The sequence below is a fragment of the Drosophila mojavensis genome, unplaced genomic scaffold (genome assembly GCF_018153725.1).
Source record: "Drosophila mojavensis isolate 15081-1352.22 unplaced genomic scaffold, ASM1815372v1 contig_36, whole genome shotgun sequence".
Classification (NCBI taxonomy): Eukaryota; Metazoa; Arthropoda; class Insecta; order Diptera; family Drosophilidae; genus Drosophila; species Drosophila mojavensis.
Genome location: NW_025318858.1, coordinates 21,107,963 through 21,370,695, shown reverse-complemented (window position 1 = coordinate 21,370,695; position 262,733 = coordinate 21,107,963). Strand labels below are relative to the sequence as shown.

Genomic DNA, 262,733 nt, shown 5'->3' with positions numbered 1-262,733 from the left:
TCGATTCATTTCCGTTAATATCTAAAGTGCTGGCTTGCTCTTGGGGTCAAAGCAGACAGAGCAAAGGGCATAGCTTATGGGAGTCGAAAGGAGTAAACATTAGTGCAATGAGAAATTAGTGCAGAGCACTTAAAAAGGAGGAGGAGTAGAAGTAGAATAGATCATTTTTATCGTCTATATAAAACATGTAGAAAATATATATATGTATATATTTTTTTTTAGTTTTAGTTTGCATAGATTAAGTGACCTGATCCCTTTATTTAAATAACAAATGGCGACAAACGGCGACGCTTTAACACGTCAAAGAAAAAAGCATTTCATGTGTGTGACTCTTCATAGCATTATTCTCTTACTATTCCAATTCAATTACATGCAACACGCACACTTTACAAGCAAACAGCGACGACCATTTGGCGTGAGTGCAACAGAGCAAGCAATAGTGTCAAGCGCTTCAATGGTATTTGAGCGAAGAAGGCGTAGGCTAAGCAAAATCAAATTGACATCGGTAGGTGGAGCATAACAGCTGAGCTGGACGGGTTTGCTGTAAATTTGCTAAAATTTAAAGACTTTTTTTTTTTTTAATTTTATATTTTGTTTATTTCAAATAGCACATGGATTTTACATAAATTAATTTTGCAGCCATAATTTAACTAAATATTAAATTTACATGTAACGTGTGCGGACAAATGCTGATATGTGGGCAAGTGTTTTAATTACTTAATACATATACATATTGTATGTATGTGTGTGTTTAGATATGTGCATTTTCATTTGCTGTTTTATTAACATTAAATTCAATTTAGTCTAGTAGCTAACTAACTAATTGTTATTACATTGCATTTAAGTAATAAAAGTTAAAAATTGTGTTGTGTTATATATGTACAAGTGTGTGTGTGTATGTTTGTGTGTAATCGAATTGCACCAAAAGAAATATTTATACATTTTTCTTTTGCATTTAACTAAATAATTTGTGTGTGTTGTGTTTTCAAAGCAATTAGACAAGCGGGACGGCTATACAAATTGTAAACTTATATTAATATATATGTATGTATATGTATATGTTTTTTTGTTGTTGTTTGTTAAATTTGTTTTCTGCTTTTGCAACTTAATCACTATTTTGATATATTTGTGTCTCTGTCTTTCTTATAGGCTAAACGTTAACTAAGAACAAAAAAAAAAAAACAAAACATAATACATACAAAAGTTGTTTACAAAATACAAATTACATATACATTTATATATATGATATATAATTAATTGAACATAAGATTTTCTTCAAGTGTTTATTTTTAATTAATATAAATTTCTCTTGCTGCTGCCTGGCTGTGGGCGTGGCCGTTGAAGGCGTGGAGGCGTGCGTTGAACGCTGCGAATATACAATCACAAAAATTAACAACGTGCAATATTCAAAGGCGCCGCCGCCTCCTACTCCACCTCCCACCCCTTCTCCTTCTCTTTATCAAGCTGTAGAAGCAGTCTAACTGCTTGCCACGCCCACTTTTCTATAACTAGAAGCTAAGCCAGCTCACTGGAACACGTTGCATAGCTGGTCTCCAACTGTTGCTGTAGCTGCTGCTCCATTAGATAGCTGCTCCCATTCTGGTAGCCATGCACCTCATCCCCTGCCCCATAATCAGGTCACATTGATAGTGTGCTCACGCCCACGCCCACCGCTGCAGCGGACATCTGGCTGCTGTGCTGCAGCTGATGGGAATGGGCAGCCACCGCCAGCGAATGTGTGTGAGCGGTCAGGTGAGGATGTGAGTGCAAGCGCATTGCGGATATATTCATGGCAGCCATGGGATTCATGCTGTGCAGCGGGTGCTGCAAGTGCAGGCCCGGTTCCAGCTTGGCTTTCGCATCCAGCAGCTGACTGTACTCCGAGTGCTGCATCACACCTGCATCGCTGCCCTTCTTGTTCTGCTTGCGCTCCTTGGCGCGTCGATTCTGGAACCAGATCTTCACCTGACGCTCCGACAGCGACAGCGATTGGGCCAGCTCACTCTTACGGCGTATGGTTATGTAACGCGACGTGCAGTACTCCTTCTCCAGCTCTAGTCGCTGGAAGTCCGTGTAGACCACACGGTATTTGTCCTTAGTACGCGTTTTGCCTACAAGGAAACAGAAAAGGATATATTTTGATTAATTAAATTAAAATTATAAATTACATATAAATTATATTTTATAATTATATATCAAAAGCATTGTAAATATTGCGCAAATATTATAAATGTAAAAATTGTTTTCTAGGAAAAGTCTTTGAATTCCATGCCAAATGAAAGTTGTAAATTTACAAATTGCTTAAAAACTTTATGAGCTAAACTATAATTGAAAGAAATGAAGGAATGGAACTTTGTAATCTAAAAAATTTGTATCTGATCTCAAATAAGCGCTTTCTAATATTTAATATAATGACAATAATTTGAATATTTGAAACAATACGAAAATTCTATATACCTGTTTATCATAACAATAAATTGCATTTATACAATAGCTAAAATGTTGAACTCATATCTCTAGATGCTTTTACTATTATTTTAAGATATCTTGCGTAGGTAACCAAAGATCGTGTTGCCGTCACAACTCAACGCCACGTGCGATGAGTGACTGACTGACGGACTGACTGAGTGGCGTTTCTGTTAGTCAAACAGTTCACTCTCATCATCGTCATCTGACTGAGTTGCAGTTTGCTGACAATATTTGAATTAAGATAGTCCATAAAAAAGGAGAAAGAATGAACCGCCTCGTTTGGCCATGTCACGATCAAAAAAGCTTGTCAGGCCCGCTCGAGCGGTAAACATCAAAATTCGAAAAGAAAATGGAGCAGACACCTCCACGAAGAGATGCCTGAGTTACCTGTCTCATTGAAGGTAACCTTTGCGGGTGTTGCTTAATTGTGGCGCTCGCTGCGCAATTAGTCAATCAAAATTCAAATAAATGACAAACAGCCAAAGACGAGGCATGAAAAAGGCCACGGGATCAAGTCATGAAGTGTATATATGTACATGTATGTGTGTATTATATATGTATATAGTAGTGGTTTCTGCTTACGTGATAAACCCACACACTACACACACACACACACACACACACACACACATAACACACTCAGGGTCCACAACTCGCTCGCTCGCAATGCAAACACATTTTTTTTTTCTCTTTTACTTTTTGGTTGGGATTTTGCTCTAATTTTTTATACTATTTCTATGTGCTGCTTTGTAAGCAACAATTAAAATCGAGCAAACAAGCGAACAAACATAAATATACAAATATTTTCACAGATGATAAGTTCAAGCGACATTAGCTGAGAGATAGGCCAATTGGAGCAACAAAACGCGTAGGTGTTAAAGACCTTAAAAATGCGCTACAATGATATACGATGATACGGAATACATATACATATATGGGTTAGCTCTCTCTCGGTCTCGACCTCCCTGTCTCTGGTAAAAAGGGAAAAGCAGAAAGCTGCTGAAATGATTGAAATTCATGAAAATAAGCAATTGGAAAACTACTTCAACCTTTGTTGAGTAAGAGGAGTTAGATAGCATTACTGACTGCTTAATACTCTATTCAAGGTTTATTTTATTTATTATTTTAGTGTAAGTCTAAGGCCGTCAAATCAAAATATCGACCAACTGTATCGAATTATGACTGTTCTCCAACTCTTAACTCCAAAATTGGTATACCCCAAATATCTAAGATACTTGGGAATTTCCTATAAATGTATTTCTTATTTCTACTTCTCACACGTAGAAAACTAATATACTCTCCTCAATGCGGTCATCTCTAGAGTGTTTTTTAAACAAAACTTACGTAATTACCGTTAAGCTTCTCTTGCTAATCTCTCACACACTTTCGTTTATTTTCTACACTGAAAAATTGGTATCTTAACTACAAGTCTACAAAAAAGATGAAAAAAAAAATAGACTAAAAATAAACAATATGTTTTATCTCAAACCATTAAAGCTAAATCCTTTTCAGTCAGACCACTCACAATCTTATAAAATCCTCGTTTGCTTATCTTTCTTAAGTTTACATTTTGAAATATAGCAAAAAATATAAACAATTTAAATATATATCACTTTTTTTAGAAAACTTTCGAATGAATTCATATTTCCTTTTTCCAAAAATCCATCAATCAGAAAAAGTATGAAAAAGTATGATTTTTAAAATTCAGAAAAGAGACAGTTTAGGACAAACTTTTTGTTTAATTTAAAAAAACAACTTTATATTTCTTTCTTACTTAAAAGAAGCATTTAAACAGCTAGAAGCATTTAAACACAAAAAAAGCAGGTGTACTACAAAACAGTTAAGGCACAGCAGTTAACAGTTAGCAGTTAAGACCCCCTTCTGCTTAGCTTTTATCTGGTCCGACTCGCATTCGTATTTATTCTTTACACTTTTGTTTAGACATGAAAATTTATAACATTCGCCTCATCATCATTAACCACATCATCGTCGCCGTCGTCGTCATCATCGCCTTCTTCTGCTTCTTCTTCATCTTGGGTTTCTATTTGCTTAGACACAAATGTGGCAATCGTCATATAAAAGTTAAAGCTTCATTTCAGGTAAAGTCGACACAATTTTTAATCTATCTACAGTTCTCGTCTTGCTCTCATAATAAATCTCAAATTTTTAGTCTTTGCCATTTTGTTGTTGTTGTTGTTGATGATATTTTTTTATTTTCTTTTATTTTTTTTTTAGTTGCGCGTGTTCTTGGCTAGCTCAACTGATAAAATGGGCGTTCTAGAGTGTGTGCGTAGGCGTGGCTGGCCATCATAAAAATACGACTAATGCTGATAAACCCAAAAGCGTATTTAGACAGACTCAGACGTCGCTGGCTCGCAACGACGAGTCGCTGGATTTGCAAGAAACTGCATAGCAAATATTTGTCATCATTAAATGGCAAAAAAAAAAACACGAATTAAAAAGTATATATACTATATATAAGTAGAATTTGTGTAAACTTAAAAGGTTTATTTATATTCTAAGATTTGTCTAGCTTTATTTCACAACTTGTTTCTGGCAAGGAAGAACAAAAGTTTCAAAATCGGAATCATGATGAAAATGATAATATCTATATCAATCATAGCTTTAACTAACTTATGAATAAACATCCCAACTATCAACAAATTTTCTATAGGTAAGCTGGAGCTATTTCAAGAAAGGGCTTGATCTTGTCAAGAACCTAACTTAAAATTAAATCTTAGTCTAGCTATTATCTCATAAGTCTTTCTATTTCAAGAAAGGGCTTGATCTTGTCAAGAACCTAACTTAAAATTAAATCTTAGTCTAGCTATTATCTCATAAGTCTTTCAGCCGCCTGACCATAAACTCTTTTCAACGTGCTTAAGATCTTTCTCAATTTAAGCTATGCACAAATTTTGTGTTTTTCTTTATCTTTTGGCACTTTCCGTACAAATTTCTCACACCTAAAAGAGACACCAAGTGCAAACAGTAGAAGAACTGGAGCAGAGATTGTTGTTGTTGTTGTTGTTGCTTTAAACGACATTGGTGCTAGATGTGGCTGTATCTGACCTTCACGGCCATAATCCAATAAATTGTGTATACCATATATAAAACTATAAAGCCAACTAAAACCCAACTGAGTGTTTTATTATCTGCACACACAAAACAGAGACAGAGCGAAAGAGAGAGGGAAAGAGAGAGACAGTCCCCATTATAGCTGATGAGGAGCAAGTCTAACGGAAAACGCAGTCTAGGCAAATAGTGCACAGATCTTCAGAATGAATCTGATAAGAATCTGATAAGATCTAAGCCAAAGCTCATAATTCAATAGCAGAAAACAAAAAACAAAAGAGACAAAATGTCATTTTTGCAAATAGAAGAAACAAGATTTTTCGGAGATTGTCTAACAGTAAAAGAAGCAGAGAGATATATATTTAGGGTATTTAAATAGAATGTAGGGTATATATATATTCCTTTAGTTGTGCAAACACAAGTTGGTAGATTTTATTTGTAATTAAATAAAATGCTGGAATGCACAAAAGAAAAAGGTGTGACATTTTTTTATGACTTTGTCACTGGCTTTTAATGCGGCTGGTGGAGGAAGACACGTAATTTAAATATATTTATAGATATAGTAAGCCAAAAAAAAGGCTTTGAACAATTGCTCGCTACATTACATTTCTAATTGAAGAAGTTTGGGTAAAGGTGTGCAATGTTATATAAATATGAATGTGTATATATATTTCGACATACATATATGCGTGTATCTATAGAGTATATCGTTATGTTGCATTACTTGACATTGCCTATCAATTGCACATATATCTATATACATATGTATATATGGGGCGGCATAGATCAAATGCACGCACTTCGTAATCCCCATTGAGGTCTGTATCAACACACAAATGAGGGAACATAAGGCGTTGCAGTTGCAATTGGAGTTAGAGTTGGGAGTCTAAAAGGCTTCGTTGATAAGCCTTAATAGCTATTTGTCGCACAGTGAGTGTTATTACATATGTCTATAGAGTTTTCATTGCACTTTCATTGCGTACACCGTGCAAAAATGTTCCCATGATTATTTCATGCTCAACATAAGATATATGCTTATCTATATATATACATCTCCATATATTTGTCTATATATAAATTAATCTATCTATAGGTCGTAATAAACATATTTATCCCTTCATTTTTAATGATCTATCGTATAATTTGTAATTTATCAAATAATATATCGTTTACATTTATTTTTATTTCTTTCGTTATTTCCTTCTATTTATTTGCCCACCTCTAAAACCTTAATTTATATATCATAAAGTTTAAATTCTTTTAAATTCCTAAATAATCGTCCCATTTGTCAGTGAATCATTTACAAATTATCGAATTCGACTTTGAACCACATTTCTTGACTGTTTGCCCATAAATATGTGTATGTATAAAAAATCGAAGTAAATAGCTAGCACTTGCTCCTGTTTTGTCCCTGACCTTATCAATAATATATCTCAGTGTAGAACTGCACAACTGGCGAACGTTTCTTTTTTACGAGTGCAACCTATGTATTTGTGTTTTCTAACTGTATGTGTAAGCAACTCGCCGACAAAGGGAAATAGTGTAAATAACAACAGCAACAACAACAACAGCAATTGCCAATAGCTAGATAGGTTTTTCAAGATTATATAGCGCAGGAGGATTATATAATTTATATGAAAGAGTATATATCTACTACTATTTAACTAGGGCGCAAAATGGAGCCAGGTTAAATCGTAAATGATTGTCAAGAGACTCAATTGACAATTTGTGCAATAAATTATATTAATATACGAGTAGGTAGCGTTGATTTTTCAAACAGCTGTTGCCAAAACAGCTACACTGTGACAGTTACAGTTAGCCGGACATGCATACAGAAAGATTGCGGCAATTATGTTCACAGTTCCCAGCGGGCCAATCACAACAGCGACCAAGGACATAAGAACATTTACATTACATTTAACCGTTAACTGTTGCGGTTAGTTACGGGCCAGTTGGTGGTTGCTCGCTCGCTCGCTCATTCGCATGCTGCGTGTGTTAATTTGTCACTTGCGGTACATCTTTATCTGTGGGCGAGTGCAGGCGGGGGGTGCGTGTGGGCATTGCCCAAGATGATGACAAAATATGACCGCAAACTAGTTGAAGAGCGCACAGCATGTGAAAACAAATCTATTGGGAGACATTTATTACCTGACAAGTCTACACACTCTCTTCGTCTCTCTCTCTCTCTCTCCTGCGCTCTTTCTCTTTAAATTTCGATATTAAAGCTTTAGTCAAAAGTTTCGGCAAGCATTGTGCGCTCTCTCACTCTCACTCTCACTCTCCACTCCTACTCTACAGCAATTTCAGTTATTGCACTCTAGGGATATGTCACTCGCAACAGCCGCAGCAGCCGCCGCAACTCACTTGACTTTTCGAATACACTCAACAATTTGTTTCTGAGCTCAACTTAAAGTTGAGCAAAAATTTTGCGGAAAGCGTAAGTGTGGGAGGGAGTGAGAGTTTGTCTGTGTGTGAGCATCATAAATGTATTGTGATGGCAGTGGCAAGGCAGAGACAACAACACTAACAGCAACGGCAGTGGCAGCAGCCTGGAGCAGCATCTAAATCTCACCACCCAAGCGACAATATAACAATAACATTTATTTGGCATTTTGCTGCTGTTTTAGATGCTGTTATATCGTAAATATTAGCTCAAATTACATCATAAAATCATTTGATTCGATTTGACGTTTATTTTATTTTTTCGTTCCTTTTTTTTTTTTTTGCCTTTTTTCCTTTTGCATTCTGGGAAATTTACCACCTTTGCGGCTACTGCGGCTGTAGAAATTTAACATGTATAAATCAATGTGAGGTAGATTTAGCTGTAAAGTTGCAATGTCTACAACACAATGATTATTAGATTGAAGAACAGGTATTTAACAAGATATATTGACATCCTTTAACCGATATAATAGTTAGTTTAAAAAATTACCTATATTCTACTTTTGTTCTCTCTAAAATTAACATAAAAATACTGCGCATTTCATTGCTCATCAGGAAAATTAGATCAGCTGTATAATTTCCATCAAGCATAATTAAAGTTCCACTAATGCTTTGCACGCTAGCCATAATAAATAACTCTTTCGTACACACACACGGCCGCGCAAGAGAGAGGGCGAGAAATTCAAAATGGCGTACATCAAAGTCGAAACATGCGACATGCGAGGCAGGCAGCGCGCTTTATGAGTGAGTGCCATGCATATGCAGAAAGTACAACGCCTCCAAAAACAGATACAGACCGCTCCCTCTCTCTGTCTCCTCCCCTTCTCCTCCTCGCCTACTCTCTCTCTTTTTCTTTCTGTTCTCCAAGCCGAAGGCGCGCCCCGGCACGCAGCCGTTATAAATGCCAAAAGGAAATGCAGCGCAAAAAAAAATAAAAAAATAAAGAAAGAAAGGAAAAAGTACATATATTATCAGATCGCGTGCAGCGGCACAAACGAATGCCGCACGTACGTGCCGCAGCCAAATTTGTGGCACGCAAAGGCGGAGCAAGCAGAGGATGTTGGCCATATACACGCATACATACACACATACATATATCAAACGTGGCCAACACGCCATTTTGCCCGCGGACCCCGTTTATGAGTGTGTCGAACATCGTGGAGAGGGAGAGTAGGCTTAGAAAATGACAGCCAATGGCCGCAATTTAAATGCCGCCATTCGAACTCAAGCTCTGATGAAGTTGAATTTCGAACTCTAAGTCGACGTCGAAGCTGCCATTAAAGTCATAAATTTCGAGAAAAAAGTTATTTTCAAATTTACGTTAATTATTTCGAATGCGACTCTGCGCGCGGCATGCAATAAACATTTTACAATCATATGCTATAGACATGCATGCATATAGACATATGCATATACATATATGTATATGAATATTCTGCATACATATGTATGTACATTGATAGTGTTATATGCCATATACAACTTGAGCTTATTTATAGGCGGCGCATGCAAGAGAAAAAAAGATATAAAAAAACAAAACAAAAACAAGATGAAATAGCGACAGCAACAGTACGAAGAAGAATAAGAGCAAGCAGTTATATAAATACATACATATAGAGTGAGAAAGAGTTAGTATTAGAATTTTGGATTCGTACCACCTGCTTCCAGCAATTCGGTAAAGTCTTCTAAATTGGGCGTGCTGCACAGTTCTGTGATTCAGGGCGTTTATTAGAGGAGTAGGAAAGGTAGAAGTAGAAGTAGAAGAGAAGTTATAGTAGTTAGCTTATATTTCTAGTTAAAGACTTATGTATGAACTGATTATTAATTAAAAAAGCATAAAAGACGATGAAATAATTATCGATCAATATTAAAAGGGGCTCGGAGATGATAGAGTTCTCTTGTATTTCAATTACATACTCATATGCTACTTATCAAGTATTAAGAGAAATATAAGACTAAAGATTTTGCCTTTATCTCCATCTAAAGAATTTTATCTGATCTATTTTTATTAAAGCCTACTTTTGTATAACTTGGTAAATTGTGATGTATACCTATATTATAATCGATATAACACTATCTTCTATATATATATAAATAAATGATATATGTATGTATATAATTCTAAACCGAGTCGACATTGAATAGTTTCCCTATTATATTGGCCCAAATATACAGCTTGCTGAACTATACGAGCATTATAAGACACTTTATTGATAATATGCGCTTCATAAAATTATTCAAGAAAACTGAAAATAATATACCATAAATTTTGCGTGTCTGTATGTGTGAGTATGTATTCCTTTACCTTAGCGACGGTGTGAACTATAAATTGTCTGGACTTTTAAAGTCTTATCTGGAAACAAGGTGAAACACTTTGGGTCAACGTGCAACAATATTTGAATAATCTCTGCGTCTGAGCGCACTGGGCAAACAGTGAAGCGTGCCCGAGATGCAGCTGCAAGACCCTAAGCACTAGACTACAAAACTGAGATATGGCGTGGGAAATCAAAACAAATCCAGGCTAATAACAATAACACTAATAATAATCATCATAATTAAAGTGGTATAAAAATCAGAATATTGCTACCATATACAACAATATTCATTGTTATGGTTGGGGGCATATAATTTAGTAGCGATATTTTTAGGGCAATATTCTGTTGACTACAGAAACATTTCATTTAGTTTTTTTTATTTGGCTTTGCTTTTTTATAATTATTGCTACTTTATTGTATTGTTAAGCGATTAACGGGCATTGCGCTCACAATTTATATATATGGAGGCTTCATTGGCCTGCAAATCTTGGCTATAAAAAGAGAAACGTTTCTCATTAAGCTGGACACGTTTCTAAATATTTACGTCAATCAGTGGTATTATGTCTATGGAATATACACAAACAGAACATGTGTGGGACCGTACAACACGCCGTATGCGGTATATTTTGATTGACAATCGGCTTTAAACGTCGCTGACAGAGCTTAACGGGCAAACGCAACAAATTTAGTTGTTTATTGCAAAAGGAAATGTTTAGATTCGTAGGACAGTTTTAAAAATAATTATTGGACATATCTTCTTACACACATTTCAAATATATTTATTAAAAAATGATTCACAGGTAAACAAAAAAATGTGTGTACTGATTGCAATTCCATGAGTTGATAATGAAAGAATTTAATGGATAATATTTCGAGCAGTGTATGAAACATGGCATATGAAATAAATGAGGGACAAAAATTTAATAATATAAAATAGGAATAAATAAAGAATCAATTGGCTTGTTAATTGAGGTTAAATTAAGATGAATGGATGTATAATGAAATTGGAGAGATTCAGGTACGTTGGCAGGGCAAGAATAGTAAATAAATCATCGAAATTATTTGCTATATATTTTATATAGATAACAAATATTTGTTTTATAGACTCCGAAAAAAATCTTTAATTTTGGTTTTCTGACTATGCAAAGATCATTTTCATGGAATCCCTTCAAGTTATAGTTCTTTAATATGGTAGCTATTTATTCTAATTATAATTAATCAAAAGTATCATTATTAAAGAAGTTATTACAAAATGTTCCTTTCTTAAAATTTGATTTCTATGTATTAACAATATAAATTGTAATAGTTCCCCTTTCTTTGTCTTCCATTAGCTTCATAAGACTTTGATTTTCAATAATTCAATCATCAATATTTGAGTCTTTCTTTGTCTAGCTAAAATTTATAAGACCCCCAAATCCAAGGCGCCGCAGCGAACAACAGAAAACACAGTCAACAATCGATATATGTATATATATAGATATACATATATATATATACAGATATACACACCTTTAAATATGTATCGTAACTCAATTTTGAACAACTTATAGAACGCATGTAGTACATGAGTATATTTTGTATGAGCAGGGCTTTCCAGCTACTTAGGAACAACAAAAATTTTTTTAGTTATTACCAATATCAATGCCAATACAAATAATGGTTCACAATATTTAAACAACTAAGTCCAAAGCAAATGGAGCGCTGAGGAGAACTCACAAGAGAATGAAAGAGAGCGAGAAAGGGAGTGTGTGTGTTAGAGAGAGAGAGAGAGAGAGTATATGTGTATGTGAGTGCTAATCCTGGTATGTCAATCATGGCTAGCGTTTGTCAGACGCAATGTCGCTCTGCCTGTACATATATAGTTAGATCATCATTATCATGATGGACTGGGCTAATCAAGCAGCGGACTTCATTTTGACACATGTCCCCGGCCATAGCCACAGCCACAGCTACAGCCACAACCAGGCAACGTTGAAGGCAATGCGCACACAAAACTAAATATTGATAGCACTGATAACGATCGAACATCGACATCGACTTCGAATTCGAGTTGGACAGGCGACAGGCTACACGACAACGAACGCCGACTGCAACCTAAGCTGTAGCCATTTTTAATGGCTTATCTATGCAACCAAATAACGCACGTTTATATATAGTATCTAGCAAACACTTACGCCTCTAAGCGTACACACATACACTTAGCGAAAAACTAAACGTTAAATTGTTGTTAGACTTGAACTAGGTTTTACTAATGGCAAAAATTGCCTAATGCAAAGGAGGGATATGCAATATTGGAATTTTTACCTTACATAAATCTTCAATCTAAATATGAATGAATTATACATTTTTTAGAATTTTTTTATACTAAGGATATACTAAAATTTGTATTTACTTCTTACAAATCCTGTTTTTTGACCGAAATGTCGTTAAACTATTGGAAATTGAATCAATCTAGATTTTCCACAAAAATTAAAAGTTTGTATGAACAAATTTATAAATTTAATTTATTTAATCTTGATCCATTTTTTTCAGTGCTTATTTTCAAAGTTTTTTCGTGCTTTTTTTTTTTTTGGACTGACGACATTGGGGCTATGAAAAATTATGCTATGGCATATATTGTATGTGCCCTATAGATAGCTTTCCCCTCTCTCACTCTCTATCTCTATCTCTCTCTCTCTCTCCCTCTTTCTCCCTTCCCTCCTTTTCCTTTCTCTGCTGGACGTATATAAATTTTGTGCCTATTGACATATTAAATCTCAATGTGTCATGTGGCATTAAGTTTTAGGCCCAGCCCCATCCGCACCTGGTGTAGCCTAAAGACATGTTAAACCCCACTCAGCCCCAGTTTATGGACAACTAGCTTAACCTAGCCAATGCCAGCATATCTTTATGTCAAGCTAAGTTAAGGTTATTTCTTACTGAATGTTATGGACATTTGGCTAATTTTTTTTTTAATAACGATTGCAAAGATTTGGCCATAAATGTCGCTATTTAGTTTTTATTGGAAGTAATACTAATTTTTATTGGTTTATTGGTTATATTGTTTTAATCAATACTCCGCTCTTATCAGTTCCATAACCAGGCTACAGATAAAGCACACGTTTCCATACTCTCATATCAGCCAAAAAAAAATATATATATATAAAATTATTGTTGAAGCAACATAGAAACCCCATCGAACGTACCCATCGGCGACCATTGACAGGCGGCCGTTGATTTCACAAAGGTGTTCCATTCTATAGGAACAAGCCTGCCCTCTCCTACCTGCATACCTGCCCTGTGCTAATCTAATCGAAAACCCCGCCTCAGCTATTAAAACAAAAGTACAACCAACACCAACACCACTAGCAACAACAACAACCGCAATTGCTGAAAAACTTTATTGCCACACCCAATAATCAAGTGTACAAAGTCACGTATACCCTATATGCATACAAATTGACAGGGTATCATTTCGCCCGAATGGCGCTTAGCTGCAACAGTTTTGTGTATTGTTTATTATTTATATGAATAATAAATAAAAATGCATAATCTTAATTTGTCATCTTGACCCGTTAAAGGATTACAAACAACAACGGGCCGCCGGGCACCAATAAACGTTAATTGCATACCAACCGATTTTATGGGCTTAATGGATATCGTCGATATCGAACGTCGTCAACTTTTGAAACGCAGTGGTCATAAATCGTAAGCGCTTGCGCACGTGTTTTGGCATGAGTGTGTTTGCTTGTGGGTCTGTAAAATTGTGTGCGTATATGCGTGAGTGTCTGACTGCGTGTTTGTATGTGTATGCATTGGTATTTACATTTGCATTGCTGTAAATGTTAAATGTCATGTTGGTGGCTGCTGTTATGCAAAACATAAAACAACGAAAATGTGCTCGAAACAAAAGTTTAAGAAGGGCGAAGAACACAAAAGATGATCAGAAGAAGAGGCAGCGGAGGACGGCCAATGCCTTGAGCTTTTCTCACATAATCAAAGTACATTGCACAATGCGAAAGACCAGAGTTGTATTGAAAGCTTTTTTTCAATATCTGCTATGTTAAAAACTTCCATTCTATTTCAAACCCACTTGAAACACTTTTCATGCTGCTAATTGCTGTGAGAGTAGCTTGCCGTCCGGTCTATTTGCATTTTTCATTAGAAACTGGAGAATTGATCGAAACCCATTGAATGTTGTTTCTTTTATAGTTAAATTGATTTACGACACAAAATTAGTCAACAGAGTCGACAAGTTTTCCTCTTTTTCAGGCTGCAGCCGCTGAGCCTGGGGCACATAAATCAAGGCGGTGTGCGCCGTAAAATGAAGACAAACATTTGATTTTTATGAGCTAATGGCCCTTGGAGGCGCACTCAAATGCAAGCAAATTGCTTACGGTTCGTTATAAAATTATGTTTTCTCCTTCCCTCTCTCTCTCTCGCTCGCTCCCTCTCTCTCTTCAATTTAAAAGCGCGAACAGCACGAGCTTTTACCAAAAGCTGCCTGGAAGACAATGAGCGGGAACTGTGTTGGCGATCTGTCGTTGCGGATGTGGGAGAAACCCAGAATCTGATGACTAACTACGAATTCGAATTCGAAACAAGGTAAACTCCTCTGCGAATGTACTCAAAAAGGAGTAAGAATTCGGTAATGATGATCGAACTATGAGAGCGTGCTTTAACTGCCGTTAACTTTACTCTCAACTCTTAAGCACACTACAGACCAAATGTTAGTAATTTGAGCAAATCGGAGAGAAATAACTTAAAATACAAATTTTTAAATAAATCAAAATTACACTGCACACTAAATGTTAGTATACGATTTACAAATATATATGTATATGTATGCTTGTGAGCTTACCAGGCTGGGGCTGCGATGGATATGATGGCTTCTTCATCCATTCGTAATATTGCGTCTTCGGTGGCGATGTGCGATGGTTGTTGTTGGCCGTCACACTGTTGTTGTTGTTGTTATGCGTAGAGGGGCTATTGTTGTTGTTGCTGCTGCTTAAATGATGGGCCAAATGATGCGGGGATGAGGCAGAGGTGGGAGCACCTGGACTCGATATTTCGCTGCCCGAAACGGTGATCGGTGGCGAAGGCAAACCCTCGGCAATATGTTGATGTTGTTGTTGTTGTTGCTGCTGCTGCGATTGTTGCTGCTGCTGCTGCGCATGGACAACCGCATCGTTGGGCTCGTTCAACTGCGTGACGCCAGCAGCTGGAGCAGAGCTGCTGCTGCCCGAGCTGACAGAGCTGCTAGAGCCGCCGCTGGGCAATCCACTGTTAATGTGCGGATGATGCTGTTGCATCAGCGGATGGGCGACATTTTGGGCGAAATTCTCACCCGTCGCTGTCGTTGAATTGGAGGCCGGCGAATGCCATTCGCTCGCCGCAGCCGCCGCCGAGTGAAACATGTGCGGATTGTAGTACATTTGATGAGCGGCATGATGAGCGGCATGCGGCGAATCCACTTCGCCGAGAAACTGATGATTGGGCGGCGTATGATAGTTGGTGGTCCAATTCCAGGGCTGGCCCGCTGCAGCCGCTGTGGCGTAGGCCAGGTTGGCGTTATGCTTTTGCGAATAGGGCAGCGAATTGTAATAGTGCGAAACCATTTTGAGGTTAGAGCGCGTAGGCTGTTTGTTGTTGGCGAATTTAATGTTTGTCTACGAAATATAATTGGTTCTTCGTTAGATTTGCCTGCTATGTCTTCTTAGCACTTTTTATTCTCTATATTTTATAAGCACATTTTGCGATTGTTTGTATAAGATTTGCTTATTAAAAACCCCTTTGCGCTTTCTTTATGTGCGCTTTTTTGCATACACTGGAGCATTCACGTTTTTTTGAGTTTCTTTCTCTGTATGGGTATAGATCCGATCTATCGATTAACTCTTTACTTCGCTTTTTGCTATCTAAATATCGCTTCAAGAGTACGCGTAATTTACTGTTTATACAATTTAAACTACGTTTTATTTATCAACTGCCGTTGCGTTTGGCCGACGATTGTTGCGACGTTAACCGTAGTCGAATACGTACTGAAAGCAACGAACGAGATTACAGATAAAAACAAACCAAGAAACGAAAAGGGAATCGCCGCAGCGCGCAACTTCCATAGTTGAGCTAGTCATCTCGCTCGCACAGCCGTCCGCCGGCTTGAGTGGGCTGTTTTTTAACCCTCATTTCCGTTGCGTGTTTGAAATTCAAGATGGCTTATGTTGCTGCCTTCCAGCTCGCTCTAACCAGCCAGCGAGCAACCCTCTCGCTTGCGCGCGTACGTCATGGCTGGCCGCTTAGGCTCCGCCCACACACTCACACGAACACCTGAACCAGGTAACCAGACGGTGGGCGTATAGACCAAAGAAAAGACCCCTTTTTCCTTTACAACTGCTTCGATTTGTACTATAAACTAATATTGCCGTTGGCTGTGTCCGTAATTAAGTAATTTCATGCGACTGTGTGTGCATTATGCAATTAGTGGCTGTAAAATCCATGTTTTGTAGTGCCATAACTACGGATTTCATTTATTATAGCCAATATATATCAATAGATATATGAATGTATATGTGCATATCATTCATTCAGCCTTTGGTAATTTCTTCCTAGCCTCAATCAACATTTTAATGTTTAGATTTTTTACTTCAGTATTATATAGCTCATTGTGTGTGTGAATGCGTGTTTATGTTTACTGTGCAATTGATACTTTCCTTATAAATATCACGCTAATTGCATCATAAGTGGTATAACACCATCAATATAGTTTAAATTTGAGCTGTAAATTTAAAGTACAAATTGTTTATGATAAACAAAAAACAATTTCAATTATTTTATTTAAGCAGAGTATTATATCGTATTCTTTTAAGGAAATGGAAGACTGAGGACAAGGAAAACATTGTAATAGAAGACACGCAATATACCATTTTTCTGTATTCAATCATATATAAATCTATTTTATATACATTTATTTCTTAAGTTTTCTATTTCATTTTCATAGATCAGTTAATATAGAATAACTAATAATATAACATATCGAAATGGTATACTACAATTCAAATATGGCATCATTATTATACAATATGTTTTAACACGTCTGTAAAACAGAAAATTCTCTTCCGCAAATGAATTTTCGCCCGTGTTTTTCTACATTTGTTTTTCTCTTTATGTAGCGAATCTTACAAGCCAACATTAATAGATAAATAGGTTAAGCTACCTGGAATTATAAATTATTCAAATAACATTCAAGCCCAAGCCCGTCAGAACGTGTCTCGGGGTAAAGACTCTGTCTAAAAGAACTTAAAAGACATTTTTGAAAATAAAATAGTTGATGAATACAATTGATGCCCAATAAAGTACAAAAGTAGTGAACTAATCCTAAGCTATTATTTGGCCTAAACAAGAAAAAAATTGTCAACTCTAACTGTTGCTGGGCAGCCACAACAAAAAGTAACGGAAAATTGTTGTAAGTTGTCAGCCTTTGCCTTTGTCATTTGTTTTGTCCGTCCGATTGAGTAATCCGCCTAAAAGTACCCAGAATTCTCTAGAGGATTAGCGTAAAAAGGCGGAATTCATTGATCGTTTAGGAGACTGTAGAGCTATTGCGAGAGAGAGGCTCGCGCTTGCAGTGAGCGCGAATAATTAGAAATGCATTCAGGTGAGACAATGGAAACCTTTTACACAAACCGACCAGACCGAATTGCTAGAGCAGCAGCATGCAGCAGCCGTTGGTCTCGCTGGCTGGACATATTTAAATGGCCATTGGTGTTGGGCAAACAAAAAACCCCTTAACGACAAACACAAACAAACAAACAATTGAAGTTTTATGAGCCAAACAGGCAAAAACAGGGTTCGAGGACAACAAACAAGGCGTACATGTACTAGCGGGTATCATAAAGTTCGCACTACAATTAGTTTGCCCGCAGCCCACTTTTTTTGGCAGTTCATCTAAAATTCTATAGAAATTCCTTCAGGCCATCTTGCTTTTTACCTTGCCGGCCAAGTCATGTAATATGGGCCGGCAATCATGCGTACCTGGAAGTCATTAGGCGGAGCGCAATCTGTCCATTTTTTTTTTTAAACATATTTTGATACCCCTCTCCTTTCTACCTTGTTTTCTGACCAGCCATTATAGTGAGTCACTTCTGTAGCTCGTAAATTAGAATATGATCATAAACAAGCACAACAAAAAAGACTCAAAAAAACGAACTTTTTAAAATGCAATTATGTTAATAAACCCATAAAGAAAGCGCCATAAAGCAGATCGGGCGAGAATGGATTGATATAGCAAAGTAACAGCAAAAGCAACAGCACTCGATACGCGATATACACATAAAATAATATACATATATGCGAGGGCTGTTAAACAATGTCTTTATTTTTATTTATTTAATTACGCTATATGATAATAAATGAAAATAATTCACTTTAATAAATATCAAAAAGTAATATCTTAATCATGAAATATTTTATTTATTGTTATTATTTTATTTTATTTATTTTTTTTTTTTTGGTTAGAGCCGGTAAAATCTTTAAAAATTAAAAGCAACATTAAACAGTTTTTTATAGCGTTTTTTTTCATTAGCAACATTTTTTCTTTTAAAGAATTCAATAATTTATTTTCAAGGCTTTTTGTTTATTGTTTATTGTTTATGAAAAAAAGAAAAATAAATTTTTTGAATTTAACTTGACCAAAAAAAAAAAAAAAAAAAAAAAAAATATATATATATATATATAAATTAAACAAATTGTTTAATTAACTTATAATGATACATAACAAATAAATAATTTATTATTTGCCAGACTTCAATCAATTTTATCTCATATCAAAAGAAAACAAACGACCCTCGGAGGTATACAGATATATGTATATTTCTCCATATATATGCCTATATAATTTGGATACTCAACATTTTGCCGTCGCTTCGCTTGATTGGATTGTCGTCTGTTTGCCTCTCTTTTTTCTGTCGCCTTTTTATGGCCATGACTCCGCAGCAAATGAGCCGAAAAATCAAGCCCCTTCACCCCTTGCTTTTGTCGACAATACAACGCCCCGCACCGCCACGCCCCGTTCCACCAGGCAAGTGCATTTGACGCCTTTGTGTTTACCGCGATAAAATATCTTTGTTAATCAAACAAATTAAACAACGAAATTTTTTCGTTTTCTGAACAGAAAAACCCCACAAAAAAAGAGTATTAAGTAAAACTTATTTTTTGATTTCAGAATCGTAAACAGCGGAATTTCTCTATAAAACGGTACACTAACATCATATATAACTAATTGTTTTTTAATCTGATTTCCGAAAATTTTTTGATTATGCGATTATTTTTTATGAGCTTGGGCAAGAACTTTCATATAATTTCTCTATGAGCAATTTATTTGACCAAAGCCAATTACTTAGCTTCGATAGTTTTAGAGCAAAGATTAGAAGCTTCTGAAAATTGAGTTCAGTTGAATTTAAAATTATAAGTATAGGAGTTATATATGTATATAAGTATATAAGAAAAAAATTTTTTTTTCATAATCTATCATAATCTGTAAGAATTTATTAACTATTGCTTAACGTCTCGAGAGGCGACGAACAGAAGAAAGGAAATGCAATAGGAGTCAGCGAAGAGACGGAGGAGTCGACGGAAAATGATTGCAGACTCTAGATGAGAGGAAACGATAGGCAATGGAAGTTCGGGATGAGAAAAAAAGGGGAAGAGTAATAGGAGAAGTCCAGTTTAGCATAGAAAGGAAAAGCAATAAAAACGCTCAAGCAGCAGGAGATAATAGGAGACCAGAGAACATTGAAGAGAACAAATTTATATATTCATTAATTAATGATTCATATATTTTATATCAATTAACTAATTTGTGCCCATATTCTCATGACGTGCGCTACAATCTTCGATTCCCTGGCAATACAAAAACGAACCCAATTAATCTCTTCTATCAATAAAAACACATACAATTCAGTTATTTTAGCATTTTGTGGGAATTTAATTCCTAAATTGTAAAAAATTACATAATTACAAGATAAAATTTAGTTTTTCTTCTCTCAAAATTTTAAGGTTATTGCTCTATTGTACTGCTACTTTAGTATTTATTATAAACTATGTCTGAATACATTAATTTTGCCAAAATAATATATTTATATATAAGTTAACAAATTGTTATATGAGGAAAACAATTTAAAAATGCGAGTCCAATTAAAATGCAAATTGAATTCAAATGAAATACAAAAGGAATCAAATATTATATTAAAATAGTTTTTGTTTCTTTTGTTTTTCTGTTTTGTGCATCGAAAACGAAGTGCACAACAATTGACATAGAACAACAATAATATATAGTATATATATAAAGGAATCCAAGAAGCCGTAAGCAAAAGTATTATTTGACTAAATGTGACAAAATGAGAAAGAGTTAGGTAAAAGCGTATCAAAAATATAGATCGGTACACTAAGCCGTTACCATATGTAGTTTCGAATATTTATAGATATGATTGTTAACAATGTCTACAACTTTGCTGATGTTAAATTAGTTCGTCTCTCACTTAGATAAAGCAATATACAGATGCAGATGTAGATCTATAGATACAGAGATACTGGCTAATATCTAAGCCTTGTCTATGTACGAGTCTGCATGCGTGTGGACGATTGATTCTTTCTACTACTTTTAGTTGGTCTTTCAATAGCTTCGCTTAGCTGCAGATACAGATACAGAAGTATAGATACATTCTGGCTAATGTCTAAGCACTTAGTTGTCTATATATCTCTATTTATATATGTACATCCAGTTGGTTAAATCTCAGTTCAAACTACGCCGAGCCCAGAACCTCGTTTAGTATCATCTCTCGCGTCATTAGCTGCCCATTGTTCACCCGTGTCCTCGATCTACTACGACTTAATTGGGCTCTTCTCTCTGCACCTGCGGGCCGTTGGCGACGTGGCTGTCGATTTCGTTGGCCAAAGGCCGAGCCCGTTTGCAGCGCTTCCAGCAAACTATCCATAACGCCCTCCTGCGCCTGTGCAGCATCCATATCCACGACTGCCTTCTTTCGCTGCTGTCGTTCCATTTGCTCTCGTTGAGATTGTTCTCGCGCCTCCTGCATGCGGCGCTTCTTCTCCAGTTCCTCGCGTACGCGCACATTATCGTTGTAGGCCGACTGGAAGGCATCCTTGAACGTCTTAATATCCGCAAAGAACTCCTCCATTGTATACTTGCTCGGATCGAAAGCATAATATTCGCTGAGGTCCTTGAACAGCTTCTCCATTTGCACCTGCATTTTACCTGCGAATGGGAAATTATAGTTATAAATATAATAAAATAAATTGAATTTGAAGACCTCTTTCAGACATTCTGTTCACAGATTTAGAGTTCCCAGCAACAATCCCATTACTTAAGATATCTTCTTATAGCTCACCTAACACATCCACTTGCTGTCGGCACTCGGCTGCGAATTTTCCCATCACCTCGGTGAATTTGTCGTCGTCGCATTGAGGCACTTTATTGTTCTGCAGATCTGTTTCCAGATTCTTAACGGCCGCATTCATTTGTCGCATATTCTTCTGTATGGCATCCATGTTCACACGCGACGCTTTGTTCACATGTGACAGATCGTCATAGAACGTCAGACAATCCGGGAACTTTTTCTCCACTAGCTCGGCTAAGTAGTGCAGTAACGTTTGCTTGTTATCCGTATCCTTGGTGTTCGTTAACTTCGTCAAATAGGATATCTCAAAGCCGAAGGCTGCCTCATTTTTGGAGCCCGAATTCATATAATTGCCGAGCAGTAAAATCAATTCTAATATTTTTGAGAACTTTTTGCTGTTGCGTATCTCCTCACAGGCCGCTGTGCCGGCCACAATATCTGGCTTGATATCCTGCACCAAATCCGCGTAGGTGAGCTTAAAGTTTAGATTGTGAAGGCGTGGCAGCAAGCGCTTGATTTCGCCTGAAAGAAACAGAATTGAAGAGTTTTAATATAGATATATCGTTTATAGAAAGGTTTACTGTACTTTCGCCTATCCCCTTTCACTCACCTATGGTCGCTGCAAACTGCTCGATGGGCGGCAATGGTTCGCCCTTCGCTTTGATCTCCTGCAAACGTTTCAACTGCTCGGGCGGAGGCAAATATTGTATAAGATTCTGCAGGATATTAGAGGACAGGATGTCCGTATCACAGCGCAATAGGCAGAGCTTAATTTGTTCATAGGACAGATGCTTCAAGGAGCCACCAAGTAGGATCGCAAGATTTTGTGCGGATTTCGAGTCGAGCACACGCAAGTCGACATTCTTTTTGGTCAACGTTGTCGGCTTGTCCACAGCATCCTTCTGGTTCTCTTTCTTCACCGGTTTCGAGGAGAATTTAATGGCCAGCTCTTGTAGGAAATCATCGGAGGCTAATTTATCTTCCTGACACTTCACCCAAAATGCATTCTCGGACATCTTGGAAGGCACAATGGGCTTCCAGTTGGCACGTTTCATGGGATTCTTGGCCTCCCATTTCTTCTTCGGTTTCAGCCCATGCGGCAGCACCGGCACCATGGGCATCATCATCATGGGCGGTGGTGGCGGACCACCCGGTCGCATCATGCCAGGCATTGGAGGAGGTGGGGGACCACCCATGCCGGGCATTGGTGGAGGTGGCGGTGCACGTGGACCACCCATGCCTGGCATAGGAGGTGGCGGAGGCGGCCGAGGTCCACCAGCCATGCCGGGCATAGGAGGTGGCGGCGGTGGCATTGCACCACCAGCGCCTGGTGGCGGCGGGGGCATCGGTATATTGACTTTGGGCAATTTGTTAGGTGATGGCGCTGCCACACCATTCGCCTCCATTAGCTTGACCTTCTCCTCGAGATGCGCCGCCTTGGCCTCCGCCTCCTGTTTCGCACTTTCCAGTGCCTCGATCTTCTTCTCATACTCCTCGGATCGCTGCGTCTCCGTGGCTTTGGCCCTCTCCACAATATCGTCCAGCAGCACGGAGGTGTCGATATTAAAATTGCGATTCTCAAAGTTCGGATCGCAATAGCCCTTGTGAAAGACGATCTGTGCTATGCACTCCTCGATCAGCTGATAGTAGGCGGGTCGGAAATAGAAATCATCGCGGATGTACAGCAAATGCTGCAATATAGACAGGAAATACGGCTCTGATGTTGTATCTGTGACCAGATTCTTAAGCACTTCGAAACAGTCGGTGGCATCGTCCATGTTGAAAGTGACGTTATCAAAGCGCTGCACAAACTCCTCGAAATCGTCATCGCGCACATCCTTAAAGATCTTATAATGCTGCTGCAGTGTGTCATTGTTGCTGCCCTCAACAATTTCCTTCAATTCATCCAGCCGATCGTAGAGGCCCATGCGCATGATCTCACAGCGCAAGTGGAGGCGGAAATTCAAATCTGAGGGCGTATTTGTTAGCGTGTTTATAAAGATCAGACTATGTGCGGCTAGCTCTCGCTTGGGATCATGCTTATCGGATGCGAATAGAGCATCCACAATTGGTCTAAATCGCTCGCTGGCTTTGTAGGACGTTGCGGCTATTGTGGTAATGGCTCTCAGTACTTTCTCGTACCCATTCCTTTCGTATACAATGCAAAAGGAGGCCAAGAGCTTCAGGGCTTCGCACATGGTTTGTGGCTTGCGTGGATCCAGTGATTGTGCCAGCAGGAGTACCACGCTATGTTGATCGGGGTTCAGCACCACATTTAAGCCCCACGTATTGTTCATAATCGCTTTTAGACATCTGATAGCCTCAAATTCAATGCGATCATAGGAGCGATCCGTTTTGGCACGCGCTAAAAGTTTCTCGATCTGCCCTATGCCCGCCTCCCCAAACTCTTTGATCCAGGATATCGTATTGCTAGTGAGCGCCACACGCAACGACTCCACGCATTGATAAACCTTATTCTCGCTATGCTCTCCATTCTGCAAATACTCGATATAGTCGATCGGCTTTTCGAAACGGGAATTCGTATTGCGCTCCAGTGAGTTTTTACCTGTTCAATGGATGTGTAAATTAGAAAGGTTTTCATTAAGGATGTGCTTCACTGATGCTAAAGCTAAATTATATAATTTATTATAATGCATAAGGCAGAAAAACAATTATTTCAGAGATCTATATGTATATATAATTAATTTTAAAAGCAATAAATAATTTGGGTCAATAAATAATTAAACTACATTTATGTAACAGGAGATCTTTGGTTATAATTAATATTTGAAAATCAATCGTCAAAATATGTACTGAACAAAAATGATTGTATAACTTAGGGGGCTGTGCTATGGAGAACAGAAAGCAGTATTGAAAAGAAGTCAGAAGTGACTTCACATAGTAATGTAAACGCGATGTTAGGCCATAAACACAACAATGTTATATCGCTGTAATATTACTCTACTGATATCTAACATTTACACCCGACATGCGACATGCTACGGCTTTGGAAGTAACAAGCATACACATATAAGTAATAAATAATAATACACTGTAATATAAGAAAAAAAATAATATAATTTAAAAAAAAAATATATAAATATATGTTATACATTTGTTAACCAATTATACCGCACATAATTTTAGCTGTATTAGTAATTCAAATACAACCTGGCACGTATTGAGCATTATGTAGCATGTGTCACGTAGTGTTTTCAACTAAGCAAACATTACGGCATATGTACATATGTATGTAAATTATAATTCAAGGCAATTTAGTCAGATTCTCAAAAGCACTATTGCAACATGAAACTTGTTTGATGTGCACACACTTAAATATTTTAAAAGAAGCCTTCATATGTACATATATTATCTTACGTGTCAAGTGAATCAAATATTTCTTAAAAGCCATATGTACATATAATTTGCACAGTTTATAGCTTTTATGCATAATGAATATGCAAATACATCTATACAAGTAACTACAAATGTCACACAAATACTAATGCAAATGCTAATTAATACGCGCTTAACATCCTGTTAAGCCACTGTTAAAAATGCATAGGCTTAAACTACTGTTTTAAAGATAACCAGCAGCAGCTTTAACTGCAGTTACTTTAACTGTAAATCAAGCACGCCAAGCAGTCAGTTCGTTTCGCTCCAGTTACTCGCTTTGCTGCTGTTGCTGTTGCTATTGGTGCGCCAAGGCTTCCTTATCTGAAGCTATTCCATGCGTATGCTGTGTGTGCTGTGACTTTATCAGCGAGAGGAAACGGTTCTTAACGATTACTTTACGTGTAACCTTGACACTTTTATTTTTTGTTATATCACAAACCATTAGCTGAATGCGCCAAAAAAAATATATATATATACATATATGTACATAATAAAATGCACCTGCATACTGCGGCCTTTATGTGCATATATTTATAAAGATAATCATTGAAAGAGCATATATACATATATCTAAAATTACGTCAAGTGCTTTAGAAGCAGACGACTGGACGCTGAATTTGTTGATATTTTTTTTTTTTTTTTTTTTTTTATTGCTTGAGAAGGCAACAGTTACTATAAAAATAGCAATAACAATAACAACTAAGCAAGGCTCTCTCACTTTCCCGCTCTCTGTCCAGCCATCGGCATAACAACTAAACAAATAATGCGCTTCTCTCGCAAGCAGCGCGCGAGCGGTTGGGAATCAAAGAGCACTCACAGACAAGTGCGACAAGGCAAACTTCATACTAGATCATCGATGCCAAAAGCTTTCTTTTGTATACTCTTTACACGTAATGCATATCCATACATATATAATGCACACACACACATACACACTTATATGCATGTGTAAATGTGTGTGCGTCTGTACGTGTTTAAATGACAAAATCAACTGAAAATAAATGCTGTGTAAAAGGCGATGATATATCCAAATGATGCTCAATAAACGTGAACGGAGAAGGCGTGAAATACAGCCACAGGTTGGCATATAAAAAATAAACAATAGAGAAAATAAACGAACAACAATAATTGAACCTCAGTGGCTGTTGTTTATCGTTATGGCATCACCGACCTGAGCTAAGAATTGTTTATACAAAAAATATATACATACATATATAGTATAAGTATGTTTATGCTTTATACGCACTGTACATGAAATAGATTCTATGGGCCGAGTGCTTTACTTGCTTAAGGATTTGTAATTTTTGTAGAATGTTTCCAGCTATCAAATGTTTGCATAAATTATGATAAGCTTATCACAGACTAGGGCTATATATCGCTCAGATAACGCTGTGCTTATCAACTTGAAAGAGCTAAATTATCATACATTTTATCTTTGCCATCTATAAAGTCTACTTCTTCAGACTTACGTTCAGACTTACATAAGTACTAGCTAGATATGTAGAGAATTGAAATTATGTTCACGATATGATTTTGTATATGGTTGTGGCTATGGTTATGGACTTTATATATGGTTTAAGGGCTATTATTTTTAGGTCGACAGATGATTAGCTTTCGAAAGTGTGTGTCTAAATATATACATATATGGGTATACAAGCAGTGAGAGCTAAGTTGATACTTGCATTTTTAAAAGACCGGGTCTTTGAAGTCTGTGACAAAAATAATAAACTTTCTATAATCAATAAAGATATCCACCTAAGCAATAATTATATAATGATAACGTTAAATATTCATTGCAAACTTAACAAGCAGTCTACGTTTAAAAAATATCTTCCAAGCCACAGAGACGATGACAATAACTAATCCAAATTTAATATTGTCATATTTAATTAACACAGAAAACAGCTGCATCGGAATAGATGCGGGTAGAAACCAATTCGACTTGAATCAACAGCAACAAAGGCACTATTTTTCGCAAATTGTTGCTAAAAAAAAGTACAAAAATAATACGAATAATACTTAATGGAAAATTTAACATGTACATCAAGAAATTCATGTAACAAACCAAAATATATAAAATATATATGTTAACAATCGATTTACAATGCAATCTGTGTCTAACATGCAATAACGCCTACCCAACACTAGATGGCGCCAAGCTGATAGCGAGCTACAGTTTCATGGTGGTTGCTTTACCTAAATACATAGGTAAATTGAATCCATTTTCATTAAACAACTTTGTGCCAATTAAATAAAATATTTATCTATAGTAAGTGTATTTAATTGTGCGCACAATATCAACTACAGACACAATGAGCAGCTGTTAATTAAAATGCTACAATCGAGTGCCGCTTGAGTTAATTAATGAAACTGTTTCGTTGTTACTGTTGTTGTTGTGCTAGTCTGTAGATAGGCTCTGTTACCTGGCAGGTGTATGCGTAATGTTTGAGCAATTCTAATTTGCATATGCTTTAAGTCAGTTAATTGAAATGAGCAACTGCAACTCTTTAAGGCTCCTCAAAAATCAAAATTTTTATTATAGCAAGCTTTGGCTTTAGAGCTATACAACCATACAATCGTACTGGCCCTTATTGCACTTCAATTTTAGATAACGTAATCCATATCGTAAATAGAATACAGCAATATATGATAACGTTACATTCCAATAAAAATGCGCCGAATGATGAATCATGAGCGAAAATAGCACAGAAGCGCAGTACGAGCGAGGTGAGAATTTAATAGAAATTCTGCCAACTCAGATACAAAACTTGGCAAAAACACATGATGATTGTACAGTAATCATTCGCAAACGAGAACTTGCATCAAATTGGAACAGTTAAAAAATTAATTCAGTGTGCAATTATTTACTTGTTACTTTCAAAATGTTCAATTGCTCAAAGCAATTTAAATGTGCAGCTCAAACATTTCAGGATAAACAGTTAGTCAATCAATCACCTGACAACAGAAAATTATTCAGTTGTAGCTAGTGATGTATCGATCAATTAGCATAGTATTTGTTTATATACTTATTTTAAATGCAATGTGCAATTGCCATTAATATGCTTTCAATGCCTTTCTCATCAAGCAATTGGTTAATCAGTTAATCAGAACATCAATAATTATTGTTTCCCAAACTCTTATCCAAGCTATGTTTTCATCACATAGATTGATACTTTTGATTACTTCATCATATTTTGTTTTTCAATTTATTTGATTCAAGTCTATATTCTATAGCGACCCACTTAGCGAACAACCACTGTGTTTGTCTAGCGTTCAATCTACTTATTGTGTGCAGTTGTCAATCTTATCTGCTTGTCTTTGTTAGCGCTGCGTCCCCTTTCCCCTCCCCCACCTCATTCCATTCAGCTTACCTTTCATGTGCATGAATATCATCTTTTGGCGCTCTTCCATGTTTTTGCTGAGCAGCGGTTCACGCTTGTCCTTGGGTATATTCATATCTTCGATAATCTCCAGAAATCTGGCATTCACCTCCGCCTCGCTTAGGTCTTGAATGTGCCGCTGCAGTTCCTCCACACCAACGAGGCCGCCCTCGTTATCCGTAGACAGGGGTCGACCGCCGGCACCATGGGGCAACGAATTGCTGTTATAGGTGCCGCTACCTTTCGATTTCGATGGTCGTCCGAACCAGCTCTCCAAGAGGCCGCCGCCCACCGATTTCGATTTTTCATGACGCGACATTCTACAAAATTTTTAAAATTAACATTAGTTTGTTGAATGAATTAAAAATCAATTAAAATTAAAATAATTGAAATAAGCGACCGAACCGTAGTTTTTTGAGACGCATTTCGTTGCACGACCGTCAATTTATTTTTATGTGTGTGCTTGTCTATGTTTATTAGTCTTGGACATGCGCAGCTTTTGAATTTTATTTTCTTTTTATTCCATTTTTTTTTTTTTTTTTTTTTTTGCTCAGCTGTTCATTGTTTACAAACGGGAGCAGTAGAATCTCTCTCTGAACTGCACGCCCCGAGCTGCGACGAGGCACTAACGCGCAACGCATCCCCTCCATTAAATCAGCTGGAAATTTAGTCACGATGATGAAGTTGGTGATGATGATAATGATGATGCTGCCGGTACTTTATTTACCGTAATAACAAACCGAGTCGCTGCAGCAGAGCTACAAATGGACTCGAGATGAGCGCTCATATGAACCAAATAAAATTCTAAGAACTAGTTTCCGGCTCCCTGGATTTCAATCAATGTAGGCTGGAAACAATGGCTATATATTCCGTATAGCTCAGGTACTACTCAAGCATATATCAAATTGATAAGTTTAATCGCAAAATTAATAATGAATCATTTATGAAAACAAATGTATTTACAAATACATACGAATATGAACAAAATGAGATTAAATCGATAATAATTGCCGCAATTGTCGCAAATAATTCAGATGATTACCATCATCTCTGGCCGTTAATTAGCATGCAAACAATAATGAAGTTGCGGCACGTGGTGCGTGAAAACTGTCCATTACAAACACAAATATGGGCATTGAAATTAAAAAGCTAAACTAAACAAATTGATAAACACATAAACATTAAGTATTATTGAGCGGACTGGCGACGACAAAAAAAACATGACGCGATAATAACCAAAATAGGAAACAAATAAAAATATGAAGAGAGCTCGTGAGAGATAGAGAGAGGGAGCGTGAGAGAGAGCAAGCAAGCAAACGATAAAAGTTGCGCGGGGTCATCTCTGTATATATATATATATATATATATATATATATATATATATATATGTGTGTGTGTGTGTGTGTGTTTGCGTGAATCACTTGGCGGCATTAGAATGCAACTTTGGCAGTTAATATTTGAATTTGCGCCTATATCGATAAATATTGCTTGTTGGTTAGAAGCTCAAGCTTTATGAATCATTTGAAAGACTGGTTTCTCAGCTGCCTGATGTCATCACTGTCGAACTGTGAATGATCTTAAGCAAATGGGCTCGCCAGCCTGCTGGCACTGTGTCTGTCTGCCTGCTGTATTGCAAAATAGTTTTAACAGCTACTTCGCAGCAGAGGGCAACACAATTTCTTTTCATGTCGAGTAGGAAATGCTTTCAACAAGATTTCTTTAGCTCAAGAATTTACCGCTGCTGTTGTATGCTGTTGTAATCGCATCAGTGCCTGAATAGGCCAATGCAGCAGCAATTATAACAATTGTTCGAGTACGTACATACCCTGTAAAGTGACTTGACCTAACTGTACATTGTGAAATACAGTTAAGGTACATAAGTACACATAAACACTATATATGAATATAAATTTATATAAAAATCATTTTGTATGGAATCTAGTATACTCTTTGATTCATGCTAATTGCAAAGGTCCCAGGGTACAACACCTTTGTTTACATAGAAGCTAATGCACTTCGCTGCTAATGAACATAATGTACGGCAATTGTAAACAATCGTCCGTATTTCGGCGGGCTTTCAAATTTATTAACAACAACTACTACAAATATAACGGCTTTGAAATGCAAGAAACGTGCTCTGGAATGCTGAAATTCCAAGAAGAGGCGATTAACAAACAACAGCAAAAACAACAAGAGGCGCGACTTAAAGCAAGAATTTATAAATGCGCTCACCTTCGCTTCGTTATGCTTGTACGCGTATGTGTTTCTGTGTGTTAGTGTATGTGTCGCTCTGCTCACTTTTGATTTTTCGGTGGTTTACGTCATAAGACTAAAAAATAATGGCTTGGTTGGCAAAGGCGCACCAAAAAAATAATACATACGTACAAACATACCTACACAGACAATCAAAGAGAGCAGTCAGTCAAACACCCCCCGTTACGTTTGTATTGTCAAAGTGCCCGTTGTTGTTGTTAATGCTGGCCGAATTTTTTTGTTTTGTTTGTTTTATATGCCGCGACGCTGGCCCAAACAGAGCTGCGCAGCGTACTTTAAGCAGGCAGCCTTACACATACTCACGCACACTAACATTATATACAAATTTATACGCACACGCACAGCGCCAGCTTACTTTGCTTAGCAATTACAAGGCGAGTTATATATATTTTGTTGAAACAACCACGTAAACTTTTTTTTACCATATAATTAGCTGACAATAATTTCGCTTACTTTTTGATTTTATATTTTGTTTTGTATTTTCTTTTGACTTGGCGTTGATCGCTTGGCTATCTGTGGTGGTACCACTTGTTGCTGTCGGCGCATTAAACGACACATGAAGCGTTGCAAAATTTGAAGCTCGTCTAAGTGCGCACCCTTATCGCAGCTCTTCTGTTCACTAAATTAACACGTAAATAATTTGTTGCACACAAATTCGACAAAAAAATAAAAATAACACTCAAGAGTCGAGCTAAGCGTTCAGTTAAGAATTTCGTTCCGTTCATTTCGTTCAGTTCCAATTCGATTTAAAATTCACTATCGCTTGCGTTGATTTGCTATCGGTATCGATATATATTTTTTAAATTATGTTATGACACTGACCAGAGAACAGTGGTCAGTGGTTATGATCACTACGATATATTGGAATTACATTGTACAATTTGTTATTATATTATGTAAATTGTTCTATAGTTACGTTAGTTTTAATTTTTTCTTAATTAAAGTTAAAATAGGTGTCGCTTAATAAAAATATATTTTTTAATCTGTATTATTTTTATCTTACATGTAAAAAAATGATGTATGGCTAAAACATTTAAGTTTTATAGCTTTACCACTGGTAGTGGCTTTACTAAGGATGGTTGTGAATACCGCCGCTTTAATCGATATCATATCACTAGTATTTTTGTGGCGGTTCAATAAGGGCACTCAGTATAAATCGAAATATGACATGAATAATCGACTATCGAAATCGTGTGAATTACCGCTCAAATTTTTGAAAAAGCTCTTTTCCATTTAAAACTGTTTGCAACTAAATGTAGCTGACATTTCATTCTAGATATAAATACAATTCGCTATATGCATATACTTAAAAGAGCTGCCTTTTTATATTTCGAAAAAATAAAAAAAGACACAGGTGACCACAATGGACCACATTTTCTTTGAGACTATTTCGATTGTTTTTCTTTTCTTTCTTTCATTTGCGTTAACATACTTATTAACATAATTATAGCTAATTATTAGATAATTAATTAATGGCATTTATAATGCTAAAATTAAACTACAAAACAAAACGAAATTAAAAACAAATGTGATAGTACACTTAAAACCGTATGCATTTAACACGAGTATATATAAGATATAGATACATATCTCTAATTCTTAATATACTAAGATATTTACTATTTGCTGCCACTAGCTGCCTTTTTTTCGCTTTAAACATTAAATTCACAGCTTAACCCTAAAATACTATTTACATTTTGTGGCCTGGTCCAGCAGCTTCTTCCACAGATCGAATTGTTCATTCGATTTTATCATATGGACGCTAATTGCATTTCTTATATTGCATGGATTAAACGATATACGACGATTGACAAACTCAGTCACATGTATACGCTCAATGCCCAAACTCTGTGCCACAATTCCTGTAGTGAAGACGTCCTCCAGTTTCAGATAGACGGTCTTCAAAGATCTAACATATAGATCGTGAACTATTGACCCTGTCATTACGTACGCAGGTCCCGTTGTAAACGATGGAAATACAGACGCAGGAAATTGATCAGTCGATACGTAGTACTTTGATTTCTTATTACGTATGGGCTTCCACTTCTTGGCCAAACGGCCGTAGATAGCGCGCTTTTGCTTGTGCTTCTCAAGTTGTGTGAGAAAATTCAGTAGCTTGGGCACATTAATAAACATGTCATCATCTGTTTTCAATATATATTTGGCATTCGAACAATGTTGATCGGTCCATTCCAACGATGAGATTGTCTTTAGCGTTAGATTATTGTACGAATCAATAAAATTTCCACGTATTAGATCCCCATACATATAATTCTCCTGGCTTAAAGCCGCATTCACTGTCTCGTTTGTGCCTCGACCCAAAACAAATGCCAAGCTTATGTCTCTTCTTGTTCCATAATGTCCCCATGTTTGGCGTATGGACATCCGAGCATCTGCATGAGTCTGAGCAGAGGTGATCAGTATAAGTAGACGAGTATTTAATCCATTTGAAGGACATATACGTTCCACATCAATTTCCTCATTTAGATGTCCGCTCTCATAAATTCTCTCTGCTGGAATGCCCTTTGAGGGATCCATGGGACCATTGGATGGTTTGTTGTTGATGGGTTTCGGTTTTGGCTTAACTGTCGGCGCCTTCTTTTTGCTCTCCTCTGCGATCACTTTTACGGGCATTACAGCGTAAGAGCCAACAGGTGCATTGTTATTATCCAGCAAATTTAATTGCACGTCCTCCATCAAACCAGGTTGATTGGTCTTATCTGCAAATAAATGAGGAAAAGTGAGTAATTGCTGGGAAAACCTAATTATATATATATATACAAAAAATATATATATATATTTATATATATTATATAAATTCTATATACTTTATGGAGCATGGGCACGTCATGTGCGCTGTTGTATAATTTGCAAACAAACAAGCCGAACCTTTCTTTGTCTGACCCGCTATTTAGACCCGTTAAGGAAATGCGATACTTCGCACTGTCTGCCAATTAGAATGCAAACAATAGCTAACGTAATGACAGACGTTTCAGCTAATGGGTAGATGTAGTTGTTGCTCAAAGGTGCTTTTGAAGTTATATACGTATATAAGTGCCGTTGCAAATAAGCTTCTGCTAACAGACATTTTGTACTCAAAATAATTATTTTTGTAATTACTTTGCAATCTTTATAGCCTACATTATTTATCTAACTAGATTTAACAATAAGTCTGAGACTTCAAACATAACTAATGGGAGACATTACGGTCTTCACTTTGGACCATAGCTGAGATCTCTCACAAATTTCAATTTTAGCTGCAGGTATCTTAAATAAATACTTTGCAAATTGTTCTTTGTATGAATAGATTGTCATAAATGCTAGACCCAAATATAATCCCTGAGAGATATTTAATTATTATTAAATAGTTTAAACTGACAGGGTATTTAAAGTTCGGCATGACAGAGACATAGATAACTGTTGATATTTTTTGTTCTATGTTGTTTTTAATTTGCACAAAACAAGCCAACATGCCACGCCCAATATTAGTTAACCAACCCGTGCGCTGTTCGCTGGGCGCGGAGGCAACTGCCGATGGAGCTGCTGGTAGTGCTGGAGCTGCAGCCATGTTGATGTTGCTGTTGGGGCTGCTGCTACTATTGGCTGTCATGTTCTTCAAAATCTTATCAGCATTCTCGATGAACTTTTGCAAATTGGATGTGGGTATCATCAGAACCTCAATGTCTGAAGGCGATTGCTGCTGTTGAAGTTGCTGTTGTTGCTGGCCAACAGCAACCGCTGCTGTTTGCTTAGCTTCGCTATTGTTATTGTTGTTGCTGTTAGTGTTGATGTTGCCTGCAATATTGTTTTTAGTTAGCAATGGCCAATGACAATTAGTGCATCTACTCACCTGTAATTGCATCAATATTTTGCACATATTGTGGCTCTTCGAGCAGCTCATCGCCTTGTTCGCTGCCAATTGCCATGGGACTAGCGCCAGCTGCACCTCCATCCAGCAGAGCGTCTTCATCTATGGTGGGCAAACGATGTTGGGGTTTCTTATGCTGTTGTTGTTCCGGTTGCTTTGCTTTGTTATTGTTGTTGTTGTTGTTGATACTGTTGCTGATACTGGATTCCTCTGCGGGCGCTAAACCGAATTCACCTGTATTATTCGGCGCCGCCATCAACGGTTGCTGCTGCTGTTGCTGTTGCTGTTGCGGTTGATGTCCACCTGCTGTCAGCTGTTGCGGCGTCGGCGGCGGCGCTGCTGCATGCATATGCGTCGGCGTCAGCGTCGCAGTCGTTGAGTATGATGCATAGATGAATATTGTGAGTATGACGACAATCAGAACCAGGAGAAAGCGCAAAATGCGCGTATTGTGTATGTTGCCAACAGCAGCCATCTCGAATCTTCTAGTTGTAAAATCTCAAATGTTAAGATGAAGTATTGTTCTTATAGCTATTAGTTTCTAGATTTATTATACGCGCTTTGCTTAGTACGGCCCAACGAACGTGAAGCGACTGCAACGAAAGATAAACAAGAATACTTAGTTCACAAAAGGAAATTGTAAACATACACGCGCGTACATACATATACATACATGTGTATGTGTATACATATGTCGTTTTTAAAAGGCAACTTCATTATTTTGCGTGGCTGTGTGCGTGTGTCAAGTGTTCGACGGAAATAAACAATGAAAGCGCGCCTAAGAATTCAACTTATTGAGTCAAAAACAACGTTTTAATAACATTTTGCATTCTTCTTCTGTTCTTGTAATTATCGAGTTGTGTGATATTTATCTTATCTTTTCTGCTTAGACGAACGAATTTTGTACGAGCATACAATTGACAATTCGATAAGTATTAATAGTGATGAGCTTTTGCTTTATGCATATGTATATCGTTAACTGAGTTACCTCAAGCCTTTGTGAACCGGTTCGGTTGGATTCGGTTCGGTTCAGTCATTTTGTAAAAATTTGAACTTTGACTGCATTGGTTTAGTTCGAACCGATAAATAAGTTAATACAATTGTCGAATTACTTTCAGTAGTGATTTTGCTATTGGTTCGCTAATCTAATCATAATATACCACCTGCTTAAATCGCTATCTTTTATTGCTAAAAATGTGTGCTTAAGCTCCATCAAATATAATTCCATGAATTCAACGATTAAAGTATAAAACGAAATTTTTTTGATTTTGACTGGTAAAGCTTTGTTAAGAACGACTATTTAATATATATATATATTTTTGTTTAGCAATTTCTCCTACTTATAGATTTTGTTTTTGTTAAACTAACAATCTTTTTGGTTGTCAAAGGGAAATGAACATTTGGTTTATCGTCAAGATTTTTTTCTGCTTAAAATGTTAATTGGCCGCAGATTAGGAAAACTAAAAAAATCGCTTTAATTAGTTTACTTATCGAGCACTTACAAAAACTCATTACTTTCAAACATTAACGTTAGAAACTTCCATCAAAATTTTTGCTTTATCTTCTTTTTTTTTTACTGATAGAAATTTTGTTGTTTTTTTTTTTTTTTTTTTTTTAATAAGTATACAAAACACGTTTACTGACGCAGGCAGAGCAAATTATTTTACTTTAACATTAAAATTGCTGAAGATGAAGTTTTTAGCTGCTGCGTTACTGCCCTCATGCTAATGAGGAGGACAAATGTTGCAAATGCGCATAAATAGCAACCGCATCAGTGTTGGAAGTTTAGCTTGATTCCCGACAAATTTGGCTACAGCCTTATTTTCAACGAAGAGTAAGAAACAGTTATTTCCTCACCAACAAATTGAATATTGACTTAATATACTTAAGTGAAACGTACTTAAAAGCCAACTTAACCTAGCCTATACAAACATAAAATTCTGTTCACAAAAAAAAACCTGCTTTTTTCTTGCTATTCAAGAGCTGCCAACACTGGCCAGTCAGCATCCACATTTGTTGCTACGCCGCGCTGTTTTGCATGCGCAGAGAGATAATAAAGTTAACTTTTTCAAAAAAGCTAAACAATTCTTGACCCATTTCGAATTCAGAAGTTGAAGCTGAAGCGATTTCGTCGATTGTTATTGTAGATACACATACACACACAAACACACTTGACTTGCCTTGAACCAGATACTTCAGATTAGAAATCAGGTATCTGAAAGCTGCCGTAATTTAAGCCAAAACATTTTTAATCAGTCTATTGTCAAATGCGAATTTCCTGGCTTATCGCTAGAGATTATAGATTTCAGTTGCGTTTACAAGCTTTTCTGTTAGCTGGAATGTGACTTTATCGCATATATTATATACATATATACTATTTATATTTATAAATATTTATATGCGCCATTAGCAAACTTGTTTAATATAAAGGGCTTTCAAATGTTAATAATAGGTGTGACTTATTTTTAGAATTATTTCCTCCGCTGACCTCCATTAAAATAATAACGAACCTGTTTAACGACACACGTCAAAGCCTAAATGACCGAAAGTTTAGTTTTTTATTTATAACAATCGATACACAATCACACAGTGGATCTTAAGGAAATAGGATATATTTTAGAACGTATTGACATATTTTTTTAAAATTTTAATTAACTTTCCAAATATTTGCAAAGTGTAATCACTCCATTATAAATAAAATATAAAATAGTTCTGTTTAAATACTGATTAATTTTTCTGTTTGTAATGCGTTTTGCTTTCTATTATCTCGAAATTCAATTGGTGTTAATTGCTTGGCCTCTGCCTTAAAAAGTGAAATGCTCTAACTGACTTATCAGTAATATATATAGATATAGATAATTGGTCAGTGTCTGGGCGTCTTTATCTAATCGAATACCAAAGAATAAATAAAGAACTCATTAAAAGCAAGTCAAGCACCTGAACATATCTCTCTGATTCGGTGTTCTTTACCCTCTAATCACAAGCTAACTAGTAGATAATGCAACTGAATTATTATGCAAAATATTCGACTTTTTTAAACATTTCTAATCTAGCTGGGAAATTTTTCTAATTACTGATAATAATTCGATTTTTGTAAATAAATTTTCCATTATGAAATTTGGCAATCAGGCAACCAATCATCAATCACACAACACTTAGGTATTCAGTAACTAATTTAGTAATTTTTGACATTAAATTTTGAAAAGAGAAAACAGGTCTCTCCGTGAAATTTTTCGATACAAACTGATATGCTTTAAAATATGCCAGTGGGCGAACTATATGAGTTATCATCGTCATACTGGCTCAATTTAGCTTATAAAGTGTCTAGAAGCTACCAATAATGACATATCAAATTGTCAAGTGAATTTAGCTCATAGTGTCTAGAAGCTACCAATAATGATATATCAAATTGTCAAACAGACAAATATACCTAATCTACCCACTTTTCACATTGTGAAGATGAGAAAACCCCGTTTTATGATTAGACACAACTTATATAGATGATTCAATATACAGTTGTTATTAGTCTACGTACAAGACAGCTAAGAAAACATATGTATTTCAGTTGTCAGTGCGATATTTTTGTTTCTTTGTTTTAAGATTGTTTATGGTGTTTTCTTTGACGCACTCTCTGCCATTTAGCCGCTTATCAAAGAAGAGCAAATGAAAATCTCAAGACGAGTTCTAAACTGAAACGTAAATCCCTATGCAAACAGTTTCCATGACAAAACTAATAATCAGCATTATATTGGAGACCGCAGAGTGACGCGCACAAATTCTGACATTTAAAAAGCGAAAGTGATGCATACTATATATATAATATATTATATTATACATTATAATTATTAGATTAGACTGCTGATATTTCATCTCGCATGATGAGTCATCTGCGCTGATAAGAGCTTTATTTAGGCACCTGCCTGCCTGCAGGGCACACAGAATGCTAATCAATAGAATACTTCCGGTCTGCCCGACATGCTGTGCCCTAACATAATCAACGGACCATACCAATTAGCTCTCGTCTTATCAGTTGACTACACTCGTAGTACAGAGAACAATGTAGAATGAAATTATATTGTTAAGCTACTACAAATACAGTATACATACATACAAACATATAATTTTGTATATTATTCAGCAGAATTATGTAGTCGAAATTTATATTTAATTCTATTCAAACTAAGCTGATTCGCCTCCAGTAACTTTGGTTGGCAGAGGTCGTGCTTTCGAATTAGTTCGCATGGCAATTACCAACATTTAATGTATAGACTCTAATTAAATTCACTATATAAAGATAGAAAACCTCCAAAACGTGTTTTTTTTTTTTTTCATATACATACATATATATGTATATATAATTAAAAAATGTTTTGAGTGTATAGCTTTTGAAATGAGCTCTGGAACAGTGTCGAATTGCGATAGATATGTTAAAATTTACAATTATTATTTAACGCGCTGATAAGTTATAACAATTGTAAAAATATATTACATCATATGAATATAAATACATACATATACATAAATATTTATATATACATACATATATGTATAAAGATGTAGGTGTAGCTAGCACAGCATTGCTTTTGCTTCTCTTCTTGAAATTGTACAAAAACTATGGACCCTGATAAGTACATTGAACCGCAGATAATCGACGGTTATACTGACAAAACGGGTTTCCTACTAAACTAAGGAAAACTACAAAAAAATAGGAGAAAAAAAATCTTCGGTTGGACCATGTTGCTATCAATCACAGTCGCATCAAAAATGCCAAAAAGAAGGCGTTGACCAGCTTTAGCTGTGGATATTACATATATATTTATAAAAATATATGTATTGTATATAACTGATCAGCTAGCTCTATGCAAAGCATTTCCGTCTAGCTGAATCAAACCTTTGCTCCCAATATTGAATAATTTGGCAATACAAAAAGTGAATAAAATGCGAACAACAAAAAACACTATTACTCAATCTTTCAATAGACAAAACAGAAAGAAAAATACAACATTATGCTTATGTTAATAAATTAAACAATCAACTAAGTGAGAAGTGTTGTAGACAAGGCTGATCGACTAGTAGATACCGTGCAAAACATTAATCTCTATGCTTTTAAACTAAGACTTAGTAGAATAAATTTAAGCTATGTACAAGTTTTAGTTATATATGATTCAAGTCCCTAAATCGTTATTCATCGAAATAATAAACTTACTTCGTTTAAGGTTTTCCCGAAACTTTAACATAGATAGAAACAGCTTAATCAAGTGAGCTTGAAGTATTGATATACACATACATATGTACACCTATCGATATCTTCCTCTCTCAGTCACCGACACACTTACCCAACTTCATTATACCCCCACAAAAATATTTTGCAATAGTTACAGAGTATGAAATGTATAAAAAAAAACCGCGCAGTCACCGCTTGGCCCATTGCATTATCACTGGCCCTCATCCATATACCCACCATCTCCCTTCCCTTTCTTCATCTCCCTCGCTCACTCTTTGTATCTCTCGCACACACTTACTTACCTGCAGCAGCTTAGTCGCTACGCCAACGTCAACGTCAACTTTGGCGAGTAAATTTGTTAATTGAAGCAGCGACTGAGACAGCGCCGTCAGCGTTAACGTCAACGGCAGCGTTAGCCAGAAGACAGCGACAAAGTCGTCGGCGCTGGGTCTGTGGCTATGGCTATTGTTGGACCAGGGTCAAGCATAATTACTAGATGGCCTGTTCTCTTCCTTTTTTTTTATCAGCTATTTTTAGTGTTTGCTCATAATTAATTAACGTTTTCTTGACAATGCACATACATATACATAAAACAAGAATTATGACAATAATTTGTTGCGTTGAATCTCCTTGGCAGCCTCTACCCGAGTATTTGTTTTGACAAAATTTATTGTCAGTTGGCTTTCAAGCTGTTTCATTAGTCATTCAGGCCAGGCACTACAGCAACAACAAAAGCACAGTCTAAGCGTTTATTTCTGTGTATGCAAAGGTTTCGCGAGTTTTTCTGCTGGTTTTTATTTTAGTTACTGCTTCGTTTTTGACTATTTTCTGTTGTTTTTACATGGATTATGACACTTTTGTTGGTTTATGCACTTTATGGCGAGCACGTATACAATCAAATGCCTTTAGAATTTAGGGTTTTAATCTCATTAAAGTGAATCTCAAATACAGTTTTTTTGTTTACTCCGCGACGTCGCCAACGGGTGCTGCGAGTCGGCCGTGCTCGTCCGCTGGTCGTGCTGCTGTGCTTCTTCTTGCCTTTTCTACTAATGATTGTAATCACCCTGTTACGAATAACAGCTTGCATAACAGGAATGTGTTAATCTGTTAAACTGTTGTCAGACTGTTAATAACAGTAACATCTTACTACTAATTTAAATTATTTCTTATATTAAAAAATACCCAGTATTGTTGCAATTAGCTTACCGAACTATTTTATATTATAAAACTTTACTTATTACTGAAGAAAAAATATATTGTATTTTGGCCAAATACTACTTACAACTTAAAATATATATAAATATAAATCCTATTGCAAATAAGACAACAGCTGCTCAACGGTTTACATGTCCGAACACTAGCGCCATTGCACTTATCGATAAACTGTGTACGTCAGCTGCAGCTGTCAGTAACGATTCACAAAAATTTTTCAACACCCGACGTTGTTATTGTGCTCGCTTGCGTACAATTGTTTGGTTCATATATAAGCGTAAAGTGAGATTAGGCGGATGTGTTTTTAGCGTTATTGTTGTAATTAAATGTTGAACACATATAATGCGCTAAGTGTCGCGTTTATACAAAAAGCACACAACAGCAGTTGAAACGGAACAAAAAAAGTCGTGTGTAACTATGTCATTTGTGGGCGGCGGGGTGGTGGGCGGTGGCACCGATGTGCATAAATTTGTTGAGGCCCTACAGGCAGACTTCAAGACGCTCTCACTTGAAACCAAGAAGAAGTACCCGCAAATAAAAGAGGTAAGTGGCTCGGCTTAGCCCAGGGTCAGCTGCTGTTGCCTCCTGCTTAAATCCGCTGACGTGTGCATCATAACGTAAATTTGTCATACGGTGGTTGTTTTGTGGGCTGCAAGGAGTCTTAAAGAGGGAGGGGTTGATGGGTGCGTCTCCTCTCTGCACCTGTGTGTGTACGACGCAATTATGAAATTGCTATCAGGCCAACCGGTCAGCAATAAAAAGAAATTAAATTGATTTTTTTTATGACAATTGCGTTAATTGATTTGTCAATGGTCATTAAGTTACGTTTTTCTTGCAGGCATGCGAGGAGGCAATCTCCAAATTATGCACCGCCGGCAGCAGCCAACAAAATTCTGTTTACTACACCGTCAATCAGATACTCTATCCGCTCGTGCAAGGCTGCGAAACAAAAGACTTGAAAATTATCAAGGTGAGTCATTCATTATCGTTGCATAGTTCCGCCACTGTTACCTGTTTTGTTTGTTTATAGTTCTGCCTGGGCATGATGCAACGTCTGATTACACAGCAGGTAGTCGATCAGAAGGGCGCTTTGTATATCACAAATGCATTGTGGACACTGATGGAGCACAACATAGAGGAAGTGAAGGTGCTGCAAACGGTGACGTTGCTACTGACAACCAATCTGGTGGTACATGGCGACACGCTGGCCAAGGCTCTGGTCTTGTGTTTTCGCTTGCACTATACCAAGAATCCAACGATTGTGAATACGGCAGGTGCAACCATACGGCAGCTAGTCTCATTGGTCTTTGAGCGCGTTTATTTGGAGAAAGATTCAGTGCACAGTCTGCAGCCACAACAGCAACAGCAACCACCGCAGCAATCTGGCTCGAATAGTCCCGACACCGACGCCAATAACAGTACCCAGGATGGGCAAACTTTTGCAATGGATGCATTTCATCTGTTCCAGGATCTGGTGCAGCTGGTCAATGCGGAGCAACCCTTCTGGCTGCTGGGCATGACAGAAATGACGCGAACCTTTGGACTCGAGCTGCTAGAAGCAGTCCTAAGCAACTTTAGCGCTGTATTTCATGAGGTTAGCTGAACTTTAGGATAATTATATATGCACAATATAAATACATCTCTTTTCCTTTGCAGAATCAAGAGTTTCGCTTGCTCTTGAAGGAACGGGTGTGTGCTTTGGTCATTAAACTGTTCTCGCCCAATGTCAAGCATCGCCAATTGCCAGCGCCGAGCAATGGCACAGCGGCTGTGCCCGTGGACAAGCCACTGTTTCCCATAAGCATGCGTTTGCTTCGCTTGGTGGCCATATTGATACAGAAGTATCATACAATATTAGTTACCGAGTGCGAGATCTTTTTGTCGCTGATCATTAAATTCTTGGATCCCGACAAGCCGCATTGGCAGCGTGCATTAGCTCTGGAGGTGATTCACAAGCTGGTAACACGATCCACGTTGATTGCTTTCTTCTGCAAATCGTATGATTTGAAGAATCACGCAACGCATATTGTACACGACATGATTGCCGCTATGGGTAGCTATGTGCGTTACTCACTGATCAATGCATCAGCAGTGCTGAGCAATGGTGGACAACAGGCAATTGGAGCGTCCGGACAGCAGCCAAGTACATTGGCGGCATTGTCTAGTGGAGGGAACAATCAGTGCGGTTTTATGTTCCGCGGCGCCTATCTGCCTTTGGTCGCCAGCTTTGCGCCCGGCTTACCAAAGGCTGTCTAGTAAGCACCAGCAGCAGCAACAGTCTTATCTACTGTATATTAATAATTATGTTATGTTTTAGTTTGGAAATGTTGGACAAACTGGATGCGCCCAACATACCCGATAGCTATGGCATTTCTGTGGCCTATGCCATTCTGTTGGATATAACCCGTTCCATTGGCGGAGTTATTCAGCGCACACCGGAATTGCATCCCACACACAATATGGCCATTATTACTGACGAGGAGTATAAGCCGTTGTGTTTACAATTGATAAATTCCAGCTGGTCTGGACTGCTAAGCGCATTCATTCCGCTGGTGGAAACGTCAATCGATGAGGGCACCACCGAGAATATTTTGAAAGCCATGCAGAACTATGCGGCGCTTTGTGGCATGTTGCAGCAGCTTCAGCCACGCGATGCTTTTATAATGGCCATGTGTCGCGCCTCCTTTCCGCCACACTATGCCGTATCCATATTTGCCAATAGCGCACAGCCAGACGTTGACCTAAGATGTAAGCATTATAAATTTATATTTAGTTATATATTTAATAATATTTTATAATAATATTTTCATTGTAAATTGACAGGCCACACGCGCAGCGGCAGTCAGGATCTGAGCAGTCAATTTATTAACAGCTGCAACGCTGATAGCGGCGACTTTCGACCACAGATTGTGGCAGTTGGCACTCCGTTGCCCAGCGCCTCGTTGCCGCACAGTGTGATGCAGGCTCCAGTAATGTTGACCAACAAGAATCTGCAATGCATGCGAGCGATTCTTTTGCTGGCACACAACAATGGCAGTATTTTGGGCACGTCGTGGCACATTGTGCTGCAGACGCTGCAGCATTTGGTATGGATATTGGGCTTGAAGCCCTCGACGGGCGGCAGCTTGCAGGCAATGCCCAAGCCCGCCGTGGAAGCCAACGTGGGCATACAGACGGCCGTAATGGCTGATTTGCCTGTGCTGTCGCAAATGATTGGGCAACTGTTCGAATCGAGTCAGTGTCTAGATGATGTCGCCCTGCATCATCTAATTGATGCACTGTGCAAACTCTCCCACGAGGCCATGGAGCTGGCCTATGCCAATCGTGAGCCGTCGCTCTTTGCTGTCGCCAAACTGATGGAAACCGGACTGGTAAATATGCCACGCATCGAGGTGCTCTGGCGACCGCTTACCAATCACCTGCTCGAGGTTTGCCAGCATCGGCATATACGCATGCGCGAATGGGGCGTTGAGGCTATAACTTATCTGGTTAAATCAGCGCTGCAATTCAAGCACAAACAGCCTCTCAAAGAGAACTTGGTAGGTGGAATTACTATAGCCCAGATAATTATATATTAAGTTATATTCCTGCACTCATAGGAATTGCAAACCATGTTGCTAAGTCCACTCTCTGAGCTGTCCACTGTTATGCATGCGGATGTACGTCAGCGCCAATTGGATTGTGTGCTCCAGATTCTGAATACAGCTGGAGAGATATTATCGTTTGGCTGGCCTGCTATAATCGAGATAATTGGCGCTGTTAATGATCACCACGGAGAGCCGCTGATACGCACTGCCTTTCAATGCCTGCAGCTGGTCATTACCGACTTTCTTACGGTCATGCCCTGGCGTTGTCTGCCCCTATGCATCAGCACAGCAGCGAAATTTGGTTCCCAGACACAGGAGCTAAATATTTCATTGACAGCCATTGGACTCATGGTAAGGGATTGCGATCCTAGTTACTGGATTAATTATTGATTTGCTGTTGCTTTTGCAGTGGAATATCTCCGACTTTTTCAATCAAAACCAGGATAAACTGATGTCCACACAGCTTGAGGATGTGGCCATACTGCCCGACTTTCCAGGCACTTTGAAAATGCCACAGTTTGACAAACTGTGGATGTGCCTGTACGCCAAGCTGGGCGAGCTGTGCGTGGATTTGCGGCCAGCGGTGCGCAAGTCAGCGGGGCAAACGCTCTTCTCCACAATTGCAGCGCATGGCACTCTGCTTAACCCACCCACCTGGCAGGCTTTGGTGTGGCAAGTGCTCTTCCCATTGCTGGACAACGTGCGTGCACTGAGCAGTTCGGCCAGTAACGAGAAGGTGGATGCCAGTGGCAATATACTGATACACCATTCGCGTAACACGGCCCAAAAGCAGTGGGCCGAAACGCAGGTGTTAACCCTGTCTGGCGTTTGTCGAGTGTTCAACACCAAGCGTGAGCTGCTTCAAGTGCTGGGGGATTTCGAACGTGCTTGGTCGCTTATACTGGAGTTCATTCAAAATGCGGCGTTGAGCAAGAATGGTGAAGTTTCTCTGGCGGCACTCAAGTCGTTGCAGGAGATTATGTACCATAACAGCACGGACCGAGGCCTCAAGGAGGGCCAGTCAGCACAGCAGCAGGATGAAGAGATCTGGAATGTACGTCGGTCTGCAGGATAAAGCTATAACCTACTTATTTATGTATATACTTAACAGATTGCCTGGAACATATGGCTAAGCATTGGCATGGAGAGCACCAAAATGTCAGCGACTTCGAGATATCTGCCCGGCGTGGGTGGCAGCGGCGATAGCCAGGAAGACTTTTACATCCCAAGCCAGGCATTCCTCACGGCTCTTATACAGATCTTTCCCGCTATTTTTCAGCACATTCAAAGCAGGTGAGTTAAATGGATTACGTACTAATTCAAAGACTTACCTCATTTGTTACTAACTTTAGATTCAGCGCATCGGACTTTGACAAGTTCTGTACTGTGCTGACCAATGCTGTCTGCATACCCGTCCAAACGGATGCCGTTCCTTACATCATGTCCACTGTGTCGGATACTTTGCTGACCCCGCTGCATGATGGCATACTGGAGTGCATGGAGCTGATACAAAAGGAGGCCATTAGGCAGGATGTTGAGTCTGACTCGAGCATACGCCAATTGATACCCGCCATCTTTCGTCAGCTGCTGATCTTCAGCAAATTCGCCTGTGCACCGCCCACATTCCAGCAGAATGTGGAGCACAGTAAATATGGCAAATCGGCCAGTCTTTATGCGAATAATGCCTCTGTCGAGGTGGTCAGCATGAATTATATACCGTTTGGCGAAAAATCCATTAGCATTTGTGTGAAGCTATACCAAAGTACGGCCACTGAGGAGTCGGTGGTGCAGGAGCAGATATTGCATGACATTGTCAAGGCGCTGCGCACTCCGCTGGCCATGAAGTACAAGTGTCTTTCCTCGAGTACCTGGAAGCTGGCCATATCCAGCTTGATAAGCGTATTGCACACTGGCTTAAAAGTGGCGCGCGCTAAGCCGCAACATTTTGCCAGCCTGTGGGACGATTTGGCCGATACACTTGACAAATTTCTATTTCCGGTCAGTGTGTGCACCATCGAGGATCGCGGTCTCGAGGAGATCGTGCTCGATGAGACCATAGATTGTCAAGTGATTGAGCTGCTGCGCGATGAGGTGTTGCCCTTTGCACACGAGATGCCGCATCAGTTCATAATGCAAATTGTGGTCTTGTTGAACAAAGGCTCTATTCACTCAGCTTCGGATAGCAATATTTGCTACGAGTCGGACTGGAAGCTGCGCGAAATCTTTGCCAAAACCTGTTTCGAGACGTTGCTGCAATTTTCGCTGCTGGAGGATCAGACTACGGCTACAGCATGCAACAATAATCGTCTGAATGCCAATTTATTGAGCACTGGTGCCCCAGGAACGGTTAATAAGGACTTTGCCGGGCGACTGGCTGTGACGGCGCTGCTTCATCGTTTTCAAGAGGTGCTCAAGCGCTTTAATGACGATGAACGCCAAAGTGGAAAGTGCCCACTGCCCAGGTAAATTTGAGATCAGATAAACTTGTACTCTTGATTGATAATCTTTTCCTTTCTTTTTCTTTTTCTTCAGATTTCGCCTTTCGGAAATTTCCTTTGTGCTAAAAGCTATTGCAACACTTGTCGTATCCATGAAGAAAGCGCCAGCATCCAAAGGTATGTGCCATAAATTACTGTAACTTAAATGTATATAAGCTTCAGCTATCATTACATTCAGTTAATAAGCCCGCCTGGGATTTACTAATCGGCCTGTATCCCTATTTGGTGGACTGCACCACAACCACATCGCCCGAGGTATCCCGTTCCCTGCGAGAGGCTTTGCTGCAATACACGGATCTGCTGCAGGCGCCAAGTTACGTGAAGGACAATGCGAATCAATCGAATGGACAGCCATGAAGCAGAATGAATTGAAGAGAATCGTTTTTAGTTTAGGTCAATGTCCTTTTGAATATATTAATATATTGCATGATTATATTTTACATTATATTATATATATTTATTTTAACTGTGCATAATTTAAAACACAAAAAGATGTTATATTTGGTATATATGCTTATACGACCACTTTCCATACCTAAGTCCTTATAAATTTCTAAAAGTATTGTAGTCGGAATTAAGTATATTATATTATTATATTATCTGCAAACTGTTCGCAGTGAAAAGCTGTCAAGAGCTTAGCAGCTTGATAGCATAAGATGCCCCTAAAAATGGGTTGGCCAACCAATGCAGCAACCTTATCTCGCAGCAAAAAAGCAAATATTTCTTTAGTACCTTGGTAAGACGCTGTTTGATATGATATGATATGATATGACATACATATGACACATATACTTATATTATTTGGTAACTAAACATTGAGCTATGCGAGTAGCGAAATTTTTAAAAGAAAACCTACCAAGAAATACAAATAGACTTGCGTGTTATCTGAATCAAATATTAACACTTAATCAGCAACAACTTTGTAGAGACGTTTTTAAATAAAGCAACAATTATTATTATTATATAATCGTATTTTTCATTATAAATTTCTTTTCACAACACTTCCAGCAACTGTAATATATCAAAACCATGAAACCCACAATAAAATATGGCCCACTGACGACATATGGAAAAAATGTTTACTGAGAAATCTTACGAATTACTTTTTTACTTAAAATTGGAAAAAAAAAACTGTAAAATTACGTCACTTAAAAAAACGAGTTTTAAATTCTACTAACCATTGCTCTACGGCTATAAACGCTCATTCAATTGAGCTCAGATCTATAAAACGTGTCTCTGGTTTCCGTGTTTTTTTTTAACTATGCATATAATTAAATCAACCGAAAAAATTATACAATAAACATTTCGTACTGATTTGTTTGCTCCTATGGCCTTACATTTAATATTCAATCATCCCAGTGTTGAGAAGGTAAAAAAAATTAGATTCGAATTTTAATAACGTATACTGCTTACCTCTTGAGCTGTAAAGTGCTTGGGAAACATTTGTCGAGTGCAAAAGATTTTAATCTAAATAAAATTTTTATTTTTATTTGTTTTGTTTTCATTTTAATCGGTATAATAAGTATAATAACATTTTTGTTGTTCTTGTTTCTTTCTTTTTTTTTTTTCAATTATTATTATTTTATCTGTTAATATTAATTATTTTTTATATAGTTTTTCCATTGTTTTTGTTTTTGTTTTAATATTAGAATTAGGCAATCGAGTTAATACTACCTTCGTTTTAAATATTATGCAACGAATTGGGTTTTTGTTTTTAATTTTTTAATTATGAATTTTTTAAATGTATATTTAATAAACTCATTTCCGTTCTGGCTTGTATTTTATATTTTTAATTTATTTATTTATTTCTTATTTTTCTTTATATTTTGCTGTGCCTTTCAACTCATTTGGTTTTGTTTCTTTTTTTAGTTTCTAATTTTTTTTTTTTTTTTTTTAGATTTAAGTTTTTATGCCGTGGGCGCTAAATGTACAGTTGCCTTGTAAAAATTTACAATTCAAGCGCTTGCTTTTAAAATATTTTGTATTTTATTTATTAGTTAATGTTACAATTACTAATTTAGTTTCTGTTAGCTGAAAGTCGCAATCACCTTAACAAATAGCCGCATATATATATTCTTATATATATATGTATATATATTATTTTTACTTTAATTAACCTTGTTTTCTTATTAATTTAGAGTTATTTTCTGTTTTAATTTTATTTAGTTAATTTATTTATTTATTTATTTTTTTTGTGTTATGGGCAGGTTTACTTAGATATAATACAATTTTTGTTATTATGGGATTGCAATTTGATTACTTAGGTATACATCTTTGCAGATTTTGCTTCTTCTGTTTAAACTTGAATGTGTGTGTGTGTCTGTGTGTATGCGTACAGTTGACAAACATTGGAACAATTTTATGCATACAAAACTTTTTACTGTTTATATACATAAGCGGCATACATTTTTCATGAATTTTGTTTAACAAAATTTTAAGCCTGTTGCTTTGTGTGTATATGTATGTGTAGATATTTATGTATGTATATGTATATTTGTTATATATGTATGTAGATTAGAAAGAGAAGTTTCGTTAGGCGTTTATTTGCTTTTATTTTATTTAGTTTTTTTATGTAGATGAAATCGTAAAACGTTTTTACTTCTTTTATGTTTGTTGGAAAATGTTTTTGATGTAATTTTGTTTGTTTGTTTATTTGTTAGGTTTGTATTAAATTTGGTTTGCAATTTGTTTTAACTCTTTACATTAAATTACTTAGCTAAATAGCCATACAAAATGTCGTGTCGGTTACATATACACTAATATTTTGTATATATATATATATATATATATATTTTTTTTTTTTTTTTTTTTTTTTTTTTAGTTTAATGAACACTTTCTTGGGTTCAATTCAATATTAGTTTAAAAAGTTGTATTTTTTCTTTTTATATTTTTATAGTTTAGAGTTAAAGTTAAATGTTTAAATTTAAGTTTTGCGTTGGTTTTGTTTTGGTTTTTAAAAAGTTGCTCGAAATGAATTTATGTATATATATATATATGTATATATATTTAAGAAGCGCTGTGCCCTGTTGACTTGTGATTTTATATATATATAGAACTATATTGTATTGCTAAAAATCATAGTTCATAGTTCATAGTTGTTGCTGTTGTGATTAGCGTTTAGTTAGTATTTTCTTAGTTGAAGACGCCTGGATTTTCAATATATTTGCTGCCAGCTTAAACCGAACAGCCAAAAATAAATAAATAAAAAAAAACTTTATATATGTATAAACATTTGCCAGATATTCTATAGGCTAGCTATCGTGTGTCTGTATGTGTGTATATATATTTCACTTTTTATGTAGGGGCACTTGATTGAATCAACTCTGCAGCTCTCTCCTTTCATACTTTCTCTCTCGCTCTCTTCGGCTTCCTTTTAAATTGTACAAAAGTTTTTTTCTTTTCTCATTTATTTTTGGCTGACCGTCGGGATTTGATTTGTTTAACAAATAATAATAAATGTCGCTGCTATTATATTTTTGATGTTTTCTTTTTTACCCGTATTTCTAACTGGTTTATAGAGTACTTCATACAAATTGATTATAGACCTATTTATGTTTGTCTGAGAGCAAGCCACACGTTTTTGTTTCGGATTTGCTTCTCTTTCTATATAAATATTTAATTTGTTAATTAACTATTTCTTGGGCATTTAAAGAGTTTTAGGTTCATTGCTGTTCATCTTTGTATTCCTACTGAAACCCTAAGGCATTTTTTGTTTCCTCTAAATTTATATTTTTAATATATATACTAATTTTATGCTACAATTTAAATGAAAAGAGGAAAATGGTATGCAAATCATAATTGATACATACTTGGTTTGTGGAACTCTAACTAGTTCAAAGAATTATTAATTTCATTTTCGGTTTTTCCATTGGAAAAAAGTGTTGCCAATTGGTTATAATAGTGGCACATACAAAACAAGTGCTGCCCATTTCTTTTGGTTGAATCGTGGCTTAGCACAGAATAAATGTTGCCAAATTGTGTGTAGTTTGGTTGTCAGTGTTGGAAAATGTTATCAAAACGTGTGACTTGCCATAGATATTTATCGTGTTTTTTGGAGTCTATAATTGTTGTAACTTATTAAATATTTCATATTTTTAGTATTTTTCATGTATTTTTGTTTGTATTTTGAAACTGAATGAATCGTAGGTGTTGCTTAATTTAAGTAGATTTTCTGCATACTACATCATGAAATATATGTAGTTGTTCCAAATTGTTTTTAACGTGACTTAGAACTAAATTAAAATTATCTTGTTATCATATACATATATACTATATGTATATGTATATACATATATGTTTAGCTTAGCTTAATTTTGGTATATTTTGTATTTATATCTTGTATATGAAGCGCTTAATGCGGGAGCTTTAAAATTGTGTGCCAGTTTTTATAGTTGTTATCGATAACAATCGTAATGTAAATAATCAAAAAAAGAAAGGCATAAAGAAAAATCGTTTTTCAAATATATATTTATATATAGTGAGGATTTATAGGATACACGATTTGTTGTTCGTTTGTTTTTCGTCAGGCTTTGTTCTTTTTCTGTACATAGAAAATTAACATAAATGAAACATACAATACTGTGTATGCACTTTGTTGTATATAAGTGTATATATGTATATATACATATGTATATATGTGTAATTGTTTTTTGTTGTAGTATATATATAGCAATAGTTGACGTTTGTTTCAAAATTGTTGTTCATAGTATGTTCAGTAGTTGTTGTTGTTTAATTTTGTTGTTTGTGGGTTATATTACGTCGGTCATTATAGCAGTAAATAGGTATCGTAGCTGTTCTTCATGTTTTCGTGTCTGTGTATAAAGCAACGTGGGTTCACTTAATCAGTTCAAAAGGTCGTATATGTATGTAGGTCATATACACAATGTATGCAGGTGTATATGGGTGTGTATGTGTGTGTGTATGTATGGGAGGAAATTGTGGTTCAATTAAACTAAAGCAATTTATTTACGATTTTTAATAAACATATTTTGTATACAATATACACTCATATATGTACATATATACTATGTAGATCGGGATTTACATATGTATATATATATACATATATATTTATAAATATAGTCGTTACACAAATAAGCCACAAACTGTACAAAACATCGTACATATGCATATGTACAATAAAAAACTTATAGACAAAGCCCCTACGATTTTTCAAATTTCAATTTTCGATAACAATTGTAATATTATCGATCGATAGAGCATTACGATTACGACGGTTTCAAAGTATGATTTTTATTTATTTTTTGCTAGGCTATTTAATTGTTTCTATATATATTTTTATATTTAATTATTAATGTATATCGATCATTATATTTATCGGTATCCATTTATTTTTAATTTTTTTTGTATATAACAAGAACGATTATTATTTATAAGTTTACTATACAAATGTCTCATGTTGTTTTTTTTATCATTATTTTTGTTATATATATATATATATATATATATATATATATATATACATATGTATATATATAAATATTTAAAGCTTTGATGGCGGCAAAAAATTGAAAACCCAAATAAAAATACATAAATACGTTCAGAAGAAGGAAATTATTATTTTTTTTTAAATATCTCACTTTTAGTTACAGACGAAAATTGAAGACCGCTTTAGTATTTTTAAGTGTTTTTTGTTTTGTTCACTTCGTTTTTGTTTATACACATTCATACATATTTGAAAACAACAAATTATTAATGAATAAAACAAAGAAAGTAAACAACTAACAAAAACCAATAAGTAATTAAGTGTATTTTTTTTTTTTTAGTTTTGTTCACCAAAAATGAGGCAAAATGTATTTTAATATAGTTCATGTAATCCATTGATCATTGATCAGAAATCACCTATCGTCAATCTTTATCATAATACATGATGATGTATAATTCATGCTTGGATTCAACTGACTCATGATTGATGATCATAATTCTTAAATCAATCATCCATCTAAGTTCATAAATCATGTTTATAATGAACTCATAATTAATAATTAATTATAAGCTATTTATGAATCATAAATAATGAATGAATCATCAAACATGAATCATGAATCATCAACCATAATTCATAATTCATAAAATACATAGTATAAGCAATTAGTACTGAACTTTTTAAGTTTTGGCAGTACGCATTTTGTTGTATTAATATTAATTGTAATTGTTTTTGTTTTGGTTTGTAATAGTTTAAAATTATGCAAATATACAATGTAGTTTTGTTTAAGTTCTCTACCGTAAATCGTACAGCATTTTCTTTTTTAATTTACTTTGTTATTAAAATATATTTATAACGCGCTACTTAATTGTTTAAAAAGTTTTTAATTTTGGTTTCATTCATTTCATTTGTTTCTATTATTTTATCTTTAACTAATATTAATAAACAAATTTTCAACATTTCTCGTTCAACAGTTTTTTTTTTATTTTTTTTTTTTTTTTTTTTTTTGTTTTGGTTTTTTCTCTTTATACTGATTGCAGCCAAAAGAACTCAAACTGATGCACCCCAAAAACAATTTTTTAAAGAACCTAAAGGACAGACAATAATCTAGCTACAAATGAATAACCTCAGACATATCCATACATATTAAATAAATACTAAATTTGCGTTTCAATTGTTTTTTTTTTTTTTTTTGTTCACTAAACAATAAACTTTTTTGTAGGTTATGTACAACATTTTCTGGACTTTTGTTTAATATTTTATTTTGTTTTTCCTAATAAAATGGAGGATAGAGTGCTACGTATGTGTGTGTATGTGTGACATCTTTGATAGTAGTAGTATTATTAATAGTACTGCGTTTTCGGTGTTGGTTTCATCTATCTTCGATCTGTCCGCATTATCCATAGATTCCATTAAAGTGGCTAAGTTCCGATTTTTATGTTTTTAGTGTTTATTTAACTGCTATCACTTTCGTTTGTTAATGTTAAGTTCTTGAATTTTTCCTTTTAAATTGTTCATTAATAAATATGTTTATAATAAAATACATTTGGACTAAACAAAATGTTCTTTCATACAATATTTTGTGAAAAGTTAAAGTTTCTGGTGTGGGGGAGAGATTTCTCTTGGATGTATTTAACAGATTTTCATTTAAAGATATATTTTTTTATGATGCTCTCAATTATTCTTCGTTTTGAGTATTTATTTATATTTTGTGTTCTTTAAGCTGTCTTTAGGAATTACTTTTTTATTTTAATCATAATTTCTCCTTTTCTTTTTCCTGCAATATATAGAAAACAAATGGCAAAAAATCGCATATGAGTCAAAGAGATTGGCGCAATGTGACACTAGGACATATTGAAGGTGAAAGTAAACTAAATGGGCAATCAATCAATCAATCAGTCAATCAATACATAACAAGAAAACTAACAAAGAAATACAAAATTTTTATTATAGACCAAAATAAAAAATTACTAAAAATGTATTTTATTTTTAATTTTTTTACTTTTGTTGCTGTTGTTGTTTCTGGTACAAATATTAAGCTACTGGTTGTTGTTGTTGGTTTTTGTTAATAATATTATTGTTGTAGTAGTTGTTGTTGTTGCTGTTTACGGCTGCACGCTGGGATTTGGACTTTTTTTATTTTAGGTGGAATCGAATCGATTTTTTTTTTTTTTTTTTTTGCTTTAGCATTAGCGACAACAATCGATTCAATCATTCAATCAATCAATCAAGCTGCAGGCTGTGGCATTTACCTATTTACTTATGCATTAATTATTTACTTATTGCGAATTTTATCAACTACGGCATACGAAATACAATTTTGTTAGTTTTTAGACGATGTTTTTTTTTATTTTTTTTTTTTCGATTTTTATGGTGGGGGAGGAAAATAAGAAAAGAATGAAATACAATTTGATTAGCTCTTCACATGATTAAGTAACTACACAAATTTCTTTTTGTTTGGCACTACGAATTTCGACGATTAAAGCTCTAAATCAAACTAAAAAAAAATATAAATATTGTAAAAGAAGCCAACAACATAGCGATAATTCCCAACAAGAAAAAAAAATGCAGTTTTGCTGATCTTCAATTAATACTGTTTAGCTATACATATATATATATATATATATATATATATATGTTAGTAGGTTAGGAAGATCTCTATATACATAAGCTATATAGCAGCTACACACACATTTATAGGCAAATCATATACATACAAATATACAAAGTGTGAACATTAAAAATGCATTTTATATTTCAATTGTTTTTTTTTTTTTTAATTTACATTGTTTTTTATTTGTTTGTGTATTTATTCAATCTATTTGAAATCAATCTGAGAAATTAAAAGCGAAAAAATAGCACAAAGTTGTTTTTTTTTATATATATATATAAATGTAATTTAATTATAATAATAATAGACGGCAAAAACAAATCATATAAAAATAATGCTAGACGTAGCGGTAAATATATATATTTATATATATTTATTTATTTAGTATATATATAAAATTATTCACAAACAAGAAAATTTACAAATGAAAATAGAAAACAAACTGAAAAGAATAGAAACAAAGAGTGCACAAAGAGAAAACAAATACTTTTCTGTGTGTGTGTGTGTGAGTGTGGAGTGTGTGTGTGTGGATTGTGTGTGTGTGTGTGTGTGTGTGTGTGTGTGTGTGTGTGTGTGTGGAGTGTGTGTGTGTGTGTGTGGAGTGTGTGTGTGTGTGTGTGTGTGTGTGTGTGTGTACAGACTAATTAGTTATAGATGCTTAACAAATGACAATCAAATAAAATAAAAAGAAATCAATAAAATTGCAATGAAGACTTTTTCGTTTTATGTTAACTAATTGTAGCCGTGTTTGATGTTGTTGTTGTCGTGTTATTGTTTATAAACAAAGAATTTATTGCCAAACATTTCTTTAAGCTTAGATAGTCATTTATAATAAGGCATAATAATAATATACATAAGTAACAATAGATAATATAGAATTGATCAACTTTCTGCATAATTTCACTTTCATTCAAGCCTAATTATTTAAATTAGAATTAAACAATAAGTACTTAAAAGCAAAGTTCATAACATGTTCTTTTCGTTTGTTTTGTTTTTTTCATCGTTTACTTTTACATTCAAAATCTTAAAATGATGCACTCGATATAAACCAAAAAAGAGGAAATTTATAATTTGTATTTATAAGAAGCGAGAAAAGGTAGAAAGCGAAATTTAACAAAAAGCGCAGCAAACAATACAAATTTTATAAGGCATACTTTTGTTTTATACATAATATATATATATATATATATATACATATATATACTTGTACAATTATATATATAGTATTTATATGGCTACTACGCTCAGTGTGTTATGCTCGTGTGTGTATGTGTGTGTGTGTGTGTATTTGTTGTGTTTGTGGGTTTGTCAGCTTTAAAGCACAAATTTTATCTATGTATATTGTTTTTTTTTTTTTTTCGTTTAGCACACAGTTTAAAATTATATTTGTGTTTTGTTTGTTTATTTAATGTTATTAACTAGGCAGCACATAAACAATAAATTTAATTATTGAATTTAAGTTTCGTGTTTTTTTTTTTGGCACGCAAATATCTGAGCTAAAACCATATGCAATATATATATATAAAAAGCAAAATATGCAAAAAAAATTAGTTGTTTTTTATTTTTAATAGTTTTAGCTGCATTTTGCGAGCCAACAAAATATAAATATATTTTTACGTTTATATATTTATAAATATAAATATAAATGTAAATATATATATATTTTTAATATTAATATAATTTTTTTTAAATTTTGTTAACTAAGAAAAATTTTGCTAAATTTCTTGTTGCTGCTGCTGCTGTGTCTGTGTGTAAGTACGTTGCTTATGTCTCTCTCTGTGTGTGTGTGTGTTTGTGTGTGTGTATATGTTGTGTCTGTGATTGTTGTTGTGTATGTTTGTTGCGCATTTGCGTATGCAGCTTCAAACGTCTTTAATTTGCAGTTTATTAACTAAAATGTAAATTTGCTGCTGCATTTCAAATTGTTACAAGATATTTGGTGTTGTTTGTTGTGGACTGCTTGTTGTTGTTGTTTGTTGATTTCATGTTGTTGTTGTTGGGTTTTTTCTTGGTGTTGTTGTTGTTGTTGGCAACTTACTGTTCTTGTGGATCAGTATCACTCTCTTCCAGCTCGCTCTTATTGCGTCTCTTCTCATAGATGAGAATGATCAAACAAAGTATCAAAACCTCAGCACAAATGCCAAGGAAAGGCCACAAGGCAGCAAATTTGCCTGAGAGTGAACGATAAAACGATTAGATAGATATATATCGAGAAGAGTGAATTCAGCATTATAATTTACCCTTAACACGAACGGTTACAACATCGGTGGCAACGGTGCTATTGGCATAATCATTGGCCTCATTGCGTCCATGGCATTTGTAATCGCCTCTATCATCCAATGTCACGTTCTCAATCATTAAAATTGCATTCTCAATTTTATTATCATCCGCTTTCAATATATAACGATCTGTGCTATTTGTGACATTTGTGTAATTGCCTGTGTAAGAAGAAGAAAAGAAATTGAAATTAGTATCTGATTTACTCGGGCTTAAAGAGAAATTCGCAGATCTTTGCTTGTTTAGCAGAATTTTCTATATTTTTAGCTTTCAGTATATTTTAAAATCGATTAATGGTCCATTAAAAATTATTCAACAACTCATATAATATCCTTTTATAGACACAAATTATGTATATATAGGAAAAAAAAAAAACATAATCATTGATCAATACAATCTGTGAATCATAGTAATAAAGTATTTTAGAGTTTTAAAAATCGGTTTAATTTCCATTAAAAACAAAACCATTATACCCTAATTTCCCATTTTCAATGGGTTCAGGGTATAAAAAATTATTTAACAACTTAATAAAGGATGCCGATTATATAATATATCGAAAAAATAATAAAAAATTTGCAAATCAAAGTGATGGAATTTTTTGGAGTTTACAGAAGATATGATTTCCATATTGGCAGAATGATAAGACGATATAAACCTTTTTATATAAACCTCTTTATACTCGCTCTGCACAATGTAAATTTTATAGATTCTTCATGTAAAGTTAAGGCTATTATGCTGTCTGTTTTTTTTTTTTTTTTTCGTTTTAACTCTTTGATTCTCTCATTATTTTAGATCACTCACCAAAGCTCCATGACAATCTAGGATTGCTACCGAGAACTGTGCAGGGGATCATCATTTTCTCACCCTCTACAACACCAGCATTTGAAGGCACTCGTACGACCACGCGAGCTGAACCAAAAAAAAAAGGAATGTGATATTATTGAAATGTTTTCTTTTTTTTCTAAATACCTTTTTTGTTAATTATCTATTTGTTTACTTACCAATCACGTGAATATCTTTGGACACGCCCTTGAACTCACAACTGTAGTCACCATCGTCGTGAGCTTCCGCTCTGTCAATTATGAACTTTCTTTCGGCATGGATAAGTTTAAATCGACCTCTCAGTGAGGGGACATCCGTCACATTGACTCCGCCCTTTTTCCTATTTATACATTAAAAATGGAGAACATAGTAATTAGTTAATTTTAAAAGAAGTATAGAATAACCAAATTTATAAATGGTTACATTACAAATACCGATACTTTTGTATAAAAATAAACTTAGTTATATCTATCTCAAAAGGACTTTACGATATATATGTTATATATATATTTGATATATGTTATCAAATCCATGAATAATTTCTTATATATCTATACAATGTAATTATATCTTCCACATTTATCGAAATTGTTTTCATTTTTTCTTCTAATTTACTGTCTAGTTTTATAAACAACTGACATATTTATAGTATTGGGAGGTCATAGCAAATGAGACCGACAGCCGGAACTATCGATAACTGTAAAACTGTTGATATTTTATTTTTTCTTTTGTTAATAGTGTCAACAACATGTTGAGCTTCCTACTACTCTTGTTGATACTTTATGTTGATTGTCTCTTGATATTGATATTATTTTATATTTTCGGTAGGTTGCGTTATCGCTTGTGGACTATTATTTCAGTTGTGCTCTGATAATTACTTTTTTTTTTTTATTTTGTTACATATTATAAACTTCTGTTTTCTACTCTCATTTCTAACCGATAATTATGTCTTCCATATTTAATCGAAAAACTAAAGTTTTCTGATTCGGTTCTACACCGCTTGTTTTGTTAGCCAAAAATTCCATAGACCTATATTTATATCCAGTTCAAGAACTTTTGGTGCCAATTATTCAGGACTAATTCAAAGTGAGGCACGCAAAGCTAAGTTTTCTGTCCCTGGCAACCGACAAAAAGTGTCTTTACCATTACGAGGCCTCTTTCACACCCACACACAAATAGCACACACACACACACATATATATTTTTTCATGCTCTCACGCATACATATATATAAACTAGAGTCGGATAAGCCCACTCCCTGTAATCGGGCACTTTTTAGCACATACACACACCCCATCTCAACCCCCCACCCTTCCGGCGCCTATGCTATGCTCTCCAGGTTACGTCAGTCAAGTGCTTGGTTAAGGGGGGCAACATAATTAAGCAAAAGTGCTTAGCTGTGCCGTATTAAAATGATTGCTCTTATAACTGCCAACTAGTATGCAGAGCCATAGGCCATAGGCCAGAGCTAGGGGAGATACCAAACTGACGGACTGCCCGCTCGACTGCGTTCTATCTGTCTTTCTATTGGCTAAGCTCGACGAACACTCTCAGCAATTTTGTAACGTGTTTCGATCAACTTATTACAAATTAATTTTTTCTAATTATATTCGTTTTGATTTTAATTTTTTTTTTTTTTTTTGTATATTACATTACATTGAATTTTCTGGAATTATCATAGGTTTATTTTGTTTTTATTTTGTTTAATTTTTACTGAAACTAAACTAAACTATCCATACTAATACATTTTTTACTAAACAATTCAACGCAAAATTCCTTTTGGTGTATATATATATTTCTAACTTACCATATGAGTGGGTCATCGGACTCCACATTTTTCACATTGCAGCTGAGCACAAGCGGCGTTCGAATATCGTAAAATTTGAGTTGACGCTCCACATGGTCATAATTTGGCACCAAGGAATCTGGCCCTGAAGTGAACATGATTATATATCCACACAGAAAGAGAGACAGAGAGAGAGAAAGAGAAAAACATAAAAATTTTGCAAATATTTATTAGATAAAATATATATATACAAATACAAATCGTATATCCCAAAAAAGTAGAGTAGGAAAAAACGTTTACATCAAAAAATGTTTATCTAAATAATTATGCATATACGAAAAAGAAAAAAATATATATATCGATAGATAGATGGTTTCGTTTATGGTAGGTATAAATATATTAACGAGTTTTTGTTTTATTGTAGAGGCGAGAGCTTAATATATGAGGGGTGTTCAAAGGGGGGTTTACGCAGGGTTTTTTTCTATATTTTATTACGATTTTGATTAGGATCTGAGAGCTAAAAATGAGCTGAGATGTTTGTGGTATATAGATATACATATATATTGGTTTGATTGTATTGAAACTCTAACAAGTATTTATTAATATAAAAAATAAATACAAATAAAACAGAAATTGCAACTTAAATCAAAAATACCAATAATAATTTCACACACATACGATATTTGCACTAAATAAAAAATAAAAAAATATACGTATATCTAATATATTTGCAAACACAATTTGAACTAAAATAAATTCAATATTTTTGTAGCTCCCATATGGAAAACCCCCAAGTCAAAGAAAAACAAATCTAAAACTAACTAAAAAATCAAAAATATTTTTATTAATTTTCGAATTTTATTTCACCTAAACATACATATGTAAAGTTAAATATTTATTTAAATGATATATATATATTTATATATATATATAAATATGTATATATATATATTTTTTTTAGTATAGATATTTTTTAACTTGGACTGAAATCAAATAAATTTTATTTGCATGATATATATTTAAATATATATATGTAATATGCAATAATTATATAATTCGTTTAATTCCATAATTTAACTTTTATTTTTAAAAGTAGCTGCAAATGGAGCAATAATCGTTTTGTGATATTTAAATACTAAATGTTATTTATAGTTATCGAGTTATGCGGTAAGCAAAGTCAAGCTAAAACTAAAGCAACATCTAAATTGTCGATAACTGATAATCGATAAACATTAGCCCACATACAGACACGACACAGACACAATACATGTACATGTATATAGCCTTGTCCTTATCGCCATACGAAAAACAAAAGCAAAAGCGAAAGCAAACCAAAAACAAGAAAACAAAGTATACGTAAAAGAAAGAATAATGAAACAAAGGCAATAAACATTAAGCCGCGATTACAAACACAGTCATTGGGGGCAAAGCAACAACGCTTATCAAGCGACTGAGCGCCAATTCTGAATTACACATGGATTTAATATGCGTCAAACAAAATGGCTGCCAATCAATCAAATTGAAGAGCCGGAGATAGAGAGAAAGAGAGGAGAGACCGACTGAGAGTAAGAGAGACAAAGAGGGAGAAAAGGGGTCAGTAAGGCGCTGTGCACCTGCCAGTCGTGTGATTCAAAAGCAAAGGTAAACAACTAAAATAAATCGAGTAAAATATATTAATATGTATATATAAATACAACAACAATGACAACAACAATAGCGACACACACATACAAATCAAAACAAAAAGTTGCAGTAAGAGTAAGAGGAAATATATCAAGCAACAAAAAGGAATAAAAAAAGCTCCACTTAAAGTTTTGCCTGTGTTTTATGTACGTATGTGAGTTTGTTTATGTGTGTGTGAAGGCGAACGAGCTTAAATATCGACGAATAGTCAAAGCCTAAGAGCACTAGCGAACGATTAACGATTAACAACACCAAAAATTGACTAAACGATGAGGGAGTTTGAGCTATGTAGACGTGCGCTGATAACGATTGTAGGAGAGCGGGAGAGCAAGAGAGAGCGTGGAGAGCGTATGGCGAGCGAGAGTACGAGCAATAGAGCGAGGCTTAGACGATAAAAAAAAATTAAGGAATTGGAACTGGACGAAAGTGAGTTTTGACGATGAGCAAGATGAGTGAAATGCAGTTACTGTTGTAGATAGACGCAAATGAGACTGAGTGAAGTTCGTAGTATTTTTGTTTTGTTTGTATATCAGAGTTGTTGCACTTGTGAGTTCAATTCACTTAATGAATACAGGGGTTCTGCTACTACTTCACGATTGCAAAATATTTTGTTGAGCTTCAAATTGATTTTAATTTAAATAATTAAGTGGAGCACTTTGTATTTATACACATAAAAAATTAATTGTTGAGCACTTAAGGTAATCGGTATGAAATTCATTTTGCGCTTGATTAATAAACTAAATAATTTGACACTGCAAATCAAATCAACAATTATATTAACGCTTTGTCACGCAATTATTCTTAAGCGCAATAAAGTGTAATTCAAGTTTCCAGCTTAGGATTGAACTAATTGCGGCACAACTCGAATATGCATGTATGTATGTGTGCATTGACGTGTAATTGACCGAAGCTTATATGTATGGAAATTTTGAGTGAGTTTTACTTTGTATCTATGTATGTATGTGTGAGTTTGAGTCAGATGTCATTTCATGTGGTTTCAATTATGTTTGTATGTGTATTTTTTTCGGTGAGCTGTGGATGTGTGAGTGTGAATGCGTGTGAGTTTATGTGTGTATGTGGCTCACCCTTTTTAATAGGCAAGAACGTCTTTGGCTGCTGCATTAAACCGATGTTGTTGCTGTAGCTGGTTGTTAGCGCTGTCTGCGCTGTGGGCGCTGTTGCAACGGTAACACCAACACCGCCGCCGCCCACTGCAGGCGGCACAAATTGCGGTGAATATGTTTGATATTTCTCATTGTGATGCTGCGTAGGTTGCATTGGCTGCGGCGGCAGCGGCAGTTGAAAATTGTTTAGTTGCTGTTGTTGCTGATGATGCTGCGCTCGATGATGCGCTGTGGCAGTGTCGATAGGCGTTCGATAAATCGGCATCGTTTGATTGTACAGCTGTATGGTGGGTGGTTCGGGTGGCGCCACCGTATGCTCCAGCAGACTCAGGCGGGGTGGTGGAAAATCTGGCGGCGTGGCTGAATAAATGCGATGAATGCCATTAACACCCGCCTGGCCGCCGTCACCTGTTGTTGTGGCATGCCACGTGCTCAATTCGTTGTATCTACGCGTTGTCGCCGGCTGCTGCGGCTCATAGCCATAGCCAAAGCCAAAGCCATGACTTGTGGCATTGCCTTGTTGCTGATTGTGCTGCTTGGCGGAGAATAGGGACGGCGACTCCGAGCCCCGTTGCGGCTGCTGTTGCTCCTGCCACGTGCGCGTAAATATCTCATCGGCCGAGCTAGGCGTCAGCTCATCGATAGTTCGATAACCGCTCTCCGTCGGCGTCTCTGATTGCTGCTGCTTGTTGTGCACGTGCAGCATGTGAAAGCCACTGTCGCGACGATGATTTTTGTTGTTGTTGCACTGATAGCGACCCTCGTGCACCTTCAGGGCGTGCCGCACCTTCAGATGTGCCTCGATCTTGTGCTTCTCGCCTGTAGTTGGTTGATTGATTGTTGCTCGTTCTTCATCAATCGTCAATCGTCAATCATCAATAAATACTTACCTTCGATGGCGCTCTCCGACAGTGTATAGGAGTGCTCGTCGTGGCCGTGCCGCAAATTATGGCGCGTTATCGACTCCCCATTCTTTAGCCAGTGTATCCGCTCAGTTATCGGTATGACGCACGTTATCGAAAACGGCTCACCGATATTGACAATCGCGTCGCCATAGTAGACGATCGGCGTGGTTGCCAATGCAAACTCCGATGATTCATCGCTATCGTTCTCAATGATGCTCGCTGCATTACGATTAATTTAATCCACAAATATGCATATACATATATAATATATATATATACATGTATATAAAGAACACACACAGCAAGATGGTTACAACAAATCGATATATCGATAGCAAAAAGAGCAGGTTGAAGGGGGCAATGGGAAAGGAGAAACATCATTGGAAATCAAGAAAACATTAACAATTAACAACAACATAAAATATAATTTAAACGTTTTTTTTTTATTTAATTAGTCTGTTTACACTCCATAAAATATATGGCTACTATAGCAGATGTGTGTACGATCCGATCCATTTCGAGTCGATCGATTGTCTGTGTATTATTTTATCGGTTAGATTTGTTTGCTTTTTTCGTTTTCTTCTTTTTGTGTTTCCAGTTTTCAGATTATTTGATTTCAGCACCAAGTTGCAAAAATATGTATGTATATATATCAATTTATTTATACTAAATGTGTCGTAAATCTTACTTACATATACACATAAAAGATATATACAAAATAAATGAACAAAAAAACGATTATCGAACTGAATAACCAAAAAGTCAAATTAAAGCTAATTCAAATTATAAATGTGGTGTGTGAGTGCTATAATTAAGACCACAAGGTGTTAATGGTTCTCGTTTCTCTTTTATATATACATATATATAAAAATGTACAGCTTGATATGTAAACAATTTAAAGTTATCGATAAGCATTAAAGCTAATCGATAATGTTTCGGGTAAAACTCTAGAGGTGGGTTTAATTATGAATTGATTTGGGATAGTTAAATAGAATTGCTTAACTTGTATTTTTCTCTATTACAAGTTTTATTTATTATAGTAAATAAAAAGTATAATAAAACACTATTATAGAGAAATTATTATATTATGTGAGAGTTCAGTTATAACATGGATCCATAATTATCGAGGCAATATTGTAACAATATATTCATACTTAGTTATACTCTCATGTGTCTCCGCATAAGACTTTGATTTTGATATTTTAACATTACACAACACTAAACGGAGACAATTAACAAAGCGCCGGTTGCTGACGCAATTCGTTCAGATTTACCATCGTAGAGAGATTGGAAGCAATCTCGACATTTACCCAGGTGCCCATATATGAATGCAGATACATATACTTTTTTAATTGTGTGTGTGTGTGTGTGACATGGGGTGATGGCGTCAACAGTGACGTCAGTAATGTCCAGTTTAAACTGCATATTCTTAAGCCATGGCCATGTCCACGACATACATATATACAGTTGGTCGAATGACCATGTGCCGTTTTATTTTTCGAGAGAATGTTATCTGCGCTTATCAATGGAAGGTAAGTAACAAGTACTTTTGATAACTAGAAATAAGCAAAAGGCTAACATGGCAATAAATATATAGGCTCTTAACAAAGAATGTACAATATATATTTGTTGATTGCTGTTTGCACATAGATAAAGCCGCAATCTTATCAGCTGTTTTAACAAGTCAACGGACATAGTCTTTATTTGTTTCACACAGGGTGATTAGGCACATTCACACACATACAAACACACGTTTATGTACTTAAGTATGCACGCGTAGTATTTGCCTTCCCTTTTCAGCTGCCACTTTTACAGCAAATTAAGCGCAAAAAGATTGCAGACAACGCAATTTCATTTACAAGCAACAAGATGTCGCCCCATCTCTCTTCCACAGCTTGCAAGCATTTTCGTCTGTTGCTGTCACTTTGGACAGCATAAGCACAAAAACACACACACACGCACAAGCATTACATTTACATACAGAGAGCATATTGCAGCATAGGACAGAATGGAAGGCGGTGACCCAGTCGAAAAGCATTATAAATTTATACAACATCAACACACACACATACACACGTGAGTATAACACACCTTAACATTCTTTTACTCTCACCACACACTCTCACGCTCGCGCTCTCTCTTTGTTTCGTTACACACAATGCTTAACCGCTACGGCTGCTGTTGTTGTTGTTGGTGACAAGAAATTTATGGTTTATTGCTTGTTCATGTAGCATAGTTTTTGTCGCATTCCTTGTGCCAAATAGAAGAAAGAGCATGCAAAAGCGAGCGCCAACTAAAACTTTATTTAATCAAATTTATGGTTGCCGGCACACACACAGCCATACTCTCATACTTGCACCCTACATCACCCTCTCGATCCAACATCCAACGCACCATATGAATTCCGCACTAGTGACATATTGTTATTGGTATTCGTTCGCATAGTGTGTGTATGAGTGTATATATAGATGGATGCGTACGTATGTGTGTTGCTAACGCTCATTACATTTTAATTTTTCGCTTAGGTTTTATTATTTTTTAATGATCGCATTAAGCTACAGTGCTACAAATAGTCTCATGTTTTTGTTTCACTAGAAAATGTTATAGCCGAAGGCAATTAAAATATTTACAGAGAGAATTTGCAAAAACTAATATTCTTAAAAATAAAAAAAAATTTAAAACAAAAACGAACACAAAGTGCGCTTATACAGAGAATTTTCTTCAAGCAGAAGATGAAACAAAAAACATACATATAACAAAATTAATTAACACGAAACAAAATTGATTGCGCCTATATTATGTACTTATGCGTGTGTGTGTGCGATTGTCTGTGGGCAACTGTGCGTGTGTGTGTGCAGTTATTTTTGGCAGTCGTCGTGCACGTGAAAGCACACACAGTTTGAGAGTCATGCCGTAAATGACTTTTGAGGACACTAATGAGCGCCATTTTGCGCGGGTTTAAGGTTGGCCAAAATAAAACAAAAATAAATGTGAAATTAAAAAAATTAAAAAATCGGGTATATGCATGTTTATATATAATTGAAATAATTGCTAATTAAATTGCATCACTAAATGGTATGGATGTAAAAACATCAAACTGGTTGTTGAATACCCTGTGCAACAGTCGACAAAACTGCTAATTATACAGCAACAAAACAGACTATGAAAGCGACTTTCACACACAGTACCGCACACACACGCCTAAATACATATGTATATATACATATATATATATTGACCAATCGAACGAGTTGATCGGTCACTGAACGCACAACGTGAAATTCATTAAGTAAATTGCACGAAACATGCCAATTGAATCCAAAAACAATTCGCAACAATTGACAAAGGGGCACAAAATAAAGCAATTCCCATCAAACAACAACAACTGCAATAGTTGCAAAACATATACGAATTATAAAGCAAATGCAAATAAACAGGGAGAGCGAGATAGAAACAGACAGAGAGTGAGGAGTGAACGGGGGTTGCGATTTGCTGTAGTGGTACAAAGAAAGACAACACTCTGTTAATGCACTGTGCACTTGACACGACGCTGTAAATGGCCGCCCGGCAAAAAGGAACATCATAAAATTTTGCTAACTAACCATTATGATAATCATGCTTATCACAAACAGACAGACCGACAGGCGGACAGAGAGATTTATAAATAGGAGGCACATATATAAATATTTAAATACGCAACCGAGTTACTCGCTAAAACAAACAAAATTGTTTGAAAACGGTTTGAGGAATAAAAGCACTGGCATATACGCTGACTGCGACTGCTACTGCGACGGCGACGGCAACGGCAACGGCAACGTCGACAGCTACGTCGAATCATGTGTCTGGGCAGTGAGCGCGCGCGATTATATGTATGCGTTCACATGTATGCGTGTGTTTGTATGACTGTGTGCGACTGGCTGCTGTAAATTGAAATAAAAAATTGTTTGTCTATTTTAAAATTAGCAAAAGCAACCAAAATGAATATGACTATTCGTCTGAGCGTCTGCTCTTCACACACTGCTCCATCTCTCACCTCTCTCGCTCACTAACGGCGGTCTCATGTCCATGTGTGTGAGCACAAAAGTTTTGCAGTTTTTGGCCACAGCAACAACAAATAGTGCTGCCAATTTAGCTAGTTTTCTCTCAAATTTGGCTTGAAAATTAAGTTCTCACAAAGTTTTGAAGAGCAAAAGTTTTTGTTATAAAAATTATTTACTTTTCTAAAGTTAAAATATAAAAATATTTTAAAGGTTGCATTTCGATTATTGTTCCTAATTGAAATATTTGTTAACTTTTCACATGGTTTTTTAAAAATCGTAAACATTTAATGAAGGCTGAATTTAGGTTTTACCCTTAACTATTTTAGCATTGCAAACGCTGACAGCAACTAGAACTGCCTTTTAACTGTAAATGTATTAAAGAAGAAATTGATAAAAATTTAATTGATTAATATTTAGCTGGTTTCTTTTTGTTTTTTGTTAATTTTAGCTCTTTCTGGCAATACACATTAAAGATTTAAGCAAACAAACATTAACAAAACACTTGTTTAACGTTTTCAAGTATGTTGAAAGCAACAGAGAAAAAATACATAGTATAAAATCTTGAATGCTCTTGTTGTTGCCGTGAATTTCTGCGTCAGTGTATGGCGGCTGGTGTGTACATAAATATTCTATTTGCCTTGTAGTTGTCTAATTAAACGAAATAAACATTAGCTAAATTTAATTTCCAGCTCACCAAGCGATTTAACTTGAACCAATTGGATTACCGCACAGCATCACAATGGAGAAGCCATTGGTAAGAAACTGCTGATCGCAGCCGAACAGTTTTTAAACAGTCCAAAAGAAAGGCAAACGTCTTTCTAGATGGGTTTGCGGTCGAGCTGAGATAATGTCTGCCTGGCATATTGCTGATCCAATATATAATGCAGAAAAAACATGTCAGACAGTTCTGAATATTTCATGCGGCCTTCTTTGCCCGTGCCAGGCATTTGTGTCAATTATTATTGGCTCGGTACAATTGAAACCAACGCAAATTGATTCGAAGAAAACTAAATGGACACACAAACACACAGATACATCTACAAATTTATTACACCCTCTCTTAGCTACATGCGCCATTTTTTTTTTCAATCGTGTTTATTGAACAGCTTGTAAACACACACACACATATACATATATATATATAAATCATTTACAGTAAGTTGTGAACTTTGGAGCCAAAGCAATTTCAAATTGTCAAAGTCAGTGAAGCGATAAAGCTTTGAGCGCCGGCCGCTGTTTCCCCTCTCTCTCTATCACACACACTGTCGCCATCATCATGCATGGTGAAAATGAAATTGTAAAACAAAACAAAAGTGTCAGAGACTGCAGAAGAAATAATCAAAAACGATAACAACAAAAGTCAAACACACAGCATTGATCGCACGAGCTGGCAACTCTGTCCACTCGGCAGCCAGCCGCAACGTCACAATGGAAAAATTTTCAGACAACCTTAGCAAAGTGAAAATATTTGAGCATAAATCGGATTTTGAAAAGAAAAAAAAAATTGCAAATCACCCCCCGCACCGAATAACTGATTGATGCGACAATAAGGCGGTGGGAGGTATAGTGAATGGGAGAGGGAGAGCCAGTGACGTTTGTGACGCCTTTTTGATTTGTTTTTGCTGTTCGTACTTGGCCGCAGCGGCAGTGGCTAGAACATGAAAAGAGCAAGAACAAAAAGCGCTGCCAGACAGTCAGACGAACATTTAATACATATTAATACACACATACGGAGAGACGGTCTGAATGCACAGTGGGCCGCACTCAATTGTCTTCAAGTGCAAAGAAAACTTGACATTTTGACAAAAAAAGGAAAAGAAAAGAAAAAAGAATTAATGCATAAATGTTTTCACAGTTCATGTTGTTGACACATACATTCATGTCTATATATGCATATATTATATACATATATACATATATTTACATATGTATATATTAGTGAATAGACACACACGTGTATATATACTTTTATTGTTCTCACGCAAAAATTTATTTATATTTATTTTTAAATATATATATGAAATGTATATTATAGTTGAACAAAAGCAGACAGATGCATATATACACACACATGAGTTCGCGTGTGCGTGCGCGTCTATGTATGTATATTTATCTGGTGTATAAGTGCCTGCTGTCTGCCTCTAAATAGGCGATGTGTGAACTTTTAGCTTTTGTCAGGTGCCTGCTAATGAAAGCGGGGGCGCTAACAGCATGAATGGGCGGGTATAGGTGACGGGACCGAGGAACCGAGGGGCTAGGGCCACCATCATCTACCATAGATAAGAGTGCAAAACAAAAAAAAACTACAAAAACCGTTGCTTCCTCAAGCTCACCTCTTCCGCAACCACCTCACCTTCCTCAACCAGCCCTGGCCGCAACTCTTTTTGCCCATTGGGCTTCACAATTTTTCGTGTTGCAAATTAGCATGAAACGCAGCTATAGAGAGACTTGCGAAAAGGTGCAATTCGCTGATATACCAATACATACATATAGTTACAGTAAATACACACTTGAGTGAGCAATATGTTTTAAAGCCTTTCAAACTGATGTTGGGCTTTAGAAATTGTGTTGTTTTGAATATGAATAGAAGGATAAGTAAGTCTTGGAATTAGAAAAAGACTTGTAATATAATATTACAATAAGAGTAATAATAATAACAGTAATAGTACTTAATCATAATAAAAAACAATAATATTAATACTGGAAAAAATTGTAAATATCAATAAAAATAATGAAATAATCACAATTATATAATATATTATACAAATATGATATAATATAATATAATAATAATAATAATAATAATAATATGAATAAAAATATAATTATTTTATCCTACATTTAGAAATTAATTAATAAAAAGATGTAGATGTAGATGTATGCTATTCATCACTGTAGTTTACGCTGTACTGAAATTGTAAACCGTAACTTCCCATCTGCCTCGCTCTCTCACTCTCGCTATCTTTGAGTGTATGTGTGTGTGGGTGTGTCTGCTTGGTTACATTCGCTCTGTTTAAGCAGTCATTATCTGGCACAAGCGGAAACACAGAGGCAACCTCTATATATCAAAATGTGCTAACTATTCAAGTTTGCAGGCAATGCAAATGCAGCAAAGGCAAATAGAACAATGTTGGCACGCCTACGCACCCCAAGGGGCGGACGCGACTTTTCTTTCACTATGACACAGCAGCAGCAACAACAGCAACAATAACGTCGACGACGACATTGAAAGGGAAATTACATTTCATGTTTATTGTCTTTATAAAAATAATATTTTTGCAGTAGGCGGAGGAGAAATCAGACACAAAAAGAAAATATGAACCAAACACATTTATAGAACCAGATTCAAATCAAGCGTTAACTCATGTAAGTACAAATTTCTAGGAAATTTAAGATAAACGATATCTAAATTAAATTAAATTGAAAATACCTTATATTGCAAAGATTGAGAAGCTTATTATTTGCTTAATCAAAATAAATTGAGTTAAGGAACACGCAGTTTGCTCCACTGTACAAGACTTGGGTGAGCCGGCAAATTTCAATATTTGACATTTATTAATGTAATGAAAATGCCATTAAATAAACAAGGCTAACAAAACAGGTAAGCCCCACTGTACATACAAACAATAATAATGATTGTTGTTGTTCAATGGGGAGTTCAAAAACCTGCGCCGAAAAAAACTCGTCAAATGAAAATGTGGCACAGGACGGGAAATTGTGAAAGAGCTAAAAAAAAAAGTGATATGCAAATATATACCTTCCCATAAGCCAACATAAACACCTGGACAACACGTGGTTTAGCTTTTCATTCTATTTTTTTTTTCGCTCGGACCAAACGAAATTTTCGCTTTGAAGTAATCGGATAGAAAAAACAATGGCAAATAAAAGATTCAGAGAAAAGAGTTGCACGGACATGGATGAAGTGCAAATACTCTAAAGATATTTAGCATTGGTAGGCAAATGTGTTTATATATTGAGATACTTTTATACTATACTGTATAATATAGTCGAATATTCAATTATACCTTACAAGTAAATATAAGCCCCATTACCTTACAGTTCGCTTTTGAAAACTTTGAGGCATTAAAATTGGCTTAAAGCACATAATGCTCTTTTAAGATACTTTCTCGACACACAAAAGTAACATTGCTTTGTCCACAAGATCATTCACTTCACAATGTTTATAAAAATGTATATACTTGTTAGTAGTGTATCAAAGTATTAATGCATAGAAGCAACAACAAATCAGTATGGATAACGAATACTTGATAAATCTCTCTAGGCAGGAGGCCAACAACTCGACTCGAACATACGTGATTCATATAGTGCTTGGTCATACGGGTTTATATATATACATAATATATGCACACATACATACATCTGTATATGTTTGCATATATATATAGACAATATTTAGCATTTGCAATATCAAAAATGTTCGCCCAGGTTTCCATTATTTTACGTATGATTCCGTTTATTTACGCAAACAGTTCAACAACAACAACAAAGAGGCATTGAAAATATTGTACCATAAAATAATTATAAAATAAAGGGAAAACAGAAAACGAAACAGAAACATGTGCAAAATACAAATTTGATAATCACATACATAGATTAAATGAGCACCTGAGCAAGTGGATTACGACGAACAGTGAAATTCCCTAAAATCGAATGCTATGAATTCATATATTATAAATACTTGAATACCTAAATATATTTAGCTTTACATTGCAAAAGTGAACAAATCTTAAATTTTTTGGAAGTAAGTTTTGGGATTCAGCTGTGTATCTAAACATATAGAGTACATCTATGGAAATCAAATTCATATAATATTCTCTTATTTTTGAATTTGTGAATTCCTTTTATCATTATTTACTCATTTTATTTTGGGAAATGAGAGTCCGCAAAGAACTGAACATAATATTAAATCTTTTATGTAATCATAAACAATATTCTAATTTATAAAGAAGATAAAAACTTTGAAATATAAGTGACATACACTTGATCCCAATATAAAGAAACAAATCGAGCTATAAACCAAAATATTCATATATTATCATTAGGATTTTCTTTAAAACATATAGTATATAAATTAACCCAATAAACAAAGATAAAGATTTATTTATATTCATAAAAATACAAATAAATTATAAGATCTTAAAGATCTATCAATGGATTCTCTCATCCATTTATAAATTCAGTTTTATTGGTTGAATTACTTATGAATTGAAATGATATTCAAATTGAATGAAATCTTCAATAAATATCTCATTGGTTGATTTTTATTCCTCCTTTTGTTTTTAAACAATAATCATTTTAATAGAAGCAAAATTTATAGAGTTTAATGCTGCTCACAAAATCAAATGAAATGAAATACAAAATAATCAAAAGCTCGAATGAAATACATCTTGACTGTGGAATACATACATAAAGAGATTGCCAAATAGCTAGGGTTATATAGAGCTATATAGATAGATATCGAACAGATATGCTTAGAATAATAAATTGTTTGGAGTCGAGCGCCAAGGCAAAGGCTATTATAAAGAGAACTTTTTGATGGCCAAAACTGGGTAGGTGTAAACAATACAGCCGGTACAAAGTATATAGACCATGTATGTATATTAGGCATAATAATATATGTATATTATACAACCATGTACATAGTATATGTAGTATTGGATATCTAGTACCGGGTTGATGAGTTAATATAAACAACTATTCGGACATTGTCTGCGGGCAACCGGCAAAGACTGGGGCGCTCTGCTTACCTGGCGACCGTGTAAAGAAAAAAATGGAAATTAAAATTGTGGAAAATATAGAAGAAAAACATCATGAGACTTAAACTGAAATACTAAAGTGAACCTAATATATTTTAGATGATGCTTTTGTTGTTTCTTTTCGTATTTCTCTTTTCATTTTTGCAATTGTGTGGAAAATTGAAAATCAAATGAGCAATAGCAGCAGAAGAAGCAGAGAACAGGTACAGCAGGAGGAGAAGACGAAGGAGAAAGAGGTAGAGGTGGCGAAACGCACACATAGTCAACCGGCCGCAGTCGCAGTCTCAGTAGGCAAACCCAACCCAACCAACAATATAAACTATAAAAAGCAACACAAAAATATCGAAGCACAAGTACACTTAACTAAAGGCCAAAAAGATAGACAAAGACCGAACGGGCGACACAGGGAGAGAGAAAGTGAGAGAGAGAGAGAGAGAGAGCGTGAGAGAAAGAGACACGAAAAAGAGCGGGCAAGAAAAAACCTGACGGCCTCTAAGAGGGGGGTGGGCGGAGAATACTAGAGGAGGCGAACGGGGGCCAAGGGGTGTTGTGCTTACATTGTAAAAGAGAAAATAAAAACCAAAGGAAAGTGTTCGCTCAATATATGTAGATATATATACATATATATATATATATATATATATATATATATATATATATATATATATATATATGTGTGTTATGTTATGTTCTATGACGTATATGTGTGTGTGTTTCTTTGTGTATGGCAAAAACCCAGCAGAGCTTTGGGGCAATATTATCATAGAAACAACAAAAACTTCGAGTGTCCTCAGCACTAACATCTTTTGTTCATGAACAAAAAATCATGATTAGTGTAATACTATCTATAACAATATGTTTCTAATTAACGCTAATAATGTTTAAAAATAAATTAAAGGAAACATATATGTGTGGAATACGCCAACATATGCTCGATATTATATTCATATTATCATCAATTTATATTAGCTAAGATCAAAATTCAATTCCATTCAAAACAAGGGGAAATTAATTAAATTTAATATTTTTTTTTTTCGAAAAACTTTTGAAGTGCTTTAAATTATTTATATTGTATACTAATATTTTTTTTATGAGAAACTATATGAAAAATACTATTTTCAGCTTTCAACTATTCAAACAAAATTAAATTTAAAAATGTTTATATAATATCGAAAGCTCATTGAGGTATCAACTATATATTTGTAATAGTATCACTAAATGCATAAAGAACGGCAATTGCACTGCATTTATCACACTCAAAAATTCAGCTGGGAGTTGGAAAAAAAAAAAAATTAAATATCTGTATTGAAAATTGACACAGAGAAAAAATATGTTCGGCCAGGCACCAGGCAATTAGGGCCGAGGGTGAAAGGGCGAGGGAGACGACATACTATCAATTTTTTCTTTTCCTCTCTATTTTGGTAGTTTTGTTTTTGTTTGCAATTTCTGCTGCAGTTTTGTATGTACACTTACACAGTTAGAGAATGTATACGACAAACATATATAGAGCTTAAATATAGGGTCACATACATATATGTATGTAACTGTATACATATACTGGGGGGTTGCTTGGCTAATGTTTTTTTTTTTTTTTAATTTATTGTTAATTATTGTATAGTTGTATGTTGTAGTTGTAATTGTAGTTGTTGTTGTTGTCTACTTACCAAATGATTGAGCATGAACCGCTAAAAATATCGAGAGGAATGAAAGAGCGCTAGCCAAGAATTTTGCCTCCATCTTTGGTATTGATCCGTGTTGTTGTTGCTTGTGTTGTTGAATTGTTGTAATTATTTTATTGGTTGTTGGTTATTATTGTGGTTGTTGTCGTTTCAAATTGCTTGCATATTAAATTTGCTTTAACTAATTTTGCTGATTAATTAATTATTTTTGTTGTTGCTTGTTTATTATTTACTTTTTTATATTTATGCTTTTTTGTACTTTATGATTAACTTACTATATCATTATTAATATTACTTTATGTATAGCTTTAATTATACGATTTTAATTTGTTGTAATTAATTATGCTTAACATTAAATTTGATATTAGTTGATGTTGTTTGTTGGTTGGTTTTGTTGGTTGGTTGGTTTGTTATTTTTGTGTTTTGTTCTGACGATTCTTCTCTTTTTGCTCTTTCTCTTTATTTAACCAGCTCCAGCTTTTGTTCTTATTTCTCGTCGCTATTTTTTTTTTTTTTTTTATAGATATAGAGAAAAAGATTATTTTTTGTAAATAAACAATTTAGCTTTCATTTCATTTTGTTTCTTTGTCAATTTTATATATTTTTATTTTGTATTTTTATTATTATTATTATTATTTTTTTTTTGTTTTTTTTTTTTTTTTTTTTTTTGGCGTTCTTCACGTTTGGCTCACTTTAAATTTTATGCTTCTTGCACAAAATTTAAAAATACATAAATTCAAAATAAAACGAAAACAGAGAGAAATGCTCGCGGCGTCTTTAAGTGCGTGAGCGAGAGCGAGAAAGAGAAGCTAACTCAAGGATGTGAAAAAGCAGCAGCAACAGCATAAAAACTAAACGGGAATTCAACTAAATATAATTCTTACACTCATTGTCTCTCTTTCTCTCTCCCTATTTTTTTATTATCGACGTCAGCATTATATGCTGCACACGTGCTAACAGCGCAATGGCTTGTGAAGCGAAAGGGCTCTTGAGGCAAAAAGCATTCAGCTGCACCTTCTTTGCTAATTTCTTATGTTTGTCGCGTTAATTTTTTTTGACGTTATTCATTTACATGCGTAGCCAAAAGCTCTTTTTCTCATTCTTTCATACACACACACACACACGCAGGCACATAAAGACATTCACATTTAAGCACAGGCACGCAGCGAAACTGGGGGTCGAGGAATTTTTGGCTAGCAAACTAAAAATTGAAATATGCCACATTGACGTCCATGCAAAATGCTCAAAAGCAAACGCACTCAGAAATGAGTCAAAGCTCAAATTATGGCAAGTAAATTTGGAACTTCATTCCTTCTTTTTTTTATTTTTTTTTTTTTAGATATATTTCTATTTAGTTTCATACACTTTTAAAATCTATGTCTAGAACTAATACTAGACACTGACCAAAAGAAATAGCGAAAAAACGGACACGGAACACAACAGAACGGAACACAGCAGCAACGTAAGCGTAAACGTAACGCAACGAAATCAGCGAGCAGACTGAACTGGCCGTTGTACACCAAGTGAGCGAGTAGGCAAAAAAAAAGAAGAGGAGAGCAAAAATTAACAGGCTGACGCCGACAGCGACGTCGTCATGGCTGACTGATAAAAGTCGTACAGATTTGTTCTTAGCTCATTGTTTTTGCTGTTACTTTTATATTGAAATTCGTTTGTCAGCAGTGTTATCAGCAAAAGCAGAGGCAACGACGCCGACTGAGACGCCGGCAGCTGCTGCAGAGCAACGGCAGTTTGTTTACCCCGCAACGACGTGCATGCGGCGGCATTCGCACTGAATGTTTCCGTCACAATTTATACGCATATTCCACACATACTCATAGACACATATTTTTACACACATGCATACATACATACATACATACATACATACTTAATTAAGATAAGGAGCTCATTGCAGTATTTTCATACAAACATACAAGTCGGCAACAACGTAAAACGTTCACGTATCGCAGCAATGGACAAAGAGGGACTACGGCTACGTCTGCAGGGGGTGGAGGGAAGCGACTTCAGTGGCACTGAAAAGCTGCCTGAAAGCGGTTGGCAGCAGTTTCAACATGATTTTTGCTGGGTAGCTGCTAGGCTAAAAAAAAAAAATATATAAAAAAAAAATAAAAAAGACGCGCGCGCACTTATAAAGCCAAACGCATAATAATACAATAGCAATACTAATTTATCCTGTATTTTTGTTCAACATTTTGCAACTTCTCCTGAGCGCGATAGCTCAAATCATGTTATAGACTGTGAGCCGAGCTCAATATTGTTTAGCTCTGCTCGCTGTATGTGTGTGTGCGAGAGCATAAAATTAATTTTTTATACAAAAAATAGTATAGTTAGTTATAATCTCATGTTATCGATTGCCAGCCGAACTCGATATCGATTGATAAACCATTATTATAATTCTTTTTTGTTCGATAAAGTTTCAGTTTTATTGGCAAAGTTAGAACCACTTGCGAGACAAATTGCCTTTTAGCGCAGCATAACGTCATCGAGCAGCCATGACTCAGTGTCCCGGTCATATTTTATTTACTGTTCACACAAACACATGCGCTAGCTAACTGACTTACGAAAATGGGAACAAAAACTAAGTCGATGATGTGATGCTGCTGACCAATTATTAATCAGCGGCAAACATAATTTTTGTGACATCTCTAACATTATTATTATATGAATTTGAGTAATTTTGTTATTATTTGTGTAACATCAAGTCACTCTTCTAAAGTGTTACCCATTGATAAGGATAAGAAAGAAAGAAAGACATATAGGAATATATGTTTATATACATATGTATGTATATGTATATAGTATGTGGACACGCTAATTGAATTGATTAAGCTCAAAATGAATGAGAAGAAAAAACAATATTAATAACAATAGAATTGATGGACCGCCTACCCACACAAATATACACGCACACAGCTGCGACTCAGCTCTAAAGTTAACATAAATGACTTTATAGTGTGCGTATGTGTATATGTGTATTAGGCTGGATGACGTGATTGTCTCTCAGCACCCGCATATGATTAAAACGGAAAACAAGATAAAACTCGTTGGAGCAAAGGAGCAACGCGTATTCAGCTTGTTGTTGATACGAAGCGTTCGTCGTGGGAGAGGCAGGAAAATACGCATGACACTCCTTGCCGCTGCCGCACACACACACACACACACAGGCGCAAGCACGCGACACACCGACACGAGGTCACTCACACACGCAGATATATAGTGTGACCAACCGCGCGTCCCTTGCTACAGCCCACACTCAATAGCAATTATTAGTTGATTTTCACAATATTAATTTGTGTGACCAGAAAGGAGTCAATATACTCAACATTTACAAGTCACGAGATAGAAGCAAGCATATATATATATATATATATATATATATAATTTATATATGTATATCTAATTTGTCTGTATGTATCGAGAAATGGCAAACAATGAGTATATTGAGCGAAAATATAGTTACAGGAATTTCTTTTTTTGCTAGCTGCTCCCACTTTTTCTCCTATTTCTTCTTTATTGTTTTTTCTTCTTATTAGCCGCGATGACGACAGCGTGCGCGACGGTCACAGCAGCAGTAGCGGCGGCACCTTCGCCTTGCGCTTTTCAATAACATTTACATTTACACTTTGTACTATTTATGTAATAGTTTTTCATTTTTTCAAGCGTTGGCGAATTTGATCTAGACAGATGTAGCCTGCTGTATTACACCTGCCGTATATTTTCAACAAATTATATGGAATTCACTTCTTTCATTAGCTTTTTTTGCAGATTGCTTTTCTTTTTTTGTTTTACTACCAGAACTATACCCACACACATACGCACACATATGCAATCAAGGCACGCACAAAACACACACACAAACATACACAATACGCGACACTCTCAATGACGAAATTCTTTGGACAGCGTTGACAACTCTAGGTTCTAGCTCAAGCTCCTCCGCTTTCAAGTATATATATATAAATATGTGTGTGTATATGTGTCTGTGCGTGCTTGCCTGCTTTTGCATGTGTGTGTGTGGGAGTGCGAGTGTATGAGTATTCTGCTGCTGCTGCTTTTCTTCATAATTTTTGAGTTGGCATAGAATTTCAATTCTGCACGTGCTTACCGCACATTAGCATACACAAATTTCATTAATTTAATGACCGCACTTCTCTTAGCTGCATTATTTTGCACTCATTTTAAATTTACCTAGCACACAAAACACAAAAATTCGATTTTTTCCTCGCTGATATTTTCACGCGAATGACCTTACATCACACGCATACAATACACACACACACACTCCTGAAACTGTAGGCATTTATTGCCCGTTCAAGTTTGGTCACACAATTTGCCCTAAAAAAATACTGAAATATCAATCAACTCGGTTTAACTATCGTTTACCAGCAATTATGCCGCATATCGATAGCTTCTGATAGTTTCGAATATTCCGTACAAAAAACTAATCAAAATATTTCAATGTTAGTTAATACAAGGATTTTACTTCATTATCATATAATTTCTGTTCGGAAATACCAAAATATCAATAAAAATAAAACATTGGCTACATCATCAAAAAATTGCATTTTATTTTGAATTTTGTTTTACAGCCGGACTCCTTGAAAACTATTGCAAAGATTCAAATTTTTAAATTATTATCAATAATCCATTTATTCGATTTGAAATGAATAACCGTAATAATCCAGATCGATAGATTTGTGAAACCATGGCATGCGATAGTTAGGGGTGTGGTGCGATAACCAACGTCAGTTTTTGTTTGCACGTCACTAGCATAAGTCATCGTGTTGCGGGGTCTTGTGTGCGTGCGTCGTGCTGTTGGTTTTGTGTTTCATTAATTTAACATTTAAGTTAAAAGTTATATATTTTGTGTTGCTTTTGTTATTACAAATAATGCGCCCGATTTTCAGCATTGCTCGAGCACACATCAATACATAAAACAGGTGAGTGCTGGCCAGAGCGCCTCGCAACGGTGACCCGCCCAAAATGTTTGCTCAAATACCTGCGCTGCTGCTTGCGTTGTTATTATGTTGTTGTTGCCCTCACATGGGCGTTGACCAAAAATTGAATAATTGTAAGCGTAAGCTCTTCAAATTTTAACAACTATTTTATGCATTAGTTAAAACAAAACCATTTAAAAAATGGCTGCAGCCTTTTTTTCAGTGCAAAAAAAAAGGTAAAGACAAACGTCTGCCACCTGCTGCCCAATTGGAAATTAAGCCATGCTCAAATTTCATAGCCCCTGTTCAATTTTTTTTTTTTTTTTTTGCATATTTGTGTGTGCTTAGTCCTTGCACGCACTTCAATTGCACTTTTGCTCTGCCTTACCCCTCGCGTTACACTAATTAATACCACTTTACATACATATAAATATGTGAGCTTGAATGTGTATGTAGTGTGTATGCATGTGCGCTATGCTTCTCTGCAGCAGTAAAAGGGTGGATTATACTGTCCGTTGCTCTTGCAGCAGCGTTCAGCTGAATTATTATAACCGTTTCTCTTCTCTGTTTGTTTTCCACATCGGCCAGCGACTTCTGCTGCTTCACTGCGCAGACAGCATACAACACACACATACATACCCTCACACATATGCACATGTCTAACGCATACACGCATACAGGTAACTGACACTATCTTCTGTGTTGCGTGCTTTGTTATTTTGTTCGTTACCGGCAACTGCCTTTCAAATGTTCTTCCCCTCTCTTTTTTTGTAATTTTTGGCCGAGGGTCAAGTGCGGCTTGTTTGCCGGGCACCTAATTATCCTTGCCTCTCACCTTTTTATGCTTGTTTTTTTATGGTTGCCTCAGAGTGTTGTCCTTTTACCTAAGGCAGATATTGTCCTTTATTATTTTGTTTCTTATGCTAGTGGTTGGGGTGTTTTTTTTTTTTTTTTTTTTTTTTTTTTTTATGATCTTGATAAGCTGATTTTCCTTTTATTATACGACTCAATTCGTCAATGTCTGAATTTAAGTGGCGTTAAATTTCGCAGCTTTCGAAAGTTCGTTATTTTTCCAATTCCAGAGAAGCAATAGTATGTATGTAGCATTTAAATTAGATTATTCAATATGATGGCAACGCTCTTGGAAACTGAGCGCACTGGAATTTAGCGATAATCGAAGATGTTAGCGATGACCCTCAGCAGGTTATCAGAATAACACTAAAAACTTGCAAGCAGCGTTGATTACTTTTAGGAAGTAATGATGTACATACATATAATGAATAATAGCTAGCTTGAGATATGTAAAAAGTACATATATAAATAATGATAATCTAAAAAAGTTTTATGAATATAAATTAGAATCATCTTCGGAAAAAAGTCTCTTTAAAAAAAATCTGTAGTCGATACAAAAATTATAGATTATCTTGTGTAACAACATCAAGAGCTTCTTCTTCTATTCTCCTTTCTTTCATTCCATAGCAAATATAAACTGGGTGGCAACACTCATCACCGACAATCGACGGCTTTTTAACTGGCAAACTACGTACAATTACTGTGAGAATTCTAATTAATTAATAATGACATTTGTTTGCTTTCATTTTCCATTTATATTGAATAGGATTTTCCGTTTGTTTTTTGAATTCCCAATAACTAATGCCTAGGGCCTAATGCCCACAAGCACAAATACTAAACTGGGGCAGTGCGGATTGTGTCGTAAATTTTGGTAAAGTCTATTTCGAATTTTCTTCGCTTGCCAGGAAAATCGCTTGGCACATATCCCATATCAAAGACTAATTGCGCGGCCGCTTTGAAATGACATTTAACTTAAAATTTGACATCATTTAAATGTCGCATTTTGGGCGCGTAAATCCTTGTGTGGGTGTATCTGTGAGCGTTGTCTAAATCTACGCTGTATGTGTATGTGTGGAACACATGTGGATATGTATGTGTGTAGTTGTGTAGCATGATTCCTGCCAGTTGGGAATTGCTATAAATAACTAAGCAATGCCCTATTTTAATACCCTTCATAGTGAAGCGTGCTAAATGCCTAAAGTTGTTTATTTCATTTATATCTCTATCATATACCTCTTTTCCATGTTTTTCCAATCTGGATAAAACTAAAACATGAACAAATTTAAATTTAATATCTAGCTAAAAAGATAAATTTTTATTAAAAAAAATTTTTGTTATTGTTTTAAAAAATTTTTATTCAAAAAATGTATTTAAAGGAAGTGGAATAAACAGAAGAGAATGAAATAAGTAAGAGAATATATAAATAATAAAAGTAAAAAAGCTAGCGTGAGCTGCACTGCATTTTCTTCAAACTCTCTCTTTGTCTTCTATTGCACAGTACTCATGTTTCGTTCATGTCCGCTTTTCTGTCTTGTCTAGGTGCTGTTATGTTAGCGGTTGCTGTTTTGGTTGCCTGAACAGCACGCGGAAAAGAACTTTCAGAGCAGACTAAACAAGAGCCTCGAAAAACACGCACAGCGTACAAGATAAAACAGCTCAAGCAGGCAGCTATATATAAAGTATATATATACATATATCTATTAGGGACTTGTTAATTGATGCACTTCACTTCGCGCATTGATTGATTGACTTCATCTAATTTGTGTTCTTTCTCTTTTTTCTAGTCAGTCACTACTTGGAAGAGGATGCAGCGCTTGTGGCATATGCTGCATGCGTTGCTGCTGCTGCAGTTGGTTGCAGCACAAAGCGATGGCAGCTATTACAACCTACAACAACAGCAACAACAACAACAGCAGCAACAACAACCGCTGCTGCCACAGCCCACATCGACATACGATAACAATAATCCATTATACGGAACGAATCCCAATTTGAATCCAAATCTAAATCCAAATCCAACTGTATACCGCAATGATGGCAGCTACAATGATTTAGGCACTCAGGATGATTATAATAAGCGCCTGGGAGGGGGCATCGGTGGCTACGGTGACGACGAGCCCAGTTTGCAGCGCGGCAAGTCGGCGTACAATACGAAGAACATATTTCTGGAGACATTGCATAATCGCGAGCCCACCTACTTTATTGTTGCCTCTCGCATGGTGCGTCCTGGTCTAATTTATCAGGTCTCCGTTTCGATACTTCAAGCGAAATACCCAATCACTGTCCATGCGAGTATCTCGTGTGATGGCGTTCAAGTTAGTGGCGATTCCAAGGATGTCAAGGAGGGTGTGCCCGAAACTTTGCTGATGAGAATACCGCCCACAAGTGTAACGGGAAATTATCGATTACGTGTGGAGGGTTTCTATCAAGATGTGTTTGGAGGCGTTGCGTTCCTAAATGACACGCGACTTGACTTCTCGCAACGCTCGATGACGATCTTTGTGCAGACCGACAAGCCGCTCTACATGCAGGGCGAGACGGTGCGATTCCGTACCATACCGATTACCACAGAACTGAAGGGCTTCGATAATACCATCGATGTCTACATGCTGGATCCCAATGGACACATACTTAAGCGTTGGCTGTCTAGGTAAGTATTTATGCAATATTGATATATACTAAACAGATTTTTAATATTGAAGTATACAATAATTATACCGAATAGTAATTGTATGATAGATGATGAATATCTGCATAATCTTGACTAACTCCTTTACTATAACTATCTCTTATTCTTATCAGGCAATCGAATTTGGGCTCCGTTTCGCTGGAATACAAACTCTCAGATCAGCCCACATTTGGTGAATGGACGATTCGCGTAATTGCCCAGGGTCAGAAGGAGGAGAGTCACTTCAGTGTTGAGGAATACTATCAGACACGCTTTGAAGTCAATGTCACAATGCCGGCGTACTTCTTCACTACTGATCCATATATCTATGGACGAGTTATGGCTAACTTTACGAGCGGTCTGCCCGTGCGCGGTAATCTAACACTGAAGGCCACTATTCGACCCATTGGCTACTTCAGCAACCAAGTGCTTAATGAGAAATTTCGTTTGGGTCGCTCGCCGCTGGAGCAAATGAATTTATATAATGATCGCTGGCGCTATAACAATCCCAATCAAAATCCGAATCAGCAATTTAATGTGCCTGGTCAGCTGCCGCAGGATGGCGTGGATCTGTCGCAGGAGTTGCTCTATCGCAATCAATACGTTGTGGAGCGGAACTATCAATTCGAGGAGGAATGGCCATTCTGGGTGCGCAAACCGGAAGTACTGGACAGCTATGATTCGTGGACGAGCAGCTATCGCAATACCTTGCCATTTTTGAGGTACTTCAATGGCACCTTCGACTTCAAATGGCCGCTGCGTGAATTGGAGCTGCTTGTGCCGAATATGGCCAACATGGAGGTGCTCATTACGGCGACAGTGGGCGAGAAATTCTACGATGAGATCATCAGCGGCTATTCCGTGGCACGTATCTACAATTCCAGTTTACGTGTCGCGTTTCTGGGTGAATCGCCGCAGGTCTTTAAGCCGGCAATGCCCTTCACTACCTACCTGGTGGTGGAATATCATGATGGATCCCGCATAGATCCCTATTTATTGCGTCAGGGCCTGATGGAGGTCAGCGGCTTTGTGGAGAGCCGCAACGGTGGACGCCGTGACTGGCCCGCTCAGCGCCTGCATATGTCCCAGCAAACAGAAGGCGTCTGGGAGGTGAAGATTGATTTACGCCACGATTTGCAGCTAGACGATCGTCCACAGTCGAGGGATTTCCTCAATGGTATACAGAATATGCGCCTGCAGGCTGTCTTTATAGATCCGCGAGGTGAACGCATTCAAACTGAGTTATTGCTCGTCGCACACTACTCACCGCGCAATCAACACATCAAGATCACCACCAGCACGGAACAGCCGGTTGTGGGAGAGTACATCATCTTCCATATACGCACCAACTTCCACTTGGAGGAGTTCAACTACCTCATCATGTCCAAGGGTGTTATTCTGATTAATGATCGAGAAACCATTATCGAGGGTATACGCACCATTGCGGTGGTGCTCAGCGCTGAGATGGCTCCAGTGGCAACTTTGGTGGTCTGGAAGATCACCCAGCAGGGTCAAGTGGTGGCCGACTCTCTAACCTTCCCCGTCAACGGAATTTCTCGCAACAATTTCACGGTCTACATTAACAATCGTAAGGCACGTACGGGCGAGAAAGTTGAGGTGGCCATCTTTGGTGAGCCGGGGTCCTATGTGGGTCTCTCTGGCATCGATAGCGCCTTCTACACCATGCAGGCGGGCAACGAGTTGACCTATGCCAAAATTATCACTAAAATGTCCAATTTCGATGAGCAAACAAATGGCACTTACAGACGCATTTGGTACTCCCACGAAGGCAATCCCGATGAGCTTGTCTATTTCCCGGCCTCGTCGTTCGGTATCGATGCGAATCGCACGTTCGAGTACAATGGATTGATTGTCTTCACGGACGGCTATGTGCCACGCCGGCAGGAGAGTTGTAATCGCACCTTGGGGTATGGTGAGTGCCTGAGCGGACGTTGCTATCGCCTGGAGAAACATTGCGATGGCCTATTCGACTGCGACGATGGCACGGACGAGATCGGCTGTCGAGTGCAAAACGATACGGAGCTCTTGAACTATCGCAAATATCGCTTTAATCGCGTGCTGCGGCACTACGAGAACGTTTGGCTGTGGAAAGATGTGAATATAGGTCCGCATGGTCGTTATATATTCAATGTGGATGTGCCGGACCGCCCCGCCTATTGGATGGTCAGCGCTTTCAGCGTTAGTCCATCCAAGGGCTTTGGCATGCTGAATCGCGCCCTGGAATATGTTGGCGTGCAGCCGTTCTTCATAAATGTGGAGATGCCAACGGTCTGTCGCCAGGGCGAACAAGTGGGCATCCGTGTCACGGTCTTCAACTACATGACGACGGCCATTGAGGCGACGGTTGTGCTGCATGGCAGTCCGGATTACAAATTTGTCCATGTGGAAGAGGATGGCATTGTACGCAGTTATAATCCGAGAACGAGTTTTGGTGAACATCAGTTCTTTATCTATTTGGATGCTCAGGGCACGACGGTGGTTTATGTGCCGGTGGTGCCGCAGCGACTGGGCGACGTGGATGTCACTCTTCATGTGGCGACGCTACTGGGCACGGATACGATCACCCGTACACTGCATGTCGAATCGGACGGCTTGCCGCAATATCGCCATCAATCGGTTCTGCTGGATCTGTCTAACCGCGCCTATGTGCTGGAGTACATGCACGTGAATGTGACCCAGACACCGGAAATACCTTACCAGGTGGATCGTTATTTTGTCTATGGCTCGAATCGGGCGCGAATCTCTGTCGTCGGTGATGTGGTTGGACCCATATTCCCCACAATGCCCGTGAACGCTAGCTCGCTGCTGTATCTGCCAATGGAGTCGGCCGAGCAGAACGCGTTCAGCTTTGCTGCGAATCTCTATACGATTATGTACATGCGTCTGATCAATCAGCGCAACAAGACGCTGGAGAGGAATGCCTTCTATCACATGAACATTGGCTACCAGCGACAATTGAGCTTCATGCGTCCTGACGGCAGCTTCTCGCTGTTCCGCTCCGATTGGAATAATTCGGCGTCGTCGGTGTGGTTGACCAGCTACTGTTTGCGCATCTTCCAGGAGGCCTCGTTCTACGAGTGGGAGAACTTCATTTGGATCGATGCCACGATCATTGAGAAGAACATGCGCTGGCTGCTGCAGCATCAGACGCCGGAGGGCGCTTTCTATGAGGTCACCTGGCTGCCGGATCGTAAAATAAATCGTACAAACTTTGCCAGTTACACAAGTCTACGGAATCGTAATATCACCTTGACCTCCCATGTACTGATCACGCTGGCCACCGTCAAGGATCTGTCCGGAACTCTTGGTTCGCGTGTGGCACTGGCCACTCAGCGAGCCGTTGCCTGGATCGAACGAAATATGCAATTCCTGAAAGAAACGCCGGAGCCATATGATGTCGCAATCACGGCGTACGCATTGCAGCTCTGCAATTCACCGATAGCGGAGCATGTGTTTAGCATATTGCGGCGCCATGCACGAACCATTGGCGACTTTATGTATTGGGGCAATCAGGAGTTGCCACAGCCGCCACGTAAGCTGGAGAATCAAAAGTGGTTCTCATTGCCGCGACTGCCGTATGAATACGATTCGCTGAATATCGAGACGACGGCATATGCATTGCTGGTCTATGTGGCACGTCGTGAATTCTTCGTGGAACCGATTGTGAGATGGTTGAATGCACAACGTCTGAATGAAGGCGGTTGGGCATCCACGCAGGACACAAGCACAGCCTTGCGTGCCTTGGTCGAGTATACCGTACGTTCACGTATCCGTGATGTGTCCTCGTTGAGTGTGGAAATTGAAGCATCCTCACAGGGCGGCAAAACCCAGGAGCTGCGCATTGATGATACCAATTTGGCCAGGTTGCAGAGCATTGAGGTTGGTTGCACTGATCTAGATAGATAGTTAAAGGAAGTATGACAATAATAAAAATCTTTATTCAAACAGATACCAGATGCTTGGGGCACCATTAAGGTGCAGGCCAAGGGCGCTGGCTATGCTATACTGCAGATGCACGTTCAATACAATGTGGATATAGCAAAATTCCAAACGAAGCCGCCGGTTCCAGCCTTTGGATTGCATACAAATGCCATATTCCATGGCAGAAATCAGTCGCACATCTCCTACGTCGCCTGTCAAAAGTAAGTTTCATAATTGATCACTATCTTAACTAATTTAATAATCTGTATGTATCATTCCAGCTGGGTTAACACCAAGGAATCGGAGCGTTCGGGCATGGCTGTGCTAGATGTGGCCATACCCACGGGCTACTGGATACAGCAGCAGAAACTGGATAGCTATGTACTGAGTAATCGTGTGCGCAATTTGCGACGGGCAAAATACTTGGAACGCAAGATTGTCTTCTATTTTGATTATGTAAGTGTCGAGCTTTTATATATTTTATATACTTTTATTCTCAAAGGGAAAAGGAGTATATTCGTACTTAGGTGTTTTAGTTCTACATTAGCTAAAATCTCATTTATCAAATAATTTATTTATCATTATTTTATTATATTTATAGCTGGATCAGGAAGACATATGCGTTAACTTTACTGTAGAGCGCTGGTATCCAGTGGCCAATATGTCGCGTTACCTGCCCGTGCGCATCTATGACTACTATGCACCAGGTGAGAAATTAGCCTCCATACTATAACTACATATATTTAATACTATACCTTCCTGTTACTCCCATACAGAGCGCTTCAACGAGTCCATCTTTGATGCTCTGCCCACATATCTGCTAAATATTTGCGAGGTGTGCGGCAGCTCGCAGTGCCCCTACTGTTCCATCTATAATATGGGCTGGCGTTCGTCGATGTCGCTCTCGCTATTGTTCTTTAGCGTATTTATTTATCTGCTGCGCAGTCGTACGCATCTAGTTCTTCAAGCTCTGCATCTATTCACCTAGAAGAGGCAAATCCATCCATCCATACATCCTTGCAGTCGCCCACCCATGTCTAACAACCAAACACAAGTTATGTTTAGCTTATTAGCTTTGAATTCGAATGAGTGTTGAGTTTTTATAGTTGGATCTAATATTTCTTTTATGTTTTTTTAATTTTATTTTTTACGAAATTGCATTCCGTCCAGACGTTTATCTTATATTCAACTGCTAGCAATTTATTATTATTTTGTAATCAACATTTTAATCGTAATCTCGAGATATGTACAAAAGGAAAGAAACATCGCATCCAATTGGACAAATTGTGTTTGTAATTTGAGCAATCACAGAATGAAATATCAAATTTTATGTACACAAACCATTAACTTATATATAGTTATATATATAGTAATATTGTAAGCTGTATCAATTGGATCACGAAAAGAATCTCTTTGCCTTATCGACAACCGCTTTAAAAGCCGCTTTAAATGAAAGCTGAAAAGTCAAGTGAAAAAAGAAAAGCATGTAACAAGAATGTGTCTTTTATTATATCACAAATTGCCTTTACTAGATTTTAGAAATCGATAGTTTATATATACAACCTTTATATTTTTGAATACTGCATGCATATCAAATTTTCTATTTACATATTTAAAATGAACAATTTATTTGTAAAAGCTAATGGATTATGATTAGAGTTGAAAGCGACCGTCCAATACATTTGTGTTTGAAATAATGCAACAAAATGAATCTAATTAGTGATTAAGTTTAATACGTATTTGTATTTTTGACAAAAACAGTTTAGATATTGCTCTTGTATATTATATACGAACTATATATATAAAGCCATGTACTCTCAAATCAAGTACTCCGTCCCTCCATTTATGGTAAGAGAAGTGAAATGAAATGAAACTATAAAGTGAAATATTTTTTTGTATTTTACGTTTTCTATGTAACGACAAAATAAATATAACAAATAAAATTAACGAACATTTTGAATTTGATTGATTAGCGCGGAATATTTACTGGCTATGGAGAGACAAATACAAGATGTAAATGAATTGCACAGTGTGTGGCCACACTGCCTGCGCACATAGCACCGCAGCCAACAGCAATTAAAATAAGTGTGGTCACATTGGTCTGTGTTTATGTTTATACACAACGCATTTCTATTCTGTATAAATAGTTAAATACCATATATTAAATTGTTCGATAAATGCTACAATTATTAAAAGTAACTTAGGATACATAAATAAATATAAGCTCTACGTTTTGCGAAAACTGAGCAAAATTGGGGATATGGCTTCTAGGCAGTCCATGATATCCTTTCTCGATTTAGCGCCAGTAAACACAATTTTGCCATTGACAAAGATAAGCAGGACAATGCGTGGCTTAACCATGCGGTAAATGAGGCCCGGAAACATTTCCGGCTCATACGAGCTGAATTGGCCATGCACCTGATTTAGGTTCTCCAAACGAATGGGAAAACGCAAATCGACAGTGGCAACAATATTTTGCAGCTTATAATCGACAAATTTAACAGGGAAACCTAATTTCTGTAGAATACGTGCAAATTTGCGTGATCCTATGTTCGCCTCGGTTTCGTTGCGGGCACCTGTGCAAATCACCTTACCGGTGCGAAAGATCAGAGCGGTACAACGAGGTGAATGCATTCGCATAATGACTCCTCTAAAGCGTTTGGGCGTATATTCCGAGTTGCGAGTGCGCGAATTGATGGTTTTCAAATCTAGCTCACAGTCTACGGAAAAGGTGGCAACGATGTTTCTACAAATAAATAATTAGCTCATTCCATTAACAGTTGTATTTGCAAAAGCTTACTGCAATTTAATTTCATGTTGGGCATCTTTGGGCTCAGTCAGCACAGCCGGCTGTTGCGGCTGTAATGCACTATGTGGATTAGTAGTATTAGGGACGCCCGTAGCGTTCGCTTCTGGCTCTGCAATTTTGAAATGAAATTGCATTTTCTTTCAATTTAATTCAATAAAGTTAAATGTAGTCGCAAGCAATTCAGCGCTAATCAAAAACACGCGTTGCATTGAACAGTGTTGTCCTATCAATAGAAAACCGAAAAATTGTCAAATGTCAATTCTGTCATTTTAGACAATAACACAGTATGCGTAGCCTATTTATTTTGTAGGTTATATCATACCTATATTATTTGTACGCGTTATGATTTTTATCTAATGTACTTACATAAATTTAACATTTAATTTTTGTGGAAATTTGCAAATCTGTTAGCCAACACTTATCTATCAGCTGTGCACGAAAGGTGTGTCACACACAAGTCTCCAAAAATTATACGTCTTCCATTTTCGTTATATACGTAAACAAAGAATACGCCACAACAAAACTACCGCTAAACACGCACCAAAGCAAGCGCACCGCTGACAGTTGCAAAAGCAATCGAACTTTAACAAGAAGAAGACGACGACGAGAAAAGAAAAAAAAGGGACGTCAGAGTTAAAAAAATGTCGGCGCACAGCGGAGGTACGGATTGGAACTCGGTTGTAAAACCACTTTTATCAAACCGTACAAGCGCTTTAAACAAAAATGAAATATCAAATTTATTAAAGGCAATTACCAAATGGTGAGTACATATGGAATTAATCTCTGAAAACAACATTTGATGGCCAAATGGCGCAGTTGAAAATTTGTCTGCAAGGTGACTTGCAAATTAAATATGGCGACCCGCTATGACGAAACTTTTGTAAGTTTGCAAACAAATGCAATATATATTTTCAACTTATTTTTTTTTGCAGTGAACATGAATTTTTCGATGATGAAAGTAATTATACACAATTCTACACAGCATTTGCGGCTCTGGCAGCCGACAAGCTAATGCAAATTAAGTCGAGTAAGTATCGCCCCTTCTTGCCATGCTTTTCGTAATGATTTTTTGTACTGTTCGGTTTGCAACAAAAGAGAATTTGCTAGAGAAAAAGCAATAATATACGCATGACTAATGCAGATTGGTTTTATTTTAGTGTGTTCTGTGTGAATATGTATGTGGCTTATTGTTAATTTATATGAGATACCTGCTGGGAATATATGTACTTATGTATATGTGTATGTACATATATGCACACAAACACATGCATATGTATATTTATTCATATTTACAAATATACGTATTACAAATATACGTATTATGACCGCAGCTGAATATATATTCTGCATCAGAAAGAAATGTCAGGTCGCAGCTGGGATAGTGTCTACGATATAAATATTTTAAGCCTAACTTATGCATTTGTGTTTGCTTTCTATACGTCTTTCTCTTAGTATGCCAGACACAAATTTCTCAATTGCATGATGCCAGCGCAGTGCTCATACGTTTCATACTCTTCCGACTGCCAAAGGTGTCGGTGTATGAGATTAAATGGCTGCTGGGCGCATTGAAAATGTTATGCGAGGGACGCGAGAGCGTTACCCAAGGCTCCCCTACACAGTTTGACTATAATGGCGTGGCGGCTGTCTTGAAGAGCGCCAAACATCCAGAATCGAACAGCAAGAGCATCAGCAGCAGCAGCTGCACCAGCGTTGCTAGCAGCGCTACTGGCACTGAAAAAGAATCACCCAAATCGGAGATTAAACGTTCCCGTTCAGATCTTTCGACGGTTATATTGCAACAGCTATTGGCGCCCCTAGAGCCTGGAAAAATGACCTGGGTGCCTTTGAGCGAAGAGATCAGCGATTGCACAGTAAGCAAGAGTCCAATGAGTATTTTATTTCTGCAGATATAGTATCTATATATAGTTGAGTACAACCATGTTGTTCTATGTATATTCGATATGTATCTGCGTTTTTATTGGCTTATTGGATAAACATTTCTTCGATTTTGGTTAGTTTCCAATTGGATATATATTTCTAATGCTTATTCTCTATGATAGGAACAACTGCTGGCCGCCAATGTTGAATACTTCCAAGAACAGAACGGCGTGGATACCTTACTTGACGTCGGCATTTGTTTGCCCATACTTAATCGCTATCGCTCGAAATATCAGGAGGCAATTATGGGCGGCAAGGCATTATATTTGCCGCTCACCCAAGTGGAGGCTAGCACGGTCAAATCGGCTATGGCCCATATGCTAACCGATCTGTCCATATTGGGGCAGGCGCATTCGCTAATTGCGCTGCAGCCGCTGACTCCGAGCCGCATCGAAAAGCTATCGATGTGCGGCATTGCGGCGTTGTACAATGCCGTACTCACCTCTATAGCGGCCAGTGTACTGAGCATGTGCCAGGCCAGTGGCGGCTCTCAGAAGCAACAGCCAGCTGCTGCGGCAACAACTAGCCAGGGCAGCGGCAACAACAGCAATGTTTCAACTGGGGCCAAGGATCACGACGATTTCGAGGAACAGGCCTGCACGATCGTAAACAAAGCGCTAGAGATTTACACAAGCATTGGAGAGATGTTCAAAGCCTCCGCTCGCATGCATGTCTATCAGAATCATTTGTGTTATGGCTCCTGGCTGCTTATAAGTGGCATTCAAGGCGCCATGGGCGCTTCGGGGAGCAGCAGCAGTAGTAGCACCAGCAGCGGCTCATCATCGGGCAAAAGTGCAGCCAGCACTGCCGATTCGAATGTTACACCCAGTACGCCCATAGCGCGTGTTAATCTGTTCAAGGTGCAGCAAGGATTTGGCGAGCTGAATGCAGCCATTGCCAATCATAGCATCAAACTGCTCTCAGAGCTTATAGATGACCTAAAAATTGAATCAGCTTGCGGCTCGACCAGCAGCTCCGGAACTATCACCTGCTTGGACGTGGAGCCAGCACAATTTGATATATTGCAAAATTACACAGCTTTGCAGCGTATAGTGCGTGTCTTGAACACGGCCACATTGCATCAACTGTTCACCTTCTTGGCCACTGTGGCGTATCGCAAGGCATGCACCTTAAAGCGTGCCAGTGCCAAAGATCGCACCGAATGTGAACCAATTAGCTACTCAGACTCAACGACCTATTTCAATGATTCCCTCTCCTGTTCGGACAACTCTGAGGAGGATGACAGCGAAAGCTATTTGGGCCATTGGTTTAAGGAGACGCTATCGCCCGAAACACATGATGATAATGCTAATGCATGCACTCAGGAGCGCAGCGGAGAGCAAAAATCTGCACTAGTGCCCAGGCTGGATGAGCCACATGAATATCTGGATTTGGCTGCAGACATATTCTGTTTCCTGGACCAGTTCCTGGCCAATCGACATGCCTACATGCAGCGCTATGTGAAGGCAGGCGTCAGTGATCAGCAAATGCTGCTCATGGCGAATATTATCAAAGACTTTGATCGTGATGTTATGCGTCAAGAGGCCGGTGGCAATTCGAGTGGCGTTGGTGGTGGTGGCGAAGGCAATTGCTCCAACTGGCAATCGGCAATGATTCGGTTTTCGGGCGCTGCCGGACGTTATATACACAACTTGATCTCGACATCGTTGCTCTCGGAGCAGTTACAATCGAATCTACTGCAACATTTGGCCATTTCACCATGGTCCACAGATACCAACAGTTGGCCACTTCAGGTCTATCCCAGCACTTTGTCCGTTCTGGTGCAGATTCTGTTGTTAAAGCCGACGCAGGAGAAGGAGGCGGCGTGTTTGTCTGTCTGGCATCGTCTCATTAACACGCTGGTCGAGGGCGTTTGCTCGTCTGCTAATGCCAGCGATACTGACTATGAGGACTTGAATATTGAACACGCTCAGCTACTGCTCTTCCTCTTCCATTCTCTAAATCTGATGCAGAAGAAATCGATATTGCTGCTCACTGCTGGCGGTGTCATTCGCTGTGCCGATGTCTGTCGCGGCATCAGTGCGGAGCGTCCTGTTCGGAATAGCCAAATGATGCTGCTCTCGCGGTTGCTGCTCTTCCTCGAGTATCTCATGAAGCATTTGTATAATGCTCCTCCCGAGCTGCTCGATCAGGTGCGCTGGAATCTGTTCAGTGTAAGCACCATGCCGGATACGCAAAAAATCACGGACTTACTGAATAGTCGAACCAAACTGACATCCTATTGCCGCCAGGACATTGAGGAAAGGTTCCGCAATTCCTCTGTGGGCGATCTGAGCTCAAGTAAGTTTACCTTTATATTAATAAGATTAGAAAATATATAACTTATTAATGTGTGCTCTTCAGGCATTCGTCCCACTTTTTACTCTTTGGTCATCGGAGATTCTTCGAAGCCCTATTGGGCTCAGGAATTCAAATTGGATGGCTTAGCCTGGAATTTTATATTATGCACGCCGGATAAGCTCAAGTATCCATTGCTAGTGGATGCACTCATTGATATATTGGCCATTACGGATATGTCTGCCTTTACCAAGGATAAGGACAATCTACATAATCTCTGCGCCATGCAGTATTGCTTTAGCATCACCTGGAAGCTACTGCTTGGCTTGCCGCCGTCCACATCTCACGTGGAGTCACTTAAAACGGAGCGTGTGCCCAATTTACACTCATTGCTCTGGAGCATACGCTGTCCATTGGCCGGCTCGCACTATCTGGTGGTCAACAGCCTCATCAAACAGGGCATGTACACCCAGTACGCGGAGTCTTTGTGGGCGCAGGTGGGCGATCGCACAGCGGATATACGCTATAGCCTGAAGCAGACAATGCTCGGCGTAGAGGTCTTCAACCAGCAACTAAACAAGGGTATGTTAATATTATATTATATTTATTTATAAAATTACATATGTATATGCATTTAATTTTCTCCTTAGCTTCGCCGAATCCTCGTCTATCTGATTTAATCCTCTTCGATGCCCTTATTGCCCACATGCAGGCTGTGGCCTGGGCAGACAAGGAAGGCTACAAGGTACAGCGCAAGGAGAGCGACAGCGACAGCATTACCTCAGAGAGTCGCGATCGGGAGAATTCAAGCGTAGCCACCGACCCGGAGGTTTACTCTTCGAGCGAGTCCATCGATGAGCAGCAATCGAAGCTAACAGACGACAGCATACTCACGCCAGGTGAACTGCTCGAGCGCACACAGTTGAGCAATGAGCTGCTGATCAAACTAATGGAGTCCTACACACTACTCTCGAATATTGTGAAGGCTCAGATGCTTAAGCAGCTGTCCAGCAGCACGCCAGAGCAGGCACTCAATTTGATCGTGCCTGTAGTGAGCGATAAGCCAGCCATTATGCTGGAGCTTCACGCTGCCTTCCTCAAGCTGCTGCCCAACGAGGATAAACAGCTGATAGCGAATGAGTGGCCCAAGTGTCTGTTAGTCAACGATGACGCCTTCAATGGCAAACAGCATCCTGTGGAACCGTACACATTAAATGTGATAGATGCACACATCACGGAGCTAACCAAATCCTCGACTTACACCACGCTTCATACGCTGAAGCATTGCTTGAAGTCAATTTTGCATCTGTTAGAGCTGCTGCTGTCCTTCTGTACGACCATTGGAGATGTGGAGGCGCAGCTGAAGCCCATGCTGATTGCCTCCATGATGGACATGCGCACCGATTACCTGCAGAGCCAGAGCGAGCAGTGCCTGCGCGAGATTCTGCATGGCCTCACCAACGAGGCGCATAAGCAACTGCTCTTCGAGCATATGATCGGACACTGCTATCACATGCTGATTGACTTTGCTGCCGAACTGAAGCAGCCGCCAACTGGAGCTGTTGTTGCGGAGCAGGAACAGCGCGCTGTCTTCAATGAATCCATGTTGTTTGCCGTTCTGAAGACAATGATCAAAATGCTGGATGTGCCCACCGCTGTGCAAGCGATGCGGCAGTTCTTCAAGGAGCAGCGTGCTGGTAGCTTGACCACATTATTGCTCTCCTTCACGGGCACTACCCTGCCCTTGAGCTATGCGCGCAAGATGCTGCAGTTTGTGGAGCGTCTGTTCGAGCATGCAGCTGGACCGGATGCACATTTTCTGCACGAGGAATTGGTTGAATGCTTTGGCGACCTGGCGAACGTGGATGTGGCACGCCTCAAGCTGTGGCTGGCCCACATCATCTATGGGCCCAATGTGGTGGCCAACAATAGTAGCTGCGAGGCCTCGTGCAAGCTGCTGACGAGCGTGATGCAGCCCTCGAGCAGCTCCAGCAGCAATGCCCAAACACCAACGAATATGGCGACGGTATCGGCCATGCCGAGCATCTCGGATCAGCTGGATGCCATGGATATAGACTATGATTGTGGAGGTGCCGGCAATGCAGCGCCAAATACTTCTCAGATTTTGAGCCTGTGGCAGGGCAATAATCAGCCAAATAATCAATCGGAGGATTCATCGCAGGCCTGCGATCAGCAGAACAACGGAAACCAGCCACGCAATGGAGCTCTATTGCTGAGTCTTGTGAAGTCGCTGGTGCGCGAGCAGCCAGCAGCGGCACAGTTAGCTCCGCCTCTGTTTCAGGCCCTGCTGCAGTTGGGACAGACATTGATAACGCCGCCGCAGGATGGCTGCGATTTTGCTGATGTGCTGCAGATCATGATAACTCTGGCGGATGCATCGCCGGCACGTGGTCATGTGGCACTGTTCAATACCACATTGCTCTGGCTAGAGTTGGCCAAGCTGGAGCTGTCCAAGCTGCAGTTGCGTCATGCTGAGAACGTGAGCGCTCTGCTGCGTTACCTGAGCGAACTGCTGCAAGGCATTGGCTATCGGGGCAGCCGGCAACATATGCCCCCGTGGGATGATGAGCTGCAATCGGACATCGATGAGCTATACGATGAACTTGTCGATGAGCAGCAGGAACAGGACTCACTACTAGACGACTCCGATGAGGATACGCTCAACAATAAGCTGTGCACATTCTCGCAAACACAGAAGGAGTTCATGAACCAACATTGGTATCATTGCCACACTTGCAACATGATCAACACCGTCGGCGTTTGCTCCGTCTGCGCCCGCGTCTGCCACAAAGGTCACGATGTCAGCTACGCCAAGTATGGCAATTTCTTCTGTGACTGTGGCGCTAAGGAGGATGGCTCATGTCAAGCCCTCAGTCGCCGTCAGCCCACTAGCGGCTGCGATTCACGTGATGGCTATGTCTCGGCTCATATGAGCCTCTTGGCGGCCGGCAAGAAGCGCCAGTCGCCGCCTACACAGATACGTAAAGATTCACTGAGCAATGAGCGCATTGCCTTGCTGGGCAAGCTGCTGGAGCCGCATCGTGAGGCACTGCAACATCCGGATCAATGGCTGCTCGTGGTGCGCTGCATTCTCGAGTATTTCGATGTTCTGATGCCTTCCATACGGGAGAATTGCACGCTCTACTCGATTGTGGGCTGCCACAAGCGTGCCACAGTTGCACTGGAGCGACTGCACCAACTCGAACAGAGTTTCCAGGTGAGTAATATTTGATAACTTCAATATGAATTTGTATTCACAACATCCTCCTCTTATTGATTATAGATCACTGACCAGCTAATGTTTGCTACTCTGGGCTCCCAGGAGGGCGCTTTTGAGAACGTGCGCATGAATTACTCCGGCGATCAGGGACAGACCATTAAGCATCTGATATCGTCGGGCGTCGTGAGGCGCGTCGCCTTCTGCTGTCTGTCCTCGCCACATGGCAGACGTCAGCAGCTGGCCGTCTCTCATGAGAAGGGAAAGGTCACCATACTGCAGCTGTCTGCGCTGCTAAAGCAAGCGGATGCCTCGAAGCGCAAGCTGACCCTCACACAGCTCAGCTCGGCGCCCATTGCGTGCACCGTGCTCTCGCTAGCAGCTAATCCCTGTAACGAGGATTGCTTGGCCGTCTGTGGCTTGAAGGAGTGTCATGTGCTGACCTTCTCTAGCAGCGGCAGCACCAATGAGCACATAGTGGTTACACCCCAATTGGACAACGGCAACTACATCAAGAAGGCTGTCTGGCTGCCGGGCTCCCAAACGTTGCTCGCTTTGGTCACCTCGGATTATGTGAAAATCTATGATCTGGCCGTGGACACATACAGTCCGAAGTACTACTATCTTGTGGCAGTTGGAAAGATACGGGACTGCACCTTCATCTACCAGGAGGGCGCCTATTATATGCTGACCTTCGCCAGCAGCGGCTATATCTATTACCAGACCCTAGACGAACAGAGTCTGGCCGTGCACGGGGATTTCTATGTGACTAACACACTGGAATTGAGTCATCACCATATTAAGGATGTGAATGGACAGGTTGGCGGCGGCGGCGTCTCCATCTATTACTCGCACTCGCTGCAATTGCTCTTCTATAGCTATGCATCGGGCCGCAGCTTTGTCTCTCCTTTGACAAATGTCAATCAAGGCGTTAAGGGCATCTACCATTTGGATACGAATTCGGCTGTTAGCAAATCCTCTTCGAAAGGCCCATTGCAGCCACTGGTCCAGTGGACTGAAGTAGCCGGCCATCCCGGACTTATATACGCTAACATGCAAACATCTAACAATCCAATCATATTGATGATTACCCCGGAATTGATATACATGCAGGAGATCAAGGCTCAATCGGCCAAGTCACGCATCATGGATGTGGTGGGCATACGTCACTCTGTGGCCGGCACTGAAAAGACAACGCTGCTACTGCTCTGCGAGGATGGCAGCCTGCGCATATTCTCTGCCCAGCCGGAGTTGACCAGCTTCTGGCTATCGCCACGTGTCCAGCCGCTGGGAAATCAACTCTACTCCGCCACGTTACTAGCCAAAAGTGCCAGCGCTCTGTCCGCTGGCAGTCCGAAGTCGAGCAAGTCCAACAAGCTGTCACGTAAATCGGGTGGCGGTGTTGGAGGCGGCGTTGCTGGTGGCCAGCAGAAGCAGTTGACGTCGGGTGGAGTGCCCGTTTTTCCCATTGATTTCTTCGAGCACTGCAACATGCTGGCCGACGTGGAATTTGGTGGAAATGATCTGCTTCAGATATACAATAAGCAAAAGCTAAAGACCCGTCTCTTCTCCACGGGCATGTTTGTGGCTAGCACTCGGGCCAACGGATTCACATTGGAGGTGCTCAACAATGATCCGAATGTGGTTATAGTTGGCATACGCGTCCTGCTGGGCACGCAGGACACTCAGCGAGCTCCGCAGTCGGTGACCATATTGGGCAGGACAATTCCGACGCCAGTGCGACGCGCCCGCTGGTTTGATATACCGCTGACGCGGGAGGAGATGCTGCAGTCGGATAAGGTGCTTAAGGTGTGCTTTTCCAAGTCACAGGATCCGGAACATGTAACGCTGCTCGATTGCATTGAGGTATATGGCAAGTCCAAGGAGCTCGTCGGCTGGCCAGACGATAGCGAGGAGCTACCGGCTACAGCGGGCGGCGCCAGTGCAGCCACAGCGGTTGCCTCGCCGGCCAGTTCGGCAAACTTTGGCGAGGGCTTCAATTGCATCACCCAACTGGACCGCATGTGCACCCACCTGCTCGAGGTGCTCGACTGTGCTCTGCATTTGCTCGGCAATGGAGGCGCCGTGGCTGTGGCTATGCGCCAGAAGGCGATTAAGACAGCCAGCGCCTTGTTGCTGCTGCCCACACCGAATCCCGTGCAGACCCAGGCCCGTTATGTGCTGGCCACGTTGTACGGCAGTCGGGGCTCGTACCATGCCTACAAGGATAGTGTTTTATTGCAATTCGTGCACAGCGAATTGCAGGCAATGCTGCCGAAGCTAACCCAACTGGACACGTTGCAGGATATCGATCCGGAGGCCTTTTACCGCCTGATACTGCTTGTCCGTGGCATCGCCAATGCCCGGCCGCAGTCGCTGGCCAAGATTTGCGCCGAGTGTAACTACGATATTGTGCCAGCTCTGATGGCCATTGTGTTGGAGCTGCATAAGGTAACCCCAGCCCTGGATGAACCAACGAATATTGTGCGTCGCGGTCTATGCCAGCCGGAGACGATTGTACACTGCCTGGTGGAGATCATGTATGGATTCGCCCTGGCCGATGCCAGTCAAGTTGGCCGCATGACGAAGTACTTCATTGATTTGCTCAAGCATGATGCGAGCGTCATTAGCCACAGTGCCAAGGAAGCGCTCATCCTACTGCTCAGTCCACGCATCAAGCGCAGGAAGGTGGCCATTGCGACTACGCCGCCAGCCTGTTCTACGCCCACGCCTTCGGCTTCGGCCATCAGCAACAGTAATTTGAGTGCTTTGCAGGGTGCCGCTTCGCAGGCGGCCAGTGATATTATTGAGGAGGCAGCTGCAGCGGCTGTGGATGCATCCGCTGTGGTTGGTGGTGAGGCCAACGCACTGCTCGAGGCAGATCCACCTGGCGTTAATCAGCAACAACAACAACTGCAGCAGCAGCTGCTCAATCTAGAAGCGTTAATGGGCGGCGGCTTTCCACGGCCGCTCGGTCTGCCCGAAGATGCCGACGACGAGGCCATTATGGATATCGCCATCGCCCTGAGCCTGCAGCAACATGGCGGCGATGCGAATGCACTGCAATCCCTGCAACAGGGCTTGGCCAACCTGCAGGGCATACGCCTGGCAGCAGCGGCTACGGCAAATGCAGCGGCTAGCGGCGATGCAGCCGGATCGGATGATGATGAAGGCTCCAATGTGGCCACCGATGGCTCTACGCTACGCACCTCGCCCGCCGAGCCAGCGGGCAGTGGTGGCTCCGAGAGCGGCGGCAGTGGAGTCGAAAGCATTGGCGGCACTTCGGCGCGCAGCAGCAACTTTGGTGATCATGCGAATGCCTCGCCGCCGCGCCAGAGCAAGGATCAGGAACAGGAACAGCCGGGCACAAGCAGCGGCTGTGTCGCCGCACTCAGCGCCATGAGCAGCAGCGAGGACAACGAAATCAACGAGGATGAGAAGCTGAGCAAGCTACATGATTTGAGGTAAGTCTAGGAATCCTTATAGCCCCTTATAATTAATGTAACAGGCAGAAGAAGGCGTGGCAGTCTCTAAAAAGTGTATAAAATCTATCTATAATCTAAAAAATATTCAACTATTCAATTATTATCAGGATTGCTGTGCTGGAGAGCATCATCGAGCACTTGAGCACATTCGATATGTGCAATGGCCTGCAGGCCATACCGCTTATTCAGGTGATTTTGATGCTGACCACAGACTTGAATGGCAACAATGAAAGGGATCAGCAGGTGCTGCATGATCTGCTCACCGCGCTCGTGGATTACGTCGAGATTGGCAAGCGGGGCGTGGCCACCAAGGTAAGTAAATTCGTAAATAATAATATGCCAGACTCTTTTAACAAGTCAATTCGCTTGCAGATGGAAACAAAGTGTCCGGGCAATGAGGTACGTCTCGCACTGCTTTCGCTCTTTGGCGTTATGATGGGCAAGACCAAGTCGAAGCAAACGGGCACCACTTCGCCGCCGCATCAGTTCAAGGATAACAGTTCTTTTGTGGCCAGCACCACGGCGAATGTGTTGAGCAAACGAGGTGCCTTTGTCTATGCACTTGAAGCACTCAATACACTGCTGGTGCACTGGAAGCAAGTGCTGGGCGATCCCTATGCTGCCGGAGGCTCTGGCATTGCCCAGCCGGCGGGTGGCAATGTCAGCGGCTCGGGCACAGCTGGACAGCTATTAAAGCCCATTAAGCACGGACCAAAGCCGGATATATCGATTTTGATACCGCATAACTATTTGAAAAACTATCCTGACATATTTGAGTCGTATGATGCGCTGCTCACCGAAATTATTGTGCGTCTGCCCTACCAAATACTGCGTCTGAGCAGCGCCCATCCCGATAATTATGACAGCGGCTTCTGTGAGGCGATGACCTTTACACTCTGCGAATATATGATGCTCAATCTGAACGCGCTGCTGCGTCGCCAGGTGCGCAAGCTACTGATGTACATCTGTGGCAGCAAGGAGAAGTTCCGCATGTACCGAGACGGACATTCCTTAGATGCACATTTCCGTGTGGTGAAGCGCGTGTGCAGCATTGTAAGCACAAAGGTAAGTGGGATAATCTCTGTATAAGCTAAACCTAATGCTATCTTTATCTATTCCAGAACGGTGCTCCTTATAATGCAAATCCGCCCATGCTGAGCTATGATGCCTTGGTGGAGCTAACCGAACATTTACGCACCTGTCAAGAGATTAGCCAAATGCGCACCGGCAACTGGCAAAAGTTCTGTGTGGTTCATGAGGATGCCTTGGCCATGCTAATGGAGATTGCCTGCTATCAGCTGGACGATGGCGTCTCGCCCATTATTATTCAACTGCTACAAGCGGCCGTTTGCAATATACCACAGGCCATGGCCGGCATCAAACAGCAACAGCAATCGCAGCCAACCTCAACCAGCAGCAAGCTGCGCGGTGAGCGTGAGAAGAGCGAGGATACGGATACTGCATACTACTCGAAATTCGATCCGGCTCAGTGCAGCACATTTGTCCATCAGATCTTCCGCTATGCCAGCGATGCGCTCATCATACGCTTTGTGCGCATCTTTTTGCTGGAGAACAATGTGAGTCAGTTGCGCTGGCAGGCGCACTCCTTTATGACGGGTCTCTTCGAGCATGCGAACGAGCGTCAGCGCGAGAAGTTGTTGAACATCTTCTGGAATCTGTGGCCTTTGGTGCCCAGCTATGGTCGTCGAACCGCTCAATTTGTGGATCTACTGGGTTATCTAACATTGAGCACGAGGACCATTACGGATCGTTTGCCGGAGTTTGTGTCGCGAGCAGTTGAGGTGTTGCGGCAACAAAATGAGTTGCTCTGCAAGCATCCAAATGCGCCCATCTATACCACATTAGAGTCCATATTGCAGGTGAGTTTGTAATCAAATACATCAAAGCGAAAGTAGACAATTTATCAATTTCTTATTTCAGGTTAATGGCTACTACCTCGAATCAGAGCCTTGTCTGGTGTGCAACAACCCCGAGGTGCCCATGGCCAACATAAAGCTGCCCTCGGTCAAGTCGGACTCTAAATATACAACCACTACCATGATATATAAACTGGTGCAGTGTCACACCATCTCGAAGCTGATTGTGCGCATTGCCGATCTCAAGCGCTCCAAGATGGTGCGCACCATCAACGTGTACTACAACAATCGCAGTGTGCAGGCCGTCGTCGAGCTTAAGAACCGTCCAGCACTGTGGCACAAGGCTCGCTCCGTCTCGCTGCAATCGGGGCAAACGGAGCTCAAGATTGATTTCCCTCTGCCAATCACTGCTTGTAATCTGATGATCGAATTTGCGGACTTTTACGAGACGGTCAGCGGTTCCAGTGAGAATCTGCAATGTCCACGCTGCAGCGCAGCGGTGCCGGCATATCCTGGCGTCTGTGGCAATTGTGGTGAGAACGTGTTCCAATGCCACAAATGCCGTGCTATCAACTACGATGAGAAAGATCCGTTCCTGTGCCACTCGTGTGGTTTCTGCAAGTATGCCAAATTTGACTTTAGCATGTATGCGCGGGTCTGTTGCGCTGTGGATCCGATCGAGTCGGCCGAGGATCGTGCGAAGACCGTACAGCTAATACATAGCTCGCTGGAGCGTGCCGATCGCATCTATCGCCAGCTGTTGACCAACAAACAGATGCTCGAGCTGCTCATCCAAAAGGTGGCCGAGCATCGCAGCAGCGATCGCCTAGTCGAGGACAATATGGGCAGCGTGCATAGCACCTCGCAGGTAAACAAGATCATCCAGCTGCTCGCCCAGAAATATTGTGTGGAGTCGCGCACCAGCTTCGAGGAGCTCAGCAAGATTGTACAGAAGGTTAAGGCCTGTCGCAGGTGAGTTGGCTATTGATATTAAATATATAAACCATATAATAATTAACCGATTTCCTTCAGTGAGCTGGTTGCCTATGACCGTCAACAGCAGGATCAGCCGGCGGCTAGCATGCCGTCTGGCATTGAGGCCAATCACACTACAAATCGTTGCTATGGCTGCGCCTTGGCCTCCACGGAACAGTGTCTGACGCTGTTGCGGGCCATGGCCTACAACTACGATTGCCGCGTGGGCCTGTATAGCCAGGGCTTGGTCAGTGAGTTGGCCGAGCATAATTTGCGTCGCGGTACTCCGCAAATCCAGGAGGAGGTGCGCAATCTGCTGGTTGTGTTGACCAAAGACAATGCCGAGGCGTGCATGCATCTGTTGCAGCTGGTCACGACGCGAGTAAAGAATGCCTTAATGGGCGCTATACCTTTGATCAGTTTGGAGGCGGCTGTGCATCAGGAAATGACGCTGCTAGAGGTGCTGCTCGGGCAGGATGATGTCTGCTGGGAGTACAAGCTGAAGGTTATCTTTGAGCTATTCATCAGCAACTGTCGGTGGGTGAACGAAGAGATTATGGAATTGATCTATTCCTATTTCAATTATATATTACATTCAAATTTAACTGTCTCTTTCAGTCTGCCACGTGGTCCTGTGACATCTGTGCTGCATCCTTGCTTGCGCATCATGCAGAACTTGATTTGCCCTGCGTTGCCTAGCACTGGCAACAAGAACAATAACAACAACAATCAGCCACAGCAACAACAGCAGCCGCAGCAACAACAACAGCAGCAGCAGCAGCAACAACAGCCATTGGGTCCCACGGATCTGTGCAGCATTAAACTACTGGACGGCAACACCATTGATTATCGCGCCTGGCTTAGCTCCGATCGCAATCATGATTATAACGCTTGGAGCAGTCGCATGCCCGCCAACAAATATCAACGGCAGGAAGGTGGCAAACAGCCGCAGCGCAGCAACAGCAACAACAACACCAGCAACAAGCAACAGTCTCAGGTGGGCGATGCACCATCTAAGGGCGGACGTCGTGCTGAGGTCCGTGCCGCCTTCCTGAGCGAGAAGTATGGACATCGCTGGCGTCAACAGGTGCTGGACAAGGAAAAAGTGATCAAGCCGCTGGTATTCAATGCCAAATGGATTCAGCCTCTGCTCTTCAATGCCAATTCTAGATTCGGTCGCCAGTTGGCTTGCTCGCTGCTTAGCGGCTTGTGCCGTACCAACGAACGGAAGCAGCAGGCGCTCAATATGCTCACTGGCTTCCTGCGACATGTTGGCGAGGCAGGAGAGGCCAGTGCCGAGTACTTAACCTTGTATCGCAGTGTAGCCACTGAGACGCCTTGGCTGCAGTATCTGGTGTTGCGCGGAGTTCTGGGCGAAATCTCGCAGCTTTTGGCGGTGGAAATTGGCAAAATACATCGCATGGAGGAGCATTCATTATCCTCAGATCTCTCGTTGGGCTATGCGTTGCGTCAGTATGTGGAGCTGCTCTGGCTGTTCCTAGAGTGTCCCAATATTCGGCGCACCTACAAGACCCGTCTGTTGGGTCCCGTGCTGGAGAGCTATCTAGCTTTGCGCAGCCTGGTTGTGCAGCGTACACGCTTGATCGACGATGCTCAGGAGAAGCTTTTGGAAATGCTCGAGGAGATGACGAGCGGCACTGAGGAGGAGACGCGTGCTTTCATGGAAATTCTGATTGATACCGTGGAAAAGACGCGCATGAATGATATCAAGACACCGGTGTTCATATTCGAACGTCTCTATTCGATAATACATCCCGAGGAGCACGATGAGAGCGAGTTCTACATGACGCTGGAGAAGGATCCACAGCAGGAGGATTTCCTGCAGGGACGCATGCTTGGCAATCCATACCCCTCCAGCGAGGTGGGCTTGGGTCCGCTGATGCGGGATGTCAAAAATAAAATCTGCACTGACTGCGAACTGATCGCGCTACTGGAGGACGACAATGGCATGGAGCTGCTAGTGAACAACAAGATAATCAGCTTGGATCTGCCTGTAAAGGATGTCTACAAGAAGGTGTGGCTAGCCGAGGGCGGAGATCGTGATGCCATGCGAATTGTGTATCGCATGCGCGGCCTGCTGGGCGATGCCACCGAGGAGTTTGTGGAGACGCTGAACAACAAGAGCCAGGAGCAGGTGGACACCGAACAGCTGTATCGCATGGCCAATGTGCTGGCCGATTGCAATGGACTGCGAGTGATGCTCGAGCGGATTGGCAGCCTGCAGCGCATCTCGCGTCAGCGTGAGCTAATCCAAGTGCTGCTCAAGCTGTTCCTCATCTGTGTGAAGGTGCGTCGCTGCCAGGAGGTGCTCTGCCAGCCCGAGGTGGGCGCCATCAATACACTGCTAAAGGTGCTCCAAATGTGCTTGCAATCGGAAAACGATTCCATACAGTCGGCTGTAACCGAGCAACTGCTCGAAATTATGGAGACCATACTGTCCAAGGCGGCCAGCGATACGCTCGACTCTTTTCTACAGTTCTCGCTAACCTTTGGCGGGCCCGAATATGTGAGCGCTCTGATCTCCTGCACCGACTGTCCGAATGTGCGCAATAATCCATCTGTGCTGCGTCATCTCATACGTGTCCTGGCGGCGCTCGTCTACGGCAACGAGGTCAAAATGGCGCTGCTCTGCGAGCATTTCAAGGTAGGTTCTACTCTTAGCTTTCTCTTACTGAATTGTATAACTGTAATTCCTGTTTCATTACCGCAGCACACTCTTGACTTCAATCGCTTTGACAATGAGCGCACCACTGAGGAGGAATTCAAATTGGAGCTATTCTGCGTGCTAACAAACCAAATTGAGCACAATTGCATTGGCGGCACTCTGAAGGACTATATCGTTAGCCTGGGTATTGTGGAGAGCGCTTTGGCTTATATTACGGAGCATGCACCATGCGTTAAGCCCACGCTGCTGCGCACGGACTCCGATGAGCTGAAGGAGTTCATTTCGCGCCCGAGCTTGAAATACATTTTGCGCTTCCTCACCGGCCTGGCCAATCATCATGAGGCCACCCAGTTGGCCATTAGCAAGGACATTATACCGATTATACATCGCCTGGAGCAGGTGTCTAGCGATGAGCATGTCGGTAGTTTGGCCGAGAATCTGCTCGAAGCGCTCAGCACAGACGCGGCGACGGCATCGCGTGTCCAACAGGTGCGCGACTTTACACGTGCCGAGAAGAAACGTCTGGCAATGGCGACGCGTGAGAAACAACTAGATGCCCTGGGCATGCGAACCAATGAAAAGGGTCAGGTGACTGCCAAGGGTTCCATATTGCAGAAGATCGAAAAGCTGCGCGACGAGACAGGACTCACCTGCTTCATTTGTCGCGAGGGCTATGCCTGCCAGCCAGAGAAGGTGCTGGGCATCTATACGTTCACCAAACGCTGCAATGTCGAGGAATTTGAACTGAAGTCGCGTAAAACCATTGGCTACACCACCGTGACGCACTTCAATGTGGTGCACGTGGATTGCCATACATCTGCCATACGCTTGACGCGCGGTCGCGATGAATGGGAGCGTGCCAGCCTGCAAAATGCCAATACCCGTTGCAACGGACTGCTCCCACTCTGGGGTCCGGCTGTCGGGGAGGCAGCCTTCTCTGGCTGCATGACGCGACACAGCAGCTACATGCAGGAGAGCACTCAGCGCTGCGACATCTCGTACACGAGCAGTGTGCATGATCTGAAGCTGTTGCTTGTGCGTTTCGCATGGGAGCGCAGCTTCCATGATGACGCCGGCGGCGGTGGTCCACAATCAAATATGCACTTTGTGCCGTACCTACTTTTCTATGCGGTCTATTTGCTGCTCTCCTCGCGCTCCGCAGCCCGGGACAGCAAAACATTGCTTAACTATTTGACAGCTGCACCATCGGAAAAGTGGCTTGAATGTGGCTACGAGGTGGATGGACCACTCTACATGTTGACCATATCGCTGTCGCTGCACAGTCGTGAATTATGGAACAAGTACAAGCTGGCGCACCTTAAGCGTCTGGTGGCTGTGGCCCAGGCGCGTCACGTTTCACCGTCGGTGTTGTGCAAGGCGCTGCTATCGCCGGCAGATCGACAGGCCAAAGAATATAGCGTATATAAGCCGTTCCTTATGATGTGGGCACTTGTCGATATGATCTACAATACGCTCTTCAAGACGGTGAGCACCGTCAAGGAGGAGGACTGGCCCGCATCCCTATTTGAATACATACGCAAGAACGACGAGGCCATGCTTAAGTCAACGGATAGCATACTGCAAACACTGACGGATGAGTTTTTGCCGTGCACCTCGTTTGGCGAGTTCTGTGATGTGGCGGGTAAGTTGGTATTCCCCAAGAGCAATCCACATATGAAACATTCGATTTGTAAACGAAACATCTTCTCCTTTTCTTAGGTCTTCTCAATCTAATCGAGCAGCCAGATAGTTTCATTGAAGATGTGCTAGGCGCCTTGCCCACCACAACCAGCTCTAGTTAAATTTAAATGCAGTTCTCATCATATTTATATGGATGCCTATTGAACACTTAATAGGGTTCAGTTGTTGCTATCCGCTAATAAGCATATTTCTATGCATAAACTTATATATTTATCACCTAAAAACTATTTAATCAATAAAATTATTCGTTTGCACAATGAAAGAAAATGGACACAGAAACGATTTATTCATATGTATTATCATAACTTTATTTGAAACACGAAAAACGAAAACTAATCGGTATACAAATACATATACATATATATAAATACAAAATAATACACAATATATCCATAATATATAATAATTCAATATATATATATTGCAAAATGGGAGACGTACGTTGGTACAAAATCATTCGTATGTAAATATCATCAGTATAATTACAATTTCAGTTCTAAATATTTTACTACTTTTTTTTGTTTAACCCAAAAGAATATAAAACAAAATTAAATAAAAACAAAGTACAATAGTCGCTGTGATATGAATAAGAAAAAAGACGTTAAAATTTTTTTCATTTAAACATATACAATATTTGTATATTTGTCAATTTGTACAAATTTTCTTTTTTTCGCGCGACTACTGTATATATTTACATTCTCTAAAAAAAAATAAAAAAATAAAAAAAATTAGTGTTACAAATTTAAAGCTGTGTAGTAAGAGTAATTTTATACAACCTTTTGGTCACAGTTTTTTTTTTTCCTTTTGTTTTTTGTTCGATAGTGTAATTAAGGATGAAAAACTATAGGAAATCACTGAGTTAATCTTTTGTTCGATAGTTTGTTTTGCATTGTGTTTAAACATAACGAGTGTATAGTAGTAGAGATTGCTGAATAGATAGTAAAGAGTAAAATACATTGTTTTATTGTTTCTTAATTTAATAGGTACACAGGTGCAAAAAGCTAATGTTAAACTAATTTTGAGCAAATGCTAACCACCAACCGAGAGAGAGAGAAAGTGAGAGAGAAAAATATACATAAATATCATAATACTCTTTATACAAAAGAAATAATTCATTAATAATAATCATAATAATAATACCTAAAACCGTTATTTATAAAAAAATAAGAAAATATCATAGATAGAGATTCGTTTTCGTATTCGTTTCAATATGTTTTCTCCAATTCTGGAACTGGGCGGGGTATCAATGACACATTTAGTAGTAGTTGTAAATACATACATACATGCACACATATATATATAATACGTATTTGTTATTTGTTAATTATTATATTTTTGTTTTGTTTTTCAGTTTGTATATCTATATACTGTAGTCTGCTTTGTTTGTCATGGCTGCCTAAAAGTGGATGTGCGTTTATATCAAAAAATGCACCACAATAGTTTTTTGTTGTTTCTTTGTTTGTTTTCTATCTTGTTGCTGTTGACTTCCTATCAATTGACAATATACACATATATGCTTACTCTTTAGTTTTTTCTATAGATTAAATTCCTTTGTTTTTTTTTAATCTGTTAGTGAAGAGCTAAAAGAATTAGGTATATTCAGAATCGCAAGCTAATACGAATTTTTGGTGAATTTTTACATTTTGAAGTTTGAGTATAATATTGGTGATTTACTAAATAGCTTCCACATAGCTTGCGATCCACATATTCCTTCAATAGTTTATTTTTTGTATATGTGCGATATTATTCGTTCAGCTTTAAAGTTGTTCACTTATTTGTTTTCCTCTTATAGACGCTCCACTAAATATTCAGATCTTATAGTTTTCTTTGTTAGACGACATACATCATTCTGGCTAAATATTGATGTATCTTTAGTATTATGTACAAAAATTGCCTAGACTATGCATAGAATGCCACATATAAATCGTATATGCGAGTATACTATATATATCTATATATATAATGGTTAGTTATAATTCACTAGTACAGATCGGGAAGGGACGGGGATGTTTATATTTATATAGACTAACACTTACACACATATTCACTGTAGTTGTCAATGTTTAAGCCTGATGATGTCGTTGCGTGCGCATAAAGTGCCTCGCATTGAGCGGATATTGACGTGGATAGGATATCAATGTAGAGCCCAGGGCAATGCTGAGCGGAGCCTTCGAGCGCCCGGGCAGACTGACAAAGACGGTGCCAACAGCAGCCAAATTATCGTAAGTCGGCTCAATGGCCACCAGCATGATTTCCGTTGGTTGCACGGGACGGGAGCTGCTGCTGCTGCTGCTGGTGTAGTGTCCTTGTCCATGGATGTGGGTGTGGGTGTGTGAGCTGTGAGAGCTGTGTGTGGGGCCATGAGTACGGCTGTGTGAAGAGCTGTGTGCGGTACTGGGCGTTGGTTGATTGTGCAACTGGGTTTCTCTCTGTAAATGCTGTTGTTGCTGCAGCAGCAGCGCTTGGCGTGCACGTTGACGCATTTGACGTGTGGTCGACGCCGACGTGGCTGGCGGACTGTTATCCATGTCTAGGCTGGATGCGGCCAAGAAGATCTGGGCGAATGGACGCTTGGCCAGATGCAACATTTGGACAACATGTTGGCGGCGCGCACGTCGCAAATCCGCCGCCTGCTTCACCTTCCAGACGATAACGCACAGGGCGAGGAACAGAAAGAAACAGGAGAAGAAAACGGAGAAGAACACAAAGAGATCGATGTGCAACTGGTCCTGTCGGAACACCACAGATCCGTAGCTCGGCTCCGGGCCAGAGCTGGCGCGCAGTGCAATAAAGAATCGCGTCGCGCTCAAATTGTGCGCATGCTGTGGCAGCGTCAGCACCAAACGATTCTTCAATCCGAACAGACGGAGCAGCGTATTGCATTGGTTCAACGTCACATGCGTGCTCAGATCCTTGGCGAACTGATCCTGCACCACAAAAGTGTGTCCTCCATGGCTGCGACAGTCGTGCAGGTGCGGTACATAGAAGTTGTTGCTGCTGCTGCTGGCGCCCATTGTTGGGCCGTTGGAGCCCGTGCGTCGCTCAGGCGCGAAGAGCTTCTGCAGCGTAACATTGTCGTGGCGCGGCAGGGCAATGTTAAGTGGATGCTGGCGCTCGGTCTTGGGTCCCCAGTTATAGCGATTGTCCAGAAAGATCTCGTGGTATCCCGTTGTCTGATTTGTTTCCACTATAAATGAATCGTCTTGCGGCGACATAAACACATCCAATTCCCCTTGAGTCACATCGATTATGATACGTATGTCCACGTTCATGAATCGCGGCTGGATGACAAAGAACACCGTCTGACCGGGCTTGAGAGCAGCTGGTTTCGATTTGCATTCCTCTGTGAATGGATAGATTTATATGGATAATGCAATAACAACTAAGGTTTGTCCAATCTTACCTATGGGCTTCGCATCGAAGCACATGCGCGACTCGACCGTGATTTGTTTGTAGCACTGATGTCCATCGGTGGGATTGCCAGCATAGGAGTCGCGACACTTGGAGCATTGAACGCTCCAGCAGAGCTGAGCCGAATTCTTGCCGCCGCCGGCGATGCAGGTGGCATCGCTTTCGGTGTTGTTGGCACAATTGCACTTCTCGCCGGTGACCGCATCGCAGATGTTGCCGTGGCCATGGCACTGGCAGGGACGGCACTGCTTGTGCAGATCCTCGCTGCCACGGAAATAGCCCAGAAGGCAGCTGTCGCAGCGATCGCCAGCCGTGTGATTCGCACACCGCAAGCAGGTGGCATTGTGGGCGGGCCCCTCTGGCAGAATGAGTTCCAGCTCGGAGCGTGTCATATTGAAGACAGCCGGGTCCGCATCGTAGGCCACACAGACATCCGAGTGGCCGTGGCAGTAATCCAGGCAAGGCTGACAGGCGTGACCCTCCCGCGGATTGCCCACAAACAGCGGCTGGCACTTCTCGCACTGCTCGCCCATCGTATTGTTGTGGCACTTCAGGCAAATGTCCAGCCGGCTGCTCGACTCACAATTGGAGTGTCCGTTGCACAGGCACTGGATGCTGCAGTTCTCACCCACATAGCCAAAGTCGCATTTGCATTCGTCGGGGCGAACGCAATTGCCGCGCACACACCCCTGACTGCAGACGGGCAGACAGCTGTTCTTCTCCTCGCGATAGCCGGTGGCACAGACGCACTTGTAGCCAGGAGTCGGTGTATCCAGATCGATGCACTGCTCGGACACAGGATCACAGTTGTGATGTCCATTCTCGCACTCGTTCTCGGCCGGACACTGCACGTAGTGCCAGCTAACTACGTCCGCATGCGTTAGCTGTGAGTCGTTGCGCCAGCTGCTGTATATTATATCACACGTGGAGCCCGACGGATGCTCCTGGCGATGCTCGAGTGCTCCCTCCGTACAGATGCCGTCGCCATTGAAGCCCTCCCGTGCACACCAGCCGCAATGCGCATGCTCCAGGCAGGTGGAGCACTGGGTGTACACATGGCACGGCTCGGGGCAACGTTCCAGCTCAGTGGACTCCAAGACTAGGCCACAAACGCCGCCGGCGCACAGCAACGGCTGTGCACTGGGCGACAGGCAGGTGTTCAACATGGTCGACCACTTGCAATCCGTAGCAACGGCATCTGGCGCCGATTGCAGGCAGCTGCTGCAATTGCTGTGCGTGTGGCATGGCGGTGGGCATTGGTCCACCAAGTGATACGCATTCTTCTCCACCAGCTCCCGGGCAATGCATTCCACGTGGCCCATGTCGTTGCGTGCCCAGTGGCACTGCTCGCTATGCAGCATGCACGTCTCACAGTCCAGCTGATGGCACTGGGGCAGCGGACAGAGGCCGAGCACTCCCACACTGAGTTCCTTCTCACACCAGACGCTATTGCGGGCACAGTCGACGCCGGCGGGCACACAACGTCCACGTATTCCACACTCATCGCACCATTGACACACCGGACTCAGCTCCTGGTGGATGGGCCAGGCAGCCAGGCAAGCGCTGCAGCTGCCAAAGCTCGAGCAATTGCGACTCGCCAGCCAAACATCATTGCACGCCGGCCCATTGTTGATGACCAGCGTTCCATTGTAGTTGGCACACGGCGCCCGACCTTGTGTGAAGCAATGCGAACTGTTGCTATAGGTGTTCTGGATGGTGCAATAGCTGCAGCCCATATAGTGGCGGCACATCGACTTGCCGCCGCTCCACAGCTGGCAGATGTCCTCGGGCATGTTGATGCGCGTCACATGGCTCTGGGTGGCGCTGCCATCCCAGCCGCCAATCACATAGATCGCACCGCTGTCCGGATCGATGGTCATGTCCTCGGCATAGCTGGCCACGGGCAAGCGACCAATCAGCTCCACATCATCGGTCAGCCTCACCCACTGGTTGCACGCATACACGTAGGCAATGAGCAGATCTGTGGCATTATATGGACTCGTCCGGCCGCCATACACAATCATATAGTGCTCCGTGCTGACGGCTGAGTGGAAATATCGTGCACGCGGCAGCAGCGAAGCCGGAGAGTTCAATTCCTTAAATGTCGGCAATTCCGTCCAGCTGAGTTTGTTCAGATCAAGTGCATAAAGCTTGCTCTGGGCCTCGCCTGCATAGCCGCCAAATATATAGAGACTGTGTGTTTCCTGATGATAGACGGCACTGTGCCCGTATAGCACCGGTAGCCGTGCTCCCATTGCCGCCAGTTGCACCCAACGACCAGTGTCCAGATTGAATTCCCACAACTCCAGTGGGCGAGATTTATTCAGACTTAGACCACCCACCAGGAGCAGCGATTCGTGTTCCTGGTAGCGCGTGTGGGTCAAGGTGTGCCCGGCCAGCGCTGGGGGCGACTCGCCCTGCGAGGGATCCACCTCGATTTGGTCCCAGCGTTGATTCTGTATGGAGAACAGCCAGAAGTCCGAAAGCAAACGTGAATTGGCGCCGATGCCGCCATAAATGTATATATTCTGCTTCTTCACAAAGATCTCGGCGGCATGAAAATATCGTCCAAGGGGCATGCGATCCTCCGGAGTGGACGACTCGACTGTCACTTGCAACCAGGTGGCGTTCTTTGTATCGAACTGACGGAAGTCATTAAGCGGTCCATGACTCGGCGAATAGCCACCAAACATCCACAACGAGCCCCTGCGATCCGCATTCACCGAATGCCCAAAACGTGGTATGGTCTTTCTCAGGTGCTCCAGCGCTTCGCTCAACAGTTGTGTGTTAAACAGCTCCGTCATAACCAGATGATGACGCTGCACCAGTGTGCCACAATCGGCGCCCGCATAGTTGTTGTTGTTGCATATGCAACGTCCATACTCGGTATCGCAATAGCCCTGGAGTCGCTTCGCATGACAGTTGCTTGGACAGATCTCGATTTCGCAGCGTGGACCCACATAGCCAACGGGGCAGACGCAACGCTGCAGCGCGTCACAGATATGCGGATGCATGCAGCTGCCCGCCATACAGTTCTTGACCGAATACAGAGCATTGAAGCCGAAATTGCGACGTTCGCTGCCCTGTTTGTAGTAGACGGTGACGTGGCTGGACCGGGCCTCGATGATGCGTGCCGCACTGTACGGCTCACAGACAACGGCCAGCAGTTGATTCTGCTGGGCAGCGCCAGTCAAGTCCGGCAAGCTATCATAGATGTACACGGCATTCTCGTCACAGCTCATGGCCAGGCTGTTCCACTGAAACTCTAGCTGCAGCAGCGACTTATCCGCATGCAAGGTCTTTGGCTGCAATATCCACAGGCATTCGCGCACCTCAAGGCTGGCGCCCCACGGCGAACGATACGATTGATAGGAGCCAATGGCGCTGCGTCCTATGTTTGTCAGTATGCCACGCGATTCGCATTGATAGTAGCACTGGCCACCGTCGCGCGGATCGCCGTAGTAGCCGGGCGCACAGACGTCGCACTTGAGGCCCTGCGTGTTGTCCTTGCAGAAGCACTCGCCGTGGCTCACATTGCAAATGCCCTGCAAAGAGAAAGGCAGCAGCTTTAGCCAATGGATACTGGCTCTTGATTGAGCGATTGCTTACCAAATCCTGATTGCCGTGTCCATTGCACTCACACGGATGACAGCCGATATTTGCCGTTGCATTGCCGTAGCTGCCTTGGCGACAACGCTCGCAGCGCTCACCCTCAGTCCACGCCTGGCACTGGTCGCATTTTCCCACGCGCTCCAGGCAGGTGGAGTGGTTGTTGCAGCCGCAGCTAGTGCCACAATCGCTGCCCGTCCAGCCCAGGTCACACTTGCAGCTGTAGTCCGGCGGACCGGAGCAATAGCCATGCTGGCAGAACTCGTAGCAGGTGCGCACGCAGCTGAAACGTCCGTCGCCCACATAGCCGCGTCGGCAATGACAATTGTAGCTGCCCTGCGTGTTGGTGCACTTGGCCTCCTTGTGGCAGTCGTGCAAGCCCAGCCCACACTCATCCACATCAGGGCATTGAGCATAGGCCCACTCGGCATCGTGCTGTGAGCTGCTATTCAGGGCCAGGGAGCAGTTGCCTGCGCTGTAGCTAAAGTCGCCCTGCATGCAAATGCCCTCAATGGGATTGTCCCGATCGAAGCACCAGCCGCAGCTTAGCGTGCGCAGGCACGAGGTGCAGTTGCGATGACGCTCACAGGATTTGCACTGTTGCAGGGAACGGTGCGGTGCCGGATGCATAGTCAATGTGGTTGTGGGCGTGGCTGAAGCCGACGAGGGTCCAGTTGCCGGCGAAATGGGCGGCGTGCTCACCTTGTCGATCCACTCGCGGCACATGCCAAACTGGTATTCGCTGGTATAAACGGCAAAGCTAAAGCACTGGGCACTCGCCTCACACCAGACACAACGTCCACGCTCGCCTAGACACTGATCGCAGCCGCGACGCTCGCGACACGGTCGCGGACACTGTGCAATGGATCGGACGCTACTGTTCGATTTGCCAATGCGTCCACAGCGCGCATCATCCAACCACCATTCGCACTCGCCATTGCCAGGCGTGGAGACGCAGGCACGACAGGTCACATAGTTGGAGCAATTGGCACACTGACTGGGCTGACTGATCAAGTACGCCCAATGGGTGCCCTGATCCGTATCATTGGCCACACAGACGGCGCTCTCATTGACTGACTTCAGATGACATTTGCTGGTCAGTGGACACCACGAGCAGGAGCCATCGGTCAGGCAATGCAGACAATTGTTATATTGAGTGCAATCGCCGGAATAGTACGGCTCCAAGTACTCGAAGGTAAATGCATTCAGCTGTCCATTATGCAAATGCTGCAGCTCCATTTTCGTCTTCTGGTAGGTGTTGTAGATGTTGTTCTGGCCAATGCGACGGCGAGCCTGCAACGAGCATTGCATAAACATCATTTATTTATTAATTTGATTAGTATATACATATATATATATATATATTTTTTTTTTTTTTTTTTAACTATTGTTTAGTAGCTTTAAGCTTTTAGCAACGGTTATTTTATCAAAAATATAACAATAAACTCACTTGAAAATCGATGAGGAATGGCTGCTCGGTGCTGGGTAGCTGGACGTTGCTGCAGTACGATTGATTTGAGCTTTGCGTGGTCACATTGTCCAGCATATCGAGATTCATGCCCAGACCCACACGCAGCACAGCTGACGAGTAGCTGCTGCACACCTGTATGGCTGAATTATTGTTGTTGTTCCACTGCTGCAGAGGCCGCACGAAGCCCAGGAGGCGTGCCAACATTTCACCCTCCTGCCGCTGTTCAAAGTAGGCAGTGGGGGGCGGCGAGGCAAAGTCCACCATGGTAGCGTTCACAATGCCCACATAATCGGGCATGGTGAAGTTAACGGGATAATTATACTTGATGTAGGTCAAGCCGGGACGCCGATCATTGCGGGTGCACATATCAGGTTCTCGAATTTCGGTGCCTTGTTCGCCCCACCAGCCGGTGCTATCGCCGCACATACCATAGTTGTCAGCACGATAATGACAGCGGGCATTTTGCACACACCAGGTGCACTCGTTGAGGCCCAGTTTGCTGGCTACGGAGAAGGCAGCGGCATTGCCACCACCCCACAGGGTGCCGTGCACCAGGCACGAATGACAATCACCCAAGGAGGGGCAAATTCCCGGGCAGCGTGTCGTCTGCAAATTGGTGGTGCAGTTGGCTCCAATTGTGCGCCCATAGCAGCTGCTATCCGCCGAGCACCAGCCGCATTCCGGATTTGATAGACATGCAGTATGTGAGGCGTGCAGACGACACGCCATCTCCGGATTGTGATTGTAGAGCGGATTCTCCACACGTAGCACCTGTGGCAGTTCATAGGCAAACAGATCTGCATTCACATTGCCGTGATAGCCGCCCACAATTAGCAGGGTGTGATTGCGACGCAGTGCAGCGGCGTGGGCAAAAACGCCCTGATGCTTCGGGTACAAACTATCATCGGCGGAGACCACCTGATTGATCCAAATGTGACAGCTTAAGTGATACCAATACATTTGATTGTCGTAGCATATCTCATCCTTGTTATGGCGATGCGTATAGCCGCCAAAGACAATCATATAATTGCCCGATATGGTGGCCGTATGAAATGCTCGCTCCCTTGGTATATTCGTATCCCTCAATGCTGTCCGTGGATATAAGATCTCTGTCCAGTGCAGCTGATCCAGTTGAAATGCAAATATGCGATCCGATAGCTTCGAAAAGCGTGCCAAACTCGTCATAATGCCACCAAATACAATTAGCGAATTAGTTGCTCCATAGTAAACCGTCGAATGAGCAGCCAAACGCACATCCAAGGTTTTCCCGCCTCGCGGCTTAACGAGTTGCCATTGCGAATCTTCACTGAGAGGCAAGCGTATGCGATAAATGCTGGAGGAGAATTCACCTGATTCCACACTGCCGCCAAACAGATACAAATAATCCAAGGCGGTGGTTAAAGTATGCCTTGCAAGTGCCGGAGGCTGTAGCTTTGATCTGACAGCCATTTGCTTCCATTTGCCGCCACTTTCCGTATTATTGTATTGCCAGAGATCATTGTAGAAGCTGCCGTTGGCATGCTTGCCACCATAGATGACAAAGCCTCCTGGAACCCGATCTGCAGCATGTCCATAACGGCCATGTGGTTTGTGATCGGTCACCTCTTCCAGTATATCCTCCAGATATTCAGTTAACTCCTCGTCCGTAGAGTTTGCGTTTACTGTAGTCAATGGCAGCGAGGAACGGGTGCGTCTTTGATGTAAATTAGACTCGGCCAGCGTGTAGAGGATATTACGAAAGAAGCTTACGTCGCTGGTCAGGCCCCACAGTTTGGCCTCGTCTTCGTTCTTGTGCTGCAGCACAGCTTTCAACAGTGTATGATCAATTTTTTGTGGATGATAAAAATGACGGCGACTCTGCAGCGGAATGCCCCATTCGTCCTCCCATTGGCTGGTGCTAAAACGATATATCTATAAAAAAAAATATATATAGTTAAATAGGTAGCTTTCTGGACCAATTCTATTCTTAATGTACCTGCAACGTGCTAATGACATTGTTCAGATCGTAGCCCCCAAACACATAGAGTGCATCCTCGTCTTCCATATAAATGGCAGAGTGTGCAGCACGCGGTGTCATGCCCTCTGCATCGGTGGCCAGCCAACGCCAGCTGCTGCCTGGTGGATTGTCACTAAGATCACACAAGCGACCACTGTAGCCTGGGGAGCAATGACAAATGCTTTTCTGGCACTTTCCGCGACCCTGATGCTCACCGCATTTCTGTGGGCACGCCTCATCCTCACAGTCGGGCCCCACCCATTCGCCATGGCAGACGCATTGGTGGCCCACGCATTTGCCATGATTGTGGCAGTTGTTCAAGCAGTTTGATATGTAATAGGAAGCACGAAATCCATCCAGCACATAGTTTGTGTCGCTGTACATTAGGATGAGCATCTGTGTAGACAATTTTGAGATGATTAAAGGACGTAAGAATATGGATAATTTAATAGCACTTACACTACCACTCCGTGCGACTAGTTTTTGCGGTTGTGTGCGTCCGCTGAAGCTGCCCAAGAGTGTTGAATTGAAGGAATCGCCATCGTATACGTAGATATAGTCATAGGAGCACTCGGTGCCCATGCTATGGAATGTTAATGTTATAAATTGACTGTCATTTTTCGCTTTTATCAGCCATTCACAGTGCGAATCCTGCGTATAATTGTAGCCGGAGGGGCCATCGCTGATTTCACCGTAGGGCTCGGTGAATACCTTGCGACTGCGATCGCAGGGCGCTGTTATATGTAGCTGATCCGATTGTGATGGCAATTGAAAGCTGATTAACCAAAATGTCAAGGTTGGCAGCAACGCGTACATTCTTCGCATTTTAATTACACTCTCGCATTCGCAGCCCAATCTCATTTTATGCTAATTGCGCTAACACAATGACGGGCACATCCGTTTGTATTGTGTTTATCCGGTTGCAATTGTGTTGATGCATGTTTTCCTCACTTCTTACATTGCACACAATTATAGCACTATGGCCGTCTGCCCACCAGGAAACTCGTCAGCCGCTGAAAAAGATATTTTCTCTCAGTTGCAAAGTTCCTTCCTTTTTTTTTGTTTAATTTTACTAATTAGTGGTGGCAGCACTTATCGCAACTGAAATATCTAGTGACTGGTGAATATCGTTACAAGTAGGTAACCTTGGCAGCACTGTTTTTTGCCATTCACAGCGATACATAACTATTGCACATCTCTAATTCCGTCTTTTTGGGTTTTCTTTCCTATTCAAGATGGTAGGTGTTCTGATCGGCTTTGACGAAAATCAGCAAACATCCGTGTTTATATCGTTCAAAATGTTAAACAAATTCTTAATTATTGCACAGCATAATGTTGTCTGTGATTTTGTGACAATATTAAACGAATGTGCGTACTTTCAATGCATTCTATTTGAGACGCAAGCTTCTGTGTTACTGTTTAACATTTGTGATGGCGGCAACAGAGAACTGAGAAAGCCAAAATTAATGTATTGTTTGATTCTTATAGGTGAATGTACCTAAGCAACGTCGCACCTTTTGCAAAAAGTGCAAGGTCCATAAGCTGCACAAGGTGACGCAGTACAAGAAGTCCAAGGAGCGTAAGGGTGCTCAGGGCAGAAGACGTTACGACAGAAAACAGCAGGGTTTCGGTGGTCAGACCAAGCCCATCTTCAGGAAGAAGGTGAGTAACTCAATGGGATAATACCATATCAATATTGGCATTTAAGTAGAACTGAATTGACTGCGCTTTATTGAATGAAGCTTTAAGCAATTCATCGGGAAGAGGTGCCAAAAGTAATTTGTTCTTGCATTGAGTGCGGCCTTAATGGCAGCGTGTTCGCCTCTTTTTATGCGATATGCGCCCCACCTGCACAACAAACAAATATTAAATTTGAAAACCTCCACAATTATACCTATTAATCTGATATTAATACATTTACTCTTTTATTCCCTAACAGGCCAAGACCACCAAGAAAATTGTGCTGCGTATGGAATGCACTGATTGCAAATACCGCAAGCAAACACCCCTTAAGCGTTGCAAGCACTTCGAGCTGGGCGGTGACAAGAAGCGCAAGGGACAGATGATTCAGTTCTAAGCTTCCAGGATTTGTAATCACCCGCTACCTTTTGATAATGAAGTGTTTTTAAGTTTTCATCGACTGCTTTTGTCATGTCCGGCAACAAGTGAGAAAATAAAACAAATTGTAGAAGTACATTTTACCAATTGTATCATTTAAAAGTGTAGCATTTCATGCTCATGCTATATCACAATATATGCTGTTCAGGACAATATTCCGCTTGTTATTCCAGAATGCCATCCTCGAGCATAAAGTCGGGCTTACTGAAAATTAACATAGTTTTAGCTAAGGAGAGATAATTGTTGTTGTGTCAACTTACTCTAGCATTTCAGAATCCAGTCCTTCCGTGCTCATTTTTATTTTAACCGCGGGCGCTGGTACACCTACTTGCAGCATTTTGAAGAATTTCTTGTAACGAATATCTTCACACACCCGAACGCCTTTTATTTCTGCGGGTGCTTCTACTTCTGACTTATCGGTTTCGTCTGTTGCCTCAGTGTTTACTTCAGACGTTGTGGTGGAATTATCTACTTCCTTATCCACCGGTATAGATGCAAGCTTCGTTTCTAGAATTATTAAAGCAGCTTCAGTTCTTTGAAGTTGTCGCTCCATTCGCACAAATTTGGTCTCGCAATTCAAGGCGAATTCATTGAGAAAATTGCATGTATTTAGTAGGAAGTGATTAACAAAAGCGAGTATACGCTTTTGATTTAGTGGTGGTATCTGAGTTTTATCCACATTCCCAGTAAATATTGCGCTTGCTTCCATTATTATTATTATTAATTGTAGTTATGTCGATATCTCTTATTGGTACGTGACGCTTTCGATGACGCTAGATAATGTTATCGATTACCCACCACACCATTTGCAGTGCTGTAAGCGTGCAATTGTGCTGTACAAAATCCGTATTTAACGTATTTTTGATTGCTTTTAAATATTTTATTTATTCATTTTTATTATATCTTAACATGAAATGTGTGGAGTTTTCTTAATGTTTTTTGCTCTTGTTCTTGTTGTTTAAGTATCATGTATGGTGTTTGTTTTTTATTTATTATAAAAGTATTTTTATATTTAATATATATATTTTTTTCATTTTAATTTTATTTTTTTTCATTAATATGCATGAGTTTTCTTTTAAATTTTTGTTTCCTATATGTATGAACGTATGTGCTGGGAATTGGGGTTATTCCGCTATATGCTCAAATCTACAATGAACGTTTTACGACTTAATATTAAATTTATTTATTTTTTTTTTTGATCTTTTTTTAATTTTATCATGCGCATTCAGCTTCTGTTATTTATCGAATAACACTATCGAATGTTTTTTTTTTTTTATATATATGTTATAAATTGTGGCATCCCATTGCGTGAAAATAATAAATAAAAAATGTTTACAATCTGTTTAGAATCAGCTTCGACATTCATTTCGTAATGTTTGCGTTTTGGTGAAAATATGGCAGTGGATTTGTATAACGGTACAAAAATAAAAACCATTTTGTGCGAGTTTCTCTTCGTTTGTTTTGTTTGTCGTTTTATTAATTATGAAATGAAAATTGCTGCCAGCAGCGGAAATTTTGTCTTGTTTCTTTCATTCAAATGAAAAGGCAACAAAGGTTTGGATCTTGTTTTTTTTTTTTTTACTGACTGTTCGGATGAACTGCATCGTTGCAAACGAGAACCCGCTGGTCCACAACGTTTTAGAAAATTGCTTTTAATTGTTTATATTTTCGTATTGTTGACAAATGCATTGGTGTTGTAAAAATATCTCAAGGCCAAATTCATTTTGTAAAACTTTATTTAAAATAAAAATACATGTAATAAAAAATCAAAAATGTACAATTAAAAAATTAAAAATCAATAGATTTAATGCATTAATGTGTTTGTATATGCGTGTGTTTGTTTGTATAACTACCACTATATTTTGTTTTTGTTTTTCTTTTAGTAGTATATCATATAGATCTACAATGTGTGTGGGTGTATATATTTATATATGATATCGCATTTTCAATTTGTAACAACTAAAAGTACGAATTAAAACACACATAATTTGTTGATAGTAAAGGATTTTTTGTGTATATATAAATTATAAATCATCACTTGATTTATATATATATGTATACATATTTGTTTTTATCGAATATCAACTTGGGTTCATTTTCTTAATTTTTTTCTTTAGCTGCGTTTCGTTACCGTTTCTTTTAATAATTGTTAATACTATTACTAATATTGAGTTGCTCGGCATTCACGTCCACATTTTTTAACGTTTATTTGATTACAAATAATGAATCGTTAAGCGATCCAAATCATATATATATATATATATATATATAGATATATATTTATGAGTACATATATAAATATATATATATTCAACTACAAGTGTACGAAATCCTTTTCATTTCTTGTTTGCATTATGTTTAATACTAGGCATAAATTAAATAAATAGCTTAGCATACAGTTATAGCTCAACGGCATTTATTTATTATGTTTTATATATCATCTGGATCTGGATCTGTATAAATTTTTGTGGATCTCTAACCCAAGAATTGCGTACTTTTTCTTTAAGATTTTTATATGAAAAATTATAGAAATCGAAGCATTTTAATTTTCACTTAGTGTTTAATAAAGTTTTCTGGCGATTGTTTACTCCATTCGGATTGTTTACTTTTCACACTTTTAATACATAAACATCTTTATCGTCGTCGTCGTTTACTAAACTTAATTTACAACTTTCACGCTCTTTGCGTTTTTTCATCCTTTTGTATGATTAAGAGAGGGGGCTAATGGCTATATATATAAACCATTATATATATGCCGCTTATGTTCTACAAATTTGATCGTCTATATATCATTACGTAAACGTTTTTTCGTTTTTTTTATTAGCTGAGTACATTTAATTGCAAAAAAAAACTTGCCCAGCGAATGGCCAATATAGCAAAAGGTACGTACATCAGCTTCATTACATAATCGATTATATCATTTAAGGGCTTTTTCTTTCTCTATATAAAATGTACAGTAAAGCTTCCCACTGGATCAACTATTGACACAGTCGCTGAGCAGTTAAGAGCAATATAAAATATAATTAAAAACTAAATTGTCATCGATTGGCAATTGACTGCATTAAAAAAAAAATAAAATAAAACATAAAGTTGTTGAAATTGTGGCTAAGAAAAAATAAAAATTAAATGCCATAAAATCAAGAACTTTACATTTGCCGTTAACAAATAGTTTGTGTGTGTATGTGTGTTTAATATGCGGCATAGATATTGTATTCGTATTCGCTTGATCTTTTAGATTACAAATGGTGCTCGCTCGTACGCTCGGAAATGCCATAATAATGTCAATTTTATTATATATATATATATATATTATTATTATTATTTTTTAGGTTGATTTATGCCCTTTCATGTATATATATATAGCAATGTGTGTTTGTTGTTGTTCATCTCATGTATATAATTGTATAATTAGAATTAAATGTATAGTAGTATAATGTTATATATAAGTGTATTTTTTTATATGTATAATTATTTAACTCGAACTCGTAATCGCTTAGCTGAGAGCTGCTGCAGCATTGGCTGTGTGTATGAAGGTGGAGATTTGGGATTGGGATTGGATATTTGGGAATTTGGGGCTGCGGTTAGTTCGACGCAAGTTAAACAAAGACCTTGGCCAGTCCATCAGCACCGGCACTCGCTATATAGGGCTTGGTTGCATGGAACGCCACGTCAAATATGCTCTCATCGAACTTTTTGCGATGTGCGGTTATCTCCTGCACGCACGTCTTATTGTCCAGATTCCAGAGGCGTATGGAGCAGTCATGTGAACCGGACAGCAAATACAGTCCATGGGCATCAACGGCTAACGATGTAACCGGCTCCAAATGCGCCACCATTGAATGCACCAATGTTCCCGATGTATTATCCCAGAAGCGTATATGGCGATCCTCGTGTGCGGTTATTGTGATGGGCAGTGTCGGATGTGAGACGACTTTATTAATGAACTTCCCCGTATTTCCGGACATCTCTTGTGAGGCCTCCAGCTTGATCACCTGTTTGCCCGTTTCCGTGTCATAGATGATGCAGTGTGCACTGTTGTAGGCCACCACAATGTGATCCACCTCGTTGCGCACAAAGTCCACGGATGAGGGCCCGCCCTCGGCCTCCGCGGCCGTATAGGTGCGCAGCAGCGGCTCCTTGGTATATGGTGACCACAGCTTAACGGTGCCGTCTGCCGAACATGACACAATATTATTCTGCATGGTGGTCAGACCCCAAACAGCGTCCGTATGACCCTCCAATGTGCCGGAATGCACGTTCGGATCGTAGCAATCATATGGATCAATATTGGGCGATGGCAGTTGCCAGCACTCGATGTTGCCATCGAGGCCACCCGAATAACATGTCTCGCCGCTAGATGACATGCCCAGGCAGAGGACGGGTCCGGTGTGGGCACGGAACGTATAGAGCGGCTCAACATCAAGACTAGCGGATTTTTTGGCTTGCACCGTCTTCTGTAGATTCCACAGCTTGAGCGTATTATCCTCGGAGGCAGTAATTAGCACGGGCTCCTCGGGATGGAAAATCAGTGACCGCACTCCGTCAAAATGCGAACGCAGCGTATACTTGGCATTCCAGGTTTTGCGATAGCCAGCGCCACCGGCACTGCCGCCAGTGCCGTCCTTGGCATTTGCATCGTACGCTCCGTCCGACTCATTGTTCACCGTCAGCTGCGCTAGCTCACCCAGTCCCAAGGAACCATCCACCTCTGCGAAAAAATGCAATAAGAAATGTAATTTACTATATAAAAGGGAAATCAATAATAATCAATAAATTGACAATCAATGGAAACGTATTGACATTTTACTAACTATATCTAGTTTCTTTTAATATTTTTAAAACATCGCTAGATTTTATCTAGAATTTTGTCGCAATTTCCAAAGATTGTTTTGCAGTTTTCGAATTTAGTGATTTGTTTGTATTTGAGTCATTAGTAAAAAGCACCTTCGGTTATTAGATTCATATCGTTTAAGAGCTGCTCTCCCACCTCCGCCTCAAGATCTATGCAAATGATGAACGCATCAACAAGACGTAGATGAAGAAGTAGAGAAAAGCGAAAGAAACAGAAAGCGAAAAGCATATAACAAATACAGCGTTTGTTTTTGGGTTATGGATGGTGCTTATGGATCGTTATTTTTTTCGGGACTTTGCAAAGTAAAAATATAAATACTACAGAATATGCGACGGGTGGGAGGGCTTTGCAAATCGGTATAAAGAGGGAGCGGATTAGCTATAAGACCATAGTACTTAAGTCGTACCTTCGGTAAGCATATCCTTTCCTGACTTGGGCCGTTTGGCCATTTTCACATCAGTATCCTCATTGTCGGTCGCCACCATTTCCAGATCATCGGAGATTTCATCATCGTCGGACATCTCTGTGGGTCCAAGGAACTCAAAATTGGCCATGACTGCCGCCTCGGTGTCCAGTATGATGGCATCATTCGATTGTTGCACTTTTTTAGCGGGAGTATGACGGCCTAATGTGAGCAAATTATTCAAATCTTCAACAGGGGGGACGAGGGTGTATAATGACCTACCTTCCGATTCTGAGGCACGTTTATTGCTCTCATTGCCATTTATATTGGGACTGAGATTCTCGCCACCGCTGCCAATGCCGCCAGCGTTACCACCGCCACCGCCACCAACACCATCATGATCCGCATTATTGTTGAGTCCAAGAATGGAGCGAACACGATTCGAACGCACATCGATTATGTTGTCTGTATAACCGATTTCTGCCAGATACTGACGCAACATTTGTCTGCCTTGCCGCCATGTGGTGTTTGACACAGAGCTGTAGGGCACTTCCGAATCGGTGGCCACATCGGTACCGATGCCACCATCATCATTCGATGATGGTTTGAACTCGTTCAATTGCGGCGGATCAGTGCCGTATTTTAATCGATAGAATTTCGCTCGCTCCTGACGCAGCGCATACTCTAGCATTTTGATGCGTCGCGTCAGATCAGATTTGAGGCTCTCTAAACATTTACGCTCGCCCAGCAGCATAGCGATGCGCGCCTATAGAAAATAAGATAAAAATGATTAGTTTAAGAAATGCGAAATAATTATATCTAATAATAACTGCATAAGTGATATAATCGCCCACATTAAATTTAAGACGAAACGTTAAAAGTATCGATAGTATATGAATATTATATATATGTACGTACGTATGACATATGGTATGTATGAATATGAATACCCCATTTGTTCCATAAGGTTATACTCAATTTTTATTAATGTAAAGCTTGAAAGCTTTCATATGCTCCCCATTAAATATATATGTATGTATGTATGTATGTATGTGTGTGGTGTATGTACGCATATAAGTGTTAGCGCACATGTGTATCAGTGTAATATGTGAGTGCGTATGTATGTGTGTGAATGATGAATGCATGCGTCTCGTTGCATTCCAATTGCTACGTTTGGCGCGACGCTGGATTGGTCTTATAATTGACGCTCTGCTGCACCATAGCAAAACGAACGAAAACAAAAAACAATTAAATTCAATTAATTGTAATATAAAATTACAGACTTGCTGCACTAATTGTGGTTGCCCAAGAGAGTGAAAAGGATAGGAATGCAGCTAGAGTGAAATCCGCACCATTTACTACTACTGCGTAAAATATGCGGCGCTGAATTGTGAAAGCAGTACAAGCATCCTCTCCGTACCCCGCCCTAATCCTTAGCAGGAACAACTATGTTAGGTTATGTATCATATATTTCTAAGGGAGATGAAGCGGAATATTATTGTATAAAACGTCCGCGCAGTGAGCAACAACATTAAAGTGAACAGGAGAATAACGAAAAAAGGACTGTCAGGTGCGTAACGACGATGCAGAGCAAAAATAAATAATTAAATCAAAGAAACTTTTGCATACTTCCTCTTCAGCACACTCATTCAATTGGTCTACCTTACAAACTTAAAAGGGGAAGTGCACACATACTTACTCACACGCACACACACGCACACACACACACACACACACACACACAGATGCATACACACAAAGAATTGGCCAGCTCTCAATGGGTGTGCGCCCTACAGGCAACAACAATAACAATTTATACATGCTAATAACAGAAGCGGTCGCAGCGCACGAGAGTAGCAAAGAGAGCAGCCGATTTGAAGTAATGGTCAGAGAGTGTAAGAGAGTGAGAGGGACATACGGAGAGAGCACGTAACGTAACTGTGCCGCCATTTGATTTTATACACGATTTGTTTCATTCTTGTTTAGTTGCTGCGGCGGCTGCTGCTATTGTTATTGTTCTTGTTGTTATTGCTGCTGCTGCTGCTGCTGCTGCTTCTGCTGTTGCTGTTAATGGAAACATGTTCTGCATTTAAATTAGCATTCAATGGCATTTCATTTGGCACGGCCGCTAATTAAAGCACGCATTTACTAGCAAAATGTTAGAATGCTGTTCGCGTGCCAGTGTTGAAAACTGCTGAATGAAAGAAAAAAGGTGGCCAATGCAAAAAACGATAGAAGTGCACACTGCCACATTTTAGCCACAATACTCTACCAAATGCAACAACACCACATCCCAATGAACTTGAGGTGTGTGTATGTGTTAATGCCAAGCACTTTTTAAATTACCCAGCGACATGCAATGGTGATGATGATGGTGATGACGACGTCGACGACGACAGGGCAGAAAGTGTGGGTGGCAGGTGGCGCATATTTATTTATTTATTTTTTTGCTAGCTCTTTTCAAAGATATACGAATAGCACAGCAACAGTCATTTGTTGGTACAAAGTAAATGTTGAATAATGAATTTGTTTTTGGCATTTGCGGAAACTTTCGAGTTGGGGCTTGAAATGATTCTTATTGCTATTGTAACACGAACGTAAGCACAAAGTAATCAGATACAGAAATTTATGGACAATGATAAAAAAACATTAAAAAGTCCTCCTATAGTCACTATCCTTAATATCAATACTTCTATGGTAAAGTTTGACACGAGCCCATCTCTAGATAATAAAACGCCCAGACCGGCCGAAAACAATAAGTAAAGAATTTAATAAATTAGTACGTATCTATATCACTAACTCATATCGAGATGAAAAATAAAACGGAAAATAAAATACACACATATATGTATATATATATATTGTATATACACATATGTATATATGCAGATAGGAAATTACGCATTGTTTTTCTTTCTACTAATCGCTTCCATCAAAACGGCCATTCGTCAAATGCAAAACAAATAGACTAATTAACAGCTGGCCTGACGGCATTTGCCATCGATTCCAATGGAAGCAGCGACAGCAGCACCGCCGGCAGCGGCAGCGGGAAGTTGATAGATTGTACAATGAACCAGGCCCGGCACAAACACAAGGACGTTGCATGTGCAGCACTGACACTGACACACAAACAGCCGCAAGCTAGAAATAGACACTCTCAGCGTGTGGAGCCCGGCGCACATACATACATGTATGTGTCTATAAATCTATATGCATATGCATATGTATGAGAAAGAGTACGTGTGTGTATGCAAACGCGCTAAAATGGCTTCCAAAGTGTGGTGGCTGCTGTTGTTGGATATGGGCGCCGTCGTCTAGTCACTGCCCACTCTGCTTAATTTTCTTATAATTTTTTTTCTTTCCTTTTCTGTGTTTTTGGCAAAATACAAACAAGGCGAACAGGTTCATAAACATAAATGTTTGCGACAAATATGTGCGGCGCAACTTGTGCTGTGTAGGTAAAATGCAGAGTCAGCGTTGTCGCCAACTTGTTTCCAGTGCAGTGACGTTTTGAATGTCACTTGTTTATCAGAGCGTAACGGAATGTACACTGAGCGCATCGATGCTGCGTAGTATCGATAACGATAGCACGTTTCCAGCTGCTAATTCACTCTATGCGGGTGAAAGCGAGAGATTATGGATGGAGGTAGAGTCAAGAGCATCGATAGGTGATCTGCATATTATTAAAAAATGGAGTAATTTTGTAAATTTCCTGGTGATTCCCTCCTTTTATTTAATAAAGTATTAATAAGTATGAGTAATAATTGTATATATACAATGAATTATACTAAATATTTTAATTTAAAATATAAAACAATACAAATTCCCTAAATATTTTTCGGTTTCTTTCAGTCTAGCCTGTCTGTTAGTGGAAAACTGATTTTTTCCTAATATATAATACTATTTTTGCTCAGGTAAATACATCTTGCGAATACCTTTGCAGCGCTGAAGCAAACAGAGCATAAAGTTGATTACAAAACATATTAGATACAGCTGTGCGCTGGCTGGCAGATAAACTCATTCAAAGAAAAACCCATTGAAATGGAAAGTGAGCTTTAAGGATAAGCAACCCAACTCACCTGCAGCTCGGCCCTGTCGACGTCCCACTGTGAGCGCTCCAATTCGAACCGCGACCATTCATGCTGTATGAAATGCAATATGCCCGGAATTGTGTATTGCGGAGTGGTTGCTTGCTGATTATTGGGTCCACCGCCGGGTCCGCCCATACTATCGTCGCTGCCATTGTTGCCAGTGCCACCGCCAGCACCGCCCATGCCGCCGACTAAGCCACCCACATTCGCGTTCTGTCCACCCAGACCGCTGATACTAAGGCCGCCGCCTCCACTGCTGCCTAAACTGTTGGTAAGAATGGCGGAATTGGCAACACCAACGCCCAGGACTGCCGCGCCACCGACCGGCTTGTTATTAATGCCAGCAGTGGCCCCTGAATTGGTTCCCATTTGTTGTTGGTGTTGTTTTTGTTGCTGGTGTTGTGGCTTGACGCTGAATCCGCTGCTCCTCCTCCTACTTCTGCTCGCAGTTTGTGTTGCTTTGCGTAGCCAGATGCTCGAACTCTGGCTTCCTTATGCCAGTTACAGCGATCCGTTATTGTGGTTTTTGGTTGTATTTTGTTGCCGAATATGTTTTCTTCTATTCCTTGTTTTTGTATTGCAAAATAATTCACTCGATGGCGCTGGACACGTTGATTGCTCTGGTTCTTAAAGCTTGCCCTCGAGTGTTATTTTTTAGATGGCTGTTTCTATTGGTCCTGTTTTGGAAAAAGACAGAACAGAAATGGCCAGACGTAAGACAAATGAGGTCATTGAATTTTTCCCGAGCAGCAGAAAAGCAAGCAAAAGGATACGGGGCTCAAATGAGTGACTGCTCGCCTGTCTCCTGTCTCCCGGCTTGCTCTGCCTTTCTCTCTCACACTCTCTTGGTCGCACTTCACCGGAACCTTACACGCCCCCGCTCCGCGCGCGCTCTCTTTCTCTTTTTTTACGATACAACAACGTCACAAACACACACTCAACACAACACACACACACACGCATACACACGCACTCACCCAATCGCACTGATTTGAATGACAACGACAACGACGTTTACTACTATTTAGGCACACATACTGAAGCAACGTATACAGCACATACGACTTCTTTTTATAAATCTATGATTCTTACGCACATTTACTTGACAATTTTGTTGACTATTTACAAATTTTTCCAAGGAAACGTTGTTGCTACCGTTTTTTTTCGACTACGATTTTGGTTAGAGACGTTTACGCAAAAAAAACACACACACACACATTAAATTTTTCTGCGACGCGAAAAGGCATTACAGTGCAAATGCAGACAAATAATGACTTTATTTTGAGTACGAATCACAAATCTGAAAATAAATACGTTTTTCTATTTATGACTGCGTTATTTACGATTTGTTACTAATATAATTAATGCAAACGTCGTGCATTGCACACAAAAAGTCGATTCAGCCGTTCGTCGCACAGAATGTTTGGCCTGGAACTCTGAAACATCAGAGTTGCTGCTGCTCGCATGCATATGCTTAGCTCACTCATACATGGTGTGTTAGTAGCGCGATTGTATATCTATCTCGCTTTACATATCTATATACAAAGAAAAACACACGAATACAAGCGAATATCAGGCCGTACTATTTTCACTTTGCTTAATTTTTAGTGAATGTGAAGAGTTATGTGCTTTTGCCAATAAAGCAAGCGTTAGTTACGCTTTGCTTATTTTGCAAGTTATGTCACAGTTTGACTATAATTTTAATGTTTGTTAGATTTTCACGCAGCTGCTTTTATTCCATTCACCTTTATTTTTCTGAAAGTCCGGCAACCACTAGTTATCGGATCGCATATACGCTGTTATCGATTTTCTTATATGATGGTCGACCAATATCACTCATCGAATACATTTTATTACGCTTTTTATATTCATTTAAATTTTAATTAGGTACTGACAGAGGAAGTTGGCATATCATGTGTAACCCAATGGATAGCCAAGGGAATTGAATTCTAATTAATATACATTTACATTTTAATGATAGCTTAACATTATTGTTGACAGAACATATATGTATTATAGTTTAAACATCATTATTATCGTATGGCTTAAAATTTCCTCATCCTATTCTACTGAGTTGCTTGTCCAGAGATTTTCCACAATTTATACATTGAAACGTTTACATGAACTCCTCGCACCAATCATTGAGACAATTGTAGCAATCGGATGCTTGTTTTGAGCTAGCGTGACAAACATCCTTCATCCAATCCTTGAATAGTTCTTGGTCCTTTTTCAGCACCAAATACTGACCGAGCACAGTGTATGCCTAGAAACGGAAGCAGCATGTTATTTATTATTTAAAAAAAAAAAAGACGTAAGCATAAAAGATCACTTTTTGCGCATATGGCGTCATTTTATATTTACCTTATCAAATCCTGCTTCCGTAAGGCGTCCGCCAAGCGTTTCTCCAATACCAGCTAATTCTGTAACGGATTTCTCACCCATTGGCTCAGCCACAAAATTTCTATACTTTTGAGTGGTGCCCGACATTTTTTGAGTTTATTTTTTTAGTCGCGGAAGTTCTTAAACAATTAAACGAAATGGCCACTTCAGCGAATTTCGCGTCGTTTCTAAAATGACGCACAAAATTAATGTGACAGTATTTGGAAAACAAGAAAATACAGCATCCGCAAATATCGATAGGCGTAAAATACCATATCGATAACACGTTATGCTGTGCGAAAAAATTTGAATTGACTTAGCGATTTACACTGACCAGTGCAATTTAAATATTAAAAAAATAATAAATAAAAAAAAATAAAAATAAAAATAGTATACAATATTTAAACTAATTAAGCAACGATTCTTTTATGAATTTGTACGAATGCATAAATTTATTACAGCTATTGAAGAAAAAACATAGCATACTTATGTACGGTAATTATTGCATAGTAAAGCTAATTATTGCATAGCTTGAAGGGTGTCTTTTGGAATCACCTGCAAGTTAACCTTTAAATTCCCTTTCCGACAACAATCAATTTTATATTTTATTCTAATATTTGCATATTTTTACCGCAGATGTATATGCATCATACATATGCACGCAAACACAATCACATCAATGTATGTACAATATGAAGTTGAAGTGGACCTCACAGATTTCTTTGAGAAGCTTGAAGTAGCAGAGAGCTTTTTTTTATTTATTTTAAATTTAAATGCAACTGTTGCATGCATCAGTGAATATTAATTTGGGTCTAACCCAATTAACCCCTGTGGCGTTGCCTGATAAGCTGCTTTGGCTACAATGGATACAACTGTTGGAAGACAGTTCAGCTCCAGTCTTGATTGACAACTGGCCCTGGTCTCACTTTTAAATAGGCCGCCAACTCAACAGCTATAAAACTCCCAAACGTAAGGGACGAATGCCTTAGTTGAACTGTAACGGAGGAACGTAAGGAAAAAAGCGACGTACAAAAAAATGATGTTGAATCTGGCGTTGGGTTGGCTCTGCGTCACCGTTGTTTGGCCAGGTGAGTGAGTGACTGACCTGATTAATTTAAGTGCTTCAGTATCGCCGATCGTTGCAAATTAATTATCAAACTAAGAAACTGGTTTTCCATAAGGAGAGAAGGATCACTAAACGAGAGACCCAAGAACATCTTGAAGATGTTCGTTTAGTTGTCAGGCAACCGACAAGCAATCGAGATGGGCACGGGTTATGGACTCGCATGCATTTGCAATGTGCTTAATCCCTGCCGCAACGAGGTGTCCAACACCTTTGTGGTCGTCCAGTGGCTAATAACAGGATTCGCTGCACTGGCTCAGGTCGTGCGACCCGTGCTGTTGCTTTGTAATTCCAAACTGAAAACAGAGAGTAATTAAAACTATTTTATCAATTGGCAAATTTTGTGTTCTCTTGGCAGTTGGCATACGCGGCGAGGTGATTTTGAATCAGGAGGATTACAACAAGACCTGGATCTATATGCCCAATGGCGATGGCAAGCCAGAGGTGGCCTATCTAGTAGAGCCGCCGCCAGAGGATCGCATTAGCTTACCGCAACTAATCAAGTTCGAATATTATGGCAGGTGAGAATTTCACATCTGATCTGATCATTAAAACTATCTCTGATGAAATTGTTCCCAACTTAGCGACGCCCCCAATGAGGTGATCAGCTCTAGTTTTTGGATAGATGAGAACGATTTTGAGCATGAGCGTCGTAAGCGTGACACCTGGCAGGACATGGCCGAAAAGTTCGATCCAAAGCTGGACACCAAAATCTTGGTGCATGGCTGGAAATCTAGCACCATGAGCTACTCCATACAGTCCATACGGGGTGCATATATCCAGCGGGGGCAGGTGAATGTGTTTGCCATCAACTGGAGGGATCAGGCTGATAATATCTACTATCTGACACCGGCTCGATATACTGTGCAAGTGGGTCGTGCGGTAGCCAAGTTGATTGATCTGCTGGTCGAGGAGAAGGAGGCGGATCCACAGCGCATTCATCTAATTGGCCACAGTTTGGGCGCACATATCATGGGCTATGCGGGCTCCTATACGAAATATCGTGTTGGTCGCATAACCGGACTGGATCCAGCACGCCCCGCATTTGAGGACTGCATTGGACCAGAGAATCATTTAGATGAAACGGATGCCAACTTTGTGGATGTTATCCATAGCTGTGCAGGCTATTTGGGCTTTCGCAAGCCCATTGGCATGGTGGATTTTTATCCAAATGGTGGCGGGCCACCACAACCAGGTTGCACGGAGATCTCACAGATCTTTAGTGAGTACATTGAACGCATTACACAGAATACCAACTAAGTTGTTCTTCTTACAGCCGGTTGCAGTCATGGCCGCTCCTATGAGTACTTTGCGGAATCCATAAACAGTGACAAGGGATTCTATGGCGTGCCGTGTGGCACATTGGCTGAGGTGAAGGGCAGGAACTGCACCGGCAGCAAGATTCTAATGGGTGATCCAGTGCCAAAGGATGCGCGTGGTATTTATCTCGTGAAGACGGCCAAAAAGCCGGCTTTCGCACTTGGTATTGATGACTTACTGCCGAAAGACTATGATGAGGACACTAACTAATTTACGATTTTCATTTATTTTTCATTATTTATAAAACTTAAATTCAAGCTTAACTTACAAATACAGAAAAGAACGACTTGCAATATCGAGCTGGCTCATTTGGTTCAGGGAATGACATCCGTGCGCCGGCGTATGATATTGCTGCTCCGATGGCTGCCATTGGGTTGCAGCATATCGCCGGGTCGCGGTTCAATCTCATAGTGCTTGTAGCCATCCACATCGTCCAGCTCCTTGGAAGTGAACTTGGCTATCATTGTCCCTCGGCCGGCATATGGTGGGACATACTTAAATGTCGCAGCGGCCGTGCCACCCACTGGTACTTCAGGAATCTATAGGAAATAAGAATAAATATTGGAGCTTTTTAGTAACATCAACTATAGACCGGATAGATCAATACAATCTGTGACATCACAAGTTTAATCATAAGATTTCACAAGTGTAAGCATGTAATTGAGTTGCGCGAAACCTCTTTGCATTTCGTAGCCCATGCTCATGTAGATTGTGACGTCACATGATTGAAAGACCTGGCAAGTGCACCGAGTGCAACCTGTGCATTGCATCAAACCCTTTCAGTCTTGGATAACGCACCTTAAATTTGAGTGGCAGCTCTATGCCAGGACCTTCCACTGTGAATAACCCTTTGTGGAGTGCTATGGGCAGAGGATTGGTCAGGCGCAATATTATATCGATTTCCTGCTGTGATACGATGCTGGCGTTGTCACCATTGCCCAGTTGCAGCTTAATGTCCGGCTTGCGCACACGGAAATCGTCCTGGGCATAATAATCGTAGTCGGTATCCTTGACGCGACAGGCCGCAGAGATCTGGAAAGCCGCCTGCGAGGACAATTTCTCAAAGTATTCGAAGAATGTGACCTCCATGCGCACAAACTCCGTGCTATTCGGTTTCAGATCCAGCTCGAAGCCCATGGTCTTAACCTCATGTGCGCCCACGCCCGTATAGAGCACTGCATCACAGTTAAGCTGGCCGGTGGCTTGATGAATGCGCTCCTGGCTCTTGTTGGTCACCTTGAGCACCACCGAGAAGTTCTCGCCCACCTTGATGTCGTCCTTCAGCTCCATGCTGAACTCCACCTCGTTGAAGTTATCATTCAAATAATAGCGACTGAAAGCATGACGAGATTGCTTCAAGGCCTTCAGCATATAGCTGCGCTCCTCCTCGCTGCGCTCGGCATATTTATAGCTATCGGTGATATCCTCACGCTCCCACTTCAGCACCGCCTTGGTGCTGATCAACTGGCCAATGGCCAGAGTGTCCTTGCGCAACAGCTTTAGCGGCTGGGCGGGTCCATTGTAACGCCAATAGAGCTTATCGGCATTCACCTCTGAGTAGACAAAGCCGCAGTCGAAGGGACGCAGAATCTCGCCATGCTTCACTGCCAGCACTGAGGCGGGACCCACTCGGTACATATTATCCGATGCCTCCTGTGGCGTCGCATCTACCACCTGCCAGCCATCGTATGTTCCGTACTGTCCAATGCCCAAGTCGGGACGCTGCATCCACACCTCGTTCCACACATGATAGTTCCATATGGAGTCCGTTGTCTCCGCATCCAGTTTCTTATTGTTGGCATCGATGAACACATCGACAGTCAGCGACGCTTGCGTATCATGGGCAGAGGAGTAGCATGTAATAATGCGTGAAGGAATGCCCAAGGCACGTGCAATCGTGGCCAGGACACCACTGAAATTCCAGCATTGAGCGAACTTCACCGACTTCTGGGTCTTGTAGAACTGCTGCAAGATCTCGACAGAGCCCGTCCACTTGGTGGGCGCTGTGCCGCCCGAGAAATCCTCGGTCCAGTTGCCCAACAGCACACCATCATCATCCACGGAGTTCACCAGAGCAGATAGAGCACGTGCCACACGCACCGGATCGCCTCGGTAGGCAGGTGGAATGTGTCCCACTGTTCCAAGGACTCGCAGGCTGCACTCGAGCACATGGCGCTCGAATTGGCCAACCTTCCAGACTGAGGGACGCAGTCGATTGTAGGAGCCACGCCAAATCAGAGTCGTATCATGCATCACATACTCCTTGCGCTTATCCCGGTCCTCCATGTAAACCTGATCGTCCGGACACCAGGGATTAAAGAGTATATAGATGGGCAGTGGCAATGGATAGCTGCGCGAGCCATCGCCCAGCAGCTTCGTGTCAATGTCCAGACGCCACTCGGTTACCGGACATGTGGCCGGTGGCTTCACTAGTACTGTTAATATTTGACCCTCGTGCGATTCAATGCCGGCGCCCCATTCCAATGGATCGCCCAGAAAATCGATACCATCGTGCGGCACCAGAGCCGTCAGAGTGCCATGTCCCGGGTTCGGCTTGTTATCGTCCGTCACGCTGAATATGAAGCTAATTGCATCTTTACTGGGGCTGTAATCCCGATTGAAGTAGATGCGCAAACGAAATGGTTCGCCTCGCCGCACGATTAGCGCCTCCTTGGCAGCTGCCGCATAGAAGTGGCTCGTGTGGTGCTCGTCATGGTTGTCCGCCAGGCAGAGATCCACACGCTGCACGCCCAGCACCGCAGAGCTACCGGCATCTGGAAGATTAAATGGTATAAATAATCGAGGCTAAGAGTTTAGTTTACATATGTCGAGGTCTACAAGTTGAAACAGGCAGGCGCAAACTAACGTTTTTTGCAGATTTTGCAGCCCTGACCTAACTATTGGTACTTGAACTCGAAGCCATTCACAAATGAATGTATATGCTAAATAAATATTAGACACACTTCTTAAATCATGAGTTAAAACTTATACAAAAGTTATATAAATTATATATAGTTATAGTTTTCACACTGAGGTTTACAGTACCGATAATCATGAAATGTAAACCGAACAACTAACGTCTAACTGAAATTAAATCTGAACCAATTTCTAAAGCGCGCCAATTTTTTGAATCACTTAGGATTGTCTTATTTTATTTGCTAATAAGTAACACGGCCCGATGATCTCATAATATAAAGCTGATCGCTTGTCATGCTGCAGCCGAAACGAATTATTTTAAATAATCGCCTTTGGCCATAAATATACAAAGTTTGCGGCTCACTGGCCAAACAGTTCAATGCCAAGTCAATTAATTCTCATAGTGGACAATCGGGCGTATGAACGATATATGAGCAGAAGACGACGCCTACAACAAACAATCAAACGCATGGGCTATACCTAAAACTGACTGAAAATCGTCATCGTCATCATCATCAAGATCTATGGGAATTAGCTGCAACAACATAAACACCACTTGTGTTGATGGACAGATTTGCATACCAGAAATCAACTTTTTATACCATTCTTAAGAAAATAAAAAAATCCAATAAAATAAAATTGTCAAAGTATTTTTATAAATATATACATACATAGATATATGTATGCTCGTGGTATATAATATGCTAACTATGACTGTCTACAGTAATACTTCGTTTATTCGCTTATTTTCGTGTCCAATTGAATAAAAAATCTATGCAAATTATTAAAAATCAATTTTTATTTATTGTTCAATTAAAAACCTGTTGAATTTGTCTCTATATTTTTATTCAAAAACCTTAGCTTTTTGAGCTATTATTTTACTTGGCTTAGAAATTATTCAGACACCATCTATTGATATAGATTTTACTGTACTTTTTCTCTTCTCTATTCAAGAACCATCTCTTTAGCGAGCTATTACTGTACTTTGGCTGATATATTAGCTGTTGTTCAGCTGTTGCCCTCTGTATAGAATTATTCAGGCAAAAGTTCTTTTAAAAACGAAATAATATTATTTGTTTGTTCAAATTGAATTTTCGAAATTTATAAGTAGCATTTGGCAATCTGATTCGATTTACGTATATAGGAAAACTAATAAACTCTAATAAATTGAAAACGAAAATCAAAAACACTATAAAAAAAAAAAAAAAAAAAACAATAAGAGCAATTTGAATCTTGTTTCTATAAAAAGCGGATCATTTGATATACGATCCAGCAAGTACATATGTATATATGAATACATTCATATATATGAATTCCATTTCCACATGGCTGCACTTTGAGACCTCAACTATCAAAGCATTTAAATTTCTATTGGTGTTTAACCTTTCGAAGAAGTGTTTTTGGATCGTAGGATGCTGAAATAGACAGCGATAAGATAAGACAGCTTGAGATGCCACCGTCAAGATGTAAAGTGATTCATGCTAATGATTGTTTGATTTATAAGCCAATCAGGAAATAAATATTAGCAACAAATAAAAGTGTGTAAAGCCAAATAAAATATGTACAAATATACATGGTAAGCGAAGTGCCGAAAAATCACAAAACATGTCAAACAACTAAAATACAAAACACACAAAAAAAAAAAAAAAAAAAAAAAACGCGTGAAGTCATAGACGAAAAAATAAAAATATGTGGCATATAGGAGGATTTATAGAGAGAATACTGCGTACACTGAAACAAGATGATATTGAGAATATAATTTCAATATTTTATAGCAAATCTACAATCATTTTTATAAGTGAAATTATCTAATAATATATATGTATAACTAAATATGTTTGATACATTTACAAATATTAATTTTTTTTTTTTTTTCATTTCTTAATGATGATAGATGATATTTAAACTAAAAATTAAGAAATTCGCATATATGTACAGCATTTTAAATAATTTTCGTCAAGCTATTCATTTGAATTATAAAATGCTTCCTCTCACTCTTTCACAAAATTATTATTATTTCTCTATTATATTTTTAAGAAATTTTTATCAAATATTTATTGTATTATTGCTGTTTAAAGAGAATAAACTGCTTTTATCACTGCATTTAATTATATATATTATCTATTGTATATTATATATATATATATATATATATATATATATATATATATATATATATATACATTATCGTTTTTCCACAGTTCATCTAACCAAAAATATATTTAATAGTTTTTATGAGATTTGTTCACAATTGGTAATTTGTTTTTTTTTTTTTTTTTTTTTTTTTCATAGCACTCAATTACTTGCAATATCGGGACCGGGACGTATGCTTCGGTAGGGATTTATTGGTTTGGCAGGAGCCGGCGGTTGCCACCAGCGCTGCAGCCAACTGGGCGCATAGCTGCGATACCAATGGGTCATCGTCTTAACAAAAGACTACAAAACGTAACGGAAACTGCGCTTTAAGCTTGAACTATTATGTTTAGGTGCTGAGAAATTGCAAATCAAAAACTGTACGCCGCGACGCTTCAAATAACACTGATCAATATCGAAGATTGAGATAGTTTATTTGCTGGCCGGCTGGCTAGCTGTTTCTGATGACCTCTCTCGCGCTCTTTCTCTCTCTTGTTACACTCTCAATTCTTCTATTGTCTGTGGCTTATGGTGCTGCCTACGCTGAAGGGGAAAAAGCTAGATTGATACAAACGCATAGAAATCGGAGCAACAAAATAATTTAAATAATAATAAAATCAAAATACAAAAATAAAAGAAAATTATATTATGTTCATATATTACATTATGATTTGTGCAGCTAATAATTGCCATCTTTCTCTGCAGTAGCCATAGAATTTAGCTTTAAATGCGCTAAGGTGGTCATCTCTAAAATAGCCGTTAGTTGATCTCTTGAACGTCACTTCTCTCCCTCTCTCTCTCGCTCTCTCTCGTTCACTCTGTTATTATTAATTATGAACGGGAAGCGTATTACTGGTGCGACCGTTGGCGTTGCTTGGTAGTAGAAGTTACCACCATCTGTTGCGCGACTACGTCATCGGCAACATTCAGAGAGTCGAATCACAAGCGCAACAAATAGTGCCAATTAAATTGATTCATGTGCGAGAATTCAGACCTACAGCAGAGCTCAAAATCATCTAGTAATTTGCATGTTTCACTGTTTGAATGCTGTGTATTTAATGTTGTTTGCACTATTTTAAGCTATGATCTCCATTTTAAATCAGTCTAGTGCAAAGAGTAAACATATTTGATAGACCACATTTTTTGACAGCTTAAATTCACCTGACTATTTCATACAGCCTCCAACAGGTTGTCAACTGATAATACCTGTATTATCATACTATTTAGTAGTTATAATAAATGCGAGAAAAACATATTCGCGAAGGTCAAATACCCTTCAAAAATTCAAACATACTTTAACTAAAACGATAAACAGAAATATACAAATCTGAAACCTTTTTTGAAGTAGATTGAACTCTTAGGTATTTTACCTGAAAATGAGCATGATGAGCCAAGCGTTTTGCAAGTGATTAATATAATTAATTACTGTTTTAAAAAGGTTTGGCATCTATATTTAGATATATAATAAATGATCCAATAATATTATACATTTAGATACATTATACATATAGATATATTCGTATATAATTGAAGAAGACGGCAATTTTTGAGCCCACTCTCGTTTTCGATTCGCACACAAGCGAGTATCAAAAGAATTTTTGGGAGCTGTTGTTTTACGTTTATTTTTGGTGTTTTTTCATTGAATAACAGATTCCAGGTGCTTGATATTTGCTTAATGTTCAGTTGCGAGCTATTTAAGTAGAATTGATGAATAAGGCTTGCAAGCAGACTGCTTCAAGTGCTGACTATATATATATGTATACGTATGTATATCTATATAAATATAGTATAATGTACATTTCAAAAAACTAAATAAATGGCTAGACTGTAGGCAACTAGTTTTGAAATGTACACGTACGCCCACAGCGAACAGCAAATTGGCATACAAAAAAGGTAAAATCGACATTAGGTAATAATAGTATGCAGTCTCATTATCATTGTCAAATGTAAACAAAGCAAATATTTGAAAAACAAAAACAAAGCTTACCCGGAGCTGTTAAAAGATTTGCATTAATAGTGCGCATACGCAGCTTTGAGTCGACTTCGCTTTTCGAGTGTTCGTCGGAATTTTTGCTTCGACGCAGGCAAGAGCATTTCTGACCCATTGTAGAATATTTGTTTAGATAAACTAATGATGACGAGTCTACAACTGTCTTCTCTGTCACACCAACTTGATTATTTAAATCTAGTATCGCACCCGACGCGTACCGTGCCTGCTGTCTCTTTCGGTCTCGCTCTCTATTTTCTTTTAAACTGGTTTCGAGAGAGCGTTTAGTATTCCCCAAGGTATTTATGCTTAAACATCGAACTCGAACTTAACACGCCCGCTGCCTAAAATTAACTGACAATATTAAACGCTATAAAAAATTTAAATAAGAATTGTAACATAATTTCGTTTAAAATATTACATCATCAACACGTACGAAGCGACTGACACAGCGCATCAACATTTTGCGACTGATCTATGCGTATACAGTGTTTTTTTCATTTTTATAAAAAGTATTTGATTTTCCATTGACTTGACCCTAGCGGCCAAGTGGCTGGCCTCGTCTCTCCAAAAAGAATAACCAGACATGCGTGTTGTAAATTGATCGGCTTTAATGGACTCAAGCAGCAACCGCTCTGATCACATTCTGACAATTATTTTTTGTTTTGATTGAATTCGTTGATAATTTGAATTAGTTAACTAGTTGACATCTAAACTCAGGTGTTAAGTGGGTGCAGAACCGGATTGGCTGCGGCTGCCGCCGCTGCACTCTCTAAGGCCGCTGCTGTGTCCTCCTTGCTGCCTGTTTGTGATAGATGCTTAACAATATCCACCCAATCCCAGCCGCGTGCACGTTCGCCTTTATGATCGGTTCGTTCCCATTGACGACGCTTTTGCGCTTTGGTCAATTGCTCCTTCTTCGGTTCCTTTTGCTTGGCCTCTGTCGTTGGATCTGATATCTTTAGCGCTCCAACACCGTCGTCTACGACAGCCACTGTGGGCGCAGTTTCGGGCTGTAAGGCAGTTAATTGTTCTAAATTGTCTTTAAGGCATTCGAAGAGTGTATATGTCATGCCACAGCCCAGCCATTGTGTTGCCTCTGTTTTGAGTGCTGACTCTATTGCATCCTTCACAACGGGTAAGCTGAAAGTACAGTGTTCCTAAAGAGATGCCCAGCGTCGTCATATTTCATTTACACTTACAGATTGCGATTGTAGAAAGTATTTAGATTGATCGTGGGTGCCTCGTCGGGATAATTTTCACCCCATTGTAGTTCCACTAAAAATGATTTATAGCTATCCTCTTCGCCATACTAAAGCATAGAAACAAATTATTTATAGATATTTGCTGTGATTGGTGCATGTGGCTCTTACCTTGTATTGAAATGTGGTCAAGTTGATTTCTTTAAAATTTTCATCGCCTTCGTAAATGGATTGCAGAGCTTCGCGCTCATCTGTCTGCTGTTCGAGTGGTGTCGACATTCTGAGCAAATGTAATGAGTGTTTTCAAACAACACACATTTCACAAAAATAATAGAATAAAGCAACAATTTAAACTAAATAATTTTTGGCTTTAATACAAAACAAAGCAACAGCTGAGTGCTGCCGGCAGCGAAGGAAGAACAAGAATTTTAACATTCACACTGAAAGTATAAATATATGCAGCACGAGCAATGAAACCACGCGCTAAATATATATTAATTTTAAATGATATTCCTCGCAATATACGAAGATGTAGACAGCAAAATGATTAATTTCTGGCATATGTGCACGAAATTATTGAATACAAGAAACAACATGAATTTAAACCATTTAAAAGGGTGGCATCACCGGGAAAAATGGCGGTAAATTTTTACTTATCAAATGCAGCCACACTGCGCAGAATATATAAACAAATAGAAGCATTGCGTAAAAAATGCAAGTGCGCGGGTGAATCATCGGCAATTACTAATGTACATTAACTCATGTGTCTAGCGCGCCGAATTGTAAGCACAACAGCAACTTAGCTGAGCAGATAATCAGTTAAAAAATATGTCAATGGACGCAGACGCGGATCCGACGAAAGCAGCTACGGAATGTGCGCAATTGCTGGAATTTAAAGAATTTTTGTCCACAAGAGCCGTAAGCAGCGAACTGACCTCTGGTAACGAACTGTCTCGCAACATTAATTGTGTAACGCGCAGCAGCACTGACACCTACAAAGTGAATGGCGATGAAAGGCGCGCGGAAATTATTTCAGCCGTTTGGAAATACTTATCAAGCCGAGGCTGTCCGGTCTCCTTTCAGCTCAAGCTCCTCCATTTGGTAACCTCCCAGCTGGAGCAGGAGATTTGTCATGCCAAAGAGCTGGAGCTGAATGAGGCAGATGGCAGCGAGCCCCAATATGATCTATTGAAATTACAAAAGTTTGTCAACCTACAGTTGGAGAAACTGTTGCTTAAGCTGACGGACAATGCAGCCATGGAAAAATTGCAGACCTATGCAGATAATGGTGCACTATGCAAGGAACCCTCTAGCTGCGCATGCGCTTTACAGCCCGCAGCACCATCGCACAGTGTTGCAGCTGTTAAGAATAAGCCGCGTAAAATGGAAGATCGCCATGTGTGCCTGGAACGTTTTGGTGAAATGTATCAGCTAGAGGATCACAAAGATTGCCGTTTTTTTGGTGTCTTCGATGGCCATTCAGGTGCCTTGTCCGCCACCTATGCAACCAGTCAAATACCCCAATTGTTGGCCAAGCAATTGCAGCGTGTGCGAACTAATGGGGATTGCACTGTGGACTTCTATCGCAACGCCTTCGAGGCGACCTTTTTGCAGGCGGACGAACGGTTTGCTCGCAAACGCATCACCAGCGGCACAACTGCTGTCTGTGCCCTGATCGTGAACGGACAGCAGTTGTATATTGCCTGGGTGGGCGACTCCAAGGCGTTGCTTGTAGGCAAACGGACTCAGCTGCAGCTGGTCAAACCACACAAACCAGAGGCTGTGGATGAAAGGCGGCGCATCGAATTGAGCGGCGGCAGCGTCATTCACGCCCAGGGCCAATGGCGCGTCAATGGCATCTTGAATGTGGGTCGCTCCATTGGCGACTACAGCTTGGAGGCTGTCATAGCTGAGCCCGATTTTGTCGACGTGCAGCTAAGTGAAGCGCATGATTTTTTGGTCATGGGCAGCGATGGGCTCTGGGATCATGTACCCGAGTCCTTCGTTGTGGAGACCGTCTATCAGTGCTTAGCGGAGTCGACCACCCAACTCGAAGACATTCCCAAATTGCTTGTGGAGGCTGCCAAGGATAGGGACTCACAGGATAATATAACCGTTATCCTCATTCTGCTCAAGAAGCGCGACCAAATCGTACAACGTTAGGCAATCAAAAGAACAGAATGTTGTTTCCAGATTATTATTATAGTTATTCTGCATTTGTTGTCTGTTTATCACACACATATTTTTGATTATTATTTTTTAAATATTTTTATTTCCATGTAAATAGCTTTAGGCTCGCTAAATTTTCCTATTTTCGATTCGATGCAACCACATTCGCCTGTGCCTCTCGAATAAGCTTAACATTTTGATCCAACTATGTGTACATCATATTATATACATATACACATCCATTTTAGAGATATATCATATATATATTTATATAGATATATACAGGTAAAATCATAATAACCAAGAAGTTAACATTGTTTTTGGCCGCTTTTTAGTAGCTCACAGTGCTTCCACCCGATTCGATTGCTGTATATAAAGCAACCATATATGAAGCATATATACATATATATATATATATATATATATATATATATATATATATATAGTTATACTTATATATAATCTATATATATATAGTTGCCCAGTTGACAAGCGTAACGAAAATCCAACGAATCACTCGATTTTACAAACAATTTTTGCATAATTCAATGTAATAACTAATGGAGAATATCGATAATAATGAAAATCTTTAAAAGAATGTAAATCTTAAACGGTGATCCTTAAATTCAAGACCCTTGCCAAAATTTTAAAATTGTTATATCATAAGTATAAAATCTATTAGTAAAGTATATTATAGAGTACATAAATTCAATTCACACAAGCAATATACAATTTTTGAATAATTAGCTTTTTTTTTTATTATTCAGCAATTATATATTTGAATAAACACAAATTTACAAATTTATTTAAAAAACAAAATTTTAAAGTTTTAACATTTAAAAAAAAGTTAAAGAGAAAAAAAGTAATAATAACTTGTATTGTTAAAAAATTCACAAATATGCATTATATATATTAATAAAATATAAATATAAAACTATAATTTTTATAGCAAAATTTTATATTGCTAAAAAACTTCACAAACATAAATAATATATATATATATATATTATTAAAATATAAAATGGATAGAAAAATTTTAAGGAAACAAACACAAAATTAATTATAAAGTTATGCAAAAATATTTAGTAAAAAACAGGTTGCTATAGGCCTAATAAAGAATATATATATATATGCATCCACAAATCTATCATAGATTCTAAAATTTCTTTTAATAAATTTTCAACCTATAGAAACTCTAGCTTAAAAATCAGCTATATTAATTTAAAACCAATTTTTAAAATTTTAGAGAAGTTTGTCAATTGGGTACACATACACTCATGCATTCACACACCGTTAGATAAGTTTATACCCAGCCATATGTACAATGCGCACACACACCTGTAATCAGCGTTATTGTTGAGATCCCACACAGATTAAGTACCTTTTTATACAACAAACACTTCAAGCATTTTAACGATAAAAGAAAACAGAAAGCAAACAATTTTTAAACAAATTTTTTTATTGGAATAAAGTGAATAAAAGGGATTCGATGTTTAATTGGGTGGCGGATGAGGGGGTGGGCCATAGGGCGAAGGATGCGTTGGATACATGTGAGGTGGCATACCCATGGGCATGCCATAGGGATGTGGTGGCGGAGGTGGTGGTGGCAGCGGTGGTCCCTGCATATAGCCATAACCATGCGCGGACATGGGGAATCCCATGCCGGGCATCATATTGAAATTGGCAGCAGGTGGATGATAATTGTGATAGTAATTCGAATGCCAACTGCCTGGATTGTAGCTGGGATGATAATTGTACTCCGAGTCTCTGGACTGCGAGCGTGATTGACTGTGCTGGCGCTGCTGTTGCTGATTGCCATGGGAATAGTTCTGCGACTGGCGTTGAGCGCGTCGACCCCGCTGTCGAGGCGCTGCCTCGCTAGCTTCTGTGTTCGTTGTTGTCGACGTGGTCACCGTCTCCGTAGAGTCCGTGGAATTGGTGCGTTCACGTTGACGCTTCTTGCGCTGCTCCCAACGCGCTTCGCGCTCCGCTTCATCGTCAGAGTAATCTATGAAGCGCGCTGGTGGTTCCACGTCGTGCTCCCACGATGCATCTGAGCCGCGCACCTGCATTAGTTTGGACAGTATTACGAATTGTGTGTGCTCCGTTTGTGGGGCACAGTAGACAATGTCGCCCACGTTGATGTTGCGCTCCTTGATCTGCTGATTGGAATTGAAGCGAACGCAGTAGAGTGGATCGGCCACCTGGCCGAGCACATCGAAGACCTGGCCAAGTACTTTGCGTCCCTTCTCCAGGAAGAGCACAGTGTCCAAATCGAACAGCATTGAGTTGGGCAGGACACTGACTAAAACTAATTGATCCACTATAGATTGCACTTTGCCCAGCTCAATGCATTCGTCCTCCGGAACGGTTATCTCAAGCTGTTCAATTGGAGGTAGGTCATCCAGTAACATCTCGCCACGCACTCTCGGCGGCTGACGCCGGCGCGGCTTCGAATCATCTTCCAAATCCTCATCGTCATCGTCATCACAATCATCGGTATTTATGCGTTTATCTATTTTCTTGCGCAATACTGTTAGATATTCTGCCTCCGAATCGGAGTTTGATTCGCTACTGCTGTCGCTGCTCGAGCTGACGGCCACAACTTGACGACGCATACTAGAGGGTCCCGTTACTGGTACTTCCACAATATCATCATTATCGCTGTCTGCTATTGGTTGTGGCTCTTCCACGTCTGAGTCCATATCAGAGCCATAGCCAGAGAGTAAACTTAAGCCATTTGTTTGTTTCACTGATGGAGTTAAACCTTCATTTGTTGGCGAGGTTTCACAGTCCATTGCACTAACAGCAGCACCAAGTTCTCCTTGAGAACTAGCCTCGTGGTTTACCTTTGGTTCAACCACCACATCGCTGACGGTTTCTTGTTCCACTCTTGGATTGACATTGATTGTCGCGTTGCTTAGCTCTGCTTCAGCTCCGGTAGACGGACAGTTGTTCTCTTCCACTTGAGAATTTGAAGCATTTACTGGCTCGATGCTCTGCCCTGTTTCTGCTGATTTTGCCGAGGTTGATATTTTCTCTTCAGGACTAGCAACATTTGTGGAAATCTTCGTGGTAGTCTGGTTCACTGAAGAATTAACAGCTATTTCTCCACTGTTCAGCTCTGCTTCGACTTGGGTGGGTTCTGCAGTTTTTGCAGGTGAAGCACAATCTAAAAACATAACATTCACATTGTTATGCGCACTTTTATAGGATATCTAAATCTACCTGTTTGTGTCTGCTCTTGCTCCTGATTAGTTGCCATCGCTGTTTCATTCTCTTTGTGTACACTTGCTGTCGCTTCAGTTTGGCTTGATTCACTAACAACTGCTGTTGAATCATTTTTGGTACTCACTTCGATAGTGGTTGCATCTGCTGTTGCTGGCACAGTTTCTGTAGCGATGCTCGCATTTGTGGCCACTGCTGTCATTGTTACCTCATTGGTAACTGTTGTTGTCTCCGAACTGTTACCTGGCGCCATTTCCAGCTCTGCTACTTCCATAGTTAACAAAATAAATGTTAAGCTACGCCTTAAACAAAAACACGTTCACCAGGCGCACGTGTTTATTTGAAACGGGCAAGCAATCGAAACTGGTATCGTTAAATAATATCGATACCCCTTGACATTTCACTCGAAGAGTTGAGAGTAGTGCTGCCAACTTAGTTTTAATGTGGAGGAGCGAAAACATTTTGAAATATTACACATAAAAACGCGGTAAAAGTAATTTTTTATATCAGGTTTTACATCATATTTCATTAAATATTTTTATATTTTTATTGTTTGGAATTCATAATCTAACAACAGATAGATAAGAAGGTAGTCATTATATAGCTTAAAGTATATATTTTCCATGCCTTCGTAATAAATATATGTATGTACATATATATGTGCATGTTACATGTATAACTTATTTCCTAGAGTTGTCCGTGTCGCTCCTCTAAGTACTTCCTATATGTATATTCTCCATTTATATTCTCTAAGTATTTTCTCTACGTTTTTAATGCTCAGCTGAACAATCACACACATCAGTGTACTGCAGTGCACGACTGACTAGGCCTGGGGTCGCCCACGACTGAAGAAATGCTCCAGCTGCTGCTCTTTATATAGAGCGACTTTCACTCAAGCACTAAGTCGCTCTCAAATGTTAAGCCCAACGACAGGTAGAGGTCGTCGCAGCCGAGCTTTAAGTGACCAATGGGAGCACTCTCTGCCGCTGCAAGCATTCTAGCTTCGTTTACTCATATACCGATTCATACACATAGACAACTTAAATGATCTTCTGATCTCTTAGGCAGTCGACAGAGATACAAATGAAGAGACAGAGCGTGAGATAGAAGTGAAGGCAAAAGGAGAGTCAGATTTACAGACAAGCCTACGAGCCAACACGCATAGTTAAATCGAAAGGAGAATATGTATATTATGTATGTTTTATAAAGGTATGTACATTATTATTTACAATTATTCAATGGCATAGGCAGCAGCCACGTCTGTTCCTTGATGGAAAATATGATCTCTAATTTATAACTACAATATTAAAATTTGATTTTTTTTTCCTGTCTCTAACTATCTCTTTACTCAAATTAAAATGAATCTAATCCCAAAAATGAACAGCTCCAAATTTGAGGCAAATGACATCATGGCCTTTCGCTTGGCGCCTTCGGCTTGTGGTTGGGGCTTTGGCTTTCGGCGCTGTCTCTGCCAGCCAAATGCACTTACACATATCACAATTACTGGCATGAGCGCATACTTAGCGCTTACATTCATAAATTAGACAGCAAAAATGGGATTTTGCAAAACGCTAAGTATACGGCACACATATGCACGTGTGTATGAATGTGTGTGAGGGTGTGTGTGTGTGTGTGGCCAGGCTTTGGCCTAAGAAAATCAGGAAACGGAAATATACGACGCGGCGCTGTGAATCGAACATGAAGTACACCAAGCACAAGAACATGCAAGACATGGGTTATATATCAATACGGAGCAACGTTTACCGCCTGGGCAGAGCTCTCTGTCGATGGGCGATGGTGATAGACAGAGAGAGGGTTTGCTGCCAGCCGAAAAATATGGGCTGACATTTTTCGTTGTGGCCGCAAAAACCGCATTTATTCAAGTGTCAAATAAATTCATAGTTTTTCCGCAACAGCCACGCCCCCGCCTGCCCGACTGTCCGCCTGCACAGCTAAAGTGGGCGTCGACAGCAGTGGCGTCAGCCAACTAATTAAGTCAAATGGCGCGCTGCTTGAGAGTGTGTGAGCCAAAAGAAAAAGGCTAGAAAGGCAGCTAAAAATCCAGCTAGCCCTAAAAATTCGATTGGGGGCGCCGCCTGAGAGTATGCGATGGATTTTGAAGCTCCGACCAAATGCATGCAAAATATTTTGGCAACTTATGCTAAGCACATTTAATTGCTTTTTAAGCGCACTTCGCCTGGCAGTTTCAGCTAATTAATGTTACTCATACGCCACGTAGCACAATGCCCGTTAATAACCTTTAAAGGCGCGCTCAGCTGACTGCAGCTTAAGCAAACAGATAAAATTCTGGCTGGCTGGCCCAACTCATCTCAGTACAAATACACACACACACTTGCACACACATAGACATGGACATGCATATGCCAAGATAAAAGCACTTGCCAAAATATCAGTGGAACTGGCGCAGTCATTGTCAAAAAAAAAAAAAAAAAAAAAAAAAAAACGGAGTCAAACAATTTGAATTATGTTTTGCAATTTGTACATCCGTTTCTGCCTTGAAATCGCCCACACATATAAATACAAACACACTCTGCACTATATCCTGTAGCCGCCTTGACTCCAGCCATACTTGGCTATACTTCTTATTGTATATATGGGGGAAATTATTGTTTGCTTTGTTGCCTTTGCCGCTGGCTGCCTTTATTATGGGATATATATATGCTTGAGGATTTCCAGGCAATACTCATTTTTATAACATTTTATTGTGGTTATTATTGCATTTAATGAGAAAAATAGAGAAAATTGAATTCATATCAATGTTCTCTAAAATGAATTCGCTTTAAGAATAATATAAATAATATATAATTTGTATTTTTATTATTGCATCTGTATAGAAATTTATTTATACACTAAAAACTCTGACTAAAACCTCTCAATTAAATCTAGCTATAGATATAGATATCATCAATTATTTTCAAATTTAGTTTACGTTTACGTATAGTTTACGTTTTTGAGAACACAGCTTAATATAAAATTGCAGCCAAAAACAAGAAACAACCTTCTCTTATCTCCTCTTCTCTTCTCGCCTTGCTCATCCTGCCAAAATGTTGTAAATTAATTGCTTTAGCATTTTTAGCGCTCTAATCTCTGACATATCGTTAAAGCGCATTTGGCATTGTTGACTGGGTTACTTAAGGATGTTTATGTCATCCACTGAATTTTAAGTAGTCCAAAGGAGGCTGACAATCTGATGCAGCAAAAAAGGAACAAAAAGAAAAGGGGAGCAAAAAATAATAAAAGAGTTCTCAAGTGAATTCGTGATGCGACAGGAAAAACAGGAGTTAGTTGGATTTCCAAACTGGTCGACTAGGCAATCCCCTGTGTTTTAAGCAAAACATAGTTAATGGTATTGAAGTTAAGTAAGCTCAAGACATGTTTTGAAAATTAACAAATATTTTATTCTCAACGAATACTCCGAATTGAGCGAAAATCGGTTTTATTTTTATTATAAACAAAAATTTATTATAAATGTCGAACAAAAGTTTGAGCTGTGTAAATTTTCTTCTCATATTATTTGAAAAATTTTTTTTGGCGAACATGTAAAAATAAAAATTGTTGTTGGTTCATTGGTGTTTTAATTTAAACAAATATTTTTAAATAAATATTTAATGTTTAATATCCCATTATAGGTCTGATTATCAGCCGTTATATTGTTTGTAATCCCTCACTTTCCAAATGCAGGGTATTCCCACTTTGCCTGCTGGCAAGTGGGTGGCAAATCCTCGCCAGATTTCGTCCCGTAAATGGCGCATGAAAATTAGCAAGTTGTCTGTCTGCGGCTGCCATTATGCAGCACACTTTGAATGGCAGCCGCGAATTGAGTTCATCTCTTTCTTTTTTTTGCAGTTTTTCTGATTGTTGAGTAGGCCAGGCCAGAGCAGGGCCGGGTAAAGGCTTAAGCGTTTTATGTCCAAGTTAATTAGCAGTTTCTACGTTATCGTTGTCTATAAATGTCGCCAAAAACTTTGACCATAAAACTGCAATCAGCGGTAAGTTATGTGGCCAGAAATCACAGAAACGGCCAGAGCACATATGGTCTGGCCAGAGGGATGTGTGGGGGAGTGCGGAGGAGAGGAGAGAACGACACCTGTTAGACCTGCAGGCAGCAAACGAGAGGCGATACACAGTCAGAGTGAAGGTAATAAAAAATGACTAACAGCACGACAGGGCAGCAACAGCAAAGCGATTAGGACGACCCCGCAGGAGGAAGAGGAAGAGCAGCAGCAAGAGGAGTAGTCGGAGTAGTCGAGGCAGCTGAAGCCTTTCGCCTCTGCAGCGCAAGTGTCGTTTTGAAAAATTCAAATCTCGTTGCCAATAAAAGCCAATAAAACTCGTAAAATAACTCAAACAAAAAAGTGCTGCTCCGGCTCCGGCTCTGGGTCTGACTCCGGCTCTGGCTGCTGCGGCTGCTCGTTCAAGTGTTTTTTGTGTCGCAATGTTGCGGCTTGGCCATAACCCGAGCAACGGTAATGGAGCTATTGAAGAGCGTTGACTCCTGACACAAGCGTGTCCAAAGTGCAGCTGAGTGTGAGTGTGACTGAGTGTGAGTGTGATTGAGAGTGAGTGTGAGTGCATCTGCCTCTTAAGTTGTCATCTATTTAACTGCTGGCTGCCATTCGCTTCAAACTTCAGCTGCTACGCAGAGAACTTCTATTTTTGGCCAACTCAGCAAGCGCGTGCCGTAAATAGCATAGGTAATGGATATAGCTGGCGTCTACACCTGTTTCAAACATGTCGCCAGCAAATGGGGCACTGCCTCAACTGAACTCTGAGTGGGTAAGGCCAGGGCGATTGGGAGTATATAGGTTTCACATTTTATAAGTCCCAGATTTGAATCAAATACTTTTTAATTTTTTTTATTAAACTAAAAAAAAAAAACACTTTCTCATAAATCTGTCGATAACAGGATTTGCATTAATCAAGCGTTTTATGTGAGTCTATTTACCAGCTAGTTCGCTCGTTTGGCTTAGTTCAGTTGGCTGCCACATCAATGCAATTGGCAACATTGTGAATGTCGTTGCTACTTGGTTCAACTTTCACAATTTGCATAGGCAACTGAAGTTTGCCCTGATTTTTCAATTTGCTGATCAATCAACAGCAGCAACAACAACAACAACAATTGTTAGAGCTAGGCATTGCACACTGAATGCAAAATGCTGTTTAGTTTTTCGCCATAAACAACGCATTCTGCATGCAGATGCAGTCGATGGCTGAAGCACTGGCCCAACCACCCGACAGTCGACCATCCCATGCTGGATTGGAGTCGGAGTCCAAGACAGCGAAATTAATATGCATGTGGCGTGTTGCGTGTTGCATACTGTGCTTGGCTTCTTCTTCTTCTATCAACGGGCATTCCTTGACGCATTGGCCGATATTTGAGTGGAGCTCCAGGAGAGTTGACTGGCGCTATCGCGATGCCGGCAGAGCGCGTCGACCGTCGCGTCTCGTCGCGTTGGCCAGGCCAAAAAATCGGCTGCCCTCTTGACAGGCCCGGCCAAGTGGGCGAAATATGTGGTAACAGTATTCACATCCTTTCCAATGCCAGGATGACTCCACACACACACACATACAACAAAGGAGAAACGGAAAACGCGACAAAAACAATTTCATGCATTCAAATGCCAGAGCAGTGCACAGCATGACAGCATCTATATACATATATGAATGTATTTATGTATATGTTACATACCTAACAAGGCGGAGAAATTTGGTAGAGGCAGGTCGCATATTTATTACTCTTAAATACCGTTCATACTTAAGGTAGAGAGCATTATATATATAGAGTATTATATACAAATTATATTAAAGAGCTTTTCGGCTGAATCAGCAGCAGGAGTTGTAGATCGACACTCTCCCACTTTGCAGTTGTAGATCTCACAGTAAAACATCTCTAATGGCTACAACTGAGCAAGTTGCAGTCGAGCCTGATAGAACTCGGAGGCTCTTGAACTAGATATACAAGCAACCTGCCGACATGTAAAACCTTGGATATTTACTATGAATATGAATTCAATTTCTTATTTTAAACAGAACAATTTCAATTGTACAGTAAATTAATTAATTATAATTCAAATTTTATTTTTCATATTTTGGAAATTCATTTATATTCTTTTTTTTTAATATATGATTTAGACTTAATTACTATTTATATTATTATTCCTATTTATTTATAAGACTTCTTAGTGTAATATTATATGACTTCATTTCAACAAGAAACTTTCAAACCTTTTAAAGACTAGAATAATTTTTCTAAAATAAATAAATGATAGATAAATAAATGAGCCTCAGCGAACTTTTGTTATATTATCATTATTATTATTATTTTATTATTATTATTATATAAAACATATATCTTATGCACACCCAAATCGAACTCCAAAGAGTTTTTATTATGCCGCCAAGGTTAGGGTATTAAGAGTGTATGAGCATTTCTTTATGGCTGGCTGGCAGACGCAGCTGCCCCAACTCTGCCGCAACTCAAGCTCTCCAAGAAACAAAAAATTGTTGTACAAAATAAAATGTCTCTTTGTTTTTGCTTTTTGGCCAAGCGAATCCAACAAAACACATAAATCTTAGCATATGTGCATTAAATTGCTTCTCCCTTCCAAAAGAAGCGCAAAAATCAAATAAATATATACATATATATATAGATATATACAAATTTATACTTATTTAATTTTTAGCTTTAATTGCCTCAACTCTTGAAAGCACTTGAATTTTCTATTGTTTTTCTATTGGCATTTCCACGAGTTTAGGTTAATTCGCACCTTTTCTTTAGCAAGAGTTTGCTCTCTGTGTCTCTGTTCCTCTGGTTCCTGCCAAAAGTTGTCGACAAACTTAATGACCTGAAAACTTGTCGATAATATGTGTGTGTGAGTGTGCACGTGTGTGTGTAGAAGTGTGTGCACGCCTGCGGAAATTACCAACTCGTCGCACTTCAGACAAAAACCAAAAAAGGACTTGAAGCTAATTTGAAGCTAATTTCCAGGAAGGCGATTAGAAAGCGACCAATTTAACTGTGGCAGCAAAAACAAAAGGATTTCCGCTTCCTATGCGCTGGACAAAAAATGCGCCGGAGATAAGAGTCGATGATATCATAAAATTTAGAATAGGGATTATGCACTTAGCAAACAGAGAGTGAATGATTAAAGTAAATGTAAATTATCAAAAATAGTTGTAGAGGGTTTACATCAACTAAGACTTCGGATGGCAGCTCATTCGTTATGTTCGGTATAATCAAGCTTTTTTCTGCTCTTTATATAAATATATAATTCTAATAATAAATCCTAGCTTTTAAGAGCTATTGTTTGTCAGACTCTAGAGCCTCCTCACTTGTTTCTTTGATTCTTTTTATATAATTTTTTTTTTATTTTTATAAGTATTACTTTATTTTATTTTTTTTCTACTCTTACATTTTTTGTAATGTTGTTAATTAAATTAATTGTTTTTTTTTTTTATTATTTTCTTTAAACTTATTTTTAATGTATTCTTTCAATTTAGAAAAGTATATATTTTTGTATTTTTACATATTTTTTAATAGATATATTTTTTAAATATTTAATATGTATTGTTATATTTCCATTTTCATATATCGATATATCCTTGCTGTGGCTTTTCGAGTATCTTTCTTTTATTCTATAGAACGCACTCAAAATGATTTCATAGTTGTTTTTCTTCCACCCCATTGTGGCCCTGCTGCTGTCCGGCAATTTGGCCAACCAAGTGAAAGCCACGTGACTAACATAAGTAAATACAGTTATAGCCAAGGCAATAGCCAAAGCTCGAGTGTTCGAGCAATGTTTTGTTTGGCAAAAATCAAGATGTGTACAGCATCCCAGCAGCAGCAAAAAAAGAAAATAGAAAGGAAAACCCCTTTAGCTGCTGCCCAGTGAAGAGCGGCAGCAAAGCGTTGCCAACAACGTTTGTGGCTGTTACTCAAGCCCTAAAAAATTTCGAATCGTATGTTTATCTTTGGCGTGGCCTTTGTCTAGCTAAAGTGGCGCTGTGTGTGTGTGTGTGTGTGTGTGCGTGTGTGTGTTTTGATCCTTTTTGCGCTGTTTTTGGGCTATAAATAAACGTTTAGCTGGTGCGGAAGCAACGGCGACAGCAACAGCAACAGCGCAGCAGTCTGTAGCACAGGCAGCAACACAACAGGATGACCCCAAGGGGAGGCAGAGGCGGGGGTGAGGCCAGCAGGTGTGTGGCAGGGGCATGCTTGTTTGTCTAGCGGCAGCACGTGCTGCTGCGGGCTGCGGTCAACACACGCATGTGTGTGTGTGTGTGTGTGAGTGTTGTAACAGTTTTTGCACAGTTCGCCTGTTAACTAACTCCCATTAATAGCCACATAATCGAGGCTCAATTAACACGCCTTCTTGTCCCACACCCGCCCTCGCTCACTGGCTACATTGTGGCTTTTATTTAACATGCATTTATTAGAAATTTATTAGGGCATTGCATATTTTTCTGCTCTGCACATTTTATGCAATTGCATAAAATTTTTATACTGGCGCCACGCGATTTCATAACTCACACAAAGTATCCACAGTGTCCTGGTGATGCGTGAAGGGTGAAGGGCATGAAGTCCACCTCCTTACTTACTCTGATTGGCATCGGATGCTGCCGTTGCGAACCTGTTGACCATTTGCATTTCATTAAGCTTTTGGTTGCTCCTTTGTAAGCATTTTACTGCCTCATTTAAATTCTAATTTTATGTCAGCGTTTATGATTTTGTCGAAAGGCAAAATACACACGCACACACACACACACACACACAGGCACATACACTTACACATGTATTGCTTTATAAAGTTCATTTATCTATTTTTATAGATATTTCTCTGCGGATGTTCCGCCATGCATATTCGAGTATATTCATAATTGTCACAGACAAAATCTACTTAAGATTGTCATTGAGATAGAGCTCTTACGGCATTTACTTAACTTATTTGTTTCGTGTGCCAAACGCCCAAGTAATTCTATCTTGGGCTACGTGCTCTTAGGTGGATAAGATTTCTGTTTATTTACTTTTTAATGGCTGTAAAAATAGTTTGGCTTACAAAATTTGTTTTTTTTTTTTTAAATTATAATAAATTTATTGTAATTGAGTAAAATTGTATTGTGGTGTATCACTTTAAGTAGTTTACTAGTTTACTTAGAGAACAAATCGGAATCTATAATATGCATTTTTTTCGAACAAGATGTCTTGATTTATTAAACGCTCTGTGTTCGATGTTTACTTATTCTGATATCAATTTTCTTTTGTTTATATTCAAAATTCCCATATGATGAATTATTTCTAGAACAATTCAAGCTCATTAATGACTTTTTGCAGCTAGAAGCATCTTAACTCATTAGAAAATCTATAAATTTGGTAAATACTCTTAAATCCATCCATACAATTATCTAAAACAAAATCACTTAATCTACAAGAAATAATAAAATAAAACCCTAAAAAAATCTTAATAAAGTACCTTCAAATAAAAATATCTCAAATATTGTACTTAAAAAAGCGAAAATCCTAACAACTTACAAATATTATTTTTTAAAATCTAATAAATATAAAATATTTTATTCTACATATTATAAATTGATAAGAAAAGAGTATTGCCGCTCTTCTATCTGTTTGACCAAGCCATTTATTTACAATGTAAAAATGATATAGTGTAGAAATATTAAACTTTTTAAGTGCTAAACGTGTCTTAATTGTTTATAGTTTGGTTTATTGCAACATTATTTAAAGACTCGGGGTTCTTTCGCTTGCTATAGGAAGAAACCTAATTCGTTTCCCCTGGCCGGCAGATGCTGTCATAAATTTTCTATGCCCAGCGAAAGATTTTTGCGCGGTTAAAAAAGTGAGCTGCACATGTGAAAAGCAGAATTCTGAAAATTTAGCTGTTCTATGCGTACTCGGAATGAAAAGAGGAAAATGCTGAAAGCAGAGAGCGAAGAGAGCAGAACGCAGCATGAGAACCGAACATGCAGCAGAGCACGACGCGACGCGGCAGCGACCGAAGCCAGACGATGGCCAAACGAGTTGCAGGTGCCGTGGAGGGGGAGGAGGCGAATTCGCTTGGAGCGCAGCCAGTTGGAATTGCACGCGACAAAGGCGCAGCATGCATGAGAGGGGAGGACGGGGCAGGGCAGGCGATACGTTGTCTGTGGTAGGCGGCGACGATGACGACACAAAAAGGCAGCAGCGACGACAACGGCAGCAGCAGCAGCAACGGCAGCAGCAACGGCAACGGCAACGACAACGACAACGTCGACTGCTGCCGGCTGAGGGCTGCTGCTGCTGCTGCTGGCTGACTGCGAGCAGTCGTCAGTCAGTTGGCGAAGAAACTGGTAGCGTCGGTGTTGCGAGCCAACAAAAGGCTGGCAGCTGGCAGCTGGGCAGCTGGCACAGTCACCGGCTCTGCCAGTGCCACGAATGTTGTGTGTGTCTGTTGGCCATAGGGCACGGGGCAGTGCTTTGGATTGGCTTTGGCTTTGACTTTTGAGCGACGCGTAGCCAGCCAAGAAAAGTGGCCAGCCAACCAGTCAGTCAGCCAGCCAGCCACCGTACCAGCGAGCCAGCGAATCAGCCAGCCAACAACAGCAATTACTGGCCAAGAGGTGGTGATGGTAAAGGTCCAAGATGATGATGAGTACGCGCCAACAGACGTTGCCAAAGCAGTGCAGGATGACAGTGAAGGAATATATTTTTTGGCCGCAAACGCAGTTTGATTAGCCAACTCAAACAGTGGTTTGACCCTGGCCAAGATCGCCGCAATGGACGCCAATTGACAGGCACAGACACACTCGTACACACCCCACACACACACACATGGATTGGCACAGTGGTGCAGTGGAGCAGCAGCAACAGCTTCGCAGGATGCGTTCGTCTCGATTATACAGCTTAAAAAAAAAAAAAAAACAATAACAACAACAAAAACAAATAAAAACGTGTCGCGCCGCAGCAACAACAACCAAACGCGCTGTGCTGTATACGTGTGTGTGTGCGTGCGTGTGTGTGTGTGTGTGTGTGTGTGTGAGAACCTTTTGAGCTGACCAACGTGCGCCGTCAACTTTGTGGCCAGTGCCAAAAAACGAGGTGCGCCAATGGAGCAACTGGCGTGAAGCCCAGAAAAAAAGTGCAGAGCCAGCAGCAACAGCAGCAGCAGCAGCAGCAGCAGTAACAACAGCAGCAACAATTGCTGCTGCAACAACAGCAAGCTTTGTTTTAGCTGGCCGCTAATGATTTGCGATGTCAGCGATGTCCGCAATGAAATTTTGGCGCAAACCAAACGCGTGCGAAACCTCAAAGGATGCGCATCACGCGCAGAGGTAGCTACGAATATCAAGCATACGCCGCGTGTAACTCAAAAACTTAAAATACTACAATTATTCAATATTCAACTCTTACGTAGTGACTAGTGCTTAAACTTATAAACAATATTTCAAATATTAAACACTAAAATTAAAATAAATAATCAATAACAAGAATATATAGTAGCCAACGTAGCGTCTATGCCAATTATATAATCAATTACAAGCAACTATGATATAACCCAACACATTATATAAACATTAGTGCAATATCTATACATAAATAATTAATCGTTATGTATATATTTATACATACAATTAATATTGGTACTAATTGGTAACTGACAGCACTCGTAGACAATTTATATATAAATCAATGAAATTATCTGCGTGGCTTTTGTGCATCGCTGCGAGAGGATTCGTTGAAAGCAACAGCAGGAAGAGGAGGAGCAGAGGCAGGAGGATAACTGAGCGGTTCATAGAGTGTCAAAATGGTAAGTATATTTATATATATGATATGAATAGGAATGATGAATATATACATGAAAAGGACTTTAGCTTAAAGTATTTATTATATAAATATATAGGATATTAAAATATTTCTGAAGTCAAGATCTTTCTACATATACTCAGATAGGACTCAACTGAATCGACTGTTATTTCTCATTAACATACCATACCACTCGTCACAGTCTTATATATAATTTATTAGCTCGACCAAGATTCGTTTTACTTATATTTCATTTCTTCAACTCGGGTTGTTGGTCTGACTTTAGCCTAATATATTTTCTATATGCAAATACAACTTTTATTGCTCAGTTGGTCTGCTCAAAAATTAATAAGATCTATTTATTTTATTAAAAACAGGACTTTATAATTTCTTTACTTTTTTTTATATAAAAAATATCTGAAATTGTATTTTAAGTACTACTACTAGTCCTTCAATACTTGTTCACCGCATCTATAAAAATGTAAGAAAAATTAGATTTGATTTTGATTTTATTGAGGAATATTCTTATGTAATAAAAACAAAACAAAAATTGAATTAAAAGCAGTAGAATATTAAATTTAAGTTATATTTCACAAACCTGTGGACTTTTAAAAACGCTTATTGAAAGCCTATCATAGTAAATCAACATAGTATAGACCACCTTTATGCTCGCAGCTGTCACCACAATAAGATCAGCCCACAAATGTCCTTAGAGTGCTACCCTGCTTCACCCTCCGAGCATCTACTCGCATCTAAGCCAAGTTGGCAAGTGGCAAAAGCCAACAGTCTGGCGCCACATAAATAAGCAAAATGCAGCACAAAATGACATGTTAAATGCGTCATATGGCAAGAGGGGGGACATCGGTTGGTGGGGTAGGCGTAAGAGTTACGCTTAAGACATACAATTTATAGGCTCTGCACAATGCACGCCCTCCCAGTGGATGCTCAAGGCCGCTACTTGTATTTTATTGAGGGTTCATAACAAGAGAGAGAGAGAGTGGGTGAGAGAGAGAGAGAGAGAGAGAAAAGACAGAGTATTAGCCATTGATTTCACCCTTACCTAATAGCTACACTTATCCACTGTGGTGCTGGTTCAGTGCACAGACGCCGCCGCAGAGTGCACAGACATAAAAAATTATTATATATGGTCCAGAACCCCAACAAGTGCCTCCCAGAGAGTACCAAAACTGTAACCCTATGCCAAGTGAGACTCCACGTGAAAGTCATTAATTCATGGTCAGTGTTCAACAAAGGAAACATCTAAAGAGTAAATCAAATGCAGACCAATTAATATTTTTAAATACTCGAACATGCGCTTGTTTTTCAAATTTTAATGTTTGAATTTATGAGCGCAACTGCGGATCACTTTCAATTAGAAACGGACTGAAAAACTTATACATGTCTTGGATACCCTGTAAATATGATAAATGAGTTGTTTTGATTTTCATATAAAGGCTGAATGGGCTGAAGGTATTTGGCATGATAAGAATAGCTAATACTAAATTATTGCTGATTGCTTATAATGGTTTCGATATTATCGTAGCTATCAACAGATGTATATGTGTAAGGTGTATATCTCTCATATATCCTGCAAATTTACTTAAGATATACAAAAACAACTTTTTCAATGAAATTATAAATTTTGTGAACATTCCAAGGTATCTGCTCGTCGAGTATTCCACGTCGTTACTTGCATTGCTCTGTCTAGAAATTTCCGAGCCATTAAAGCAATTAACAACAGCGGACTGCACTCAGTAAATTAGCCCAAAGGAGCTGTTGGAGCTAAAAGTTCCTCAAAACTAACACGAAATTTAATTGTGCGCGAGATATGCAAAAAGGACATCGGCAGGACAAACGGAATGCGGCGGGCAGAAGCTTGGACAGTTCGTTTCTTAATGCTTGCGCATTAATTTTCGATTTTTTTCACATTTCTTTTTCGCTTTATTTTTTTGGCAATAGTAGAACGTTTTTTTTTTTTTTTTTTTGTTAGCTGTTGGCATTCGCTGAAAAGGAATTTGTTGACACCAACAATGTTTCGGACATCCTGGCAAATAATTCTTGGCCCCGTCTGCTCTACGCACCCACCCCACTCCTCAAACCCCACCGCACCCCGTCCAGCATTAGCCGGAAATTGGCAACTAAGCCAAGCAGCGAGCGCATTGTGTCCTTTCCTCTTGACTGCCTGCATATGTTTGCATTGCAGTCTTCGGCTAGCAAACAATGGCTGCTGGTCAGCCCCGGCAAGAGTTCACACTTCCTTTTGCCAGTCCTTATCATACAGGCCAACAGAAAAAAAAAGACAAAGGAGAGATACTGTACCGTTTGCATTTGAGCACGTTTCAATGAACGGCCCAGAGATTTATGGCCCGCATTGATTTTATTGATGGCAGCCGGTCGCATTTTTAAATAAATCGAAGGCAACGCGCGACGACAAGCAATTAAAACTAATTGAATCGCCCGAGAAAAAAAGAAATGCCTCAAAGAACATGCAATGTGACAAATAGTTGTAAATAAACGACTCCTCTGAGAATGGCCATCTGAATACAACTGAAGCGAATTTCAGGTTTATGGTGCTTAGGCAGGCTTAATGTAAATTTCTGCTCTGTCTGCGAACGGATTGAATGGGCAAAGCTTTAAGAGAAAACGTGATTAAAGGTTCTTGGCCTATTTACATGTAAACTTAGGGTTATGCTTAAATATCGAATATAAATCAATAAATGACTTCGTAGATCTGGAAATAAGTTATACTAAAGCTAGAAATAGTCTTTTTCTTACATTAATAATCGCTATGGTAGGAGTTCATTACATATAGGGACATCATTTCTGGGTTCCCCGGACTATTATTTTATTTTATATATTATAAATAATATAAAGATGATTATCGATAGAATATGGATTTTTTTTTTTATATATATAAAGTTAGTATAGATGAAAAATATAGATAATCACATGAGGATCATAGTGATAATAAAAATGAAAGATAGGAAAATAGAAGTCTAGTAAAATGGAATAACAGATTGCATACAAATGGAAAATAAGTTTAGTAAGGACTATAAATATAGATCAATTTATTTTACATTTCCATATACATATATGCTGTCTCTACTCCTATGTATCTTATAGTTATTTATCTTATAGTACCTATGTATCTTATAGTTTTTTCTTGTTATACTCTCATTAAGTTATCTTTATGATTCATCTACACTTTGCCATAGATGAATCAGATGCGGTATAAATGGAATATTGCAAATCTTCTATACTGAAAGTTAATCACTTAATGAGTTAGATAAAGAAACGTAAAATTAATATAAAACTTGCACGTATTTATCATGTATAATATTTATATATGTATTCTAGGTTCTTATCATTAATTTCGTTGTAATTCACCAATACTTAAAGCTCCTCATTGCTTTTGACTGATATGCAATTGCCGTGGCCCCGGCCTCGTCATCAGAGCCAGCAAGTGCCATTCGCATTGTCTGTTGAAATTATGTTTTGGGTGCAAAAGTCAGTTGCCATAATTTTCGTTGGCGTAGACATGGCAAATAAAACAAACAAACAAATAAATCGCCAAATTATTATTCGGTCCTATGCCTCCTGTCTCTTATCCTGCCTCCAGTCGTCTGTCTGCTGTCGCCTTTGGCTTTAGCCTTCAGCCTGCCTGCCATCCGAAATAATTTTTATGCGGCGCTTCAGTAAAACTTTGTCTGCTGCGCTGCCATTGTCCAGTCATAATGATTTACTCGATTTGCATATTTTTGCACTTAGAAAAATGCACAAACGATTTTTCATTTTCTTGAAAACTTATTAGTGCGGCGCGGCGAGCCTTTGATGACCAAAAAGGGAACTTGACTTTGGCTTTCTATTTTTTTTTTTACAAAATACTTTTTTCTTATTTTGATAATTTTTTCCTTTATTTTTGTATAATGATGACGATACTTGGTTATCTATTTGTTATGCATGAGTTTGGTGGCTGCCATGGCGTATACATAATTTGAGGCTAACATTGCGTATACGCCCTGCTGTCGCATCCATCTAGCACGCTCCGTCTGCAATGTGCAGCGCCTACAAGTCTGCTGCAGCAATTTTCTTGGTACAGCTCCAAGACATTCTCACTTCCTGCTCAGCAAATTTGGCACACATTGCCAGCCAGCAACTGGAAGACAGCAGCAGCAACAAAACATAAACATAGACGCAGCTGCGTCTGCCTGCCAACTTGGCAGCAACGCATCCTGTGTACGAGTGTGTGTGTGTGTGTGGAATGTGAGAGGCTCGCGTCGAGTTGGCCGCTGGCCACTGTTGGGCGGGAGGCGCCACTTGGCACTCTCATTATGATTTTAATTGCTGACACACACACACACACACACACAGTTGGTGGTTTTTTGACGAGTTGCCCAGTTTGACAACGTCATCAGTTGTTGTTGTGCCTGATCGTTTATTGGCCAACGGCATTTGGCTTTGGCAACAGGTTTCCAATTATCACGATTATGATTATAAGTATTTGCTAAATATGTATATACATACATACAAGAGTATTTATATAAATATATATTTATATGTAATGACGCTTTGATTGGCTCGACCTTGACCAAGAGAAAATTGTTGGCCATCGTCAGCGACTTGTAAAATTTATTGGCCAATATTCAGGCAAATTTTATGTTTTTGGCTTGCAAATGCTCACTGTTCGCTGTCCGCCTTTTTGGCAGCAGTTAATATTTAAGTTTTATTTGCCAATTTCCTCAGAATTTGCTCTTTGTTAGTTGTGGTTGTTGTTCTTATTGTTTTTCGCATTTGTTTATTTGTTTTGATTGACATTCGTTTGCCTCAGTTGTTGACGCGTCGTCGTTGGTGAAAGTTGCCGTGCCGCTAAAAGTCCGTTAGCCTAACTGGAGCTTACCTCAGGCCTCAGTGTGCCACAGCTGCAATCTAACACACACACAGACTCACACATACACACACAATGTATCTGTCAACGAATAAACAAAACCTAAAAACCATTTGCATGACATATAATAATTTTTTTATTTTATTTTTTTTTTTTTGCTTTAGGGATTCTAGTACATTTTAGTATCGCGTACAAATGTCTGCAAAAACTAATTAATTAAATAAGAAGATTTTAGCTTAAGTGCTATAAGTGCATCTGTATTCAGTGTGAGCTAATTAATGCGATTAATCATATTCTGAAAAATATCTAAGAATAGTTTTGCGCTCTTTGTAGTTTAATGGCATACTTATAAAAATTATTAAAAGTTTCCGATTATTTAACTATTTTTTTTTTAAATATATATTTATTTACTAATTAAATTTATTATTCTACTTTATATAGAAACACGATTATTTAATTTAATTTTTTTAAAGAACCTATTTATGAAGGAATTAAAGGAAATATTGTTTGATGAAATTTATATTATAAAAAAAATAAATTAAGAAAAAGTCAGTGATATTTTCTGTTTATATTTAACAAAAAAAAAAAAAAAAAGCATTTCCTTTTTTTTTTGATGAGATTTTCATATAAAGAATTACACAAATTGTTGATAGAATTGCTTTTTACATAAGTATCTGCTCATTGGACAATGGCAAATCGATTCTGGCAACAATTTATAGACAAGTATGTTTTCTAGTTTATATACTTGTCCTTTAACTAATTCTATAATAAAACTAAAGCAATTAATTAAATTTAATTAAGTTGCTAAGCTAAACGTATGTATATACATGTTTTTTTTTTTTTGTATCTATTTAATGAACAACTCTCGTATTTTCGGTTGACAGTTTCTGTCTTACTGCATCGCATTGGCATCTTCAAGGTGTACGAGCTAAATGAGAAAAAATCTAATTAAAACTAAGAGAAACTAGCACTAATTACAATTTGTGCTACCGTCGCCATCGTCGCTGTCGCCCTATAGACAGCATGCATAGGATCGGAGGAAAAATAAAAAATAAAATACAAATATACCAAACTAACAAAATGATGAAGCACTGAAATAGATTAGGCGAAAATATACAAACAGACAACTGCACGTTTGCTCTAACTGTATAATCTTTGTCTCTACATCTCTATATGTATTTATGCATATATATACATATATATACATTCGTATCTGTATCTGTGTCCGATTCTCTATGTGATATACAAAAATAGAAGCGACGGCGACGATAGTCGCGCGTTTTCAACGCGTCTTTGCCCGCGTCAATTGCGCGTCATCGCCTCGCTGCGCCGCTCGCCTGCCTTGCCTTGCCTTGCCTTGTGGATAGAAGATCGGTCGGGCAGTATATAGCATCAGGAGCGGTCTAAATACTATTTATATAGAAAAGATATATTGGGTATATATGCGGGCATTTACCACTTATGTGGTATATAAGGGCCTTCTGGCGACAGTTCTGCGCAATTTTTTTTTTCTGCTCGAATTTTGTTTCTGCCTTTCGCATGTCGATCTTCGGAACCCGTCAAGTGTGTCCGAAAATAGCTAGATAAATGAGAAATTTACAAACAAATAAGAAAATCGAAAATCAACCAAAATACATAAAAGTAAAACAAAGAGCAAAGAAAATCATCCAAGAAAATTGGGAAAACAAAAAATCCGCTTTCAGCTGCCGAGCAAAATAAATAAAAGCAAATTTGCAGCGACGAAAAATAGTTGAAAAAATATACAAAAATCCAAATTTGTTTAAAACGTCAAAGAATGGGGCACTTTTTGCGTCGTCCGTGAAACATGCTACATATATAGACCACAGAACCTAAACGAATTTATGTACAAAAAAATATACATATATATACCACATACATGCATAAGATAAAAATGCGAAACGTGCGGTATTTTCAATAAATAAAATTGTCTGGGTTTTATTAATAATTATCAAATGTTAGATAAATGTAAAGCAAATGGTTTTCCATTTTAATGACGGGATGAATTTTTACATATTTAAGAAAAACTAAAATTGTTTCGGTTTTTGTTATATTATTGTTAATTATTAAATTAACAAAATTAAACGATCCGTATATTATAAAAGTTAGTATGACAATTAATATATAATAGTTCATATAACAGATACTATAACACTGATAACTGACATTAGAGCTCATATAACAGTTGATAAAACAGTTCACTTAACAGCACATATAACAATTCATATAACAGTTAAATTTTGTAGCACATAAAGAGGATTTGGTTATAAAATTCAGGTTTCCAAATGATATGACAGTTGTTTACACTTACAATATTTTGTTATAGGAGCATATGAAAGCTTGATTGGTTTAAGTAAACATTAATAAAACAGAGATTTATAAGCTTGGAAGTAGTACTATCGCATATAGTAGTGCTTGAAAAGTATGTACTAAAAGTTCATAAACATACATATTTATATTTTCTTAAATCTCTACAGCCTCAATGAGTTATAAAAGTTGCAAAATCTCATTAAATACACGCTTTCATCAATCAAATCAGCTGTGAAATCTGCTCATATGCCACAACAGCTCACAAATGTTCGCACCTGATGTCAGCCATAGACTATAGACTTTTCCTTTGTGACTTGTCTTGCGTAATGCCCGAGAGACCGCCCAGCTAGCACAGTTGTCTGTCATATTTGACACGCTGTTATTTTTAGCCAGCACTTTGCTTGCATGCTCATTCAGCGAATGAGTAATGTGCAAGGCGCAGTCTGTTAACTGTTAGTTATCTGTGCTACACTTTATTAAATAATAATCGATCGTAAATCACAGGACTACATAGCCGAGCAGCTGTTCAATTGGCAATTAGGACTAAGTGTTGCCTTTTCCCAGACTCAATAAATCAGAAATAATTAAGATGTTGCTGGCGAATGGGAGGTGACGCCTGGAATTGGTTTGAATATCTTGTGGTCTCAATTGGCAGCTGTTCAATAGCACAGTTCCGAGCTCCCACTCGTCAATAGCCCTGACCTCAGTTAACTATAACCAGACGAAGTCATTAAGTGTGCGTGTGTGTGCGTGTGAGAGTGTGTATGTGTGGGGAAGCCAAGATCGTCGGCCCAGTATTTGCTGGCAGACAGTTTGTCTGCTCATCCAGAAACTTATTGGCAAAACTCCATGATCATAAATTATGCAGTCCAAATTTGTTTACGCGCCAACGCGGCAGGTGGCGCTTTAATTACAGTGTAGAGGCATTCTCTATAGACACACATGTGTGTGTGTGTGTGCTTGGGGAAATCCCAGGACGGCTGCCAAGATTCCTCAGCAGTACGCAGCAAAATTACGCAACAACAGAACTTGAGAGTGAAAAAAGTTCATTGCCATTGAGATTCTTTGGAAGCGAGCGTGAGAAAATCTTTCGAGATTTTGGCAAGCTATCATCTTGGCAAGCGCCCATTCCCATCGTTGCGTATTGGCCTGAGAGATCCCCATCCCTCAGCCCCCACAATTGTCGCCCCTTACCAAGCCAGTCGAGGGCTGAGAAGTCCAAAAGCCGTGACGTATTCGATGCGGCAATACCTTTGCTGCACTATATGAATGCAAAAAAGCAAAATAGTCAATCTATAAGAAAGTTAAGAATAAGTATTGTTTTATTTACTAATTAATCGATCTGTAGGACTAACATAATATCTATTAATCTTCTAGTCTTCTAACAAACATATTGTAATTTTTTCCATTCTGTTTGATAGCTATATAGTGATATATAGCATTCGAAGATTAGGTATATATGAGAAAATAATTATTAAATAATGTGCAATTTTAGTTCGGCATTTAATGATAAGCGTTATTTACATTTCATTTGCAATCACATATTATATTATGCAGTTCTTTAAAACAAAAAATTGTCTACATTCAACCACTTCTACATACATATGTAATACTATGCATATATGTGTTATACTACTACAAAATATAAATACAAAATTATATATGCATATATTAAATAATATTTATATTCTTCCATTAAATATAGCCCTTACTTGCATAAAAACTTTTCTATAGATCTCTGCTTCTTCTACACACATTCGACGACCTAACTAACTCACACTCGTTGTCTCTCTCTCTCTCTTTATCTTTGCAGCGCTGCGTTAAAGGAGCCTCGTTGACCAATTGGCAGCCACGGCCGCTGCAGCCTGTCCTCGGTCTGACCAGCCAATGGCAGCGCAGCGGTTGAAAGTTCAAGTCGGCGGCAGGCAGAGTAATGCACTTGGCAAACGCTCAAAGCTGACAGCAATTCGCACACACACACACACGCATATATGCAGAAACACCACTGTACACACATACACGCACACAAGCATAGTTTAAGATGAGAAACAGAGAGGGAGCTACGATTGCTGGGCTCACACGCGCATGAGGAAAACGATGATAATAAATCACGCATACGCCTGTTGGCACAGCAAGAACTATGCTCCTACGACTGTGCTTGTGTGTGTCCCTGTGTAAGTGAGTGAGTCTCAGTGTGTGTGTGTGTCAAGACTTGCCCAGGCAGTTGGCCAACTGCATTGCGCTGCTCGTTTTTAGCCCGGCTGGAGCGAACGTTGGCCGCAAGACAATTGCACGAACGATGCCTTCTTTGCAGGCAACGCATTGGCCGGACGAAATGCGCCCGAACGACCAATCAGAGCGCAGCTTGTGCGCAACGCCCTTGGCCAAACAGAATTCGGCGCCAACTAGCACAGCGATGCCAGGACCCAGCGCCAAATAACATTTTGTATATATATATTATTCTTTTGATTTTAGTTTTTATCTCTCAGCTATTCTAAGTAAATTTGCCCGAAGCTTATGCCTATGCAATAACAGCTAGCGTGGGCGTGAATAGCTTATCTACGAATATATGATATATATGTAGACTTAATTAAGAATTTCAAATATGATGATTGCAAAATGCGTAAGAAAAGAAAGATTAATAAAAACTTGTAAAGCTTCCGAGCGGCACGCAAAAAAAAAAGACCACAAATTTTTTACTGTTTTACTGTTTATACTCTATTACATTGATCTACCAGTTCTTACTGTTGCCATGTAGTGTGCATGCCGCCAATTAAGAAAGCCTACGTAATAAATACAGCCTTATTGACTGGGTGCAGGCTATAGTTCTTGTGTATGATGGCGAGGGACCAGATTGAACCGTTCGCTGCCAATGTGCTCGAATGATTGAGGGAAATATTTTGTGTCGGTCGTTGGAAGACATCAGCAAGTCCAGTTACTATAAGAAGCTAGAGAACGAATGAGCCGCCAATGTAAATTGAGGAGAATATAAACGATTTATGTATACTCACCCACTTGCCAAAGGAACCACAAAAGAAAGCCGTCTTTGTCCTAGCAAATAATAAATATAAAAATCAAGTTTTTTGTACGATTTTCGTAGCTCACCTGCAGGTGACTTCCACAATAGGCGTATCTTCCGAGGTACAATGCGCTCAGTTGAATTGATCAGTCCATGGTGTAGAATTGAGAGATTTCCCGCACCGACTTGTATATACGAGTATGTATATATGTGTATATATTTCTTTTTTTTAAATTTTGAAAATGGTCTCCGAACTGTTTCGTATAGTTAATAATTCTGTAATGAATGAATAGGAATCAGCTACAGTTTTTACAGCTATTTGGGTTTTTTAAATCAATATTTTCTTGCGCCATGCCCAAAAAGTCCAGATGCTTGGACCTTAATTTATTGAATGGCGCATTTGTTATTTATTAATGTATGAAATGTTATCGAGTATTATAAAAGAATTAAAATAACCTTGTTATGAGCTGTCATGAAAGCGAAGAATAGAACGTGGATGTTGATAAACAACTTGTTTCGAATTTTCGCTCCTCCATTTCAAATGCTTGGCGATTAAAAAGCCTTGGGTCAAAAATACAACCAAATTAACAGCCAACAAGCTGTAATTTTTGGGTATGATAACAAGTGAATATCGGGACCAAATTAATCCAGTTGTGGCCAGCACTCCCGACTGATTGAGCGACACATTTTGGGGTGGCCGTTTCACAAGATCTCCAATGCCAGCAAGTACCAACCCCTGAAAGGATACAAATATCCTAGCCACACTTAAACACAGTTTTGTTTAATCTTCACTTACCCATTTGCCAAGGGGGCCCCAGAAGAAAACAGTTTTTGGACCTAATCGGTAAGAGATATTTAGAGAAATAGCTCGATTGTATTCAATGTAACTAACTCTGGTTAGTGGGATTACGCACCTGCCGGGGATTCCCAGAACGGTCGCATGGACTGCGGTACAACTACATCAACAGAATTTATGATGACATTATACAGTTTTGAAAGGGGGCCTTTTCCTTTTGACATGGCGATGTTGATATATATGGAATTATTTGATATTTGAAATTCACACTTGAGTAACTTATTAATTTTGAATTTTGATAAAAAGAAACATCCGATCTGCTTAACACAAAGCCATAACCCCTATTAAGTAATGTATATAATAGAACACTTATACATAGGTTACTAGTTGACACTTTCAAAACGGATAGTTTGTTCTGTTTAAAAAAAAATAAATATATATATACAGGTTTCCAAATGAAACGTCCTAGAAAATTAGATTCGAAAACAAATTTAAAACGCTGAAATGAGATCAGAAAAACGCCAAATTGCGCGCTGCTAAGCAAATTGCGTAGAGGGTTAATAGGTGTTAGGTTCTATGGTCACACTGAATTCGAAACAGCTGTTTGTGTACGCAGCGTGTGAATGGTTAAATTACAAATTTAAAGCAAAGTTTGGAATTAATTGATTAAATATATTTTGAGAATACAACAATAATTACAATTAATACACAAACCATATCAAGGGCCGAGAAAGACGTTCTTTTCATTCATAAAATGGATTCAAATCGGGAAAGAAGTAAAATGTTGTTAAATCCAAGGAGACTAAAACGAATGCCAATTAATTTACGCAAGAAAGCAATAAGAGAGGCACGAAACTTGGCGGGAATGCAACAGCCCACAAAAAGTCAAAGAAGGCTTCGGAAATCAACGTCCACTAAATCTCGATTACAAAACGACTTTGAGCGCGCTGAGCATAATGCAATGCTTACAGCAAGCTCACACGAGCTGCAACAGATTCTGTCAGAGTTCGAGGAACTGGCGGACGTGCCCTACGATGCAACGCCGACTGAACTTTTGGGTCTGGTATGTGAATCGCCTTCGAACGATGCACATTAGCATTTTCCTAAAGCAACCTACACACCTGACGTCACATTATTTGCGTACTTGTTAGCGCCACCGTTCTGCGCCTGAATAGCAACTCAATTAGCATGCTTCGTCACTTTCGTAGTGGGTTGACCTACTCCCGGCAGCAGTTGCTAATTGATGGCCAGAATCATAAATGTTATGGCAGCTGATGCCGTTAAGTGTTGCCGTTAACTGCAATACGTATATATTTCATAATTTCAGATTGCTCAGGCAGAAAACCGTGCCACAACCATCTACGTGCAGCGCGACGGCCTTAGCACACTCAAGATCATGGTGAGTTGTTGGTTCAAAACGAAATCGACTTTTCTGTTAAACTCGCAGCTGTTTGCACTCATTTGCCATTCAATTCATTATTTACATATGTATAAGGTGTATATGTGTGTGCTTGTGTGGTGCGTATCAATCAATTTGATTAATTTCTATGTCGTTCAAAGTTCTATCTAGAAACTGGGGAAATTTTCGCTGTCTGTTTACACAGAATTATATTAACAAAGGGCAGCCATCAATAGATTATTTAGAGCAGATCATCATGGCATGCACTAGTATACCTCAAGCTTGTAATTTTGAATTCAATTAAATGATCAAAAAATGTATATATCGTAATCTTTTATTATCTCTTCTATTACTAAAGGTATTTGAAATACAATATGCAATTAGCTTAATTGAGTTACATATGTATATGAATTTTGAAAATATATTTTTCAGTATATGACTTAAAAAACAACAAATTTCGGATGAATATTCCTTTGTTTACTCTTTTGCAGTTGTGTATTATGAACGCTTAAAGGTGTATTTATTTTAGATATTTGTTTTGCTTAATAATATACTTTTTATTTTCTAGAAATATATGTATTATTTATTAATTAATGAATTTATATTTTTGTTAAGCCAAGTCAGTAATAAATTAATAAATGGAAAGTTCTTTTAAATTACCTGCTTTGATCTCGTTATGCTATAAAAGCTAGTTTTCTAATTGTTTTCAAATAGAGCTCTTAGATTTCCTGTACTCTAACCACACTCCACATACTCTAAAATGCTATATGTTGCTGCTATTTGCTGTTTCTCACTCTATCCTTCTCTCTCTCTCTCTTTCTCCGCATTCTTTATGCATTTTAGCTCCATCAGCGCTCTCCGACTGTTGCCCAATTGAAAAAGGCAATCGCCACAATCTCGTGCGCTCAGCTGAAACGAAGACAACGTGAGCGACGTCGGGTGGCAGACGAAGACGACGCCGGCCGTGCCGACGACGGAAGCCGACAACAGGTTGTGGGATCTGCTGGAGCTAAAGTTTTGCCTCGCTCCAGCGGCGAGTTAGTTAATTCGGCGCTGCGCAACGGGCACGAACACCGCGCGTTTGTCTCTTGGCGTTTTTTATGGCGCTGCTTTGCACTGTTTAACGTGGATACCAATCAGCCGATCGATGACAACGTTGACAACGGGCGCGCGACCCTAACGGCACTGGGCATTGAGAACGGGGCCAAGCTGAAGTTTGTGCATCGCGTCAAGTATTTCGGCCGCAAGCGGCAGAGCTAAGAACACAAACATATATACAACTAAGAGTGCAAATTTACAAAATCATCCTCCAATGAAAAGCAGCTTGAATCTTGTTAAAATCACAGCCATTCGAGATAATGGCACATAATGCACTACAACTATTTGGCATTTTGCTGATTTACACATTTGCGCAACTCTGGGCAGCGCCCGCATTCGGGGATGGCAACAACAACAATGTCAAGATCACCAAACAGAGTCTGGAGCTCACTCAGACGATCAACATACAGCGTCAGGAGTATTTGCAGAGACAATGTGATCTACTGCGTGATGCCGACACACAGACAGTGGATGATCTTACAGACCTGCAAATGGATCACATGATTGTGGATAAGGAGCATAAACTGCTCTACTGCTACGTGCCAAAGGTACCCGCCACAAAGTTACTCAATTTTCTCTTATTTTTTTTTGTTTTTTAATTATTTCGCAACGTTAGTTTTAAGTATATAGTTGTTTTTGCTTTTTAAGCACATTTTGCAGAATTTTATATATATGTATATACCCTGTGCAAAGCCGAGGTAAAGAGGTAGCACAGTTGTGTGTGAATGTATAAAATAGTCTAATTTCATTTGCTGTGAATTTTTCTATGGGTAGTTGAGGATGCTGTCTCTTTCGTGGCTTTGGACCTTTCTAATATATTTATTTGTATCAGCTAGAGTCATATCATTTATAGTAAACACTATTTAAGAATATTTTACTTTTTATATACCAGTTTTACCTTAACTGTCGGACTGTCGGCACTTAAATTAATTGAATTGTAGATTTGGCTGCTGACACCATATACCTGCTAGTTACAGAGTATTTAGCTAGTCAAACACCTCGCAATTCGTATAATTTTGTTTATTTTGTTGCTGTTCTGTACGAACTGTCCGTTTCGCCATGTGCGGTTGAGCTCCCTTCCGCTTGCGGCTATTCGGCGCGTTGCGTGTTTAAACGACCCTTTGTCAAATGCCCCTCGTCTATACAAAAAAAAAAAAACAAAATAAAAAGAAAACTTGTTTTTGATTTCTGTTACTCCACGTTTTCTCTTTTATGAACCTGCTGACATTTGATGCTTCGCCAGAGGCAACGCCATAGCAACAAAGTAGACCGGCCTCTAAGATAATATTCTTGCAACATGGTATGTGGCATGTTGGTAATCGATTTCAATAGATGCTTGTTGCGCTTTCACCCGACTAGTTCGACTAGACAACTAGACCACAAGTGGCACAACCTGATTGCTGGTATTAATTCAAGTGTTTGTTGGGGCTTATCAGAAAACAATTTTATTAATCTTTGACAGACAATTCAACTCCTATGTCGATCGCTAGAGGCCGATTTCGCTAGATAACCTTCTATAAACCTCTGCAATTATAAATTATATAGTATTAAAAATTTTATTATAAATATTCATTCTATACCTTGTAAATATTGCTTGACAGTGGGTCTACATATATGGCACAGTAATTTATAAATAGGAAAATATACATGTATATATGAACAATCACTCTATTGGAATTCCAAAAACTTGTGCAAGAAATCCATTTACGTCTTATGGGATAGCTTATCAAGTTTTCTGGAAATATATTGATATACTTATAGTTCTATGAAATTCGCAGAGTATTATATAAGGCGCCCTCTTTGAGGCTTTAAAGTGTTATGTACATATTTCTATATATGTATATGCGGTATAGAAATTACAACAAAACTCATCTAATCTTGAGCTTCAGCTTAAGCTTATTTCGAGTTTTTTTTTTAGTGTCGAGTTTACCTCTTAAAGTTATTGCGGCTCAGTCTAGGCTACAATTTGAGCTATAGCTTAAAATTTAATGTTGAGTTTCAAAACCAGCAGGGACAACTTCTATATAATATTCTATCTCCACACACGTGCCTCATATGAGAGGTCTTAGGCTAGTTGACTGGCTTGCAGATTATCAAACTTAGTTAAGAAGGAAATTTCATTGCTTATTGGCGACAGTTTACTGACGTTCGTTGCGGATTATCAAATGATTTGCCTTTTATTTGCCTTATTAATTAAATTTCAAGTCAAATAGCGCGTTCGATAAGCAGCGGAATCTCGCCTGATTTAATTCAATTAATGAAAATTTAAAGAATCTGGAATTCTAAAAAAAAACAAAAAAAAAAACTACACTTCCTCTACCCCATCGCTGCTATCAAAACTTATTCTATAGTATTAGTCGAACTATTTGATTAGATTAGGCAGCCAAATATTGAATTGCTCACCTGTTCAAGGTGTGGCATATAAATAGCGACGTTGTTTCATGTGTCCACCGCACTTTGAACCTTCCCACAACATAATGAGCTTTATTTTGCTGTGGAATAGCACTCAGATTGCGTTTGCCTGTCAACAGTTGAGTAATGCCGGCCATGACGTATGCAATTCGGTAGTGGCGCCACTTATGAGCCACAACACTGTAACCCATTTTGTTTATATTATAAATTTTATGGACTATAAATAAACATACCTAAATGTTATACTAATTGGCTGTATTAGCAGCCTGCAAATGCCTGTTAAATGTAAGAGGAAGAGATTGAGCCGTATTTTTGTAGAATGTTTTGATTACAGCAATTGTATTAGCCAGAAACTTGATATTTGATATTTGTGTACTTAAACTTTCCTTATTTTTCGCCTATATAAATTAAATATCAATATTTGAAATAGGTTTCATGTCTTTAAAGTAAATGGTGATTTATGTAGATCTCGAAGATCTGGAACCAATCGAAAATATGTAAGGTCTTTACAGTTTTAAAACATTTTCGTTTATTTTAAGTGTTTTTTTGTTTGTTTATTTATTATTATTATTATTTTTTTTTTTAATAATAATGTTTAAATAATATAATAATGTAGTTTAGTTTATGATAATTAGTTTATGATTTTATAAAGTTATCATAATCATAAATTAAGAAGATAGTCTGACTGACAAGTCGGACGCTAATTAGTTGATTGCTATTTAGCATTTGCGTGAGTTAGTAACTATATAAGTATTGGAAAAGGCTTCAGATTATACAGATAATGGCGCCATATTGCATTGATAATCACATCGACTGCAAAAGTGGGCGTAGCTCGTGCTCGCTGGCACGCTCCCGCACAATTTCTTTTATCAGCTGTTATCAGTTATCAATAGACTGAGAATTAGGCAGATTTTGAAGCTAAATACAATATATAGCACTTTTAGTTATAACGCTTGGTTGGTCTCGTTCCAGCCGTTAAGATTTGCTCTTAAATCCATCTGGCTTCATGGTTTTCATTCGACCATCGCGTGTTGTGCTTAATTCCAGTTTTATAACCCAAAAAATTGTGTAAAATTATATATTTTGATCGCTAACGGATTGCAAATATTTTTTTTATTACATTTTTTTTTTTACATTTTATTACATTGCATATGAAAAATGCTGAACCTGAACCTCAACCGCAATTTAGCTGCTGTCATTTGCGGCACGCACAGTGGTGCGCTGTCAATTGTTTGCAATTTGAATCTGAAATGTTTATACAGTGATTTGTTTAACAATCAATGATTGATGGGTTTTTCACTCTTAACTGACAATTTGACATTGACCTAGACTTCGTATGCTGCGCATCACTGTGGCTCCTCGATATACTCGTTCTGATGATAGTGAAACTTACAATTGGTTATGTGTAAAGTGTTCGACTGTTTTCTGATATATATTAACTGGTATTGATAAAGCCTTGAGACTTGATATTCATTCTAATTCTTTTGAGATTGGTAACGAAACGTCCATCCGAGAGTGGTCTAACTATAAAACTATTATTATTATTATTATTCATATATATTATTATTCATATATAAAAACTGAGACCTACATCCTAGATAGTTTTTAAAATATCGATATAAATATTATTCCACAAAAAAACAAAAAAAAAAACGAGTATTATGTAGTTGATTTCACTCGATTGCAACGTTTTCAGTTGGTATATGAAAAATTTGTTTGTTTTTGTGATTTGAAATTGTTGTTGGTTTTTTTTTTTTTTTTTTTTTTTTGTAGAATTTAATTACCTCCGACATTGTCTAAGCGGATTGTTTATATGTTTAGTTCAAATAGCTGGTTGCTGCAATTGTTGATGTTCCTGTTGTTGTTGTTGTTGTTTTTGTTGTGTAGTTATAGTTAGTTGATTCGCTAAGTGGCCGTCTCTCAGCGTAATTAAGAAAATTTACATGCATCAATTAAACCACATTTTTCTCTAGCTAAATTACGATTTATAACCATTGGCAGTTAAGAGGAAAGTCTGAACTGATATACATATGTGAACTCACGTATCTAAATCTCATTCAGTCAGTATACACACGTTGTTAACTTTCGTTATAATTATCATTTCACAAGCCTTTGCACTTTGCTCGCTACTTATTCACTTTCCATAATTGAAGTTGAAGTCATTTTGCACAGTCGGCTCAAATTCCAATTTAAAAAAGAAAAAAGGTCTTATAATCATATCTATATGTACTTTATATATAATTATGCCCATTTTCGGTTTATGATAAATTTCATGCATACACAACGTAACAGGTATAGGGAAAACTAGGGAAATATAACTGGTTTCCAAGGGCCTATAAAAAGTCTTCAGTTGGGTAGTTAAGCGAAATTTGATGTGACGGGCGTAGTCATAAATGATCATACATATATATGGATATATGTTATAAGTATGTGTATATAGAAATCTAGAGAATATTTGACTTTATTCCTGACATTCAAATTATTAATTTTAACTGATTTGCCTTGAACCCAACGACAAAATCGCAAAGCCATTTTATTAAATAAATTAAAATTTTGTGCTTGAACCTAATAAAACTATATCTATAACACTCTTATCATAAGCATAGTTTTTATCTATCAAAAAAAGTACAAGTAAAATTAATTCCGGAAGACAATATGTGGGCCTAATGGGCTCTAATTTCTATAGAAATAGGTTTCAATAAATATATATACCCAGAAAATTCTGAATCACTGACCGACATTTGAAATTTTTGTAAATATGTTCTATAAGAAAAACAAAATATATATTCAGTTTGTGGCCTCATTCATATGAATGTTTATTTAGCTGAGATTAAACAAGAAAAAATGCTTTATTTGCCTCGTTCTCTTGCTCTCAGGTGGCCTGTACGAATTGGAAGCGGGTGCTGATGCTCTTGACGGGCAAATGGCAGAACGGCACGGATCCGTTAATGATACCTGGTGCGCTGGCCCATTCGGTGGGCATGTTCACCAAGTTCTCTGACCTCAGTGAGAAGATGCGCATGCAGGTGTTCAGCGAGGAGTATACACGCTTCATTCTGGTGCGACATCCATTCGAGCGGCTGCTCTCGGCGTATCGCAATAAACTGGAGGGAGGTTCGCCCAGTGCCAGGTACTTTCAGTCGCGAGTGGGTCGACAGATTGTGCACGAGCTGCGACCGGGCGCTAGTAATGCGTCCCTGGAGCTGGGCAACGATGTTCAGTTTGGCGAGTTTGTGCAGTATTTATTGACGCCGGAGCTGAGTCGCACCAATCAGACGGACTACAACGAGCACTGGGAGGTTATTGCCAAGCTGTGTAATCCCTGTGTCATGAAGTACAACGTAGTGGGTGAGTAACAAACTGGAATATACAAATCTGTCGCAATTACTAATGAATCTATCTCTGCCTGTAGGCAAATACGACACTTTGTTGGATGACTCCGCCTTGGCGCTCTATCTGGCTGGTGCCAAGAACCTGACGTTCCCCACTGGCCACAAGCCATCCAGCACGCGTGCGAATCTAAGAAAATACTTTGATCCTCTGCCAATTGGCGCGATACGTCGTCTATATGAGATCTATGAGGAGGACTTTCGTCTCTTCGACTATGGCCTGGATGATGTGTTGGGCTTTGAATTCGGCTGATATCACTCTGAATATATATGCACATATATGAACTATGTGAGAATGTGTAGCAAAATGATTTGAATTTCAATATTCATGTCATTTATACCCGGCATGCTTATGATGTCACTCACTATCCATGTCATCAACCCTTGTGACCATGACGCTTTCCAATGGAAAACTTTGTGATTTTAGCATAGAATTAGGTAGTAAACTCAACAAATACTTAATTCCAAATGTTATGTAATTATTTTGCATTTAATTCAGCGACATGCGAATATTAGCATATAATTGTAATATACTTTAAAGCGGTTTTATGTTAGAAATAACCTGAAATAACTCTACAAATATTTGTATTATTAAGCAAAATTTGTATATTAAGCAAAATATGTGTTCGATAGCTATCCTTGAAATTTATTTGTTTTTGCATATTGCTCTCTATATAAATATGTCATTATTAGGTATATATTAGTTTAGTATGAAGTATATTCCAAATATTATATTAAAAGAAATTGACATCGTTTAATTACGGTGTAATTGTTTTTGTGAATTTCCCGGTATTTCTGCCAAGAGCTTGTTGAAGTCCCAAAAATTTCACTTTGTACTTCCGACACCTGGTACTCGATTAAACGATATCTAATCTTTAAAATTATATCTTTTCAGTTTCGTGTGGATTGCAACTTTATTAAGTTTTTATCAAGTATTTTGTTTTTAAATTTGCTAGTTTTAAATGACTATAAGTAGCCAGATCACAAAACTCACCAAATAAAATTGTAAATGCTGGCAATTTGTGATAAAGTGAATGGAGACTTCTAAATAGCTACATATGTATACATATGTACATATGTATATGTATATGTATATGTATATGTATGTACATATGTATGTATGTATATGAAATGATGTGTACTTATTTCTGCTCTTTTGGCTAGCTCAATCTGGATACTCAATTCCAAAACTATACATTTTCAAGCCTAATATGAAATTAATTTCCAATTGTATTATTTTTATTTATAAATCTCTACTCACTAAAATTATAAGCTTCATATATATGTAAATTTATATATAAATATATATAACTTTTTGTTATGTTGTTAACATTCGATTGAGTCCCAAATCAGACATTTGTAAACATTAAATAACTACATTAATATGTTATATGTAAAGGGAACTTAATTTGTATATGCTATTTCCTGGCTGAGCGCCTTTTACGTTATTTTTCGCGGCATCAATGAACCTTCTTATCAGGTGTATTGCACGTGTACGACGTGATAAAAGGCTTTTTATAGTAACATTCCATGATTATTGACGTTGACGAGCTTTTACGATTGCAAGGCAAGCCCTCACAAGCTTTCAAGTACTGTAACGGCAACAAACGTAATATATACTTTTTGAATACTTTCTGAAACCAAATTTTTAGTATTCTTTTCTCTAAATAAAGCAAATGTTTCCCTAAGTGTATGGATTGTGTAGCAAAAAGCTTTTAATAGTGTGCACAGCCGCAGCGGTCGCTGAAAAATAAGCTATTTGTTTTCGACGGCGACGGCGCGCCGCAGCGTCGGCGTTGGCGTCAACGTTGTTTATCACCAACACATAGTCAGGCAGACAGACAGCATAGGCATGTGTAGATGAAATACAACTGAATTTTAAATACGCAGTTTTTGTCAATAACAAAGTTCAGGCGCCGCAGGCAAACGCATTCTGCACGATCAACCCGTGGCAATAATTTGGCAACGGTATCCAGCGGTTCAGCAGCAACAACCTGCCCCCACGAGAAATCAAGGTCATTTATTAATTTTTTACACATACATATTTGTATGTGTATGTCTTTCGCTTATTCAATGACTGTTGCTTTTATTCAACAATAACTTAAAGTTAAACATTGACAAGACATTCGAAAATAACAATGTTTCGCATTTGTATGCTGCTTTCAATAGGTGTGTGTGTGTGTGTGGTTTTGCTTGTGGTTATACATTTGGCTTTGTTTTTGAAAAAGCAATATAAAAACAAAAATAAAGCATATTTATATATCATATTCTCTTTTTCAGTCCTTCAATTTGCATTCCCGCATTAATCATTATAACGCTGCTTAATTGTTCGATACTTCTTTAGCGAATATAACGCTTCCACCTCTTTGGCGAGGTATCGTCCCTGTGCCAACAGAGCGACGATCTTTTTGGGATCCTTCTCATCCTTATTCTTCATGAAAGCATCGTGGACTTGTTTACGAAACTTTTGCGGCCCATTTAGGCCGGGGTAGTCACGGCCCAGGTACTGTAACTGCAATGGAATTTACGCAACGTTATTACCGTTTGCCCCTTCCACATGCGCCCTTGCTCCACAATTGCTGCTGCAGCAGTGCAGCTGCACGTGCTTTGTGCTGGCAAATGTTTGCGTTAAGACTTACGTGCTTATAGAGACTGATAACTTTCGAGCGCAGCTGTGACATCACCAGTAATCAAAGGTATTTGTTTTATTGTTAAATGCAAAATATAAACTAAACCTTTATATTCTTTGTTGCTTTACACTCGGTGCTCAGATGACCAATGCCGAAATACTGCCCGTGTGACCGTGTATGAAACGGTTATACAATCGATAGCTCTTTCACGAATATACGTGCAGGTAAGTTGGCAGCACCGTGTAAAAATTATCAATAATTACAGTTTGCTGCCTAAATTTATATTCATACGTTTTCACTATAAAAAACTGGAATACATCTTTGGGCTTATCTTTTTCAGAAATATAAATATAGCTTGAAGTCAACTTTTATCATATGAAATTCTTTTTTGCAATAAATGATGTCGCTCGTTGCAGCATAACGATAGTTCAATAATCGAAGCAACCTTATTATTTGGATTCATGTGACAGTTAAGGTTAGCCAAAAACAAGTCAGTTGGCAGCACCTATTTCAATGTTCGAGTCGGCCGGCCGGAATTTAGCTGGACTTTTTCGGTAGGCTGCGCAGTTGTAAAAACATAATTATTTTCAATTATATTAATTTGAGTTCTCACAGTTATCGCAGCATTTCAACTACCTGCGCCAGAATGGCAAGTGAGGTAGAAAAGGCGCAGAGCGCAGCCGCATCCGAAGACACCATATTCGGCAAGATTTTACGCAAGGAAATTCCATGCAAATTTATCTACGAAGACGACAAAGTAGGTGCAAAGGGCAATTAATCTAATTGGTTATCACTATCTGAATTGCTTTATATTATAGTGTGTGGCCTTCAATGATGTTGCACCCCAAGCGCCGACCCATTTCTTGGTCATACCACGCAAGCCGATTGCGCAGCTCTCCACAGCCGAGGAGGGAGACGGCGAGCTCTTGGGCCATTTGTTGATGGTCGGGCGGAAGGTGGCCAAGGAACAGGGCTTGGAGAAGGGCTATCGTGTGGTCATCAACAACGGACAGCACGGCGCCCAATCTGTCTACCATTTGCATTTGCACTTCCTGGGCGGTCGCCAAATGCAGTGGCCACCCGGCTAATTTCAACGTTGCCTTGAATCAACCCAAATAAAAACAATTTGAAGAGAAATAAATACAGCTTATTCAAATTAAAACTACAAAAGTTAAATGTACAAAATATACAAATAATAGCATATGTAAATTCAGTTATGTCTAGCTGGAAAAAAATGTTTGAAGTCGATGGCATTGTTGAGAAATTTGCGTAACTTGGCTTCGTTACGCGATTTCTCCGCAAAGCTGTCGGTGTCCAAGCAGTTGAGCAATATCTCATCTGTGCTCAATTGGTCGGCAATGCCGCCCGAGCGGCGCAGACGACGCGATTTCAACATATCCAATTTGGTGCCCACCACTAGGATGGGCACGTGGCGACGCCTCAATATGGGACGCAGGCGCTTGTGCCGATAGCGGCAGATCTGGCGCAAGGGCTGGTACAGCAAGTCGTGCAGATTGTCGTGTGTGCGCATATCTAACAGATCGTACACTAATATAATGCCATCGATGTTCCGGAAGAGGCGGTTCCTATGCTCGCGCGGCATTCGCATGGAGCTCTTTAGATCATAGAATTCCACAAAATATGGAATCATCTCGCATGCTCTTGCCGCCCGGCCACGAAACCCCTTAAACGAGTCAAACGGCTCGGAACTGTGCGACGATGAGCTGGGCGATGAGGACGATGTCCACTCGGGTGTGGGCGGCATGCCCTTATTGGCTGGATACTCGTGTAAGCGCACTTGCACACTCCACCATAGGCTGCCGACGCTCCTGCTGGAGTGCGTGGGCGTGTCAATGCTTCTGGCCAATAGATCTGTTAGTCGCGACTTACCAACGCCTGGAAATTGCCAAGAGAGTTCCAATTGATTCACTATCATCAGATGGTAAAGAACTACGAACCTGCCTCGCCGAGCAGCAATATGCGTGCTGTGGATACGTGTTTTACTGTTTGATCCGCCATTATTGTTTCAATTATCTTGTGAATATGTATATTTCATGCCTAATCGCTGTCAAATGTAATCCAATTGAATGTGTAATTGGCCAACTTTGATCATATACAAAATTTATTGATGGCAATTCCTTTGGCGGTTTGACAATCAATGGAGTTATCGAATTTATTTTTAACATTTCGATTAAAGAAAGCCCGCAAATTTCTTCAGTTTATAGCATCTATAGAATTTGAGCAGCAAACTTTTGTTCATGGGATATTATAGGAAGTGAATGACGTCACATTATGAGAGCAGAAAGCGCAGCACATTCTTTTCTATTTATGCATTGGCAGACCGCTTTGAGGGAGGAGCAATAAAACGAGTTAAAAGGATAGTTTTAATAGTTTCAAACATTTGTTTATTCTTTATAAACATTCATCATTTCATGTCATTTCATTTGTGTGTTCACATCAGTGTGTTTGTGGTTTAATATATCTACAGACGCCGTTATTTTCGGTGTGCGGCTGTAGCGTCCGCATACATCTGCTATCTGCTTTAAATTCTTTTGTTTTGTTTTTTTCAATTTTGTTTTATTTGGAAATAAAATTATATACTTGTTGCTTGCAATACAGTTGCATCATATATATATATACGTATATATAATGTAGTATGCAGTTTAATCAATAATATAATTTAATCGTTTTCGTTTTGCAGTTATTCAGTTTGCAATAAAGTTTTGGTAAGAGCTTTTAAAACATATACATGTAAGTATAATTTATACTATTATATACGGTTTTGTTTTTTTTTTTTTTTTGTTGATCATTTTTTATTTGAGTTTTATCTTTCATATAGTAAATATAATTTGTTTAAAATTTGAAAAACAGCTATAAACAGTTTATCATAAACAACAAAACTCCGAAACGAGCTTAATTATGGAGTGGTGGAGAGTCCCACTGCGGAGACTGTGGTGAGAATGGTGGTGTCGTGGTGAGTATGAGTCGCCAGTTGCTTGCGACTGCAGCGATAGCCGATACACGAGGTAACGGTTAAATAGTTGAATCTTGTATGCATGCTATGTGTGTATGTATGTATATGCATGTACATAGGATGCATAGCTATTTATATATATATATATATGTATGTGGTATGGTTATTCTTCATACTATGCGGTGCCGTACTGATTATGTATAAATCTTCCATTTCTGTTTACTATTCTGTTATTCTGTTTGGTATTGTGTATGTATGTATTTATGTATATATGTATATAAAATGATTTGCAATTTGTCGCAGATTGTTTGCCTATGTACGCATGTATGCATGTAAATATGTATGCCATGTATGCTATGTTATATTCCATATGTATGTATTTGCATATTATGCGCTCGCAATTTGTCCTTTAACTTATGATTCAACATCAAACATTTGCCCTATATTTTGGTATACCTAGTTTATACTTATATATGTCTCGCTTGCTCTTTATTCATTCAAATATGTATGTATATGTTATATACCACATACACACGCGTTGCTATGTATGTATGCATGTATGTGCACTTTCTCTGCCAGCTTCCATTCATTATGCCAATTATTCAGGTGCGCTCTCGATATATATGTATGTATATATTTATGTATATGCACGTATATCGTATTTTTGTTGTTTTCTTATTCATTTGGTTTCGGATTTTATCTCCTGGTTTTCGTATGGGGTTGTTAAATGCATTTATGCCTGATTTATCGAATATTAATTACATACATAAATATCTAAAAATAAAAATACATGGACATCTACAGCTTGTGGTATTTCCTTGCACTATTATTCATGTATATACTTTTTTTTTTTTCATTTCATATTTGCATTACTGTTTGATTTTACTGATATATTTTTTATGTTTTTGGTTTTTGGTTTTCATCTACTGATTTGTGCTTTTAGTGATGGCTCCTGCGCTGCTGCTGTTGCTGCGGTTTGCATTGAAAACGTTTCGAAATTAAACAGTTTTATAGACTGAGATATGCCTAACGGCAAATATGCTAAATTGATGTGAGCCTAACGGTAATCATAGTATATCCATGTATTTATTTATAACTTTCGTTTTATTTTGCTTTACTTCTCTTTTTTTTGGTCAGTTCATGGGTGGCTGTGTGTGTGTTTGCGTGCATGTGTATATGTGTGTGTGGGTGTGTGTATGTACATGTAGTCTGTTAAAATACATTGCTCTAAAAAATTGTGTACAGCGTGTGGAAAGAATTGTAACCAAACTGAAGGAAAACGCAAATGAATTTTCATTTCTTCTGATAATATTCATAGTATATATAAGCATATATATATATATATATATATGTGTGTGTTTATGTATGTATGCATATTTGTATACACACATGCATTAACATATATATATATATATATATATATATATATATATATATATATATATATATATATATATATATATATATATATATATACATATACATGTATTTATATGTATAACCATATATATATACATATACATATATATTTATATATCATTTGCCTTTTATTCATTCATCAGTTTAAATCAATAATCAACATCATTTTATATAATTTCATATAATTTGTTTAATATTCAAGTATTTTGTTGGTTGGTTTTTCATATATATATAGTTTGTTGTTGTTGTTGTTGTAAGTTTTGTGTATTTTGTGTTTAGTTTTGATAATTTAGCAGCAATTATTTGGAAAAGCAAAGTACGTATTCTTTTTTTTTTTTTTTTTTTGGTTGGTTTTTGTGAACAATATTTTGTTAGTTATTGGGGAATTGTTTTACGGGGTCTTTAAGACATTAATTTATTTATTTATTTGTGTAATTTAGATGAATTATATTACATAAATATTTGTTGCTTGGTATTGTATTTGCTGTGTGTGTGTGTATTTTTCATTTTAATTTTTTCGGCTTGGTGAACATAACTACAAACGGTGTGCGGGACTTTGTCGATCCCCAGCTACGCATTATAATTATTTTATAATAATTATTATAATTTTTTATATATACCATTTTTATGTTTATTTATTTATTATTTTTTTTTTTACAGGACAAAAACATCTAATTTAATAGTTCAATTTACTTGCAATATGGAAATAATCAATAATAATTATGGCCAGCTCTCAATTTTTGGAATATGCTCGCAATTAAACAAATTTTTATAGCATATTTAAGAGTTTTGTTTTAGTTGTTTCATATTCTCTGCCAGTTCATTGAGTTGGTATAACATATATATATATATATATAAATGTATATTGTTTATATTTCACGTATATATATACATATATATATATATATGTATATATATATATATATATATATATATATATATATATATATATATGTTTATATATGCCTGAATATAATATATAAATAGTAATAACTATTATTGTTCTTAATATTTCTTGTTTTAACAGTGTATTTTTTTTTCTTTTTCATTTTCCATATTAATAATCATTTATTTAGTATGTATATATAATATATATGTTCATTATGATCTAATATGCTTTTCCAAAATTATGATAAATCAAATACGAAAAGTTTTAGAGTATTAGAAACCTTAAGAGTTCGACATAAAGCAGAATGCAACTGAAAGCAAAATCAACAATTGTTTTTTAAATTTAAAGAATATTCATTAAAATGAGGAGTTACAGTAAACGTTTGATATATAAGTCAAGTAATTTGTTTTAACTGATGATATATATTCCATTGAAATCACGCTTTAAAGTTAAACTTTTGTTGTATTTGCTTTTATGTTGCTGATGTTATTTGTTTTTGTTTTGTATTGTGTTTTTTTTTTCTACTTATACGTCGGAATTTTTACCTCATATAGCTTTTTCCGCCGATTTGTGTATATATAACATAAGTCTATGTAAGGGTTATACATAAATTATTTATATATATATTTAGATTACTTTTTTTTGGTTTCTTTTCTCAATATGTCTGGCATGTTTGTTGGTTTGTTTTTTATTTTTATTTTTTTTTATTTACTTACACAGTTATAGTAATACATAATGTTCCATAATTAAGTATAAATAAATAATTTACATAACAGTTTTTTTCTTTTTCATTTTAATTTTTATTATGTCTAATATTATCATTGATTTACTAATAATTTTTAAACAGTTTGCTTGTATTTATTTTATCCATTCAATTAAAATAAAAATGAAAATTTTATAAAATTAAAAATTTAGTTTGTCCTTTCATCATTATATATATTATATATTGAGTATATAGACTTTGGAATTTAATTTTCAACATACTCGTAGAATTTGTTTTTCATTTTATTTAACTATATTTTGTTTATGTTTCAACAATAAACGAATTTGAAATGAGTTTAAATCGAATGGAATTCTTTTAATAAAAATTTTTCCTATTGGACAAAAATTTGCATAAAAATGTCTTGGTTAGAAATTAAGCGTTGAGTTCTTATTGGAATGGAATGGTTTCACTTTGTATTATCATTTATCCTTGATCTCATTTGTATGAACTGCACGAAAAGAACATTTTGCATTAACTACGATATTTTGTATTGATTGTTTGTTTGGATTTTTCTTGATTTTTGTAGGTTTTCTTTACTGAGGTTCTTGATGATCCTATGATCCGATACGATTTTAATGTTGATGGTTTGCTTGAGTTCTCTTTGGTTATTTGTTTGCGTCTTTCATATGTTAAAGGTGTGATACTAAGGTGTGCTGTTATTCTGAAAATGTAATATAATAGATTAATCATAAAAATAATAATAATAATAATAGTAATAATAATAATAATAGATATAATAGATTATAGATCATAAGATCTCTTTGTTATTTACCTGCATTGATCAGCTATGTAGCGTTTACTTCATATTCTTTAGTATTTCATCAGTTTCCTCGGGATCCTTGAGAGTGTGCCATTGTGCAATGGGTCGACGTGGCGAGGCCAGCATATCGGACCAATGACGCAATTCGGTGCCGGTGGCCATGCAGCCAAGTATACAGCGTCCGATCGGCTCGGAGGTGCCAATACGATCGTAATCCACAACGGTAACAACAAGACAGATTTTCTAAACAATTTCCAAATTATTGGTAATACCAAAAAGCAGAGCGTTAGTTTATACGTATAATTAATCAGTAATATTCATCATCTAAACGGTCACTTGAAACGGGGGGATGGAACTGCTATGCGTGTAGCATAGATATTTGTATTTGGATGTAGAACTTTTTGCCGAGAGATAAACGTGTTCTGTATTTCCTTCTTTGATTTTGGGGTATTGAGTTAGGAGGGAACTGTTTATTGTCGGTTTTGGGAAGCATTTTACATAGGCATAGTTGAACTACAGTTATTTGGGTGCTCTGTTGGAACAAGGTGCAGGAGTTAACGGTTATGCAGAGTTTTGGTCAGGAATCCTGGAACAGCCCCATATGGGCTTAAACAGAGCCGTAGAGCTTACAGAGAAGAGAGCGAGTCTCATCAGAGTTGGGGTACAAGCTTTTAAGGAGTTTTATCTAAAAAGGTGGGCGACATATTTTCAAGCATTACAAAAAGCACCATTAAATACAATTTCTAAAGTGAATGAATTAAAGCTGGGTCCATGTTTGGTATGGATTTTTAAAATTTTATATTTTGTTATAACAAGCATTGCATGCATTTGACTAAGCTTTCAAATAAAAATGAAAAAACTAAAGAAATTGAAATGTAGAGAGAGAGAGAGAGAGAGAGAGAGTTAGTTGAAGTGAAAAGCGTATGAGTTTCCCTCTTATTTGCTGGTGTAATGATCTTATAGAGAAATGTATATAGATATAGTTCGCCTCTCTTTAACCTGGGCTAATGAACAAATTACTTTTTATTTGATATATAGCTATATACAACATTTTGTCAACATTTAAGCTGAAGCAAAAAGAAAAATGTTCATTAAATACGTGTAAACGAAAATGTATAATATTCAATCCCATTTGTCGTACATATTTTCCTAGTCAGAATGCAAAAGTTTCCTTTGCGTTGCTACTCAGGTTTAATGGGGGCGAATTAGGGGCAGGTCTTGGACTAGCAGCCGAAGCTCTTGAGATATGTTTGGTTTTCAACGTTGTTTGGGATGTGGTATGTTATGTTATGTTGATACGCTATACTTCTCTTTGGTGTTCTCATATAGTATATATACAAGGTATATATAGATATGCTTAAGCTTGTACTGTATTTCTTGTATTGTAGTAGTACTGTAGTTTGAGTGGTTGGTGGTTGGTTGGTAGTTGTTGTTGTTGGTGGTGCGATTGGTTTATTCGATATTCAAATCAGAAGACAGTGTCAAAATAATGTACCCATATTGTGGTGCATTATTGACGCCGCTGACGATAGTTTGCGATAGTTTGTATTATGGAAAGAGTAGTTGTAGGTAGTTTTTAGGTTTTTCTTTGTTGTTTCTTTTTGTAATTAAAGAGTGAGTGTGTTTAACCTCAATTATCGCGAGAGAGAAATTGAGAGAGTGAGAAAGAGAAAGAGATAGACATAGAGAGTGCGAGCACGTACGAACTGCTCGCTGTTTTTATCTGAATCTTTAGCTACATTTTACGTTTTGTGTGTTGTGTTCTCTGAGGTGTATCTGAAATTGTTGTGTAGTTTTAACTACGAAGCGCAACGAAACCTAAACCTAACACAACAAATAGTCATTGTCTGTGTCAAAATCAACATAGAACATATATAAATATATATATGTATATAGATAGATAGTTTGAAAAACCAAATCAGAATCAGAGTCAGAGAGCTAAGCAATAAAATTAAAAATTATTTTAAAAATATTTTCACTTTTTTTCTCAATCAACTACGAAACATAAAAGCAAATCAGGGCAAGTTTTAAATATTTTTGGTTTCATATTCGCAAACAACTTGCTGCGCTCAGCATCTTAATTGTTATTATTTACAGCCGGCATGTGGGCGTGGCAGTCGTTGAGCGAAATATATATATATATATAGGAACACAAACATAAAGCAAAAAGTGTGTACATTTTTTTTTTTTTGGTTAATTACAACATTGAACATTGAATACGTATTCGGTTAAGTTATACAATATATATATTGTTTTTTGGGTGGGGCACACATATAACATTTTGATTAGTTGGAGGGTCTTTGGGGGTTATTCTGGGCAGTACGAAAGTAATTTTGTAGTTTGTTTGTTTTTGGCTAAACAATTTGATTCAAGAGTTCGGCGGTAGAGCACGAGTATTCAATAAATGTAATATATATTTATATATATGTATATATAAAGATAGTTAGTTAGTTATATTAACAACAACAAATTGCACGAATAAGGGCTAAGTGTGTGGTTTGAGTTTGGAAGGCGGGTTTGTAGACTGAAACTTGTTTTGTTGTTGGTGGATAGTTCAGAAAGGGACAGCTTTTAAGTACAGTTGACAGTAGGTAGTAAGTAGTAGTAGTATTGGTAGTAGTAGTAGTAGTAGTAGTAGTGGTAGTAGTAGTAGTAGTAGTAGTTGTAGTAGTAGTAGTAGGTTTTTATAGGATAGTATAATACATTCTCGCATACTTGTATTTGTTCAAATGGTACTTCAAATGAGAACGACTCATTATAGTAAGGGTTGAGGGTGCATTTTTTGATACTTGTCTTCTTCTTTTTCAAACGTTTGCCATTTTGCATGATTGCAATTTTCACATATGGATCTATAAAATAGAAAAAATTGAAAGAAAGAAAAAGAAAACATTTTCTTTTATAATAAAGTAAAAGTTTGAAGTTGATGAGCAGATTTTTGTTTTTATCATTTTTCTTAGTTTTGTTTGTTTTGACAGTTTACGCACACATATAACGAAAAACGGTACTTGGATTCATAATAATAACATATATGTATATATATTATCGATTATAAGATTAGTGAACAAATTTTACGTCAATAAAAAGAAAAGGAAAAACGATTTAATGACCAGAACAAATGAAAGCAGAAACTTTTGGATAAAATAAAGGCCAATCCCATAGAGGGATGTGTGGCAAATATGTTGATGTAACTATAGAACTTAGGAAGTTAATAAAGTCTTATATGCTTTGGGTTCAGCATTTAAGGTTTCATCGCATTGAAACGTATCAACATATGGAAAATCGCAAGATTTACAAAGAGCCCATGAAAATAGAATTGACACGTTGCGTTGATCGTGGATCGTTTAGCGTTTATCGATAATTATTGCTATTTGCAGATTTGTTTCCACTTTCGTTTGCCTGCTCATGAAAAGAATTATTAAAAATCAAATATACATATATATATATTTATTGAAAGATTTAGTTAATTAGTTTAACGATAATATTTTGAAACATTTAAACACTTGAAACTCAAGGCGAACAACAACGAAATCATAAGATACGAAAATATATAGTTATTAAAGTTAGTTAGTCTCATCATATTTCAGAATTTCAGATCGAATATCATTAGAGCATGGAAAGAATGTCAATTGCTTCTTCAAAAACATACTTGAAAAATGTTCTGTTGTTTGTAAAAGCCTAGAAGAACTTGAAAACTTCCTTCATTAAAGGAAGTTTCTTTTGGTTTTTGGATATATTCGGCGGCAACGTTTGCATTTGGTTCCCCTCTAGGTAGAGGAGTTCCGAAATATTTAATGCGAGTGTTTGAATTTCAATTGATGTTGATTGAGTAGTTATTAAATAACATGCAAAAGTGAAGCTAGAAGCAAGCGAATTTAAATGTACCGCTAATCTTTGATAGCAATAGCCGTTCGAATTTAGCATTATATACTTGTTTTTATTTTGTTATTAAAGAAAAGTGCAGTATTTTTGGGTGATGGGAACGTTGCCGAACGAAAATATATCCATTGATTGGTATTAAATGATATTTATTTATTTATTTTTAGCGTACGCAAAATATTACTTAAGACTTAGAGACAAATAGAGAGATAGAGAGAGAAGAGTATTATATAAAAATATTATGCAAGTCGAAAATTTGCGCTAAAAGTTAGTTGAAAAATCGAATATTGCGAATTGACAAAAAAAAATTAATTGGGTAGAAAAAAACATTGGAATTTGAATATTTTGCTCGATGCAAACGTTGCCTTGGCGTTTGCATTTCATTATTTGATCTTGACACGAAACCAAAATAAAGATAATTACTTAAAATCAGATCAGAAACAAAGCAAATACCAAAACTGAAATACACATGGTTATACAAATATAGATATACACATAGATATAGATATACGGGAAATAGATATTTAAATAGACACTGAAGCGTTGCCAATATTGTCAGCGATTCAAATGGGGGAATCGCCGTTCGCATTTGGACAACGCTTTGGTAGCACGCCATATTACCAGACAATCCACCGACGTCCATCTTCTTCAAGTTCTTGGCCTCGAGAATGACAACCGTTAGCTTTCCGGCGGTCGGCACATAGCGCAGCGAGAAGCAGATGTCACCAAGCTTTTCCTGTTTGTTGTGCGACAGAAAAGAGTTAAGAAAACGAAATTGTTTTCATGGATTAGTGATTTTGGTTCAGACACGAGATATGGGTTCACAACATTGAACACTTTACATAAGGTCTAAGAAAATTGTTGGGTTACATTTAACACGATTTAGATACGAATACATATAAATATATATATTAACTAGGTTTTTAATTCGAGACGGGCACAAGGACTGCACAGTATATACTGAATAAGCTCTTTAAGCAACATTCTTGGATGAGCTCTGCGATGGAGCTTATCGAATTATATTTAAAGAATATTTTCAGCCCTTGTTCTGGGATGAGAAAGCAATAGAAATTCTTATTGAAGGTGGTTAAATGATTCAGAAATATAAATGCATTTAGATTCTTGATTTATTTATAACAAAAATCGATTTGCCATAAATTTCTTGTTGAAATATCACAGCTTAGCTGTAAAGCTTTTCCGAAAATAAATAAAAATGTAAATTAACATAGTCCGCTTGAATTATCAATTAAAATGTAATTACGATATTCGAATACGATATACGAATAGAATGTAAGAGGATTGCAGACAAACAGTCAGTATATACTTCTACTGTTTGCACATTAACTAAAACAGATACATATATCCGCATATAACCTAGTACTCGTATACAGTTAATTTGGTTTTTTTTTTTTTTTTTTTTTTTTTTTAAGTACATATTTAAACAATAGTGTTACATTAATTTGATTTATAGTTTAATATTGACACAAAACGAAAACGTCACAAATAAGTACTTGGAAATACATTTACTGCACGTCTTAGAGCTTCGATTTGTTAATGTATATGTATGTATATATGCACACTTGTATATACACGATATATGGTGTATATATTGTGTATAGTAGCATGTATATGTATGTGAATAGAACTGAAAATTGATTATGAACTAAACCTGAACAAATAAAACAAACTTATTTACTTTTGTTTGCGTGTTATTTGTTTAACTCTTTGTTGTTTTTTGTTGTTGTTTAGTTGTTTGTTGTAGTTGTTGTTGTACGTAGTTTTTGTTTTATTTATATATTTGGATGTATATTGTTGTTGTTGCTATTTACTGTTCAAAGACACAAAACTTACGCACAAGTCATAATGCTTATAGACAAACTGTATATCAATTAACCCAGCTCAAAACCAACGGCGCAAAAAGCAAAACGGAGTGTTTTTTAAAATTTATTTTCAATATTTTTGAAATAAGAAGCGAAACGAATATGTGAGAGAGAAATACAAAGAGAGAGAGAGAGACAGAGAGAGTAAGAGAGGTTCAAGACAGCCAATTCGTATGATATGTACAGTTTGGCTACGTTTCGTTTTGGATAACTAGGCGGGCCCTTGGGGGCCTCCAAAAAAATGTAGTTAGTATTTAGGAAAAAAAAACAAATTTATATAATATATATAGAAAGAGAGCGAGCGAGAGATTAGAACGAGCTAAAGTAAGTGAATATTATTTATGTCTATGTACATGAAAGGCATCACAGAGTAACTATAGTTATATAAATATATTACAATTGAGAGATAACAAAATGATGATGTCTAGCATTATCTAAGTATAATACTTTAATAATATTGTATATAAACCCTGAGTTGGTTGGAACCATTTGCATTTGTTTGGGTATCGATTTTCGGTTTTCGATTTTCGATTTACGATTTACGATTTGGATTTCGTTTTCTCGTTAGACATAGACTCTAATCAATTGCCAATTGCTTCAATTCAGTTCTCCAAAGCCAAAGCAATTTGTACAAACTAACCTGGGATTTTGTTATGAAAAAATTGTGGTATTTTTTGTTGTTGTTAAATTTGTTTAACTAAGTGTGTTCTTTGAATATTTTAAGTTTAAAAGTAAATTAATTTATATAGAGAGCGAGCGAGCGAACGAGCGAGCGTTATATATTAACAGAGTGAGATAGAGAGAGAAAGGAACAGTAATATATATATATATTTATATCTAGAGAGATATAGAGAGAGAAAGAGAGAGTGAGATTGTTTTTTTTTTTCGAGTAGTCACTTACCGCTACTTTGGTTTGAGTTTAGAATTTGAGTTTTTGAATTGAAAGTTTTGGCTTTGCATGGGCTTTCAAAATGTCTCAAGACTTTATTATGTCGAATGTTGAATGGTGAATTATGTTTATGCTGACCATAATAAAAACAAATCATAAGCAAAATATATAGAAAAGTAAGAAATTGAATAACTCTCAAATAAATCAAATTAAAGGTAATTAATTAAAATTTGTTGATCATTTGTTTTATATATATATATTTGTTTCTGACTGTCATCGAAGCTCTGCTTAAACATTACAGCACACAAACAATTCGCAAATCATAAATATATTTAAATATATGTATATATATATATATGTAGATATATATAATTGAATTATACATTTATCGGGCGAGACAGCGATAGAAGAACATAAAATAGAATTTAGTCTATTAATCAAAATACGAAAGAAGCATTTTAACATTTACCTTAATGAAAACAAAAGTTGTTCACGTATTTTTAAGCTTTTTAATAACAATTTCATTTTGCATTAAATTTAATTTATTTTTTTTTTATCAACGGAACAAAACACAAACACAACGAAAATAACTTGAACACATTTATGAGGACAACAACCAAAGCAAATAACGATAATTATGAAGTTTCTCTCCCAAGGAGAGTTTCGATACTTACATGTTCGTTCAAGGCATTTCATTGGGTTTTCCAGATGTTGTTATTCGATATGAGTCAAATTTCGAGTTCGAGTAAAGTAGAGTTTTGGATATTGAATTTGATTTCAAAGATTTTTGTTTCAATTTTTGGTGAATTTTGAGTCGAGTTGTATAGATTTTTTTTTTCGATTGTTGATTGATTTTGGTTTTATTGTTTTTATTTTTTTTTTAGCGATACGTTTAAAAATAATTAAAGAGAAAAATGAAGAGCATATTAAAGATTTTTCAATTGCAGTTCCATTAAAATTTCAATAAGTTGGCAAATTGTTGTTAAATCAAAAATAGTAAATGTTTTGCTTCAACGAATTTGTTTCAGTGTACAAGTTGATTGAGTTGTGTCTGCGTGTCAGGGTATGTGTTTGTGTGTGTGTGCGTGTTTACAGGTGTGAGTTCAGCTTGCGTGTGTTGAATATAGTCAAAAAGTTTGTGTAGCGCACTAATATAGGTGGCATAAATGTCTTGAGTAGAGTATATAGTCGGAAGATTATAGTTCGTAAGCAAAAACATGCAGCTGAAATAATTGCTTTTTTTTTTTTTTTTTTTAAATATATATTTATATGTTTCATGTACGATTGTGTTGCAGTTGGTAAACATTTTTGTTTGTGTTTTTTTTTTTCAAATGTTTTCTTTTTTATACAATTACAGTAAGTATATGATGAAGTTGAAGGAAAGACAGGTGTGAAGATTGTAGCAGCAATAGATATTATAGTAGTATAAATAGTTAATGGTTTAAGGGTTAACTGTAATTAAAGCATCGTTAGACCAAATAGACTATGGATAATCTAAAAGCAAACTATGCTTTGTCTAACTGTAATTAGACAATCGATAGTATTAAGGAATCGAGCAAGTAAACAATTCTTGGCTATAATCAGTCCTCATGTGCTTTACTTTAAATTTGATAGTTGTTAAGCTCACAGAAACGTGGAAATCTTGAGAAGGATATATTTGGAAACCCCTTCACAAATGAAGCTAATAACTTCATTTTAAAATAATATATGCACCTGATGGATAAGCGGATATTCATTATTCTTATTATATATATTCATATAGTTCAATATTTTATCAATATGATCTCATCATTATATAATACAATATATACATATATATATGTATATCATCCTCTTGCATATTTCTTATTTCTTTTCAATATATTTCTTTGTTCCTTTCCAAAAACATATATTCTTTCTGCAATTGTATATAATATTCGGCTTACCGAATAATTTTATGACTTTGCCTATTGTTTTCTTTTTTCCATTCTCAGTGTTTGTTTTGTGGTTCACTTTTTGTATGTAATTGTGTCAGTTTTTGTGTGTGTTTGCGTGGTTTGTTTCTTCTTAGTATATAATCTTAATAGATAGGTGAGTTTTTGTTGTTGGGTGCACAAGTTAAAGGCTACTTAGATGCAAATTGTTAGCGGATTTTACTTTTGGGGCGGGGCTTTAAATAGTTTAAATCACAGTGCAAATAGAAAGGGAAAATTTGTGTATTTAGCAGACAGGGGGAAAGGTGTGCATTGTTGTGTGGCTTTTTTACTAGCATTTCGTCTGTATAAGTTATAAAGATTTCCATAGAGTTTATATACAGATATATATAATTTCGTAGACCATGCTATTTCGTTTAGTGATTATGCCACAAATCCTCTCAACAAAATAATATTGCAGTGTAATTATTTGTATTTGCAAGTTGATATAAACAATTTGTTAGAGTCATAAAACAATTCAACTACAATATTAATGATGCGAGAAAATATGCAGACATATCAAGAGAAATTTGTAGAACGATGCGGAATAAACTCTCTTAAGTAGTTGGATATATGTATTTGAGTAAGATTAATTTGGATATAGAATATATTTATATAATACAAGTATTTCGAGTGTATAGAGGGAGTGTATCTATGTATATATGGGTTTGTGTGTGTGTAGTTCGATGCATCAAAATTTTTATTTTATTATAATATTATGCAAATATATATATATATATGTATATATATTTATTGGAGTGTGTTTGTTGTTGTTGTTGTTGTATAAAAGAGCGATAGACCAAAGAGACAGAGCAAGTTATATAGGAATGAGAATAAATGAAGGAGAACTAAACAAGTTTTGGTATGCATAGTAGGTGTATTTGGTTTTTGGGTATTTGTTTCTTTTAAAACTTTTTAGTATTTTTTGATTGTATTTACCTTCTACAAAAGTTCAAGAAAACAACAGTTTTATATTTGTAATATATTTATGTATGTATTGAAAACAATTTGTTGACGGGGGAATTGGAGAAAGAGAAATTGAAGAGTTTTTTTTATTTCAGTTGTAGTAGTATTAGTTATTTGTACTTTGTGTGTGTGTGTGTTTTTGATTAAATTTGTTTTGTTTTTGTTTTATAAAGGAAAATCAAAAAGTTTCAAAATGATGTGCAAACAAATCAAATTGAGTATTTTATTTATCTGTTTTTATAATCTTTGATCAACTTTGTCCGCATGAAACTTCAAGTTGATCAAAAATTAACGGAGCTTTGTTTTCCATGTTTGTCTTTTGTTATTGTTGTTGGTTTTGTTATTGGGTTTAATGGAGCATTACAACTGTTATAGATATATGTATATATTGAAAGATAGATATATGTATGTATACACTTTTGAATTTTAAATTGAGTTGTTATTTAGATTTGCATTTTGAACTGGGTGTGTGAAGAGTAAGTTGAGGAAATACTTTTGAACTTTGCTGTCTGTCATTTAATGTATTTACTTTGTTCATGTTGTGGTTGTCTTTGTAAATTGTTTCTGTTGTACTTTCGAGGACATTGAATGGAACTGGGATGCTAAATACATTACTGGAGCCGACACACATTTATACACATTTATTTTTTGTTTGTTTCAAAATACGATTAGTAAACTTAGTATCTGTTGCGGCGGGTCTTTATGTTATATTTGCGAATTACATACACACAAAACACAATTTTGAATAAGGTTTGTTTTTTGTTAAGGTAGCTCAGATAATAGTACTCTGTATACTCTGTCTAGATTACATAGGTCAACAAATTCACACGCTTTGAGTTTACTGTTTACTGTTTTCTGTTTGGTTTACTGTAGTTTGTGGCTTGTTCTGTGGGACAACTTAAACAAACCCAAATATCGAAATCAAAATGATAAGCAACAGTTATTTGTTGTTGTACTTGTAGCTGTTGTAGTTGTAGTTGTTGTTTGTTTGATTGATCCAAAGTGAAATCAAATCAATTAAAACTAAATAAATCACACTTAGAGGTACATTTAGTTTGTTAAGTACATATACATACAGAATTGTAAACGCCAGGGATAAGCCGCCCTTACCCCCAGATCAAAGGAACCAAAAATAAAACTTAAATAACTGATCGAAATGTATATATTTTCGTATACATATACATAGATATTTGTGATATTCAATAAAGCTGCCATGGGCCACTCTCTACGTACCTGTCCACCTTCACCCTCAACGCTGATCAGGTCGCGCCATTCCTCAATGGTCTGTGCCAAGTCGATGGTACACAGTGGCACCTTCACCTCGCCGATTTGGTCGTGTTTCGAGAAGCGATCAAAGTCAAATATAGCAAATACGAGGGTCTTGTTCATGGCATCGGCATAGGGTAAACTCTGTATGCAGAAGTCAAGTGAGATGGGCAAACTACATTGAATCCACTATTGTCAGGCTTACCTTAAAGGTGAATGTCTCGTTGAAGACGGGACTCAAGGTTTTGCGGTGCACCTTTGTCTCGAACTTCTTCTTCTTGTCGGGCAGCAGATATACCTTCACATAGGGATCTGAGGTGCCGCCCATATCCAGGGCGGGCAGCTCTTCGGCCTGTATAACGGTGACGGCCAAGCTATTCGAGTTGAAATCGTATTCAAGCTGCAATACATAGGTTATAGAATAATAGCCGCAAGCGCGGTATTCGTTCCCATAAGCAAGAAAGAGATGGAATAAACGATATTAGTTGACAGGTTAAAATAATTAGGAATTTTCAGTTGGATTAAATGTGTTATGGACTTTTGTGTGCTGCATTCTAATTTTGTGTGTTTTATTGGCAGATTTTCTGCATTTCAATTTGCTTCGATGGCATACATTATTATTGTAAATACTTTTGTATTTGTTGTTAATAAAAATATATTTAATATAGAGCATCAAACTTTGCAAAAGCAACAGAAGTCACAGCAGCATCCGACCGCCTCGAGTTTCGATTGCTCACTGCATTTATTCACTGAGCGCATTACGGAGAGCAAGCGTAAGTAGAGCGAGCACAAACAGCAGCTTTTCGACAATTGCACCTCGAACATTAATTGCTCTCATAAAAGAAGCAGCATTTAACGATGGCATCGCAAGAGCTGGAGTGCCGCTCTCCCTGTGTTGGCTCTGCTTACTCTCATGCTCGCTCTCCTTATGTGAGCTTTCCTTATTGCGCTCACTTAAATTATTACAAATTACCATCGCTCGCAAATAACTCCCGACCGTTGCACGATGCCTGCAAATATGTAGGTCTCTTTTACTCGTATTCTACGAAAAAGCTCTGAGAGCAGCCGATGGCATCGGCTTCGAGTGCAACGAGCTCGCTCGCGATCGGCTCGCAGCCGTTTTGTTTTTATCTTATTTCGCTGTGGCTGTTCTCCGACCGTTGTATGTATTGGCTCTCGCGTGTTCAATTCACGTGCATGTGTATGTGAATGTGAAGACCGTTTGAGTTATTGCTCAACTGACCAATAAGTACTGAGTCTCATTGCACGAGCGCCAATCGTGTCGGCCCTTAAACGATGTTCGTGAAAAGAGCACCACACGATGGAAGGCGCTCAATAGAAAACAAAAACGAAAAAACAGGAGGGAGTGAAAATGTTTTTGTTTTTTTTTTGTGAATTTAACGAACAGAGCGTGTGGAATCAAACGGCCACCTTTTAATTGCGTGCTAACGTAATAAGCTAATATTATATTGAAATGATTTAAAAACGGATTTCATTCGATTTAGATATTGGTTCTTACTCTTATATAATATTAATATAAAATGTTAGGAAATATAAATCAAAGTAAGATGTCTATTCTTCGGCTCCAATTCTAAATTAAGCTAATTGCAGCAAGTATTTTCCTAAAGCTGAATAAGTAATATAATGACCGACAAGCAGTTTATGTTATATCGCCTCCATAATTCAAAATCTGTAAAGTATTTGAAATAATTATGTATGCCAAATATTTCTTTGAAAAATTATTCAAGGAAATATTCAAGGATGTTGCCAAATTTGAATTAAATGAAACAGCTTTAGCGCTAGTTCAGATCAATACTATAAATGTTGTGAGCAAGTGATTAAGTTAGGCAAATATTAGCGTAGGGTATGTAGCTTAAGGTACGTATTTCTGGCAAACACTTGACGCGCCTTGACTTGACTTTACTTTACTCGACAGCTGTTTCCTTCATAGTATATGTAAAAAACAATTAAACAACGACAGTGCATTGACAGTAACTAGATCTGGTATTGGATTAGTTGGGTTAGTTGACAGCGTGTTGCAGGCCATTTGCAATTGCATTTGTGGCGAGTTCAGTGGCTTTTGGGCGGCGTTTAGGGATCGAGGCTTACCTTGAAGTTGAGACGCCCCAGCTTCTGTTCGCTCTGCTTGTCCTCTTCGTCGCCTTCTTCGGCATTTTCGGTGAGTTCCTCCATATCAGGCTGAACCTATGGCATACCAGAACCCAATAACTACTAAGATTTGGTGGCATTGCAGATACTTACTTTCTCCTTGTAGGCTGATCCCAACAACTGTACCGATTTCATATCGACACCCTTCTTACCCTTACCATCTTTGGTTCTTCGCTTCTTCAGGAATCTGCGCACACAGAAAAATATGATACCAAAGACGACGAGGAATACGAGTATTATAATCGCGACCACGCCCCATGTGGGCAGTCCAGTGCGTTCAGCAATTGCCTCAGTGACTACTTCGCCAGCATGCTCAATCTTTTTGATAACCGGCACGGATGTAGTAGCAGCTTCTATATAGATTAAGCTCTAATATATATCCAATCTTTTGGGATAGTAATCCATCTATGTTCTGAAACTCACCCTCAGCCTCTGTTGTTGTTTTTGGTGCTATTGTTGTTTCCACTTGTGCAATTCTTTGACTCTCGGCCGCCTGCTGCTGTTCCTGCTGATCCAGTTCTCGAAACTTGGAGTGATGTGTCGTTTCTTCCAGCTTCTGATTGGCCGTCTCCAGCTCGGCCGCCGGCTCAGCGCCTGACACAGGCGCCGGCTCTGGCTCCGTTTCCGATTTTGCATTTGGCGGCATATTGCACTGTGATTATAACTGAAAATAATTGGATTTTAGGAAGAGATTTCATTAGACTTGGCTAGAAATTGTGGTGATAGTTTTTTAATATGTTTGGGACTGTTGAACTTATTATTACTGAATACTGTATAATTATATATATATATTTATAAATATGAATTAAATATTTGCTATATATATATGGCATGATAGGAGCTTGAGCTGCCCATATGAACAAGACATGAAAAAAGGCCGAATCGGCCTTTATGGAAGACCTTTGCTAGTCAATTATTTAATTATTAATAATTAATCAATTATTAATGACAATTATTATATATATATTTTTTATAATATGCAAAATATTATTCTCTTTTATTTTTTCATGGGGCATAATCAAGTAGAATGCGCGGAATTTTTTATTCTAAAATCTTTAAAATGAAAAGAGAAAAAATTTTAAAGAAAATATACAGTATATATTTTCATTTATCTATAAAAATGTGCTGCTGCTCGTCGTTGCTTTGCATTACCGAATAGATCGTATTATAACCCAGAACCCAGCTTTGTTATCCCATATATTATGCTCCTTATATATAGCATTTATGTAAAAGTAATCTGACTTCTTTCTCAGTTAACCTTCGTCAATTCTATTTCCTACTCTGGCTTCTCTGCCATTCTTTCCAACTAAAATTGCTCAAGTTTTTCTTTTAGAAACTTTATTTTGTTCGCCACCAATCGTCGTTTAAGAATAGTCAGAACAAAGTTCAGTCAAGAAATCCCACAAACGTTGCTGGCAATTTACGCTTGGCATATCCTTGGAAGCACTAGAAATGCCGCGAGGGTGTCGACAATTGGCGCAGCAAGTAAAAGTACTTATGAATAGCATGCCAAGGGCACGCACACACACACACACATAGACATAATAATGCGCCCACGCATACACACACAGGCAGCTTAACCCCCTCACATACACTTATACATTGAAGTATTTCGCTTTACTGCTTCCATTTTTATTTCTAATTAAATTCATTTGTATTAAAACCGCGTTTACCCTCTGCCCCTGCTTCTTATAATTGTTTCCTCTTCCATTGTGTTTCCACATAAGTGAGCATTATTTAATTAATGAAATATTATTTGTGCTAACGCAGCTTGAGTCGCGGTTAATCTAAACGCAATTGCGACTCTTTATCATATGGCGTGCACTCGCACTCGCACTCGCAGACGCAGTCGCAGTCACAGTTGCCTTTGACCTTTAAGACGGGGTCCTTCGACTGTCCTTATTCTCATTACATGCTGTCATTTTTTGTTCTTTGATTAACATTGAGCTGCCGGCAGCAGCTTGCTGTAACTGAAAGCCCGCACAGCAAATAATTGGCCAATTAAATTTGAATGGCTTGCCATAAGGGCCAAGGGGGAGAGTCTCAAACATGATATGAATATGATTTGAATTACAATTGATTTGCTGAATTTCGTTTGAGTCACGGCTTTTTAGGAATTTTTATTTATTATCATCAACTTTATCAGTACAAAATTTGAGTAAAAAAAATTTATTCGTTTTTTTTGTTACCTGCTTCAAATTTACTCAAACTCCCAGTAAAATGAATTTAAAATAAAACAAATTCCACTTGAAGATTTTTGCTTTTATCTTAAATCAAAGGTGAACCTTTTTGTCTGTATAATACTTGAGATAAGATGCAAATTCTTGGAAAAACATCTTTTCCAGCTGACTTAACCCTTGAAGCCCTGTTGAACTTACAACGCATTTTATTCATGCCAATTTATAGTTGGCAAAAGAAAAAAAAAAAATAGATGCTGCCATCGTCTCGTATACGTAATTTAATGCGAATGCGACCGCCGAGTGCTGCCAGCTGAACTGAGCTGCTGTTGCGGCTGTTTGGACATCAAATGACGTCAAAGGTAATGGGAAACTCAGCATATGAAGCCCCGTACTTTTCGCACTCCTCCAGGCCACAAATGCAAATCGGTTCCACCCACGCAGAGCCTCGACCAAGCTAGTTCATAAATATGCGTAAAATACAAATGCGTGCTCGCATTTAAATACAAATGCCAGCTGCTTATGTTGACTTGGGCTTAGTTCTACGTGGGGTGGTCAGTGGGCGCATTTTGCATGGAAGAAGTTATGTTTGCCTCTTGCCAAAAGTTCGGTGTAGGCCTTTAAAGGACAATCGTGCCGCGCTCGGACCACGCCCTGCTGTCGCTTCAGGGCGCATGTGGCGCCACTGAGCGATCCAGCCACAGCCACTTGAGTAAACATTGGCGACACTTTTCGCCAAATCAATAAATTTAAATGGCTAGGCTCAAAGACAAGGTGGCCCGTAGCAAAGCTTGTGAGTGGTGCAAATTGGGACGTGACGCCAGCTAAGTGGCTTAAGTGAGTTCCAATTGCAAATTGAGTTTGTTTGAGCAGTTGTTCCCTGAGAGCAGCATGAAATTTAACGAACATAAATAAATTAAGTTGAGTGAGATTTCCGATTGAAGATGCGCGAGAATTGCAAACAAATTTAAGAAAAGTTACTTGAGACAAGTTGAAGACGGCTAATGGAAATCGAGAGTATATATTAAACTGAAAATATTTGCCTTGCAGCTGGGCGGTTCCTGCTCTACTCTAACTTCTTCAGCTGCCAATCTGTCTAAAAATCCTTTTAAGTTTATTACTATTGCAATTTCCATTGTGCTATAGCGAACAAGGGTTGAATATCGCATTAGCTGGAAGACTGCTGTTAGCTGTTGCTGCTGTGGCACTTCAAGCTGTTCGTTTGAGCTACCCAAGCACCTGCCCCACTTAATTTCGACTTATGAAATATTAATGCAAAGGCAAGGGAATCGACTCGAAAAAATACCAGAAAAGAAAGAACTGAGAGAAATAAAAAGCCTAAGCAAATTTGGCACATTTGGTACGTGATATTTTATTAATGCCGCAAATCACAAGCTAAATAACGATTTCCATGTAAGACAGGCCAGGAAGATGCGGAGACTACTCTGAATAGCTGTCATAAAACTGGCAACAAAGGCGACAGCACAGCAATTCATGGTCGCTGTGATGTGTGTGTGTGTGTGTGTGTGTGTGTGTGTGCAACTAACAGATACTTTTTTAACAAGCACACACACACGCACAGCTACACAGCTACAAGCAAACGCATGCATTTTATTGTAGCATACATTTGAGCGCAGCCACAACAATTTTTTTGTCATTTTGCCAGCGCTACTTTTGCGCTTTCTTTTCCCATTTCTCTCTCTCTTTTTCTGTCCCTTGAGCACACAGGTCAGCTAGGTGTGCATGTGTGTGTGTGTGCGTGAGCTGCGTTTTATGATGTGTCTGGTGCCCATTCGTCTGGCCCATTCGGGTAGCAGAACTACGCAGTTTCAACTGTCGCAAAACAAATACAAAACTTTTGGCTCGCAAGTCGCAAATGCTTGATATTCTGGGTGCTTTGTTTTATTAAATAGATTGGTTTTTATAATGTGTTTTCCCTAATTGCGTTTTATTTATTTATGCCACACGAACGACTCGAAAGTCGATTAGTGAGCATTATAGAAAGATTTTTATTTAATGAAGAATGAGCTCATTTTTGTGAGAAATATTTGTATAGAAGACTCTAAGTTAAGATCTGGTATAAGATCTAAAATATAAGACTTTAAGTTGAGCTGTGTTCTAAGATCTACATTTTGGATATATATATATATCGTAAGTGTTATTTTATATTTTATTTTATATTATTGTAATTAGAAAAGGTTTTTAATGCACTGTTCCTTATCTCTTTCCTTATTCTTTATCAGTTATTGTTAATCTCTTATCCTTTAACGTTTATCCATAGACATATATCTCCCATACTCACATTTAAAAGATCTTGAATGCAAATATATAATATTATATTTAGGGAAGATATATAAAGCATTAAACCTTTTCCTTATCTATTCCCTTTTCTCATATTCATTTTATCCTGCCTTTAGTATTTGAATGTTTTAGTCTTTCATGTTTCAGTTCTTCATCAATTTCCCATAATTCTTAGCCAAATGTCAACTCTCATGCCTTTTGCTACAATCATTTCAATTTTTGCTAACGCAACTTGTTCTAATCTCTGGCAAGGCGCTGCTAAGTCCGTACGCTTTGCACCTGCGAGAAGGTCGCACGGAATAGTCTAAAAATAGCAACTGGTTGTCATTTGGAGTGGGGCGGAATTCATTTAGCGATAAGATAAATTGAGCTCATAAAACATGCAGCGGGCAGAGATAACGAGTGTAGCTGCTGTCGTTGCCCAGTGACAGGCACTCAAATTGCAGCCTGGCCGAATGTCAGGAACTGACAATCAGGCTGTCAAAACAAATTAAGCTCTGGCCCAGACGCACAGCGCAGTCAAATATTCGAACAACAACAACAACAAATGTGTAATAGAAATAGAATTAAGTGTTTTATTTTCTGGCGTCGTACTGCGCGGGCTGTAAGCAGGAAGGCGACCCTCATTGAAGCTCAGCCATTAATTGTTAAGCTTCTTCATTGCCTGACAGTCGCTGAGCAGGAAACGGTTAAACTTTTCAAGAGAGCGCCCATCAGAGAGAGGGCGTCTGAGAGAGAGAGAGAGAGACATATGTTTTGCCTGCCCCTACGCACTCTCTCCCTCTCACGTTCTCTCTCTGCGCTTCCTGCGCACATAACCCAGAGAAGGCAACAAAATAAGCTAAAAGCCGTGGGTAGAGTAGCGCAAAAAAGAAAGAGGAAAAGACAAAAATAAACGCAATGAAAAGAAAAATGAGAAACGGAAAGAAGAAACCCAGACGAACGGCTAACCAAGTTAAGATTGCTTAGGCGACAGTCTCTCACGAGGCATTGATGATGGCGAAACGAAATCTAATTTTCCACATCATTATTCTTTTCGCTTTCATAAAATGCGTTCGAAATACCGTTATTTCGTTGCACATCTATCTTCGCAAGTTGTTGTAACAAAAATTTTTTGGCTTGAGCTTAAGGGGTCAAAAGTACGCACAAATTATATACATATAGAAAAATATGTGTGTGGGTATATATAAGTGTCACTCTCTATTGCTGTGTGTGGGTGTGGGTGTGCATGTGTCTGCTTTAGCATCGCCGCTAACTTCATTATTGGCAATTATGTGCGGTTTTTATACGCGTTGCCCTGGGAACTCCGCACCATAATTCGTGGTAATAAAATAAACGCTTAGCGTCTACAGCTTCGACTACTGCCCCTTCTTATTTCTCCCTAATTTGTTGTTTTTTTTTTTGTGCATATTTCATGTTGCTCAGCCACTGAAAAAAAAAAAAAAAAAAAAAGCGCTCAAAGAGATGCCTAATTATGTTCTGCTGGCTCTTATTATAATCTGAAGGGCAAAGTCTCTGTGGGCAGGTGGATTAACTTGAGTGCGAATAGCTTAAAAGGTCATCAAATTTGTAATGTGAGTGAAGAAGCTGTTAGATATGAAAAATGTGATATATTTTATTCATATGAAAATAAAGATTTATAAAGGTTTTCGTACTCAGCCATAGCAATATAAAAATTAATATATATTTATCAAAATTAATTTAATTAATATCTTAAATGGAAATTGCTTTAAAAATAACTCAAGTAATACAAGTAATATTTAATTTATATTACTTCAGTCTAATTATTATTATGGCTTATCTCAAATTGTTGCCCCAAAAAGTATGCTATGTTTTTTTATTGAACTCGCGTTGCATATTTACCTCTTAGTTAGACAATGTTGTCAATGTATTTAGTAAAGGTGCAGCTCGAAATCGTTTGTTGTTACAAGTAGTTAGCGTAGTTGTTGTATATGTGCTGTTGTTGTTGTTTGTTGGTTCCGTTGATCGCGGCGTATTTGTGTTCACGTCGATCCGGCAGGAGGGCGGAAGGCTCAAGACGGTCTCAGGCTCGGGCTGCAGGCAGACGAATCATGTGAATGATGTGTGTGTGTGAGGGCCGAATGCGTGTTGTGCTGCTTGGCTAGTGAGGCCTTTGCTTCGCGCTAGTCACACACATGTAATTTGAACACTTCTGTTATCGATTGGCGATTATCGATTGACGATTGGCAGTTTCCAGGACGCATTTGCGAAATTTGGTTCGCATTTGTTGTTGTTCGGCGCGTGGTTAATTAAATTTTGTGTATTTTTTTTTTTAGATATTCATCAGACGGTTAGCGTAATGCAAACGGCATGAGCGTTCAACGGATGAGAACGCAAGAGAGCGGGAAAGAGAGGGAGCAGAGCGCGTATACGTAATATTAAAAATACAATGGTATGCGTAAATATTGATAGAGCGAATCTGACTGCTTGTATTCTCTCTGTGTCTGTGTGCGAGAGTGTATGCTGTAAATGTGTGTGTGTGTGTGTGTGTGTGAATGGTTTGAGGGGAAGGACAAATTCGCTTTTGCTGCTGCTCGTGCTGCTGCTGCTGCTGCTGCTGGGCACGAAGACGTTGGTGAAAGCAAATTCAGGATAGAGATTTTCTTAGAGCCGATTTTTTTCTTTGTATTTTTTCGAGCTTTTCGCTTGTCACACGAGCGCACACTGTTTTAGTTTGCGTAGTATTTGGGGTATATTAATTTGTCAAGTTACTGAAAGAATTCCATTACATTTTCAATTCGCTAGCCACAAATATGAGTTGAACAGTAATTTTAATAAATGCAGTTGGATTTTCTTAGTGGGTCACAATGCGTAAAATCGTGTGGAAAAATCAATATTCAAGCCATGCACTTCACACGCGCTTTCACTTTCAATACAATTTTCATCTGATAAGCCAACACTTTTTGCTTGTGTGCCTTTTTGTGAAATTTTCAAATTATTATTGCAAAATTTTCAGCTAGAGCAAATTCGCTTAGGCAACGCTACAAATTCTGATACACAAAAAATGTTCTGGTTTTTAGCACAACGCGTGCCACACACATATATGTAGAAGGAGAGAGAGAGAGCGAGAGGAAGAGAGTGAGAGAGAAAGACACACACACACACATACACACAAATTGATACACACACACACACACACTTGAGCACACGCACAACACTTTTTGGGCCTTTCGCTTGGATTTGGTTTTATGTAATAACTCAATAGGCATTCAATAAAAAATACTTTGATTATTCCAATTATATTTTCATTGTGATCACTCTTTGAGGGGGGATTATCTTGTGCACATTTTGTTGCTGTTATTTGTCGTTAGGCTGTGCAAACACTTGGCCCTTGTTGAATTTATTTCATTTTTTTTTTTTGCTATTCATTCACCTTCAGCACAGCGCTTTTCACTTGCAGTCAACTTCCACGGTCGATGTTCATTCGCGTTTTGGTCTACAGAGCCAAGGAGCAGCTAGGAAAAAGCCCACATACGCTGTTCAGCTGCCAGCAGCAGGAGAGCGAATCGGGTCAGGCATCGATTTTGTGTTGGCGGCCAGCGGTTGGGGCGGCGCGTCCATTGTAGACTAGAGCACGGCAGAGAAGAGCTTTTGCAGAGAGTGTAGACTTTGACGAGCAATGGGCGAGCTGAGTAAAAGAAATCATTAATTTATTATTTGAGTTGATGAAAATATTGAAACTTCATAGCTGATAATATAAATTACACAAAAACTGGGTAATAGGGCAAAAATAAGCACTTATTTCTTTCCAATAAAAATGTCTATAAGAATTGAAATATGTATATATTGTAATATAAATTTAGAAACAAAATTATTCATACATTTTTTTTTTTTTTTAGTTAATCATATTTCGAATAAATGATAAAATAAGTAAATTAAATATATAAATAAAAATTATAAATAAAAAATAAAAAAAATATAATAAAATAATAATAAGTAAATAAATAAAAAACAAATTAGTGAAAATAAAAAAATTAATTAAAAGAAAATGTAAATGATAAGATAAACAGTAACAATATTAAGAAATAAATAAAAATATTATAAATCATTAAATATAATAAAAATAATTAAAAAAAATTAAGACGTATATTCAGAAATATAAAAAATATTTCTTTAAAATATTATTTAAATAACCATGCTAAGAATTAGTACAACAATGCTTAGTCCAATGAATTTTTCACCAACTAAAAGCTCAAATATTACTCTAAATCATATTCACTCTCTCTCAGTCTCTCTCTCTCTCTCTCTTTCTCTCTCTGTGACTTGCTCATTGAAAACATCTGACACGCAGCCACATGTTTGGACACTAATGGAGTCATATTATAAAAAAGTTTCGGTGCATGCGTACTGCCGCGAGTGTTTCTCAATGACAATGGAAATAGCTAGACGCATGTGGGCGGAAGTGAGAGTGGGTGGAACTTTTGCCCTCACGTAGGCAAGGACGTTGTTTATGTGTGGGTTACATGCTTTGAATGGCTTTTCTGTTTAAAGGAAAAAGCTTAGCAAAGCTTTTACATTGCAAGCTTTCCGTCTTAGTCTGTGCTGTTGCAGCCGCTGCTGCTGCCGCCGTGCACTAGATGGCGCCAGTGCGGCTCACACTCTTTGGCGGGCGTAAATCAAACAATAAACAAGCCTGAGTAAAGAGATGCGAGAATTCTAATGCACAGACAGCATCATTAATGGGCAGCCGGCACTTCCGATGCGCAATTACGCATGGCAAACACAAATCAAAATTAAAATTCAAATGTGATATGAAAATCATGTCCTGGCAGCAGCCGGAGCCAGCAGAACGCACGTGATCTACTGCAAGGATGAGCCAACAATTATAAATTGTACATAATCAAATGGATTTGCCCAATAATTTCACTTATTTATAAAGTCTAAATGCCGCACACATAGTGCTGTGCAAATTTTTGCCAAAACACTATTTGTGCTGGTCGGAAGTTGTAACGGGACTCGGGCAGTGGGGCATGGCACATGGAACATGGTTGGTGTGTCGATGGGTGGAGTGTCTTCAATGCACATCAATATTTGCATTTCGTGCCCAGGACATCAGCAGCTCAGCAAACAAATGTTCAAGGCAAATAATCTATAAATATGCCTGGGACTTGGGCGACGCATTGACAAGGATCGAGGTGCGGGTCCGGGGCCGGGTCTGGGTCTGGGTCTGGGTCTTGGTCCTAGGCTTGAGCTTGAGCCCTAGCCAGGCACTGGCTGTGCGCTCGACTTGAGCTCTGCCAAGAATTGTCCTTATGCCGACTGCTATTGGTAGGAGTTCGTGCTGAAATCATTATCCAGCTACTTGTCATTAATTCAGCATATCAATTTGTTATTGTTGTTGTTGTTCTTATTGCCGCTCAGTGCGCCGTTAAATTGGCAGCTTATAAATTATAAATTTGAATTTAATTGGTCAACTAAGAGCCCGAGGCAGTTATTGTTCTCTCACTTTCCTCATTGCTTTAACTTACGTTTTAGACATTGGCATTCTTATTCGGGGTAAATTAGAGACTCTTTAGTCTAGTCTGGAAAATTAGAAAATAAATATATAATATTGGCTAGAGTTCTTAAGGAATCGTTTAAGATCTGAAGTTCTTTCCTTTTTTTTTTTTTTTTTTTTTTGGGTAGTTGTTATTTGTATGTTCATTACTTTTATACAATAGGATTTTTAAGCTATAAGTAATATTGCTGAAATGTCAGAGTTAAAAGATCTTACTGGACTTCCCTATTATAATTGGCATATTCTTCGGTGTCCTTGGCTCAGCTTGGGCTATGCTAAAATAGTCTATGGATTTTGGTTTTTAGAAGTCATAAGGGTAAAAATATAATATTTTTACTCCCAAATGATGTAGTGGTTCCCCAGACCTTTTCAAATAAAAATCTATAGTATCACAAACATCTAGTTTTTCGCTCTCTTTGAGCTATGTCAATTAGCTCCTTCATTAAATCTTAGAGAAGAGTGAGAGGCTACTGCTCCCAGGATCTACATAAAATCTATAAAATATCTGTGCGCTTTACTTATGATAGTTACCCATACTGAATCTTTCTTTCTCCAATCTATGTATTGTAATCCATAAACTTAAAAATCGACTCTAGATCATTTCTGCTTATATCAGATCCTTTAGATCTTTAAATATGCAGATTTGCACATTATGAGCTCAATTTGAAACGAAGCACTGCAAACCCAATCCAAGAAAATCCCGAATCTCAAATCTGAAATATGCGTTCAGCTTCTAGAGCTGCTCATCTTGCTGTGCCTTGATTGTTCAACACTAAGAACAATTTTCATTCATTTCTAAATAAATCAAATACATTTCGTGCTCAAATTCTCTTTATTTATTACCATTTTTGTGCAAATATATTTATTTATTTCAATGCACCGCATGCAGCTAAACTGATTAAATGAAATGGCTTTCTGCGGTGGCCGGCAATCAGATTCAGTTGGTTGTCCGCTCAGCGGCAAAGTGGCAACCGTCGACGGACAGACAGACAGACACTCGTTAACAGTCGGAAAGGCAATGCAAATGCTGGCCAAAGAATTTCTAGTGCATTTAATGCTTTATTATGAACAGTCAAATACGGAATTGTGCTAAACGGGAATTGCTAGTTGGCCAACAACGGCAATAATGCTTAGGGCCAACTGATTTATGCGGCTTTAGTTGCGGTTCGGTTTACGCTTTTATGGACGACACTTTAAAGAAATTGCTGTTTGGATTTCAGTGCAAACATACAAACAAGAAAAAAAAAAAAAAAAACACTTGACATCAGCTGCAATTCAGAAGCAGCAGCAGCATCGACGTCGACATCGGCATTGAAATCATCATCGGAATGCGATGGAAATGACCACAGAAATGCATAAACCGCTTCAATTGTAATTAAACGATTTCATATATTGCCTCCAACGAGAAATTACAAATGTGACCAGCAACAGCAGCAACAACAACAGCAACCACAATAACAACAACAGGAAGGGGAACACAACAATACCAATTGTAATAATCATAAAAGCTGCCAGAGCCGATCGCTCACTCAGGATGCAACAGCAACAACAAGAGCAACAATTAAATTAATGCTGAAAACAGAAAACAATTTATTTTGTAGAAAATGACGCAGCGTACAATAAATGAGTGTGTGTACATGTGTGTGTGTGTGTGTGTATCCCGCACATTATTTCACATATATACATATCAGAGAGCTGCCAGGCAAATAATCAAATCACACAAATTTCAATTGCAGCCACTGCAAAATGCAAAAAGGAAAAAAAAAAAAAAAAAAAAATAGCCAAAACTAACAACCATAACAATCTGTTTATATTTTATTTCCTTTATCCAGCTATTATATTTTTGACGGCGATTATTTGACCACAGCGCCTGAGGCGCCAAAATCAGGCAACAATTTCAAAAATTATTTCGAATAATAAAAGTTTGCTCCAAAAATGCAACAAATTGATATAATTTTTCAGATTGTTTAATTTATTTGAATTAAATTTGATTTTTCATATAAAAAATAAAAATTGAATTTATAGAGAAATAATAAAAGGAAATTTATAAATTGTTGCATGTGCCCAATTCACTTTTCTATATCTAAATCTAATAAAACAATTTTTCTTAAATATAATTTATAATTCTTTTTTATTTTTCTTATTTTGTTAATTATTGAAAAGTTTGTTTTTCGAAGGCTATATAGTATATATGTATATTATTTAATAGTTTTTCTTTAAATTTACTATATATGTATTTGTCATTCTTTTTAATAATTTAAATAAATAAGTAAGTATAATATATTTTTATTTTTAATATCGATGACTAAAATTTTGCAAAAAAAAAAAATTTTTTTCTTTATAAATTTTGTGAGTTTTTTTTTGATTGTTTATGCATGACAAATTTAGTTTGTAAAACAAGTTCTTCAACTACATTTGGCATATATATTGATTTGCTGATGACTGATTGATTGATTGATTGTTGTGGGAGAAAATATATCGGACAGTCAAATAAAGTTGATAGGCAAAGCAACTGACGTAAATCAAAAACGCTTGGAGATATTTGCTAATTTTATTTTAATTTATAAAAAGTTTAATTGAGGTTTGATTTCAGCTATGAATTTGCTTTATATGTATAATATGAGTTGTATAAAAAACCTGTTAAGTATAAAATCAGAATGTTTAACATTTTACGTAATATTTTTAAATGATTAAAAAAATGACAATAGTTTTCAAGCAATTCTATTTGAATACAAAAAGTCATGTGCTTTGATATAATTAGAGTAAACTCAGATCTCTTAAGTACACATATATCCCATGCCAAACATATATCCTATTATCAATTTTAGTTTACATCAATTTAATCAAACACTTGTTGTGTTTGGCTGCTGTGAGGCACAAATCAGCCGAGTAGCAAAATAAATGGAAGCCTACCTAAGTTGCGTAGCGTCAATTGCTAAATCCTTTAATGCTACATACACACACACATACACACACACACGTGCACACACAGACAGATAGAGAGACACACGCAAGGAAGAAAGTGTGTTTTGGATTGGGGCGCGTGTAAGTCAACTTTCGATGGGGGCAAATACAAATCCACTTTACAGATTGAGGCACAAGGCCGCGCAGCAGCAGCGACGTCGGCAGCGGCAGCGGCAGCAGCAGCCCTTGGGGGAATTTCAATTCCTGCTAAGCACGACGACAATAAACTCATTGAACGGCAGCAAAGACAAACACGTGCCCCGCGCCAGAGTGCGGCGAGCGAGATAGAGAAGGCGAACATGTCGTGCTCGAATAATTGAATTCATCAAAGTTAACTCGCACAATTGTCAAATGCTTGGATGGGTCGGCAGACGTGGCCGGTGGGTGGGGCCTGCGACTACGACTGCCTACAGCTGCTGCCGCACAACACTCGCCGAGTTAGTTTTCTAAAGCTGTTGCCTTTGATGATGGCACACGGCTCAGAGCCGAGGCGTCGGAGGGGATGGCTATGGCTATGGCTATGTCTATGGCGGCACTTGGCCAAAAAGAATAGCGTATAAAAAAGATTTACGAATTGACAAAGTGCAAGTAGGTTTCAGGGCACGACACCGGCAACGGCACGAGTCGACGCGTCAGGAGCTGATGGCGGAGGCGATGGCGGCGTCTATAGATGAGCCTAAACAGAGCAAGAGCAGCCAGGCAGTTGTCGCTACACATTGAGGACATCCGCAGGCAATGACACATACGACAAACAACTTGAAAATCCATGTCAGTGTCACGTAGCAGAGTGCCTACAACAATAACAATGCGAGAGCAGCACGGAACAAGATGTAGGCAACAGCAACAGCAACAGCAGCAACAACAACAACAACAACAACAACAATGCGCAAAGCACTCAAATTCGATATATCGAAGCTGGGATACGCTGCGAAGCGAGTTGATTGCTATTTGAGCAATTTTCATATATATATATTTCATATATTCGAATATGGAATTTGGACTTTATACTCAGCAAAAACTATTTTTTATAAAATTGCAAAGAGATTTTTCTTCTTAAAACTTTATTTAATAATAATTATTAATGAAAGTAAATAGTAGTAAATACTTTAAAATATTCGAATTATCAATTATTAGTAATAGATTTATTTAAATATGAATAATTAATTATACTCAAATACATATATGTACTTATATATTTTTTTCCTCAGCACAAACATTTTCTAAACATTCAAACGTCACAAACTGCTTCACATAGCGCATGGACGCATTGAACTTTTGTCGAATAAGACACGGCAGGCATACTATCTGCTATATCTATAAAGATTCTACTGTTTTCTCTGCTGCTTCTTGCTTCTGCCACTTCCCTTTGGTTGTTTTTTACCAGTGTTATTTTTGCTGCTGATTGGTGTCTTTGTTTTTCTTGCAGCTTTATTTGCCGTTGTTGTTATTGTTGTTGTTGTTGTTGCTGTTGTTTATTATCATCGTCAATGTCTTCATCACCATCATCGTCATCGTCATCCGCATCCGCATCATCATCATCATCATCTAGTTCAGCTGGATTGTGTAGTCCTGTAGCTCTTGTCACTGTGTGTGCGCTCGCATTGCGTATACGCCACGTGGCACACACTTGATTAAGTCATTCGATTTGAATGTTTAATCAATTATGCAACGCTTGCAAATGCTGTAGTAAGTAGACGGTAAGTTATTTACGCTAATCACTAAAGCTGCCATCGATCCATCCCAAACGAAAGTCACTCACTTCATTCGCCCGGCTTACGGCAATCCATATTGGTTTTGTAGCTGTCCATTTTGGACAACTACTTCGACACGCTGCGGGTCATTTTTCATTCAGATGAAAATATTGATTTTGGCACGAGTTGGCGGAGTTGGCTGCACTCCTGCTACGGCTGCGGCTGCGGCTGCTGCTGCTGCTGATGCCACTGCTGGCTAGCTGATGTTGATGTCTGTTTGTCAGTCTAACGATTTCTTACTGCGGTCGCTCATCCGGCCCAGGTAGAGTCGATGCCAAATAACTTTCGTCTGGCCGGGCAAGGAGATTTATGAGTTTATGCGAGCCAAATGAAATATCGCCGAGCGGCAACACAAATATTTGCTCAGCATTGGCCTGGGAGTGGATGTGGGCGAGGGCAAGGGCGTTTGGCGTGGGCGTGGTCTTGGTCTTGCTCGTTGGCCGCCATTCAGGCAAATCAGTGGCCGAATCCGTGACAGCTTGAAGTTGCAGCTGGTCGCTGTTTAAATATTAAAAGCCACTGACACCTCATGGCATGACTGTGGGGACAGAGGGGAGAGAGGGGAGTGGGGCGGGGGGAGCGACAAGTTAACCGTAATAAGGTCATCAACAGGCAGCGGGTGGCACTCAATGCGGTTAGTTGGCTGATTTATGAAGTTGTGCGTGTGTAAAAGCCTGTAAGAGACAGGGACAGAGCGAGAGAGAGAGAGAGACAGAGACAGAGAGATGTAGTCTTGATAACTCAATTGAGGACAACAAGCATACGCCACGTTGTGACCACCTTTGGGTCAGTCTTTGTGCTCTTTATTCGCTTCTTTTGCGCTTGCCTTTTCGCTGCGTTCGTTTGCTCGCTTCTCTTCACTTTTTTTTTTTGTAGTTTTGGCCAAGCGATTTATAAACGTTACAAGCATAAATAAACAAGCAGCTGTTGAAAAATTCAGAAAAAAAGAAGAGAGATATAGAGAGGCGCAGAGAGCCGTAGCGGGCATGCTGTGTGTGTGTGTGTACGTGTGTGTGTGTCTGTGTGTGTGGCTGACTGGCAACATATGCTGTGCTGCGTTGCTCGTTGTATATTTATTTACTTTTGCTCTTTTGTAAAATATTTTTTAATGCAGCCCGCAGAGTGTTGCCAATTTGTGCAGATTTATAGAGCCAGTGCAGCGAGCCGTCTGCCCACACAGAAGAGAAAGAGAGAGAGTGTGCGTGTGTGAGAGAGAAAGCGTAAAAACAGCGCTGTTGACAATCGCCACAGGAACTGGATGGCCAAAAGGGAAAACCTTGTTGCACAGACTTTGTTGCTGTTATTGTTGTTGCTGTTGTTGTTGTTGTTGTTGCTGGGCTATAACTGATTGCTGCAAGCACTTACGGCTGTGTGGGTGGGCAGCTGCATGCAGTGGACATGGCAACTCAATGCGTTATGGCTGGTCGCGTTGCAGCCATTAGGGACATTCACGAATTGCAAACTTATGTATGAGAATAGAGAGACAGAGAGAGAGAGAGAGAGTGGGAGAGTGAGACAGCGCTATTTCTATAGAGTATACTTGGCACTTATTCAATAAAAACACAACAATTGGTGGATTAAAGTCTAAATTTGCAATGGATTGACTGAAGCTGTAGATGAGTGTGTAAATTATTATGGATAGTCAATTCGATAAATATTTGAACTCTACTTATCTGTATCAACAAGTAGTTGTAAGAGACTTTTAGAGCTTAACGATTCGTGATTTATATTAATATATAAAATATAGATTTTAAAAGTTTGCTTCAATTTTGAAATTGATATGAAAATTGTATGTGATGTCTTGATGAATTAAATAAAAAAAAAAAAAAAAAAAAAAATATACATATATACAATTACAATTACAGTTACAATTTTAATCAACAAATCACTTTAACATTTAATTAAATTATATATATAAAAAAAAAAAAAACTAAATTAATGGAAGGTTAAATAGAATTAATATAAAGTCCACAAAAACTTTTATATTAACAAAGTGAACACCCCTACTGGATGTCATATGAGAATGCGAGTGGAGCAAATAAAGAATCGAGTTTTGTCATTTCGACAGGGTAATAGATTTAGAGTGTTTACAAGTCTGTGGCAGCTTCTGATTTCAGATGCTATTTCGTAGCATTTGTATACCCTGAAAATATTGATAGTAGACTTAATCACACATGTGCTTAAGTAGTACAGTTTAGTTGATCTACCCATGCGTATATCGTATCAAATCCTGTTATATATTGATGTCATATTTTATATTATGTAACATATGCACATATACATATTAATCAAATTCCCTTTAAATTCCATTCACCATATCCTTTAACCAAAGCAGGAGAAGAAAAGGTAAGTTATATAGCCTCACTTTAGACCTTCGTGCAGGGCATCTCTTCATTCGGCTCCACTTGCAACTGTAATTGTTGTTGCTGTTGTTGGGCCCGTCAAGAATGCAATTGCTGAATTGAATTGCGTTCACTCCCAGACAGGATGTGGTGCAATTTCAACTGTTTGTTGCTCCTGCTGCCGCCTCGTCGCCTCTTCGCCTATTCGAATAGCCGTTGCAGCTGTTGTTGTTGCTATTGCTTCTGCTGTGTAAATGGGCGTGACCGTCTGCCAAATATGAGCACCGGAAATTAGCAGAAATCGTCAACACCCATTCCCCCAAGATCCTGGGACCACTCAAATTGAATGGACACTCGAGGAGAGCACTGCAAGCAAGCCGTGTAATTACTTTCGTTGCAGGACACAAATTTGTGCGCATTTGGGCTCTCAGGCTAAGGATCGAAATGTCGCCGGTCTAAATTAACAAAAGGTCGTCAATTAAACACTAATCAGCCAATTGACCATTGAGTCTCACCGCATCGCCATCGAGCGGCCATTCGGTTAGTGAGTTTGCCCGCTGGCAAATGGATTTATGATGCAATCACCACCAACGCTACATGCTGGGCATACTTGAAACTTCTCGCTTCGCTTCTCGCCTCACAGCCATCTGCAGAATGTGGCCCTAATTGAAAATCAGGCAAATTCTACTGCATACCTAACACTGATTCAATTTTTATGCCACATACTCTGCATGGCATTGTGGGTATTCGAGCTATGTTGAGGGTGAGTGATACCATTCAAAGTATTTCTAAATAAACATTTCTGATGAAAATTGTAAGAGGAATGTAGAAAAATTGGTGTTGAGCATCGAAAAAAAAATAAAAATAAAATAAAATAAAATTGAATTTTTGTCCGAAATTTTTATTCGATTATAATTTCATAAGTTTAGTTTATTATTGATTTTTGTTACTCAACATATAATATATATATGTATATGTATATACTTACTATTTTATACACTACTTTAACTAGTTATATGCAATTAATTAATCATCGCATAATCAATAATAATTATAAATACTTAAAGCTGACTATTTCACATAACATTTTCATAATATTTTATTCCTTTACAATTTGTTAGTTGTTTGAAATTTTGTTAGCTTAAAAAAGGTGTTCTTTGGTTGATTTTATTTTATAGAGCAAAAGAAGGGGAAAAGAACAACTAAAAATTAATCCGCATCATCTGCAAAAGGGGCTTACGCATTTCGCTGTGGCAAAAAGGGTTTAACTTTAGCTTGCTCTTGCCCAAGCATTAATAAAAAAGCAAAGTAAAACTGTTCCGTTGTGGTTGCATAAAGTTTTGCACAAACGTTGCGCAAATCGAGCGAGCGCAAACTGAGTGAAGGAGAAGCAGAAAGAGAAGGGGAAGGCAAAGGCGAAGGCGAAGGCGAAGTAGAAAAAGCGGCCAACTTTGCTTGCTTTTGTGTTGCATACTTTTGTGCGCTGCAGCTGGAACTTCGTTTGCGCCCATTTGAAATTCATAAATGTGTGTGTGTGTGTGTGTGTGTGCATGTGTGTATGTAGCATATATTAGCATGGCTTGCGGTGAATACATTTAGGCGCAGGCAAATGCACACACAATTGCTTATGAAATTGAGCAAACGAAATGGAAATTCAAATAGCAGCTAATGAGCCGCTGCCACACTCGAGCTGAGCAGCGTAGAGCAGGAGGATGAGGAGGGTAAAAAGAAAAGCTTGGCAAGTTAAGTTGTTAGATGTGTTAATTAGAAGCTTGGCCAGCACACGCAAATCAACATGTTAACCAACGCACAGGCCAGCACGTGGCCAACAGTCCAGTCAATCACTCAACAGCTACAGCAACAAAATGAGCCATTAAAAACAAATGAGTATAGCAAGTGAGAGGGGGAAAAACCCCGACTGAAGTGGATGGAAGCTGGAGTACGCCGCTTGGCCGATAAAGTGAAACAACAAAACTGCCAAACCAGTTGCCTGGGTGGCCAAAAGGAAAGGGAAGTGTAAGAGTGTAAAAAACTGACAGTAAAATTGAAGGCAAATGTTTTGGGCAAGCACAACAAAAAAAAAAAAAAAAAAAAAGGGAGAAGAAGAAGAAAAGAGAAGAGCACACGCATCCCTGGGGCGCTTTTGGCTGGCTGAGCATGTGGAGCAGCAGGCGTGTCCGTGCGCCCATCTTTAAAGCGTTGCTGGCACCTGGCAGGAACCACGTGTAAAATGCAGCCAGCGGCAGTGTGACCTCTCTGCTCTCCCCCACTCTCCCCTCTTTCTGTGTGTGTGTGTGTGTGTGCTAACGTATGTCCTTTTGTGTTCGCATGTAAATTGAAATGGACCCAAAATGCCATTAAGAGTGGCTGTCGCTGCAAAGCGTCTGACTGAATGAGGCTGCCCAGTTTATGTGCATTAAATTAAAAATTAATTGTCACCAGGGACTTATCGGAGCTGAGCAACGGGCAATTAGCCTCACTACATCAAATTAAACCAGATACATTACGGCGGAAATATTTCGGTAGATTTGCGGAGCTAAACTCTTGCGTTTTACAATTGAATTTTCAGTTGTTGGGCTCAAAACTTTGTTTTGGCAGCTTTCAGTTTAATTAATGTGCGGATTTCTTATTGAAATATATTTTATATATTGAAAAAAATATGTATATATATATATATATTTTTTTTTTTTATATATAGATAATATTCTTTTTAAAATATATTTTATTTATTTTTTATTAAAAAAAAAAAATGATATATAATTTTTTGTGTAAGTTCTTTTTGAAATATATTTTATTTCTTTTTAAAATATATTTTATTTATATTTTCTTTTCGAAATATATTTATTATGGGCATTTTTTGTATTAATTTTTCAATCAGCAGAGCTCATGAAAAATTAATGGAATCGCGAATTTTAGACTTAGCTATGGAAAATACATTTTTAATTGACGAAAGTTAAGTACACGTATACTTAAGAGTCTCAAGACTAAGTGCAAAGAGAAGACATGAAATAAAAAATATTCCGGTATTAAATTTTCATAAATTACCAAGAGGAGCCGCTCTTCATATGCCAAAAACTAATTGGAATCGTCTAATTAGACTATAGATAATGAATACTTTGCTTGTTAAACTATAAATGCAAGCTTAGAGGTAAATTGAAGCAAAAGTTATTTAAGAGCCATTACGTCGATAGTTATTGAGCAGCCACCTTAAATCGAGTAGAGTTCAATGAGGAGTATTTGAGGGTCTCAAGAGTAAATGCGAAGAAGGGGATGCAGCTTGGTGTATTTAATTATCTCAAATTACCAACAAGATAATCTAATTGAATGCAAAGCCCGAGTCTAATTGGCCTATATGTAAAGGGAGTTTCGTTAGTTAGTTAAACTTTAATTGTATGCTTGGTGGGAAATTGGAGTTAAGCACCTGAACTCCCTTTCCCCATTCAGCTGAATTGCTTTTGGGTTGCATGACCGACGGCTGTGTGCCTCTCTGTTGCGCAGTCTCGCTTACATTTGATTTGTTGTTAAGAGTTAAATGCCACATGGGCAACACTTTGGCCCATGCAGCAAAGTAAATAAATTTAATTTTTGCTTTCGGATTGAGGTCTTTAGAGGGGCGGCAACCGAAAAACTTTCAGCATGCTTCCCAACTGTTGCCGACTTGGACAGTTGGCTGTTGGCGCTGCTGCCGTGTTGCAATAACAAACTCATGCTAATTGCTTTGCTAACAACTGCCAACGACAAGTTGGGCTTCCACTAAGACCAATGCCAAAGCGTTGCAACAACTATAAATATTGCTAAAATGTGGCAACAACAACGCCAACAACAACTTGCTGCAGTGGAAGCACGCGCCCCTGTTCCGGACTGGCCCAGGGCAACCTTTAATTACGACAACAGGACACCGCAATGCTCAACTAGTTACACACACACACACACACAGACCCTCCATACATATACAGACACATACATACATCTGGTAAGGTTGACCAACGATTGACCTTTGGAGCTTAGCAGGTTGCCACAGGTGCGACTGCGGCGACAGGTGCAAGTCGAGCGAGTAGCTGGAGCTTATAAATTTGAACACGAACCAGCGATAATTGCTGGGAAATGAAATAAAAATGCAATTAAAGTCGACTGCGACGACGTTGGCAACGCTGCCAGCATCGTCCTCTTTGAAATGAGCATTCAATTAAGAGCCAAGCTGCACACTATATATATATATATATATATATGTATATGTATGTGTGTATTGTATATATATGTCTAAGCCCTGGACTCGCCTGTCAGGGGCATACACTTGATGGCAACGTCGTCGGCATTTATAAAATGATTTTTATCTTTATCAAATTAGAAAACGACAACAGCAACAGAAGTCGGAGCAGCAAGTGGAACTCCCCTCTGCCCTCCGCTGGCCTCTGCTGCCCCCTGTTGCCCTCCCTGTAGTCTGACCAATTTCCAGCTTCAGTCAGCCGTATCTGCAGTGTCACAGCAATTAAAACTGTGCTCTGCCATTGTGCAGATTACATCGTAAACTGGCTGGCCGGTGGGCGTGGCGCGAGTGCATGGGTAGGTGTATTGGTCAGTGAACAACTGTTAAATGCTTTGAAGTTTATTTCCCGATTCGCCAGACCAACCAGTGAATATATGAGTGGGAAATGAATGTAAGTTACCTAAGCTATACAACGGTATACAGATGTACCTCAGGTGTGTCCCAGGTGAACATTAATTTGTGGCTTTATTAATACTGTACTCACTTTTAATCTATTGACACTCGAGCTGTATTTTGAAATAGTTAAAACAAGAGCAGAAAGCGTGAATACTTATGATTTTTTTAACTTTAATGTTAAGGAAAGGCATAGACACTCATCAGAAAGTCTTAACTGGAAGTAAAATCTTAAGACTGGCTTCTTAGTAAGTAATATAAATAATGTTTCATTTGCATAAAGTCAATCTCAATGAACGTTCAGTTATTTGAACTTAGCCTAACACAGAATTCAGATCCCCAACTTATATAGAGGTCTTATTATTCGTTGAGTAATTAAAGTATTCTGAATATATCTTAGTAAATAAGCAGGTATGGCAAGCTCAACTTAAGAAATTTCACTACATAATTCAATTACATTTTCCCCATTTGTTTTACTGAGAGAGTCTATGGAGTGTCTGGCTTGGTCATCAAATTTCAACACTTTTTCTTAAATATCTTTTAGTAGAGCTTGCTCTACCTTGACATTTTGAAGCAGCTGACCCAAGACTAACCCTTGGCATATTTGTATCAGTTTGGCATAATCAGTATCAGTTTGACGAGCTGCTCCTCACTCACTCTTTTCTCTCTGGCTTAACCTTCGCAGTATTTTAAGCCGCTCGGCCCTCAGTCGGCAAAGCTGACAACCGCATAACCAACTCTCTTTGCTTCTGAATAGCTTAGCCATTGAATTTGAATCACCTTTGCTGTGTTTTCTTCATTCTTTTTTTTTTTTTTTTTTTTTTTTTCTCTTTAGCGTAAAGTATTTTAGTTCGACTGAGTGTTCGGCTAGTGTCTGCAGCCGATGGCATTGGCTGGCTTTTCTAGATATTTTGTTGGGTTTGTCTGTCTGGCCAAAAGCTCAGCTCTAAGCCCCAGCGACACCAGCAGCAGCGGCATCCGCTGCTCTTGGATTATGCAAAAAGTTTTTCATTAATGTTGGATTTAGATATATACTATATACATATATATATACTGTTTTTTTTCACGCTCTGGAACATTTGCTCTTCCCGCTGGTGGACGTTTTTATGCCCGGTTGACTTCGCTTTTTGCGTTCGCTTGTTGACAACGCAACTTTGGGTCCCAGGATACGTTAACTTTTGTGCAGCGCCGTGCAGCGCAGTGCAATGAAAGCTGCCACAAACAACAAACAGCGACAGTCAGACAAATATTCAACAGCAACAACATTACCAGAGCCACAGCCACAGCCACAGCCACAGCCACATGAACAGCCAGAGTTGCCGCGAATTTGGCAACGAAAACTTTTTGAGAGGAGCAACAGGATGGGAATTTTTTAAATTAAGAATTGATCTAGATATAGTCTGAAAATGATGAATTTTTGATGCATCAGCTTTAAATTTCATTGGGCATTTTTTTTTTTTTTTTTTTTTTTTTTTTATAAATGCTGTGAGCAATTTAATTGTGCTTATACAAATTGTGATTTTGAAATTTGATATTTAATTGCATTTGATATTTAATTAATATATTTTTGCTATTTATCTAAGTTTGTTATTTTTTCAATGAAAAAAATGGCCAGCATTCTCTCTAGCTTTACATTTACTTAAAGATATTTGTTAAAAATAGGCTTCGATTTGAAATTAGCATATGGTAGAAAAAGTTGATTTAGAAAAAGGTAGAAATAGAGAGTGCCTAAGTGCTAAAAACATTAAGATTGGGGTCTATTTACAAAGTGCATGAAATATATTAAACTATTTATACATATATATATATATATATATCCATATATATTATTATAAAACTTTTAATAAACATCTGGGGCAAAAAAAAAAGAAAAAATGCATATTTTATTAAATACTCTTGTTTTTATACATAATATATAATATAATATGTAATTTAATATACAGAATTAATTAATAAAAAGATAATATACTACCATTAACATAATATATATATAAATATATAAGCACAAATACTTTTATTTTTGTTTTATTTTCTCTTGATTATAGCCTTTAATTAATATAAAAAATATATGTTTGTAAATAAATGTCTAAAGTAGAAAAAATACACATTAATAGGCTACTCAAATACCATATTAATTACTATAAGCAAAGTTAAGTATATGACAGCTATAATTTATAAATTTAATTTGCAGAGTATCTACCAGTCGGCCATGCCCGACCAGATCGCTGTTATGTTTTTAATGGTAGCTTGGTTAGTTTTAGCGGTTGATTCTTTTGAGACACTTTGGCTGCTTTTGCAGTGCAAATTGTTTGGTTTTGCCCAGTTTGCAGTGGGGCTTCTTTTTTATAGTTTTTGTTATATATTTTTTTTGTTTGGTTTTGTTTTCTTTTGTGAAGCTTTCGATTTGTCTTGCCACATCCGCTGGCTGGGCGACACCCGCTTCATTTCCTGTCCTCTATTGCACACGCTTCACGCTTGCATTTATTTGAGTGTGTAAAGTTTTTCTACTTGAATCATTTTTTTTTTTTTTTTTTTTTTTTTTGAGAGAATTTTAGGCGGGGGTGATGGGTGTTGAGGGGCATGTTGCAGATTTGGCTGTGGCAATTTCGCAGTCTCTTCCTGTTCCCGTTGTGTGCCAACTTTGATAGTTTTGTCAAAAGTTTTTATTGCGATTTGTTGCAGTCGTGTAAAAGTAATGCTACCAACAAAAGAAAAGTCCGAAGGAATCCCCAATTGATATTTTGGTATGAAGCAAAAAGAGGAGACGTAGAATAACAAGAAGAAGAAGAAGAAGAGGCAGGCTGTCGTAAACTATAAAGACGTCGCCTTAAGTCGTGCTTAAAGATTTATTTTATAATGCCTACTGCTTGAATGTGGCTGTGTGTGTGTGTGTGCTTAAAGGGAGCTCGAGGCTTGATTTATTCTATTTCCTATCACAATTCTCAATGACCACCACATCGCCATAGTTGGGGGGTGGAGTCTCCGGTCTCACTGCGCCAGTCTCCACAACATCTGTGTAGAATCTCGCTGTGGCCGCTGGCGGCGTCTCTGGACTGCTTGGCTGATCCCGATCCCGAGTGCTAAACAGATTACTGCGACTCAGACGTCTGATTAGTGTCGCCGTGTTCTGGTTAATGGCGCGATAGTACTGATGCCTGGCCGGACGCCCAAACAGACGCGACACAAAGTTGTCATCGGGTCCATAGGGCTGACGGACCAGAGCCCGCGACGGCGCATTTCGTATTCGCTGCGGATTGGAGCGACGCGGATTACGCGTGGGCACCGTGGGCGGCGCCCAGGTGTGAATCGTGGGCAGCTGCTGCGGCGGCAACGATTCCACTGTGGCTGCAAGAGAGCAAGAGCAGAGTTAGCACTGAGCTGTTTCAAGTGAACAGTTGCCGACCTGTTGCAGGGCTTAGGCAGGATTGATAAAGCGGTAAAATGCAAAAACAAAGAAATATGCATAAAATATATAGAGGATTTGTTGAGGTATCAAGAGGTATTAAGAGGAGTCAAGCGCAGCCAAATGAGAAGCAAAGCAAGCGGACAGTGATTTCTAATATTCTAAACAGTCTAAACAGGTTATATAATACTCTGCATTTCGAATGTTATTTCTATTTTAATTGATAAATGATTCAAAAATTGTTTTAAGTTAATTGAGCTTAAGACCTATAGGCTAATATATATATAGGCCACTCTGGCCGCAATTAGATTAACTAGAGTCTTCTCCGTTTTAACTGAGTAGTAATTAACACGAGAGGCAATTTAAATTTAATGCGAGATCAATTACATACAAACATATGTACAAACATACATATATAGCTTTTTCTAGCTTGAAGACAAATTGTAAGTAAAGACACGAAATCAAAGAAAAGAAATTACAAGTGAGCAGCGCAGCCCAATATTGCATATGTATTTGTGTGTGTGTGTGTGCTAAGCTTGCTCTTGAGCATAAATGAGCTTGGAGTGAGTAAGTGCAACACATATGTAGAAAGGGAAGACTAACTGAAGAGAGAAAAGCTTTAAGCTCTGAGTGTAATTATTAGCTGCTGCGTGATAGAAAGAGCTCAGAATTCAGCTGGGTAAAGCCGAGTGAGTCTGCGGAGAACTTTGCTTAGATTAACTGAGCCTTTAATGTTGACTGAGCTGAATTACTTTTTAAGTTAATTTTTATGTTAGTTATACTCTAATCTATAATAAATAAATATTGTTGACTAACTTTTTATGCAGCTATGATTGCAACTCCTTCTTATAATTTGGAGATTTTTGTTTTATAAGTCTTATGCATCTACTATTGAATCTGCTGTTCCTACTCTAACCAATATAAACAGATAATTGATGTATTAATTCCAGCTGTAAGCTCGTAGCTCTGCTAACTGACAGCTACTTAACCAATTATGCCGCTCGTCTCGCTTTGACATCGCTCTAATCTAATGCCAGAGCTTTGGCTATATTATGCACAACTCAACTCACATGCTTCTCCATTGGCTGAGGGCTGGCCTCGCTTCTTTCGCAGCTCGCAGCCGCTCTTAATGCACAGGGCAAAGCTGATTATGAAAATGACCATGCAGATGCCGGTGGCGCCGCCCACTGCGAAGGCCAGCTTCACATCGTCCTCGTCGAATGTGTTGGGGCTCTGCACCAGTTCGGGCGGCTGCCCGGCGTTGCCCGCCAGCAGCTCGTGGCTGACGCGTTCCAGACAGTTGCGATAGCGCAGGCAGAGCTGATCGCGATTTCCCTCACACACATCGATGAGCGTTGATAGCTGCCCCTCGGGCTGCAGCTCCGGCTGCTCCGGCTGCTCCGACTGCTGCTGTTCATCGGAATTCGCATCGTCGGGCAGCTCGCGCCACACTTCGGCCACCGACTTGGGCTCATCCGCGATGCTGTCGCTGTCCACGTGCTCCATACGCTCCATTTGCAGTGTTTCAGCAAGTGAGGGGCTCCCGCTCTCCTCCACATCGCCATCCGCCTGCACGTCCAGCGGATGGGTTGGCAGCCGCTCCTCCAGGCACTCGCTCATGCTGACAGCGACGCCACGCAAATTCAGCCAGGTCGCGACCTTAATTAGCGCCCGGTCGCAGTTGAGCGGATTCTCGTCCAGGTTGAGCGAGGCCAAGTAGCGCGGCGCATGGAACACATGAATGTTCACTGTAATCAGCATATTCTGTGCCAGATCCAGCTGCCGCAGCTGGGGCAGCGCGCTCAACAGCTCCACGCCCAGCTGACTGATCTGGGCATTGCGCAAGTTGAGCGACCGCAGCGAGCTGCTGCGCAACAGTGGCCCGGACCCCAGGCTGGCCAGTTTATTGCCCTCCAGATTGACGTGCAACAGATGTGAATTTCCCTCCAGCAGATGCTCGTCCAGCTGCTCCAAGCGATTGTAGGAGAGATCCAGCGAGCGCAGGCGACGCAGCTCACCAAATGCATTCACATGCAGCGTCTGGATGGCATTGTGGGCCAGCGTCAGATTGATCAGATGCACAGAGCTCTGTCGGCATGGAAGGGAGTCAATTAAATGTAAGTAAATATATATCATACATCATATATATATTCTCAATTAGTCAGACATCAGCTGAGTAATTCACCTCGAAGCAATCGGCGTCAATGTTGGTGATATCATTATAGCTTAGGTCTAGCAGCTCCACAGACTTGGGCATGTCAATGCTGGCGCTTATCAAGCGCTTGGCTCTAGATATATGTATATATGAAAGTGTGTATATGTATAAGATAAGTAATACATAAATGAAAGTGGAACTAAATGCTTAAATTCACACACCTGCAGATCGCTCGATTGCGCTGCGCATGGAGATCGCACTGGCAGACGGTGGGGCAGTTGAGCTGCAGTGGGGTCTTGCTGCGACACACCTGGAGCACCACACAGAGCAGTAGACCCACATAGAGTAGTGTTTGCTTAAGGCCCAGCCACATTTTTGGCTTGATCACGCATTGCAGGGCCATCGATTGGGGCCTGGACTCGAATTGCTCGAATTTGATTCAATTGCTGGACATTTTGCAATGCCTTCGTATTATTTGTATTTTTCTTTCTTTTCGTGTTACTATCTATTATCTTTGGGAATTCTATTTCGAAAACACCTCACGTTTGTCGACCAACAATAACTGAATGAATAACTTGCTCCACACTCCTCGAGTCATGACTAAGTGCGGCGCTGCTTCCAGTGGCCTGAGCTTATGCGTCCGCCACACCTGTTAATTAGCGAACTTGCATCGCTTGACAAATATACCTTGCTCTGCGGAGAGTAGCGCACGGTCTTCCAGTGCGATAAGATAAGCGAATCGGTGCTTATCGACACAGCTGGCCCAAATGCAGGCAAGTGCTTTCCAACAGCTGCCGACGGCTGCTTTGTTTGTCATAAAGTTTTGGACTAGCTGTTGAAGTTTGTACGCAGGTGAGCGACTGGAAATCCCAGTTTTAAGGCATCGCTGATGCATAGATGTGATTTGATAGAGATGACACTGTGCCTGATTAGACGATATCACAAATCAGATTAGTGATATACGATGATTATGTGGTAATAATGAATGAGTGACATATACTATATATCTATATCTATGAACTATATTTGAATTAAGTATTAATATAATACCTTTTTATAATGATTGTACATATATAATATTGATTTATATAGTATATGAATATTTACTAATTGGTACTGGGAAATTCATAATATTTTTGTAATAAGTATACTTGTTCTTAAAGTAAGAAGGGTAGTAAAAGTCGGAGAGTTTAAAAACAATTTTAGTTTCATCTCTTTGATGTATGAAAAAGTATAGTTAATCGATACTATATTTATATATAAACATATATGTACCTAGAATATATTATAAAATATAGATATGAGCAAAGATTGGATTTGCAAGGACTTATATATATCTTGTAGTAATTGTTTGATTGTTATATTATATGCTAAAAAGTCTAATTAATGTGCTACATATTGCTGCCTTTGATTATTTTGGCATCATTGAGGGTTGTTGAATATACAATCATATACATACATATGTTTGCACCCACATTTTTAAGACTCAGTGATTTGCTTTTTACATATAAAAACTTAACAAAACTCTAATAAAACTTTAAAAAAAGTGTCAGTTGTCTCCATTTAGAAATTGTTTCTGGGTTTTCCTAATCACTCATATGAATAAAAACAAAATGGGTGAAGAAAAAAAACTAAAAAAAAAAAATTAAAAAAAAAAATATATGTATGTATATTGCACACCTTGAGAATGGTCATAAATTATTCAGATTTTAAATATATTAAAAATATATTACAAATCGAAAAGTGTATATAGGCGCATCAGCTTTTATATATTTTAAGCATATACGATATAAAATAAATATAAATTAAAATTTATATAAATTGTAAACACTTTTTATTTTTTATTTTTTTTTTTTTTTTAGCTTATATTCATTTACTAGTTATTACTATATTTAGCTGGGAGAAATATATGAAAGAACAGGAAAAAAACAATACCAGCAATTATTGCTGATTAGCCTAATCACGCAATATATAAAAGAAATTGCCGAACACAGTACTATTAAAATAGTTGAAGAGTAATGTGTCAATTAGGTATTTGAAAAAAAGTCGTTTCTTTTTTTTTGTAATTCGAATCAGTTTCATTCATGATATGAAGAAATGACGACAAATCACCTAATAAACATCTACAAATAACTCATTAAGACATAATGAGAATCTCTTAACATAAAATCAATAGACCCCCTTTCGCCAGTACCGCATGTATAGGGTATAATAAGTAGCGAATCGAAAGCTGATTACCTTTATCAAGCCTGAGATATTTTTTTATAATTCGCAAGCAAAAATGTTATTTGTGGGCCAATTAGGCAATTGTGAACTGCTCAACGGATTAGTTAAAAATGTTTGCAGCTCGGCCACGCTTTGTTCCTCTGCTAATCGCCTGCCTTTGCTTGGGCGCTTGGGGGGCACCCGTCAAGGAGCAGGAGGCGGAAGCTGATCCGGAGCTTACGGCTGGCTACTTCCAGGGCGACATGGATGTGGAGGTTCAACGAAATGGAGAAATAGCCCCGGCCCGACGCTGGGCCAATACCACAGTCCCCTACAAGATAGACGAGGCTTTCAGTAGGTGTTGCACCTCAGATGTTCCATTCACGATTTCAATATATTCCCATTATCATAGACTCTGAGCAAACGGAACATATTAAGCTGGGAATGCGACGCATCGAACTTGTCTCCTGCATACGTTTTGTGCCCGTTCCGCCGAATACTTTGGACTATGTGTTCATCACTGTCTCGGAGACTGGGTGCAGCTCCAAGGTTGGCTACCTCGGCGCCGAGCAGACCCTCAAGCTGAAGCCGGCCGCCGTGGACGTCGGTTGCTTTCGACTGGGCACCATAGAGCACGAGCTGCTGCACACTCTGGGCTTCCATCATCAGCAGTGCAGCGCGGATCGCGATGAGTACGTGAAAATTGTTGAGGAAAACATAACCGAGGGCAAGGAGGGCAACTTCAAGAAGTACGAAGCGGACCGAGTCGAGAGCTTCGATGTCAAATATGACTACGGCAGTGTTCTGCACTACAACAGCAAAGCCTTCTCAAAGAATGGCGAAGCCACAATTGTCGCCCTGCAGCCCGAGGGTGAATTGCAAATGGGCCAAAGACTTGGGTTGAGCAAAGCCGACATACTCCGCCTCAACACCATGTATAAGTGCCCATTGCAGGTGTAAATTGCAATTATTGAAAGAGATTTGGCATGAAGTTATATGTGAATAAAATATTAAAGAGTATTATCTACCTTTAATGGATATTGCTTGATAGTTCAATTAGCGCATAATTTAGTAAGAGAATTTCAGCTTAGGCAATGATATTTACATATTTATATTATATGTATATTATGATATTAAACAAACACAGGGTACTTGCTAGTCGGGCAAGCTCTATGAAAGCACTTGAGCTTACTCTTAGATGCATATTCAAGTCAGAAGCCAAGGCAACATATCTAGAAAACGCTAAACGAAAAGTCTTTGCAAATCCAAAAGGAGAAAATAAGAAGAGATGCAGAAAATGACAGATAGACAGAGCGAGAGAGCAGGAGTAGGAGGAGTAAGTGTGAGAGGGAAGTCAGTTGCCGCTGGTGGAATGAAACACTTCCATCCGTTGCATCTACATCCAGCTTCAGTTGCTCCACGAAAAAACTTCGAAGTCCGGCCTGGGGCTAGTTGTTGCGAGTTGATCGTTAGCCAGGACAACGACAACGACAACGACGACGACAACGATAGACGCCGCTGAAGCTGAAGCTGAGGCAGCGGCTGACTCGAGGCTATTTAACAGCACAGCTTGCGCTTCCGCACAGCTTCAGCTGCCTGTCCGAGCCGGACAGTCGGTTGTGTGGTTCAAGATGTAATGGCCACAAATCCACTTGTCGGCGCTGCGACCACGCCGCCACAGTGCACAGCACACTGCAGCAGCAGTGGCAGCAGCAGCGCTGTCTTTGCACTCGCTGTTCGTCCGTTTGCGACTTACTTCCGCAGTCGGTTTGTTGCCTTTAATTTATGACCATGACCTGGCGCGACGCAGCGTCGTGGCGTCTCTGGGCAGGAGGAGGCGCGACCAGTGCCCTGCCACATCCGCTGTTTGTTTGAGCCATGTTAGTGGCCGTCTGTCGTCCACTCTCCACGCGACCCTCGATCGCCACGACGAATGCAACAAGAACGAAGGAAAGAAACTTGAAATAAGAATAAAAAATAAAATAAAATAAAAATAGCAAACTTTTTACACACATTCAGCTTTTGCAGTTTTCGTTCGCAGCGAGCGTCGGAAGTAGTTAACTTTTATATGCATTTCAAATCAGAAACTTTTGCATTCAAACTTTATTAAAATTACGTTTGATGCTCGTCCAATTGTACAAAAGCAGCCCCCAAATATCCCCCATCCCTATTCCCATCTCTGTTTGGTTGACTTTTTGCAATTTCTATTAGAGTATTGTTAGCCAAAATGTTGGGTGCCATCGCCCGAGTTCGTTTAGTAGCTCTTTGTTTGGCTGCGGTGCTCAAGAGTCTTGAGTCCGAGCATAATGGCTCCTTCATGGGATTACTTCGTGCTGCATCAGAGATTGATTGGAAGAAGAAGAGAAATTTCATATGAATTCAGACTTCAGACTTCAGACTTTCATCAAAGTAGTTTAAGAAGTGTTTAGCTGGAAATGCAACCAAAAAACAGTTGAGCTGTGAATTTTACACATTATTGAAACATAGAAAATTAAGAAAAAATTCTAAAAATAGCTAGAATTTTTGCTTCCCGCAAATTTTTTACTCGATCGGACTTTGACAAAAGCCAGATCTAACCGGAAAAAGCTAATATGGCATCAGTGACCGCCTTAGACTTAACTTTGGAAAAACCCAGAACTGACCGGAAAAGACTGAAAAAAATTGAGCTTTTGGCATATTAACGCGAGCAGACTTTGAACAATGTCAGATCTGGCGGGAAAAAAGCTGAAATGATCTCAGCTTTAGCTATAAGTGGAATATAAAGCGCATTTCGAGTTCGTGGCTATCGAATGAGTTTTCCTTTGCCTTTTGGTCGAACTGAACATTTGCGTTATTGTTTTGACTTCTGACGCTTTTTTGTGGTAGCTTCTCTGAATGGCAGCCGCAGCAGTTGCCGTTCCCACCGCCCCCTCCACCCACACCACCCACATCCATGCATCCTACTCCGCAGTCGCCTCGCTCTGCTAATGACCGACATTGCTTCCTAATTACAAAAGTTTTGCATGCACTCGCTGCACTCTGCGGGGCAACGGGGCCCCAGGACAAAGGGAATCGTTGGCCAAAAAACTTTGCAGTTTATTCGATTTGCTTTATTTAATGTTTGAGCTCTTTAAGCTACGTATTTCATTTAGATTTCGGGTTGACACGACGGCTCTGCGACTAACTAACGGCTCCATTAACCGAAAGCTGCAGCAGCTACCACATGAAGATGGAATCCCGCTACACATGTTTGGCCAGTTGGCCAGCCAAAAAAAAAAAATATATATATATATAAAAATAAATAAGGAAAGAAAGAGCCGCTGGCACGCACAGCCCTCTGACACATATGTCATGTGCCACATGTGGCAGCAAGTCGGCCCAGGCAGCAGAGTCCTGGCCATGGCCACTCGACGCACAGACAGCCGAGCTCCAGTGGGGGTGAGGGCGAACGGGCAGAGGAGCCGTCGGGTGACCGGTTGGCCGCACTTAATGATAAACAATGCTTGCGGTCAGTTTAACATGCCGCGCTATTGCCCCAAACACTAACCTCCCGCCCCATCAGCAGCAGCAGCAGCAGCAGCACCGGCAGCAACAGCCACGCTCAGCCCCATAACGAGGGGACAATTTACACACATGCTGAAACTAGCCAACAGAGGGCGCTGCAGCAGCGGCAGCTGTATGCACATTTAGTACAAAAAATAAAACAGACGACTGACAGCTGACAATTGAATACACTACAATCAACAATCAGCAATCAACATAGAAATAGAAATTTAAATTTAAAAAAAAAAATAGTTTAAATTTATTTAAAAAGTGATAATTATATAGTTTTTTATAAGCTGAATAGAAACAGATAAGGTCAGAACAGTTGAGCGACAGTGATGGTGAAATAGAAAGAGGGAGAATGAGAGTGAAAAAGAGAGAGAGAAATATTGAGAGTAGGGGAGAGATAGAGAGAGTCAGACAGAGCGAGGGAGAGCTGTAGAGAAAGAGGGAATGATAAACAGAGAGAAGAACACATAGAGAGAAGGGGAAAGCGATTAAGAGGAAAAAAAAATCTATCTATATAATATTATATTTATTATTGTATCTATTGAATATTATCTAATGTATTATAAACCACATTTCTCGAATTTTAAGCTTTAAGAATGTTAAGCCTGTGTAATTATCTCTGCTGTTTCCCAAAGCTCAGTGTACTGCAGTCAATACAATTAAAATCAAAAACTTCAAGACATACATTAAAACACAATATTAATGAGTTTTAAGGTCAATCAAAGAACTCGCATACCCGACCATTAGTAAGGGCATTTCAAGCTGACAAGCAAAGCAAAGAAAAAGCGACAAAAACAACGTGCTTAAAAGAGCAGTAAATGAGAATTTATCCACTTGCTGACCAACGAGAACACACCAGCACACTTCCATTTGCACACATACACAGGCAGAGACATACACACCCACACACACACACACAGAGGGACGTCTGGGATACACGCACATCGTAAAGTTTTAATCGGATGTTGTCCAGCTTTACATGACGCCATCTACTGGCTTAGAGTGCAATATCCTGTGGCACGCGATAGCATCGCACACAATGGCAAAAGGGAAGCTGCCACACACACACACACGCATACAGACACAGTTTTTGCCCTGCTTCCTCGCTCACACACAGCGAATGGCTAACTCACATTTGTGTTGTTTATGCCGCCGTTTTGGATGCCTGTAGAAACGCTTTTGGCCCTTTGCCGTTTGATGGCATTCGGCATCGCAATGGACTCGCACCACGCTATGCCACATGGCAAAACAAAGCCCACGGACGGAGAGCACGACGGACACTAGACACAGTTGCTGCTGCTGTTGCTGTTGCTGTTGCTGTTGCAAAACATTTGCCACAAAGGCTTGAAAAGCGCTAGAAAAAAATCAGTTGCTTGTGGAGTGCGACTGGGGCAAGCAGAGGTGGAATTGAGGGCTTCTTTTTTCTACGGATTTTCATTGTTGCCACACGCACTCTTGGCTCGACTGGCGTTCAGCGTGCCGGGTCTGAGCAGCGGCAACGTCGTTGTCATTGTCGTGACAGGAAATTAAGATGAATGTGGCGAGCAAACTGCAGCTCCAACTGGACTTTGAGCACACACACACACACACACATACATAGACACAGTGGAGTGGACTCTGGGCTGAATGAGGCGAGTGGATGTCGGACTTGGGCTTTTTCGCTTTTTCCCGCTGTTTGCGCTGTTTGTCTCTGTTGCTTAACGGTCTCTTAAAATATTCATAACACAAACTGTTGCCACTATCTGCAGATGGCAAGCCGCAAATGCGTCAGACTGCCATCAGCTGCAGCAGAGCGAAGTCAAGTGGACTGGAGTGAAGTGGAGTGGAGGGGTGCTACTGCAAAGCAAGGGCAAGTAATGCCATTGCTGGGTGCAAAAGTTGCGCTTTGGAGTTAATTGATTTTTATGAATTACTTAAGTGACTTTTTTATGCAGCGCCAACTAAATGAACACATAGGGGATTAGTGTACAGCGTTGACTTAGTTGCCTTGGGGGCGTTAAGGCAGCGGACTTACATTCGACAATATTAGCCTGAAAGCATGGCGAGTGCTGCTGGTTGGATTGGAGTAGCCCTGTTGATTACTTTGGTATTCTGTGCAGAGAGATATTCGCTGTAGATTAAAATACAACTGGGTCTCAAATGAAAACCGAGGTAATTAGCCGAAGGGGCTAAGTGTTTTATCATAATGCCTTTTTTTTTTTTTTTCAAAATATCTTCAATTGTTGTCTTTTACTCGAGGAGCAGCCAAAGGCATTGGACTTGAGTGCAACGCGTTCGTTTGCGATCGACTCGCATTGTTTTTGTTTTTGTTTCATTTCACTTCGGTTGTTTTTCGGCCGTTGGGTTGAGTTAAATGAAGCGTAAAGTCTTTTGTATGTGTTAGTGTGTGTGTGAGTGTGAGCTTGCCAAACATATTGTCTTGCGTAGGTGTATTGAGAGTGAATGTGATTACCGTTATTTGCTCACGAAAAGAACGGAAGTTCCTCGCTCAAGGTGCGAGCGAGAGAGAATGATATTTTTTGGTTGATCATTGCTGTTGCTCGAAGAGAGCGTAGAGAATCAAACAATCAACTTTTATATGCAAGCTGTGCTTAGATCATATAAATTCCTTGAAGGGATTTTGACGAAATAAATAAAGAGTTAAAATTATTCTATAATGAGAAAATTAGTTGAGCAGCTCCAGTTAAGAAATTGCCTTCATATATTTGTATTATATAATATTATATTTGTGCATATTAGACTCAATATAAATGTACTTTTACTTTCCGTAGATATGCCTTCTACCTCTGTTTAATATGTTAACAAATATTATGGAAAACAAACATTTAAATTTATTAAAATATATGTGCAAATAAAAAAAAAAAAAAAAAAAACAAAATAATTCAAATATACTTATTCAAATAAAATAAAAATATTTGCGGCTTTTATACACATTTTTTTTCTTTTACCCATGTTACTGACAATAGATTTTTTTTTTTTTTTGTATTGTAAGATAAGTTCAAAAGGTTAATAATCATTTTAGGATAAGAAATTTCCATAGCAGAAACATATTTCTTAAAATCCAAATAATTAACTCAAAACAATTTTGAGTTGAAAACAATTTTACTTAGGCTAACGTCATCAGGTTCTGCTATTGAAAGCAGTACCCCTCTAAGGGGGAAACTCTGCTCAAATATTTGAGGACAAAACGATTACATAGCAAATGAGCCAAAATTGTTGTTAAAGTTTGAACTGTTTCCAATGCTCTGTTTTGGGCTAATAACTTAATTGAGCCATTGCACGCATGGGAGAGCTCATTAAAAAGTTGCCAACTGTCAACAGCGAAGTCCCTCAAGCGAATGGCTACTGTATGTATGTATGTGTGTGTTGATACTGTAGTATATAAGCCAATGTCTGCTTAAGAGTCACTTATAGTCTGGATTATGGTTCGTTACGTGCCTCGGCTGGCTGATGGCCGAAGAGTGGAGCTCTCCTGGCCATTGACTATTTACCGCTACAGTCACATATTCTGGCCCCTCGATGCGGCCACCTCGACCTTTTGGCGTCGCTTTGACTACGTCTGTGCCTGGATTGGCTGCTTCGTCCTGTTGCTGCATAACGACGCAGAGCTGCGATATTTGCGCTCGCAGCGCAACAATCTGGACACGCTGCTGACCGGGATGCCCACCTACTTGATCCTCTTCGAGTTTCAGCTGCGCTCCTTGCATGCTCTGCTCTACAGGGAAGATCTGCATCAGCTGCTGCAAACGTACTTCGCCTCGATCTATGTGGAACGTCGGGCACAGCCGAAACTCTTTCAGCAAATCGAGCGTAAGCTGCTGCCCAATCGACTGGTTGCCTCACTATATGTTTTGGCCGTCTCTGGCTATGTGATAGCGCCTATCATGATGCTGATTAGGAGGCAAAAGGAATTTGTATATCCCATGATTCCGGCCTTCGATGTTGAGCCCCTTTACCTATTCGTTCCCCATACCCTGAGCAGCGTCTGGGTGGGTGTCATCATAGCTACGGCGGAGTTCGGAGAGACGACGCTCCTCTGCGAGCTGCTCACCCACCTAAAAGGTCGCTACATACTGCTGCAGCAAGACATGGACGCGGCCATTGAGCAGATATTGGCCGCCCGACAGCGTCCACTAATGGCACAGCAGCTGCGCGAGCTGCTGGTCAAAACTCTGCGCCAAAACGTGGCCCTCAATCAATTTGGAGAGCAGCTCGAGGCGCATTTCACGGTACGCGTATTTGCAATGTTCGCCGGTAGCGCGCTCCTGCTCTGCGCCCTGGGCTTCAAGACGATTGTGGTAAGTGTGTGTGTGTGTGTGTGATAGCCGAGAGTTGATTCACTTGCTTTTAACTAATCGACAGAGTCCAACGGGCAATTATATATATCCGATGTGGTTTGGTGCCAAGACAATAGAACTGCTCACATTGGGTAAGCTGGGCTCCGACCTGGCCTATGTGGTAAGAGCTAGAGATGATCTTAGTTGAGTTTGAAACTAAGATTCAAAATCTCACCGTGCAGACAGACGCCCTGAGCACCATGTACTATCAAACGCAATGGGAACAGGTGATCTATTACTCCACCAATCCATGTGAGAATCTGCGACTCATAAAGCTCGTTGCGCTCTCAATCGAGCTGAGCTGCAGGACTTACTATATGACGGGCTTAAAATACTTTCGAGTCAGCCTGCAGGCAGTTATAAAGGTAAACACGCACATCTTTTGCTTACAGTTATTTCATTTCAGTCTGTCTGTCTCTCTCTCGCTCTCATTGCAGATACTACAGGGCGCCTTCTCTTACTTCACGTTTCTCACATCGATGCGCTGAGCGTCTGGCCTCAATTGCAGCTATCAGCGTCTGCACAATTTAATAAATCGTAATTTGTTAATGATGCATAATGCGAATTTTCAGAATCGGGTATTTCGCAGAGGAGCTATCGCAGCACTCTCACACAAATGATTGCATATTAAAAGTCAATTATTGCTGAATTAATTTTAATTAAATTAAATCGATAAAAGGCGATGTTCGCGCATCGCTGCCCGCTGTCGACGCCACTCAATATTTATGTATGTATGTGTTTCTGTGTTAAGCGTGTGCATCTGCCCGAAAATAGGCAATAAAATATTCACAATTTCAGCAAAAACTGTCAAAAACTTTCGCCTTTGGCATTTGCAATTGAAATTAGAAGCGCTCCAAGGCAGCTGATCTACAGTCTTTGTCATAAATCTTACACTTTTTCTTTCACTTGCTATGTTTGAATTCTCCCTCTTTCCCTTGTTGGTTTCAATTTCCTGCAATGCGAGCGCTTTGCTTAATTAATCTATTAAAGTTTTTCCCATCAAATGAATAAAAGTTTTCCCATAAAAATCTGAGTCTCTCCCTCCCGCTCGCTCCCACTGATAAGTTGGCGGCTCATCGTGCCCATCGTGCTCGTCGTGCTTGCTGGGGCTTGTTTCACGGCATGCCTCTTTGATAGTCAAATGTAACACCGCACCGGCTCACACGCGTAGCTAATTTGCACTTCATTTGCGGCGAATATTTTACAGCAGAAATAAAGCTGTTCAACTAACATTCGCTGTCGAAGTAGTTAAACTTGAAATAGCTTTGGGATTATCAAATGGAATTTCTAAAGTCTTGACGAACGGAAATTGCACTGCTATCAGCAGACGAGTTTATTAAGATCATTTAAATTATATAGATCATGTATATAATATATAATATAATTATATAAGTATAACTTATTTTTCCAGCTCTGCATCCATAAAAGTAAAATTAAAATTTAATAATAGTATTTACTCGTCTTAGATATCAAATAATAGTTTAGCTTTTGCTTAACCTAAGATTATACGAAAATTATATTTTATCTATACATCAAAGATTCTTAGCATATATTTATATATTAAATTTCTATTTACGTATATGTGTTAAAACATATTTTTATTTTTAAATATAAACACGTGCTCTATCTATTTTGAATAACCCTCTCCAATGTCTAAAAGCTGGAAAATCAATAGATCTATATATATAAATATTTCTTAAAAATATAAACATATCCAGAAAATATCTAACATTAAAAAAAAAAAAAAAAAAAAATGGTTACAAGACATGAGAGGATAAAACAAAATCAATCTATTTATATAACATATAAAAATACAATTTTAAATTTAATATATAATATATATAAGTATATGTGAATAATATCCAAAATCCCAATATTTGGAAGCCGCTAGTTTATTTATAAATATAAATATTTATTTATATATAAATAAAATATATATATATACGTTTATTTTTATCATGGCACATTTTTAATATTCTCTGGTAAATTTCACATTTTGCTGTACTTTTGCGTAAGCCAGTGAAATATTTTATATTTATGCTTTGGTGTTGCCAACTGGAAAACAAACAAACACACGTATGTATGTTTGTGTGTGTGGGTCGTGGCAAGTAGCAAAGGACTAGCAAATGTTGCAAAAGTTTTAGCTTGTAATTATCATTAGCGATATTGTGCCTAAAGTTTTAGAAGCCGCGTATTAAGCGGCCTGAGGCCACAGAATTCCAAATGGATGGCAGACAGTGGGCGCAAATATGTGCGTGTGTGTGTGTGAAGCAATGCTTCAAAATGCTGCACATACATTGAAACTTTTGGCTTCATTTAACTTGGCATTTTGATTTGATTGCAGAGACACCATGAGTAAAATAGCTAGAGAGGAAGAGGGAGAGATAGAGAAAGAACGAAAGAGAAATGGAGTGTGAAAACTAGACAGACAAAGAGAAAGAGAGAGAGAGAAAGAAAGGAGAAGAGAGTGAGAGAGAGAGAGAGAGAGAGTCAAAGTCAGGCGTTAAATCAAATTATGCGTCTGCAAAAGTTTTAATTGCAAACTCCATTAGCTGCATAGTTTTACAATTTTATTAATTTAATATTTTTGGTATTTCTTATGTATAAAGCTATATATATATATATAAAGCTATATATATATATTTTTATATATATATAGCAGAGAAATATATTAAAAATTAAATACTGATTAGGCTGCGAATATTTTTCTTAGATATGTGAATATATTTTGTAATATATGTATATACACTTCGCGTCATCAGGTTAGCGCCCCCCCTTACACTCATTTTCTTTTACGTTTTTCTCTTTGCCTATTGCACGCAACTTCTTGGTTTTTTGTTTATTTCATTATCATCATATGAGATGTCTCTCATACCAAAAAAAACCGCGAGTGAAAACCCGTTATGTTTTATTTTCTATTCTTCTGTATTTTCGCAAAAAATGTGTGCACTTATTTTGCGTCATCAGATTAGCGCCCCCAAATGCAATTGTAATTATCTTGCTTATTTTGGCAATTACACTCACCAAATTTTTTGTGAAGCTTAAAGTATTCAATATATTTATAGTATGGGTAAAGAAACAGTTTTATCTTTGGTTGAAAATCAAAGATTGAGGCATACTTTGAATCTAGACTATGCAACCATAAAATTGCTGAAAAATCAGGAAAAAACACAAAACTAAGTGGCAATTTTCTTACAAATAGGGAAAACTATGGAAAAAACTATATAAGCGGCAATAATCAAGTGATTTCAGAAGGAAATAGAAGAGCATTAGTTCGAGAAGCTTCGAATTCCCACGAATCGACCACCAAGATTAGGGTTAAAATCAGTGTTAAGACGAGCTTATCAACGGTCTAAAGAGCAATTAAGAAAGTTAATTACTTAAAGAAACAGAATGTAAAAAAAAAGTCACCAGTCGATATGCTGAGAAAAGAAATACGCATTAATTTTGGCCGGGCGAACATGACGTGGTCTATCCAATGGCAGCATGTTGGCTTTTCTGATGATAAAAATTGAATTTGGAAGGAACTGATGGCTATAATTATTATATCCATGACCTACTCATAGAAGAACATTATTTGGAACGGTTTCCAAGCCGCTGCGGCGGGGGGGTGGTGTGGCATTGATGTAGGGTGCAATATCTTACTACAGCGCTTGTAAGCTTCAATTTTTGACATCGCGCATGAACGCATAGGACTATAACATCGTGTTTAAAACTGCTGTTCCGCATTTCTATAACCTGTCTGAAAACCGGCATTAGATTTTCCAGCATGATAATGCCCCAATTCAGAACGCCCGATCCCTGAAGTCCTGGATTCAGGGCCAAAAAATTGATCTCATGGAGTGGCCACCATACTCACTCGACCTTAATATCATTGGAAACGTTTGGGGATGGTTGGTCAGGAAAGTATATGAGTCCGGAAAGCATTATAGTGCAAAGACAGAGTTAATCGAAGGTACTGAACACGCTTAATCAACCATATCCTTGAATAATATTGAACAACTTTATAATTCCATTCCTAATCGAATTTTTAAAGTAATTTCAAACAAAAAACGGCACTACGCACTACTAATATTACTTAAAAATAACAATAGCTTAAAATACAGGTGTTATTTTTGGTAATTAACTTAAATAAATTGAATTTAGCGCAGGGGGCGCTAATCTGATGACCAAAATTTTGTTACATGTTTTTTGTACATTTTACAAAAAAAAAATATTAAAAAATAATCCTTATTGTTACAGTAGCCATTCTTTTTGTATTTTATAGAGAAATAAATGGAGTATAATGTAAAAAAATTTCAAAGCTGGAGCTCTGCTGGTTTAGATTTTATTTAGCTTTGAGGTTGAGTGTAAAGGGGGGCGCTAACCTGATGACGCGCAGTGTATAAACAGGTAAACTAAATCCCATTAATAGTCGTCATTGATAATTTGTGTATCACTTGCTGAGCATATTCTTAACAATTATCCTTTGCATGCTTATAAGATGTTAAGTGCATATGTATTGCATTTCGTACCATCTATTAGAGAGTATTTGAGCTGTGGCTCACACTTATTTGACAGGTTGTCTAGTCGCACAGACAACACGTCGTATGCTTAATTAATTTTAAATGCACTTTTAACAGTTGCTTGACGCAAAGTTTCGAAACGAATTGCACTTAACGTGTAAGTCACACTGCGACCGCGCCCAACCTGTGGCACCTTTAAGGCCGACATTAATGTAACTTTCGCTGGAACTGAAAAAGCAGCTACAACAAATAAATCGCAGAAAGATAGAAAGCAAAAATGTAACCAGCCGGCAGGCAGCCCCATTCATGTGAGACTGCATTTGTCAGGCTCTGTCTGTCTGCCTGTTTGTCCGCCTGCCTGTCCGCCTGTCTGCTTGTCTGTGTGTAATTATGTCTGAGATTATGCCCAGAGTCATGGATGTAGTAGCATCTCTGCGTCTTCAATCCTCACCTCGCACCGCCCTCGCCTGCTGCTTGTCCTTGCGGTCTTCCTCAACGTCAAAAGTTTATGCGGCTTTCCCGGGTGCGAATCTCTAAGAGTTTCTCGCTTCCATCGTGTTAATGTGCTGATTTCTTGGCATTTGCCTTAGCTTTGTATGCGAATGACATTAGCTACAAACACAAGTTAATCGAGCTTTAAGTTTTCAGTGCCCTTTTTTTTTTTATAGAATTAAGCTTTTTAAATATTTTATCAGTATTTACCTTATATATAGTCTATAGTTAATTTGTAGATTTTATTGGGTATATACTAAAAGCTTTCATTAGATTTACTGTACTGGTGTCAAAGCTTTCTCAGAATATCTCAAAGGGAATATAAAAGCTTTAAATTCAGATACAGCTTTTAAGCGTATAAAAGTTTCTTTAAATTCATGTGCTGTGTTTAAGCTTTAGGTATTTAAAACGTCTTTTAAATTTGTTTAATATTAAAACAAAATACATGAAATGTGCTGGCAGCTTAAAGTTTTTGGTTGCTTAAAAGCTCAGTGCCTCATTCAAGTTCAAGCTTATATCAAGATTAATTGTTGGCCAAGAACAATGTTTGCATCTTGTGTCATTGAGATGGTTGTTCGCTAAGTGCGCTTTAAGTGTGGTTCCAAGATATTTTGTTCATATGCACTGCGCTCACCGACTTGAGTATTCACATTTCCCCTTGGCTGCTGCTGCTGTTGTGATTGTTGTTGTTGTTGCTGGTTGCTTGTGCTGCTGGGTTTTGGCTTTTGCTTGGCTCGTAAAGTCGCAGGAAGTTATTATCCTAAAAACTTTACCCCTGAGGGCAATACAAACAAAGGCGTAGCACAGCAACAAAGCGCAGCATTCATGTCTGACTATGAAATGGCTATGCCTGCACTCTCTCACACACACACGCACACCCACAATACACACACACCCACACACTTTACTTTGCCTATGCATGAAAATAGAATGTCATAAAATTAGAACGATCATCAGCAGCACAGAGCTGGCAACGAATCGTCTCGAGTCTGGAGTCTCGAGTCTCGAGTAAAAGCCAACAGCAGCAGCACACAAAAACTTGGCCAACGCGCAGACTTTTTTACTGCTCTTGGGTAATAGTTGATGGCCAGGCGCTCGCCTATCATCCACCTCAACTCATTAAATTCCATTTATATTATTTTCAAAATATATATTAAGACCACGCACAACACTAAAAAGTCTTGAATGCACTTAGATTGTGCTTTGCTGGAGATTGTGTTTCAGCATTTAAATTGGTCAGCGAAAGTTCTTTAAGATATTACTATATTTAGTTATTTAGTTTTATTTTTTAAATTCATTGATTATCTACTTACTTAAGTGTACAGAAAAAAATATCTTAGCATTATAATACTCATTAAAAATTGTTTGTTAATTTTTACGAATGTTTATGATCTCTATGAATTATTTATTATTTTTCCTAGTCCTTTGAGAGAGATTGGAGATTGGAAGCAGCTCGTGCTACCTTACCTTATCATAAAAGTTTAACCTATAACCGAGCAATATAACTGCTTTATCTATATCCATATTCTTATACAAATATAAATATAATATATTCCTCTTCTCTTAACATGTTAGAGTATCTGAGTCAAAGCACTTGCAGTGCTTTTCTCTCTTGTCTTTTGCCACTGTGACTTTACAGCTATCCGGTTGCCCATCCTGTTGGCCATCTTTAGTTGTAACTAAAAACGCAAATGCATTGCCTGCATAAATTAAATGCTTACGACTTCCGTTTTATATATATGTGTATGTGTGTGTTGCAGCAAGTTGGCGGTTGCCATTAAAGCCAAATATACGCGCATATACGAGTCAGGTGCATATAACACCCAGAACGACACACACAAAGAGAGATAGAGTGAGAGAGAGAGAGAGAGAGAGAGAGAGAGAGATAGAGAGAGAGAGTGAGAGAGAGTCGCACAGATAACAAGCTCGTGCGGGTATTATGGCCATGGGCATTACTTTCAGCTTTCAGTTTTCAGCTCTTGGCTGTTGGCTTTGCTTTGCTTTGCTGCTGGTGCGCTAATTTTTAATTACGACCACTAAATATTCAATTTTTAGTGCCAGGCAAAGCAAAGCCAAATGCGAACATTTCCTTTACCGGCTGCGCTGCAAAGCTTTTTGTTTTGCGGATTAACAGTCAGCAGGAATCACAAAATTCAGTTGTTGGCGAGAGGAGACACTTGATTCCTGTTGCTTCCAATTGCAAATGCAAATGCAAATTTAAATGCCACCAAATCTGAATTCTATTCATTTTAATTCATTTGTACTTCAAACATATTAGTTTCCCATTAAAGCTGGTTAGCTTAACTTAAAATCTTTTTACTAAGCTGGCTGATTGAATGAACCCGATTGAAGCGAATTCGTAAAACCAGCTTCATGATTGAGCTTCCGCCTCTCAATCACCTCTTTTCTCTCTCTCTCTCTCTCTCTCTCTCTCTCTTTCTCTCTCTATCATTATCTGTCTTCTTTCAAATCATAAAGTCTGTGAATCAGTGACGAATATTTTCTTGGTAAAATTGCATATATAATTTACAGTCAACCGTCGATGAGCACCCCAAAAAGGAAAACCGCAATGCAAACGTGATTTAGCCCTATTAAATAGACTTGTTCGTATATCTCCCAATATTCATAAAGCAATTATATGTATGTAATACATATACCAAATGCAGCCATATAATATTCCATAATATAACTACACGCTAATGTCTTTTACAATTTCCATGTGACACATTCCCCAAGGTGGGCGAAAGTTCTTTTCACATTTAGTCAACTTAATGATGATAAATTTCATTGCCATATTGTCATTTAGTCACCCGCTTTCAGTTCTCCATCCGTGACTGAGCGCCTGACTTAATCCGTTTATTGTGTTGACAAATGTAATTAAATACACTCTGCGTCGCTGTCGTTTATGCTCAGATTTATTTTGGCAACTGATTGTGACAAGGCAACTGATAAAAGGTCACGCAGGCAGCAGGTAACTCACACAGTAATATGGGCAAAGCATGGAGAAAGGAAATATTTCAGATGAACATATTTGATTTGGCATTCATTTAATTTCGAGATTACTTAACTTTATAATAATGTACGAATCCCATCTATAGTTAAAAACAATATATTTGCTTTATTTATTGACTTGAACTTATCAAAGGCAATACTATATTATTAAACAAAAGTAGAATTATTAAATGATTTTTATATATAATACTTTTATAATAAAAAAAAAAAAACAAATTTTAAGCTGCTTATATTTGCTCACATATTATTTGAAATTGGTTCAGGTAAATTAAATTAGAATTAAAATATTGTATTTTTTTTTTTAAAATTTAAATATTTGTTTTAAATATAAATATTTGTTTGTTTGTATGTATAATTAGTTTATTTCTTTCAATTTAGATATCCAACAATTTTCAATTGATATTTTAAGCTCTATATATGACAAATAAATTTCCACAAACTTGTCAAGTAAAGTCAATTGCTTTTGCAAAAGAAGCTATGCCAAGAAAATGTTCTGATATTGATAAAGTTATCGACGCATTTCAAATGGAAAATTCCTGTCATAATTACTGCAATAATAATAAAATTATTAGTTTAAAGTGAGCTACGTGTGCCTACGGATAATAAAATAGAATTTATTGATACTGCAAACATTCCTTCAGCTAATAATGAAGCAAAAGATATTCTAAAATCAAATTAAAAATATTTATTAAATTAACTTTACAATAATCGTAGTTGTTTCCTTACACAATTTTGTTTTAAGTTTTGTTGCAAATTCCGAATAACTTATTAAATGTCACAAATGGATGCTCTCAGCCCGCTTATAAGAGGCGTGAGGAGAAATGCCGCAACAGTCGCTGCCAATGCATCCAATTGAGAACATGTGGAGCTTTCCTAAAATATGTCTAGTACTTGCGTTGATGAAAGGCTGCTCAGCAGCACCTGCAGTTCCTGATGAAACCGATCCCGAGTTGATAGGTGGCTATTTCGAGGGCGATATGATCCTGAACGAGGGCAGAAATGGATTGATCGATGAAACTTTTCGCTGGCCCAACGGTATTGTCTACTATTATATAAATAGCGACTTTGGTGAGTTTTATTTTCAAGTTCATGAATTGTATTGTAATTTGTATTCACTTTTCCAGATCCGGAACAACGTAATGCCATTCTTCGCGGCATTCAGACTCTGGAGGCGAATTCCTGTCTCATCTTCAAGGAGGCCTCCCCTGATCAGCCTTACTATGTAAATGTCACTTCGGACGGGGTGGGCTGTAACTCCGCAGTGGGCTTCCAAAACAGTGTACAACGGCTGAATTTACAGAAGTCTAAGCCACGCTGCTTCCGTCTGGGCACTGTTATGCATGAGTTTTTACATGCCTTGGGATTTTACCATCAGCAAAGTACGTGGAATCGTGATGAATACATTCGCATCAACTTTGAGAACATAGAAGAGGGCATGGAATACAACTTCGACAAGTACAACAAAACCGAAGTGGACAATTTCGGCGAGGGATATGACTACGGCAGCATCATGCACTACAACTCCATGGGATTCTCCAAGAATGGCAAGCCGACCATTGTGCCGTTGATCGCGGGCTACGAGAAGTTAATCGGAAACCGACTAGAATTAAGCTGGGCTGATATTAGAAAATTGAATGCTATGTATAAGTGTCACAGAAAAGTTTGAGTCCTTGCACAGTTACATGAGCTATATTGATTCATGGAAACAAATTATGTCAGTTACCAGATGACCAAAAAAAGAAAAAATAAAAAAAAATAAATATATTAAATTAAAAATAATAAATAATAATAATAAATGAATTGGACCCCCAAACTTAACAAACTGCAAATAGATGCAGTTGATGAGTCGAAAATAAAAATGAAAGCGGAAACTAAGGAATTTTTAAATACGGTAAAAAAAAAGAACAAAAATTAAAATAATAAAAAATAAATAAAATCAAATATGATACTAAAGAAAACTGGTCTATAATTCTACAGATTTATAGATATGGATAGATGATATTTTCACCCCACGTCTACGTCAGTTTTTTATATATATCGACTAACCTTAATGTCTTGATCGAAATAAAGTTATATATGTATAGGCTTTATGAGATCAGCCTCGCTTCCTTTCGCCTGTTATATACACTTTATCTAAACCATTACCCACGTTTCGCATTTTCAATAGGTATAGATAAGAAGCTATCTCAGAAATTCAAATGTTCGATTCATGCCATACTTACTTCAGTTTGGCAAAATGATTAAATTAAAGTGAGCAGCGTGCATATGGACATATAATAAAATATATTAATATGATTCTATCAGAAATAAATATTTGCAAACTTTTAATATTCATAAATATATACACAAATTTAGTATTTGTTTGTGGATACTTCCCAATAATTATAGACGGTTTCTCCCGCAAGTCTATATCTCGGTGCGAGTCTTTAATGCCATTTGATTCTCGATTAGATAAGCCCCTGCCCTAAGTTGTAAATTTCAAATTTCTTAATGAATGCCATAAATGAGGCGCTATTAATGATGTGTAAAACATGCTTCTGAAGTGGTGCGCAAATAAAATGTCGCAACAGTCGCTACCAATCCATTCAGCTGTCAACATGAGGAGCTTTCCTAAAATATTTCTACTACTTGTGCTGATGAAGAGCTGCTCTGCAGCTCCTGCAGTCACATCAGATCGTGTGGAGACCGATCCCGAGCTGACGGCTGGCTATTTCGAAGGTGATATGATCATGAACGAAGACAGAAATGGAATGATCGATGAAACTTATCGCTGGCCCAATCGTATTGTCTACTATTTCATAAATAGCTACATTGGTGAGATTTATTTTGAAGTTGCAGCTGCATTTTATTGTAATTTCTATTCCCTTTTCCAGATCAGGAACATCGTAATCACATTCTTCGCGGCATTCGCATTCTCGAGGCGAATTCGTGTCTCATCTTCAAGGAAGCAACCAGCGATCAGCCTTACTATGTGAATGTCACTTCGGAGCCCGGCGGTTGCTACTCCTACGTGGGCTACCTAAACCGCGTACAACAATTGAATTTGCAGAATTATGCGCTGGACACCGGTTGCTTCCGCTTGGGTACGATTGTGCATGAGTTTCTTCACGCATTGGGCTTCTACCATCAGCAAAGCACGTGGAATCGTGATGAATACGTTCGCATCGACGAGGAGAACATCCAAGACGGCATGGAGCACAACTTCAATAAGTACGACAACGAGACAGTGGACAATTTCGACGAGGAGTACGACTACGGCAGCGTCATGCACTACAGCTCCACCGCATTTTCGAAGAATGGCAAAATGACCATTGTGCCGCTGGTCGAGGGCGCCGAGGAAATAATGGGACAGCGACTTCAAATGAGCGATGCCGATATTAATAAATTGAATACCATGTATAGGTGTCCCAGAAAAGTTTGAGCTGTTTCAGAATTACATACGCTAAATTGATGAAGAAACGTGTTTCATTGCGATAGCGAAGTTACTAGTTGCGAGAGACGTACGCGAATGAAGTCTGCGCGGGTTGCAGAGTCTGCGACTAGTCCAATGCATATGGTCAAATCGAATCGAACTGATTAGATAAAATCTAACTATGGTCTATGGGCTTTGCGGTAAATACACATTATAAATATTCGCTATAAAGATAAACTACGAGGTTATTAAATTCCAAAGCAAAGCGAGTGATATCGTCGCCTCTGTTATTCATTGCACCCACGTCCGTTCAGCGAGCATGAGTAGCATGAGCCGGTTCTTGATAATAGTCCGCTTAATCCTTTTGCTGTCACTGGATATCGGTGCAGCGCCTGCACCTGCACTTGCACCTGTACCTGCAGCTCGCACAGAAGTCGACCCGGAGTTGACAGCTGGCTTTAGCGAAGGTGATATGATTATCAGTGCAGAGCAGCGAAATGGACTGCGCTCAGATAACTATCGCTGGCCCAATCGGACTGTCTACTATTACATTAACAACAATATCGGTAGGTGGCGCTTTATCAGGCGATAATCTAGTAATAATAAACCAACATCATAACTCAGATCAGCCACATCGCGAGCAGATTCTAGTGGGCTTGCGAAAAATCGAGGCAAGCTCCTGTCTGACCTTCCAGGAAGTCACCCAGGACCAGAAATACTACGTGAATATAACCTCAGAGCCGGGCGGCTGCTTTACAGCTGTTGGCTTCCAAAATCGTGTGCAGCAAATGAATCTGGAGAGTTATCCGCTGGACGAAGGCTGCTATCGTATGGGCACCATAATGCACGAAATGCTGCATGCTTTGGGCTTCTATCATGAGCAGAGCTCGGCGGATCGTGATGAATACGTTCGCATAGCCTTTGAAAATATTGAGGAAGGCAAGGAGCACAACTTCGAAAAATTCGACAACGATAAAGTGGATAATTTCGATCAGGAGTACGACTATGGTAGCGTGCTGCACTACTCGCCCTACGGCTTCTCCAAGAACGGCGAAATGACAATTGTTCCCTTCAAAGAGGGCGCCGAGAAGCAAATGGGTCAGCGACTGCAAATGAGCCAGTGGGATATCAATAAATTGAACATGATGTACAAATGCCCCCAGCAAGTATAGTGCTATATAGTATAGAGATCATATATTGTGATGTATAATCCATTAGCCGTAATTCCTAGCAACTAAACAATTCTGAAAGCAGGTCATCATGAAGATGACTCCTAAAAGAATGCAACTGCAGTAGAGCACAGGGTGCTTCATATGCCCAACAAAAAATTATAGTAAATGAGTATTTTGGCTCTAATTTTATGTATATATATATGTATTGTTAAAGTACTATATCTGATTGTACAGTTTCTACACTTAATAAACCAAAAAAAAAAAAAAAAAAGTAAATGAGTATAAAAATCTGAATGCGTTATCGACCTACTTTCAATAGCTATAACACGTTAACAAATCTCGATGTTGAATTTGAATGATAAGCCCAAAATAGAACTTTGATTTCGATATGTATATGTGAATGGGACAGATGTTTTCATTTCGCTAACTTTCGCACGACAAAAGAATAATAAAAGAAAAACCAAACAATCTTGAAGCTTGAGTTTTTAAAACGTTAACAAACATTTGATTGATTTATTTGATTGATGCAATTTCCATATTGTGGTGACGCGTTTGCCTACTGTGAGCTATTACAAAAACTTCTTCATTTAATAATATAGCTAACGATAACTTATAGTCAAATTCAAAATATTATTTCATTAAGTACTTTAAAATGATCATAAACGCTTCCAATGATATTTATTTTCGATTAGATTATGCTATTTCCAACTAAAAATTAGCTGTAAATTTCGAATTGCCTAATGAATGCCATAAATGAAGGGTTAATAAGGTTCTCAGTCCATTTATAAAGGCGTGGGAAAAATAACGAAACAGTCGCTAACAATGCATCCAGTTGTGAACATGTGGAACATTCTTAAAATATTTATAATCCTTGCATTGATGAAGAGCTGCTATGCAGCACCGGCAGCACCTGAAGCACCGGCAGCTGGAGTTGAACTCGATCCCGAGCTGACGGCTGGCTATATAGAGGGCGATATGATCCTGAACGAGGACAGAAATGGGTTGATCAAAAAAACTTATCGCTGGCCCAATCGCATTGTCTATTATTTCATAAATAGCAACATTGGTGAAATTTACCTTGAAGTTTTTACAGCTGCATTTTATTGAAATTTGTATTCCCCTTTCCAGATCAGGAACATCGTAATCACATTCTTCGCGGTATTCGCATAATCGAGGCGAATTCATGTATAATCTTCAAGGAAGCCGCCAGCGATCAGCCTTACTATGTGAATGTCACTTCGGAGCCCGGCGGTTGCTACTCCTACGTGGGCTACCGAAATCAGGTACAGCAGTTGAATTTGCAGAATTATGCGCTGGACACCGGCTGCTTCCGTTTAGGCAGCATTGTGCATGAGTTTCTGCACGCCCTGGGCTTCTACCATCAGCAAAGTACGTGGAATCGTGATGAATACGTTCGCATCGACAAGGAGAACATCCAAGACGGTAAAGAGAGAAACTTCAACAAGTATGACAAAGAGATTGTGGATGACTTCGACGAGGAGTACGACTACGGCAGCGTCATGCACTACACCTCCACGGCATTCTCGAAGAATGGCAAAATGACCATTGTGCCGCTGGTCGAGGGCGCCGAGCTAATAATGGGACAGCGACTTCAAATGAGCGAGGCCGATATTAACAAGTTAAATAATATGTACAATTGTCCGAGAAAAGCTTGTCCAAGAAGAGTGTGAGTCGTTACACAATTACAAATTCACAGCTCTTGATCCATTTAGCTCTTGTCAAGTTTACGCAAAGTCTGTGGTAGTCCAATTTATAGGGTTAGCTGAAATGAATCGAGCTGATAAGATAAAATCTATTGGTTATGCACTACGTATATGTTGTACATATTTGCAATAAAGATAAATTTCGCAGCTAATAAATTTCCGTTCAACGAGCATGAGGCAGTGCTCAATAATAATCCGCTTAATCCTTTTGCTATCACGTGATAGTGCAGCACCTGCACTTACACCTGTACCAGCAGTTGGAGCTGCGTGATATGATTATCAGTGCTATCGGCTACAGCTATCGTCTACTATTACATTATAATTCAGTAATAACAAGTTAACATCACATAGTCTTGCGAAAAATCGGCCAGTGGGCCTCTATCAGCAGCAGAGCTCGATAGATCGTGATAAATACGTTCACATTGCCTTCGAAAAATTCACACGGGAAACAAATGGGACAGCGACTGCAAGTGGGCCAGCGGGATATCAATAAATTGAACATCATGTATAAATGCTCCCAGCAAGTATAGTGCAGATATATAAACTATGTAGTATAAAGTTCTATCTATATATATATATATTGTGATGTATTATCCATTAGTTGTATTTCTACCAACTAAAAAATCCTGAAATAATAAAGATCTCTCAGTCAAAAAGTGCAAGTTCAAACTAAAAAACTCGACTGGTTGCTAAGAAGCGAGAGCCCTCTGTCACTACGAAGTAAGAGGCATATATACAACGCAATAGTGGCACCTGTCTTCACCTATGCAATGCCTTTATGGGTGTCTGCTGCAAGAACTCGCATAAACAAAGTTCAAACCACACAAAACAAAGCACTAAGGACTTGGACCGGAGCCAAATGGTACGTCAGAAATGAAACCCTGCACACCGACCTCTAGATGCCGACAATTGCTGAGCTCATTGGCCGACACAGCACCAGGTACGCGGACAGAATATCCGCCCACCCAAACCAGCTTGCAGCCAATTTATCTGCAATAAAACTATATATATGTAAAAAAAAAATAAAAATAAAATAAAAAAATAAAGATCTCTGTTTCATGAAGACTCCTAAAAGAATGCAACTGTGATAGAGCACAGGGTGCTTCATTCACACAAAAAAAAAGTATATATATATATATATATATATATATATATATATATATATATATATATATATAAATAAATAACAAATGAGTATAAAAATCGAAGATGACATGAAACTCTTATCGAACTACTTTTAAAATATAATTATAGCTTTCAATCACTATGACACGTTCTACTTACTCTCTTCATATAGAGCGAGTTAAGAAATCTCGAATCCGAATTTGAGCGATAAGCTCAAAATAGAAATTTAGATTTGTGTGTGGACAGATGTCGTCATTTCTTATAATGTCGCCGGCTCTCGTACTACAAAAAGCGCGAGAGACGCTCTAAGAGCCTGATCAGCTTGTCGGCCTTCTGTGTTCCCCTCTCTCTACTGTTCTCCATCTAGCCGCTCACCTCGTTTATAGCCGTGTAAATGCTGCTGATAAGCGGTCATTCAAGACAATCGTTCACTTGTTCAGTTGGGCGATTACGCGTGTTTTCGTATCTGAAACTTGGACTATAACAGAAACATTCGTGGAAATTACTCATCCTATTCAGTGTGCAGTAAGTCGAATCTAATTTCAGCTTGTCGAGCACTTAAAAATCCAATCAGACCATTGATAATAAAGATACCATTTCAATTAACCCATAGAATTGATAATGCTGATTTGCACGTGACGTAGGCAGGGGAGTGGGTGAGCAATGAAAAGAAGACTCTTTGCATTAACAATGCTGAGCTGCCTAGGCGCCAGTAGATGACGGGAGCAGTTCCCAAAAAGAAGAAGAGTAAGTTAGATATGCTCTTTATTTTAGCTAATCGATAGAGAGTATTTAATGGAACTATCTCTTGATATGATTGATATCATCAAGAGAGAGAAAATGAGTTAGACAGAGTTATAGTATCAATTACTCTGGTCTATTCCTAAAATAGTTCTCATATCTTCAAGTATGGTTTTCTTTGACAGATTTTGGGTGTTAGGAATATGTTGCTTAGTTAAATCTATTTTGCTTAAAATAGATTCATTAAAAGAATGTCCAAACGAGTTTTAATTAATTATAATAAATTAAACCTATTACAAATTTAAGCATTTACTCAACACATGCCCTGCAACAATCCATAATTTATTATGAGAAGTCAGGGGAAACCCTCTCGAAATCTGGCAATCGCATTGGCGATTTCGTTAAGCTCGCTTCTAGAGGTGTCCAGTGGCATTATCTAAGCGCAATCGATTGCCTGTATCTAATCATCGGACCCAACTTGTGATTGCCGCATATTTATGCCCAGTTGGAACGGCGCACATGCGTCAGTTAGAATTTAGCAACGTCGCGAACAAGATGCAATCCTATCGAGCAGTCCTTCTGTTATTCCTGTCCGTTCGGCTCCTGCGGTGCGGGGGCATGCCGTTGCCCTGGAAGCTTCGGGCCGATCCCGAGGAGTCGGCGGGCTATGCGGAGGGTGACATGAAGTTGACGGAGAGACAGCGGCAGGTGTTGCAGCATGGCCCCATGGGTCGCAACGGTCTATTGGATACCACAAGACGTTGGCCCGGCAATCTGGTCGTGTACAGCATCTCCACAGACTTCGATGACGCCCACAGGCAGGCCATTCTGAAGGGCATGCAGACGATCGAGGAGACGACCTGCATACGTTTCCGTGAGGCCAACGAACAGGATGTGGACTATGTGAGCATTACGGCCCAGCCCGGCGGCTGCTACACGGCCGTGGGCTACCTCGGCGGACAGCAGCAAATGAACCTGGAGATATACCCCATCGGCGAGGGTTGCTTCAGGCCCGGCACCGTGCTGCACGAGCTGATGCATGCGCTGGGCTTCTACCACGAGCAGAGCTCGGCGCTGCGCGATGACTACATCGAGGTCATCGAGGAGAACATCGTGCCCGGCAAGGAGTTCAATTTCCAAAAGTACTCGGATAAAGTCGTCACCGACTTCGATGTGGGCTACGACTACAATAGCTGCTTGCACTATCGTCCCGGCGCCTTCTCCATCAACGGCAAGGACACGATTGTGCCGCTCGACCCGACAGCTGTGATCGGACAGCGCCTGGGCCTGAGCGACAAGGATAAGGACAAGATCAACATCATGTACAAGTGCCCCATTTTGATATGAGCTGTCAAAACTTGGCCTCCACTTTGTATTATTCTTCTTAAAGTATTAGATCAATGTGATATTATTGTGCCTCATCCATCCAAGCCATCCCACTCCATAAGCAGTCCCTGCCGTTATTATTACTATAATTATTTTTAATCTTTACACATATTTCGTTATCCTTGGCTTGCAATGTATTTACAAAGCGCATCTGACATTGCGTAAATTAAAGTTCATATATTAACAATAATCGCATTTAAGTAGTTTCTCTTGTTTTTTTTTTGCGACCCATTCGCGTGACGATAAGCGTTTGCTTTTTCCTTATCTCAAGTGGGGCTGGCTGGCCAAATGAAGCTTGGACAGTGCCGTGTCAGGGCCGCAAATCTGTGCCACACTCACACACACTCACACACACTCACACACACCCACACACCCACACACATAGCACGTGCATAATTTTACCTTCAATTAAGCGTGGAATTGTTGTGCTGCAATCTGAAAGATGTACAGCTGCCTGTGCCTAGGCGTAACCACGTGCTGCTCCATGTTCGAAACTCTGTAATTGCGTGCTCCTAATGCGATTTATATGCGAGATTCAAATGTCGAGGCAACACCAGTAGCCGCAGGAGAGGCCATAGAAGCCATAGCAGGAGCAGGAGGCGTAGCAGTAGCAGCTGCATGCATTTTTGGCTGTCTGACTGCCTATCTGTCTGCGGACTTCTCGCATTGGCACTCAATTCTCGCATTTTGACAGCGCTTGTCGCCTAGGCACTCACATTGTTTCATTCGAAATTAAGAAAGCAGCCCTGCACTGTTCGTGTTCTTGTTCAAGCTGGGCCCAAATTAGCATAATAGTTGAGAACGTGCCACGTTTATCACAATTGAAAGGAATATGCTGTAGTAATAAATAATATAGGCCATGCTCATGCGCAGATTATGTGTTTTCCCCGCAACTAGATAACTAATGTATAATAAACTAAAAAAAATTTTTTTGGACATATTTGTGAAATAAAGTGCCAATAAGGGTTACTCATGCGATAGCCAAAGTCTTTAAATTACTGTCATAAATGATCGATTGGACTTTAATCAGTTGGCTTGACGATTGAGGCGAGTGACTCCGGAATTTCGCTATTCACGTATTCGTGGAGAGAGCTTTAGTTCCTTCTGATTTGTTTTTTAAGAAACGTAAACTTGATATTAATTTGCAAATAAAATTCTGTAGTGATAGATTATATATTCTGATTTGGATCTACTACATTTATAGTTGATTATTACCTACATGTATATAATCAATCAAAGAGCTCAACAAATTGCATAGTATTTTTTACTGATAGACTTTTCTAATTTGCTGCTATTGGATCAGCTATCTTATATACATATATTTAAGTATGTATATATAGAAAGTTTTAAAAATAAACTGTAATCTATATGGATCAATATTGCAAGTCAGCTTACCTATGTATGACATCACTCACGACTTCAAAAGACGATCATAAATACTTTTTTTAGACAGAGTGAAATGACGATCATAAATACATTTTTTAAACAGAGTGCAATGCTCGCATGATAGGAAAATATTTTGTATACATGACCCAAACAACTGTTCGAAAATTAGCAGAGCAGAGACAATGCTTCATTGTTATATGATTTAAAAATATATTTTACTCAAATTGGAGTTTCATATATTCACTCACATGGAACTAATATAGAACTTAAATATCTTACATATTTGACGGTTATAACTTTGGGATCTCTCAAGAATGGCCAACCAAATCTGTTGATATTCATGAGATTTTTTAAAAATTAACTATAAAAATTGTCCAAAACGTATATAGAACCAGACTGTACTAATTTTTTCTACTATACTATATAACTGTACATATCATAACGTCTGACACGGCCATACTTGTCAAACTGTCAGATAATCTATCTATTACTCAGGTATATAATATATGTGGAGGTGAATATGTACACAAATATATACAAATATATGTATATATGAGGCCACAAACTATTTCCTTTTCAAAATGGTGCTACCTTGGGAAATATATTTCGTGTGTCTTTGCTTGAAGCGTAGAAAGTGAATATGGTCATAAAATGATAAGAGCTTTAAGTACTTTATAAGCGTCTAAATTATAATTGAACACTTGATGCGATTGCCAAATTTTTGATTTTTGGTTCTATTTTTAGAGTTACAGCTAAATGAAAACTATACCAATTATAAAATCAAAAGGGCTACACAAGAACATTTATGATTTCAAAGAAAAGTGTTTCATTTGGTTTCATTTCATTCATTTCACTTTTATCAGCCTATGAAATGGGTGTAATAAAATTTATATGCTGGCAATATATATATATATATATATATATATATATATATATATATATATATATATATATATATATAGATTGCATTTAATGTCAATATAGATTTTCGCATAACTGCGAGACTTACTGCTCAAATGCTAAGATTAAAAAGTGTATCTGTCTAAAATCTAATATAAACTTGCTAAATATAGTTTCTATATAAATTAAATATAATTATAATAATATGTAAAAATAAATAGAATTATAAATATATATATATAAATAATATATCACTGATACGCATAAAATACATACTAATACCTATTCAAGCCAAATAGTATGCAATATTTCAGCCGAATGTCACGCCTCTTAATTGCCACGCCCAAAAAGTATGCATCGCCAGTGCAATTTATAAGCCATAGAGCCACAAAAAGAAACGCAAATGGCATTTTGTATTGCATTCTATATGCAAATCAGGCTTTTGCTTTGCGATATTTCCAGTTGGCTTTGCCATAGTGCCAATAATAATTCAAATAAAACTTTTTTTTCTTTTTTTTTTTGGCTTTGTTGGCATTGGTGAAAAACCGCAAAGTGGTAAATTTTCGCACAGAGCGACGGCACATGAAATATGAAACAAATTGTAGCAATTTCCCAAAGGCGGCGGACACGCAAATGTGACCCAAGCAGCGAGCGCTCGGCCACACACAGGACCAGGTCCATAGCCAGAGCCAGGTTCAGGTCCAGGACATGACCTGAAGCACAGCTCCTTGCTGACTGCTGCTCGGGCAGCTGCGACTGCGACTGCGATTTATTGCTGACGAATGCTTATTCAATTTTAAAGCATGGCATAAATGATTTATACATTTGATTTTATTTTATTTTCCTTCGTTTTTTTTTTCACACCCAGACCAGTTCCGGCTTAGCGCAAATGGGAAATCACTTGCTCAAGGACCGGGCGTCCTGGCTCCTTTGCTCTTTTCCATGTTGTGCACAATTTCGCATCGTTCATATTTATGACTATGACGTCGTAAAAAATGCTTTAATTTGATTATGATGCTGAGCAGTAGGCATACACACACACACACTCACACGCACATATATATATACATACTGTCGTATGCATATACATGAGTGAATTTTTTTCGTTCGCGTTCCCCATGGCGTATACGCAACGCGGCTTCTTAAAAATTCGTTAAAAAGTTATTGACAAGCGCATCGAATGGCGAATGATGCGTGCAGAGCGCTGCGCTGACTCTGCCTGACTCTGCAGTCGACGTCAGCGCCCGATAAGCCCGACATCAACTTCTGACTTGCACTTAAATCTGATGGATAGGCAGCTTCAGCAGATATCATTTTTCATATATACGCTACAGCTGACTGCTTCGATAATAAGCAGCGACCGGATTGCTGAGCAGGGCGCTAATCAAGCACTGCTTATGCCGATGTTGAAGTATTTTTATGATTTACCAAGAACTAAACATTGATGTGCACGTAGGCATAAATCGAGTCATGAAACTTCTATAGTATGGGTTTTTTTCAGTTTGCTGATAGACTAGTACTATATATTTTATTGGGGATTATAAAGTACACGATTCGTTTATAGCATAAAAAATAATACAGTTTTTGTATTAAGGTTGAATCATATTGATTATTTGAAAGTAAGCAATGAAACAAGAATTTTAATAAGTCAGTTAATAAGTAAATCCTCATACAAATATAGGTATCTAATTTTAAAAGGTCAGGAACTGAATAAATATCGTAATATAAAACAAATAACTTTCATAAATATTTAATATCTTGCCTCTTTTCCTCAATTTAATTCTCTGTTTTAGCTTTCCGACTAATTAAAATTATAAATTGCATTTTATTAGATGCATTTCATGTTTATCGCTGCCCATCAAACCTTTGCGTGCTCAAAGTTTTCCACAAACCGAATAAATTCTTTGATTGCCCGCAATATAAATAGTTGGAGAATTATATATATAAAAAGCAAACGTATTGCATCAAATTAAATGGAAGCATACCTTAAGCTACTTAGCGGTAAGTTTATCAAAAAGCCAACTAATTAATTTGATATTAAATGCCGTTGCTGCCGCCCACTTTAACCACCTGCCGCAGCCGCAGTCGCAGAAGCAGCGGCGGTTGCCTTTCGTATGCGCATTAAAATCTTAATTTAAATATGTAACTGCTTGTCTATGCCACTATAATCACTGTAATCGCCATGTGTGTGCGTGTGTGTGTGCGTGTGTGTGTGGGTGTTGCGTGTCTAAATAGCAATGGGAGCAGCAGGAGCAGCAGGAGCAGCAGCAGGTCAACGCATGCACGTTTTGTTAGAGAGCATCATGTTAATTTTAAAAGGTAATTTTGGTGCTGAGCTTATTATGCTCATTAAGTCATCAGCAGCCGCTCCCGGCTGGGCTGGTCTGGGCTGGGCTGCTCTGCTAAAATAAAATGGGCCACAGCCTGTACCCAGCACCTTTGGCCAGAGTCCGTATCAACTGCTCATATGCCCGGCACAACAATATAAAGTGCACAGCAGCCCACCGCAAACGTGTGTGTTTGCTGTTGTTGTTTAGTCGTAGTCATTGTTGTTGCTGTTATTGTCGTTGTTGTTGGTGTTGGGACTTCACTTCATTTTGAATATCCTATAAATATACATAATGGGGTAGCATCAAATTATTATTAGATGACCAAAAGCTACAATTTATATAATGATATTGATAATTTATCTAAGTACATTCGGCAGTTGCAATTCTTCTCCTTCTCGTAGATAAAGAATATATTTGCATATTTTATTTATTTATTTCTTTTATTTTTTTTTTTTTTCAATTTTTATATTAAAGAGTATAAATTACTATTATTTACCTCAAATTAATGCAATATATAT

At 38.7% G+C, this 262,733-nt stretch overlaps 33 protein-coding genes and 4 long non-coding RNA genes across 60 annotated transcripts; 18 read left to right on the top strand and 19 right to left on the bottom strand.

The window, feature by feature from the left end:
* Positions 1–746: 746 nt before the first annotated feature.
* On the bottom strand, positions 747–16,331 carry LOC6577488 (homeotic protein caudal). 2 transcript variants are annotated; one of them, XR_006357170.1, is made up of 3 exons: positions 15,139–16,331; positions 1,559–2,111; positions 1,307–1,319 (listed from the first exon to the last, which is right to left on the bottom strand). XR_006357170.1 is itself a non-coding variant. In XM_002003419.4 (2 exons), the coding sequence occupies exons 1-2, from the start codon at positions 15,893–15,895 to the stop codon at positions 1,639–1,641; spliced, it is 1,230 nt and encodes a 409-aa protein (XP_002003455.1). In that variant the 5' UTR covers positions 15,896–16,331; the 3' UTR covers positions 747–1,638. The 2 variants fall into 2 exon arrangements, 1 of the variants encoding a protein (XP_002003455.1); XM_002003419.4 differs by having other exon boundaries at positions 747–2,111.
* Positions 16,332–20,482: 4,151 nt separating this feature from the next.
* On the bottom strand, positions 20,483–31,467 carry LOC6577487 (protein diaphanous). Of its 2 annotated transcripts, none has more exons than XM_015165700.3 (5): positions 31,192–31,467; positions 28,456–28,784; positions 22,299–24,254; positions 21,680–22,210; positions 20,483–21,546 (listed from the first exon to the last, which is right to left on the bottom strand). In XM_015165700.3, exons 2-5 carry the CDS (start codon positions 28,781–28,783, stop codon positions 21,074–21,076), a joined length of 3,288 nt encoding a protein of 1,095 aa, XP_015021186.1. In that variant the 5' UTR covers position 28,784; positions 31,192–31,467; the 3' UTR covers positions 20,483–21,073. The 2 variants fall into 2 exon arrangements, with proteins under 2 accessions (XP_015021186.1, XP_002003454.2); XM_002003418.4 differs by lacking the exon at positions 31,192–31,467 and adding an exon at positions 28,870–28,993.
* Positions 31,468–32,273: 806 nt separating this feature from the next.
* On the bottom strand, positions 32,274–40,879 carry LOC6577486. Of its 4 annotated transcripts, none has more exons than XM_015165698.3 (4): positions 40,133–40,879; positions 34,589–35,199; positions 34,237–34,533; positions 32,274–33,458 (listed from the first exon to the last, which is right to left on the bottom strand). In XM_015165698.3, the coding sequence occupies exons 2-4, from the start codon at positions 35,079–35,081 to the stop codon at positions 32,425–32,427; spliced, it is 1,824 nt and encodes a 607-aa protein (XP_015021184.1). In that variant the 5' UTR covers positions 35,082–35,199; positions 40,133–40,879; the 3' UTR covers positions 32,274–32,424. The 4 variants fall into 4 exon arrangements, with proteins under 4 accessions (XP_015021184.1, XP_015021183.1, XP_015021185.1 ...); XM_015165697.3 differs by lacking the exon at positions 40,133–40,879 and adding an exon at positions 35,595–35,728; XM_015165699.3 differs by lacking the exon at positions 40,133–40,879 and adding an exon at positions 35,270–35,551.
* Positions 40,880–41,248: 369 nt separating this feature from the next.
* Positions 41,249–48,089, top strand: LOC6577485 (protein MON2 homolog). Its single transcript, XM_002003416.4, has 12 exons — positions 41,249–41,585; positions 41,881–42,012; positions 42,073–42,636; positions 42,699–43,297; positions 43,360–43,790; positions 43,866–44,581; positions 44,642–44,980; positions 45,039–45,683; positions 45,741–45,922; positions 45,982–47,091; positions 47,162–47,244; positions 47,306–48,089. The coding sequence occupies exons 1-12, from the start codon at positions 41,460–41,462 to the stop codon at positions 47,482–47,484; spliced, it is 5,106 nt and encodes a 1,701-aa protein (XP_002003452.1). The 5' UTR covers positions 41,249–41,459; the 3' UTR covers positions 47,485–48,089.
* A 5,729-nt stretch (positions 48,090–53,818) lies between these two features.
* LOC6577484 lies at positions 53,819–75,428 on the bottom strand. 2 transcript variants are annotated; one of them, XM_032728461.2, is made up of 9 exons: positions 75,263–75,428; positions 63,767–64,000; positions 62,838–63,695; positions 60,091–60,214; positions 58,463–58,623; positions 58,263–58,370; positions 57,425–57,622; positions 57,223–57,355; positions 53,819–54,350 (listed from the first exon to the last, which is right to left on the bottom strand). In XM_032728461.2, exons 1-9 carry the CDS (start codon positions 75,333–75,335, stop codon positions 54,323–54,325), a joined length of 1,917 nt encoding a protein of 638 aa, XP_032584352.2. In that variant the 5' UTR covers positions 75,336–75,428; the 3' UTR covers positions 53,819–54,322. The 2 variants fall into 2 exon arrangements, with proteins under 2 accessions (XP_032584352.2, XP_043864484.1); XM_044008549.1 differs by lacking the exon at positions 53,819–54,350 and adding an exon at positions 54,617–54,871.
* A 262-nt stretch (positions 75,429–75,690) lies between these two features.
* On the bottom strand, positions 75,691–79,617 carry LOC122757150. 2 transcript variants are annotated; one of them, XR_006357063.1, is made up of 2 exons: positions 79,487–79,617; positions 75,691–75,776 (listed from the first exon to the last, which is right to left on the bottom strand). It is a non-coding gene; the product is annotated as an uncharacterized LOC122757150 (long non-coding RNA). The 2 variants fall into 2 exon arrangements; XR_006357064.1 differs by lacking the exon at positions 79,487–79,617 and adding an exon at positions 76,682–78,906.
* A 430-nt stretch (positions 79,618–80,047) lies between these two features.
* On the top strand, positions 80,048–89,726 carry LOC6577483 (CD109 antigen). Its single transcript, XM_002003414.4, has 7 exons — positions 80,048–80,238; positions 82,872–83,737; positions 83,890–87,655; positions 87,725–87,918; positions 87,979–88,153; positions 88,299–88,404; positions 88,474–89,726. The coding sequence occupies exons 2-7, from the start codon at positions 82,893–82,895 to the stop codon at positions 88,683–88,685; spliced, it is 5,298 nt and encodes a 1,765-aa protein (XP_002003450.1). The 5' UTR covers positions 80,048–80,238; positions 82,872–82,892; the 3' UTR covers positions 88,686–89,726.
* A 104-nt stretch (positions 89,727–89,830) lies between these two features.
* LOC6577482 (TBP-related factor) lies at positions 89,831–90,756 on the bottom strand. The gene is made up of 2 exons (XM_002003413.4): positions 90,498–90,756; positions 89,831–90,443 (listed from the first exon to the last, which is right to left on the bottom strand). The coding sequence occupies exons 1-2, from the start codon at positions 90,638–90,640 to the stop codon at positions 89,924–89,926; spliced, it is 663 nt and encodes a 220-aa protein (XP_002003449.1). The 5' UTR covers positions 90,641–90,756; the 3' UTR covers positions 89,831–89,923.
* A 137-nt stretch (positions 90,757–90,893) lies between these two features.
* LOC6577481 (protein purity of essence) lies at positions 90,894–108,975 on the top strand. The gene is made up of 15 exons (XM_032729045.2): positions 90,894–91,266; positions 91,439–91,533; positions 91,959–92,377; positions 92,567–94,745; positions 94,809–95,324; positions 95,393–97,980; positions 98,047–101,444; positions 101,573–101,777; positions 101,838–102,530; positions 102,587–103,345; positions 103,407–104,314; positions 104,375–104,854; positions 104,936–106,982; positions 107,049–108,645; positions 108,723–108,975. The coding sequence occupies exons 1-15, from the start codon at positions 91,148–91,150 to the stop codon at positions 108,803–108,805; spliced, it is 16,086 nt and encodes a 5,361-aa protein (XP_032584936.1). The 5' UTR covers positions 90,894–91,147; the 3' UTR covers positions 108,806–108,975.
* A 673-nt stretch (positions 108,976–109,648) lies between these two features.
* On the bottom strand, positions 109,649–120,292 carry LOC6577480 (multiple epidermal growth factor-like domains protein 8). The gene is made up of 6 exons (XM_002003411.4): positions 119,651–120,292; positions 119,171–119,587; positions 117,175–119,106; positions 115,725–117,017; positions 112,108–115,660; positions 109,649–112,047 (listed from the first exon to the last, which is right to left on the bottom strand). The coding sequence occupies exons 1-6, from the start codon at positions 120,050–120,052 to the stop codon at positions 110,768–110,770; spliced, it is 8,877 nt and encodes a 2,958-aa protein (XP_002003447.2). The 5' UTR covers positions 120,053–120,292; the 3' UTR covers positions 109,649–110,767.
* A 45-nt stretch (positions 120,293–120,337) lies between these two features.
* Positions 120,338–121,387, top strand: LOC6577479 (60S ribosomal protein L44). The gene is made up of 3 exons (XM_002003410.4): positions 120,338–120,429; positions 120,680–120,853; positions 121,131–121,387. Exons 1-3 carry the CDS (start codon positions 120,427–120,429, stop codon positions 121,266–121,268), a joined length of 315 nt encoding a protein of 104 aa, XP_002003446.2. The 5' UTR covers positions 120,338–120,426; the 3' UTR covers positions 121,269–121,387.
* Positions 121,384–122,091, bottom strand: LOC6577478 (WASH complex subunit 3). Its single transcript, XM_002003409.4, has 2 exons — positions 121,570–122,091; positions 121,384–121,513 (listed from the first exon to the last, which is right to left on the bottom strand). Exons 1-2 carry the CDS (start codon positions 122,016–122,018, stop codon positions 121,474–121,476), a joined length of 489 nt encoding a protein of 162 aa, XP_002003445.1. The 5' UTR covers positions 122,019–122,091; the 3' UTR covers positions 121,384–121,473.
* A 2,029-nt stretch (positions 122,092–124,120) lies between these two features.
* Positions 124,121–132,480, bottom strand: LOC6577477 (striatin). 7 transcript variants are annotated; one of them, XM_032729041.2, is made up of 6 exons: positions 132,401–132,480; positions 130,644–131,332; positions 126,847–127,330; positions 126,568–126,786; positions 126,254–126,310; positions 124,121–126,017 (listed from the first exon to the last, which is right to left on the bottom strand). In XM_032729041.2, exons 2-6 carry the CDS (start codon positions 131,022–131,024, stop codon positions 124,906–124,908), a joined length of 2,253 nt encoding a protein of 750 aa, XP_032584932.1. In that variant the 5' UTR covers positions 131,025–131,332; positions 132,401–132,480; the 3' UTR covers positions 124,121–124,905. The 7 variants fall into 7 exon arrangements, with proteins under 7 accessions (XP_032584932.1, XP_015021178.1, XP_032584933.1 ...); XM_015165692.3 differs by lacking the exon at positions 132,401–132,480 and adding an exon at positions 131,752–132,103; XM_032729042.2 differs by lacking the exon at positions 132,401–132,480 and adding an exon at positions 131,752–132,102 and having other exon boundaries at positions 126,568–126,762.
* Positions 132,481–132,608: 128 nt separating this feature from the next.
* Positions 132,609–133,246, bottom strand: LOC6577476 (barrier-to-autointegration factor). Its single transcript, XM_002003407.4, has 2 exons — positions 133,017–133,246; positions 132,609–132,918 (listed from the first exon to the last, which is right to left on the bottom strand). Exons 1-2 carry the CDS (start codon positions 133,140–133,142, stop codon positions 132,772–132,774), a joined length of 273 nt encoding a protein of 90 aa, XP_002003443.1. The 5' UTR covers positions 133,143–133,246; the 3' UTR covers positions 132,609–132,771.
* A 509-nt stretch (positions 133,247–133,755) lies between these two features.
* Positions 133,756–135,770, top strand: LOC6577475 (pancreatic lipase-related protein 2). 2 transcript variants are annotated; one of them, XM_002003406.4, is made up of 4 exons: positions 133,756–134,122; positions 134,516–134,678; positions 134,742–135,379; positions 135,434–135,770. In XM_002003406.4, the coding sequence occupies exons 1-4, from the start codon at positions 134,071–134,073 to the stop codon at positions 135,685–135,687; spliced, it is 1,107 nt and encodes a 368-aa protein (XP_002003442.2). In that variant the 5' UTR covers positions 133,756–134,070; the 3' UTR covers positions 135,688–135,770. The 2 variants fall into 2 exon arrangements, with proteins under 2 accessions (XP_002003442.2, XP_032584601.1); XM_032728710.2 differs by lacking the exon at positions 133,756–134,122 and adding an exon at positions 134,283–134,442.
* On the bottom strand, positions 135,685–143,010 carry LOC6577474 (annulin). 2 transcript variants are annotated; one of them, XM_015165689.3, is made up of 3 exons: positions 142,514–143,010; positions 136,276–138,251; positions 135,685–136,016 (listed from the first exon to the last, which is right to left on the bottom strand). In XM_015165689.3, exons 1-3 carry the CDS (start codon positions 142,629–142,631, stop codon positions 135,792–135,794), a joined length of 2,319 nt encoding a protein of 772 aa, XP_015021175.1. In that variant the 5' UTR covers positions 142,632–143,010; the 3' UTR covers positions 135,685–135,791. The 2 variants fall into 2 exon arrangements, with proteins under 2 accessions (XP_015021175.1, XP_002003441.1); XM_002003405.4 differs by lacking the exon at positions 142,514–143,010 and adding an exon at positions 140,697–140,920.
* A 94-nt stretch (positions 143,011–143,104) lies between these two features.
* On the bottom strand, positions 143,105–144,137 carry LOC6577473 (RWD domain-containing protein 4). Its single transcript, XM_002003404.4, has 3 exons — positions 143,887–144,137; positions 143,716–143,825; positions 143,105–143,656 (listed from the first exon to the last, which is right to left on the bottom strand). The coding sequence occupies exons 1-3, from the start codon at positions 143,992–143,994 to the stop codon at positions 143,230–143,232; spliced, it is 645 nt and encodes a 214-aa protein (XP_002003440.1). The 5' UTR covers positions 143,995–144,137; the 3' UTR covers positions 143,105–143,229.
* Positions 144,138–144,373: 236 nt separating this feature from the next.
* On the top strand, positions 144,374–146,310 carry LOC6577472 (protein phosphatase 1F). The gene has a single exon (XM_002003403.4). The coding sequence runs from the start codon at positions 144,544–144,546 to the stop codon at positions 145,876–145,878; it is 1,335 nt and encodes a 444-aa protein (XP_002003439.1). The 5' UTR covers positions 144,374–144,543; the 3' UTR covers positions 145,879–146,310.
* Positions 146,311–147,322: 1,012 nt separating this feature from the next.
* LOC6577471 (H/ACA ribonucleoprotein complex non-core subunit NAF1) lies at positions 147,323–149,474 on the bottom strand. The gene is made up of 2 exons (XM_002003402.4): positions 149,113–149,474; positions 147,323–149,056 (listed from the first exon to the last, which is right to left on the bottom strand). The coding sequence occupies exons 1-2, from the start codon at positions 149,384–149,386 to the stop codon at positions 147,378–147,380; spliced, it is 1,953 nt and encodes a 650-aa protein (XP_002003438.1). The 5' UTR covers positions 149,387–149,474; the 3' UTR covers positions 147,323–147,377.
* A 9,909-nt stretch (positions 149,475–159,383) lies between these two features.
* Positions 159,384–170,767, top strand: LOC122757301. Its single transcript, XR_006357274.1, has 2 exons — positions 159,384–160,931; positions 169,954–170,767. It is a non-coding gene; the product is annotated as an uncharacterized LOC122757301 (long non-coding RNA).
* Positions 170,768–171,391: 624 nt separating this feature from the next.
* Positions 171,392–172,316, bottom strand: LOC6577470 (mitochondrial pyruvate carrier 2). Of its 2 annotated transcripts, none has more exons than XM_044009096.1 (4): positions 172,074–172,316; positions 171,956–171,996; positions 171,616–171,895; positions 171,392–171,537 (listed from the first exon to the last, which is right to left on the bottom strand). In XM_044009096.1, the coding sequence occupies exons 1-3, from the start codon at positions 172,177–172,179 to the stop codon at positions 171,620–171,622; spliced, it is 423 nt and encodes a 140-aa protein (XP_043865031.1). In that variant the 5' UTR covers positions 172,180–172,316; the 3' UTR covers positions 171,392–171,537; positions 171,616–171,619. The 2 variants fall into 2 exon arrangements, with proteins under 2 accessions (XP_043865031.1, XP_002003437.1); XM_002003401.4 differs by having other exon boundaries at positions 171,392–171,435.
* Positions 172,317–172,414: 98 nt separating this feature from the next.
* Positions 172,415–174,614, top strand: LOC6577469. Its single transcript, XM_002003400.4, has 3 exons — positions 172,415–173,018; positions 173,283–173,354; positions 174,198–174,614. The coding sequence occupies exons 1-3, from the start codon at positions 172,710–172,712 to the stop codon at positions 174,612–174,614; spliced, it is 798 nt and encodes a 265-aa protein (XP_002003436.2). The 5' UTR covers positions 172,415–172,709.
* On the top strand, positions 173,361–173,674 carry LOC122757302. The gene is made up of 2 exons (XR_006357275.1): positions 173,361–173,450; positions 173,516–173,674. It is a non-coding gene; the product is annotated as an uncharacterized LOC122757302 (long non-coding RNA).
* Positions 174,610–181,035, top strand: LOC6577468 (carbohydrate sulfotransferase 13). Its single transcript, XM_002003399.4, has 3 exons — positions 174,610–175,000; positions 179,741–180,212; positions 180,277–181,035. Exons 1-3 carry the CDS (start codon positions 174,713–174,715, stop codon positions 180,504–180,506), a joined length of 990 nt encoding a protein of 329 aa, XP_002003435.1. The 5' UTR covers positions 174,610–174,712; the 3' UTR covers positions 180,507–181,035.
* Positions 175,083–176,981, bottom strand: LOC116803807. Of its 2 annotated transcripts, XR_004363818.2 has the most exons (4): positions 176,856–176,981; positions 176,033–176,187; positions 175,671–175,976; positions 175,083–175,591 (listed from the first exon to the last, which is right to left on the bottom strand). It is a non-coding gene; the product is annotated as an uncharacterized LOC116803807 (long non-coding RNA). The 2 variants fall into 2 exon arrangements; XR_004363817.1 differs by lacking the exon at positions 175,083–175,591 and having other exon boundaries at positions 175,638–175,976.
* A 1,241-nt stretch (positions 181,036–182,276) lies between the features above and the next one.
* On the bottom strand, positions 182,277–183,054 carry LOC6577467 (electron transfer flavoprotein regulatory factor 1). Its single transcript, XM_002003398.4, has 2 exons — positions 182,893–183,054; positions 182,277–182,765 (listed from the first exon to the last, which is right to left on the bottom strand). Exons 1-2 carry the CDS (start codon positions 182,932–182,934, stop codon positions 182,556–182,558), a joined length of 252 nt encoding a protein of 83 aa, XP_002003434.1. The 5' UTR covers positions 182,935–183,054; the 3' UTR covers positions 182,277–182,555.
* A 273-nt stretch (positions 183,055–183,327) lies between these two features.
* On the top strand, positions 183,328–184,045 carry LOC6577466 (histidine triad nucleotide-binding protein 1). The gene is made up of 3 exons (XM_002003397.4): positions 183,328–183,437; positions 183,499–183,640; positions 183,702–184,045. The coding sequence occupies exons 1-3, from the start codon at positions 183,397–183,399 to the stop codon at positions 183,969–183,971; spliced, it is 453 nt and encodes a 150-aa protein (XP_002003433.1). The 5' UTR covers positions 183,328–183,396; the 3' UTR covers positions 183,972–184,045.
* Positions 184,015–185,069, bottom strand: LOC6577465 (rab-like protein 3). Its single transcript, XM_002003396.4, has 2 exons — positions 184,842–185,069; positions 184,015–184,779 (listed from the first exon to the last, which is right to left on the bottom strand). The coding sequence occupies exons 1-2, from the start codon at positions 184,900–184,902 to the stop codon at positions 184,094–184,096; spliced, it is 747 nt and encodes a 248-aa protein (XP_002003432.2). The 5' UTR covers positions 184,903–185,069; the 3' UTR covers positions 184,015–184,093.
* Positions 185,070–189,218: 4,149 nt separating this feature from the next.
* Positions 189,219–210,654, bottom strand: LOC6577464 (synaptotagmin 1). Of its 7 annotated transcripts, none has more exons than XM_002003395.4 (11): positions 210,559–210,654; positions 209,028–209,337; positions 203,110–203,350; positions 202,780–203,039; positions 202,627–202,722; positions 200,723–200,917; positions 200,485–200,661; positions 194,186–194,300; positions 192,404–192,537; positions 189,701–189,931; positions 189,219–189,589 (listed from the first exon to the last, which is right to left on the bottom strand). In XM_002003395.4, the coding sequence occupies exons 3-10, from the start codon at positions 203,330–203,332 to the stop codon at positions 189,725–189,727; spliced, it is 1,407 nt and encodes a 468-aa protein (XP_002003431.1). In that variant the 5' UTR covers positions 203,333–203,350; positions 209,028–209,337; positions 210,559–210,654; the 3' UTR covers positions 189,219–189,589; positions 189,701–189,724. The 7 variants fall into 7 exon arrangements, with proteins under 7 accessions (XP_002003431.1, XP_015021167.2, XP_015021172.1 ...); XM_015165681.3 differs by having other exon boundaries at positions 194,186–194,297; XM_015165686.3 differs by having other exon boundaries at positions 194,186–194,294.
* A 16,552-nt stretch (positions 210,655–227,206) lies between these two features.
* Positions 227,207–230,532, bottom strand: LOC6577463. The gene is made up of 4 exons (XM_002003394.4): positions 230,179–230,532; positions 229,988–230,090; positions 228,873–229,890; positions 227,207–227,744 (listed from the first exon to the last, which is right to left on the bottom strand). Exons 1-4 carry the CDS (start codon positions 230,358–230,360, stop codon positions 227,323–227,325), a joined length of 1,725 nt encoding a protein of 574 aa, XP_002003430.1. The 5' UTR covers positions 230,361–230,532; the 3' UTR covers positions 227,207–227,322.
* Positions 230,533–232,274: 1,742 nt separating this feature from the next.
* LOC6577462 (seminal metalloprotease 1) lies at positions 232,275–233,200 on the top strand. The gene is made up of 2 exons (XM_002003393.4): positions 232,275–232,516; positions 232,575–233,200. Exons 1-2 carry the CDS (start codon positions 232,294–232,296, stop codon positions 233,120–233,122), a joined length of 771 nt encoding a protein of 256 aa, XP_002003429.1. The 5' UTR covers positions 232,275–232,293; the 3' UTR covers positions 233,123–233,200.
* A 5,915-nt stretch (positions 233,201–239,115) lies between these two features.
* Positions 239,116–240,518, top strand: LOC6577461 (odorant receptor 35a). Its single transcript, XM_002003392.1, has 4 exons — positions 239,116–239,991; positions 240,056–240,151; positions 240,213–240,395; positions 240,468–240,518. Exons 1-4 carry the CDS (start codon positions 239,116–239,118, stop codon positions 240,516–240,518), a joined length of 1,206 nt encoding a protein of 401 aa, XP_002003428.1.
* Positions 240,519–248,845: 8,327 nt separating this feature from the next.
* Positions 248,846–249,794, top strand: LOC6577460 (seminal metalloprotease 1). The gene is made up of 2 exons (XM_002003391.3): positions 248,846–249,107; positions 249,164–249,794. Exons 1-2 carry the CDS (start codon positions 248,861–248,863, stop codon positions 249,703–249,705), a joined length of 789 nt encoding a protein of 262 aa, XP_002003427.1. The 5' UTR covers positions 248,846–248,860; the 3' UTR covers positions 249,706–249,794.
* An 811-nt stretch (positions 249,795–250,605) lies between these two features.
* Positions 250,606–251,494, top strand: LOC6577459 (seminal metalloprotease 1). The gene is made up of 2 exons (XM_002003390.3): positions 250,606–250,853; positions 250,913–251,494. Exons 1-2 carry the CDS (start codon positions 250,637–250,639, stop codon positions 251,458–251,460), a joined length of 765 nt encoding a protein of 254 aa, XP_002003426.3. The 5' UTR covers positions 250,606–250,636; the 3' UTR covers positions 251,461–251,494.
* Positions 251,495–251,735: 241 nt separating this feature from the next.
* On the top strand, positions 251,736–252,894 carry LOC6577458 (seminal metalloprotease 1). The gene is made up of 2 exons (XM_002003389.4): positions 251,736–252,017; positions 252,076–252,894. Exons 1-2 carry the CDS (start codon positions 251,771–251,773, stop codon positions 252,621–252,623), a joined length of 795 nt encoding a protein of 264 aa, XP_002003425.1. The 5' UTR covers positions 251,736–251,770; the 3' UTR covers positions 252,624–252,894.
* A 564-nt stretch (positions 252,895–253,458) lies between these two features.
* Positions 253,459–254,541, top strand: LOC6577457 (seminal metalloprotease 1). The gene is made up of 2 exons (XM_002003388.4): positions 253,459–253,689; positions 253,752–254,541. Exons 1-2 carry the CDS (start codon positions 253,464–253,466, stop codon positions 254,312–254,314), a joined length of 789 nt encoding a protein of 262 aa, XP_002003424.3. The 5' UTR covers positions 253,459–253,463; the 3' UTR covers positions 254,315–254,541.
* A 2,196-nt stretch (positions 254,542–256,737) lies between these two features.
* Positions 256,738–257,789, top strand: LOC6577456 (seminal metalloprotease 1). The gene has a single exon (XM_002003387.4). The coding sequence runs from the start codon at positions 256,769–256,771 to the stop codon at positions 257,558–257,560; it is 792 nt and encodes a 263-aa protein (XP_002003423.1). The 5' UTR covers positions 256,738–256,768; the 3' UTR covers positions 257,561–257,789.
* The last annotated feature ends 4,944 nt before the right edge of the window (positions 257,790–262,733 follow it).

Coding starts and splice junctions, on each gene's coding strand:
- LOC6577486 (XM_015165698.3), bottom strand. CDS start 35,081: ATGGCTGCTGTTGGCAACATACACAATACGCGCATTTTGCGCTTTCTC. Junction 34,534..34,588: donor AAATATTGATGCAATTACAG/GTGAGTAGATGC, acceptor ACAATATTGCAG/GCAACATCAACACTAACAGC. Junction 33,459..34,236: donor GCCCAGCGAACAGCGCACGG/GTTGGTTAACTA, acceptor ATTTATTTGCAG/ATAAGACCAATCAACCTGGT.
- LOC6577477 (XM_032729041.2), bottom strand. CDS start 131,024: ATGGGAACCAATTCAGGGGCCACTGCTGGCATTAATAACAAGCCGGTC. Junction 127,331..130,643: donor TCGACAGGGCCGAGCTGCAG/GTGAGTTGGGTT, acceptor TATTTTCTATAG/GCGCGCATCGCTATGCTGCT. Junction 126,787..126,846: donor ACGTGCCTCAGAATCGGAAG/GTAGGTCATTAT, acceptor TGCTCACATTAG/GCCGTCATACTCCCGCTAAA.
- LOC6577466 (XM_002003397.4), top strand. CDS start 183,397: ATGTTCGAGTCGGCCGGCCGGAATTTAGCTGGACTTTTTCG. Junction 183,438..183,498: donor AATTTAGCTGGACTTTTTCG/GTAGGCTGCGCA, acceptor GAGTTCTCACAG/TTATCGCAGCATTTCAACTA. Junction 183,641..183,701: donor TTATCTACGAAGACGACAAA/GTAGGTGCAAAG, acceptor TTTATATTATAG/TGTGTGGCCTTCAATGATGT.
- LOC6577457 (XM_002003388.4), top strand. CDS start 253,464: ATGTGGAACATTCTTAAAATATTTATAATCCTTGCATTGATGAAGAGC. Junction 253,690..253,751: donor TTTCATAAATAGCAACATTG/GTGAAATTTACC, acceptor TCCCCTTTCCAG/ATCAGGAACATCGTAATCAC.
- LOC6577487 (XM_002003418.4), bottom strand. CDS start 28,889: ATGCGTCTCAAAAAACTACG. Junction 28,785..28,869: donor ATGCGTCTCAAAAAACTACG/GTTCGGTCGCTT, acceptor AAAATTTTGTAG/AATGTCGCGTCATGAAAAAT. Junction 24,255..28,455: donor GATATTCATGCACATGAAAG/GTAAGCTGAATG, acceptor TCCATTGAACAG/GTAAAAACTCACTGGAGCGC.
- LOC6577474 (XM_015165689.3), bottom strand. CDS start 142,631: ATGGGTCAGAAATGCTCTTGCCTGCGTCGAAGCAAAAATTCCGACGAA. Junction 138,252..142,513: donor AAATCTTTTAACAGCTCCGG/GTAAGCTTTGTT, acceptor TTAATCTTCCAG/ATGCCGGTAGCTCTGCGGTG. Junction 136,017..136,275: donor AGCTGCCACTCAAATTTAAG/GTGCGTTATCCA, acceptor TATTTCCTATAG/ATTCCTGAAGTACCAGTGGG.
- LOC6577484 (XM_032728461.2), bottom strand. CDS start 75,335: ATGGAGGCAAAATTCTTGGCTAGCGCTCTTTCATTCCTCTCGATATTT. Junction 60,215..62,837: donor GTTCTTGCCTATTAAAAAGG/GTGAGCCACATA, acceptor TGTTCACTTCAG/GGCCAGATTCCTTGGTGCCA. Junction 58,624..60,090: donor TCCGATGACCCACTCATATG/GTAAGTTAGAAA, acceptor ATGTATAAATAG/GAAAAAGGGCGGAGTCAATG.
- LOC6577479 (XM_002003410.4), top strand. Junction 120,854..121,130: donor AGCCCATCTTCAGGAAGAAG/GTGAGTAACTCA, acceptor ATTCCCTAACAG/GCCAAGACCACCAAGAAAAT.
- LOC6577463 (XM_002003394.4), bottom strand. CDS start 230,360: ATGGCCCTGCAATGCGTGATCAAGCCAAAAATGTGGCTGGGCCTTAAG. Junction 230,091..230,178: donor CGCAATCGAGCGATCTGCAG/GTGTGTGAATTT, acceptor ACATATATCTAG/AGCCAAGCGCTTGATAAGCG. Junction 227,745..228,872: donor CTCAGCCAATGGAGAAGCAT/GTGAGTTGAGTT, acceptor GCTCTCTTGCAG/CCACAGTGGAATCGTTGCCG.
- LOC6577480 (XM_002003411.4), bottom strand. CDS start 120,052: ATGAGATTGGGCTGCGAATGCGAGAGTGTAATTAAAATGCGAAGAATG. Junction 119,588..119,650: donor TAGTCGCACGGAGTGGTAGT/GTAAGTGCTATT, acceptor TTGTCTACACAG/ATGCTCATCCTAATGTACAG. Junction 115,661..115,724: donor GACACGGCAATCAGGATTTG/GTAAGCAATCGC, acceptor TTCTCTTTGCAG/GGCATTTGCAATGTGAGCCA.
- LOC6577459 (XM_002003390.3), top strand. CDS start 250,637: ATGAGGAGCTTTCCTAAAATATTTCTACTACTTGTGCTGATGAAGAGC. Junction 250,854..250,912: donor TTTCATAAATAGCTACATTG/GTGAGATTTATT, acceptor TCCCTTTTCCAG/ATCAGGAACATCGTAATCAC.
- LOC6577481 (XM_032729045.2), top strand. CDS start 91,148: ATGTCGGCGCACAGCGGAGGTACGGATTGGAACTCGGTTGTAAAACCA. Junction 91,534..91,958: donor GCTAATGCAAATTAAGTCGA/GTAAGTATCGCC, acceptor TCTTTCTCTTAG/TATGCCAGACACAAATTTCT. Junction 108,646..108,722: donor CGAGTTCTGTGATGTGGCGG/GTAAGTTGGTAT, acceptor TCCTTTTCTTAG/GTCTTCTCAATCTAATCGAG.
- LOC6577469 (XM_002003400.4), top strand. CDS start 172,710: ATGGATTCAAATCGGGAAAGAAGTAAAATGTTGTTAAATCCAAGGAGA. Junction 173,019..173,282: donor CGACTGAACTTTTGGGTCTG/GTATGTGAATCG, acceptor TCATAATTTCAG/ATTGCTCAGGCAGAAAACCG. Junction 173,355..174,197: donor TTAGCACACTCAAGATCATG/GTGAGTTGTTGG, acceptor TATGCATTTTAG/CTCCATCAGCGCTCTCCGAC.
- LOC6577467 (XM_002003398.4), bottom strand. CDS start 182,934: ATGTCACAGCTGCGCTCGAAAGTTATCAGTCTCTATAAGCAC. Junction 182,766..182,892: donor TTATCAGTCTCTATAAGCAC/GTAAGTCTTAAC, acceptor ATTCCATTGCAG/TTACAGTACCTGGGCCGTGA.
- LOC6577462 (XM_002003393.4), top strand. CDS start 232,294: ATGTTTGCAGCTCGGCCACGCTTTGTTCCTCTGCTAATCGCCTGCCTT. Junction 232,517..232,574: donor CAAGATAGACGAGGCTTTCA/GTAGGTGTTGCA, acceptor CCATTATCATAG/ACTCTGAGCAAACGGAACAT.
- LOC6577470 (XM_044009096.1), bottom strand. CDS start 172,179: ATGTCAAAAGGAAAAGGCCCCCTTTCAAAACTGTATAATGTCATCATA. Junction 171,997..172,073: donor GTTCTGGGAATCCCCGGCAG/GTGCGTAATCCC, acceptor CTTACCGATTAG/GTCCAAAAACTGTTTTCTTC. Junction 171,896..171,955: donor GGGGCCCCCTTGGCAAATGG/GTAAGTGAAGAT, acceptor GTATCCTTTCAG/GGGTTGGTACTTGCTGGCAT.
- LOC6577458 (XM_002003389.4), top strand. CDS start 251,771: ATGAGTAGCATGAGCCGGTTCTTGATAATAGTCCGCTTAATCCTTTTG. Junction 252,018..252,075: donor TTACATTAACAACAATATCG/GTAGGTGGCGCT, acceptor ATCATAACTCAG/ATCAGCCACATCGCGAGCAG.
- LOC6577476 (XM_002003407.4), bottom strand. CDS start 133,142: ATGTCGGGCACCACTCAAAAGTATAGAAATTTTGTGGCTGAGCCAATG. Junction 132,919..133,016: donor CGGAAGCAGGATTTGATAAG/GTAAATATAAAA, acceptor TTCCGTTTCTAG/GCATACACTGTGCTCGGTCA.
- LOC6577471 (XM_002003402.4), bottom strand. CDS start 149,386: ATGGAAGTAGCAGAGCTGGAAATGGCGCCAGGTAACAGTTCGGAGACA. Junction 149,057..149,112: donor GCAAGAGCAGACACAAACAG/GTAGATTTAGAT, acceptor TTATGTTTTTAG/ATTGTGCTTCACCTGCAAAA.
- LOC6577482 (XM_002003413.4), bottom strand. CDS start 90,640: ATGCAATTTCATTTCAAAATTGCAGAGCCAGAAGCGAACGCTACGGGC. Junction 90,444..90,497: donor CAACATGAAATTAAATTGCA/GTAAGCTTTTGC, acceptor ATTTATTTGTAG/AAACATCGTTGCCACCTTTT.
- LOC6577460 (XM_002003391.3), top strand. CDS start 248,861: ATGCCGCAACAGTCGCTGCCAATGCATCCAATTGAGAACATGTGGAGC. Junction 249,108..249,163: donor TTATATAAATAGCGACTTTG/GTGAGTTTTATT, acceptor TCACTTTTCCAG/ATCCGGAACAACGTAATGCC.
- LOC6577478 (XM_002003409.4), bottom strand. CDS start 122,018: ATGGAAGCAAGCGCAATATTTACTGGGAATGTGGATAAAACTCAGATA. Junction 121,514..121,569: donor CTGGATTCTGAAATGCTAGA/GTAAGTTGACAC, acceptor GTTAATTTTCAG/TAAGCCCGACTTTATGCTCG.
- LOC6577461 (XM_002003392.1), top strand. CDS start 239,116: ATGGTTCGTTACGTGCCTCGGCTGGCTGATGGCCGAAGAGTGGAGCTC. Junction 239,992..240,055: donor TGGGCTTCAAGACGATTGTG/GTAAGTGTGTGT, acceptor ACTAATCGACAG/AGTCCAACGGGCAATTATAT. Junction 240,396..240,467: donor GCCTGCAGGCAGTTATAAAG/GTAAACACGCAC, acceptor CTCTCATTGCAG/ATACTACAGGGCGCCTTCTC.
- LOC6577472 (XM_002003403.4), top strand. CDS start 144,544: ATGTCAATGGACGCAGACGCGGATCCGACGAAAGCAGCTACGGAATGT.
- LOC6577465 (XM_002003396.4), bottom strand. CDS start 184,902: ATGGCGGATCAAACAGTAAAACACGTATCCACAGCACGCATATTGCTG. Junction 184,780..184,841: donor ATTGCTGCTCGGCGAGGCAG/GTTCGTAGTTCT, acceptor GGCAATTTCCAG/GCGTTGGTAAGTCGCGACTA.
- LOC6577483 (XM_002003414.4), top strand. CDS start 82,893: ATGCAGCGCTTGTGGCATATGCTGCATGCGTTGCTGCTGCTGCAGTTG. Junction 83,738..83,889: donor CTTAAGCGTTGGCTGTCTAG/GTAAGTATTTAT, acceptor TATTCTTATCAG/GCAATCGAATTTGGGCTCCG. Junction 88,405..88,473: donor CTATGACTACTATGCACCAG/GTGAGAAATTAG, acceptor ACTCCCATACAG/AGCGCTTCAACGAGTCCATC.
- LOC6577464 (XM_002003395.4), bottom strand. CDS start 203,332: ATGCCGCCAAATGCAAAATCGGAAACGGAGCCAGAGCCGGCGCCTGTG. Junction 200,918..202,626: donor TGGGGCGTCTCAACTTCAAG/GTAAGCCTCGAT, acceptor TATGTATTGCAG/CTTGAATACGATTTCAACTC. Junction 189,932..192,403: donor TACCATTTGAACAAATACAA/GTATGCGAGAAT, acceptor GAAATTGTTTAG/AAAATCTGTCTTGTTGTTAC.
- LOC6577475 (XM_032728710.2), top strand. CDS start 134,298: ATGGGCACGGGTTATGGACTCGCATGCATTTGCAATGTGCTTAATCCC. Junction 134,443..134,515: donor GCGACCCGTGCTGTTGCTTT/GTAATTCCAAAC, acceptor TTCTCTTGGCAG/TTGGCATACGCGGCGAGGTG. Junction 134,679..134,741: donor AAGTTCGAATATTATGGCAG/GTGAGAATTTCA, acceptor TTCCCAACTTAG/CGACGCCCCCAATGAGGTGA.
- LOC6577456 (XM_002003387.4), top strand. CDS start 256,769: ATGCAATCCTATCGAGCAGTCCTTCTGTTATTCCTGTCCGTTCGGCTC.
- LOC6577473 (XM_002003404.4), bottom strand. CDS start 143,994: ATGTCGACACCACTCGAACAGCAGACAGATGAGCGCGAAGCTCTGCAA. Junction 143,826..143,886: donor TGACCACATTTCAATACAAG/GTAAGAGCCACA, acceptor TCTATGCTTTAG/TATGGCGAAGAGGATAGCTA. Junction 143,657..143,715: donor ACTTTCTACAATCGCAATCT/GTAAGTGTAAAT, acceptor CTGTACTTTCAG/CTTACCCGTTGTGAAGGATG.
- LOC6577468 (XM_002003399.4), top strand. CDS start 174,713: ATGGCACATAATGCACTACAACTATTTGGCATTTTGCTGATTTACACA. Junction 175,001..179,740: donor TCTACTGCTACGTGCCAAAG/GTACCCGCCACA, acceptor TCTTGCTCTCAG/GTGGCCTGTACGAATTGGAA. Junction 180,213..180,276: donor CATGAAGTACAACGTAGTGG/GTGAGTAACAAA, acceptor CTCTGCCTGTAG/GCAAATACGACACTTTGTTG.
- LOC6577488 (XM_002003419.4), bottom strand. CDS start 15,895: ATGGTTTCGCACTATTACAATTCGCTGCCCTATTCGCAAAAGCATAAC. Junction 2,112..15,138: donor TCCATCGCAGCCCCAGCCTG/GTAAGCTCACAA, acceptor GTTTCCTTGTAG/GCAAAACGCGTACTAAGGAC.
- LOC6577485 (XM_002003416.4), top strand. CDS start 41,460: ATGTCATTTGTGGGCGGCGGGGTGGTGGGCGGTGGCACCGATGTGCAT. Junction 45,684..45,740: donor AGGATGAAGAGATCTGGAAT/GTACGTCGGTCT, acceptor TATACTTAACAG/ATTGCCTGGAACATATGGCT. Junction 47,092..47,161: donor GGAAAGTGCCCACTGCCCAG/GTAAATTTGAGA, acceptor CTTTTTCTTCAG/ATTTCGCCTTTCGGAAATTT.